We start from the raw sequence: 220,381 nt of genomic DNA, 5'->3' as shown, positions 1-220,381 counted from the left end.
GATTTGATCTGATTATTGTTTTTGTATTTATGACTCACCAACAACAGAAAACCGATAAACCAATCAAACTGCAGCAATTTATAACAGAACAACTGTTCTGATATTCTGTAACTCCTAAGAAATTGTTATGAACTGAATATAAAGTTTGTTGTTTCAGAGGCCCAAAGCTATGAAAACCTGGCTGAGGAGCATGACTATGAGGAGAGCATGGACCAGAAGCCTAGCTATGTGAAGGTGGAGGATGAGACAAAGATTCTCCATCCTCCTCCACTCTACCCTGCTCCAGATCCAAAAATGAATTCTACTGTTTCTATGGGTCAGAGCTACGAAAACCTGGCTGAGGAGCATGACTACGAGGAGAGCACGGACCAGCAGCCTGACTATGTGAAGGTGGAGGATGAGACAGAGCTACTCCATCCTCCTCCATTCTACCCTGCTCCAGATCCAAAAAGGAATTCTAGTGTTTCTATGGGTCAGAGCTACGAAAACCTGGCTGAGGAGCATGACTACGAGGAGAGCACGGACCAGCAGCCTGACTATGTGAAGGTGGAGGATGAGACAGAGCTACTCCATCCTCCTCCATTCTACCCTGCTCCAGATCCAATAATGAATTCTAGTGTTTCTGTGGGTCAGAGTTACGAGAACCTGGCTGAGGAGCATGACTACGAGGAGAGCACAGACCAGCAGTCTGACTATGTGAAGGTGGAGGATGAAGAGATCATCCTTCCTGATCCAGCAGATCCAGAAGCAGACGACGCCTCCACAGAGGACTATGATGACATTGGAAGCGAAGTTGAGGAGGACTATGATGATGTGGCGTAAGACCACAAAAGAATGACACAAGTAGGGATGTATCGGTACCGATACCATGTGCGTGTACTCGTACTTAGTATTCATTAAAGTGTTCCGATACTACAGAGCTGATGCCAGTGTGACAGGAGCTTAATTTTTCTGCAATGTGTTTGTGAAAGTTAAAATGTTAAAACAACATGTTGCACTAAGAGTAGTTTATATTACTAAAATGCACAAAGTGCAGTTGTATTTGGGTTGAATATGCCTAAAGAAAAGAAAATGTGTTTAATTGTAAGAACTGTAATGGCCTTGGCCTCATATCGGTACTCTGTATCGGCAAGTACTAAAAGGTAAGTACTTGTACTTGTACTTGGTTTAAAAAAATGTGGTATAGACACAAGTCCACTTTTGACTTCCCTTTCTGAATCCTGCTGAGCAGGATTTCTCAGTTATGCTTTTAGTATCATTGATGAAAATCAGAATAGCAGATCCACTGAAGACACAGAAATCTGCTGGAAGGTGTTCAGACTGGTCTGTCCATAGGGATCCCCGGATCACTTCAGACACTTTCGTGCATGTGTATAAAAAAAGCGTTCTTTGTTCATTGTTTTAAAGCTGTATATACTGTACATACTTTAAAAAACTTATCAACTAAATCCCCAGAGGTTCACACCTCCTCTCACTGCAATGAAGTAAACCGTCCTGATGGAGACTTTCTCTCCTTAGACAGATTTAGGTTCATGGTTCCCTTAATTGAACTATTTTATCCATTTATAATTATCATTAGGTGCAAACAAGTAAGCAAATGTATTTACTGCAGCCCTTAATTCATTTTATGACTTAGTTAATTTCCTGGTAATTGATTAAACATTAAAATTCCTTCAGATCATAAATTGTCCATTAGGCTGCATGTTTTATGTTTTCCTTATTGACAGGAAATCATATATAAAACTCTCCAACAGAAAATCGCACTACTAAACTTAAACCCTGTATTTTTTATTCCTCTATCCAACAGAGTCTCATTGACACATCAATTAGCCACGCTGTTTAAGACACACTGCATTTAAGTTTGAGGAGCTTCCACCTCTGTCTGCCATAAGCACTCAATGTTTACAAATCTGCAGCTGAAAATAGCGCCAAAAACATGACCTACATGTCTCTGAATGAGTACGTTTTAATAAGAATCAAATAGCACTTTTGCTTCAGAAAGAACATGTTTTTGGGACCGGTCTCACAAACTGCAGGTTGTTTTAATGCATCAGTAAAGGGACGTGGACGCACTGTCAGCATCTTGATTAGAGACCGGTTGATGGCAGAATGATATCACATCCTCGAACAGAGAAAAAAGCACGGAGAAAGGGGAAAAACTTCAGATGCAGGATTTGAAAAGCTTTCATTATTTCAGGAACCTTTTTGCTTGTATACATTACACTGCATCGTGCACAGGGCAGTGTATCCTTGTTGTCTTCTGACGTTTTTGGACAGATACTGTGGGTTGCCTCTCTATGTATGCAAATCTCAGAGGCATTTAACTTTTTATAAAAACATGATGGTATCTCAGGAATATTTGTACTCTTTCTATATGTTGAAGCATTTATTATAAAATCAAAGGCTTTTCACAATAAAGATTCTTCCTCTGAGTCTTCTCATCTTTGCTTTGATCTTTCTTTAGATCAACTCTTGCTTTTAAAGCTGGAACACAATGTGAAACATGTCAGTGTTTTAGTATGTTTTGTTTGAGTAGCATGAAACAATGGGTACATAATGCACTCATCTTCTCCTTCTTAAGCAATTGTTTAAACTTTGTGATTTTAGTTGTTAGAGCAGTCTGAGTTTCAGGGACACATGACTGCGTTACGACCCTCTTAAGAATATAAAACAGGTACATTTAGCATGAAATGTTAAACTGGCTCTATATGCTGTAAACTCTGTGATTCATGAGATTGAGAGTTGCAGAAAATCACTGAAAATTATTGTTCTTATTTTAAGAGAAACCTTCTCTTTGAGTCTTGTTTGGGTAGCAGAACAGTACTTTCTGTGCACGGCAAGCTATTCGTCAGTCCACAAGAGAGAAATCAAAGTTTTAAACACATGACCACAGTTTGCCAAGTCAGCAGAATTGGGATCCCATCAGAAACAAAACGGAAGTTTGCTTCATGCCTCCAGTCTGAGACCGTTAAACTGGAGGAGATTCAGAAACATAAACTGTGTGTTACCACTATGTAGTATTTTACTCTTATATCAGTCTGAGACATAGTTCAGTGGTTCCCAAACAAGGGGTCAGGCTCCTGAAGGGCAACAAGATCATTTTCATCATGGGTTCTGAATAAGTAATAATGAAGGAAAAATTCAATTCAAAGTTAGCTGAAACAAAGTTGTTAATTACTCTTTAATTGGTTCTTGTGATAAAGCACCACATCTGTAGATGTAAATATGAATGAGTTGTTTATAAAATCAGCTTCTATCCTAAAGCCTTGCAGTTTTTTACTCAGAGGGGTGTCATCAAACATTATGTTGTTGAGTCAATGAGTCCAGCTTATTGATTGACGATGAAAGTGATGCCTTAGTTGGATTTTTAGTTGGAACCTGGCAACCCACCACCCACTTGTATCAATGTTTGCAAATGAAAATGATCCATAAATCATTATAATGATTAATTTTTGATGCAGAAATATGTAAATTACAGCCCAAACAGTCTTAAATAAAGTAAAAAAAAAAACATCCAGAGTCATTTTTAAAACTATTTTACAACAGGTGGTCCTGCCTTTACAAGTTGGGCTCAACCCAAAGGAACTTTGTGGGTCCGCTCTTCAGTGAGACCACCACCTGCAGGAGGAGCTGTATGAGTTCAATGGACTGTGGCTCAACACTGACCTCAGGAAAATTTTGAAACCTAAGATGTTACCAAATGTCATATTTGCAGCTCAAAAGTTGGGGCCTTAAAGGATGAAGTTGCATAAAACAAAAGGATTCAGTTTGGTGTTGGGGCCCCAAATAGAGCTTAATTTACCAGCTGCCTTGGGGGGCCCCTGGTGATTGCAGGGCTCTTAGCTGGCCCTAGCTGGCCACACCAGTCCAAACTTGAGAATGCACAGACAAGGTGAAAAATAATTTGTGGATGAAAATAGACACCCATTCTAAGCCAATAAGCTGGTGACCTACATACAGTTAGTGTTCCTTCTCAGTAACCACATAATGATATCATCTCGATCATCACTCACTGCTCACTTTGTGCTAAGATGCCGTATAGAAATAAGTGGATTTAGAATTATTTGCTAGAAATTATGCATAACCCCCGAAAGTACTCAAAACGTTTCTGAAATTATTTTATAGAACAACTGAAATGCATAAAAGATTGAATCAAACTCACATTTGATTGGTTGTTTTTGCACTGTTACCTTTTAGCTCATTTTACTTAGAAACAATACCTACTGCGTGGAAGACTGAAAAAACACTACAGTGAGGATGATGAGGATGGTTTAAGAAAATATCTCTCGTGAGCAGTTATTGGAACATCTTGTAATTGTAAACTCATGTAGGACTGTTTAAACTTTGTCAGTGTACAGTATTGGTCAACCTTTTAACTTGTTCCATAAAGGCACAATTTATATGTATACAGTTATGCTTTGTATTAGAGGGATTATATTCACGATAAATATATCATTAAACACCTATTACATCTAACTTGTTACAAATCAGTTTATATGCGAATTATAGATGAAAATGTTACCATATTTTTATTTTATCTCAGTTTTTAAGCCTCTGTTCAATGATGTACATGTATTTCATGTGAAGCCTGTGGATATCTGTGGTTTTGACAGCAATGAGCGGCTTATAACATTTAGAAAGTTGATTAACTCTCTCATGATGACTTTAATACTGAAAAGTGTAAAACGGAAGTTAAGACAGAGCTTCAATAATACGCCGGATTGATGCAAAGAAAAACTCGTATCGATCGTATTCGAACAAACTCATATTCGCTTAACTAATGTTGATATCAGGTAGGATTTACATTTTAGAAAGTTTGATGTTTGTTATGGTATGATAGCTTCACAAAATAAAGATTGAGAGCATTATTTTGAGCATTTCTTTGGTGATTTCAGATGATGATTATGCTCCTTATTAGACTGACTTCAATATGAATCTGTATTATTATATATTGTCTTTATTTACCCCAAAACATTTTACAAAAAAGGTGACACATGCAAAGACAAGTGCCACAAGTAATTGAATTAGTTGAACTTTCATCCAGAAAAGAACATTTGTCACCATAACTTACAATACGCGAACAAAACGTACAATGTATTTTACACTTCTAGGACAATGCAAATAGAGAGCAAATAATCGAGCACAAAAGTGGACTTTAAACATTTCTGTCTGAAATTTTTGTTTTGCAGCACTGAATTGAAACCTCAGTGATTGTTTCACACAGTCACGCTCACGGCTGGACCATCAGCAGGAAAAAGGAAAATGTTGAGACCTTTAGACCTGCTTGGCTCACTGTGTGGACACCGCTCCATGACACCGAGAATACCTTAATGATTACTTATTACTTATTATACTAAATTACTTGGTGATATAAGCCACCACTGTTGTTGTTTCACGCTCACGGGATTATGAAACAAGAAAATCCAGGAAAGGATCACATAACCGTTAGAATTTTGAGATATTAGTAACTTCATTAGAAATGTAAGTAGGACTGTGGTTTTAGTCACTGTCCCATGTAGAGAGCACCTCCTGAGAGATGAGGCGAACATATGGTGCATATTCCTACACTGGTGTTTAATAAGATGAACACACATCCATAGACAAGGAAACATATTCTCAGTCAGTGGTGCTGAGAAAAAAAGCTCTGCGCTCACTTAACTTGCAACTAGGGCTGCAGGTTGTGTTTCTTTTCTTTTCTTTTTTTTTTTTTGCACATGTATCAACAATACTGTAACGGACCCAATTATACATTGCGGCTGTTTGGATTGTGTTCAGTAAGGTTGTACTGCAGTGTATGGGACTGCGGGAAGTCTGGAGGGAGGCTTTGAAGCCTGTCAGTCATGGCAGTTGCCATGGCAACGATGGGGGTGAAGTAGCCAGCTGGGTTTAGTGGAAGACCTGTGGGTGGTGCCCGGAATGTGTCACACCGTGTGTGTGTGTGTGTGTGAAGGGAGAGAGACGTGACAGACCTAATGTTGATAACGCTATATGCCGGTTTGATTGCGTGTTTTATTGTTTTAGCTACGGCCCACAGTAACCTGTGTTCAAGATGAGGAATAAAGACCAGCAAAACCAGTTCATGATTCGTAGCTCCATTATTCCGGCTTAGGGTCTTTTTTTACACTTTGTTTTTTTCACTTTATGTCATGTATTTATTTTTGGGTAAATACAGTTTTGGGTGCAGCAGCGCCGCCAGTAGGGGGTGCTGCAGCACCCCAGGCACCCCTACTTCACACGGAACTGCACACATAAACCCCGGGGCTGTGTACTACTCCATTAGATTAATACAGTACATGATGCATGGAGACAGAGAGAAGAAAGGGGTTAATAAAAGAGGTCTGCTGCCTTTTTCTTTCTCCCAGTGCCTTAATCACATGGTAATATTCGGTTTGAATGTTTACTCCCCACAACTTTATTAGCCCATTTACTCATGGTCAAGAACAAAACAAGAAATGTCACACAGTTAAATGAAGGGTCGAACTGTTCCATTAAATTAAGGACCATTTTATAAGATGAATCACGCTCCGCAAAGACCACTAAATATCATTCCTTGGAGTAAGTCAGGGCTATAAAGAAAGCCACTTGAAGCAACGTGAAATTCATTATGTCCAAGATTAGATTTGCAAGGTGATCTAATACCCTATAAACATGAATAACCTATGGAACGACATTACATTCTTTCCAGATGTAGACCAGGATCATTCTTGAGAAAATACATATTAGCACTTTTATACTTTGTTTTATTTTCCTCCTTCTTATTTGAAGCACAGTTTGAATGGTGCTATAGAAGTAACACTATATGTCGACAGTTTGTCACAATGTGCTGTATTAAGGAAAATGTTTTGAGCACATTATAAAACTGGCCTTACAAAAGTATGTAAAGATTGTCGAGGGTCCTTCCTGCAGTCAGAATGAAAGAGCAAGGATGAAAAAACACTTTTCTTTTGAAGGTACGGACCGGAAGTGTAATCGTCGACTGCTTGATGCCGCGTGCGGACAGCTCGCAGCGCATTCCAATGTGAGCGAGATGTAACCGCGGTACGGACTTTGTGCTTCCAAACCCGTCTTCAGTCGCAGTTTGAAGGGAAAAATGTCCAACTTGAAGGAGGGAAACACTTGCCCTGACGGTTACAGGGCTTTAAGCACAAGTGAGCTGAGGGAGCTTTTACAAAACGACGACAAAATGGACCAAATCATTCGACTCAATGAGAAGGTGGGTATCTTCTCTTACCTCCAAGAAACAAAGTGGTGTGAGGAATTTGCGCTGAATTTAATAGCCAAATCTCCTCTTTTATCTCAATTAAGAAGCGTTTCCCAGCTGCTCTTTCTTTGGTGAGCTGAACGTGAGTGTGTGTCTTCAGTAATCACGTTCGGTGTGCAGTCTGTAAAGCAAATCCGCTTTCAGTGCATGGCTCATCGATTGTCTGCGTGGCGAGTGGTCGAATTTCCAATTCGTTTCTGAGAGCCCCAGTCCCATAATATTTTTTGGTGGAATCATTAATTATACACGCTGGAATAAAAACACCAAGAGACTTTTGTGTTGGTGCCGTACAAGTGATTATTGTAACGTAGGAAGCGTGCTTATTTTGGAGGAAGCATCATATGTTGCGTTGAAGACCCCACACGCGCTGTTTTGTGCTTTAGCATTCTACCATTTAAGAGTTGCTTCATGCCTATGAGGACCACCAAAACACATTGACGATGACTTGAAAGAAGAGTCTTTTTTATGGCTTTTTAAGTTGACTTTCAGTCAATATGTTTAGACATACATATATGAATAGCTACAATTCCAACTTTGAATACTGACTGACCTGTGTCCTCTTCACGGTAAAATCTAGTAAAAATCCCAAGACTCAGAAAGGATATTTGAGGGGTTGTGTGGTGCCCTTACTGACGTCAAGCTACACCGCATCCCTCTTTGTGTTCCACAGCCTCTCACACAGTCCTTCTATCATTTTACAGGATATTTATCACATTCCATTCATCTCCTAGATACTTACCATAACTGTTACTGGCCCCCACCCTTGCCCTAGCTTTAAATCCACTGTTCATATTAAAATGTAAAGACTTATACCATAAGCACACAGTATGTGACTGCATTAATACATTTATGTCTCCACAACATGACTTATGCGGGCCAAACAGACACTCACTCACTCACACACGCACACAGAGGGAGGAAGAGAGAAAGCCTGAACCAAGGGGTCCTAAACTTTTTTTCATGGGCCCCATTTATGAGATTTGCTCTGGACAAAAAAGGCTTTCCATCGGCATTCATTGGAATTGAATAGCCTTTTTTGCAGCCATGGGTGGGGTGATAACAGTGTGTGAGCAGTGAAACATAACCAGCATGGGTTTAGTCATCTTCCCATGTGTTCTCACTGCAGTGAACAGTTAAGAACAAGGAAGAAAAAAAAAAAAGATGAAGAAATTCCACTGCCTTCCTTGTTATTTTCTAAAGGACAGTTTCCAAACCACTGCACTGAATCTTTAGCAATGTAGCAATCTAGCAATGTGAGCACAGTTAACAGTCAGCGTGATTAATAAAGTGAAGGCTAAATGTCTCGTGATTTGGCTCAGAAAATTAAAAGGACTACTTGAAGGAGTTGACATTTAAAACCCGCCAATGTGAATGTATATTAGGATGATGGAGCGAAACTAGTTGAATCACACGAAGTGCACATGGTTCTGCAGGGGTCTAGCAGAATGAGTCAGACCTGCACAGAGCTCAGGGGTGTTCAGTGAGTGTTAACCCAGGCTCCATTTATTTGTCATCATCTAATAACGCAGAACTTGTGCGGATTTTACCAGCCACAGGGATGTGAGCTGCACACCTCAAAATTTGAATTATTTTAGGTCACGGGTGTCTGTGAAATTGATGCTTTTGCAATCCATCTGTCGTCTCAGTGTAATTTGTGAAAGCGGTACACTTCATTAATCTTATGTTAATTACAGATGTTATGTAAACCAACAACTTTAATCACATGTAATGAGTCATGACTGCTGCTGCACTGCTTGTTCTTTTTTCTCAGGGATACGTCTCGGAAATACAGTTGACAAGAACCAAAATCTTTTTAACCAAAAACATGTACAAAACTACATTTTTTTTTATAATTCAAAATTCACATGCGTGTTCACAATGTAACATGCTTAGTTAATTTTCTCTAATGCTGCACCGGGTTACAGGATCCACTCGTTCTGTCAATGGAAATTGAAGGTGTTTGTACCAATAAAATCCAACTGAAAAGCAAAATGTAACCCCCAAAATGTCTGCTGAGGCATTAGCTTTCAGTTATGTGTCATTTTTGTTTAGAAAGCCTAACAGAGTAGCATTTCTTTGTCCCCAAAATGATTGCTGCTTGATTTTCCCGCTTACGGATGTCACAAATCGCAAGCTCTGCATCCTCTAGCCTCCCCGTGAAAACTTCTACACTGCAGACGTGCTAGCGTGCAAATGTGTGGCAATCTGTGCCATTGTGTGAATGGCATGCTTACTCAACCAGAACAAAAACGAAAACTGGGTTCTTTGACCCTGATCTGCAGGTCACAGCGAGTCGAGCTAAAAAAAATCATTGAAATCCAGTCAACGCCCAAGTGATCGGTGTGTCCCTGCTTGACATACAATGAGCCACACGTCATGTGTGGCAGCCTCCAGGTGCTGCTGTCACTGTTAGCAGAAATCCCTATTTTTGCTGTTTTAATTAATAAGCGTCTCTGTTAATCCTCAGAGGGGAAGCTGATAGAAGAGAGAATGGAGAGGACCTCCTCTGAACTCTGAGCAGCTCCAGGCAGCCTGGCTTTCTAGGTCATTTGAGGTGAAAATCACAACAACAGACTGAGAATTGGAAGAGAGAACATTTTGAATATTGACTGCAGGCACGGAGGACTTGCCCAGACCCACGTAGTAAAGCCTCAGTCAAACCACGCAGCTTAACAATAAGTTAAAAGAAACTGTAAAGCTCAGAAAAGGCACGTAGAGTCAGCTGAAATTTCTCTTTGGGTTCGTGTCTGTTGCCAACACCACATCTCAAATGGTCATTTCCTCCATTATTATCATATAATACTGTTGACTATATAGCCCTTTTTTAGTATTCCCAAATGATCCAAAGTCCAAGCTGGCCTTCCACGATCTATTTTCCATACAGCTATTGAATTCTGAATGTGCTGTACTTTGGCTTTCATGACAAATCATCTTTCATAGAAGAGACTTTGACCGTCAGTTTCAGACTGATGGTTTTAAACTGCAGAACAGCCTCACTGAGGATAAAAGAAAAGCACCGTCTGTCCAAATGAGTTGAATCCCAAAAAACAACAGTCCTGCACCTTGTCTTCTTCAGTGCAGGACTTTTAACTCTAAAGTGCTCCCCAGTTGTCATTTGTCGGGATGGTAAACACTGTCAGCCTCCCTTTCCAGCCCATTCATCAAAAGCCCAACGACAGCAGTAGTTGTTGTTAGATAAACAGGGCCGGCCGGCAGAGGCAGGAAACGCAGCGTCCGATTTGATTCCTGTTGAAGGAAAATGGGCCGGATGAACAGTCTCCACGTCTGAAACGAGCTGCGTTATCTTTATCCCTTTGAACGAACAGCAGATCGTTCGTGTTTTGTTTTTTTTCTGCACTCAGACAGACCCTCTTATGACTACAGGGAACATTCTGCAAATTCCTCCAAACTTGAGGCTCATGCATCCTTTTGATGACCCGTAAAATGTGAGACAGATGCACCGTACAACACTGAGCTCAGTGCAGTAGGCTTCAGGCCTGAAGTGACTGACTCTTGAAAGAGAGCAATTGAGCAAGAAAAGTATCCGCCCGGGTATTTCTTACAGGAATGCTGAGACTGATGGAGGAAAAAGAGGATTCCGATATTTTTTTTTTTTTTTTACTTTGTGAAGCTCACAAAGTGGTATCGTGTCTGTGTTTGAGACACCAGCCATTTCAACACAGCTCAGCTCTGACTCTATTGTTGCGAGACTGAAGGCAGTGGCGTTCATTTTAATAATTTATGTTTTTTATGGTCTAGTGACAGTGTGACACTCCCCACCCCTCCCCCATACATCCCATTCTTCCAACCCCACCCCAACCCCCAAACAGCTGCATTCAACAGAAAATGATCAGTCAGAAAATGATCTCCTTTTCACGCTATTTTAATGCATACATATTTCACATGGTCTTTCTTTGTTGTTGCTGTTGTTCATAGGATATTCAGCACATTTGTCCCAACTAACTACACACCAGCTTAAGCTAAATATTTATGTTCACTTAAGCCAGTATGGGTTCATGGACTTTGATGTTATCAGAGACCAGCTTGACTTATGTTAATGTCTTTGTCATGTCTGCACGCTGTGCTCTTAATTCTCACACATTTTTTAGTGCTTCCTTATCTGATATGTCACCAGATCATTTTATTTCCATAGCACCTGTTATTGCATGTAAACTCAATTAGCTTATCACACATCATACCTAACCTACTAGTTTCATGTTTTCAGTTTGCAGCATGACACGATAAGTGAATTCTGCTGAAATGAAGCACTACTGTTTAAAGTTAAATATTGTAATAGGATGAACGTGCAGAAATGAAGCAGTGTCAGTATTATTATAAACAGTGTCTGCATGCTGATGTTAACGGCGTGGCTTTCTTTCAGTGGAAGCGACTGGAAAATGACTGTTTTTTGTCAGTAACAGACTGTAAATTAGTGGGACAGGTTTGACGCTTGGCTTGTGTCACTCCCTTCCTGTCATTTCTCAGTTTATACGTGGTTTAATTCCTCTCCTTGCATCACAAATGCATGAGCACAGAAGGCAGGAAACGTTTCACATAATGAGAAATCCTTGTTTCACAGCAGCATGTGCCATATGTGGCACAGCACCATCATCTGTCCATAGCTTTGTTCCAGCCGCTGTCACATGAACATCAACTGTGTTCGTGACAATGATGATGTTTATTTTTAAATCAATTTAGAAACCCCAGTTTGTCAATGGATTGACAGTGGATAATAACAGTAAACTGGGACAACAGTCTAAATGCCAGCACTGGCTTGGGTGGGATATGAGTGGAGAATGTGACTTATCACCCACTTCCTTCCTTCAGCTGTTACAGTTGAGGTTCTCCTCAGCAGATCACTTAACATTCAGTAGATTCCATGTTCTGGGAATTTTCCACTTGTAAGTAATGGAAGACAGGTAGTCTGCCTGCGACGGTGATTGTACCAGGCAGCTTTCAGTGGTTGTCTGCCTCACTTCAACACCATTTTTCTTCCAGTTTCTGGCTTCACTCAGCTGCCTGACCGTATCTATCTGCAGTATCTCTGTGCACCATCATGACTTTCCTGAACATATAGAGAATCAGAGCTTTCACAGGACATGGTCTCTGATGCATAAATGTGTGTCTAACCGCTCTAAAGCGTGATCACAACCGCTGAGTGCGCTGTGCCTGCAGCTGAACAGCAGCTCTCAACCATGGATGCTTTGGCACAATTCTCTTTGAATGTTAATTGCACCTCATCAGAGCAGTATGGCCGCTGTTTGTCTTCGTAACAGCATCAGTTATTTCTGGTAGTTTTTAAGGTGCTTGGCATTTAAGTTGGTCTAAACGTGCTGGAGCTGCAGCAACCCAAGGCTGTCTCAGTGTCTTCATCTGTTCTTTATGTCAGATTGTGTGTTTGGCCTCGGAATGAAGGTGATGCTGATCAGATGCATACCTAAGGGGAATTGTTTGATGAATGTGAATCTCTTTATTTACCCAGTTTATATTTTTTCCCTATACTTAAAACAAAAAAGGCAGATTTTACAGGCTGGAAACAGAGAAGTTTCTTTGCAACAGTAGCAGATTCCTTTTTTTTGTTTGTTTTTTTTAAATAAAGTGTAGGAATCAGCCTCTCTGTGGTCAACGTCTATGTTAATGCTCATTGGCTAATTTAGTGCGACACACATTTTTCTGCACAACTGTTTCTCGTGCATAACTCGTCCTGTCAGCCTGTAAATGAATGGCCACTGCTTTGACATTTTTCTTGTTTTTTTGTTCAGTTTCAGGAGCTTCAAGTGGACAGGGAGACGCTGCTGACCACCAACCGGAGCATAGCTGAGGGGAGTCTTGCCCGACAACCCCGCCTTAATAACGGCAAACTCCAATTGGCAGAGAAATACAGGGAACTGTCCAACCTGGTAACCACATGCTGGGAAAAACAGAGTCAACTGGGTGAGTTTATCCCACCACCGAGGAGACAGTGAGACTGGAGGGGGAGATGTTTCTGGTTTTGTATTGCTGAGATGCCAGTGGATGATCACAGTCAAGATATATAGTATAGGTCAAGATGAGTGTGGTTATGATGATAGAGTCACTGGTTCAGATTCCAGAGCTGGATGGGTCATCTCAGTCGTTTTTAAGGGATTTATTTTTCCGTTGATAGGACTTCTTTCATTATGACCTTAAACAGCTGGCTCAATGTTTAATTTACCTCATGGATGCAGGTAAATTAAACATATTACCTGCATCCATTTATGCTTAGATTGTCTCAGAGGTCTTAAAATGCTCAGTGAACCCAGCCAAATGAAGAATTTACCCAAATTCCAAGAAGAGGTTGCATCCCAACCACTTAAGGTCAAAACTAATTACACATGATATCCCACAGTGGCTCCTCATTGTCCTCCTTTGTAATTGCAGTAACACACACACACAACACTTACTGCACAGTTTGAGACATAGAAAGCAAAACTATATTTAAATCCCATTTGACTGTCTGTGGCACTTGTGCTGGATCAGAGAATGAGGGAAGTTTCACATCAGAGTAGAGAAACGCTTCAGAGTGTCAGTGAGACAAGCCCTCAAGTGCTCAGCATGACTGGAGTTTGGTCATGGGAACGAAATGGAGCATATCAAATGCCAGCAGGAAGCTTGCAGCAGTTGTCAAGGAATTTTCGGGATGAAGGGGGCTCGCCTTTGTTTAGGCAAGTCATGCTTTTGACAGGGCAGCAGGAAAAGATGTCTTCTAAGCCTTAGTATTACATTTTGAGCTTTAAAGATTCCTTACACTGTACGCTAAATCAAGAACAGGTGACAAAACAAGTTCTGATGCACTCATTTTTATAAGCAGTGTAAACTGCTTCTTATTCATAAGTCCAAGTAGAAACTTTATGGATGGGGCTCAGTCCTTGGTGTACTGTAATGAAAAGGCTTTGTCAGATTCCTGCCTCAGCTGCCGGCCAGTGATGGAAGTTGGGTGGAATGTTAAACTTCCTGTCAATGTGTGCGGAGCACACAGATGCTCTCCTACCTCCCCAGCGAAGCAGGATGGGTGGGGGTCCGACCTTCCTCTGCAAAACATCTGATTCTCATTTGGTGCAACGAAACAGGGAAAAAAAGACGAATGAGAAGGATTTCTTGAGGCGACTAACTGTAGCAGAGACAAACTGTGGAGTGGATCAGGGCAGACAGCTGTATTGTTTAATCCATCCTGCTGTTTGGTGGAGGGGATCTGGGACTCAGAAAGGCTGAGATGTGCTTGTGGTCCCCAGGCGCAGGTGAAACCTTGAGCCTTTCTGCTTCAGACAGTTCCTCACTAATATTGTTTCACTCTGTGTTCTTCTGCTGCTGCACAAGCTGTGCTTTCTGAGTGAAATATAATCCACCTCACACACACATACAGATACAGGCGAACCTTTTTCTTTTAAAGCAACATCTATTACTTTGATGTCATTTTCTTTCCCCAACATTTTTGATAGCCACCTGTTTAGATTTTTGCTCCTCTACTGGTTTTATCGAAGGCTTTGGGGTAGGATGGTGGGCGCACAAATCCCACGGTGTCAGAATCATGGGATTTGCATCCTGAGCCCTGTGTGGGTTTAGGTTCATGCTACAGAAACTCTTGGTTTGATGTCAAGATGCTTTAACTTTTATATTATTCTAACTATTACATTTATTTAGTATTCCTGAAAGATTTCTCAGCAGTTTTTTGTAGGAGATTATTCATGACTTCTCTTCTATTACTATCATCACTGTTGTGATTAGAAGCAGAAGCAGCTTTTTTTTATGTTCTCTGTGGCCTATCATCTGTATATTATTGGCTCAGATGTTGACACCGTCAGATCACTACAGTTATTTTTGGCACAGCTATGATACTATTTCAAACATCAATGTGCAGTTTCATATATGCTGTCACTAACTATGTGTTAAGGCTCAGCAGCATCTCTGTAGAAATCTGTTTTCATGTGATTGATAAAACACACAAATATTTCAAGTGACAGCAGCCCCAATTAACCACAGAGTGTGACAGCTACAAGGTACGGTAACTTTGGGTTGTTTTCAGGTAGATATATGCACAATCACAAGCCCAGACCAGACCAGTCTGCGTTTGCTGTATTTTGGATCCCTCCCTCTGGAAAGCAGTCTGAGACACCTTGGTGAGTGAGGTCGGCTGATGTAAACCGATCATTAGCTCAACTCCCTCTCCTGAGCAGCGGTTTATGAAATAGTCATACTTTATAAATGTGTCATCATATCAACATGCACAATATCAGTGTAGCAAAAGACTGCTTGGACTGCAGTTAATGCTGAGCTGTAGACCTTTTTCAAGGCAGAGGGAAAACATTTGAACTTGAAACAGAAGGACAAGCACAGGGCTGCATTTCACTGGTTTACACCTAACCAGGTGCACAGGTGCAGAAGTGGAATGCAGGTGCATTAATACACCCGACAGAAGCAAGTTTAACACAGCCAGGCTTTCTTTGTGTTAGCTGCTTTTCAAAACTTAAACTCAGAGATTATGGGTACTACAATGGTGACTGTGACCTTTCCTCAGGCTTTCCTTCTCAGGCTCATTGCGCACTCTCTTGAAATGTCCACTTTACACATCATTTGACCTTTCTTGCGTATAAAATATGCTAATCACCTTACACTTTATTCATAAGAAGAACAGTTTGTAAGACAATACAAAAGACATTAAGGATAAAACACAGCCGCTGCAGTTAAGACAAGAGGAGACTGCTGCAAGTACATTTTTAATTAGTAAGTTACTACATGCCTGCTGTTTATATCATGACAGCTGCACACGAGACTCCTAAACCTTTAAGCTTAAGTTTAGCTTGTATCAGCCATTGATTATATTATATATTGGCCTGGGCTAATTTATGGATCAAATCAAATCAAATCAAATCAAATAAAAAGATATCAGCAGTGTTTGTTGGCCAGTCAGGCTAAGATATAAAAACATATATGACCCATTTTGATTCACCAGCTGAATGCATGGTTCCCATGGTTACGTGACATGTTGTTTTACTGTAGCTGCAAAGCTTCTTCGGTGGGTCAAGAGGTTTAGATATTCACTGTAAGCTATTCCATCAACTGAGGAATCTACATTGCAAGATGTTAATTCAATACTGAGTTCTGGTCAAAAGGGCACATTTGTAGCAAGGAACTGTCACAGCGGGATGAACCACATGCTGGGTTAAAGCGCCCGATGCCAACACTTATCAGACCCCATCGGAGGTGTTGATGATATGGACTGCACTCAGAAGTACTTTATTAATCCCCGCACTACACATTATTATGGAATATGTCATATAGATGGATAACAAAATGAATAAGATAGAAATCAGCTGAAAAAGATGTAGAAAGTCGATGTGTGGCAGAGTGAGGTGTGATTGAAATCTAAAGAGATCACTGTGAATTGATTAGGTGCTGATTTAGTAGTTTGGCAACAACTTAGATGGTGACGTCACCACAGTGTTGGCTGGTAACACAGGTGGACTCTCTCAGCAGATAACATGGATAGGAATTCACAGCCTGTTCAACATCTGGGGTGCAGAAACTCTCCTTCTCAGTGACAACCATCCAACCATCTGTTGTTAACTAGCTCTGTAATCCTCCTCCTTCACTCCATAGAATCTCAAATCTGAGTAGAGAATTGTCTAAATTGACGTGTCAGTGACAGAAAGGATTCCTGATATTCCTGCTGCGTCTTAGTCAGGCCTCCAAGCTTGTCCATCTTATCTGCTGGTGATCTCACACCTCCATGATGATCAAGGGAAGAAATGGTTCAAACATCCTCCTTTTAATCTGTTTTGTTCCTGCTCTGCATCCCCGCCATCTTCTCATCAACTCATCTGCAAGAAGTTGAAGAGACAGACACAATATGTCCATTGCTACTGCAGCAGGCTGCCACCAGTATGGCGCCAATCTTGAACCTCCAAATGAACTAGTCCTAAAATCTGTGTGTGTGAGAGAGAGAGAGAGAGGAGTTAGGATGCTGCTTTCTTTTTACCCTCTGCAAACCCAAAGATACAAGATATAATGCATGTCCATTATACACAAACAAAGCTCCAAAAACCAAATAAACATGAAGCATTAAAACATTAAAAAGCAACTGTGTTCATGTCTAAGGTCTAAGGCCAGACCTTAATGGCTTTATATCAGAGTTTTGGCTACTACTATCAGCTCAGTTTGGCTGTATTGGAATGGAGTACAGTTACTTCTCGGCAGCTCTCAATGTTACCCAAGATGGCATTGCATTTGCTAAACGAAATCAATTCGACCACATCCTGAAAGCTACTGGTGTCGTGATGTAAAAAGGTTTTAAATTCCAAACAGCAATGCAGAATTGTAACTTTGACTTTAACTTGACCTTTTTGTCCTCGGCTGCTGAGCAGGCATTCATGTAGTCTTCAATCTCATCACAAAACATTTTTTAATCGTCATTTCTGCCGTTTTAATCGATCGCAGATGCAGGAATAAGAAACGTGGGGCAGGGCAGGAGGTCTGAAAGCCTGGACATTGCATTGTGGAATGTAGTTTAACTTTTACGTCAGCATGACCTTGAATTAATCCACCTTTTCACATGGATGTCCTTTCAAGCAGGTCAGCAGGAAACAAAACTCCAGGGTTTCCTTTACAAACCTGGTGGCCCACCAGGCTTAAGCTTACCTCCCACTGGGTCTTTATCACAGTGAACCACAGATGTTCTGTAAGAGAAAAGATAGCAGATGTAGCAGCAGTCAATGCGGGCTGCTGATTGAGCTCAGAAAGGACAGAAGACACGTGTCTCTGTAGCACAGCTCTTCCATGTTGAGACAATCATTAACCTAGATATCTAAACTTAACGGAATGTTGGTATCCGTTAAGTTAAATCACTGTTGGTGGACTGTCTGATGCCGGTGATTTCAGCTGATTGACAAGGACCAGACTACTGCTTCTGTCTGTGATTATTCTGCTTGTATCTGTTGTAATCCATGTTTCAAGATAAGAGTGCATCAAATGACCACATAGTCATTTTTTTCTCCTCCTGCCGGTTCAGGACCAGAAAGGGTCAGCCTATGACTTCTTTTCTTAAACTTGAAACTTCTTTATATGGGTGTGATCATCAAAATGGGAGTTTGGACTTGTTTGCTGCAATAATACTAAATCTGAGTGAATGACACTCTTTGGGCTTACATGAGTGGCATCGGATTGGATTAATGGCTAAATTACAACAAGACTAAATTATTAAATTCATGTAGACGCCTTAATCTGACAAAAAATTGGATCGGGTTACTCTCGAAATAAACAACGCGATGGAGAATGCGCTGTTGTGCCTCGCGTTTGTGCCATAACATACTCATCATAAATGTAGAGGGAAGTAGCTTCATCTCACTCTTCGTTCGCCATCTTTCTCGAATACCTGAGTTGTTGTTGGTGGTGGTGAAGACGTAAATGGGTACAGCTCCACCTATCACATATGACATCACATGCTTTGTGCCAGTGATTCGATTCATTCACCGCCTTATATCCAGGGACAATTACTCAAATAGAGAGCATAACCCAACTATAGCTGTAATTGAGTTAATCTCATCATGTGACCCCACTGACTGTGATGCAAAACTCTTTGCTCTGTAGCTGTGCTCATAGTGTCTTTTTTTTTTTAGTTTTTTTGCAGGGACTTTCCATGCTCATATCTGAATGAAAGCATTATGCCCTCAAAGTCAACAAGTAACTTGTTGGTTTGAGAGAGTATTTTCTTGTTTTTCTCAGTGCATGTGTGTGATCGGCATTTATGCTTTGTAAAACCGCCGGGTCAGATTGACACGTTGAATATGCAAGTTGGCTCTGTGTCTGATGCATATTTTAGTAATACAGAGTGATAGAAGTGGTGTGAGAGGATATACAGAGTAAGCAAAGATGCTGAGGGTGTCACTGACGGTTAGTTGTGATTGGATAAAACCGTGACAGTGGAGACCATCTGTGTGCACAACTTCTACTGCAAATATACAGTTTGCTGCAAACACTTTCAGCCTAGTTGTGTGCAGGGTTTTATGGCTTTGTTGTTTGTTAGTTTTAAACCCTCCAATTGTTGTGGCTTTTGGTGAGATTGCTGAAACACTCACAGTCTGAGCATGGCAAGACAATTTTATACCTGTTTATCATGAGCATGCTGGCATTGATCAGCATTAAACTGAAGCTGAAGCCCAAAGAGCAGGCTTAAAAGATGAACTAGTTTATCTGACACAGCTGGATGCAGACAGACTGATGAGCAGATTGATGGGTACATCCAGGCAGAGACCGGAGAACGAGGAATCCTGAAAGTAGGTAGACAGTGATGTGGTCTTGGTGGACTGGTAAGCTGGATTCTCTTGGAAGAACAGAGGGAAACGGTGAGTATGGGGTAGCAGCTTTTCAGGATGGCTCTAAGAGCAAAACCAAGGAACTAATTGCAACAAGATCCACAGCAAGATAACACAGACTGACTTTGTCAGAATCAGCCCAGCGTTACCACATATATACACCGTATAATGATCTGGTGGTGAGTGGAGATCAACCTGAGGAAAACAACTGCAGAACTGATGAGACAATAAACCACAGCTGTATGCAGAGAGCGTGCCAGAGAACAAAGACTGCCACGCCACACACATACACACACACACACACACGCACACACATACAGAGGCTGGCAAGAAGGAAGAAGCTCAACAAAAGTCATACAAACCAGAGACAAAGCAGCTCATCCAAAATGTAGTTTAAGAGTTTCAGATGGCTCAGAAGAAGCTGGATGAGATGGAATGTTGATTTAGTTTGTATGTGTTTCCAATTTTAAGAGTTCTCCAGACCTGCTCCATTTTCTGTCTTTACATTATTTCATGCTGAAGATGCTTCCTATTCGGGTCAAATCACACAAACCATTTACACAAGAACGTTTCCATTTACCCGCTGACATCAGCAGAACAAGCATGGGTTCAGTTGTGAAGCTAAATGCTTGTCACTGTCAATCACGGCACGTTTCTAAAGGGGCATGTTTGGATGCTTGATGGTTGGACCACTTGGGAGTGTTTTTAGATATGATTGACAGAAACTTTCCTTTCTGAAACAGAACACCGGTGGAAGCTGCACTAGATTGGACAACAATTTTATTTGTGGTTTTAAGATCTGGATTTCAAACCAGACAAACGTGGCAGAATGCTTGGAAACTTTATTTCCATAATAATAAAGGCAGCTAGATTTTACTGGATCCTCATTATTTGCATAAAAGTGGCTTAGATCTAACATTCATACACCTTCTCTGTTAGAATGCAGCATTAGAAATGACATTAAGTGGACATAAATGATCAGCGTTGACATCTGTAACAAACTCAACTATCGGCTGGAGGTGCAGGTGACTGTTTGGTGTCAGAATCAGTGAGTACACCTTACTTGTCTGTTGTTTTATGGCCATTATATGGCTGCCCTGAAGTGACCTCACCGACAGCTGTGTGGACCAGTTTTAAAATGGGAAAGCAGAGCAGTCCAACAGCAACTTGTAATGTCTGCCATTTGAGCATTTCGCTGGATTCATTCAAGCTTTATTCAATACTACCAATTCAGTTAAACACCGACAGTTTGACGCTTGGCTGGATACTAGTTAAGTCAGCTTAGTGATTGATATGCCAATAGTAGCAGTGACAGACCGGTGATGACCTTAAAGAGAAGAGAGGTTACTTCTGTCATCTGAGTTTCATTTATCGTTCATACTTTGTTTTACATTCTAGATCGATCGTAATCAAGAAAGCTAGTTTTAATTAAGTTTAAAGCTTTTCCTCATAAACGAGTGTAAACTACTTTAGTTTAAGTTGTGCCATGGATTAAGAGAGTGGAATATGTTGCACATTTTGTCTGACAATAGACAAACGGTAAAAAAATTTAAACTCTCGAGTTCCTCCATTTCAATGCTTAACGTACACTGCAGTACAGCATAGTTAATTAAATATGTCATATACTTATACTGTTTCAACGCCAGTATTAAACCCGTGACCAGTGCCGACTGTGGCTTAACATGCTGGGGAAAGATTGTCAACCCACAGAAACATAAACAGAAGAGTTTCGAAAGGAAAAAGGTTTCATTGTTTTTTGTTTTTTGTTTCTCTTGAGAGCGCGAGGGTTTGGTCAAGACTTGAATCTGAAAGAGCAAAATGTTTCTCTCAGTTGGTAGCTTATTACAATGAGCAGTAAAGGTGCTGTAACGTTTTTTGCTGTGTGTTGTTTGAGGACACATGAGGCTGAAGTGCCGCAGGGTTATAATTCACTGCTGATGAGCTGACTGATTTCCAAGCCTCGGATACATCCGTGTCGTGCAAGGTCCCATTTGTATTAACGTGACCTATTTCTGATAAACACTTCCCCACCTGATCAGTCGACTTAGCAACCTTCTGGGTGGAAAGATTAGTGGCCATTACTGATGCTATCTGTATGTTTCCGCTGTTTCCTGGTGCACAGCTCTCAGGCGAGAATGACTGCTGTAAGACAGAAGCCCTGGTGTGCTGATCTTTTTATGACATTCCTGTTTGTGGGGCTCAGTAATTTAGTCTGCTGATGATGTGTTGCATCTTTTCCAGTTCATTTGTATGCTTAAGTTCTGGATTTATGTCCTTCAGGCACAAGCCCCTGTCAAGTACAATGACTTTTCTGACTGTCACGCTTCTCAAACATGACAGGACCCATATGGATACTTAGTGGAGCTGTGACTGAAGACACTTGGCAGCACCTATGCATTTGTAATGTTAATCTGACTGGCTTATTGAGGTTTCTTTTAATGCCACTTTAACCAAAATAAATGACGGTCAGTGCAGCACATTTGGTTATGATTTAAAGAACAGTATAATGTAGAACAAAAATGTGATCCTGAAAGTCTCTTTTTGATACTGAAGCAAACTTTAAAGAAATATCAGAACCATGCTTAAAGTATCAGTTAAATTCCATTTCAATAAATGTTTCCTACCAGTACATGGGTTTAAATCAGAATTGGAAACGAAACATGTGGCCTAACTAAAGCAGGAATGACAGTGAATGCATCTGCATTGGTATGTGAGTGAGTGTTCTTCCAGTATCTGTTGTCCATGGCTCCCTCCCCTCTGTATGAAATGCTGCTTCTTCTCCAGGTCATTAAACCTCTGCAGCTATCAGACAGCTGCAGCGCACATGCAGCATGTCTATAAATCTGAAACCACACATTAGAGTTGCCATTACGCACACCCGCTCACCGTGTTTACCTGCATTAAATCACACTCAAATGGCAACGGGCTGCTACAGAGTAACCACACACCCACCTCCACACAGTAGGTGAGACAGTAGAGCTCTTTGTTCTGCTCTACAGTACGTGTACAGTTTATTTATTTTACGTTGTCGCTTATCAGATCAAATAAGCCGCTTTAACAATTTGACAGTCGATATACTTTTCTGTGGTCATTGTATTATCATTATCGTTTTACTTTGTGTACAGTTCAGGCTGCTCAATTCAAACTACAGAATGATTCCTGTAGTCCTTTTTTCCCCTGACAGCTCGTATTTCAGAGTGCACTTTGCTCTACTGCACATACTTGAACCAAAATAGTTGATGAGGTTCTACACACCTCAGGTTCCATGCAGCCCAGGCGTACCACTTTGCTCCTGTCATTGTGCCCACACTGTTAAAGTATGGACCTTTGACTTTTGCTGTCATGATAAGTTTATTCTCTCTGATAGGAATAACAGCGTACACTTTCAGACAGTCTTCCCTTAAAAACGTGCTCTGTTCGACACACTAACTGATGACAGAAGTGCTGAAGCTGTGCAAAGAATGACAAATGGGAGCTGTGAGAGGAGTTTAACATCTGTTTCAGAAAGTTTCTATCTTGACGATAATCTCCAACTGCACGTGTTCAGGGTCCCGACCAGCAAAGCTCCTTCACCGAATGCTTTCAGCTTCTTTTTCTACTTTGAGTCAGGGGTGAACTTTTCCCCCATATTATCTCAGCAGAGGACTCAGCAGGGTATGATAATTCAATAAGCTTTTTGCTAAAAGATGGCTGCTTAGTCCACAGAGCATTGACGGTAACTGTCACATTGATCAGTGTCTCCACAGCACCACTCAGATAAGAACACGATGTGTGTTTTGACTTCACATCCTCTCGCATCATTGTAGAGGATTTTACTGCTGACTTTAAACCTGCCCAAAACTATACATCTGTAAAGTCAGGGCTGAAGGGGCCTCAGTGCCTGACAGTCGATCTTATTATTTTGTAGTGACTCTTCAGCTTGTAATGACTTCAGATCTGTCACTCCCAGCAAAATGAGTCATGAAACATGTTCTCTCCTCTGGAAAGTGTGGAAGACAGAAGATAGTGACCAAGAGTAAAGTTCAGCTTCAAGGGAAGGAGAGATTAAATGCATCAGAAATTCTTTTTTAAATCCTACATTTAACATATTTCTGAATAAACTTTACATTGGATGGACTTTCCAAACCTTCGATGTTCACCTGAATGAATGAAAACCGTCATATGCCAACATTACGGCATTGATTTCCATTACTAAAGTACTAAAGCATCATCTGTGTTTGCAGAAAAGTGAAAAGTAGACTGTTTGCTTTGACTAACCAGTATTTTAAAAGTCAAAACATTTCCAGTTCACATTGATTAAAATGAACAAATCTTAATTTCTGAAGTCTGGAAGATGTGAGTGCTCGGCATTAGTTGAGATTAGATCAATTGATTAATCAATGAAAAATGCCAGAAAAGTCAAAGGAAATCTCTTGAAATGTATTATTTTGTCCCATCAGAGACCTTTTTCTTTAAATATTTGTGCTTAAATAAATGACAAACAGTCAGCCTCATTAAAAAGCTCAGCATATTCATTTTCTTTCAACCCTTTAATAGATTTTTCTTTCTTTATGAAATGACGGATAATTCTTCTGATTGTAAATCTACGTTTAAAGTGTGAGATAGCTTGTTCCTTACTGCAGTGTTCTCTTTCCAATAGTGTTGAATGTGTTTATTCCTGTTCTGTTGCAATCCCAGCACACTGTCAGCTGAATTGACTTTTTTATAGAAAGGGGTTAGAATGCAAAATCTTCGCAGGCACAAATCGCAACAAGTAGAACCACAGATATGTATCACTCAGAGGAAGCTGCAAAATGGAATTCAGCTTCCTGTGAGCTTTCTGAACGCACTCCACAGTAATGCCAAAGGGACGTGAGGCCATTCAGAGTCCATCTGTTCAGCTGTGTGTCCGTCCTCTTTTCAGCCGTTAGCAGAGGATGGTTTGGAAAAGCTTTGGTGACCTGCTGAGGGTCTTTTAACTCGCGCTTCCATGCAGTCATAGATGTTCCCAGGCAAAGTGCATCAGCTTTTACTTGAAATTTCGCGTGAATATTCATGATCACCAGAGAGTAAATCTCTGTTGGCCTCTCCTTCCATCCAAAAGTTGTTTTGTAAAGCATGTCATTAATTGAAGTCTTTAAATAACAGTCTCATCATATTCAAATGCGGTCCTTTAACTTTGCTTCCAAAGACATGAACAGAGATGCTCTTGTGGCTTTAGAGAGCAAAATCAAAGTGTACTTCTGCAACAATAAAGCATTAAAGCAAAAACCGAATTCTAAATAAATCACCGTGAAGCTGTTTTAAAAAGTGTTGGGGTTTTTTTTGTTTTCATTTTTGTTCTCTTGTTTTTAAAAGATTTATGAAGAGATACAGAATTTGTTGCCTTGATTTCCTCAGACGAGCCCTTCCAAATCAATAAGCCGTGACTGCAAATGCACTGCTATCTTAGAGTTTGTATGTTCCAACAATGGAAGAAATAATTAGTTTAAAACGCCCCTGAGTAGGGATGCCAGGGTCAGTGAAATGTGGGCTTTATTCTGCTTTCCTCTTCAATCTTTGGAGGTTGAGTTTGAAACCTGCTTTCAACAGGATGGAAATGTTTGAAGATACTAATCTATGGTATGTTCATCACTTTTCATAAGCAAAAAATAGCTTTAGATGTAGAATCATGCTGCTACCTACTACTACTAACATTGATTATTCACCTTGAGCAAAAACACATCTGAATCTGTTAAAGATGTTAACTTAAAACAGTCAAACTTGGTACATTTTTCACCATGAATCCAACATGTATCAGAAGTGACTCAGCTCCCTTTCTGTACAGTTTCTGTTTTCTATTATCACCAAATTTAGGGATAAAATAATTACCATACTCTTTGCTTAAACTGATCTGTAATTGCACTGTTCAATTCATCTTTTTAAAGGGAATCTAAACTGAAGCCTCATTCATGTATGTACTAACAACAGTTTAAAGCATCTCAAGACTGTGTAGGGTCTAGAAAATGCCAGTTGTTCAAACAGTGGCTCGTGTAGCAGCAGTACAACTGCCTCCACTCATTGTCTCATATCAGCTTCCAGACAAAATGTGTGACTCTGACACCATTCCCTTCTTTAGGGAATTTTGTGTACAGCATAAGGCCTCCAGGTCCACTTGCCCTGTAAGCTCCAAAAATATAGGTCGCATACAGCTGCTCTAAGACTATTTGTTTGCCTGGCTGTCACCTCTCATTACACACCCATCCCCCAACATCTGCAGCGTCTGGTCGTGAGCACGGCCATCCCTTAATGCATGGCTGCTCTTACTACAACACACTTGATGTTCGGAACGCTGTGGAGTCATAGATTATTAATGTCATAGATTATTAATGCCAAGGTGACAGGGCAATAGAAAGCCGAATATAATGTGCAGCATAAAGATAGGTTTATTGAAACTGTAATGTTTTACTGCTCAAAAATACTTTCAAAGCACATCTGTCCCCTGTAAAGTTCTGAAGTGAAGACTTCCACGAGAAGAGAGGATTTAAACAGGATCTTGACAGGAAAAGCAACTGCCAGCACACATGTACATTTTCCCTCCGACACATATCTGTGTAGATCGGGGGTGGAGATTCCCCTGCGGGGGTTTCGAGTTATTAGAGCCATTACCATGACCTTTATTTGCCCCCCCCGGACTCTGCTGAACCCAGTATGACTTGTTGGGGGTAGCGTGACTGTCACATCATCTCTTGGAGGGAGAAGATACACTTTACAGTCAGCTCGGTCAAGCCTGTTAGTTACGATTACTGACCTTATTGCCCAGGATGTCAAGACAGAGCTGCTCTACATCAGGATGGATGTGCCCTCTATTATCTATTAGATGTAGAAATTGTGAAGCTTTTTTTTTTAAATGTTTTATTTTGTGCCCTCTATTATCTATTAGATGTAGAAATTGTGAAGCTTTTTTTAAAATGTTTTATTTTGTGCCCTCTATTATCTATTAGATGTAGAAATTGTGAAGCTTTTTTTTTTTAAAAATGTTTTATTTTGTGCCCTCTATTATCTATTAGATGTATAAATTGTGAAGCTTTTTTTTTAAAAAGGTTTTATTTTGTGCCCTCTATTATCTATTAGATGTAGAAATTGTGAAGCTTTTTTTTTTAAATGTTTTATTTTGTGCCCTCTAATATCTATTAGATGTAGAAATTGTGAAGCTTTTTTTAAATGTTTTATTTTGTGCCCTCTATTATCTATTAGATGTAGAAATTGTGAAGCTTTTTTTAAAAATGTTTTATTTTGTGCCCTCTATTATCTATTAGATGTAGAAATTGTGAAGCTTTTTTTTTTAAATGTTTTATTTTGTGCCCTCTATTATCTATTAGATGTAGAAATTGTGAAGCTTTTTTTTTTTAAATGTTTTATTTTGTGCCCTCTATTATCTATTAGATGTAGAAATTGTGAAGCTTTTTTTTAAAATGTTTTATTTTGTGCCTTCTATTATCTATTAGATGTAGAAATTGTGAAGCTTTTTTTAAAAAAGGTTTTATTTTGTGCCCTCTATTATCTATTAGATGTAGAAATTGTGAAGCTTTTTAAAAATGTTTTATTTTGTTTTGTTTGCACATTGTGAAATAAAAAAGATTTCCATTTAGACACCATAATTTAAATCAACACTAAAGAAGCATGCCAACCTTAGAACTATCTGCTTCTGCCACATTTTGAAGTATAATGACCTTAGTTTTTCACATTCTTAACCTTGAAACTGCCCTGGAACACCCAGGGACTGAGATAAAGCAGTTTACAGCTGTGGTTTCCAGCCTGGCACAATACCATTTTGCTTTAGGGCACCACTTCACACACCACCAGCTACATGACAACATGCTTTCAGCTTAATAAGTGAAGGTTGAAAAAAGACGCAGCCTTCATTGCAAAGGAAGTTTGGGGAGGACACAGTGGTAAAACAGCAAAGAGACCCAAGACAAGGCAATGTAGGGAGGAAAGAGACATAATGTGTACCAGCACAACGCACAACAAGAATAAACACCAGATTAAATTTTTCTGCTGGAGAGAGCTCAGAAAAACATCAGGATGACAAATGACTGCATAGTTATTGGTGTCGTTGCTGCTGAACTGGTAAATGATAAACAGACAGAATTGAGTTGTGTTGCATTTGCTTTCGCTTAGAGTTGCAGATGTGTGGCTTTATTATCTTGAAAAGAAAATGATAATGATCATTTCTCCCTCTGCTAACTTTGTGTAGATTATAAAGTAGATGAGATTATAGCTCTGTGGTATATAGTTATGTTATAAAAAATGTCTTATTAGTTCCTGTAGCTTGATCTGATCCTGTCCCTTGACATTTTTGGGGGCAGCTGGAGGTGTCTTTGTCAGCATGACAGTAAATTCACATGCATGGCTGTGCATGTGCAAGGCTCAAACAGAGATTTGTTTTTACAGCCGTGGCGTTACATCCTAGAACTGCAGAGCCACGGAGCTGTGATGCTCAATACAATTTGGGTTTAATTGTCACAGTTGTGGCCAGAGTTTTCCGCATTAATAAACACATTTTACTCTTATTCAAACAAAACAGACTGAGTCAGACTATTGCATACGGCTCGAGCCATGTTTTAATAGCGTTTCTGCAAGTTTGCACCATTAAAAGAATCCCAAATAAGCTGCTGTCCTTGTTTCACTCTGATACTGAAGAAAAAATATTATTCTGATGCAAGTTTATCTCTGATTTCTAAGCTGATTTGGGCAGTTGTACTTGTAATATTATATACACAATACATAGTATTAAAATGAAATCATCTGATTCTAAAAAGATTCACTGAATAGTTGTATTCAAGTGTTGGAAGCTTTTCCTGGAAACTGGTCTTTTTAAATTTGTCATCCCTATCCATTTCATTCTCACGAACTAGGGGACTAATCAAAGTCTTGCTAGAGAGGTTGTGCTTTTGAAATTACCTAAATACCTCAGGCTGGGGTTTGCGACACTATGAATAAAAATAAAACAGTAGGAATCTTGACCAGCCATCTAACATTTAATATCAACAACTGCTCATAAAATCAACTAACTTGAAGCTAGTTGTTACTGTTTCTGTGCATCGTGTTTTAATGCCATTCAACATTCAAACTCATCAACAAACTCAACATTCATGCTGATAAACATTCCTCATCATTTGGCCTAACTACAACAACTAACTTGTTTTCAGATTGTTTGCTGCTGTCCGCTCACAAGTCTCCTACGCAGCTTAAAAATGTTGGCTTGATTAGAGAGATTGATTACAGTGTGCAAATATTGTAGTTCATGGGTAATAACCTTTCAAATGTAATACATTTGAATGATTTCAAGATCAATAGAAATTCTGCAGGAATAAAATGGTCTTGCGTTCTTTAAGTGTTGGATGTCCTTCTCTTCTAGAATTCTAGCATTTTCACTCACCAAGTTAACTGCTGTGACCTGGGAATACTGCGCTAAAATGAGGTCACAGCAGGTCCAGTGGGAGACTGTTTTTAACTTGCGTCACACTTTTCTGACCAGCTTTTTGATTCATCTTTGTCATGCTGTACTTACACCCACTTATCTCACGTGGCGTTTACTCTGATAACCTGTTTCCAGCTCGAACATTTACTACGTAGAAACGTGTCCTCAACAAAACAAGTGGATGTTGGTGCCTCCAGTCACCCACAAGTCTGATCTTGAATATAATTTCACCCAAATCTTTATCATCAGAAGATGTAAACATGGTAATCTCTCCCATCTCTCTTCCACCGCGCATGACATGAACATCATGTTACTGGGGTTTACTCACCTTAAGTTTAGTCTCCAAATGACTGGTTGATATAATCTTGTTGAAGTGTGGTCTGAGCTGGGAGTAGTTGAAGCGATGTTTCTCAGAGTCTCTTCCATTTGGGATTAGCAGGTTATTATTGGATGAGAGTGATTGAAACTTGCACAGCTTGACTTTTAGAAAAAAACTTCAGAGAGATGAAATGCACTTTTGCTGTTATGATTCATAAAAACTATTAAACAGTCATTTTAAACAAAACTACAGTTCTATTAAACCAGAACTAATGCATTAACGTCAAATTGGTAAAATTCAGCGTTCATCAGTCTGGCAGCTTGCTGATGTGTCACAACACCATCTGATTTGGTGCTGATGTGAGCCAGTCTGAATGTTATGTGACACATGAATTATTTGAATGTGTTGCACAAGTGTGAGAGTGCTGTAATAAGAGCTTCAAATGCATATAAAGCTTTTTTTATTATTACTATTATTTCTATTAAGCAAATATAAATGGTGTGTCAGGAAAATGATGTGAGGAGATGGCAAAAATGAGGCTCCAAAGTGGGTTTCAGTCTTGTGGTCAAACCAAACTGCAGCTAGTCTCCCAAAATAACTCTCAGTTGAATATTTACAGCCTGTTTCCCCTTTTTTCTAGCCAGGATCCATCCACCCACGTCACCAGCGTCTCCTCATCAGCACATACCATGAACACTCTTTTTGATTTGGAAAATAATTTTCTCTGCTGTGGTTTCTTGGGTTTTTGGATTTTTCCTTCAGCTCCAGTGAAGTCATAGCTCATCTCCATCGCTCTGCATGCATCAGTGATGTTTATCTGTCGTTGCAGAAGCTCGCGGCCAGAAGCACAGCCTACAGACGGCGCAGAACCTCCTGCAGGAGGAGGTGGCGCGTGCTGAGGAGCATTCTGAGGTAAGAGGAAAACACAAAGGCTCTTCTTCATCTTTTTCAGCCTCCGTTTACACTTGCATTCAGTTTCTGTTTGCTTCCCTTCTTTGTTACAGTAAATATAAGCCTTTTGTCCATTATCTACGACTCAACTTACCAACATGTGCTACAGTATCTTTACTTTTTAATTCAGTACAAACACTGCTGTTAGGGCTGGGCGAAATATAGGAAAAAGTCTTATCACGATATATATCAGTCGATATCGATATATATATATATATATATATATATATATATATATATATATATATCACGATATAAAACAAATCACTATTTTGTTACTCTTAATTGAGATTTGAAGATATCAGAAGGTCAATTTCTAATTAACTGTTTAATTTCTTTCAAAGTTGAACATGACATGTGACACCATACAACTGTTTCAGATAAATACAGAAAAGGTATTTTAAATTAAAACCCTATATCTGACCGGTTTGCTCTCTATCAGCGGTTGTCTCTCTTGCTGCTCGGGAGCACTCTCCCAACGTCTCAGCTGATGTAGACATCCTTTCACACGTAGTAAAATCACTCAGTTACTTGTATAGGAAACACGTTGCTCTGAACTCGGTACTCGCTTGCTTGCTTCAGTGAGGAGGTGACCGGGAACACGACTACGACGCATGTGCGTGTAAAGGTTGTCTATAGTGACAGACATTGCACTCTAACATCAACTAATCAAAAAAAGTTTGCATTCTCCGTGCTCAAACCAGTGGCGCTGCTTCAGGTGATGAAAAACATTAGAGGTATTCCCTGTCTTCAGTCGGAACATGTGCTCGACATAACACACTATTCTGTTTGGTGTCGGACTTCAAAAAACCAAAATACCTCCACACCACCAAACTTTTTCGGGCCCTTCTTATCATCAATATCATCAATGTCATCAGCGATGTCATCCCTTACGCCTTGGGCCGTGTCACTCATTTTCTTTTTTTACATGCCTGCCTCAGCACAAACAAGCCACAACTAGCTGCTGGCATGGCTCTATTCCAGCCACGTGATTGGCTGAGCATGGCGCAACTCTCGTTGTTATTGGCTTTTCGTATTGTCTGTCAAAAGAAGGACGAATGTTATCAATCGAAAAGTAACTACTGTGTAGAAATGGCAAGTTACCATTTAAAAACTGAATTTTTGTCGGCAACGGAGGCTCATTTTTTATTCAGGTTTTGTATTTACCATTTGTATTTATTCCATCAGGCAAACAGTGAAGCTGCTTTGATGGTTGACTTTAAAGATTAAAACTGCTGTAAATGTGAAACCAGCAGGCCTTCTAAGAAGCATAATCCACATAACTCACTGAGCTGTTTTTAAAACGATTTCCCTGATGACTTTGATGCCTTCACAGGTGTCTAAAAACCCCAGCTGTGAACGGATGATCGTCACAAAAACTGCTCGTGTGCACACTGACATGTCTACCTGCATGTCCTCGCTGACACGTGCCTGCAGGCCTGTATTTTATAGCTGCCAACATTGAACTGCATTGATTCTGTCATGCATGTAGTGACATGACAAGTGTGAGTTCACAACACAGACAGCATGTACAGCCGGACCCTTTGTATGCGAGTGTGTGCAGTTTATGATTAAAAGTCAACACTGGTTGCTTTGAACTTGTTTGAACACTTCGACATCCTCATTTTGAATGAGACGGGCGTGTCCGGACTTATTAATGGTGGTATATTTTATTATTTCTGACTTTTATTGTCTGTCTTTAACTGTCTGCAGGGTCAACTAATGATGGGTTATTAGATGATTGTGTTAATATCAGGATACTGGTAAAAAAACAAATAGCCCTCATATAATTTCTTCCTCACCAAGTTCGTACACTCTCAGAGTTCAGTTGATATCTGCATTAACGGGACGTTCTGTTTTTCTGACTTTAAAGAGTCGCAGAGGATTTCTGTTGGATGAATGCTATTTTAGAGATTTTTATTCTGCATTGCTTTTGCATAAGAAACTTCTTTACTTGTCTGTGAATGTTCTTGACTGCAGAACATCTGTGTTACAACACAGGCCATGTTACACACACCCAGTCCCGGAGGACTGTAAAGGTCTACAATTTAGGGTTTGAGTTGTTTCACATTGCAAAACTTTATTCTCCTGGAACCCTGTTCTGAGTGTCTGTTAGTTTAGCTCAGAGTCCTGCATGGGTACCCAAAGTGAGACTGCTTCCTCCTGCTGGTAAGGCATTGTCTGCTTATACGTACTTCATGCTTCTTGAAGTACTTCCCTTCAAGAAGCAATACTTTGGTGTTAAATGTTGCCAACAGCAGCATCACAAGCAGGCTCTCTTGTGTTTCTTAAACCACGCATTTCCTGTCCTGTTGTTAAACGCTGCAGAGCAAAGGTTTTTGTGGGAGTCGCTGCTCTGCTCTACACCATGCGTGACATTTGATAACTTATGAATAGGCTTGTGTTTCGTGTGGATGAGTAAACTGAGTGGTCCTAACAGTTCGTATCAAAACTAAACTTGAAGGGAATATAAATTTGACCACATACTAAATCAGATTGTTTTGAGGCTAAATGTGTTGGGAATAGTTATTAACTTTACATCTCAGTAACACTCCTCAAATCTTAACCCACCCCTCATATGTATATATTACAGGAAATAAGTGTGATTGAAACATGTGCAAACATAAAAGTAAAAATGGAAATAAGGCAAAAAAAACCCAAGTTTGTACAATTCTAATGAGCTTGAAAGTCGATATTTATTCTTCAACACAGCTTAAACCCTCTTAGACAAGCTTTCTATTATTTCTTTTGGAGGACATTCCAAAGCTCTTCTTTGGATGTTGGCTGCCTTTCGTTTCCTTCTCTGTCAAGATGATCCCACACTGCTTCAATAATGTTAAAAAATTCTGAGGACATCACCGTCAAATACTGTTCATCTGCTGTTCATTTTTTTAGACATGACCCTTCTTCTTTCGCCAAGTTTTCAGCTAATAGTTCTTTTTTGGCACTTTGTGCGGATTCAGCTAAATAAATGGGAACAAATGGCATGTCTTTGTGACAGCTGCTAGTAACAAAGCGTTTAAGGGCGCGATTTAAAATTGGTTACTTGTTGTCTGTAATGTGAAGACAAAACACCGATTCATCCCTTGAGAGGTTCAAGGACTGAACTAAAAGTGAGTGGAAAAGCAGCCGATGTCCAAAGAAGAGCTTTAAAACCCCTCCAGGCAGCCTGTTGATCAAGAACCCTTTAATAGATTACAAAAATGTCTGGCTGCTTAAAAGTGAAATGTACAAAGACGAGGGGTGGTTTAAGACTTTTGCACACTCAATTGTTTTTTTTGTTTTTTTTTTATTTGACCTTAAATGTCTCATCATGTGTGCAGTCGTGTTTAAAAACGATTCAGCACTTTAGATGTTTAGATTCTAATCCCTCACTAAATCAGGATGATCAAGACAAATGAATTCCTCAGCATGAGAACGGTGTAAATGCAGTATTTCATGCAGTGGCATGTTTAGACAGTACGGTATATACTATCAGTGTTTGGAGTATTCACGGTATGCACTGTGTAAACATAAAACACCTAAAAGTAGACGTGAAGGAGGTTGTTTTTGGAATAAAGAGCTAGCCTTTATCTTCAGGCAGTCTGCATCATTTATCTTCGTCACGGTGGTGTCTGTTACACACAGAGAGGTGAAGCTGCAGCCTCACAATAATACATCTCATTCACCTGCGTGAGCGGGACTCACCGACATGGGATCCTGCTTAAATCCCACATGATCCCCGTGGTCTTGATCAGGATAGTCAGGGAGTCTTGTTCACAGATGAAACACACACTGCTGCTCCATTCACACATTGATTTACTCAGAACCTCCCCCACCTCACATGGCTACAATCAATAGCTTCACGACTTAGTGATTGTTATGGCTGCTCACTGAATGATTAAGCAGCAGCTTGACTGAATGTGTTTGGAAAGCACCTCAGGACAAATACATCAGTGAATATTTGACATGTGTCTGCTGCTTTAACTTTCTTATTCGTGTGATTGGTTAAGTAAATTCTTAGCCAGAAGAGCGTTGATAATTTTTTCATGTTGAATGACTCTCCTTTGTGTTTAATCAAAGCCCTGTGAGTTGGTAAGCCTGAATCAACACAATCAAACCTCTCTGATGTCTCGGTGGTCTGTGACTATCTATCTGGATATCAAACATTTCCCTTTAAGCTCCTGAGAGGTTTATTGGTTCAGTGGAAAACTGAAATCTGATTTTCATTGTTGTTCTCCATCAACAATAACATCAAACGCAGACCTTGCTGTAAATGTCTGGAAAAGCGTGTCCTTTCGCGAACTCTGTGTCACAGATCTGAGGCACAAATCTAAATCTTTGAAGACTCAGGCCAAAAGTTATTTCCTTTGTTGCCTTAAGTCAAACTTGATTCCTTATTAGGAAGATTCCTTTTCAGGTGCCAACATGAACTAAGACATGTGGTGAGGGGAAACTAAACTTAAAGTTGTTGTTGTCTTCCGTCGTCCTTTAGATCAAATCCTCTGTCAGCAACCAAACTGACCTGAGATTAGTCCTGACATGAGGTGAGATTGAAGTGAAGAAATGCAGGACTGTCAAAAAAGTGCTTAAAGGATTATTTTTTTCTAACAGTTGATGAGCAGCCAGGAAGACGACTGTTGTTTTTTTCCTTCTCCTGTTTTTGGCTGGGGTCATCTCATGTGTGAATTAAGAGTGTAAATCTGGCCATAATTTGGCAGAAATCTTACTTTGTTAAATGTTTTCAAGGTCTGTTGTTCATATGCTGTCCAGCAGCTGTGAAGAAAGAAATGGCGACGAATCAGCATGAGTAAGATGAAACAGAAACAAATAATGTTGGCAGTAATGTACCTCATACACAATATATTTAGATGTCAATGGGGTTTTTAAATGGAGATGAAATCGAAACAAATCTAAATTAAGACTAAAAACGAGAGACTGAAAGGAGAAAATAACCCTCTGTTCTCTTTTTTTTTTACCGGTCCTTTGCTGAAACCATTAATCCATCGTGTTTTTTAACCCTAACCCTAACCCTTGCGGGTCGAACACCATTGTCCATTTAGTTTTTCATATTTCATATTATATCATATGAAAAATTATTGACCAGGAAAACAGAGAAACATATTTTTTACCTGCCATGAAATTGCATTTGGTGTTATCTCACTTGCACATAAAACAAAGTTAACCTGTCATATCATGAGCAAAGTCAGTCGTGCACCCTGTGGCTGGTGGTTTCTGCTTTGAATCAGCAGAGCACCACCTACAGTCTCAGAGAAGAAGGGTCAGACAGCCCGTACGCTCCATGTGGGAGGACCCAAAACTGACTACTTGCTGGGTGGGGCTGTACAGCCAGTGCTGCACAATGCTGTGAGGAATTAAATGAGAAATTAGCACTAGCAAACATGTCCTATTTATCACTGTGATAGTATGAAATCAGATGCTGTAGCCTTTGTGCCTTACCCAAAGATGTTAAAACCACTTGAATAACAATATACTGAAAGGTTAGTGTGCAATCTTTCTACAAGGGCACCATGCCATGACATTCAGATCATTCATGCTATAACAACTTTCTGATTATTGACATTATTTTGGACAGACCAGTTCATCGTCATTTCCATTTCTCTATCAAGACAAAGTTATACCGTGAGACCAAACAAAGTGGAAAGTTGCTGAATAGAGTTTTTGTTCTTTTGATACAATGGTTAGCAATTCATTCTGTTAACTACTCCCAGGGGAAAAAAAGCAGCAAATATTCACATTTGAATTCCAAAGCCAAGGCTCTGCTAGTGATTTATATTCTACTATAGAAATATGTTTTGCAGAGTATTCATGGTAGTATATTCCGTTGGGCCCAACACTCAATTCAATATTACAAACTTAAATGAGCTTTGCCTGTAACAGCTGTTGGATGCTATCAGTACATAGCTGATAGCATACATTTTGAGGACCTGAGGTCAGCTGAATGGTGTCCATAGAGAAGCTTACACGTCACGGAGGGTGGAAATAAACCACAAAGTCCACCAATCAAAGTTTTTTCTTGATTCTCTGAGTTTTTTAGTCGCTCTGGATCCAATGAGCATTGGGTCATGGATATTAATGATGACAAGGAACTAAAATGACAGCAGCCTCACTCTTTAAATCGAGCTTCTTCATATTTCGTTCCAGTTCTTTTTTTTTTTTTTGGTCTTTTTCTTAGCTGCTCTCATCTTGAAAACGATTCCAGTCTTTGGAATTGATCTCACCCCAGCAGTTTTCTGACAAGTTTTGTCACTCTTTCATATACAGCTCAGTCAGCAGGTCAGCATGTGCACTCTGCATCTCACTGGATTCAGAAACGGGTCACATTTTCATAATCAGACCATATTTCTTCATGTAGATTAGACAAATAAGACGGTTCGGCTTCTAACACTGCAAAGAATGAACATGTTTAGGTTTTGGACAGTTGAGGACACGACTTTAGCTTTATTAGCTTTATTAAATGTTTCCATATTAATCAGAAACTGTAAGTTGCAGCCTTAGATTGAAGTACGTCAGGTGACCAAATACAGCGTCAGTTTCTCAGTCATTTCTTATGTCGATGATTTTGTTTGTTGATTATTTAGTCGCAACTATTTTAGGTGAAAATGTCAAAAATGTGGTCTGTCGTGTTCAGTTTAAGAATTGCTGGTTTTTATGTTTTTGATAAAGTGGTAAAGAGACATTAAGAATGCTTTGGCATGTTTGTCGGACAAAACGAGGCATTCCATTATGTCGGCAGTATTCAGACATTTTAGGGAAGTTTGGTCAAGTCAATCATGGGAAAAACATATCCTGATCAATAACCATTTATTCATGTTTCCTTCACCTTTTCAGTAGAAATAAGAAAGCAGGTGGACGTGGAACAATTCTTGTTGGAGGATCATTTTACCATATTTAGTCGAATATTAAGCTAAATCATAAGGTTTTGATTATATGTCTGAGAGGCTGAACCCCACATGTCCCCGTGTAGCCTGTAAAACTGCTGTATCAGTGTGTGTGTGAATGGTTGAGTGTAGCTTTGAGTGGTCAGCTAGATTAGAAATGTGCTGTATAAGTGCCAAGCATTTCTGGTTTATTTACAAGCGTTAACAGACTCGGCAGTAACGGATCAGCTCTGTGTTCCCTACAGTACATATACAAACTGATAGATTTGTCATGTTAATGTTTCCCCGGTCCCTTTAATCTGTCGTGGTAACATTCTAAGCATGAAGTGTGATACATCCGCAGCAGTAAATCTTCACTATCCTCGAATTGAACCCCATGGATCATGGCCATGTATCACAGGTATCTAAAAGTGTTCAAAGTTTACTTGACAAACAATGTGTTTAGATATTAGTGTCTTTTTTTTAAACAGAGAAAAATATACGATATATATATATATCAGTCGCCACACTGTGGCTGGGGGTTTCTGCTTTGAATCAGCAGGACACCACCTACAGTCTCAGAGAAGAGAGGTGAGATGCTCCATGTGGGAGGATAAAAAGTCCAGTCTGGATTTAAGTTTTGAGTATTTTCTCCTGCTCGCTATGGGCAGTGTATGTTTTTTTTGTGTGTGCGTGACAAATTGCACATCTACAGACATCTGAGACTGGTGCCCCTGTGGATTATGTGCACGGTCACAATCAGTCAGCACATCAAACGCTGTCACCACTTCTAGCTACAGAGACTCATGAACTCGTGAAGAGGAAAAATGTCAGTCTCATTGAAGATTTGAGTTCAGGAATTCTCGGCTGCCTCACAGCTGGGTTTCATAGTGAGAAAGTAATGACAATAAACGAACGTTTAATCATACAGATAATTGTAGGTTTGTTTGTCCCAGCTGGGATTTTTGTATTCTGTGAGGAGCATTACTGTGGAAATGTAATGAAACTGGGTTTTTGTGGTGATATAACAGGCCTTCTACTTAATTTGGCTGCAAATTGTCCTGAAGAATTCTATTCATGTTAGCTCCAGACTTGCATAAAAACTGAATCTGAGTCAGACCTGACTTTCATGCAGTTGCTGTGGTTAATGTAGCGACTACCCCACAAATACTCCTGTCGGCAGCGTTCGGTTCAACCACGCAAACTTCACACACAGCTTCTCGTTCCCTGGGAACACATACCGACAGATCACACTGCTTTGATGCTTTGCCAGATGTAACAGCTGCAGGACATGGGCCATTGTTAGTGATATAAAACAACTTATTGGGAAATATTGTTCCAAAGTTCATGGGTAAACATCCCTGAGTTGATTAAATCCTCCTCATGCTTATAGGAGTTTGTTTGAGTGATTCCCTGCAGCTGTGTGTTGTCCCGTCTTCTAATGCCGGCTTATTTGTCTGCCCTGCTTCACAGGAGCTGCTGGAGAAATTCATGGAGGGGAACGTCAGCCTAGATGAGTTCTCGGACTCCTTCCAAAGCTTCAGGAAGATGTATCACATCCGCAGGGCTCAAGCAGAGAAAATGCAAGAGATCGCTCAAGCCAAGAAGCAGCCAGGCAAAACCAAGAGAGCGGAGGAGAGCCAGGTACCAGAAGTGAAGAAGGACTCTCATGAACCCCAGCGGCCCAATGGCTTTGTGGCACAGGGACCTCTTAGGGTGTTCCAAGTACGCTACGGCCTGACGCCAGCCATTCTCCTCCCTCATTACCCAGTGTCTCCCCCTGCCTCCACTCCAGGGCATCTAAGTAGTGCCCCCACTCCTGAACCTCATGTGGGACAGCCCCACATCCTCAGCCCCAGCAGTCCTCTTCCAGGACACGGTCAGCCGGTTGGCCTTAGGGTCATCGGACAGCTATCAGGTGGCTGGCCGGCTAACGGGCGGCCGGTGAGAGTGCAGCAGCTTTACAGGCCGAACCCTCAGCAGCCAGAACCTCCATACCGATAAGCTCAAAGAGGGGGAGACGAAGCACAAAAAGACAGTTTAAGAGGTCTTCCAAGATGTGGAACCACACAGTGGCGGTCCCAATGATGTAAGCAAAGACTGACCAGAGACGGGCAGCACCGCTGACCTCCATTTCTGTTCTCCATCCATGCCACACAAATGTAACCATCGAAGGAAGACGAGCAGAGCTGAGGTAGTGAGGCGTCAGGGGGCAGACAGGGAGCACCAGGGATGGGCTGCGATAGCCACTTAATTTTGAATCCAGTAACCAAATCTCCTCTGAAACCGTCCTTATTTCTTTTGATTAATGAAGAGCAAAGGAGAACACACAGATCAGCTCCATAGAGCCTGCTTCATGTCACTGCTGCATATGAGCTCTTAAACAGTTCATCCAAGAGTGGAAGGATGTTTTTCTAGTTTAGTGATTTATCTCCAGGAATGATCAGCTGAATAATCTCCTCTTTGAGTGGCTACATATAACTAACATTGGATCTATTGATGCTCAGCTTATTCTCATTAACTAGGCTGTGTTTCTGCCTTCTCTGTCAACATACTGGAGCTGTATTTATTTTAGCCTTTAGATACTGATGAAGAGATTAAATTTGATTCAACACTGGATTTAAAAAAAAATGCTATCGAAATCCATTCCCTGTGAGAACATGTTAGGCTGAATGGTTATTTCAGATGATTTTATTTTCTGTTCTTCTATTTAACACTGATGGATGTAAGGCACAGGGTCGTAAAGCACAGCTGTGAAAAAGAAGGATCTTGTTGTTCATTCATGCAGCCTGAAACAGTCTTTGTGAGATCTGAATAGCCATCAAAAATGAATAATGACATCAATAAAGCAGCGTTTTATATTAAGTTTAAACAAAGTAACTCCCTCGAGCAGAGCAGGTTGTTATTTATTCCCAGACTTGAACTTGATTTGCAGTGTCATGTGTGTTGGAAGCGCAGATGATTACCCAAAGCCTTCTTCCTTTTTTGTGTGATTTCATTAACAGTTTGGGAGCTCACGTCGGTGAGCAATTTATTTATTCATGTAAATCCTGTTTTAAATGGCTGACTTCAAAGCTTCTTGCTTACCGTGCTAAATGAAGAGCTGCTTCTCCCTTCAACGCAGCCATTGTTTTTATTTCTCCCTCAAACTGAGCTGCAGAGTGAGGGAGACTGTCGACGCTCAGTAAGCCCACGGTCCAATTGAATCGGGCTGAGGAGGATTCGTTCTCATTTTCCGTCCTGGAGAATGCAAAAGAAAAAGCTTTGAATTGTGGTTGTAATTATTCTGCTCTTGAAAATACATTTCCTTCATTAATAACTCATAAGTGCATGCTTACAACAGCTTGACATGAAAATGCCTTTTGTAGGCCGGTGCCCAGTTACATGAATCATCTTCCACTGTGAAGAGAGAGTTGGTTGATTTAGCTTAACCCTACTGTGCTTAGGAAACATCCTGAAGAATTTCAAACACAATTAAAGTGCTGAAGATTTATTTCAAGCAAAGCTCCATTGTGTTCACACCTTGGGTCACATTTTCACAGTTTTAGCCATCATTTCTCTCTCCCTACACTCCGAAATTGGACGTCTGAGTCGAGTTTACATGCCTACACAGCTGATTTGGTTCTTATTTAACCTTGCTTCTACGCTCCCAACTTTCACATAATGTAGCTTTAATTTAGTTTTAGTTCAACTCTGTAGATAAACAAACAGGTGGAGACTATCACGTACCTCTGCTCCAGTGCTCTGCTTGGCCAAGGAACTAATGAGCTACACTATTTACCCACTTTGTTTCTGTTTTGTGTATCTTTGTGTGTCTCTTATTTGCTGTAGGAGAAACACAAAGGATTACAGACAAGGCAGGAAACATAGGTAATTATAGGGATTGTAATCAAATGAACCACACTCGGTTATTTGTAAGGGGAAATCGTTGCTCAAGCTGTGATTTTCAGTGGTGTGTTTCTGATAAAAATGGTGGCTCGCACTCTGATAATAAGACCTAAGTTTGGAGGCACAAACATCTTTAACATCCAGTGGAAAAGATGGAGTAGTTGTCAGTTAGTGACAAAGTGGAAGAAAGCTTGAAAAGTATCGCTCACCTTTTACCTTTTATTGTTCAGGTTTTTAAAACTGAGATCCGTCAACTGTATTTGAGTCAACTCGTAAATCTGAGCCGTTTCTCTCCGCTCACAAAGTTAGTCGTGTCTGTGTGATCGGTATCAGGCCGTCCTATTCGAGCGAGATGGTCGAGGAAAAGGGGAAACCTTGCATTTTAATCCCAAGCAGTGACCCCCGCAGCTAACAACTGATCAGGTGGCTGCAGTTCCTGTCTTGACCACTGGAGGCAGTGTTAAAACCACCATGACAGATTGTGGACGGCTGTGTTTTGTTGTGACCAGATCTAATTTCAGCGCTAACACGAGTGATGTTTTTTAATTAATGTCGGATTAAACATTTTTTGGCTATTTAATATTTGATAAAAGATGTTAATGCTTCTTTAATTGGAGTCTGTGGTGAGCTCCAGCCATGCTGTCTCAAGCACTGAAACGTTTCAGCATTAGAATTGACTTCACTTTTGAGGCTATTTACATGAATTATTCATAGCTCTTTACATTTTACAGCAGAAGAGGCAGATGGGTGGCTTGGCCACTACCCCTCAGGTCCATTCAGCTGCCCACAGACCAGTGGGTGATGTCATGGTGGTAAAGTCTCTGTGTAATCCCCATTTTTTTCCGTTTTTGTGGATTTTTTTTTGCCCTGGTTTCATATTAAGTGCACAGACATGACAGTCTCAAGTTTTCCTGAAATTTAGAAGTCTTTTTTTGAACCACAGCATTTAGGTTGTAGAGAAATATCCACCAAAAAAAACTCTTTTCTTGTGATGAAACTGGGCACTGGCTCCAAACATCCAGCTCTGCGTCCACTCAGGGTTTCAGGGAGAATAAATGCAAACGTCGCTTCATCACCTGTAGCACAGATGGACCCAGGGGGGCGGGGAGCTCGGACCGACTCTGTGTCCATTATTTACTGGACCTTTTTAACCATAAGCAGAACTTCCCAGACATTCCATTGTTGCAGTGAGATTTTACTGAATGAAAGTTTAACTGTTGTATTTGGTCAGTCATTTTTGTTGTGCTTTCTGAATCCCCCAACTCCTCCACTCTCACAGGAGCTTCATTCAGGCCCGATGATTTGTGGAAGACTAGATGTGTTTTGAAAAACCCTCAAAATGATGTAAAGTGCTTGTTTCTGCAGCTGTGGTTTTGTTCGTCTGTTCTTATACAGTCTGTGTCTTTACTGACGAGGACTCGTCCCAGCAGCCTTCGTCCAGAAAATAGGATCAAAATTAAAAAAATTATCAAAGAGCAGCTTTAAAACAGAGAAAAGGGAAATGCTTCAAATTGAAATTGTGAATAAAGTTCAGCATCTCGCTGAGTCTAACACCCCCCAACATCTCACACAGTCCATCACAGTATCTCGGCTCCGTGGCTCCGGGCGCTCGTAACTGATGATTATGAGTGATGTCAGAGATGATCAGCGCCGCAGTGTATGAGGGTGAGCTAATGATATTCAAGTTACTCACAGATGTTCCTGTTCATGCTGCTGTACAGTGCATGTGTGTGACCGGATGCACATGGCTGTCAAGACCCCTCAGAATAAAGAAATAATGTCGGCGTCTTGAGTGGCAAAGAGCAAGGAGAATAACAGTGGTGGTTAAAAACAGCAGCCCCGTGGGTTTGCAGCTTTAAAAAAAGGGATCAAAGGAAAGGTTACATTCTTCACACCATTCATTTCGTCACCCAAAGCCGACACGTACCTGCATCCATTCACTGTCATTGATTCAGAACAAAGAGCAAATCTCTTGGATTGGTAAATGTGCCATTTGTACGACTAAATTTAGTCATTTTAAACAGATCTGGGTTAATAAAATCGAGTGATGGCTGCTTCTAAGCGCAAACATAATAACAGTAAATGATCAAAAAACTCACTTTCATATTTTCCAGCCTCCTTAACCAGAAGCTCCGGAGTAACAGCTCCTTGTTAAAGATGGAAACGTTAAAGTCCACGGATACATGTGAGGAATACTCTGCGCTTGTTGGTGTACTGTCAGCAGCATCCAAACTTGGCCTAAAATTCAAACTGTTTTAATGCAGTTAAGTTTAATTTGTGTTATTCTCAATATGCAAAGTAGGTTGCCGCATGGGGGAAGTTAAACTTACTTCAGAGCTGTACAGAGGGAAGCTAAAAAAAACAAAAAGAAAAGACTGAAAATTCACAAAGGCAGAGTAACTGTGAAGCTGAAACCCCAGCGCATGGAGAGAGTGTTATTTTAAGGGGTCGAAGGTGAACTGTTGTCTGTGTAATGATTTCTGCTTCCCTCTGCGCATTGTTTTATTTTTACAGTCTGTAACTTCACAGTTTTGGTTCAGTCTCACCACTCGAGCCACAGCGGGCAGCCGTTTCCAGTGGGCGGAAACCTCAGACCCAGTTAAAGACTTATCGGGGAACAAAGTGGAGCATTTAACAGCTGAAGAGTCAGCTATTTCTCTCAGGAGTTAAAGACTATGGAATTAGGGATTATTTCAACTTGTATTTCTTGAGGAGATTAAGATACAGTGTGGAAAGATGGTATAAAACTGGAGACTCTGTTCCCCTTTTGTTTAAATTTACTGAGGCGATAAATGTTCAATAGGGACAAGAATAAAATTACTGATCTTCCTTTGAGCAAGTGTTTGACTGAAAGGTCACTGGTTTATGTCAACGGCCTCGCTGGGAGAGAAAATTATGACCACTTATAAATCTCCCCGCCTGTCAGTAAGGTCCTACTCAGCATTGAGATTTCAAAACCGAGTGGGAAACCGTTTAAGATGACTCTAAAGCAAATTTAAGGCCGGCTTTAGCCCTTTCTGTGAGATTATTTGAAAGCAGGCTGCGCTCTGAAGTACTGACATCAAACGTCTCCGTACAGTCGAGGAGCCGCTGAGACGGAAACATGAAGAACATTGTTGCTGGCGGCTGACCAGCTGGTCAACTGAGATGCTTTTATGAGCATGTGATGTACTGAATCACAACGACTGTGTGTGTGGAATCTGTGCATTTTGAGAACAGTAAAGAAAAAGAGGTCGTACTGCATTTTCTTCACCCTTTCACTGAGAACTCAGTCACCACATCTGGATTTAGCACAGTGACCCCCGAGGACAGCCTCTGAAGCAGCAGCTTCTCTCACTTTGGGAAGTATGTCACTGTTCATTTTTAAAGCTGCATTAATCAGTATTTTTAGCTTGTCGGACTCTGGGGGTGTTGTTTTGGCCGGTTGATCCATCGTGCTGATCCGGACTGATATAACTAGGTTGATAGATGGGTTGATGACACTCTAGTCCATTGAAGATTAAGTCTCCTGACTTTCTCTCTCGCGCCATCACCATCATGATATGCCTCGGGTCTGAATTTTCAACCCGTCTCTCAGCTGTTTGGTTTGTTGAAAAGACTAGCAATGTGTAAAAGATACAGGATACTTAACTACATTAACTCGGTTTTGAGAAATGGCTTTAGTTTTTTTTACTTTGATTTAAAGGTCCTGTGTGTTGGATGTACGGACATCTAGTGGCAGAACTTGCAGATTACAACCAATTGGATATCCTACACCTCACCCCCCCCCACCAGGCGTATATGGAAAAACCTGATCTAGAAAGACTGAAAAGCCAGAGATCTGGAAAGTCCTCTGTAAAGAATAAAGCACTTCTCTATTACTGTCAGAAGCACACAGGTCTTACTACTTCTGCAACTTTTTACAACTGCTCTGAGTTCTCTTTAGAAATATGCACGACTGTGAGTGTGTTAGCATGCTTATTGTAGCATTTTGTTTAGCGCTGGGCTAGCACAGCCTCAAGCATGGTTGTTGACTCACAGCTGAGTCAACATTGGCATTAAAGGATGATTCCAGTTTACTCCATCCTGGCTTACATCACATTAATGTAATTGTCGATGTGTCTCATGCTACCTTTGCACTCTCTCCGTTCTGTAGAGACTGTGGGAAATGAGGAGCGGCACAAATTTAAGTATCTCCAGAGGTCTCCAACTCTCCAGAATGCATTTTCATCACATGCAAAAGCCAAGTGATCCCCTGTGTCTGACAGCCACTTACAAACGCCTCCTAGAGTAATCATTTATTTTCCTCCACACTAGTATAACGCAATTAATGTCTACCTATACCACATGCATTATCTCCGGGGAGAGGAACAGAGACTGTAAATAAATTTATGCATGAGCTGAGCAGGATGCTGTTTCAAATGCGCAGGGTGTCTCACTTTTATTGTGAACTGAGGGTGGTGAGTCAGCGTTTAATTGCACAGCAGAAATTGGTTCTAAATGAAAGGAAGCTCCAATCGCTAAACAAATTAATTTATTGTTCAATAGTTCATTAAAAGTCAGCCTAGTTGCTCATTGGTTATCATGTGGTGCACGTTGCTCATTCCTGCTTCTCATACTGTCCAGAGATGCCACAAGATTCATAGACATGTTTGCTGAAAATAGGACATTCGAATAAACATTTTAAATTATATTTCTTCTATGAAATGTCTATTTGGATGTTAGCAACCGTCTCCAAAAGTCCAAAACATGGGTTATCTACACGTGTCGGCATAAACGTCTTGCGTTTTAAACATGATTAGTGTAAAGGATGTGACTGAAATAAGAGGCAGGCTTTGGAAGACAGTTGTTTTTTCTCCCTGACCAAAATGCATCACTTTGACTGGCTTAAATGGAGGCTGCTGGGAAAGTTCTTATGCATGCCGAGCTTTATGTAAGAAATCTGCTAATACGATGATGCTGATTTATTGTTAAAGAAGACTTTCAGTGGGTTAACATCTATTGTTGCTACAGTTTGTGTCCTGCCAACACTCCAACATTCAAGTGACCTTATACAACATGTTTACATGTGAAATAATTGCCATTTACTTCCCATATGGACCCAGGAGATGTCAATAAAATACATTTTCAACTCAGTGAATTTGTCTTTATTTTTTCTTTCTTTCTTATTTCACGATCTGTGAATTCCCAGTGCTCATCTGTAGGTTCACTTTCACAAGAAGACAGAAATATTTCATTGTTTAATGGCCAGGTTTACAGTGGTGGAATATTAGTTCTGACCTCACTGGAAGGTTTTTTTTTAAATAATTTTATTATAAAGTGGTCACATTACAAGAGAAAAACTAGAAGCCACTTACTTAAATGCATAACAAAGACAACTGCATCAAATACATGTTTTTAACAGTCTTTTTAACAGTAACCATGGATTAAAAAAAAATAGAATGTGTGATTGGGCTTTTGACTGATATATGATTCTTCCAAGTGTAAACAGCTTATTATTATGAAACATGCTTACATGCACTATATTGCCAAAAGTATTCGCTCATCTGACTTTAAATGCTTATGAATTTAAGTGACATCCCATTCTTAATCCATAGGATTTAATATGACGTTGGCCACTCTTTGCAGCTATAACAACTTCAACTCTTCTGGGCAAGCTTTCCACAAGGTTTAGGAGTGTGTTTATGGAAATTTTTGACTCATTCTTCCAGAAGCACATTTGTGAAGTCAGACACAGATGTTGGACTAGAAGACCCGGCTCACAGTCTCCGCTCTAATTCATCCCAAAGGTGTTCCATCAGGTTGAGGGCAGGACTCTGTGCAGGCCAGTCAAGTTCTTCCACACCAAACTCGCTCGTCCATGTCTTTATGGACCTTGCTTTGTGCACAATCACACCCCACATCATAATCCCCCCTCCACCAAACTTTACACTTGGCACTATGCAGTTAGACAAGTACCATTGTCCTGGCAGCCTCAGCATCCGCTGATCCCACTCTGCCATTTTATGTGGCCTACCACTTCGTGGGTGAGTTGCTGACATTCTCAATCGCTTCCCCTTTGTTATAATCCCACTGACAGCTGACTGTGGAATATTTAGTAGCGTGGAAATTTCACGACTATCACAGTGCCACGCTGGAATTCACTGAGCTCCTGAGAGTCACCCATTCTTTCACAATTGTTTGTAGAAGCTGTCTGCATCCCTAGGTGCTTGAATTTATACATCTGTGACCATGGAAGTGATCGGAACACCTGAATTGAATTATTTGGATGGGTGAGTGAATACTTTTGGCAATATAGTATATACAGGCTTTATTTAGCCAGTTGTCGTGTGAGAAAGCAACTGTTTCCCAAATGCAACAGTTTACATTGGAGTGATGGTAATGTATGTTTCATACAAACACCACAGTAGTATCCTCACAGATACAAGTTTGGACTATGCGAGACTGATGTCATGAGACACATGACATGACGTGGCATAATTGCTAATAAACACACACTCACACTTTCCTGCAGATATCACTGCTTTTTATGCACAGGGAAGCCATGTTGGATTTTTGGTGCATTTCATTTGAGTTTGGAGGTAAAAATCAACTTGAACGCTCCTGATGTCAGCCTGGTCCGTGAGCCCAGCAATGAGCAAATCCTTCACAATTTCCAACTTCAAACACAATCAACTCAGGTGTGATGTCATTCCCAGCTCCAAATTATATATACAACACATAATTGTGTTGTATAGAACAAGTGCTCGACATTCATAGCATCAGTAACTATGGAGGCTGGTTTTACCTCGTCATTTCAAGGATTGGTTAAATATGTGCATGTTATCACAGATTTCTCCTTATTTACCCTATGTCCATAACTTGGGCTATAAAGTGGGACTATAATCAGATTTCTAGGAGACCAACAGACACAGCAGTGCGCTACACTCAGCCCTCTCATCTCAAGTATTTTCTTTTCAGCTGCTTCAGACTGACTCTGACAATCCCTCTCAACAGTTCTGTTCAATTGTTATGCAGATGAGCCCCAGTTAACTTGCCGCTGCTAATCCAGATGGGATGAAAGCCGCTTCTGAAGCCTCTGCCTCACTGACAAATATGTTAGAGCCTGTCTTAAATGAACAACTTGGCTTTCTCTGCTAGAACACCTGCAGAGACGCTCCTCTGCCATAACAAGGTTCATCAATCCAGCATGAGGTGGTGGATGAATGTAATCAGATGTTGTTATGTTGCTGCTGTCTGCTGCCGTCAGTAAACTGCAGGGCATTGGGGAAAAGTGAGAACATCAAACGTTTGTAGGATAAACCTTTGCGGTAAGCATCTATATGAATATGAAAGAGAGACTGCTGGCAGAACTGGGACAAACTGGAAAAAAAACCATCTTTATTGCTGAATTAATTGTTTGACATATATCATCATGATAAATCCACGCAGTGGTCTGTTGCTTTTCAGTGGCCGGGCCTGCGGTCACAACATTAATGGTATTTGTTTATATCCATAGGATTTATGGATAAAGAGAGAGTCGGGAATAAAATGTTGGGGGATGTTGATTTTACATAACGCTGTCGAGTCATCGCTTTTCTTTTCTTAAAAACGGCAATAACAAACAACAGCTTTTGAATAATTTTTCATATTTTTACTAAACTAGAAAATAATTTTTCACAACATCCAATTTTCCAAAATTTTTTCCACATTCCATAAGTTTTATGATATTTTTCTGCAATAAGACTTCTACTTGTGACACTTTGAGTTCTGCTACATAATGACAGTAAGGATGTGTGACATACTTTAGGTTTTTAAGGTAACAAATATGTGATATGCAGTTGTTCTATAATGTGGTTTAATGCATACGTACGATTTTGCCTGCACAGAATCAAATATGTTGATGTTGTTTTATTCTGTCAAAGTCAAGTAAAATCCATCCCTAACATAAACATTTGACATATGCAGTGGGAGCATAATGTAGCAGAAAAGGACAATTCTCTGCTAAAGAAGTATGTCAAATTTCTACTGAAGTACACCATGTGTATTTCAGTTGTGATGGGTCCCCATTCTGATGACATTTCAATGTGGGTACACAAAAGTAAGAATAAGAATGAGCAATAAGGTCACAAATTGTGAAAAAAATGTTTTATTTTATCTGAGGATTTCCCTGAGACGTTGCAGTGTTACACACTATGATCTACAAAGTGTAGACTGGTCATAATTAGGTCAATGCATTTACAGCTACACTCACAGTTTCCTAGTTATCATGACATACAAGATATGTCAACACTACAGAGTTAGTGTTTTAGTAGGAATAATGAGCAAACTCAAAAGACCTGTCCTACTTCAGATTTCCTCTCGCAGACGTTAGAGCACACAGTTTTTCATTATAACAGGCTCAGACCCTAATCTTCTCAAGAAGTACCCACTGTGCCATTCACTATTTTACCCCTTTCATGTTCAGTCTGTCAAAACTTCAAACCGTCCTTCATACTCTAGCCACGCAAAGTTGCAATTGTGGTTTTACTGTAATAAGGCAGCCAAACTCCTGCTCATGTCTGAATGTTTATCCAGAGTTACCAGCTTTCTGTGTCATTTTACTGCTTAAGGCAAAGAGTCAACAATCAATCAAATGTTTTTTGAAGGAAGTGACTTTACCAAACTTTTCTTCATCGCTGTGCACACTCTTACAGAAAGGGAAAGTGTGCCTCATAATAGGAGACAAATGCATCATTACCCACATCCTGATTGTGTTGTATTTCTACCAAACAGGCTTTCACATTTTAGTGAAATCCACGGGGTCATGAATGGTAATCACTTGGAAGCCCAGGTTGTCGATCCCCAGTTTGTGCTGGTCATTGGGATTCTCTATGCTGTGTTTGTTGTGGTTTCTCTGGTCGGCGTCTGTCTCGAAGCAGCGGACACAGTGTGGCGTGGAGACTCGGACACTTCTGGAAAAGTTTGAGAAATCCACACGGTACTTGCCTGTTTTGGTACGGGAGATGATTGGCAGGAAACTGTACCCCCACTGAATCTCTTGAGGGATGTAGGAGGTTCTGACCTGGCAGGATGAGCTGGTGGACTCGGCCGTCCCATCCAAAAAGACCACCAACTCAAAGTCTTGTTGGGGAAGAGTGTCGGCTGACAACTCATAGAACGGACTAGATTTGTTAATCATGTGGTAGAGGGTCAGAGGGCAAACAAAGAACAAGTTGTCCTTGCCAGCATCAACCATAAAGTCAACATCCACCTGATCCAGAATGATAGTCTCTCCATCTGGTGTGGTTGTTGTCCTCAGCAGCTTGCCATAGATTTGGCTCCCTATTAATAGGGTCTTTCGAAGGTTGGCCACTCTTATCAGTAGACAAAGACTCCCTTTCTTCAAGCAGATGACTGCTGTGTTGCTGAAGGTGATAGTCTTTGCCCTTTTTTTGGGTAAAGAGATCTTGGCCAAGATGACACCACACATGAAACAGTTGATGAACACTCCAATTAGAGACTGGATGATAATCAGAGCCACTGTTCCGATACAGTGCCCAGTCAGGGCCCTACCACCATATCCGATGGTGGTCTGGGTCTCTAATGAGTAGAGGAACGCTGTTGTGAGGCCGTTAACATTGTCTATACACTGAACATGCCCTTCTGAACGGTTCTGTCCGATCAAATCCCCATTGCTCTTTGCGATCCAATACCACAACAGGCTGAAAATGAACCAGCTGCCTGTGAATGCAGCTACAAACAAGAAGAGAACAAAGCGCCAGCGGATCTCCACAAAGGTGGTCCAGAAGTCCACCAGATATGCAAAATGGTTACTGTATTCAATGTTGCCAAACTCGATGTTGCAATGCCCATCTTTGGTGACCAAGCGGGTTTTGCGGCTTCGGTGTCCAGCTGGCTGGATGTGACCAGGGAGCAGATGGAACATCATGAAGCTGCAAGAGCAAACAAAGGATTTGTTACAGGCTGCATTAGGTTGGTTTAAGTCATATTTATCTGATAGATTTCAGTTGGTTCTTGTAAACGAAGAATCTTCCTCACACACCAGAGTAAGTCCTGGAGTTCCACAGGGCTCTGTGCTTGGACCGATTCTTTTCACTTTATACATCCCATTAGGTAACATTATTAGACAGCATGGCATAAATTTCCGTTGCTATGCTGATGATACTCCACTGTACTTATCTATGAAACCAGATGAAACCAATAGGTTGGTCAGACTACAAGCATGTCTTAAAGACATAAAGACCTGGATGACTCAGAACTGTCTGCTTCTAAATTCAGACAAAACTGAAGTTGTTGTCTTTGGACCTGAGCACTTCAGGGATTAACTGTATAGCTATATAGTTACTCTCAATGTCATTTCCTTGACTTCTAGTACTACAGTAAAGAACCTTTGAATTATTTTTGACCAGAATTTATCATTTGACACACAAGTAAAACAGGTTTCAAGGACTGCCTTCTTTCACCTTTGTAATATTGTCAAAATCAGGAACATCCTGTCTCAGGGTGATGCAGAGAAACTAGCCCATGCATTTGTTACTTCATGATTGGACTACTGTAGTTCTTTATGATTGGGTTGTTAAAAAAAAATTGGAAAGTCTCCAGCTGATCCAAAATGCTGCAGCCAGAGTTCTGATGAGATCTACCAGGAGAGATAATATTTCTCCAGTTTTAGCTTCTCCTCAATCCAGAGCCTTCAGTTATCAGGCCCCTATCTTGTGGAACCAGCTGTCAGTATGTGTCCGGGAAGCAGACACCCTCTCTAACTTTAAGACTAGGCTTAAAACTTTCCTTTTTGTTAAAGCTTTTAGTTAGGGATGTCTCAAGTGACCCTGAAACATTCCATAGCCAATCTGCTATAGACCTAGACAGCTGGGGGACCTCTCATGTCACACCTTTCCTCACTTTCCTCTCTTTTTCCCCCTTTTATTTCTTCATATGTCATTATGTACATTTGGCATTATTGTTGTCATCAACTTATGTTTCTCTGAATGGTGTTATGCTGTTTGTTGTCCCCTCTTTCCTGTCCTCTCAAACCCCGGCTGGTCAAGGCGGAAGGCCACCCTCGCTGAGTCTGGTTCTGTCAGAGGTTTCTTCCTGTTAAAAGGGAGTTATTTCTCTCCACAGTCGCCTTATGCATGCTCAGAACGGGAGGTTGGACCGAAGAGAAGTTTCGGTGCAATTTGTTGGTTTCCTTAGCTTGGAAATTGTTTTTTTTTATTGGCTTTGTATGTATGAACAGGGCTAATTTTGAATTTAATAAATTGGATTTGATCGGATTATAGATCTGTCCAGGGTGTACCCCGCTACTCGCCCAATGACCGCTGGGACAGGCTCCAAGCCCAACCCCAATGGTATCGTCACACATATGAAGTCATCCATGCCACGGTCACTGATGCACCCCATACCCTCACAGAAGCTGGCTTTTGCTCCTCAAGAGCCTGGATGGTGTTTCCCATCTCTGGCATGTAGAACCAGATTTTCCCAAAAGCAGCTAAAACATGGACTCGTGCGCACAGGACACATGTCCACTGTCGTTTTGTCCATCTGAGATGAGTTTGTGTCCAGAGAACCCTGCACTGTTTCTATACTGAGTTGATCTATGGTTTTTCTGTGGTGTAATACAGTTTCAGGTCACATTTCTGTCTGCCTGTGTTGAGTGAAAATGGTTTTACAAGGCACTTCTAAGCCCATGGGGTTATATTGATCAGGATGACAATGATTGGGTTCTCATGGAGTGCTGCCTGAGGGCTTGAAGGTCACAACCATCCAACAGTTTCTGTCCATAATCTTTACACACTAAGACATCCCCTGAATCTTTTCACAGTATTAGTCAAACAAATGATAAAAAAAATTGCATTTCACAAATTTTTCCAGCTTCTCAGAAAATAAGGGTTTTAGTGTGATTACTTTTAAAGATTCATTTTCAAGTGTATAAAGCTTGGAAAGATAAAAAGGTGCAAATGAATTATATCAAAGTGTTGTTCACAGCAAACAGCCAAAGAATATTCTGATTCATCATTATACTGCAACAGGTTTGTGCACGTTCTATCCAGATACAAATTCACCGTCATTATTTATTTAGCGGAGCGGTAGCACCAGTTTGCACTGCGGCATGAGCTATGTGGTCCACTTAGAATGTTATATAAGAGCTGCTCATTTGAATCAACAATAGTATTCAACAAACCTGCTTGTTTTGCCAGATAATTTGAAATTCCCTTATTTCCGGATAAGTTTACTATGTATTAAGATCACTTATCTAAAAAGAATTTTATATCTTTGCTCACAGTTACCTGCCCACAACATCACAGTTCAGTCTCATAAAAGCGTTGGGATTGTTACCCACTAGCAGCACTAGGTCAAACTGGCAAACCTGTTTGAGCTGTTTGTGTTTTTTCCCCAGTTATTAACAGCTAATAATACTTTGAATAAGCACATCAGTTCTTTGTATTTCTTTAACATACACATACATAATAAGCATAAATTGTTATATATCTTATTAAATATCTTACAGCTTTACAGGACTGTTGTATTCTTTTTTCTAAAGTTAGATGATTTCCCAGTGAACAACTGTGAACCATCAGGAAAAAACAACAAACAATGTTATGTGTACAGGTTCAACTGTACTGTTGGTCAGAGTTTAATAGAGAAATACAAGAGTTTAATTTGGACGTACCTGCTCAGGGAGACCATGGGCACAGAGTGCTCACTGGATCTGCGCTGGAACCTCAGGCTCCTTTCTTTTAGCGGGTGGCCATGGAAGGGTTTGAGAGATTTTAATCCACAGTGAAATTTCCTAATCCCTGCCACATGCCACCTTGTACACTGGCTTCATACTGCTGGAGAGCTCCCAGTGGGCGTCACTTCTCAGCAGGGTGACTCCCTTCATCATAATAACACAACCAGTGGGTTCAGTAGCACTGGATTCCTGCAGATCTTGACACAGTAAAAGTCTGACCAGCATGAGGAGGGGGAATATTCTGGAACGGCGTTGTGAATGCCTTCTGTGCTTTTATTCAGGCAGAAGGTGCGTCAGTTGAGGGGGCCAAAATGCCTGGTGCAAGCACTCATGCTGTTTCTGTTTTCAGTCCTGAGAACATTTGGGATTTACAGGAGGCCTAACAAAGAATCCCCTCAGTTACATTTTCCCTGGTCCCCCTCCCCCCGTTTTAACCTTCAAGGCTCCCTCACATTTACATCAAAATGACGAGCTGTGGGGGCCACAACGCCCTTGCCATATTCTGCTGGCTGCAGAAGGAGCGTTTCCCTATCTGTGGAGCGTATTTCATGATCTGTTAATGAGAGATAGTGAACTGATAAGATGCCCTGCAGTGATAGATGCTGATGCCATTAGCTGCATGTAAATGAAGGGAACAGGATATGGTTGAAGATGCAGATGGCGTTCCTGCTATTTTGATTCAACTGCAAGAGACCCTGCAAGAGTCTCAGAAACAAACACATCTTACATGCATGCATGTTTACCATCAGCTGTACAATTTCAAATGAACTGTCAGTACATGTCTACATATAACATACTGCTCTGAGAAAATCTCGAGCAATTCTTCAAACTCAAGTTTGAAGAATTGAATTGGGTTTCTTCAAAGAACCCATAATGTAAACGCTAATGTTATTTCATGTTAAGAACGGGGACATTTCTGTTTTTACAGCCCAGACAGTTTGCAGTGAGCGCTTAAAAGGGAAAACAGCCAATCTCACCCTCACCTCTTACCAATTAATGTCTCTGCAACTAAAACATAACTCACTTTAGTATCTAAAGAGTAAATTAATTACTGTGTCACCATGTCTCGCCTTGAGAAAGTGAGCTGGATATTTTGTTCACTTAACAGCGTAAGAGGGACTTTTTGACTGCAAGCTTGTAAGCTGGTGAGATACATCGTGCTACAGGAAGATGTGTAGGTGGCTGGTCTGTGGTAGGAAGTTGTGACAAGACCACAAATAATACCAAATGCTTTCCAACGTCGCATAATATCTGATTGTCTCAAAGTGCAAGCCTTACAAACAAGCTTTCAGGCGGCTGTATCGTGTAGGCAGAAAGTTGTAAAACCCTTTCAAGTTCTCCAAATTTTGAGTTTCAGGAACCTCTGAAAATACTGTCAGATTATTTTCTCTTTCAAAATTTCCCCCACAATTCAATCGCTGTTTCTTTTTTTATTTTCAAAGACAGAAATTTCCAGTTAATATAAGTATTCAAATACTTTTTTAATGCCACTTTTTGTTCTAGGGTATCCTTCTGCTATCAATAGCCCTCATAGCGCTTCTGCAGCTGGAGTCCATCTGTGCCTGTAAGAAAGTAATGGGCAAAACAAGGAAAGACACATACTACTTGTCTAAGCTGATGGTTAATGAATCAGGGAAACAGTGAGGTCTTCTTCTCTGTTAGATAAAAGCCTCTAGCCTCCTCAAATGTTGGTCCAATAGTCTATCTGTGATGCCACTTTGAAGCTTTTTTTATGGGACTGTTTGTCAGCCTGGAATGAGAAGGGGTTGAGAAAGATCAATTTATCTAACTGTATTACTGTGTCACGTGTGGAAGAATTAGGCACTAATATCATTGTCAGGAATCTTGGGATTCAGGTGTTTTTGCCCTCTTGTATCACTTCGCCTTATCCTCCGTGTGTGTGTGTGTCTGTATTGTCTTCCCCCTTCTGAGTGTGTGTGTGTGTGTGTGTGTGTCTGTATTGTCTTCCCCCTTCTGAGTGTGTGTGTGTGGGCGTAACTGTCTCTCTGTTCTGGCAGGTTCTCCTGACGCAGCCGTTCTCTATCAAGCTCATCAGCTCTGCAGTATAGATATCTTGGTCTCACCACCACTCAGGATCAGATCGTTGTTAAACCCACAGCGCTAAGTCTGTCCATTTACATCAAAGTTTTCTACGCTTGTGTTGTTCTCTGGAGCCACACCTCCACCCACCTGTTCAGAGAGCAGACTTGGAAGTACTTACCTCATATCCTACGTTCCCTCCATCCTGGAAGCACAACCTCACCTGGAGCCATTACCTGTCTGCCCGTTCACTGCGTCACTGACTCACCAAAGTGATTGGTCACTGATTCATCTTCTTGTCATCATCATATCATTAATAAACCCATTTGGATTTAACCTCCTGTCCTTGGGTCCTCTAATTCAGCCTTGTGACAATCATATCATCTTTATAGTCAACCATGGTGATGTCAGCATCATTCTGTGGGGATACTATCCTGTCATGTGGACTTAGAGATTAGTCGTATTAAAAGACTGATGCAGAAAAATAGAAAGCAGTCATAAGACTTGCTCAGGTGACTAGTTGTTGGGCGTTTCAGTGATGGACGAGAGAGAGACTGAGCACAGAGAACAGGTGGACCGCTTTGTGGCCCTGTGCTGGGGACTGCTCTGGAACCCCTGAAGCTGATTGTGCAAAGGAGAATGCTGCAGAATGGGGACTTAATGTACAATACTGCAAAACCCTTAACACAACACAGTGATAAAAACAACATTATGGCTTCCTCAGCTTCATTGCAAAAATAACTGTTTGCAAGAGGTCCTTCTACCCACAAAAATAGCTCTATCTAACAACTCTTTATTTGGAGTATGTGTTCATCCTTTGATTCATCATATATTTCTATATTTCGTTTATCTTGTAAATCGTATGTCATACTGCCACACTATATTTAATCTTTGGGGAATAAATTAGTCACTTTATGCATTTATGCAGAAAAAGGTATGAAACGACAAGCGTTTATTAGGGCACGCACACACACACAAACACACACACACATTTGCCATCTTCAGAACCAAATGTTAGAGCCGACTGTGTGAAATATGTGTCCCCTGGAAAAAATGCTTTAAAACTGTTATGGCAGCAGAGTACGTGTGAAAATGGCTTTAAAGCCAATAAATTGATGAAACCACCAAACTCATGAGACTAGATCGGGTGATGTTTACAGGACCTAACAGCTGCAGATTTTTTTTATGTTATGACTTGATTTAACTGACCAAACATTTTTACATGAGAAGTTAGTCTGCCATGGAACAGATCTGGGTAACTGAGACTCCACCTGTGAGACAGAGATGATGATGATTAGGTTGTAACACATAACACTGATGAACTCAATGTTGAGTGTTTCCACTGAGTGACGATACAGAGCAGTAAAGTAAATGTCTGGAGTAAAGAAACATGTTTCATCAGTTGTATTATAGGAATCAACCACAGCTTCAGTCTCCTCTGATTTAGTCTATAAAGAGCGTTGGGAAGAAATGATCAAGATCGCATTTTTTCATGAATACAGACCCACGTCAGCAATGTTCTCGACAGAGCCAAGGAAAGCAAACACAACAGAGCGAATCAGTTGTCACTTAGCGACAGCAACAATAAAGCTAGCTCTGCATCTGTCTGTCGTCCTGTTTTTCTCTGAGCTCTCTCCAGCAGTAAAATTAAATCTGATCTTCATTCTTGTCCCGTGTCTTGCTTGTATACTTTCTCTCCTTCCTCACAGCCTCTCATAGTGTTGTCTTGGGTTCTTTAAATGCCTCAGAAATGCTCCTTCTTTTACACTTGACTTGTGGTAGTAACGGTGGGTTTTTGTGTTTTTATCTATAGTTGCTGGTGTGTGTCAGGAAACCAAAGCTGTGAACTGTGGTATTTCAGCCTATGGACACCCCAGGGCAGTTTCAGAGGCATATAGTTTTAGAGGTTCACCACAACTATTACATTTAAGTAGAATAGAACAATGTATAGTAATCACTTTACTTTTACTCTTGCTCAAAAGAATCATCCAACAGTTTGACTTAAAAATTTGAAATCACACGATGACCCAAAGTGTTTACTTGACTAACCAACAGAAATATGTCCATTTGGTGCACAGTTTCTGAAAACCACCCAGAACCATCTGCACTATCCTACATGACGCTGCTTGTTGAAGTTCAACTTTAAACGGCACCACAATATTAATCTAAAAGTATATAAAAAAAAACAAGATTTCCTTGTTACAGCCACCCTGCTGTTGTTCCCTTGCTTCCTTTAGATACCATCAAACTCTTCTTCTGGCATTTGGTGCAGTGCTCCCGGCGGGCAGACACAGGAAGAAAATCAAACACTCAACTTCTGTTGGACACACCTCAGCATGGGTGAATACAATAAATATTTGATCACCTTCACGAATGTTGATTAGATTTGCATTGGTGTAACTGCTGTGGTTACAGTTACATCTACTTTGACTAGAGTTCATACAAAAAAAACTAAATGTACAACTCTGGTATTAACATATATCAAATATATTAATATATATATAGTTAATTGTTTATGAATGTCTCTAAAATAAAATAAAACGTGATGACACAATTCAATATTTTTTTATTGAATTAACTTGATTGTTACTAAAGATCAGAATCCTGGCATCTTTAAAATTGTTAAAAAGCTACTCTGAAGTTTTTCTATGAAAGCATTTCTCTTTTTTCCCTTTCGTTTATTTCGTTTTTTCCCTTGGTATCGGAATCAAGATAAATTCATTTACCGTGACAACCTCGCGTGTAAGAACACAGCAGCGGGTCTTTGGTAATCTGTCTTCACACACAAGCGCGTCGTCCTTTCCCCAACAACAGAAATCTGTGCAGACTTCCATTACTTGTTGCTTTTAGAGTGGAAACTCCAGAAAAGAGCAGCACAATGTGGCACTGGAACAATGTTTCATTTACTGCTGGTTGGAAATAGATAAGTAAAATAAGTTGTAACATAACTGTCATCAACCCAGAATACACTGAGCATGTAAATGATGGCCTCCGCAGTTCAAGTCATGTGATAAACATGGAAGATTTTTCAAATCGTGAAAATACTTTGTGTTTTTAACATTTTTCAGTGGTAAAAGGTATTCATGGTCCATTAAGATCTATTAGGCTTATTAGTCAATGTTATCTTTCCATATAATATATTTGAGAGTTTTATCAAATAACTGATTCTTTTTCTCACTCTCTTAGACGTCACTGTAATAGTCATTCAATGTCAGCTACACGATGTTCCTCTCTAACATGGGCTCCTGAGTCAGAATCCGTCTAAAACTGAAGTTGCTGAGGTCCAGCGTTTTAAAGTTTCCGTCCAGGATGAGTTCTGACACGGCCCGACCCACCGCGGGCGAGTGCTGCAGGCCGTGGCCGCTGAAGCCAGTGGCAAAGTACATGTTGTTGACCAGAGGGTGAATACCGATGATGCCGTTCTGGTCAAAGGTGTTGTAGTCGTAGAAACCGGCCCACGCACTGGTCACCTGACAGGAAGAACACGGGAACATTAGAAGAAGTCTGCACCAACATGCCAATGCTGTTGTGTTGTCAAAACAACTAAAAAAAAAAAAAAAAAAGCTCTTCCTGTATATCAGGAAGGATGTAGAAAACGTTTATTTTATAAATGATTGTGCTCGCGTGAAGTCAACATCACTTTAATCTCAATGGTTGATCACAAAGAGAGAAAAAAAGAACAGAAATGCAAAAAAGCATAACTTTACCAGTCCCAGGCAGCCTATCCTCATCAGTACCTTACCTTAAGTTTTTCAAAAGCAGGAACTCGCAAGGCCAATCTGGGCCAAACCTTGTCCTCAAAAAACTGATGGTCCACTTCTAGATTACTGGTCTCTGGCTCCTCAACCTGAGGACACACAAACGGAAGGCACACTTATCTGTTAAACTGATAAAAAGTAAAGGGAGAGACAGCACAGAGATTCAACCAACCTCCTCTGGCGACACCCCAGCAATGTAGTTCCCTCCTAACCCCTCTCTTCTGAAGTAAACACCCGAGTAATCGATCAGGAAGGGAGTATCTAGACCTGGACCATTGGGACAGTGGACCACGTACACATACCTGAAAAACAGAAAGGAACCTGAAGGTAAGCGGATAATTCATATCACACCGACTTTGTCTTTGATGTGGAGTTTTAGGCACAAAATCAGACTTTTACATCTCTACACAGAGAAGCTTCTGTAAAAGCTCATGAAAGCTCAAAACTCTCCAGATCAGACCCACAGATAAGGTGTTTCTGAGCTGGTTTGGCAACTCTGTGAAGCAGCTGAAATAAAGAAAAAATATCAACCTTTTCGAGACAAATACAGCATGGTTTCGTGCTTATCAGAAAAACAAGTATGTGTTTAGTATCTAGTTAATTTATTGACTAACTGCACAATAAACGTGTCCGGTGCAGTCAGGCAAATATGCTGTAAACAGCTACATGTGAACTGATGATGAGGAAGTAAAAGCTATTTAAGCGACGGTTAAAAATAATTCTAATCTGATCAAATATCAACAACACAAACACATAACTGGGGACATTACTCAGTTTTAGAGTAATGGTTCTAGTGTTATGAAATTACACTTATTGTGACTTCAATCCAAAAAGGTCAGAGTCAAATCTCCACTGCTTGCGTTCACAGTCTCTCTTTGCTGTATTCTTCCTTTGATGACACATTACTGCCACCTGCTGGTCAGTAAAGGTGTTGTGACAACATCGTGTCCCAGATGTTCACAAAATAGCATAAATTAACTAGAAGTCGACAGGTCGAAAGAAACTTAAAAATTCTATTAAATAATTATCATTGGCTTCTCCATTGATCTATTTTCCAACACTTTAAAAGATCCAGTTAGCTTTAAATCAATACTGATGAAAGAGTGTGTTATACCTGATGTTCTTTGGAGTATGGATTCATAAAAGTATCAAATCTCATTGTATGAGGGATCAAAATGGTTCTTAAAATATTTGATTATTGACGTAATAACGTAATAATAAAGTGTTGCTACAGAGGCGCTGTATACAAACAAAGTGTAGCGTGATGTGTCGATACAGTGCTGTCTGTGAATGTTAAATTCACAGTAGCTTCATTAAACAAGGTTTTTACACAGGTCACTGAAATAAATCCTCTACGGTATCACTCTCAGTTTCTTTTGATACTTGAAGCCTTTGGCTGCAGGTCTGAAGAATATCAGGAGTGAATAAAATAACATCACATGCTCTTACAGCTACATACACAAACACAAAGAGGCCATCAAGACCACAGATGGTAGAGGCACAATGAAGCACTCAGTGTGAATAAAAGTGTCAGGATACAAATTAACTGAACTGTGTGAGACACTAAGAGACACTGTGAGACAGACAGACACTGTCCTAAAAAGAAAACTGACAGAACGTTGGTTGTTTTTTATTTAAAAAGGGAAATGAGCAGCTGGACTCATTGACCTACCTCTTCCGAGGCTCAACAGGCACTGGAATTCCAGAGATGGAGTTTTTGGGACCGAGGCCAATTCCCATCATCTCCGCCAGTTTTCCCGAAAAAGCTCCTGCTGCATTCACCACAATGGCGCATTCCACCGGCTGGTACTCCAGGCCGTTCGGCATCTGCACCTGCTCGACACAAGCCATCATCAGAACGACACCAAGCTGCTCGTGTGGTGGTGCCACGCTGCAGCAAAGGAGGAGCAGATGACCCTCAGAAGAAGCTAAATAAATGTATCCACTGGTTTGATCCAGTGGTAGAATTTGACTACCTCACAATTGAAAGAAGTGTTTTCCTGCTTCATGTCAGCAGCCGGGCCCGCGTGGTGTTTGGTACCGTCTCCTCACAGCAAGAAGGTTTTCTGTTTAAATCTCAGCTGAGGCCTTTCTCCGGCTTCCTCCCACAGTCCAAAAACACACACGTTAGGCTAACTGGTGATTCTCCACAGTCCATGGGAGTGAGTGTGGGCGTGCGTGATTGTTTGTCTCTGTGATAGACTGCTGACCCATCCAGGGTGTAGCCCGCCTTTCGCCCAATGGCAGCTGGGATAGGCTCCAGCACCCCAGCGACCCCGAACTGGATTAAGTGGGTATGGAAAATGGACGGATGTCGACAGCTGCTGGTTGGAGTTTCCAAGTGTCTTTTTAATCAAATGTACTTTTTCCTTTGTGAAAATGTAAATAAGTTGCAGAAGGCTGGGGTCCATCTGAACCAAACTTCACTCCACACACAGTTTCTTCCTGCTGTTGTTGGCCTCAGCAACAAGGTCACACCACTTCATGCTTTACAACTAATAGATGTTATTTTAACACACCAAACGAAAGGCCAATTAGCATAATATGACCTATTTAACACTAAGTCTCTACTCTTGTCTTTGTGTTTTACATTTCCACACACATTTCCAGGCTAGAAGTCATACACACAGCTCCTATTCTTTCTCTTAATAGGTCATTCATCCCAGAATGTCTGCATATCCCTGCATATTGCTCTAATTAAGAGAGAAAAAAGCCTACACAAGGCATTATGTATGCATTCTTAATCTATTTGACTATATTTACTGTCATTGGTATGCATCAAAATATCAGCACCAAGACAAAAGTTTACACAAACATGTAAACTTTCTGTAAAATAAACTAAAATTGTGTTCTTAAAAGCCTCAAAGGATCCATATCAAATGTCCAACAAAAAAGTGACATATACTCTATTTAATTGAATCTATTGATGATAATTTGGCCTCATTTGAACAGATGTGGATATTTGTAGCTCATATTGTTTTATGGCCTCTCCTGGAACCACTCAGGTCCAATAATGGAGCAGTGAAGGGAACTTTAAATGAGAAGAAGTTGATGTTGATGACATTCCAGATGATATGGTATTAATATGAGGGTTAATATGAGCCATCCTGCTCAAAGACATGCAGACTGGGAACGTTGGGGATTGAATCAAATAACATAAGTAAAAGATAAATTTGTGCCATTGAGACACCGTCTGAGACATATTCCAAAGGTTTACTACAGTCACATACACGTTCCACTCATTGTTCAACTTACTTTGACATATTTGATCCTCTTCATCTCCATACGTTCCCCGTCAGCCGTCATCATTACATTTGTGACATATTTAAAATCTGTAGATGACACACCTGTTATTGCACATGACGTTAATATAGAATACTAAATAAAGACTTTTTCATACTTAAAACCACTGACCACTCTTCACTGTGTCAGTACAGTCAGGAAGTCCTGTATATGAATTTATTAAACTACTTACAACCATTAACCACATTTATAATGCAATATTTTTTTAAAAAATGACTGTAAGTTGGTTATGTAAAGTAATGTATGATTATCTTATCATGCATTTAATTCTACATGAATCTATAGAGGTGACATAGAGAAAAAAAATGTAGTTGGTACTGCTTTTGACTGAGGTCACTTTCTATCCATCTTCAGTGTCTGTTCTCATCTCAGAATCTCCTTGTCAGCTTACCCTTATTCTTCTTTACATGTCAGTGTTCTATTGTTTTCTTCCTATTAGTATATGAGACGTATGTGGGACTGTTGTTTTATTTGACATCGATGGCTGTTGAAGGTGGAGTTTATACAAAAGTCACCCGACAAACATGACATTGAATTTACACTTTAGAGCTCTCATCATTCTTGGGTGGAAATAACTCATTGCTCATCATTATTACTCTGTGTGTTGCTGTGTCAAGAGGCCATAACACACCTGTGACTTCCCCACAGCACTGAGTGACTCCCATAGAGATGGCCTTCCTCCTGAAGGCATTCAGCAGAGTCCACGGATCAAACCAGCCCTCGTTCTCCAGCCCTGTAACGGCAGGAGAAACTAGGTATTTACTCAGGTCATGTTTTTGAATGCAGCTTTGGAGGTGCACATGAAAAGAAACAAATACATGTAAAAAGAAACAAGTCTGAATGAGTCATTGGCTCTCACAGATTTATTGTAAACAGTTATCATATTGGGTTCTTTCTTTATACATTTTATTGTAATTGGACCAAATGATGCCATCTCTTGTTGTATTAATGTATCCACTTATTTTTAAGTTTCCCATTGGAAGAGAACTACAGATGGAAAATTCCATTACAGGTGAAGAACTCCTTTTGGAGCTATTCCTTGGACTCCATTAATCTGTGTGACCCCCCTGAAAGAAGGCTGGTTAGCAAAAATGCGTTTGGTTTTTTAAAAGTCCCGATGAAAATTAAGGCATTTTGTAATAAGGAACTTCTTATAAAAGAGAGTCCCTTGGAGGTGTTTTTTTAAATCTGCTCATGCAACCTTAAGCATTCCAGCAGAAACCAGGGATTAAGTGGCATGGAAACACTACAAAAATACAAATGGAAATTCTATTGTTGCAGTCATTTTTTTGTTATGTACTGTAATTGCTGCTGGCAGGAAGGACCTCATGGATCTCTCTGTGTAACAGTGTAGCTGTAGAAGCCTCATACTGATCACACGTTGTTTTAACAGGATGTTATATATATATATATATATATATATATATATATATATATATATATAGAGCCAGCCTTTTTTTAATGCAAGTTTTTGAACATTGTCTATTGGTCCTGCTGGTAGAGAGAAACTATACATGACTAAGCACACAGGATCTGAAATCTGCATACTTAAATGAACAAGTATAAAGGAACATATATTACATGTGTTCTATGTAACAACCATAGCTGGTTAATATGATCAAAATCTTGATTTAAAAAAACTGATTTCATCTCAACATTTAATGCTGATGAGCAAGGTTTGTTTTTAGTGACGTAACAAAGATTTGCTTCAGATTTCGCTTAAAAACTGAATGAAGACGTTTGTTCCTCGTTTGAGTGAAGTAGGGTCAAACAGTTCGGAGCAAGTTTGGAAAAGCTTCAAGTCTCTGAATTTTAGAAATAAACATCACTCAAACAGAACACAACCAGGGAGGTTGTGGCTGGTTTACAAGGCCCATGAACTCATTAAAAAGTATTCAATGAACATTATTTCGTCAATCAGTGCAGGCTGTAAAACTGTTAAGTCACTTAGGAGCTTATTAATACTTAATTGGCAGCTGAATACACACTCACACACACACACACATTGTGGCTGCTCTTATGCCCACCTGCAGTAAAATCATGTGCAAAAAACTCAACAAAAATTTATGTCTGTTTTGCACTCACCATATGAAGCGAGAGCCACATCCTCTGTGTTTATCCATGGAAATTTCTCCTTGACTTGCGTCGGAGATAAAAGAGACACCTTGGCTCCTGCATACCTGAAATCACAGAATTAGATAACCTTCTGAAAAATTATTTACAACAAAAGTATGGATAACACCGCAGGTGAGCGATACCTCTGGGTTTCGTAGTTCTTCTCCATGATGTGAGCCACGTCCTCACTGGCCAGGAAGAGGTATCCTGAGTGGTTGAATTGCAGGTCCACGGGGTCTTCATTCACCACACCGAGATGCTCCTGACAGAACACAGCGGGGTTAACACCTCTGTACTAACGACATGCACACAGTTAGAAAGCATAATGCAACACTGAGTTTGTCCTCAGGTGGTGCAACAAGAGAGACCAGAGGGTCAAAAAGTAGCCAGGGCACTTTAATATATTTTACAATGTGTTCATTAGTCCGTTTTAATAGCTTACACTACTCTGCTTCCCCTATTTTCCTTCTCGATGCCATGCTAAGCTTTCCAGCAGCTGGCTTTAGGAGTTATCCTGTCTGAAGCATCAATTTTGAAGCTCTTATGTGTGAGGAACTGAATTTTTTTTGCCTTAAGGCCCTGCAAGAAATATTACACAAACTGCTCATTTTCACATCTTAACACATGCTTTGACACTTTTAATAATTTAAAGACTTGTCATTCATCCCCAGCGTGAAGCCGCAGCAGCCCTTCAGTATGACCTACATTGATGTTCCTCATGAAGTCTGCAGAGGCCAGGGAGAGGTGGATGTTCTCAGGCAGGGAGAACTGCTGGCGGATTCCCCCTGCTGACAGCACCGTCGACGCCTGAGAGTACTGCAGACAACCACGTGTGTGTGTGTGGGGGGGGGGGGGGGGTGTTAGTAAATGAAAAATCTATTTTTTATTATACTTTTTATTATATTTGAACTGATTTAATCGTACAAATTCAGCATGAAAACAAACAGTTGATCACTCACCGTTGGGTCCCTCTCAACAACGATGACTCGCACCCCTTCTCGCACCATCTCCTTCTGTTTTAACCAGTAGGCGATGGACCAGCCCATCACACCACCTCCAATAATCACAATGTCCGCCCTCTCTGGAGGAAGGTTGGGGTTGATCTCCAAAGGACTCCAGCTGCTACCTGGTAGAGCATCTGCTGCTTTCTTTCTCATTGCTGCCAGACTGGCCTCCAGCTCTAAGCAAAAAAACATACAAATCATATTACTTTTTATAGTATTGTGCAAAGGTTTTTAGCCACTCCACATTCATTCACATGAAGAAAATGGGAAATACGTGCAGTAATTTACTGAAACATGCATAAATAAATAGAAACAGAAATTTCCAACCAGAAATTAAAGTAAATATTGAAATGGACATTTTTGCACTCAGCTAAAACTTTCTCAAATGTTTCACAAGCAAAATTACTGCTCAGACCAATTTCTCAGTTGCCCTTTTCTTCTATAAAGTTTTGAAGCCAACTAGTGCTATTCAGTGGAGTTTTCTGGATAAAAATAGCATCTATGAAAATTTTTAGTCTGGTTTCAAATAATCCTATCAGAGTGATAGGACCTTCTTTTCACTGTTGATTCAGAGATCTCTGCTGTTCTGGTGCTTTTAGACCTGACTGTTGCCTTTGACACGGTGGATCGCTTGAACTGTGTGCAGTAAAGAGGTCTTAGTAATTTCTGACTTTCTTTTTTTGGTCCACAAAGAAAAACAAATTTTGGCTGCAGCTCTGCTTACACGTGGAGCTCCTCAAGGCTCCATTCTGGGCCCCGTCACAATCTGACCAGTCACTTGAATCACTGACCTTATCCAAGTATATATGTACAGAATGGGAATCGAGCTGTTAAGTGTGTCTGATGTGGCGACTGTGTGAAAAAACACATTAAAGACATGCTGTGGGAGATGCTGATGGATTCACCTAACGGACATTGTCTTAAAGTTACTTGCATTGTGATTCTATCAGATGATTCAATTAGAAAGGCAGGATTTTACAAAAAGATGGGGGAAAAAAAGGAATTTTGCAGCATGTGTTGAGCACTTAGGACCATTTAAATCTAGCTGAGCCTATACATGTAAGAGTGATTCAGACCCCCACTGTATTATCTAAATGCGTTAATCCAGCTTTGAGAAGCTCCATTTTGTACCATTTGGGTCACCTTTATATGCATTTTAAAAGTTCGGTTCTGGTCGTATTAACACATCTTTGGGGTCCATTATTTTTTTATAGATTCAAGATTCACTTCCATTGCTTTGCAGATATACAAATCTGTCTTCCAGTAGAATTAAAAATCATGATTTGTAGCAGATTTTAGTTGCCTGCATGGTTTAAAGTAAACTCCCACAAGATCAATCTTATTTGGACGAGCATAGTTTGTGGAGGATGATTTTTCTCTGGCATTTGGCTTTCCTTAATTAATTTTGGTGAAAATAACTAAATAAACTTAGCTCTTTGAAATTTGACACTCAAATCATCTCAATTGCCACAAAAAGATTTCTTTAGTCATGACTTTAAGCACAAGTAAAGCCCTGGCTCCCTCTCTGATGTTTTGAAAAAAGCATTTAGGCCTTCACATCCTCTCAGCTTTACTATCATAATTGCTTCTATGTGAAAGTAGATCGGGCATCTCTTCGTCACCTGCAGCAGGAACCAAATGCAGCAACTTGTCTTATAACAGAACAAAGAAAACTTGGTCTTATAAAACCAATATTTGCTTCACTCCTTTGATATTACACTGTAATTATTCAGCAAATACTGACTTTCTCTTAAAAGTGAAGGCATTTACCGAATATTAAGCTACCAATCTCCAATTCGGCATATGAACTAATTTAAATATTAGATTTTTTAAGATCCATCTGAGAAGGCAGTTAGGTCAGCTTTGGATCTTGCTGTAAATTACTATGCTATGGAAGAACTGCAACAAATATGATAGGGAAGATGAAATGCATGCCGAATAAGAACTTAGCTTTTAATAGTTTCGAAGAAAGTTTTGGCTGGATCATAAAAGTTGCACGAATTTAGGTATATAAAAATAATGAATCATTTTAAAAAATCTGAATGTAAATTTTGCTAGTTCGTTTATGTCAGTCAGTTTCTCATTTCAATGTTCACACCTTTAAAGAAATCATTCCGGAGAGGTCCACCCGTGCTCAAGCTCCGACAGAAATTTAAATGCCCACACCGACACGAGTGCCGTTGTGTCACCCAAGTAGAGGCGAGGAATCCACGAATAACCCGCATCTTCACGTGCAGCCGCCTCCACGCCGACATTGGCGCTGTTAGCTACGTAGCAAGCTAAGTATGCTAGTCAGCTAGCGTTGAGCGAATACGGTGCAAACCAAAGTCCAATTTGAACAAGCTCTCATATCTTGTTCTGTTTAACCACCTGTATTTAATGTCTTCTGTAATCTGAAAACAAGGTCAACAAAAAGCTGAGGGAACGTAAATCAAAAGTACCCAACATAACCGGTTTAATGGTGTTTTCCTTCAAAATTAAAGCACATATCTGGGCTTCAGCCAGTAAACTTAAAACGAAAGATTTTTCTCAGTGGAATTGTTTTATTTTTGTATTACAAAGCAACGATGCTTTATTGAGTTCATCACTATTATTATAATACTAAATTGTGTGTCATTTTCTGTATTTTTTTTCAATTAGCCATGAAATGTCAAAATATACAAACACACACCACTGCACCATACTTTGCTCATCTACAGTGTTAGAAAGAAAATGCAACCAGGTGGAGAATCTAACATCCATGTGCATAACAATAGAAATAAAAATGCAAAAAAACTTTTTCCAAACCAAATTAAACCAACCAAATTATCGTCTTTTCATGGAAATTTAATCTCATTGCATTGTTTTTCAATATTCGTTTTTACTTCTCTTCATGTTTGCTTACCAGGGTCCTTTTGAAAAGAATAAGTAAAATGTATGATAATTAAACTTTTAAAAATTCCAGGAAATTGCAGCTGTTACTGTTAGCTTGACCTGACTGGAAAAAGAGGCAGTGGCTTATCACGTGACCACACGGACCAATGGAGAAAAGGAACAACCCACGAGCTACATCCCCGCATGCTTTATGGTATTTTATTAGCTAATTTAAAATAAACAGGCCGCGAAATAAATGAGTGAGTATCTAAATGTGTTTGAATGGTATCAGAAAAAATATTACCACAGATTTAGCCATATCAACAAACAAAATACAATCCTCAGATGTTTGTTTACCCACACTTACACTGGTAATTATACTATAAACGTATTTGACCGTTGCAAGATGTTTACACAAGACTTCTTTTCGAGGTATTTATGGAAAATTGTAGTTTTCTTTAGTTTAGCTTATTATTTATGAAAATGGGATGAGAAAAAAAACACTGTTTAGTACATAATAATGTCAATTTTGTTATTATGGCTTTAATGATATACATATTGTGTTGACATGACCCCATTATTATTATTACTATCATTATTATTATTATATGGAACAAAAAACAGAGGATTAATCAATCAGTCAACCACAAGGAATACCTTACGGTTTTCCCACTTGACAGTAAAGTATGTATTTTTGAGGACGGGGGGTAAACAGTGGATTAAATCGGGCATCCTTTTACTTTGAAGAATATGTCAGGAAGTAGTATTTTAAAACTTGTCTTTTATTCTGAAAACCTAGCAGGATGTGTGACGTTTGACCGCTTAGCTTGATGGCTGTGTTTTACGTTCCCTGGGGCCACAGTGTTTTCAACGGGATTCAACTTACTACTTATGTGACTCGCCATGGCCGCTTGACTCAAACTGAAATATCCTCCCACCGTTATCATTTGTTTGAATTTGCAAACTTTTCCAAATAAACTTTTTGGCGCTTGTGTACTTTTTATGTCAAGAAACAAGGATGCAACCCCCACCGAGAAAGGTGAGTTTTTGCCGTTGTAGCCTCCGAAGCTAACGTTACTTCGACGAAGTGGTGCATATTTAATGGTTGGAAAAGTACGCTTTGTTGCTTGTCGTCTGATTTAAACGATGAACTTCCAATTCGAGTACACACACATGCCTCTGCTTTGTTTCTCTCAGGTCGAAAATGCTTTTGCTGCTTCTTTAAATAGCTTCAAAGGAAAAAAAGAAAAAAAAAACTTGCTGGAAAACATTCCATGTGTCGGAGTTTTTCTTCTTTTTTGAGGGAGAATAAGCACGTTAACGTGCCCCGTTCCCTCTCGAATAACAAAACGGTCCTGCTAAAAGACTTCCAAATGTTATAATGATAATTGTTTTCTGTAACTTTTAAATGCATATAATTCAAAAGCAACTATGAGGAAATAGTGTTATTGAGATGATCTGTTACATCACCGCACAAGTGATCCACTAAGCAACACTTTAAGTTCAAGTAAAATACCACCTCGGCTCTCACTGGACCTGCTGCCGACCGCGGTGTAAGAGAAGTGTATCTAACTTAATCGGGAAAGTGTCAAGTTAAGGCATAATTTGTGATATAGTTTTTTTTTTCCCCGTTAGAAAAGTTTATCGACATGTTTTTTTGACAGTTTTTAACCCTCTCTGTAGGGGAAGAAGTTGTCAAAACGGGTACTAACAGCCCCCAGATAACCCGCGGAGCGTTAGCGTTGACGTGTGTTTTTTTCCCCCCGGAGATAACTGTTGAAAACGCAAATCTCTGCAAAGTCAGTCTCTGCGCGGGGGGGAAAAAAAAGTTAATGTGGGCTCGCATTTCAATAACACGACCCCAGTACGTTTTGTAAGTGGCAGCCACATGGCTGTAAGTCTGGAACTGTTTTTAAGTTAAATCGAAAGCTACGCGGACTGTGTGAATGTGTTCAGCTCTCACGGACTGACCTCTTACGAGATTTCCAGTCTTCCACTGAGCGAGGTATTTATAACAATCTGTCTTGATTCTCATGCCTGGGCACTAAATACATCCGTAAACATGTCGTAATAGAGTGTGTTTTCTATGCAGTTATTTAGATTTGTGACGCTGTTGTGTTAGGTTTCATTGTGACGCTGTTGTGTTAGGCTTTTTCTTTGAAATGTATCCAAAAAAAAGACAGTTGGTGACTCTGTTTTTTTTTTCTGGGATTGATTTTTTCCATGGGTCCTTCAGTTCGTTTTTATCTCCAGATTTTTTTTCCAGTTGCAAATATTTAACTGGAATATGGCCCATAAGACAGCAGTTGATAACACTTCCAGTAATGACACCTCTTCACTGCCCATCATGTCACCGCTGATTAGAGATCAGCTGATTTCCAATGATTGATTTTTCTCTGTCGCCTAAATTCAGAAGTAATTGTTGGCATTACCAATGGAACATACCATTCCAGATAGACATGTGGAAATGCTAATACAATGAGATGATGTATCAGAATTCCGATTTCAATTTTTGGCATTTAACGGAAAAAAAAGCTGTTGTTTGTTGTCTTTCTTGAACCTCATGCCAGCGCTGCGGTTCAGCCTGTGTTATCTGTTCACTTGCCACTGTTACAAAACCAATTTAACTCTTCTTCTGTCCTTTATTGATTGCTGTGCAGGCTCAGAATAACGTGCAAACCGAGATAAATCAGACTTTTAATGAGGTGCTGCTTTCTATTCCTGTGTTTCTTGATGATTTTATTATTTTATGTTGAAAAACCAAAAGGCCAAATTGTCTAATTGTTGTAGCTTTCTGCACATCAAGTTTTTTCTTTTAAACTAAACAGCAAAACCTCTTATGTATCACTCTATTGTTATCAGATTTATTTTCTCCCTCTGATTGATTTTCTTTAAAAATAATCCAAATATTTGACTTTGACCGGGCCAATATTTGTTTTCATAATTTTATTTAACTCAAAATTGTAAAAACAGTTTAAAATTAAGTGTTTTTTATGTTGTGTTTGTAGTTTAATTGACAGTCAAACGTTTTCCAGAAAACCCTCAGATTCTAAAAGGCTTTTTAAAATGAAGCCTTGGATCATAATGGACCAAACAACATGTCGTGCACTGAAAACGTTCTGTAATGAGATGTGACCACTGCAGTTTAGGGCCAATTAAAAAGCCACAGGTCCCAATTGTCACCTGGCCACAGCTGCTGTTTTGTAATGATGGATCTCATTTTCACTCATAGCAGATATGACCTTATGACATCAACACTTTCCTTTGGGAACAAACATACGGCATCACACTTTTTGGCATCACACCCCTCATCAAAGTCAGTAGGTCAGCTGATACTTACTGGACGTGTTTTGTCTCCTTTCAGGTCCGGGTCACCCAGGAGCTGAAACACACTCATGCTGAGCAGATGAGCCAATTACAGATCAAACACCAGACAGAATGTGACCTGCTGGAAGACCTGAGGTGAGCAAACTGAGGTTAAACTGTCTTTGAGGTGCATCGAAGCGCACCTGATGTTTGCCAAGGAGACAGAAGCGTTCTAAAAGTGGCTCTTAGGAATCACCATAGAATAAGCTTGTCCTCTGAAAACAAATCTCATAATGTTGTTATGCTATAAGTCAAATAATGCCTCCGCTGTCAGGCTCTTTTTTTTCTTTTGCCACTTGTGCAATGGAGAAGTTCTGAAATATCAAGTTATTGCACTAAGAGGTTAAGCGGTCTCTTATTAGTAATGATGATGATACCATATTAGCTGTGTTGTGTTTAATTGTGTGAATTCTGATGTGAATGAGTGAAAACCTGCCACAGTTTACACGACTGTCTTAATACCAACACTCATTTTGTCTGAGCTGTGAAGGAAAACAGACCGATTCGATTAGTTTGTGTTGTCTGATGATGCGCTGTCATGGTGAGCCTGCAGATATCAGACTGAAGCCTTGTCATGACGCACAAACGGCAGAATGTCTGCTCCCATTTATTTTGAGACTGATTATAAAGCAGATGTTGGTACTCACAAACAAGTATTTGTATTGCCAGTTTATAGCTAGTGTGATTTTGCTGCCTTCCACGCAGTCCTAGAATAGTTCAGATATATTTTTAAACATGATTCAATCTTTTTTCTTTCACTCAGGAGGCAGAGGGCTGTTGGGGATTTTGTGGCAGAAATACTTCAGGAAGTTATCTCCACACCAGCTTGTAGAAGTGTTAGCTAAAGTCATCAATACTGTTTGACTAGCAACATTAGATGTCTGTTTCAATAACTTGGGGGGAGACCACAGCTGAATGCTGCAGTTGCCAGCAGGTTCCTTTATGAATGTGAAGACGTAGTGGTGACCATGACAGCGAAGCAGCAAATTGCAGGTGTGACTTTAGAGTTGTTTCCCAGTGGCCACGTATTAAAGCAACTGCCACATGTGAGCACAACCCTGCGTAGGAAAGTGCCACATTACTCACTTGCCTCTTCTTTTTTCTGTAGGCACAGTGCCCCGTCTCTGTACTGTGGTTTAGACCTGCTCCTCAAACATATGTGCAGCACCAAGTCACTAGACTAATTAGCCTGATCTGCCCTCTACTTTAGACCCCCAATAAAAACAAAATATCCAAATTTTCCTTTAAGATTACAGCCAACAAAGACGGCACTTTTTGTAGCAGCCGGTGTTACAGCTGAACTCTTAGTTTGACAACACTACATCCAGAGTGAGCATCAGCTGTGGTGAATATGTTCATGTGAAAGCAATTTGTCTTCTGAAAGTTAGATTTGAGATTTTAGAACTTTTAAACATCCCATAATGGTTAATTACAAGGTTAGACCTGTTTCTGACATCTAATTTAAAACCCGGCGGTGCTTTCCACCTACAATACGATGCAGCATGTTATTTCTTATAGTTGTAGAGCTCATTTATTTGACTTTGTAAGTAAACACGTCCTCTTTAATTGTTTCTGTTGATCTTTGATAGTCTGACATATGTTTTCCACTATTTAAAGCTCAGCTATTTACCTCTTAAGTTTAAAACTCAAAGCAGATGATAACTTTGAAATTTAAGGATCGGGCCAAGTAAACACTGTCCATAGCGACACACAAGCAGCTTTAGGTCTGTATTCCTGTGTGTAGGAACTTTAAAGGTTTAAAAGCTAAAGGCTGTGGTTCTGTTTTAAACCTTGGTGTTGGATTGAGTTGACAGCCTACTGGCTCCCCACTTCCTGTCTGTGGTCGGTGACAGAGCTCTGGACCTCCAAACAGCTGGAAGTTAAGGTCATAGAGAGCTGCCAGATGTTCTGACTGCCTTCAATTGTTCAGTGTGGGAAGCTCAGTAACTTCAGTCCACCAGAAACAATGCTAAACTCGACCGGTGCACAAATCATGCTGGCCTTTCTTACCAAGGACAAGAAATGATTCAGCAAACTGGAAATTACATTGAGTGGTCAGCTAAAGCTCTGTTTGGGAAAATGACAGGAAGTGAGAGTGGGGGTCGGTGGAAGAGTGGGAGCTCTGGAAATGCAGAGGAAAGGAATAGGGGGAAGCTCCCAGGAAGTACTCCAGATTGTTTAGAATCAGGGTCGAGCATGGCAGCCAAGTCTTGACATGTTTAATGACTTAATGAGGATTTTGCCACAGAGACATTTTCCCAGGGCACTGACCTCTCTTCTTTTCTTAGACTTTGGGTTAAACCTCAGTTGACTTCTCATTATCTTGTTATTACAAATGAACCTGAAATGGTTAAAAACCACAATTGAAGTGAAGTCATATGTCGCATTTCTCAGCACATTTTTGATCTGTTTGTGTATTTATGAAACCAGATGAGAATGTTCATCTGTTGAAAACATTTGCACTGAAACTTTTGCACGAGTGGAATCCCAAGATTGCGATGAGCATCTCACGGAAAATGATCATAGAAAAGGAAATAAAACTGAAGCAGCCTGAGCAAATCTGACACAGACAGTTCAGTGAAGATTTCATTTTGCCAGACTGTGTCATTAGAAACAGCCACAATAAGCATCAGAGGGAGAAGAAGCCAGCTGAGCAGAAGATGTGGTGATGGAAGAGGAAATGAAGGCTTAAGAGTAATAAGTTTAGAAATGCTTTAAAGCAAAAAGAGGTTACAGAATAAAACTGGCTCCGATGTGTGGAAATGGCAGCAGCAAACCAAACCAAGGCCAAACTACCTGACCTTTAAAAGAACGCTTCAATGTTTAGGGAAAATGCAGTTTTATTTCACAAAGAATCAAATGAGAACATTCCCAGCAGTTATAAAAAAGGACTCAGTCTGCGTGAATTAATCAACAGCTACAGTCCAACACTTAAGAAGATGCAGGGTGGTAAAATGCCCTGGAACACTGAAGGTAGTCTCAATCTGAGGAAAATGTCATACTTCTTTTTTGGAGGAGAGATTAATATTTTTTATTTTTTGTGAGGTGGGGAACAGGAGGGGATTTTAGTTCCCAGAAGTAAATTTTCTTAGTCGGTACTCCTCCAGCAGAATAACCAGCAGTGACCCAAATGCATATTGATTGGTCGTATGCATGAATGCTGCATCAGCAGCCAACATCTCTATAGACGTAGTTTGTATGAGTTAATTGATCAATAATACAGCAGTAAAATAACAGAGTTAGTTATAAAGTAAATAGTAAGAACAAAATGGAAATAGTTTGATGAAATGAAAACTGGATAACTTTCTTTAAAGCCATTGACTAACATCTTTAAATCTCACCCTTATTCAAGTAAGTGAATAGTTTAAAAAAAACTCTGGTCTGATGACTCTAATTGTTATATTCAAACATTCAGTTACCCTATGTCCACCCCATCCTTGAAAACATATGTCAGAACAAATGGTAACAGTCCTCTCTTTTGATTAGCAATAAGCATGTTCTGACATATAAACTGTACATGCAGATGACTGGAGATCACACCACACACAAAGTGGAAAAACTTCACTGTTTTATTGATCAATCTTAATGATAAAATCTGTATACACGGCATCAAAGTCAGGTTTGAGGGACATGCATCTCAAACAAAAAAGCAGCAGTAAGCTTCAACCATTTCTTTATTTTTTTTAAAATTATATCTTCTTCTTTCCTGCCAAATTTGGTCCCATCCTCTTGCTGTGTTGTCACTCACATTCCCTGTTTTCCTTCTCAGGACTTTCAGCCAAAAGAGGGCAGCCGTTGAAAGGGACTACGCCCAGGTAAGTAAATCTTACCTCTTTTGTCGTGTTTTATTTTCACCACTACTGATGCTTGGTAACATCTTTTCTGCACAGCCTTGTCATTTGTCTTGCTAAGAATAGCTCCATTTTTTTTTTTTTTTTTTTTTTTTTTAAACGATACAGCCCTCCAAAGATACCATATGACAGTGGGGTTGAGGTTGTGGCCCAAATGAAAAAAAAGTTTTCATGCGAAAGATGGTTCATGAATGAAAAGCAACCACAGAAAGAACACCACAACAGAGAGAGGAACAGCATCCACTAGTGATCCAGTGGCCCGTTTCCTCCTCGCTGTGTTGTTTTTGCCCGCAGCTTCCTGGAGACATCATTTGAGTGCCTGAAAATCCCCTGTATCCCGGTTGGCTCTGCTCTGGTTTTGCACCCCTGTGAGGAATGTCCTCCAGCACTGCATGTTTGTTGTAAAGAGCAACGTTACATGTCCGTTTGCTTATGTGCATCTGGTGCTCTGGAAGTTTATCGTGAAAAGCATGCAGAATGACACGGACGATCCAGTCAGGGTTGATGTGTTTTCTGAGAGCAAGAGTGACAGAGCTCGTAACCTTGGTTATGTGTTTTTGGACTACTCCACAAAAAGAATACACATTAAGCTCCTGAATACATGAGAAGGTGTCAGAGGTGGGAAGGTGGCAGCCCTTGTTAATACACCTGAAAGTCGCACATTATGTATATTGATTATTATACATTATTGTATATTGAAGTACGATGTCATATCATCGTAATATTAAACAATAGTATAGCTTATTTCGTGTTTTCCTAACATCATGGCGCCCTACGTGTTAACATGTCAGTTAATCAGAATCAGAATCAAATGACTCTGCTATGTAGATGCTCAGCTAGACTCAAAGGGGCTGTGGCACTCTTGTGTATGCTCTACAGTTCCCATCCCCAACCTTTGATCCAGTAATGACAGAAGACACTGGTACTGACATGGTACTGTTTTGACACCGTGTCAGATGTTTTGGCTTGTTATGTAAATGGGTCAACCTGAAGAAACCAACTGGCTGAAGAGGCTGTATCGCCACATGACACTTCAGCGTCAAACATACTTAATGTTATATGTATGTTGGACAGGAACAGAGGTCCAGTTAAGTGGCTGCACAGTTAAACATCAGGAATGCTAACAGAGCCATCTGCCATCTGTTATCAGCTATTCAAAGTAAACATGCTGTAGGACTCCTAGGAGTGACTTTGACTGAGTAGTTTCAGTGCAGGTTTTTCCCCGACCTGTGCACGGATCTTGTTGCTCAGTGTCTCGAGACTAGTCATGCTGAACTTATCTTCCTACCGCAGATGATGCTGAAAATGACATGTCATAAAAGTCGAATGAAGGATTTTAGGAACTGATATTGGATTGTTCAAATGAAAATCAATTCAAATTGGATAATCAATATATTTTCTTAAAACCCTAGCTGTTTGTGTTGTACTTTTTGAGATCTACAGTCATTTATCAACTAAACAAATTAAGATCTAATAATATGATGTTATTATTATTAGCAACACCCGTGAGCTCTTTCTTGTTTCGCTACCTTAAAAACTGTTAAAACCATCAGGAAAGACATGGTGAGAATACAGTTGCGGTCTTTAGGAAAATTTGTGATCAAATTGGATTATTTTGAATAAAATGTAATATGTGTTATTTAACATTTTATTATTGTAGGGCAACTATAGCATCTTAAGGCCTATAAGGTTTATTAGTCTGGGTTCCCAATAAGAGAAACTATAAGAGGAAAACTGTGTTGTTTTGATTACTGCGGTCTCTGTTGGTACATTATTGATGTTACTTTGCTGGATCCACGTTACCTCGTCACTTTGCATAAAATATGTTCAGTCCCAGAACAACAAAAGGGAAGTAGAACAAGTATAGTAAACTTTATAATCTAGAGAAAGTATGAGTAAACTATTAAGTAATAAATATCCTGACATTTTTACAGAGGTTGGTTGAAATGTGGTCTTTTGAAAAGGATTTTGTCTGTTCAGCAAATATCAAACCCATTTAAATCATAAAGTAAAATGATTTGTTCCAATGAATCGACAGATACTATGTTTCAAAGCTCTGCTGAAAACTCTCAGGAGCATGGTAGGATGTTTAATTTGGTGTCTTTTAAACATTTGATAAACTGTGGCTTTTTCTTAATTTAGCTTTTACTTATTTCTAATATTTTAGACAACAAACTTTTAACTAATAAATTATAGGGAAAACGGTTTAAAAGCCTTCAGATTTATTATTTCTCATGTCATTATCATGGGCAGCCTGTTTAATTTGTTGGGGAATGGGACATGGTGTCAGTGCTGTAATAAGAGTGTAAAATGAAAGATCTCATCCGGTTAGTTGGCAGAAAATGAAACAACATATGTTTGGATTATTGTTTGAGGCACTTTTGACTTTAAACAAAAAAATAAATAAAAGAACAGAAGTTTATTAAGATGTCCCCTTGAGCATCTTTAAGTGTGTTTTCTAAAAGTTTCGGACATTTTTAACTGATTTATTTTTAATACAATATATGTATTAATGGAGAAAATGATCCCTGAATTAATTGATAATGAAAATATAGATTAGTTGTAGTCCTGAAAAGAATGACCTGTCTTAATTGCATCCCTTATTAGACCGGAGGATGTTGTCTTGTCTTATGTGCTCAATAAGATGCCCGCTGCCAGTGGCTGAATCAAAGTGGGTCAGAGTGTCTCTGGAACACTTTGCTTGCTTTAGTTACACCCCCTTTTCAGATCTCTTCTCTTAATGCATCTTTTCCCGGGTCTTTTACACCTGCAGACTGCTGTGGCCTTTAGCTGATTGCTATTCATATCACATGGTGTCAATAAAAAGTCCTCCTCTGTGTGGCTCTTCCTCTGCAGTCCTCACGTCCCTCCTCCTCCTCCCCATCCCTTGCCCTTGTTCCCATCACACTATTCAGGCGTGTCTACTTGGCCAGTTGAGTTGCCGATTCTTTCTCTATTTAAGCCCACAATGACCGTGTCTGTAGCAACTTAGAAGGTTTGGCACAAAGATCACCAAGACCAGCAGGTTCAGAACCCCCACTTAGCCTGCCTCAGGACCACATAACAGGGGCTGTCTTTTTTACTTTGGTCAGAGGAAGGAAAGATGGACTCATTTCCTTGAAGAGCATGTTTTAGGGCCAAATGCAAAAACTGCTCAGTGTGAAAAAAACAAAGGGTTTAATCTTGCTCAGAACTAAGTGGTGACTTGAAATGGAAACCTTGCCCCCTTCCACCAAGCTTTAGATTAAACCTGTCTATCGTTCCTCTGTGCCCTTATGTGTTCATTAGGGTGAACACTTTGGCACCAGCAATTTTTAACAGTTGAAGCAGTTGAAGTCAGATCCTTAAAGAATTATTAACTTGAATAAGATATAGATTTAAAGTTATTATAATTCAGTGAGTATCCTGGGCAGTAGCTGTTTTATGAGCTGCATTGGCCTTTCTGGACTTAACCCATCATCACTGCTCCTGTGCAAACAGATGCAGAGAATACCTACAAATGCATCAGTTGTAGAAGTTCCATCCTGGCAAAAAGAGTGCGTATCGATCACGGAATTGTTTTGGTAATTCTGAGGGCAACTCAGCACTTACTCAAACCATTCTTAAACAGTTTTTGCAGTGTGGCAGAGTACAGTAACAGCTCGCCTTCTTCGTATCGTGCATACACATCAAGCCATTCATTTGTTGTAAAATTGAAGATGATCAATCACTCCAGACCAACATCTTCTACTTCTGATGCTCACATGACGGTTGTAGGCATACTTGGCAGTGGGCAGAGCTCAGTATAGGCTTCTCTGACCGGCCTCCAGCTCTGCAACCCCATCACCATTGTCAGTGTCTGAATCAAAGCTTTACTGCGGTCTGTGCTACTGTTGCTGTCTGTGTGATTTGACCACACTTGCCAACCTTTAATCACCACATGCATCAGTGAGCCTTGGATACCCACGACCCCATCAATGCAACAACGCTTCGATGCTTCTGCACTTTACATCTGTTGGTAGGCACCAAATAGTGCATATGAGGAGCTACGACAAGGCCTGCCTTTTTGGAGATATTTGCTAGTCGCGTTTTCATGCAAATTCTTTCTTTGACAAAGTCTCTCAGATTAAAACCTTTCACATTTTCCTGCGCCCATGTGTGAACATAAAAAACCAAGTGTTCAGATGCTGCCTAATATATTCCATCCCATGACTGGTGCTCTTGTGATGTGTGCGAGAGGTGTTATGTTACTGACTTCAACTGTAAGTGGTCGGAGCTGATCGGTGCACCAGCAGAGAGTGTATCACTGACAAAATGGCTACTTGACTAACTACCTGCCTTTCTCCCTGACCTGAGCAAGTTTTTTACTTTTTATATTTATCGGGAAACATTGCGTTAACAGAATTTTCCCAATGGGCCGCAGAAAAATGGTTACTGGGAGCTAAGATTAGGATTTTTATCAGATTTTTCTTTTTTTTTCCTTTTAAGAATCAGGAAGGAAATTAGTTGACATACTCTTATTCTTTCTTTTTTTTTTTAAATGCAGCTAAACAATACTCTTATTATTGTATTCCCCCTTTAGGACAATTGTAGTTTTAGCCCAGTTATTTTGGGTATTGGCTGCTCACCTTCTTTCCTTCACTTGCAACAGAAGTACATTTCTTATACATACCATCACGCACATTTTTCTGCTGCTCTTTCTCTGTTCTGCTCTTTTGGCTCTTCAACGATTAAGCACGCTGTTGGCTGAGGTGGAAGAACCTGATATATCTCCAGGGCTGAATGTGGTGTAAATAAATTACATTTTTTTCTTCTAAAAATAAGCTCATGTCAGAAGAGGGAGGAAAAAAAAGGAGGGGTGTCTGCTAGTGAACCAACATCCATTCCAAATGAAGCCGTGGTTAACAGGTGAACAAGGGCATGCAGTGTTGAGCCATATTGAAATCCTTACGCAGAGTAACCAGAAAATACTTTTTTAAAAGAGTGTGGAAATTGAATTGGTGTTCCCTGACTCATATTGCCATGTTGAACGGCTGACCTTTAATTAACACCGTCTTCATGAAGTTTTCCTGACAGTCCTGTTTGTTCTTAATGTGTTGAAGCTCATGCTGCCTATTGGCTTGTGTACAATGGGTCCCTTAGGACCACAGCCTAATGTCATATGTGAAGTGGGGACATGAAATGTGAACTGGTGTCACAGGTGGGAGCTCATCCCCACATTTGTATCTCAATTTTTCTTTTTCAGGCTCTACAGAAGTTGGCAAATCAGTATCTGAAGAAGGAATGGCCGGAGAGTGTGACAGAGGAACAAGATCATAGGTAAAGTCTGTTCTCAGCTGACTGTTTCTGGTCATGTTTCGTCTTGCCTCGTGTCAGTCACAGCTTCAAGCACAGATGCATATTTTCCCTTCTCAGCTTGGATCAGAGTTTTCTCATAAAAACATTTGTCAACATTTACATTTTAAATGTGCTTGATATTAGCTTATTGTAGATAGTGTAAATAATCACAGCTAGTGGTCAAGGACACACAGCATGCTAGATTGAGCCGTTATCTTATCTGTACGCTCTTCTATTAGTTTTCAGAACACATTATCTGAATCAATACACAGCTCACTTGTAGAATGTTCTGGCAGTGTCTTAACACACCGAAGTTACTAACAGAAACTGCTTTCTCTATATCTGATCCAGTGACATCCAAACCTCTGTCCTGTGTGAACATTAAAGGCAAATAAACACATGAGACAATCCTTCACTCAAATAAGGGTCATTTCTTTACCCGCGGGGTTTCTGCAGATGTGTCACTCGTGCAATCTAGAAAACATGATTCTGGCCCACTGACGGCTTTAAAAAATAATCGCTTTGCTAATGACTTTTAGTTGAACAATACAAAACTGACAACTCTCAAGTGTAGGACTGAGGATTGTTAAATGTTTTTGCACATCACAGATTTTCATATCATGGTGAATTGTTGAAGCTATCGGTTCTACAAAAGAATCCATCTGATGTAGGCAGTCTGTAGTGGGGGGTTTCTAACGTTATCAGACCATATATCTTGTCTACATACTCGGATATGAAATTATAACTTCTAATAACAAACTGTCACAGATTGTTTGGCTTTATCGTAGATCTTCTCACCCTTGCCTGGTCTCCCCATCCTTTGGCACATTCTTATTGTACCTCATTTTCCACCGTGTCTTATTTGCTGCATGCAAGCAGCCAAATTTTTGTCAATTATTCCTTTTCAAAACACAAAATTTTGAAGGAAGCACCTGCAGATGGATTTATAGATGCAATTATAATAGATAACCTTTTTTTGTCACCTTAGATTCAAAAATGTGTAAGTGTTAAACAAAAGTAACTGATTTAGTTGATTAAAGACCATCTGGAATGCTTTTTTATTTCTGACTAGAGAGCATTTTACCTCATGTAGGATGTTTCTGAATAATAAATGATGATTCTAAAATAAATTGTAAAAGAAAAAAAAAAAGAACAGGGGCGATTCATGAAAAAAGAGGAATGTGGTGGTGAATTGGTGAAGCACAGGAGTTTCTCCCAGCAGATTGGACACATTGTATTCAGAACTGATGCAACATGTCCATGCTTTTACCTTTTAAGCTTGATGTGGTGTAGGTTGGCTTTTTTTTATTATTATTATTATCATTATATAAAACTTTGGCAAAGACCATGATTTTAAATAAAAGCAGAAGGTTTAACCTTTATGTTTCTTCAGAGACTGAGAAAAGAAAACGTTTTATTGTACAGCTTTCTGGAAAATCTCTTATGTGCCTTTCTGGGACATGTATGTAAGCTTTATGTACATAAGTGGAGATCATAATCTTTTTGTTTATTGTGCAGCCACAGCTTCAAAGCTAATCACTTCCCATCCATGAGAGAGGAAATGTTTCACTTTTACAGCCTGTGTGTTTGTGTTTGCTTGTTGTAGGAACATGTACTGTGTATGGAGGGCGTATTTGGAGGGCACTGTTCAGGCTGCCCAGTTCAGAATCAGTGCCTGTGAGAACTACAAAGTCCAGGTTGCAGATCCAGCCAAGACAGCCCGACTGCAGAAGGAGCAGCAGCTCAGGAAGGTAATAAGAATCAATGCCGCAGGTTTCAGTCACTTCTGTATGTAGAAATGTGTTCACATCTCCACTGATGCAATCAGGGCGTATGTGGTTTTCATTCTACTGTGAATGTGACGTGCACTTTTGGACACTTTCGTGTCATTTCTTACTTTGAATGCTTATCAACTTAATATATAAATTGATTTGATTTTATGGCCATTCGTTGATACAGCTCTTGCATCTAAGACAAAACCGAGTTCCCAAGTGTTCCAGAAGGACATTCACATCCAAATCAGAGATGCATTTATTGGCTGAAGTTGAACATGTATAAATCCTGTTTCTCCCACACCAACAGGAACAAAGTGGCTTTTACTATTTTAAAACAGAAGGTCACACAGATTGCACACCCCCGCAAATTCATGACGCAGTTCTTATTTACAGTGGTCTGTTTTTGTTGGAGGAACTAAACAAGTTGGGTAGTGATCTCATCATGTACTACTTGTTAACAAAAAGTCATTTTCACGATGTAGGGCTGTTCTATATTCTTGACTGTCTAACAAAACACAGAGAAATACAGTTTAATCCTCACAACTGGAAATGGCTTTAAATGAGCAAAAATTAGTTGTATCTTCTGGCTGCGACCACAACCTCCAACTGTAAAGTGATGGAGATGGAAGGTTAAATGGTGTTAATTGTGCTAAAAGTCACAGCTAAATGGACATTTTCATAGATTTGTGGTCACTGTGGAAGTCTGCAGCGTCGAAATAACGAATACTGACTTAAATGGAGCGTAACTTAATAGTAAAAGGTAAAGTAACTGTTATGACGAGTAGAGACAGATACAGTGTATATACATGTTCTTTGTCTTTAGTGTCACTGTCCAGTTGGAGCTTTATGTAAACAAGCACAGTGCAGATAAACTGTGCTGTAAATAATCTGATAGTTGAGGGTAGAAATTGCAGCAGCTGCTGTTATCATTTGAAGTGCTGTCAGCTTCGTGTGTCATTTGGACACATTTGTGTTTGTGCAGGTTCAACTGCATTGCTCGGAAACATAAGCAGCATTGCCCTATGGTTTCTGCTGGCCACGCTCCACTGCCGGCAGCCTACAATGCTGCTCTTGTTTTCTCCCTGCCTTTTGGAGATGCCATCCATAGTTCCTGTACATAACGCATGCCATCATGTCGCTACTCGACCCACGTTTGTTTATAGATGTGGTTTAAGAGACATTTGCATTTTTCTCAGGTGACGCACTGCAGGAATAATCATTTGCATAAATGTAAAGTTGAGTCTTGCCTTTTCTCCAACTCCAATCATCCTCAGTCTATTGAGCAGCTGACGGTGGTCCAGGCTGAGCTGCAAGATTCAGTGAAGGAGCTGACCAAGAGCAGGAAGAAGTACCAGGAGGCTGAGACGATGGCGCAGGCTGTCCGAGAGAAGGCCGAGTTTGATGCCAAGTATGGTCCAAATTGCTCTCCTGTCTTTCTATGGTTAAAGTCGTTTTATCCAAATTTTTACAGCCTGAAACAAAAATGTGTTCCGTCGAAATCAGTTAGGCCTCTACAGCTTCCTCTGAATAAGTCCATCAATACATTGTATGTAAATGGAACAACAGTAGGTTGGAGGTGTAATGCACATTAAATGAATATTTCAGGACAAAGTGATGTTTGAAGATTTTCATAATGAATTCAAATGAATTATGAAAGCCAGCAGAGAAACTTTCTGCGCACCCTTTCTCCCTCTTTGCCATTACTGAGCTCAAATCCTTCCTGTTTGATTTAACTTTATTAGAATTATCTGTGGAAAAATGAGCCTGAGGCTTTCATTTTATATTTAGTGTCAGCGCCACATGTTCATTGATCTGTTGACATGTACCATAAAGCTCTACCATAAAAAGCTGTAGCTAACTGACGACAACAGCCAGAGTACTCTAAGTAGAAAAGTATGTGCACATAAAACAGACTTTTGACTGGAGGTCCTCATCTGTCCAAAAATCCAAAGACATGACAATGTCAACCAGACATTTCAAAGCAGATTTGGATCCATGCAAATCCAAGAAATGCTGAAGCCCGATGGAAAACATTCACAGATAAGAAAGACACAAATTTCACAACTATGTTATCAGCTGTCAAACAAAACTTTGTGTTTGACCTAACACTTGTAGCTTTCTGCCATGCGTCTAGTGCGATACACAAAGTGTAATCCAAGAAAATCCAAGAAGAAATGAGGACTCAGGTATGATAAGGCCTGAACTCTGTCCTGGGATTGATGTGGATAAAACACATGTGGTCACGACCCTGCTTACCGTATTACTTGCACCAACTTGTATTGCTGTTATCGGCTCACCTGGACACCTTGCATATAGAATGCAGTCAACTCTGGTGTGACGTTCTGAGCTCTGATAAACGAAACGCAGTGAAAGCTAATGGGAGCACACAATCGGCTACAAGCCAGCTGCCTCTTTCATTGGTGTCAGTAGTGAGTCAAGAGAAACCCGTTCCAAGGAAAATTGTGGAACACTGGATGACCAATCATTTTCTGCTGTCGATGATACAACACCTGAGTCCAGAGTCTGCGGTTATTGAATCACTTCAGAGGTGTACCAATGATGTCACTTCCCTCTGATATTGGACTGGACTCATCAAAGTGAATGAACCTGAGAGAAGCTCCCCCTCTTTGGTGTTGACCAAGACAGCTACATTTTCAAGTGAGGTGCAAACAGGCCAAACATTTTTGGGTGGAGGAGAAAGTAACGAATGCTCAGTAAAAACAACATGCCCTCAGACTTGTTGGCAGACTCGAGGAAGCTGCTCCTCAACGCTCGGTCCTGGCACGACATCAACCGCTGGCACTTTGACTCACCACATTGCAGAGATTTTTCTCCACATCAAGAGAGTCTGTGAAGAGCCGAGGCACAACTTAGTGAACAATTGCTGTCAGAAAGGATTAAGCTGGACTGGCACACGTTTGAATTCGAATGCTGCGTCTTTTTGGCCTGCATGTGAGCGCACGCACCCACAGATAAATACTCAGGCTTTCAGATAGATGATATGAAGCTGATTAGAGAATATTTTTGGATAGGCTTTAACAGGCTCCAGATCAGTATCCAGTTCTCTCTCCCATTCCAAGATTCACTGTGGTACTGTGGCTCTGTTTTTTAAAATATGTGACTTGGACATTCAGTGGTGGACTGTTTGCTGGTGTCAGTTTGCCTCCTTGTCATGAATTGTATCTTGATCCATCCTTCATACACATACTCAGAAACAGCAGACCTGCTTAGCTGTCTACTTGGTGATGTTCTGAAGTTTTCATGTTTACATGATTTTTCAAAATTCATTTGAATAACTGGTCTTTTGTAATGTTCTATAGCTATAATCTATAATGTTTAGCATAATTTAAAAATCTAAAAGGCATCTTTTTCAAGAAGACAACTTACTTAAATTAAATTAAATTAATTAAATGTAAAATTCGATAAATGTTACAAATAAGTTAAATCAAATGTGTTATTAATTTTTTTCAGGTCCAAGCTCAGTCTCTTCCAGTCGAGGTCCAGTCTCCAGAGGGCCAGCGTAAAGGTATGATCCTTACATGCGACCACCTGCTCCACATTTCAGTGCTGCAGTCAGTGAGCTGTGTGAACTTTTCCTTCTAGCTGAAAGCCAAGAGAAGCGAGTGCAACTCCAAAGCCACCCACGCTAGAAACGACTACCTTCTCACACTAGCAGCCGCCAACGCTCACCAGCAGCGCTACTACAACACAGACCTTATGGACTGCATCAAGGTGAGGCCGTACATCTCAGGAGGGGTGGTTGGAAGAAGGTAAATGCACTGTTAGACTAAAATCACTCTTCTATCTCGGTCTACAGATCTTAGATGGCAGAATCTATGAACAGGTAAAAGATTACCTGGTCTCACTTTGTCAGACTGAGCTGGAAACGTACCAGGCTGTCCACAACACCTTCAACCAGCTTCTGAACAGCTCAAACGGGGTGAGTCCTAAAACCCACAAAACATCTTGTACTTCGAACACGTGTGCGTATCCACTACAAACAGGTCCTTATTCTTTCATGGAAAAACTGAGCTCCATCTGAGAGCTGACTGTGTGCTTGAACTAAAGCTTGAAAATAAAATATGAAAGAGCTTAGCTCTTTCTACAATGAAAAGAATCTCAGTGTGAATGGTGTAATACTTTTGGTGTGGCAGCCCTGCTTGGCTGTTTTGGAACTTGAAATGTTGGCATAAAACAGACCTTCAACAACTTGGTCTCCCTCTTGAGCTACAAGCTAAGTAAGCACAAAATTCTGATATAGAGCCCCTTGTCAAAATTCATAAGAGGCACTTTCTTTTGTTATTATTGCAAATTAGATTTATTGAATGAGAATTGATAGTAAAATGTGTACATTGGAATAAAGAAGGTAGTGTGTACTTCCTCTGGAACTACTTTAGTTACAGCGGAATTTCTATCTATTCTCTAAGATGTCACCTTTTAAATGCCATTATAAAAACCATAAACTTTATCGACTCAACAGATGTTAGCATGACCCAAGACAGTAACTTCATGTGAATTAGTTGTGTCTCTGGTGCACTGTAAAACGGCTTAATACAATCACACAAAATTTTGAAAAACAAAATCTTGCTATTCCACAAAACAGTAAAGGCTTCTAGTTGCAGTTTGTTCAGCAAAAACAAGGATGACTTCCAGAGATCAGATAAGTTAAGAATGCACACAGAACCATTATGAAAGTCCTCCGAATGCACATAGTTGTTATATTAATTGTTTGAATTTTATTTGTGACATTTTCCTTTGTTTTCTTCGAGCTTGATTAGCACGACTGATCCTTAAGGGCAGAGGTTTATTGTTGCCATCTTAACAAAGAGTGCCTGAGGTCAGCAGAATACTGTAATGAGATTTCGCTGAAAATTGACCTGGTATTGATCCATTTTCAACATTTTTAAATCTTCAGTCTCACTCTTTGTATGTGAGCTGATCTCCACTACCTCAGCAACTACTGATTAATTTATATGCTTCTAGTTACCCCGCGCTGCTCGGTTACATGCTCCTGGGCTGCTGTTGGCCTCCACTCTGGTCTGTTCAAATCATCTCGTCTCTCTGGACTAAGAGAGGCATTTGGTTTCTGCTCAAAACAAATCATTAAAGAGGGAAGTGTTTTCAGCAGAGCTCACATTTCTGCCCGTGTACTTCCTGTGTCAACACAAAGCTTGTGTGTTCTCTGCGTAAGGTGACATTTCGGTTTGACTAAATTAAGTTTTCATTATTCTTTGTATTCTGTAGTTGAAGAATAGTTGTCCTCAATATTCTGGTTTATTGACAACAAAGTAACAGCTCTTTGGTAATAAGATGAGCTTTAACAGTGACAAATGAAAACTGTTACATTAAATGTAACACTTAATTTGATCAAATATCCTGTGTTACTTTCTTTTTGCACTCTTCAATTCTTTAGCCTTGGTGTGGTTATGGTGGTAAACTGGGTGTGTTAGAAATACACAGCCTGCTCTGTCCACCTTTGACTGCAGCTGCTGGAGCACTCATGATAAACATCTCTTTCCTGGAGTTTATTGACAGGATGGGAAACACTGATATTAGAAAAACAACCTTGGACTAACACAACATATGTTGCTCTTTGATTTGATCAATTTAAAGATGAGTTTGGATGAAGACCTTGATAAGAAATCATTTCCATCATCTGCTTAAACATGAAAATATTACACATGAGAATTAAAGCTATGTTGTCTGTATTAACTGAACCTCCTAAGCCAACCAGTTGACAGTTGCTGACCCGAACCATTTAATTTCTTAGATTTGCATGTGTCACCACCAGTTTTGTTTGTTTTTATTTTTCAGAAAAAATCAAAATAGCTTAGAAACAGGTAGTGTGGGTATAATGTAATGTTTCTTTTTCATGCTTGTCAACACAGATGTGTCATAGAAATGCTTTATAAGGCATATCAGGTTTTGTTAAGTGATGTTAATCTTTGCCTGAACCTAAATATGCCTTTTGTATTTAAAAATCCGCAGGTTGTGCAGGAGTTTCACCAACAGGTGTTTGTACAGAAGAACTCAGTGTTTCAGCAAGCTCCAGACTTCTTGTACCAGCCCAGCGACTCTGATACGGTAAATCCAGACTTTTTATTTGTCTGTTTGTTTACTACTGAATGTCTGAGCAGTGCCTTACGGTCCCAGTTTCTCAGACTTTATTTTAGAATGAATCTTAAAGGAGCAGTGTGTAAGAATTATGGTGATTTATTAGCAGAAATGGAATATAATACATATAACTATGTTGTTAGTGCTATTTAGTCACCCTATCAAACGAGTCGTTATGTTTTTATTACTTTTTATTTACATATGTCGCGGTCTGCTCTACACAAAGGTTTACCCAGAAGGACACTACTTGCGTCGCCATATTGATTACAGTGGCCTAGAAAGGACAAAGGGTGGCGCAAGCGCGATTTGCCGCTATTTTGCAGACGATCAGCTGATCTGATTAAACAAATGTAATGTGACCCTGTTGAAAACTGTTGATTCACGTGAGTTTATGCACAAAAACTACTAAGTAGCTTTGTTAGCTGGACAGAAATTATCGGCGTCATGTTATGGAGGTCAGCTGATTTCAATCAAAGTGTAACGTGATAATAAGAGGCTTTGAAGATAATGTCTGTTGTATTGGCTGTTATTACCACACAGTTAAGCTACCTGGGGTCCACAAAACACTAATATAATGCAGAACAAGTAACAGTGACATTCACTGTAAGTTATCTTTTCACAGAATATTTAACCAAATATAACATCTATTTATAATTTGTATCTCTAAAAGAAACCTTAGAACTTGAGAAGGTGGTTTCACTCGATGGAGAAGATATCATGACACATTTGAGTGATGGATGTGTTGGGTAGTGTGTGTTGCACCAGTGTCAGGCCACGTTTCTCCAAAGCATGGAGTGTTGCATTCAAGGCGTAATCGGAAATTACAGAATCTAGCGAATATTGCTTAAACGCACTCGAAAATGACAGAATCTGACGAACAGCAGACAATTACACAATGCTCCTTTAAACCATGAGCATTTAGACTATCAGTGACTGTTAGCGATGGAGTGCTTGACAAGGAAGACTGTTCTAAATGTTCACACATTTGACAATGCGCATTTGAATCCAAATGCATCATTTTGAGCACAGTATTTAATAAGGTTATGGTTGTCGTGCTGGCCACAACAAATGGAGAATTATCAGTCATCAATTTTCCATGCATCACCACTGATTATCAGAGCTGGTCTGCTCAGTGTTACTCTGGTTTTATATCTATTGTCCGCACTGTTTATATTTTGCATGTGACACCACTGACGTCAAAGACAGCTATCAAACCTCTAACCTCTGCCAACTCTGGCTGCACATGTTCTCTGAAGTGTGGAAATGAAACATGACTGCTGGACCAAATCTAGGTCATTGTTTCATGGAGGCTAGCAGCTGTTGTCAGCTCAGATTTGACCTGTATTGCTGCCCCCTGCATGTCAACTGACCTTGTAGCAGCAGGGCAGCAATCTTTGAATATGTTCAAACTGTTGAAAATGTGTTTCCTCAACCTCGCCATGAATTTGTAAGGACTTTGGAGAAGAAACCGGTTTCAGTAGCTGATGACACTTACAGTAAGCAGATGTCCATTTGCAGTAGAGAAACTACACATGTTCCAAAAATACTGTCCACTGTTATTTAATTCCATTGTTTCACATAGGCTATATTTTTTTAATTCCATAAGATATAAAGTACTTGCTCTTACACGTTATCTTTTCTTCCTCCCTTCATCCCATTGTCTTATCTTGAGTCTATTTGCTTATTTTTCTTCCTTTAATCTTTATTTGTAAAGACAACGGTGCCTTATCTTTTTTCTCCCATCTTTATAATTGAATGGCAAAATGCAGCACAGACACTCTGACCTGTTGGTGAACCTAATCTCCATCCATCCATTTTCTATACCCGCTTTATCCGATTCGGGTCGCTCGGGGGCCTGGAGCCCATCCCAGCTGTGATCGGGTGAGAGGCAGGGGACACCCACACAGGCCGCCAGTCACAGGGCCACACGGAGGCAAACAAGACAAACAATCATGCACACTTCATTCGCTCTTACAGTCCATTTAAAATGACAAATGAACCTATCATGCATGTCTTGGATGGTGGGAGGAAGCCAGAGTACTCTGACAGAACCTGCGCATCCACGGGAAGAACATGCTCCACACTCCACACAGAAAGGCTCCAGCTGAGACTGGAACCAGGAACCACTGCACCAACATGCTGCCCTGCATTATGATTTTGACACAAAAATTGTGGGTAGATATGTTAAACTTTGTTTCCAGGATTGTGTTTCTGAGCTGGTTTGGGATTGAAATTCCTTCTGGTGACATGTAAAAATTCTACTCTCCCAGTAGCTCCTGAAAAGGTCGCCAGATATGTATCTGAGAGCTTATAAAGCATTGGAAATCCAACTGAGAAATGAGTGCTTTTTCAGGTGCATTCTGGTCTGTGCTGCACCTTAACACACCTGCTTATAGAGCTCAGTGTGTCCTTGTTGCCTTGAATCTATTTGAGTTGTTTTTCTTACCTAACTGGACTTTTATTAGATTATTTTGCCCTTTTTTAAACGATCATAAATGTCAAACCCAGGTCCAGAAATATTTTACGATTAGCCTTTAAGATGACCCCGGTGTGCAAATTTTCCAATGATTTATGAAGGCTTTGGTGCATGGATGTAATGTAAGGGAGTGCTATCCTCACTCGTCAGTCGTCGGCCATCATTGCTGGTCCTTCTCTCCCCTGCACTGCCCCTCTGCTCCTCCGGACAACACTGGACAATTTGTTCAAAGTGCAAATGCTGGCGTTGTTTTGATTGGAAGTCAAACAAGCAGCAGCCTGTTCCTAAAGAAAACATTAGTGGTGGAGATCCTCCCGCCCTCCCTCCCTCCCATACCACTTGCACCAGACAGAGGGATCCGGAAAGGAATAGAGCAGAACTGGAAGGGAGGGGCAGGTGGTAGGCCGGGCCCTGTGAACAGCCCATCTGTGAAAAGGAGGCATTGTGAGTGGGCCTCATCAGAGTGCAATGATCCCAGCCCCCCACCACCCCAGCCTGTTCCCTCCATACACAAACTAGGGATGTCACAATTACAGATTTTCTTGGTACGATTATTGTCAGAGAAATAATCACGATATTACTATTATCACGATTATTTTTGCATTAATTAATTTCACACTACCATGAATAAGTAAAATCGCATGAACACTCCTTTTAGGTCTTGTTTTAATTTATTTCCCTTTTTGGATGCTCTCATACCAAAATAATATAGCAACAATGTAAAGTAACCAAAAAGTACAAGAAAAATAATAATAATCCCACTTGGAATTAATCAAAAATCACATCTGTAAACAATCAATAAATGCTACATATTAACTATGTACTTCTCTCAGAGAAAACGTATATAAAGGTTACAGGACCTTTACCTGGACTAATCTTGGGTGGCCAGATAAAAATATGTATCTATTATTTTGGTCCTTTAATTTTATTTTTAAATTACATTGCCACAAATGAATTAGTAATAAATAAAAGGGACATCCCATAGTGCTTTTACTGCTTTTAGCTCAATACAGAAAGCAAAATTAGGTAATGATAAATGTTCACTGACTGAGTCCCTTTAGAAGATTACATTACTTTTTCTCCCCGTTTTCTCTGAGGAAATATCTCTCCCTCTTCCATGCTTTACCTCCTGTGCACTGGACGCCTCCGTCTGCAACTGCATGGACCGAAAACACAGCAACACAAGCGGTGACACGTGGTTGTTGTGTAACTTTGTTTTCATTCCTGGCGAATTGCGCTGATGTACCGATATGGTCCAGCATAATTTTTTTCTGGAAATTGACGGTATTAAGACAACGTTACAATTAACTAATCGTAAAGTGTAATTTCGCAATTAACCGTGAAAACTTGTAATCGTGACATCCCTAACACACACAGTGCTGATTGTTAAAACCACTTAAGTCACATTTTAGATATTTATTCTAACCTTAAAGGAGAAAGCCACATCTCAAACTGTCAGAAATGACATCTGATAACTGACTCAGATTAAAATAAAGCATGACATGTTCAACTCCTCATTCAGCCTACACAGGAGGAGCAGGTAACTTAACAGTGCTGACTCTGGAGAAAATATTCTTATTTGAGTTTTAATTTACTGTTCAGTCTGCACATCTGTGTTCGACTGTATCTGTGGAGTCATTTTTCTGGCTGTGGCAGAGGACGATGGCATCCACATTGTTGTCGTCATTTACAAAGCTGGCTTGGCTCAGTTTGTTTTAAACCCAGAGAAACCGCTGTCGGTAAACTCGGACACGGTTTGGAGCACAGTTAAATGGGTGATGTTTGGTAAGAACATGAATGTGGCAATGGAAATCGCTCCTTAAATGAGGTTGAACCAAACACACAAACAAAAATTTCAAGCCACTGTTGTCTGCAGCACTTTTAGCGCTTCGATCCATAAGTTGTGGGCCAAGTTGTAACCAAAACGTAAACTTGGTCTACTTTGATGTCCAGTAAAACGACAGTGTCTCCCTTATTTATCATCTGCTGTTTTTTTTTTTTCATTCTGTTGAAGGTGATGCAGCTGCAGAAAGAGAGTGGAACGGCGGAGGAGCACAGTCTGGATAAGGAGGCAAGGAAGTGGGCAAGCCGCGTGGCCCGAGAGTACAAGAGCATCATACACACACAGAGGGTGAGAACCAGGTCAAACACACATGCTGCTATCTGCAGGGCTGAGGAGTGAAATATCACAACTAACACAACAAATCATAATCGTTGCTGATGTGTTTTTAACGCACCAGAGTTGACCAAAATAAATGTGCTCATTTGTAGTCTCTATAAAAATGTCACAATTTCAACAAGATAAGTTAAGATGTCAAGATTACAAGCACGCAGAGCTGTAATAAAGACATACTTTATTACATGCCCCGAGCAGGACAGTCAACAGTGGAAGTGGAAAAAAAGATGATCACATTTCACTTAAATGAAATAGAAAAATTGTCTTAGCCCATAGAAAAGACTAACGCTGTGACGCGATCCCATACAAAGAGATGACGGTGAAGGTCTTCTTGGATGAGTTTCTTGGACTTTTTCACTGTTCTGTGCACATTTTAAGCATCGTAAGGAAAAGGTTTCAGGAACAAAGGAAGTGCATCCTCAGATATTTTCAGAATTTCCATTTATCAAAAGATATAAGGAAAAAGAAGTCATCAGCTCTAATCATATTTTCAGTTTTTGACACTGATGGGGCATTCTGGGCTTCAGTGTCAGGAAAACATTGCTTGTAAAAACAAGTTAGAAATATTTCATTTTCACAGTTATTTTTAAAAGTGTGGGCCAGATCTTTAAGGTCATGATCATGCTTCTTGTTTTACACCAACAGCTGCCACATTAGTCGGCTTCGTGCTGCTTCTGAAGCTCTGCAGTTCTGCCTTTGCAATTTCTTTGCATTTTGGCAAATGGGCACCATTAAATGTGTGCCAGATTCAGAATTGGCTCTTCCTATATCTATGGATTCAGCAAACAAGTGTCACTGGATTACTTTGATACTGATGAACCTGTTAAATCTTTAGGTACTTAATAGGTATTTATTCACAGCTGACTCATGGTGATGATATTGAACGCATGTGAATTTACATATTTCTGGATCTGAGGTACACCTCCAAATAGGAAGTGGTCCGATGTGTGAGTATTTTTCTGCTAACCTGGAATTTGACCTTTTACTGTGCTATGCGCAATAATTTATGACAGTTTGATAATAATAAACCTGGATATCATAAAGTTCCCCCTGTTGTGCCACTCTGTGGAGGACAAAAGTGAAGCAATGAAAAGTTTCAGATAATGACATTACTGTTTAATCGCTTCCATTCACTCCACGTGGTCTTCTCTATACATTCTGGATGACAGTTAATGCTGTTTGCGATTGGGTTTTAGGCCATGGAGGAGTACGGAACACCGGAGGAGCAGAACAACAGTGAGCTGGAGACCAAGATGGAGGTTGCTAGGCAGAGTCTTCGGAGGGCAGAGGTAATGTCTAAAGTCCACCTTTTACTCTAAAACACAACCCATGGGGGCTTACTGAAGGTGGCTCCAGTACTCCACCTGCTGGTTAGAAAGCTGCAGTGACTCATTAGAAGGTCATGTTAGATGAACATGTTGTATAGAACTAAACAACCTTTGCAGTAAAAGACAAATACTATATTCACACTATTAAAGAATATTTCAGCCTAGTTAGTTTGCCACACATTTTTCAGGTAATTGCCTCTGAAAAATGTGAAAACTAATCACATCTTTACAAGATCCGAGCTTTCATTGTTTAATCAAAGATAATGTTCAATCAGTAATATAAATGTCACTTTAATTTGGCAAAAAGTACAGTATTTTCAACGCATCCCTCATTATAAAATTCTGTCAGACATATTTACACCTGAGTTACATCTTCCAGTTCCAATGTGCAGAATCACAGTCTTAATGGTATAATAATAATAACTCGTGAAGAAGAAATCCTGAATTAAAAGTTGATTCGTAGAAAGTTTTAAAAGCTTTAGTTGAGATAATTCACACAAGGTCTGGCTGAGTCAAACCATATTACACTTTCAGACCTCAACCCCATTGCTAAAACCCTGCAGGACAGCATCCAAACCTTCCAAGAACAACAATGTTGAGCGGGTAGAAAGCAGCTGTTCTGCAGAACCTGATTACACAGTGTTTCTGCTCCATAAAGAGGTGTGATTGGCTGTTGCTGGTGCCAGTGCAGGATACACATAACATACAGTTTCTTATCTTTATTTTTGAATGGCAGACGGTCAAAGTGAAAGCAGAGGCTCGCCTTGACCTGCTCAAGCAGGCAGGAGTCACAGTGGAAACGTGGCTGAAGAGTGCCATGAACCAGGTGATGGAGGAGCTGGAGAATGAACGCTGGAACAACCTCAGTACTCATGATCCTTCACTCTCTGTAAGACCCACAAAGAAAATCGAAACACAGTTACTAAAGTCTGTGGTAGCCTTTGATACTAAGGTAATAAATGTGCAGATGTAGTGTAATGGTTTGTCATATTTCTATAGGGAACAGCAGATTTGGAGCGAGAGGATGAAGAAGAGATGGAGGACAGCGGTGAAGTGTTGGACGACAGCAGCTCCAGCCCCTCAAGCACCTTGAAAAACTATCCGCTTACATGCAAAGTGCTGTACTCCTACAAGGTAACAGCAGACAGCTCATTTAAACAAAGCGGTTACCGATAGAACAGCGATCGGTGACCAGTTGGACATTGGACTAACTTTTTCTGTTCTTTCTCTGTGCTTGTTTGACATAAGTGTCATTTAAACAAATTTCATAATAATCTTGTTTGCAGGCCTCTCAGCCAGATGAACTAACTATCGAGGAGCAGGAGATCCTGGAGGTCATTGATGATGGAGACATGGAGGACTGGGTCAAAGTACTCTACCTTTTCTCTCAGCTGAGCTGTGCTTTTGAATTGCTAGCCACATATGACAGTGTTTTGTCCTATTGGAGTTTCTCATGATTGACTGTAGTTTACAAGGCTCAGAACAACACGATCGGTCATCATATCATCATGAATGCGCGGCCTGTCATCATATTAACTTCAATCTTCCATACAGTATGATGCAAAAGTCTTGAGCCACCCTTCATGTCTATATTTGGCTTCCAATGATTCAGGCTTTGTTGTAACCTTTTAAAGTGGTCTTGAGCAATAGTTCTCCAGGCTTTCTGAAGGTCTTTTAAACTTTTACTTTGGACACTCTCTTCTTTTTCACTTTTTTTCTGTCCAGTCCTTGTACCTGACCTTTTTTAGTGATCTATTGCCCAAGCCTCATCAGAAATGGTCTCCTTGGAAGGGAAGCTGTCAAGAAGCCATTCTTAAGAAAGGGAAATGGGTAGAAAAGGCTGAGGTATGCCAGATGACAAAGGAGCCAATCAGGAGAGGGTGTCTGTAACCATCTGTAAAACGCAGTGAAAACTCATTGATTTAAGACTCTCCTCGAATTTGATGGAATTATCAACACAGAAAAGTACCATCAGATTTCAATACAACAAGCAATATCACCAGGAAAGTACTTGATTGGCAGGAGCTTCATCCCAGAAACATCACCAATGCATTAAAGCCAGTCTGGATAGAAAAACACACAATTGAACTCTTATAAGTCATGATTGAAGCAGTGTGGGATCATCTTGACAGAGAACGGAACAAAAGGCAGCCAAAATCCAAAGAAGAGCTTTAGGATGTCCTTGAAGAAGCCTGGAGAACTATTCATGAAGATGACTTAAAGAAATGACAGAAACCTTACTGAAGAGGTTTAGAAATGAGTAGGTGCTGAACATCCTTGTACTGAGGCACCAGGTTTCCCCATCTTAGCCAAAAGGTAAACACTCCCTCATACCAGAGAAGCCCTGTGTGGCCCACGGGTGTTCGCCAGACCAAAAGCTGTGGCCATGAGCCCAGAGGAAACCCAACAGAGTGCCGCTTAATCCCCATTAGTAGCAGTGGAAATTGTATTGGCCCTGGCACACACTCCTTTACCAGCATTTGGCCTTACAGTATGAACATGGCTAATATAAGAATTCATAGATGTCTTTTAAACTAAAGTTTAAGTTGACTTGTGCAGCTGGAAAGATTTGACTTCAGGAATATTCTCAGATGTCTCCTTCAGTTTCCTCTCCTCCAGGATGGGGAATGCAGCAGTAAACATTTCCAATTGTTCCATTATTTCAAGCATTTTATTTGCATCTTTCTGTCTCATTACTGTTGTGTTTATTCTTCACAAAAGCTTCAATATTAATTAGTATGACAGGAATAGTTGTTACTATTTCTGAACACAATATTCAGGCAATTGATGTCTGCTCCGGTCCGCTGAGAAGACAGAGTGCATCAAGAAAACAGCAAACCGCAGAATGAATGAGGAGGGAGAGCTCCAGTCAGGACAAAAAAGCAATAATCTAAGCGATCTCTGATGGTTTCACAGTGGTTACATTCCAAGGCATAAATAAAAACACCCTCAGTCCATGGAAATGTGTAACCTCAACAGACTTTTCACACGTTGAGCTTAACACTGACAACAACAACAACACTGGGGCAGCAGTTCCTCATCTGTTAACACCAGCTGCTGCACTTGTTGCAGTAGAACATGTCAGCGTATGTTATGGACATATTTATGCCAGATAGTGTTTGGAATGTCTTGGACTGATTTATCTGCTTCTTGGCATGATTAAATGAAGAGATCTTTGTAGTGATGGAGGGTCGTGCTGCCATGACTCGGAATGCTTCCTCAACATGTGCCATTTCCTGTCAGGGTGTCCTCACCAGTCGTCAGCATCTGTTCTTATTTTCTACATCTCCAGGCCAGAAACCGCAGTGGACAGGTGGGCTACGTCCCTGAGAAATACTTGCAGCTGCCTTCCTCTAACAGTCTACTGAGTATGTTGCAGTCTCTGGCTGCGCTGGATGCCCGATCCCATTCCTCCAATAACTCCACCGAACCTGAGACTGACCTCCCAACCGGCTCTGTTAACGGAGACTCCAGCGGTGAGGGACACCTCCACTAGAATAAGCCAGTATTTTTGTTGTTTTCTGCTAGTTTTTCAACTTTTTTTTCTCCTCTTTATTGCAGTGTCATTTGCAAAGGCCTTGTACGACTACGCAGGACAAACAGATGATGAGCTGTCATTTCCAGAAGGTGCAATCATCCGCATCCTCAGCAGAGAGACCCACGAGGATGACGGTTTCTGGGAGGGCGAGTTTAATGGCGTCGTTGGCGTCTTTCCTGCTGTTCTGGTGGAGGATCTCACTGGTATCGGCGAGAATGGAGAAGGACAAAGACTCGGCAGTGCACAGGTGTGCTGATGCTCTTATGCTTAGACCTAAAGAATAAGACATAAGTGTTTTTATGACACAAATATGTAGAAGTTCTGACATTCTGCTTTGATCGGAATGATTGATAATGCGGTAAGGCAAGGCAAGTTTATTTGTAGAGCACAATTCGTACACAAGGCAATTCAAAGTGCTTTACGGCTACATAAAATCACAACAAGGCAAATTAAATCATTCCATAAAACAAAAAAATTATCATTAATTAATAAAATTAAAAACGAAGAGTGCAGATAAAATACTTTCAGTTGTCATATGCACAGCTAAAAAGAACTGTTTTCAGTCTGGATTTAAACAGTTCAGGCCTGTCTCACATCTTCTGGAAGACTGCTCCAGATTTTAGGAGCGTAAAACTGAAACGCAGCCTCACCTTGTTTAGTTCGGACTTAGTTCTGTATATAAGACGTTCATATAAATATATATTCATATATAATTAGTATAACCATTCATACACACATTCGTACACCGATGGATACATCGGTATGAGACATACGATTCTTTATGTCTCTTCCTCCTGAGCTACAGCCGCCCAGTCTGTTCTCTGAGTGACAGGAAGCCAGTGCAGAGTCCTGACCACTGGACTAATATGGTCGTATTTCCTGGTTCTAGTCAGGACTCGAGCAGCAGCATTCTGGATGTACTGCAGCTGTCTTACAGCCCATTTAGAAAACCCAGTGAGCAGGCCGTTACAGTAGTCTAACCTGCTGGAGACAAATGCATGGATTAGTCTTTCTAAGTCTGGTTTAGACACTATTCCTTTGATTCTGGCAATGTTTTTCAGATGGTAGAAAGCTGCTGATGTTATTGATTTAAAGTGGCTGTTGAAGTTCAGGTCTGAGTCCAATATTACCCTAGATTTCTAACTTGATTATTAGGTTTAAGAGAGAGTCTCAAGGTGACTGGTAAAAAGTATTCTGGAACTGTGCATTTTTCTTCTTTTCAGCTTTCTTTTAACGAGACAACATGTTGTCCTCATTTATTAGCTTGCGATATATAACTGACAGAAGTTACATCGAGTAACTTCGCTGTTTTCAGCCGCTCTAGTTTGAAGCAGCTTACTGACACTTTGGGGGTCTTTTCTGCAGTGACACACAGGAAAAAAAGCTTAAGGATCTTGCCAACTAACTAACTAACAGGTTCTGAAGTAGGCTCTGAATCAGGGTTGTCCACATCTGGTCCTTGAGGGCTGCTGTCCTGCAGGTTTTAGATGTTTCCCTGCTTCAACACACCTGATTCAAATCAATGCATCATTAGCAGGCTTGTGCAGAGCTTTTGGAGTGAGCCACTTCATCTAAATCAGGTGTGTTGAAAACCCAGTTATTTTTAGATGTAAAAATAGCTCAACCACACAGAGCGTCCAGTGAAGAGAATAGAAAACGAGGCTGCTTCTTGTGTCATTCACAGGCACTCAATACATCCATGTTTTTCTTCAAGTTTTAGAACGGATGCATTTTAGTGTGTGATAAAGGTTTTGTTTAAAACCTGAAGGCTAAGACTTTGTATTTCCTGAGTTCCTGAAGCTGCATCTTTGTTGCCGGTTGTGTTCAAGGCTTCTCCCTCCACTTTGGCCCACTGCAATCGCTCCCCCTGTAGTCCCTTCCAGCCCGGGCCTCTCCACAGCAGTCCTCTTCAGACGCCCACCGTGTCCTCTCCTGTTTCCAGTCCCTGCAGCTCCACATCCTCTCCCATCGGCCGACCGCCTTCCTATCACAACGGTCACCACAGGCCGCCACCTACTCCACACAAGAGCCCCTACCACAGTAAGATGTGCTGGTTTGTCTGCAGTGAAGTTGCAGAAGTAACAACTGAAATTTTTATGGAAAGTGATTGGAATCTATGTTCCGTGTCCCTCTCAGGTCCAGCACAAGGATCGCCCCAACCTCCCAAATATCCAGAGAGCGGCGCTGGCACCATCCGACCTGTGAGTAACATACCGATGAATTTTTGACCTGATGATGGCGACAGAGAAGAGGAGAATCAGTCCTTAAATGATTTAGTTATCTCTGTCTGGACTGAAGTGTTAAGAAACCAGCTCACTTTTATTTGTATCAACATTCACTTGATTTTGAGACTTTTTAGTTAGATTTTTATTCAGCCATGGATTGCTGGATATTTGCAGGTCCGGGCTGCTCCTCCACCCCCCAAGCAGCATCCTCGTGGACAGGTGAAGCGGAGGGAGGAGGTGGAGATAACGCTGGTGTGAAGGTAGTGGCGTGGTTCAACCAGCTGAGACTTGAAGATGCACTCCCAAAGGAAACTCGTGGAAACTTAAACCCCCCCCTGAGGACGCCTGGAGGCAGGAGAGGCCCTACACTCAGACCTCATAGGGTCAGTGTGTTGTGGAGATATATTGTGCCTTTCTCGTTTAATTTCTTGTTCAGATTTCTGATTTCTCACCTCTCACTCTCCCTCATCAAAAATGTGTCCCCTGTTAGAGATATGAACAGGGCCCAGTTCTGCCAGGATGTGAATCATTTTTATTGATTCACTTTGAACTGCTGAAAATGGACTAAAAAAGTCTTCATAAAAAAGGTATAACCTGACGTTATGAACATTATGATCCTGTAATAAGGATTTGATCAACACAGCGGTTTGATATTTTTGGGAAAATTTGTTCTTTAATCCACTTTGACTGCCTGGAGGTGATTCGTTTAGAATAGAGTGCAGTAAAAAGAGGAAAACTTCGTCATAACAGCATATCAAACTGTTAAGATATTCGCTGAATCATTCCACTGCAGTGTAATCACAGGAGTTCCATCGGTTCTCTGGAGGAGATGCAGATCCTGTGGAAGGTTTTAATTCTTTTTTTTTTATAAAAACATGGTCTCATCAGCGCTGACCCTGAAGAGTCTGAAATGAAGGAAACTGACTTCTGTGTTCCTAATTGGTATGTGTAAACTGCTCCACAGTGACACTCAGAGGCTCTAATACACCAAACCACCCTGTGATGAAGGTTCCCCTGCTGGGTCGCCTCTCATCACCAGCATCTGAGCAAAGAAAAAAAGGTTAGCACTTGAACTCACTACAGAAAAGACGTACAATCCACGCCTGTCCAAGAGAACATTATCCCAATGAAGGAGTAGTTTCTACATTATTCAGAAAGGATTTAAAGATGTGGACAAATCAAATCAGGTCATTGTTAGTTTCGCTTTTCATATCCAACATTGTTGTAGCTTAGGTGTGATTTCATGTGTTTAGGGTTTCAATACAAACTAACTCAGCACATTGATTCTCTACTTTTATTAAGCATTTAACTTTCACGCTTCACAACATAACAGTTAATTTGACTTTAATGAATCGAGCTACACTGAGCAGGCGAACCAAAGGATCTGTCGAAAAAAACGGACGCCAACGGTGCTTTACATGAGAAGGTGAAAGCTGTTTTTGGTGTCAGTGTATGAGGCATTAAGGAATTCCACCATGTAGTCATCAGAGCCAAAAATGTGTACACTAAACAAGTCAGATGCTCCAAGAACTATTTTTGTTTACTCGATTCACTGGTGTGTTTAGCTGTGCTCAGGTCCACAACGCTGAGTCATTCCTTTCCAATAAGACGTGCCCGTGAGCTCAGAATCATTTCAGATAAACGCTGCCCTCAGGCACATGATGTTTCCTAAAGCACCTCAGAATATATCCTTCAGTCTCCTCTACAGTCGAGAAGTGCGTACTGCATATATTACATGCATGTATGACGTTGTATGACACAAAGAGTTGAGCACGGTTAGTGAATGTCACTCCTTTTTAACATTTAATCAGTGTGAAGCCTCTGATGCTCATGTTTACATTTGTTTGTGTACATCAGAGGGAGCGACCTTTAGTGGTGGATGGTGTCAGCTGACCAACAAGCGCTTAAAGCTAATCACCTCCTGGCTTCATATTCACGTCTTCATGACAAAAGCTTTTTCCCAAAATATTAAAGTGTTCCTTTAACTGCCCCCTCTTCATCATTTCTAACAGCTGTACCAATTAATCATTTAATGGACGTCATGATCACAGCAGTTTTTCACATTTCAGTCCAAGTTGATTGATTGTAAGGATTGCTATTAATCACATGGATGATATGGAGATGATGTCACCCTGCAGCTCAGTTTTCCAGCGGTCTCGCTGTGCGGCTCTTTCCGGAGGCGTCACATTTTCAGATCAATTCTATGCAACAGGGCTCCACCCGGCAGCACGTCGTCGACAGGCTGCTCCGACACAAACCAAAAGTCTGCTCGTCTCCACGTTTGATCAAAACGCCAGCACAGGTGAGGCTGGTCCTCCCCGCCGACACACGTAACTGGACTCGGTTACACAAACAAGGGAAAAGTGGCAATTCTAGTTGTGATTGTTTTGTCAGTAAAAATATCGGAATAATGGATCTTTTATTGTTTACTCTTCGTTTTTTAAACCCTTACTCTCGTGTTTAGTTTATTCTTTTTTATCCAAATGCTATTAAAAAGTAAAGTGTAAGGGAGAAACGTAGTGCGTACACACCGTCTAACTTTTTGTTGTTTTTCTCATGTAACGTACAGATTTTTAGAAGTTTTATGACATTAATGAAGCCCGTATTGGTTGCTGGTGAGAGTTTGGTTCGGTGGCGGTTTACACTGAAGTCATGTGCAGTTTAAACACACCTTAATGTTTAAGGAGGAAACCATCCTGAGCTGCTAGCTGTCCATTTTTAAATCTATACTGTCATAGTGAAGCACTTTTTGATCTCTTCTTATTCCCTTCCAGTATTGTTGATGTTTGAAGTTTGCTTACCAGCTGTATTGGTATGAATACTTGTCTTTTATCAGCTCTTGTGTTATTTAGCCTTAAATAGCCATCATAGTGTCTTTGATTGAGATTCTGATCTGTTTGATCGTACCGTTTTTGAAACACGGATAGTTTACAGAGGGCTTGGAGATGGATATCTTGTGAAGAGAAAAAAAAAAAAAGATAGCACACCCTTCCTTTTTGTTTTCTTTTTTGTTGTTTTTAGAATTAGGATTAAAAGCCTATAAAAAGCATAGTTGAATTTGTTCAGAGGAAAAGAGATATCTGTCAGCCATGTTGCTGTGTTCTCGTTGATCTCCTTGAGATCTGAATGACATCAAACTTATTTTTGAAGTTTGCATTTACCCTGTTGTATTGAAACAAAAAAAGTCTCTTTTCCATTAGAGAAGTTGTTCTTAACCTGCTACTGGTCCTGAATACACATTAAGTCTGAATCTAAAATTCAGTGACAAAATTCCCATTTTACACCATCAGCTCTGCAGAGGCTGCAGAGTATCAGATTTACACACCAGTGGATGTTTAACTGTATTTATTGTGTACAAATAAATGTGAAATAAAGATAGCTTAAATAAAACAAACATGACTCCACAATCCATTCCTGTTTTCTTTTGTTGTGCCGTCTTTTTCTTAAGTTACTGAAAGGATATAATATTTCAGATTATAAAGTATTTATTTGATGATATCGTAGTGCAGATGTGTGATTTGCAGTTAGAGGCTTCAAACTGGACTATTTAGTTGGATTAAAAAATTTTTTTAACAGAGCTGTGTGTGTTTGTATTTATGCGAACACACACTGCTCAAAATCAGCCTTTTGGTCCTGCTCTAGCATAGCCTGAACTTGTAAAAAGTTTAATCAAAGTATGATTTTGCTGCCATCTGGTGGCCAGAAACGCCACAACTTTCAGATTCTTTTTCCTGTCCAACTCGGAACGGGATATTACTTTTCTTTCTTTTCACGGGAGGTGTTCTGTCTGACTTAGTTAAGATAACCAAAGATTTACTCTGAGAAAATGAATGAAACTAAAAAGTTTATTATTGCAAAGCTTTACGAGGAGAGTTATCTTTGAGGAAAATTAGCAGAGCAGCTGCTGTGGCTCCAGTTTCGGTTTAATCGCAGGTTTCTCACTCTCTTTTTACCTCTGACATATCTTCTATTCATAACCTACATTAACATCAGAAACGAGTATTTCTAGATAAATAAAATTGACGTAAGACTGAAGAAAAAACTATTTGCTCGGTTTAATCAGACGAGGGTCGAACCTGTGAACTAAGTGTGTTCCACCCTAAGTTTAATGATTGATTTGATAGATTTTCCTCCAGGTTGGTGGACATACTGTATCTGAAAGGTATGCACCTCATGAACATCTCTTGGTTATTTCTACATGCTGATTCTGAAGGCCCTCATGACCACACAGTCTGCTTTAATTTGGATTGTAAAGTCCTGATCAATTTTAAGGCTCATTGTGGATTCACTCCTGAATTTACACTGAACTGTATCACCCATCATGTGCCTGATTCCATCCAAGTCTCTCGTGGGTCATTTTAGAACAACTGATCAGGCTGATTTATTTTTGAAATCTTAGCTGGAGTAGCTGAATGAATTTGCATTTGCACGTTTGTGTGCAATATCGAAGGTTCACATTTAATACACTCCACCAAGAAAATCCAAGAATATCTTTAGGAAAGGGCCGGCTGACCTGGAGTGACCCCGCCAGAGTCTGGACCCGCTGGAAACTTGGAAAATGGCTGAAGCTTACCTTCCAACATGGTTGAGTTTGAATGTTTCTACCCAGAAGGGTCTTGAAAATGTTCTGTTATCAGGAGATTGTTTCCAGTCCTCATCCTCCAGAATACTACTCATCGTGTACCAGAAGGGCCAAAGTCACCTGCGTCTGCTGAGATCCTTTGGAGTGTGCAGGACACTGTTGAGGACCTTCAATGACAGAGGGGTGGTTTGCAGTTAGTTTTTTGCAGCAGTCTGCTGGAGCTGTGGCAGCTCTGAGCGGAACAGGAAGAGACTGAATAAACTAGTCAGGAGAGCCAGTTCGGTCCTGGACTGCCCTGTGGACCCCAGTCGTATCCGTAACTCAACACTGTGGGGGCCCTTAGCACCTCTTTCAGTGGCGTATTACTGCGCCCATCTTGGAAAAGAGAACGCTATCACAACCTATTAATTTATATACATGCACATATACATGCACATATACATGCACATATACATGCACATATATATATATATATATATATATATATATATATATATATATATTTTTTTTTTTTTTTTCTATAACTTGCATTCATTTTTATTTAATTCTTTTTAAGGAATTTATAAATTAACACGACTGGGGGAAAAGGAATGTTTGTACAAATAGTTTAAATAGTGTATATGATCGTTATGGTACTGCTTTATTTTGTTACACAGGAAGTCATACATTTAGTTCCGGCTGACTTGACACTGGTGTGGAAAAGATGGCTGCTTCGGCGGCAACAGCGAGTTCTTCCCCCGGTTTGTGTCCAAATTACGCCGTGATTTGCTCTTTCCTGGAGCGTTACGGAGCGTTGTTGGATTTACCAGAGCTCACTTTTCCTCAGCTGGAGAGATACCTGCAGGACACATCCTCGGGTAGGGCACAAAAACATGCAGCTCCTAGCGGGGAGGAGGAGAGGCTTCACCGTTGCTTTAATGATAATGGTACCGAGCTAACGTGCTAGGAGCTAATGTTAGCTAGTTGTGTGTTATTGTGTGGTTTTCTTAACCTTCGTGTTTACTTAAACACAAGTTAACCGAGTTTCAGATCTGCCGTTCGAAGTGGAAAATGTATCTGTGCACATTTTAATGACATTTCAAGTGTGAGCCAGTCGAATTATTCGATGCTTTCTGTCACTTTTCAGCTTTTGAATTGAGCTTAATTTTTTTCCTAGGCATTATCTGCTGATGCTTCTTGTACAACAACACAGACATAAATGTGCGGCGATAGCACTGTCTGAGAGTCCGTAAACGTGATGATGTTTCATCCAACACTCTGCGGATTTACTGGGGATTTAGATAGATTTTTGGTAAATATGCCTACGTGTGAAACGGGTGTGAATTTCTGTACTTTATTTACAGTTAAAATATTTCGCCAGATAGTGGTTAGCTCAGCTTCTGCTAAGTTATCCGCAACGGCAGCGACATCCGACCGAGGCTTTCACAATAAATCGTTTTTTAGTGCTTAAAACACTATATACACCGTGTACATGCTCCCTGGCTGTACATTGACTATTGAATACATACACGTACTATTTCAAGACACTAGTTTCCTTCTACACCCCTTACAATCAGTCTTTTGGAGGGATTAAAAAAAATAATTAAAATTGTTTTACTTCCGGTTGTGCTGCCTTTTATAGTTGACTTGACGGTTTTTTTTTTTTGCTCTGTTGTGTTGATTTGCGCATGCGCGTTCCTGATTGAGTGTGTTTTAATTCTCGCCTCTCATTAACATGTGCTGTCACCTTGTGTATTTAAACAGCACCGTGGTAATATGATTTCTCGTGGTTAATCCGGTATATTAATTAAAAGAAAATGGGGTGGGGAGTTCTTGTAACTGCTCTATTTGATTTTCATTTATTTTATTTTGCCAGCGGATTGTGTGCGACCTCATGATTAACAAGCACCACACTAACTTATGTTTATCATGTAGTAGCGACAGTTATTGTCAGTGGTGTTGCATTATTTTGTAAAATGAGCGTTTTATTTGTCGTTAGTTTATGTTGTAGGATGAAAGTTTTCAGCACTTTAGGAAAATACCTTAATGGATGAATGTTCGAAAAATTAGTTACAAACATAAAAGTGCCGCAGGTGATTTTTACGGCTGAAAATAGGAATTTTAATACACTGTAAACTAGCCATGTCTCGTATATTTATATAGTACTGTTTAATTGGTTCAGGCAATAATAATTTATTTCTTTTTTTGGTTTTGGGTGGCATTATACTACTGATCAAGCTCCTGTTTCTTTGGTTTGCATCAAATATTTCCACTGATGTCGTATTACATCTTGAAACTAAGTATTTTTATAATCCTAAAACCACAGTTAATATTTTGACATCAGACTTTGAATAGACAAAATGTTCGAAGCATGTCATGTAAACGCTCTGAGGTTAACACGAAGTAGAGATGTGCAGTGTCGGGTGTTCAGTCCCTGCTGCTGACATCTTTACTCGTTTTTGGCAGTTGTAACTTGTGATACAAATATAGCACATTCATTTTACGCCTAATTTCAGAGAACTTGAAGTATCTCCTGGCATTAGATCAACATTATGCTGAGCTTTCAACAGCTTTTGTCCAACAATACATCGGTAGAGTCTGGATCAAGTATAGAGAAAGAGCTTTTTAAAGCCTTCGTCAGGCAATAACAACAACCTGATGTGCAACTTTAATGCTAAGCAGCTTCAAAATAAGCACGAAATGTGTTGCTACTTATCCTCCATTGCTGGTTATGGTAAGAAATCCTGACATTGAACAGAGAGTGGTACTGAGCAAGTAGTGGTTGTCAGCAATCGGGTGTCTGTTAAACAAAAAATGCTTCACATCACGTCCCGAGACGCCAGGAAACCATTTTGGGTGCAAGGTTATAGTTTTTAAATTTTCATTAGTTTTTTATTTTTATTTAGTTTTTCAGTTTGCTTTTTTATTTCAGTTTAGTTTTAGTGAGTTCAACAAGTGATTTTTAAAAAAAAAAAATATTTCGAGGAACAACGCACAAAAACAGTTGTGAACCTTTCAACCACTGCCTGCTCGCGTTTTTCGTGCTCGTGCGTGGTAGCGCACCACGTGCTGTCCTGTGCAAGGCACTGAGATAAGGTTTGCTGTGTTTATGGATGCGTGGCAGCGGTCTGACTCGGCGCTACCCGCCTTCTTCTCCCGCGCCTGAAACTTTTCATCAGCGCCTCTGTGAGAGCTCCGAAGATAGACTTTCAAATTTGTGGGATTTTTTTCCCCCCTTAGTTGCATCCCACAAGTGTTCCCCTCAGTCCTCATCACGATACATGTGCTCTTATCCATCAGTGGGTCGTACTTGAAAAAGTCCCATATCGGGCTGCAACTTTAGCCATTTCCAGCTAAGCGCCTTCTTCTTGCTGTATGCGGCAGACGATGGCCGCTATGCTGCCACCCTCTGGACATAGTGGTAGTTTTCGTTTTTTTGTAATTGTCGTTTTTGTTTTTATTTCAGTTAAGTAAATTATTTTTTTCATTGCTAGTTTTAGTTTTGGTCTTATTTTTCGTTAACTGTGTGCGTTTAGAAGCTGTGAATGGAAATGGGAATAACACAGTGGGAAAAACACTTCCACTGATCCTCAAAAAAGTTTAATGCTCATTTGAGGTGGATGTCTCAGAGACGACTAGATGCACAGCAGGTGGAACGGAAACAACTTTTCTAGTTGCTTTTAGCTGGTAAAAATGCTTTTTTTTTTTTTTTTTTTTTGGTCTGAGCCGACAAACAAAAACTCATCTGACTAACCAATTTCCTCCCTGATATGATAGCCCAGAGACGGGAGTAATTCCTGAAGATCTCTCTCCGTTTCCCCCTTGTGGATGTCCATCACAGTTGTTATCTCCTCACCCCCACCCCCGTCTCCCACACTGATGCAAAAGTTCTGGAATCTGGTCAAAAATGACTTTTTGCTTTGGACTTTTCCTGAGTCAATGAAATTACCCAGAAGTATGACAAGAGCTGTTTGAATTCTCTGAATACTCCATTAGCGTAGGAAACAACGGAGCATCCTTTGTGAGAGAAAGGAGACAGTTATGTCCCACAATTCCTTGTAGCGGCAACTTTCAAAGCTGTCAAATTCTGATTCCATTTTTATCTAGTTGTACTAACCGGTCTGATATGAAGGTGGGAATGTGAGCAGCCTGTGACAGCAGCATCTTTCACTTTTGTGCCTTTGTCTTTATTATCCTAACCTTTCTGTGTATTATATTTTATTCTAATATGATACTCATCATGTGACATGATGTAACCCGATAAGGCTGCATTAGATGAGGTATCCTGAGCACTATTTGTTGAACATTAATTGAGTAGCTTCAGTCTCAGTGCTGCAGACCCATCATGGCTTAGTATAAAGCTGTTATTATGTTTACCAACACTGGTTATTGTGGAAGCACGTTGTGACGTCAAGTTGGCGCCATAACCATTGTCATGACACGCTGGACTCACTGCAGTTTTCCTCTTAAACAGTAGGCATCACTAATGAGAAACTGGCACCCTTACACCACAGAAATGGCTTCTCTGTTTCATTTTAAAGCAGTTTTTGATGTTTTAGTAATATTTACAATAGCTGTCCCTTCAACAAATGCCTGTAGAGATGGACCGCTCATACGCTTTTCCCTGCAGCCCATAATGTTTTTCAAACGGGCGCATTGCCCTACAAAATGACAAATGTCAAAACAACACCAAAGCGCCCGGAGCGTCGGCTATTGTGACGCCAATTTTGGAACGCACCATCGAGAATAACAGGGATGAACTAAACAAAAGTGTGGCCAGATTCACTTTGCACCAATGTTGTCCTTTCCCACCATCTTTGCTTCACCCCATCATGGTTTCCAATGAAGTCGAGGAAAAGAGCTTTGAATGAGGCGCGAGGATGGAAACGTGTCTGATTCACATTTTTTTGGTATCTTTTCCAAAGATTGCTTCGGATTTGCTTTGCTTTGAAAAGCAGACTAATGTCAGGAACCTACACTTAGGGTGATCACTTTGTTGTGAGACATTTGTTGTAATATTTGTCATTTTTGTTCATTAAAGAACACAAGTGAACTCTCATACTGAGAGATTTTTGACAAGAAAAGCCGTCAAATATAGCAAATGTAGAGACTTCATTTCTAGGTAATAAAAGTAAGACCTTTTCTCTTTCTAATTTCTCAAATGTGATTGTAACTAGTAAATGGGATCATTAGGTCATATAAAGACGAGACAGTTGAGACATCTGTGGGAAACTAACATGCTGTCTCGCATTTTGTGGACAGAATAATCAATTACACATGAAGAATGTGAAGGAAAGCATTTAACCAACATTCAAAGCTGCGGACTCTGATCATTTTCTGTGTGATCTCTGTCCCTTTCAAACCTTTCTTGAGGTCACACCTTTCACACCAACTTCAAAGAAACCCTTTAACTTGGCTTTTGTCTTTAATGGAGAAAGACCCAATCAGCAGTTCAGACCCATGTCGAAGGATCCTGCATGAGTTGCGCGTGTTTATTGGCTTAAGGTACAATTGGAAGTGATGGAAACTTTAAGCTCAAGTACACTGGTTAATTTTCAGTTTTTATTTGTTATTTCTTTTTCTGGGGCTGCAGGAGTAAGCACGGCCCTGTGATAGGTTTAAAAAATGCATGTTTTTCCAACCGCAGCCTCTCACATGGAGACTTTAACCTGCGGGTAAAACACGCTGAATGGATCCATTTTTACCAGTCTGCACGGCTAATAGAAGCTCGCTGTCAGTGTTGGGCTGTCTCCCATTGTTCAGTCACAAACCTTTTTTTGTTTTTTCCTCAGAAGGTCATGTCTGTTTGAAATTGTGGTCCACCACAATCTGCAGGAAAGTCAGATGTCATCACTTAGTGTTGCTGTTGCCTACAGGAGCACTAAATGGTAGAGTGAGCGTACAGAGGCTAACCAAACTCTTTCTGACAGTAAGAGAGGATTTAGTGTCACTGAATCCTGCATGTGTGCTGTGTTCTCGGTGCACAAAAGGTGATAACTTCCTCCTCTTTTGTCTCATCAGTTCCAAAGCTGCTGGTTGATCTTCACGTCAAGTTGCTGAGGAAGATCGGCAAGTCTGTGTCAGCAGACAGATGGGAGAAGTATTTAGTCAAGGTAAATGGTCAACTATTGATATTCTAGAGTTTTTTTTTTTTTCTTGTTTGTCCTTTTCATGAAAATGGAACACGCTTCATACAGTGTACGTTACATATTTTCACTTTATAGAGTTCTGTTTGAACAGTGCATAAGCTCTCATTGCTCTCTTTGCCTGTGTTCGATGAGCTGTACTCAATGAACAGACCTGAGTTCAGCTGAAAGCTTAGATGTGAAACCACAAACTGACACAGGGCATACAAAATATCGTCTGCCCTTCTCACCTGTGGACTAAGTTCACTTCAGTGATGAATGAACTGAGCACATGGGGCAACATGTGATCTTAGAGTATTAGCGGGCATCTGCTGCTGACTCTGCATCACTAAATATTAGTGGGAGAAGATCCTTTGCCCATATTCACTGGTAGCAGCAGTTCATCTTTTAATCACAGTTAAGTTGTGTATCATAGTCTCATGATTCGAAGGCCGCCCCCCCCCCCCCAAAAAAGATTCTGTACACATACGGGATGAAGTATGCTTTGAATAAACGTAATGATCATCAGATCCAGTTCTTGCCTTTGTTGCAGGTTTGCCAGGAGTTGAACACAACCTGGGCATGGGACCTCGAACAAAAGGGATACAAGGAGCTGGCGTTGGAGTGCAAGACGGGGATACTTAAAGTGAGTTCACTGTTGTTTTTGCTGTGTATCATCAGTCTTGTTTCCTTACCTCTCGTTTTTTGTTGGTTTTTTTGAAGCTTCAAACAAAAACCTAAGTTCAGTAACAGAAGCACTGGTGTCACTTAAAGTTGTTGGTCATTGTGGGTATTTTGACTCATTAGAGATGGAGAGAAGCAGGCTTCTCATCAATAGCATCAGTGGAGGCTTAATTACATTTAGGGTAATTGATTTAAGTCTGCATTGGTAAAAGTTGCTCATATAAACAATCATTCTTAATGCTAGCCTGTTATAAAGGAGTGGACCGACGATGAAGCCCAGAGTTTATTCAGCCTAAGTGTGGTGGTAGCATTACTTTGTGATTTTCATTCAACTACCACCTACTAGCAGGCCCTTACGCCCCACAGCATCCCTCTCTGTTGTGCAAATACTACCAGAGAAAAGGGTTTTAAAGGTATGTAGTTCTTTAAGGAGATGATCCAAAACAAACAGTTTTTTAGGACTCTTAGGCTTTGTGGTTCCGCTGGGAGTGACGTCAGTTCACTAGGATAGAATAGACCCATCATTTCTAGCAATAATGTCAGTTTATGGTGAGTGAGAACATGTTCTTTCAGTGCTTCTAGATGTTCTGATTGGCCACAGTAAAAGCCCGCAGTTAGGGGAGAGCAAGATATTGTTCAAACACAAGGGTAAAGATTTCAGTCACCCCCGTAAGTCCAAATTTTTGTTTCATCTCTGCACCGCTGGACCACCACTGTTTGATCATTACCGGATCATTATTGTCAAACAAAGAACCCCAAAAACTGATATCTGAAAGGACTAAGCACAAAACAATCTTGGAACTGAGGAGGGTGACAGAAATATGTGAAGAAGAAGCTTTCAGATGGATTAGACAATTAAAGAGACAATGAATTGTGTCCACTTCTGTCGCCCTGACCTCAACACACACAGTGAAAATTAGCGTATGCACCCAGGTGTTGTGTTCCCGTCATTGGGTGCTAAGGTGGAGTCGATATAAGCTGAATCCCATTTCCCTGCTCATTATAAACCATCTTCTGTCTCTTCTCTTTCTAGTATTTGTGCGAGTGTCAGTTTGATGAAAACGTGAAGTTTAAAACTGCCATCAATGACGAGGACCCAGATAAGATGCGCCTGCAGCCGATTGGTCGGGACAAAGACGGACAAATGTATTGGTTTCAGCTGGACCAAGACAACAACGTGCGCGTTTATGTGGAGGAGCAGGATGACTTAGACGGGTCATCGTGGAAGTGTGTCGTCAGGTACACAAGAAAGGGAGCAGTCATTTGATTTCATGATTCTTTATCCACGTTTCAAAGTTCTGCTAATTTCCAGTCTCTGGAAGAACCTTCATTAAAGTCCACTTTTCTTTTTTTTTCTCCCTTCAGAGACAGAAATGACCTGGCTGAGGTTGTTGCTCTGTTGAAGACGCAAATTGACCCCGAGCTGTTGAAAAAAGATCAGGAACGGGAAGAGAACAAAGAGAAAGGTATAGTTTTGAAATGTCAGAAGCCTTCCTGACCATTTATATATATATATAAAAATAAAAAAATCAGTTGTTTTACTTTTAAAGTTTTTCTTTTTAGTTTGCAGAACATTGGTGGAAAACTAGTCATCCTCAATCAGCTTCATGATGATCATGCAGGGCAGAGGACTAATAATTTAACATTAACATTAGTTTCTTTTATTTTTCCTATTTTTCTTTTTAGTTGGGGTTAAATGAGTGAATGGTATGACATGCAGTGGAAAGAGCCTAGTAATAAAGTAGCTTTTCCATGTATTGAAATTCTGATATATTTTTATTTTAAGTCACCAGAAAGAGTGTCAAAATCCAAACACTAAGCCATCTTTTTTTTTTTATATTTCGGTTTTGCAGGTGATGCCAAAAAGACTGATGTGTCAGATGAGGAATGCGAAGACTCGAAAAAGACTGTGTGTCCAGTCTCACCAAAGTCAGAAAACAATGAAGAAGTAACGCAGACAGAAAAGCCTAAATCTGTAGCTCATGAGGACAAATCCTCACTAAATGGCATCGTCGAAGGTAAATCTGAGGCAGAACTCCACTCAGAAATCAGCCCTAATCCTCAGATCATCAAAGAAGAGCCGATAGATGGGATGGAAGCTAAAACGAGTTCGAGTGCACCAGCACCATCCTCTGAGATGTCAGGTGTATCAGTAAAGGAAGAAAAAGGAGAGGAGGCGAAGAAGAACAGTTCAGAGGAGATCCAGCAGGCCCTAAAGAATGACCAGCAGGCCAAAATCCCTCTGAAAAAAAGAGGAATGAAGTTTAGCGAAGACTTTGAAAAAAATGGCACCATTACAGTGCAAAGTCCATTTGTTTCTAACCCAAAGGAGGCTTCTAAAGCTGAGCTGACTCCTGAGCAGACACACAAGGTAAACGATCAAGTTAATGGTGAAATTCAGCCTCCTTCAGAGAAACTAAAAGAAGCTGCCGCTGACAAAGAGCAGATGACAAAAGCAGCTGCAGAAAAATGTGTGGACACCAGGGAAAGCAATCCGACAGCCACAGAGGAAGGCTTGAAAGCTAAAAAGGAAGGCATATCGAACCACGAAAACCTGGCAAAGAAGACGAGAGATGTGCCACAAGCAAAGGAACCCGAAAAGAAGGAGGCCCACGAGTCTCCTCCACTACCACAAGCACCGTCACCTTCAGGTAAAGATGTAAATAATACAGTAGAGAAACCCTCTCTTCACGAAGAGCAAGAGAAAAGGAAAGAATCCAAACCAGCAGATAGAGAAGAATCTTGTACGACGATCACAGTAAAGGGAACTGATAAAACATTAACAAAGTCAGGCAACCTAGATTTAAATCATGCCGTGAAAGCGAAAGAAGACGAGTCAGAGCAGAAGATTTCAGAAGAAATCCCAGACTGTGTGGATATGGATATATCCGAGACGGTCCAGACTAAACAATCAAAGACATCAGGAAGTGCAAAAGACGAGAAAAAAGAAACGAGTGGCGTTAAAGAAACAGAGACATCTCACTCTAATGTAGAGAAATCAGATCGCTCTGCCCCGAAAGAGAAACCAGGCGATATTGAAACAACCGAGACACAGTCTGCAGACAAAGATACTGACTCTAAAGCCTCTGTATTACCCTGTGCCCTTAAAAAACCATCAATCAATGACAAATCGGAAGAAAAAGTCGACATTAAGAAGAGTGTGGAGCCTCATGATGTTGTTGAAAAGGAAAAATCAGAATCGTGCACACCTACCGAGAAGAGCAATAACATCATAGAGATCAGTTCTGATAAAGCATGTGAAACAAAGACAGACAAAACTGAAGACAAAAAGGAAACTGTCAACTGTGCAGACCATACCACACATGATGTAACCAAGATTAGCGACGCTATGTCCAGGCCGACTGCAGAAGAGCCATCGAGCGTTAAACAAGATCTGACAAAGCCACGAGAAGACGACAAAACCAAGACGACGGAGGAAGCCTGTGGAGGGAGAGATGCACCATCCAGTCCCTTCGAGAAGACAAACGTCTCCAAAGATGCAGATAAAAAACCTGAAACGCAAAAGAAAGAGGAGGGGAAAGTGTCTAAAGAAGAGCCTAAAACATGCCGAGCCGAGCATCCACCATCAGAAAGCGTAAAGGATGCTGCTAAGAAAAGTGAAAAGGACAAAGACGATAAAAAACTCAAAGGGAATTCAACAACAGGTGCACGCTTAAAAAGTGATGAAACAAAGGAGGAGAAGCAGTCTCAGACCCAAAGCAAAACATTGACCAACAAAGAAGAATCAGAACTCAATAAAACAAGCATCGAAGCCGATGGCGAAGCCACAAAAGAAAGTGAAAAACACCCAAACAAAGGATCAGTTGCCGAAGCACCCACAGACAAGGACAGTAAAGGCAAAAGTGAAGAGGTGGGCTCTGTAACAAAGAGAGAGGTGACGAATGGTGGTGAGGCTCCATCAGAGGAGGGCCGGCGTCGGAAAAACAAGCCTCCCTCGCACCGGAGGAAAGCTGAGCTTCGCAGAGAGGAGCGACAGGGAGACTCGGAGTCTGACACAAACACTGGGAGATCTCTGCGGAGGTCACCGAGGATCTCCAGACCCACGCCGAAAGCGGTAGAAATCCATGACAAGAAGGTGGAGAAGTCGCAGGCTGCTCCACCGCCTCAGAAATGTGAGGATGAAAAGAGTGAGAAGGAAAAGGATGAAGAGGAGGATGAGGGGGAGGTGAAGACGGTTCAAAGAAAACCCAGAGAGAAGAAGGCAGATCAGGACGGTCAGCCCAAACCCAAGGTAAGACCAGTGTGGGCTTAGACTCCCTCATTTACCAGTATGCACAGACAGATCAGACTCATTTCACCAAGAAGTGCTTTGTTTGTTGTTTAGGGGAGAAAAAGACGGAAGGCTCGGTGGTCCAACACAAGAACGCGCCGGAAAAAGAAAAGCTCCGAAGATGAGGATGACAAAAGCGAGGAAGAGTCTTCTGAAGAAGACGAGAGCGAGGAAGAGGATGACAGCGATGAAGACTACAAGGTTGAACGAAGCAAAAAGAGGCGCAACCGGAACCGAGTAAGACGAAGCTCGGACTCGTCAACATCCTCTGATGATGACCTACCTCCCAACGATGACCCCTGCAAGCACTGCGGTCTTCCAAATCACCCTGAGCTGGTGGGTGCCCCAAAGATCTCTCCCTCACAGCTCTGCCGAGCTGCATTTGTAGTTTAATTACCGAGAAAAGGCTGTTCAGAGCTGTTTGAAGCACTTTTGAAGACAGAGGTGACGGAGGGAACAAAAGAGACAAAGTCCAAGACGGCATTTCAAAGTTTTTACCATGTAAACTTGACATTGAACCAGCTCCAATGTCTTTGGGCTCTTCCTGTGGTCACAGACACACCTCATTTAGATATGGAACATAAAATCACCAGTGTGGATAGGTACCGAATTGTTGTGGTAAACTACGCCCCAGGGCAAATTTTTCTAATTCATGTAATATGTAGTTTTCCCCAATTTAAAAAATAAATAAAATAAAATGTCAAAGTACCACTAAAAATACAGTTAAAGTACTTTTGAATACTTAGCAATACTCATTCTCTTAAAAAAGAGTGACAAGGAACCAACAGAGAAAACCTGAATCCGCAAAAATCAAAATGACACAAATGATTGATAATGAAATGACGGCTCATTAAAGGATATGCAGTTTGCTTTTGTGAAACCGGCTGCTGTCTGCATCTCTTCTCCAGATCTTACTGTGCGATTCGTGTGACAGCGGCTACCACACAGCCTGTCTCAGGCCTCCACTCATGATCATCCCCGATGGAGAGTGGTTCTGCCCACCCTGCCAGCATGTACGTACATGTCAGTGTCAAAAGAAATAACGATGCCCCAGTAAATGTGAGTGAAGCTGAAAATGTTCCATCGATCCCATCTGTAGAAGCAGCTCTGCGACAAACTGGAGGAGCAGCTCCTAAACCTTGATGCCGCCTTGAAAAAGAAGGAACGAGCTGAGAGGAGGTGAGAAAAGCTGTGGTCTGGAAACCTGAGCAGATGATGCTAATCTTTTTATTTCTTTTCTTTAATTCTCATTAGGAAGCTGATAAATCCGAGCAGTTTTGGAGGATCAAAGAGTTTAAGAACCAAGTTTTTCTCACATAAAGCCTAATACTTTAACCGAGTTTTAGTAAATGCTTTTTCTTTGCTGCCACGAGGAAAATGGTTGGCAGTTTTTGGTGTTTTAGTATAAGACGAGAAATTTTTTATTTCTTTTTTCTTTTTTTTAAGTGAAAGCTGTGCTGCTTTTGGTTAGAAATTAAGCTGTCAGTATTATTCTATATGTGATTGTTAACTTTTTAATGTTTTTTTTTTATCTCTTGCAGGAAAGAACGTCTCATTTATGTAGGAATCAGTCTTGAGAACATCATCACCCCCACAGTAAGTATACAGTGAGGTTGTACGGTCCTGCACAGTCGGACCACCTTCACCTGCTGATGTTTGTAACAAAACAGACTGCTAACCCCTCTCAGGTGGAGGTGGAAGAAGAAAAGCCAGAGATCGTAATCAAAGAGAAGAAGGAGGCAAAGCGCAGTAGGAGCTGGGGTCGGAGGTCAACAAGGACAAAGAAAAACATCAGCTACAGGTCGAGACACATGTAGACTCACACAGCTGCATATTTAGAGCAATGAACAGCCAGAGATGGGATCGAGTCATTCATAATATAAATGTCCCCTCAGCCAACCATCCAGCCATTTGTTTGTCTTATGTTTTTTTTTAATCTGACACACAGTCATGAGTAGGGATGAAAATTGAGATTTTATCAATGCTGCTTATCAATCTTGCTTTTTTATGTCCTTTATTAGATTCCTGACATAATTTTTTTATAAGAAAGTACACCGGTTTTTAGCGGTCACACTGTTTACTATATGAACTCCTGTGCAGAATAAAACTTCTCACAGATGATGTGAACAAAATGTGTGATTAGAACAGGATAGAAAAATAACTTATTGTTTTTATACCTGTATATATTTTTATAAACTGGAGGACTGTGTAATCCATCCAAAATGAAATGTGGGAGACACCTTGCAGGCTTTACACGGTGATTTCTGCGGCAGCCCAGTGTCACATGTGACCACTTTCCTCAGTTGTTCACTTTTTTGTTACATGTTCAGTAGGTGTGAAGGGGTTTGACGTTAGCTGTAGCAACAGTCTGGTGGAAAAAGGAGGACAACACTTCATTTTGGCTTTATTTGTAAAAGATTGCTAACATGTGCTAAACATATTGCTAATGATATAACGCAAGATATTTATTGGCCAATACAAATGATCTGCTTGTTCGATGTGCTGTAGGAGTAAGATTCTACTCATATGATTGTAGCTTCGACTATAATGAAAGCAGTTTGAGTTTCTATTGAAATTAAAATACTGTTGATGTACAGTTTGGAAAGTCACTCGGAGACAGAATTCTTGTTTTGGGGATTAATCTTAATGTTCAATTTACAGATTTGATGAATTTGATGAGGCCATCGAAGAGGCCATTGAAGAGGACATCAAAGAAGCAGAAGGAGGAGGTAGGTGGACTGGTTTAAGAAAAAAATATCCCGGCACCTGTTTAAGTACACTTTGTCATGTCTTTGCTTTGGTTTTTGGAAAGCTTTTAGTTGTTCTGCAGTAGAGAGAGAGATTTGGAAGATTTAATGTAAATTAAATGTAGTTTTTCTTACTTTTCAGGAGCTGGTCGAGGTAAAGATATGGCCAACATCACAGGTCATAGAGGCAAAGATATATCTACCATCCTCCAAGCAGAGGAGGGCAAAGAAAACGGTCGGCCGCCACGACCCAGCGCCAGTCAGCGCAGGAAGAAACGCCGGCGACTCAACGATCTGGACAGCGACAGCACTGTGGATGAGGAGGAGAGCGAGGAAGAGTTTCGTCTCAGTGAAAGGTGCACATTGAATTTTGGCTCTCGCCTCATCCGTCATTTGCACGTGGATGTTTTGTCTGTACTGAACTCTTTGTGGATTTGTTTGGATTCAGCTCAGAGGAGGAGTTTGTTGTAACAGACAACGAGACGGAGGGAGAAACTGAGGCGGACGACAGCGACTTCGGCAGCAACAGCGGCAAGCATCGGACTTCCTCGTGGACCAAGAAGCCACCGAAACGCAGGCGAAGCTCCAGAAAGCGGCGGAGACCAAGAGGGTACTCGGATGATGAAGAGGAAGAGACAGATGAGGAGGAAGAGGATGAAATTGGTATGTAGATTGTGGTAGTTCAGTTTTTACCCTTCGCAGTTGTACATTCTGTTGAAGCATCTCAAATAGGTTCGCTAAAGATCATCAAATGCAAGTTAATCCGTCATTAACCCTGAAATGAGTTTTTCCCATGAACACTATATCATAACAGTCTAATTTACTAATATGATCTGATTATCTGAATATGAACCGAGCTCAGTGGTGTTCCATTTTTTTAGCTCGACCATTGAAACGTCCTTTGTTCTTGTTTTGTGTGCAGTGACCGAGGGCTCCAGTGAGTTCAGTGACAGCGATCTGGATATGAGTCGACGGCGGTCTCGGCGGAGCCACAAAAAGAAGGTGAACTACTGTGAGACGTCCGAGTCTGAAGGCTCTCAGGCAGAAAGCAACCGGGCCAAAATGAAACCCAGACGGCACCAGGACAGCTCAGAGAGTGACGGTCAGTCAGAAGCACATAGTGCTCACACTAATGATTTGTTTTGGTGGTCTTATGGCCTTTAATCACAAAATAGATTCAGAAAAGTGGTAAAGGGGGATGACAGGCTGCTGGGTGGGAATGGAAACCTGGGTCAGACAACGGGCCAGAGCTGCACAGCTCAGGATATTGAATTATTTTTCTAAATGGTTAAATGTGAGTTGAACAATGAATGGCCCGTCTTCCTTTTCAATGTCTTCCATCTTCCACAATTCATCGAATTGTGGAATTCGATGAATTGTGGAATTCGATGAATTGTGGAGCAAAAATATACCAATCTACAGTTTCTTGTAGTTCGTGACTTAAGAGTTTGAAGTTTTTTGATCTTTTTTCCTTTCATACAGGTATATATATTTTATTGAAGGTGAATCATGTCTGCAATTCCCATAGAATTAGTTTAGATCCTGTTTAGGTCCATCTTGGAGAGATTTCTAAACAAAATACATCCATCAATTGACCAGCCATTGTGGCACAGATGCGCACAGCTCAATTAGGATTTTATATTCTTACTTTACTGGGGTGATTCATGTTGCCAAATGATCTGATCTGCAGAGCTTGAAGGGAGAGTAATACAATATTTGACATTAAAGCAGAGACCTACTCTCAAATTTGATTTCAGACATCTCTTGATTTAAAACAGTTGATACTCCACCAGCAGGAGGCCATATTGTCAACTTGTGACGCTGTCATGGTCCTTTTTTGAGATAAAGTGAAAGTTGGACACTTCCAGAACCTGCAGCTCCTGCATCATGATGCCTCAGAGCCATCAGGAAGTGTGAACATTTTCAGAACCATGGACAGCATCTCCTTAAACCCTGTTAAATGAATTAATTTCCCAGATATACATTTTATTCTTATGCTGTCATTTTTCCTGTAGTGTACAAATAACTGAAATCTTTGTCTTTATTGATATATAAAGGAAAGATTTTGTTCTATTTAGGCTCGATACATAAATTTGGACCCTTTTGGTTTTTCAAGCGTCTGAATTTAAAGTCAGTGACATAACAAACAAATTCAAACATTAAAAGAAGCATAGCGGTTTTACATGGTAGATGGTATGTATCTGTGTTGTAGAGCTGCAGATTAATAAAGTGTCCTGTTTTCTCTTCACAGCAAGTTTCTCCAGAGACTCTGAGGAGGATTCGAGGGATCGGAGGTTGAAGAGAAGAGCTGACTCCTCAGAGGAAGATTCACGGCAGCGGCGCAGACGCCTGGCGCTGAAACGCAGGCGAGCATCTGAAGAGGACGACTCTGATGACTCAGATGAATCTTCAGAGGAGGATCGTCCCATCCGTAAACGGGTGAACCGGATCGACTCGGATGATGACGACGACGAGGAGCAGGAGGAGAAACCGAAGGAGAAGAAGGCAGCAGAGGAGGAGTCAAAGGGAACAAACCCATCAGACTGCAGTCCGGTGGAGCCGCAACCGACAAACGGACAGAGCACGGTGAAGAGCTTCGAGGGCCTCGTCAGCCAGCCCACCCCCGCAGCTCCAGGCCTCACCCCACATCTGGAGCCCTCCAAAAACACCAGTTCCACACCAGCTGCTGCCACTGCACCAAATGGTCTGGTTGGTCAGGACGTGGCAGCGCAGGACGACGACGAAGACGACCTGTTTGGAGTCACAGACCTAGTGGACTACGTCTGCAATAACGAACAATTGTAAAAACAAAAATGGTGTACTGTTTCTTATTTGTGGTATTGTATTTTTATATTGCTTAACTTTATTATTCCCTTCCCAGCCAACACTTCCTCATCGTTGTTCTTAATGTGTCATCCGGAGCTTATCTCTCAACGGTCAGAACTGCATCCTAGTCACCAGACCAATGCTGTCCCTGTGGGACTGTTCAACCAATAAGGGCACCAACATATCATTTTTCATTTGTCCAGTAACAGTTGGTTCGGTTTACCTTCAAACCACTCGTGTCATTCAGCTCCACTGCCAAACCTTCCTCTAAATGCCTCACCATTTCACCTGTGTGTTTGTTTTCCTCTCATTGTTCTAAGTGTTGTTCCAGTTTGCTCCTGCTCTTATATACATGAACTGAAATTTGGCACTGAAACCGTTAATATTTTGTGATAAATCAGTTGTCTTTTTTAATGCTTAATGACTGAGTCTTTAAACATCATTCCGTAATAGATATGAAATTTGAATATCTATGAAATTAATATTTTCACATTTTGTGGGGGGGGGGGGGAGGCTAATTCACCAAGTAGATTTAAGTGAAAGAGGCAACTCATTCTCGAAATGAAGCTGCAGCCAGTTCTCTGAGCACAGACTGATGTTTTTTTAATAAACAGAACAGAGTCTGTTCAAATAGTTCAACAAAGCAGGACTGGGCTTTTTGGTCCACTTTGCTAGCTTGACCACATGCAGAAGCTAGTTTATATATGCTATACAGCCCAATAGCAATGAGTCTGCTCTGATTTAGGCTTTTAGTTGTCCAATATTTTTAACCTGAATGGAGCAGCTATGTGAAGATCCAGCAGTGTAATGTTAGCAGGGAACTCGGCCTCTCTCCATTTGTGTGTCTCTTTACATCCTCCTGTGTTCTCTGTTGTGGCAGCTCGTCTGACCGTTTGGGCACAAAAGTCCCTGCAGTACTTCCAGGTTTTCCTCCACTGAGTAAACCACATTCTTCAGCTTTAAAGTGTCCCAAAAATAGAGGCGTGAGAAGGGGAAAGTCATTTTTTTTACAAGCTGCTGGAAGGGCCCCAAGTCGAGTTTTACTTTCAGATTTGAACTGAAACCGTTGCTATAGTGTATTTTGGGGCCTTAAACAATAAGAGATCATAACAATAATTTGGCTTTTTAAGCACTAATAGTTATACCTCATTACAGTTTGGATGGATATTCTGAATAAATGTAACATTTGAACCAAAACAAATCCACCCGATGACACATAGAAAGTCTTCTAATGAACATTTAGTGTCTTTGTTTCCTAATAAGCTCTGATGGTGGAATTTGAGTCCTATCCTGCTCTTCTTGGTCTTTGTACAAAGCTAACTGGCTGCTTGCTGAATGTGAGAGTTTTGTTTAAAGCTTTCTTTTCATTTTTTTTTATTCGTGAAAACGTGATTTAAAAAAAATAATAAATTGGGAAAAAAATCCTGAACCACATATTTGATAAGCTATCACTTCACACACCCCAGCTTTGATGTTGCTGGTCACACTGGTGTGTAGACTGGTGTCATGGAAAGCTAAACACGTTGTTCCCATTTTTATTTTATTTTTTTACCCACAATATTAAATGGTCATCCATATATGTTCAGCCTCTTGCATCCTTTGTAGGTGTGAATGTATATATGTGACCAACCTGCATTTGTCAGTCCTCCCCTTGACCTTTTGTATTTGAATGATAGAGTAGCTTTTGTATATTGTATACATGTATAATTATTTGAACTATGTGCGCTGCCATCAGCACCAGTGGTAAACCTTCCCCCACATAAACTCTTTAGACACATTGTTCTCTTCGGAGTTTATGTGGGAAAATAAATTAAAGTAAAACTCTGTCCCTCCTAATCTTCAGATCTAGTCTAGTCTCTTCTTACTACATTTGTTACTTTGTGACTTTATTTTGAATAATTATGTATTTTTTGTATATCTAAACCTTTATTTGTTGTCTCTGAGCAAAAATGTAAAGTGTCTTACTCTCTCTGTACATCATCCTACGTGGAAGGTTCATACACCTGCATACCCCCTGGCTTATGACGAATATAACACTCTGATCCAAAACAGTCCTTTTTTTCTTTTTCTTTTTTATTCTTCTCCCCTTGAATCTTCATGTACGTGTTTTTCGACATCCTTTGTTTTCATAATCTTGAGCTCAGGAGAAGTGGCGGTATAGCGCTCGACCTCAGCCTGAGTCAAGATCATGAAAATGAAATCGTAATTAAAAAGTCTCGAAGTTAAATGTTGGGATGGAGTTTTTGAGCGGGGAGTGGACAGGATGAGAAAAAAACCAATGACTTTACTGACCTCTGCTGGAACCAGTCTGTGTGTATATCTGTAGTTTTTGCTGTAAAATATTTAGAGGCATTTTGTAATCATGGAAAAATATATTGGGCAATTCTTTGGGATTGCATGAATTTCTAATAGTTTTTTTTTTGTAGGGAAGTAATATTGGCACAACCTTTTTTATAATAAAATCAGAAAACTAAGGCATGTTTTAAGGGTGGCTATGATCATCTAACGTGTTGCATTTGTGCCGAGGGACTTATGAATTAGATTTGACAGGAGATCTCATTTGCAGTGAAACTGCATAGGTGAGCATGCACTGACCTGGTAAAGGCATGTTATAGGAGCTCGGGAGAATGGGATGATGTCATAGAAATCAATCTAGGATCGCTGCGTCTTATTTTGAAATAAGGAATTGAAGCCTGTTTGTAAAATATTTTGTAAATTACTCCCAGCATGGTCTTCACAGAGGATAAACCACTCTATTTATCATACAGTTTTGATACTGATCGTGGCCAAATCCTGACTTCCAAAACAAAAGAACATATATGTGCTGCTTGCAGTGCACACAACTTATACATACAGTATATAGCCTTTAGATGGACAGAATATAGCAAACTGAAAAATATAAAAGTGTAATAGAGGTGTGTGTTCTGGTGGGTTGAGTCAGAGTAAGAGATGAAGATGTCTGTGTGACCCTGTTTATATTCCCCAGAGATAAGGAAAATGTATTGGTATGCTTTTCACGATTATGAAATAAGTGGTGGCAAGAATGACGTAGAAATGGAGAGGAGCGAAGTTAAGGCAGGAAGTCAGTGCCAATGACTTAAGTGTTAGCAGAGTTTCCTATTTACCTCATGATGAATCTGAAAGGAAATACACCCTGTCCACTGTGTATAGATCCTAGTAGACTGGTTATTGGTGTTTTTGTCTGCTTCTTACAGTTTTGTTAATTCTATTGGTATTTCTTATGAATCAGATCTTGTACATTTGTCATAATAAACTGGGTTTTAAGCCTCATGTTGGTCTTGCTTGCATTCTTCAGAAGTGGAAACCTCTTTTAGGAAATTTGTATATGAATGTGATATAAACTGAAACATGTATAAACTAACCCTGTTTGTTAATTTTTCAGACAGCTTTTGTTCAGGGAAATGTTCAGGAATATGTTAAAAACCTTGGTTTAACACCTGAGCTCTCACTATTGAGGCATTGTGTTGCTGAAATAAGCAAGACCTTTCCTGCATCAGGATGCCAGCCTATGGTATCCCAAACCTGTATTTTCAGCATACCAAAGTGCAACTGACATGTGCACTAATACACCACCAAATAATCACAGATGCTAGTTTTTTTAAATGTGTGCTAATAAAAGTCAAGATGGTCCCCTCCACCTACAAACAAGGGGACAAAGAGCATCCTTGAACTTTTACAGAATTTAAAATCTTGATTCATGAGACCACAGTGCAGTTTTTCACTTCACCTCACTCCATCTTTAAAAAGCCCAGGGAAGGTGTTACCATGTCTGGATTCATGGTATATAACTTGCATTTGAGAATTCAGTGATGAACTGTGTTCACTGTTCACACAGTCTCTGCAGTGATTTCCACTACAGAATTATGTTTTTTCATGTAGTGCTGCCAGAAGGCTTCGGTGGCCAATTATTTTTGGTCTTGTTTTTGTATAGAGAAAATATCTCTGTATTTTCTGAATCTGTTGATGATTTTATGTATCTTAGATATTAAAGTAATTTTTTCTTGTTCTGTTGGGACATTTAATTCCTAATTAAAAGATTATTGAATTGTTTTCCCTTCAGTCTTTCAAAGAATATGTCTTCATCATTAAAGGGCTTATCTCTCTTGGGTGATCTTTTGTCATTTTGTAGCTGTGAGATCTGTCACCAGGGCTTTTCTTTGTGTGACATCAACTTTTTGCCTGTTTTTGGGTCCTTCCCAACTTTTCTATTTAAAATGTGCTGCTCTCACCCAATTGAGGACATATTTTTCAAAAAGCATTGTGCTTTTCTTTATGCCATGTAGCATTATAGCATTTTTGGAAACTGCAGTAGTCTATAATATATTCACCATTTCAACAATCATTTAGCATGTTAGCATGCTAAGCTTAAAATGGGCCAAATGCTAACATGTTCTTAATGGACTTTTAAAAGAAAAAAGACATTCACAACGATTAGCATTTTAACCAAAAGTAGCATGTTATCATGCTAGCATTAGCTAAAGGATAATTACTTTTACTTTTTTTTGTTTATCAATGGATGACAGTATGTTTGTATTCAAGATATTTCAGTAAATGGAGGACAACTGATATTGTCATCCAAATGTGGTTGTGAATGTAGCTTTTTTTATGCACTACTGTAAGAGAACTCAACTTCAGTTCACTGTTATAAATACTGTGAAAATAACCTAAAGCGGTTACATGCTGCCATTCCGACATCAATGTCGGAATGGCGACACTTAATTTTTTATCAAACGTCCCGTCATTCCGACACTTTTTTCCGGCGCAAATACGCCCTAAAGTTTGGCGCACAAACTCTGCACATGCAGAGGCCACAGCCTCGCAAACAAATTTTAATAATCTATTATCAAAATCCCCTGAAATTTCAAATATAAAAATACATATATTAATGTAACTCTGGCGAGACTGAAACTGGTTAAGCAGAAATAAAGTGTCAGTGAGCTGTCACAGCAGCCAGCTGGAGCGGAGCTCTCCACAGAGCCCATGCGTCTTTTGCACGCTGTCATCATATGCAAAAGTAATAATTTGGCATTTGGCACAAACACACAGCCGTTGCGCAAGGCTTTATACAGCCTGTTGATATCTTAAGGACCCAACTGGTCACACCTGGGAGTAAATGTCAAGTAGAGATTGTTTTTACATGGTATTACAGCTGAACATATAGCTTTCATCCACAAACCAACGTGGGAGAGCCCGAAGACGCATGTGCCAGACGCACATAGGCATGCGTAAAACCAATTTTGACCACTTCATGCTGTTTATTTGCTTTCTTTTAGTTAACTTTCGTTTCTTTTGGATTATTGTGCGTGTTATGGAGCCGTTTCGGTCCATGTTTGTAAGCCTTTTTTTCCTGGATTAAATTTTCGGAAGTTGAAACAAGTGGCATTGGAGTGTGTGAAAACCACCACGGTCTGCTTCTCCTCCTCCAGTTGCCGAAACTTTGTGTTTTTAATAACGCTTATCTGTAAACATGTGTTAAACATATAAATTGCTTGAACAGAAAGAAGGGACTCCCCTGTTGAGTAACGCACATTTCCTTATACGGAAAGCCTTGCCGGAATGGTGGGACGTTTGAATGTTGGAATAGCGGGATGTCGGAATAGCGGGATGTCGGAATGGTGGGATGTCGGAATAGCGGGATGTCGGAATGGTGGGATGTCGGAATAGCGGGATTTCGGAATGGCGGGATTTCAGAATGGGTGTTGCCACCCACCTAAAACCTATCAGAGATACAATAAGGAATTTATCGGGGACTTTCAATTATGTGAGGCGGTGTGGTGGTGAGTCTCTTAAGGCAGGAAAGTTATAGGAGTGGGTCATTGTGGGACATGTGGGGTAAAATGAGCCTGTGGGTAAGTTTACCCACTCTCTGTATATTGGCAACCATGCATATTTATTGTCATTACTATCCATTTTGAAAGGACACATTATTCAAGAAAAAGCACGAGTCGAGTGATAAACACCAATTTTCTTTAGAAACAGTTTATCGTTCATCAGAGTAAAATGTTGACAAATAAGATGTAATAGCTGCTATATCAATTGTCCTAAATTGGTAAGCTATGTGGTGGGGCAAAGTGAGCCAAATGCACCCTGTGCGCCAGTGAAGGTCATCAGCATGCATCGGAACTTCAGCGAAGGATCAATTTTGCATGTTGTCAAGCTCACTATCAGATCAACACACTCTTCATGCATTCCTGTTAATCAGCAATGTGCAATCAGTCACTTGTCTGGGGTGTAGCTCATGCACTGATCGTTATCTAATCTGTGGGGTGAACAGTGGAGCTGTTGTTTTGGCATTTTGATCGAGTCAGAATGAAAGAGAAAGGAGAGGACCCAAAGGTCACATTATGTAACAAGTACCATGTGGCTCGACCATGTGGCGGACAGGATTTAACAGGCTTTTTATATTTGAGATAATCCAAATCTCAGTGAGGAGATTAACTGTCATTTGGATCACTGACTGTATTTAGATTTGAATAAAAGTATTTATTGAAATTTGTGAATACTTTTAACATATTGTACTACTGTATGACTGTACTGATGGATTTGTGTGTATGTATATATTCATATATATAGATATATACATACACAGACACAATACTATATCATATAATATATATTATATGTATAATATAGTATATATATATATATATATATATATATATATACACAATACTGTAGAAAGGTTTTGAGCCACCCCTTATTACTTTGTCGCAGGAAAGGAACCCGACTTTCTTGTAATCTTTAAAGTGGTCTTGCAGAATGGTTCTCCAGGCTTTCTAAAGGTCTTTCAAAGTTTTTCTTTGGACATTGACTACTTTTTCACTCATTTACAGTCCAGTCCTTGTTCCTGACCATATTTTAGAAGAATGTGTTTTTTGTTAAGCCACTGACCTATGAATTATTCAAGAAAAAAAGGCCCTTAACTCAAGAGTTAATGTTGTGTCTACACTTAACAAACAACTTAGCAAAGAAGCCATTTTTAATTGCATCTTTACACACTTTGTTACATGCAGACTGTCAAAGACACTCTTTTTTTAATTTGCATCTATGAAAAATGCCAAAGACAACAGTTTAACAGATACAAAATAGTATTTTTGCATCAAGGTGATTCCCAAAATTGGCATAACTCAGCATGGTGTGCATTTTTGAAAATTAAAAAAAAAAAAAAATTCTGCCCTTACAGTTGGGGGTGAATCTTCTAACCAGAACTGCATGTCAATTAGGAAAAAAAGCACAACATTGTGTAAAACCCATCGTCTGAAAACACACCGACCGACATTAAGTCAGAAATGTGACTGGAAATTTTGCTTACAGATCATGTGAGTGTTACTTTCAGAAACACAAGTCATTATCATCTATACTGTTTGCAGTAATTAGGGATTAACAGTAAATCATTAATAAGGACCGCAGATTTGACACTTAAAAGATTCTTTCAAAGAAAGATTAAAAGATTCATAAAAGATTCTTTCAAAGAAAGAAAAAAAAATCTTTTATGCACTTCAATAAAAATAATCTACTCAGTACCCAGTGCAAAAGTCACAATAGTATAGCTTCAATCTGCAAGTTTTGATAACATCGTAAATTATTAGCTAGACAGAGGCACACAGACCAAAGGAAGTTATGAAGGAAAGGCTTTATCATTTCAAATAAATCTAATCATCATTATCCAAAAAGTGAACCATGCCCACAGTAATGAAATGAAATGAAACCAAACCTATACATTTCTGAGTTCTTTGATTTCAAAACGCCTCTTTAAGAACGGCAAAGCAAATCAAATGTTGAAAAAAAATTGATTCATGGCATGTAAAATATTAAGAAATGCAGTCATGTGCATTTGAACAGGTCAGCTGGTTTGTTTCTGTATTGGAATGTTCAGTTGGGGGGGGGGGGGGGGGTGTAGTCCCAACACTGACTGACATTAACAGAGACATTTGATGCTCACAGAACTCCAAAGTCCAAAGATAAATGACAAATACAATGGCTGTAATGTCACAACCTGTTTGGTTTCGATGTGTGCTTTCAGCCTTCACCATCCTCATGTTTTGAAGTGATCACAGTGCAGCTCAACAGTTCCAGTTCATACATGTTGTTGTGCTTCTGATTGTCTTCATATGAAAAATAACTGACAATTTCAAGGCAATTTGCAACGTATTATATATTTACTGAAGCTCCAACTGCTGACCGTGTTGATAAGACGAAATAAGGAGATCAAAGAGCTGCAACATTTCGTTATCATTCAACCATCTTTGGAGGCTCACAGCTTGAAAACCTCAGTCCTGTCGGCTAGCTCTCCTACCAGCTAGCTTCCAGGTTTCAATCCAGAATATGAACGAAACAGCAAAGTAAGTCCTACAGAATGTTTGAAGGGACACTAGTTAGACAGATAAACATCTATCATTGGTTTGTGGAGTGAGTACACAGAACTGCAGTGTATTCCGAGTTTCATGTTTACACACAAGTCCTATACACTGCAGGACTTTAACCACAGGGTCAACTGTCATAATGAACTCATCAGATCCTGACAGGGCCTGCTGCTTACATATGCATTTATGACAAAAATCAATCATACCATTGCTTACAGTGGAATTATCCATCGACACAGATAGATTAAAAAGCTTAAAAAACTGGCATGGCCGTCCTCTCGCTGCTAATGTGTCTTCTGTTTCTGTACAGTGGGGACGTCCAGCCCAATGGTGCTCTTTCCGGAGAGGAACGGGATGATCTTCTCAAACAGCAGGATGCAGCTCGCCATGCCTACAGAAATATGGACGACACAGGCAAATGTGTGTCAGGTATGAGCCATTTTAAACAGATGAGAATTACAGGGGACATCGGTATGAGCTTGTTGATTAAAAACAGGTATAAAGGAGTCATCATGACAGAATTAGTTTTAATTTTATTATATATTGTGTATAACAATATTGCATTTAACAATTAGTTGTTAAACGCAATAAAACTGAAGAACAGTTGAAAAATGGTCTGGATGGTCTGATGGACCAAGAAAACCTTCACAATGAAGAGCTCATGGTCTAATAAACACATCAAACCATCTGTTCAATGCAAAATACCTTCAGAAGTATCAGATATACAAGACTCGGACGCAGTGGTGCACTATTCTACTGTAAAGCTGCACATGCACAGATATGAAGCGTGAAATAGAACTTTTTGGTTGTCGTTTGAAGGAAAAAAGGGTGCAGAATTTCATTAAAAGAACACATCTTTAAAAGTTAAGCATGGGCTTGTGTTGCAGCCACTTGATAAAGGGAGGATTTAATTTATTAGGAGAATGGCCTTAATTAAATAAACACCAGCAAACTCATTGATTTAAAGGTTTAGTATGTCTATAGGACTCTAATTTAAGCCCATAGCAAAAAACAACCTAAAGATTAAAAGAAGAGGGTTTTTACAACTGGAAATAAAAAAATAAAAGAGTAATCTTTCTGAAAGCACTATTGAAAGTGTGTAATATTACATTTGCCCATTTTAAAATAAATTAATCACATATTATCTGTGTCGACATTCTCACACATACCTCTTTATAACCTGTTCTTATACACTATTATATCTCATACAGTGTGTGGTGTTGAAAGGGGGACTTGGGGTGTGTTCTTTAGTTTATACTCATGTGCTGGAACAAGCATTTTAAAATAGATTAAAAAGTCTTTCAGCCTACAATAGAACCATCACTCTTTAAGATAAAATGTTTTCTTTTTCTATTCAGTTTTTCATGGTGTCACTTTGAGTGCCAACTTTGCCTTTGTAGTCACCAACTGACCACACAGCTAAAATTACAGATTATCTAACTTACTGACTTTTACTTGACAGTTTTAAATGAGAAATAAAAATTTCAAAAAGGGGGAATTTTGACTTTAGAAAAGCTTTTGAACTTTCGACAGAACAAGTCAAAAGTTGGGATTCCTGTTCGTTTTGTTCAAAATTCAAACAGGTAAAGCACATACAGGCTTGTGTATTCTTATAATCAAATAACGTTTCAGGAAGTTTGCAGATCATATACACAATCTGAGGAAAAATAACCAGGCTGGTTTTGTCAGAGTCTATCACTTACCTAACAGAGGTCCCAGCCAGTAAACAAAGCAGTACTCCAGGTTGGTATGACCACTGCAGGGGAACTGAATGGAGAAGGCTAAGGCAGGGTTAAAAACAGCTCCTGAAATACTCCCACCTGCACGAAAAGACACAAAAATGCAGTGCTGCTTATCACATATAGGTTCAAATACCTCATTGAAAACCACATAAAATAATGTGGCACATATTAGGTGGAGGCTGTAATCACATGATGTAAGGTCCTAAAATAAGAGTTCCACAGATGCATTAAAAGGTGCATTTACATATACAGAATTTTCAATATTTCAATCCAAGTGTGACAGAAACATTATCAGACTTTCCCTTCAGTCTTCAAGCAGACGCAGAGAACTGGATAAAACAAATGAGCCGAGCAGAAAGCTGCTACTATCCATAAAAAAACAGCTGCTGTCAATCTGCAGTCTGATAAAGATCACACAGAGAGCTGCTGAACAGTGAGACAGAAACACAACCTTTTGGTTTAAATGAGAAGAGTTACGCTTGGATAAAGAAAAACAACGTTCAAGCGTATCCCATCACTAAAACACGGTGTTGGAACTATCATGGTATTGTCCGATTTGCTACATCTGGGCCAGGCCGGCCTGCCATAAATTAGGGTTATTGACATTAATCCAACAGGCATGTTTTCAAAGCACCTGAAATGAGCAGTTTGTCTGGGAAACCCTCCTGCACCACAGATCTGATGCTGTTTAACACAGATGACTGGACTAACATGCCTCCGACCTGGTGTGCAGGACTGAAACTGCAAACATGTCCTTACAGTTCCTGCCCCACAACAGACGCAAATGTTCCCAAACGTTCGCCACCCACAGACAAGTAATAATGGCTCATTTTCCTCAATAACTGATAAAAGTATCGTATTTTTGTTGAATTCAAGCCCAACTTTACAGATCAACCGCACATTAGAACAATTCCACCTGCACAGTAAATGTTTTCTAATCAATCATTGAAAAAATATGTTATATATAGCTAAAGGAGATCAAAGATTCTCTCAATCGCCTTCAACTTTTAACCAACACTAACAGACGTATGCATATCACTCCTGTTCTTAACTCCCTTCATTGGCTTCCTGTCCTTTATAGAATTGATTTTAAACTTTTAATGTTTGTTTTTAAAGCTCTTAACAGCCTCACCCCATCATATTTATCTGAGCTTTTAACTGTCCGTAATCCTGGTAGAGCTCTGAGGTCAACAAATGAACTTTTGTTGGAAGTGCCCAGGTCAAAATACAAGCACTGGGGTGACCGAGCCTTTTCCGTTGCTGCCCCCAGGCTCTGGAATAAGCTCCCCCCCGAGATGCGTCTTATTTCTGACCTAGGCCTCTTTAAATCTAGGCTAAAAACATATTTATTTCAGATGGCTTTTAATACCCAGTAGTATGGTGACTCTTTTATATTATCTTATTCAATTTTGCTGTATTTTATTGCGTTTACTGTTATTTTATTGTTTTGTACTTATTATTTTCTTTGTTTATTATCTGATGTAAAGCACTTTGGTACACCGAAATGGATTGTTGGCTGTATAAATAAATTACATTTACATTTAAAATGAGCTAAATGTTCTTTTCCTTCTGCATGTGTTGTCCTCTTCCTCCTCTTTACCTGCTGCGTTTGAAACGAACAAAATGAGCCGAGCGGCCCCTCACCAACACACCTATGTAAACCACCGCCGTGATGACCGCCGCGATGAAGGGAGCTCGAAGTTTTTCGTCCAGTTTGTGGACGTGCATGGCCGCAGCCTGGACTGTGAAAGCGCAGGCCAACTCCGCGGCCGCAGCCTCCAGCAATGTCCCGCCGAGGGGGTCGAAGCACCTGAAGCCAAACCTTTGGTGCCGCAGGTGGATGTCGGACAGACCCAGCGACCACACGGACGCAGCGGAAAACTGCGCGGCGACAGCGGCTCCGAAATGGCACGCAATGAGGACGACGGCCGCCTTGACGCTGGTGGTCCCGCGGCAAACGCTCTCGAGAGCCGCGCCGGGGTTACACGTAGCTTCCCGGAAAGTTATTAAGTGAACAAACGTAATGGTGTAGGTGAGAGTCAAGCTGAGCGGTAGGTCCAAACGGGCCGTTTCGCCCAGCAGTTTGAGTTCATGTGTGCAGCAGCAGAGCTGAAAGGTAGATACCGCTTCCAGCAGGTAAATCAAGTTAACTCCGGGGAAAAGACGCGCTGATGTTTGACGGGTCACCTCGCACAGGAGCACCGCGGCTGCCAGCACCGCCAAGGAGACCCACAGGTCCGCCATGTCCGCAGTTCGGAGTCAGTCCGTCCGACCGATCACGGTTCTGCGTGATGAGGACAACGTGATGAGATTGAGAACAACTTCAAGTAGTAAATCCAGTTGATCCATGCTGCCGCAGCTAAGTCAAACCGCTTACTGTGAAACAGGAAGTAGGATGACTTAGCCTTCAAGATAAAAGCATAGAATCTACGACCTGTACAGGTAACAGCTGAAATTAAGCTAAGACAAAATGAGTACGCAGCTGTGTATTAATTCACTTTGAGTAACGTATTTTTAAGATAAACTTGTAGAGATGAGGCTGAAAACACACACACACATACACACACACGCAAACACTTATTAAGATAAAGTCATGATGATTTTTCCAGAAACTGTTCACATTAATTATGGATAATTATTTTCCGTGAATTAACAGGATTCTATCAGTCATGAAATTCGCAGACTACCTGGGACAGTGTATCTTAGTGATCTTCTTATTTGGTGACAAATCAAAATTCAAATAAATTAAACAAAAACCTTTTTAAAATCTTATTTCATTTGCCTTTATGGGGCCTGGATTTGGGTTTTTAAGTTGTGCTGCATCATCAGGTTTTATTTTGGAGGTTTAAACAGGAAAATGGGTAAAATATTTTGAAGTATCTGATATTTGACCCTGTTTTCTTTTTTCTTTTTTTTACGGCATTCAAAGGCTGGGAGTGAGAGGTGCAGAGGCTAAATTCAGGGCAAGACATTCCGGACAGTATGGCGACTTGTATAAGAAAGCAGAGAGGTAGAGGCATGTTGACTTACAAAAGAGAACCCCGGTTTCACTGAAATGCATAGAGATAATAATCCTAGACAGAAAAAGAACAGTTGTGGGGAGAAGCTGAATACCTGGGGGAGTTTGAATCCCATGCAAACACAGCTCACTTGTAGTACACAGGGACCCCATACAGCAGCGCATTCCATACATGCAGACTGGGTGTTCTGGATTCTGTTACCTCATTAAGACCTTTTTGGTAACATCACAGAGACTGTCAAGACCAATGGTTCTTACAGGGAACAAAGCTTGGTCCTAATGAGGCAGAGCACAACATCTGAGGTCCTAATTAGGGTTAAAGCTGATGTATGAACAGAGGTTAGTTTAAAGTTCGGATCAGATGGTGTAAACTTGTGTTGGAGTCAATCTGGGGTTTTGCTGTAACAGTAAGTGAAAGTCAGTGCAACGTCCTAACAAGGATAACCGTGCAAACTTTTGTATGTGTGCATCCGTAACTGAACATCACGTATTCTGAAACTAAACCTTTAATTCAACTTAAACTTCAATCATCCGTCGTGCTTTAAATGCATAAAACTGAACTGTGCCATTCCAGACTTTGCGTCCTGCTGTTACAGATCATTTTGGACGTTTATAATATTCATCACAACCTTATTGTTGGAGATGCTTCCTTTCTTTGCATGTCTGCTTTGAATTGTTGATATTGCTTTACAGTAAGGAAAACTGAATTTTACAGGTTCGATGTTCAAAGAAACGTTTCTTTTTTTAAAACAAACTGCAGTTGATCCACATTAGATTTGAATTTACAGTTTTTCTGTCTTTATTGTTGTTGTCTTTGCTTTTCTGTGGGATGATGATGAAATGATGAGCAAACATCCACCTGCTCTCACCTGACCGTGTGATTGCATCGCCGTGTCAACAGGTGGCAGTGGGTGACACAGAGGTGCTGCATCGTCACGACTTTGTGACGCGGTAAAACCTTTCTGTTTCCGTTCTGTTCTTTTCAAAATAAAACGGCTCTTGATAGCAATCACTCCAACACTCAGATTATCTTTCTTATTATTTATTTATAGAGCATTACCAGTTGTAATAAAGATGAGAAACACTGATAAGAGAAATTAAAACAAAATAATCTGCTGAGAATCAGAAGATTAATTTTAAATTATAGCTGCTGACCTGTAGAAGTCAAGATGTACACTAACCTGGCGTCGTTTTTATAAAAGCTCCACACATGATTTCGCTCAGCCATTCTCATCCCGTTAAATTGGCCGTTGAAGAGGCCCATTGGTAAAGCCGCAGTTCCCCTCACAGGCAGATGGAGATGTTCTGAAAGCTATAAGTCACTTTCATCCATGTCAGGCTATTCCCCTGATGCTTCACATGATTCATGTGAAGGGATTGGACCATTTGAACTGGCACTATTCAGTTCAATTCAATTCAATTCAGTTTTATTTATATAGCGCCAAATTACAACAATTACAACAAAGGTTTGTTCTTTACTCATGTCCTCTTTCAAAATGATCTCCATATCATTAAATTGTTTGATTGATACAAAAATATCAAATTAAACCTCAAACGTGTTGTGCACATCTTGCGTAACACAGAGGTGGATTCTTTTAACTCCTCTTGTCTTTGTACATTATGAACCCACTACCTTATGGTTTCTCTTTGTCTGTTCAAGATACTGTTGAAGCAGGTATTAAAATGAATTTTGGGTCTTGCACATCTGTATGACACATTCTTAGTCTAACTAATTTCAGAATTTATTGTACATGCTGTGGATCCACGCTATACTTCTTTTCTGCCTGTGTGAGGTACTACAGAGTAACTTTGAAAAATGTCTCTGTCTCTGACTGATTTTCATTTAATTCAGTTAAATTTATATTTGCTTTTGACTGAAGATATACTCGCAAACATTGACAATATCCATGTGCAATTTTAGCAGAAAAGGACACAGTGTCTTACTTGAAAAATCCAAGGCTTTGGCTTAACAAAATCAAAGAGAAGAAAGAAAAGAAATAAAAGGAAAAAAAGCAACAACAGAACTTCCGGTCTCTATGAGCGTACAGTAACTTCAGCTGACTTGATGCAACACATCAGACTGCGTGCTCCGAGCGATAACCGAGGAAGAGCTTCGCACTGCGGCTTCTTCTCTGCCGCTTGACCGGGAGGCTGGAGGTAAGAGAAACAGTGTTACATCCGATTTAAACAGTTTGAAATAAAAGCGGCTTTGCCATCGAGGCGCTTTAGTGATGATCAGCTTCACGTTCGGTCTTCCAGGTCTCCACAGGTCCCGTTCTTAGTGTCGTGGAGAATGTCAGAATATGTCAAATATGTCCGTTTGATTTGATCACAGTCAATTTTACTTAATTTTCTAATTCACCTAAAGTCTTCCAACTGCCTTTAATATGATTACTCTTCATGGTCCAGATCGTTATGAAAAAATTTCAAGGACGCGAAATTCCAATTAGATATCTGAAGTTTCACGATTATGTGTTAACTGGGAGCTGATGTTTTGTTCATACCGTTAAGTAAGAGAACATGTGATGGATTATTGGATTGGAATCTGTAAGTTGGAATCTGTAAGTTTCTGTAAGCTTTATTATTGCAAGGTGTGATACAATTGCCAGCTTTATTTTCTGTCACAATGCTCCTGTTGCACAGTTGGTCCTCTTTTTGTTTTATTACTGCTTTGTTACAGGAGAGTTTATCATTCACCAACAGGTGCTATTATTAGATAGTAATCACAAATACAGGTCAGAAATCAGAAAAATCTTAATGGAAAGAATATTTTTCAGTCTGGGTGTTATATTAAGCAAAATGAACATATACAGGCTTAAAATTTCACACCATTTTCCTGCTGAGGTTCAGGAACTGAGGCCAAGTAAGAAGTAAGATGAAGAGCTCAGGAAGAAGAGTAGTCATCTGCCAATCGGTTTGACTCCAGGATGCCTGCTGATGCGTCCATCAGTGTGTGAATGTGTAGAAGAAAACACTGTGTAGCCTTTATAGATTAAGACATGGTGTATGAGTGTGAGTGAATGTAGCATGTCGTGTAAAAATGGTCTTTGAGTGGTCAGCTAGACTAGAAAAGGGCTTTGTAAGTACAGTCCATTTATCATTTGTTTTGTTTGGACTTATTTTGACGGAAACATTTTTAAAAGAATTGTCCCCCTGAATGGTCAACCCTATTCTGGAAAATATGACAGGTTGTAAATGCCTTTTATATCAGCTAAAAGTCTTCATTTGGGGGGATTTTCCCTCTTCCTGCAAAATTCTTGCATATATTGTTCCTCTAAAATTTCCTCTCTGAGTTTTAGATTGCGAGTCAGTGAGGGCCATTGTGAAACCTCTGGTTGGCTACTTGAGGGCCTTTATTGTGGAATTTTAGGTGTGTTTAGGATCATTATCCTATTGTAGAAGCCAACTTCTTTTTTTCACTTCACAGTTTTTCCAAAAATTGTCGGCATTTAGTTGAATTATCAGTGAAATGTTCCTATGCCGGGCTGCACGGTGGTGTGGTGGTTAGCACCGTCACCTCACAGCAAGAGGGTTCCAGGTTTAATCCTTGCCTGGGGCCTTTCTGTGTGGAGTTTGCATGTTCTCCCTATGTATGCGTGGGTTCTCTCCAGGTACTCCGGCTTCCTCCCACCATCCAAAAACACGCATGTCAGGTTAATTGGTGACTCCAAATTGTCCATAGGAGTGAGTGTGAGCGTGCATGGTTGTTTGTCTCTATGTGGCCCTGTGACGGACTGGACTTCTATACTGTCAATATAGGAAATGGATGGATGTTCCTATGCCACTGACCACAAAACATTCCAGGATAAATCATCTATTACATCACCATTAGAAAGATGTTCTTTTCATTATTCTGCACCTTATTTTACCCAACAAACACAGCTTTGTAATCAATATTACCAGGCTTTCCGTTTGTTGCCAAAACCAAAGAGTTTGGAACAATTGATAACTATACTGGTAGCTGTGGGTGGATTTTATCTGTTGATTCAGTCAACAGTAGTGGCTCAGAATCACTAACGTTCCACGTGGTTCTGCTTAGTTTATCTGATTATTTGAAATTTGCTCATGACTTTGATGAACAGATGTTTCATCCAATCATCTGCTACGTATTTTGCACCCAACCTTTTCCAAATGGTTTCTATGAAAGACTTCCCTGATGGTTCTCTGAAACAAGCTAACTGGGTTGTCAGGTTATTTTTTGCTTATTGTAGCTAACTTTAAAAAAATATTTAAAATTCTGTGGTGAGGATGCAGGAAAACTTTTCTTCTGACGACTCTTCTGTGAAGGTCATATCTATGCGTCACACTGCAGAGTCTGATCATCTTACTCACAATCTAGTTTAGTTAAACAGAAGTTTTTATTTGTACTTTTAGGTTTTTGAGGTTTCCTTTGCAGGTTTTGTTGTTCTCTCAGACTTTCACGTTGTCACTTCTTAATTATATTACATCTTGAAGAAGCAGCGACCTGAAGGTGCTTTGCTGCCTCCTTATTGAGTATTTCAGAATGCATCTGCTTAGAGGAGCTCATGGCCTGATTGATGTGACATGATTTGAGGGGCCAGGATTATTTATGTTTATTTGTATTTATACATCTTTGAAAAAAGGGTGAATAAGGGTTAGTAGAGCTCAGTCCCTCAATTACAGATCATCAGAAATAATCTTAAATGTGTGCACAGGAGTACTGTGGTGATGTTTGTTTCTGTGTTTCAGGTGTGTGTGAGCAGGATAGGGGCTGCGTTGGTGTGTGTATGAACCATGGCGTCCACATTGTCTCAATGGCTGCGAGGTCTTCGTGCTAAACTGCTGCGGCGTTATGAGCACCGGCCTTTTGTGTTGTGTCTGGTCGGTCTGTACGGCTGTCGGTGGAGACGCCACAAGAGGAGCGTCGCTCAACCAGGAGACTGCTGCTGCAACAAGGTCAGACAGCTGCCACACCTGGTCCCCCAGTGATGTGGTGCAGTTTGCTTCCACTTAAAGAAGTTAATGAAGCCTATAGTGTCTGGTTTAAAGAATATTTCCATACTAATGTTTTCCTCTTTTCCAGGATGTTCTGCGTACTGATTCAGACCAGTTTCATCAAAATAGAAGTCTATAGATACTGGTACATGAAACCTGATTAGATATGATTCAGTACATGAAAACATGTGTAGCTTGCTTAATACTCGATGTGAGAGAACAGTAGTTGAGGAAATATTCAAAGATTTTACTTAAGCATAAGTAACAATGCAGTGCAGAACTCCGAGTGAAGTATTATTAGGAATATATATTTTGAAAATCCACGATGAGACTGGAGTGTTATTAGATCATTATTGATGCATTTGAATGATGTAACAGGGTAATCACTTAATTTTTTTAATCATTTTAGTTCATCATACTTTCAGAACTAGTCAGTGATATTAGATTAGGATCTTCATTTTAAAATGAAATCTTTTTGAGGCAGTATTCAAACTGGGCTGTAAATATTTCAGGCATAAGTAGCAATAGTTGGTGATAAATAGTTTTGTGTGTAAAATACTTCAACCACTTCAATAATTCAGTAATATTTTACAACTGTGAAGATATGAGTATATCTTCGCTGTTATACTGCTGCTGTATCTCCAGTAAATGGTTCCTTTATCGTTACAGCTGTAGGTGAGTTAATTTCTCAATTTTCATTGGGTCACAGGTCAGAGAGGCTGAGAAATTGTAAAAAGCAAAACTGATTAATTAAAGCTGATGCTTTTTAAAAGTAACGGCAACCTGATGTCAGATTTATTCTGCCTTTAAACAAAAGAAAGCAAAACATTTGTTGTTTTCTGTCACTAATGTAAATCAATGAATTTATCAACAGAGCACAATGATCACTCATCATATTATAAATAACATCACTTATCATCTAAAGGCCAAACATAAAGCAGCTAATGAATCTTTTTTAAATAATAATCAGTGATGCAGGTATTAAATATTTCACAGAAATCAATGAAAAACCAGAAATAAGAAAATCATTCATCTCAGTTTCTTGTATTTACTTTGTTTTCCACATCTATTAAGGTTGAGTGTTTTTCTTTTACTGTTAGTTTCTGAATCTTCCAGAGTAAAGATGGTTTTCAAGCATGATGGAACAGTTCAGTGTCACATTCAATCATGTTAAAGGCTCTTATCACTTGTTCATGGAGCTGATATGACACACAGAAAGCTAAGTCTGCACTGTCACTGTCAAATCATAAACAAGCTTTTCTGTTCTCCATAAAGGTCAACGAACAGGCTTCTCAAAGAGCCACCTCCAGACAAACAGGGCAATGAATGGAAAAATAATTCACTCTTTGTGTGAAGAAAATGTTTGTTTCAAAGTTTGGTGTCTTGCTGACAGTTGGAGGGAGCCTCCTTTGCTCTACTTGTGGCGGCTTTCTTTCTGGCGCTGGTGTTTCTCTACTTCTGGGGACAAGCAGAGAACGACTACAATGACTTTGACTGGTGGGTTGAGTGACACTTGTACAGCGTGTTTACGAGTGAACAAAGTTCTTCGTTTAAATAGCTTCTCACACACATAACTTATGTGCACATTGACTTGCTGAAGATCTACAGGGTATCTGTTGATGTTCCCACCCTCTCTGTGCTGGCTTTGTAAAGAATATATGGACCAGAATACTTCTGTTGTTCTTTTAGTCGTTACAAGCAGAAGAAAATAAATACTGAAGCAGTTAACATCTTAAAGTCTTTCAAAACCCCCCAGCACATTTTCTCTGTACCTGTCTGCAGATTCTGGATTTCAGACTAAATCTATATTCATGAGTGGAACTGAATTGAATTGAATTGTGTTCTCAGCCAAATTGGGTCAACTGTGAGAATCATTCTTCAGGTTCTGTCATCAACAATTTGGCTCTGATCCACTTATTGTTTGTTTTTGTAGTTTGGACTGAGAACTTGCACATTTAGCTGCATCCGGCTGATGCTGGACCTAAATTTGGACCTTCCCGGTTCACTTCCTGCACCTAGATTTGGGTGTTATGCTGGCTTACTTGAGAGAGTTAAATCTTCTGTTTTTTTGGATTTTGGCCATTTTGGGTTCAAACCATTTTGAACTGTGTAAAATGTTGTTTTGTATTGACAACATAATGCTCTGATAAGAAAATACTGCTTTATTTTCAAGATATTGTTTTAGATTTGTTGAATTGGGTAATGGTTTACTAAACCACAGTCAGAAATTATATTGTTGTAGCATTAAATTATTGAGGAATGATAACTAAATAAGGCAATAAAATGAAAATAAAAAGTATTTGACAAACTGCTCTAAAGTTTGTAGTGTAGCAGAAATAGAAATGTAGTTGAAACCTCAAGAGATCACCATAAGTGAATTGGATGTGTTTGTAGCTTGGCAACAGCTGAGCTGATGATGTCACATGCAGTATGGGTAAACAGGTAAACTCAACTCTCTCTGTAGGCAACATGGACAAAAACAACAGGACAATATTCAGGGTGCTGAGATGCTCTTTCACGTCATAGTAACATATCCTTGATTACACCATCAGTTTTGTTCCTGCTCTGCATCCTAGATTTATCCCCTCTTTAACTCTAGATTTGAGGTCTTATTCTGGGGCATTACTTGGGTTTTGGAAATCTCAATCAACAGCTTCAACATGCAAACGGCTCTGGTAACTCATCACAGCTGCAGAATCATTTCAGCAGTCGAGAAAAATTATAAAAAAAAATAAAAATCTTTGTTTTTCACAGAAAATAGCTGATTTGAACATCTTGAAGATACACGGACACATTGTGACCAGAGTTACTGCAACAGGCTGCCACTAGTGCAGTACTATTCTATAATTCAAACACTTGAGTTGAGGGGTGTGCTTTTAAATTCCATCACTATACCTTACAGCTTCATCCTGGTGTTTTCTGTACCGTCTGTCTGTCTCCACCTGTGAAGGTTTATCTTTGGGAACTTGGGCTTCTGGTTTCCCTGGTCTGTGGTGCTGCTGGTCATCGCTGCAGGCTTCTTCAGCTATGTCACTGTGCTCATGGTGAGGCACAAACACAACACAGGCAGTTTAACAGATTTTATGATCACCTTGTTTTATCACATCTTCAGACAGAAATAATTTGTGCTTGGAAAGCCACGTTGAATTAATTTGACTTAATATTTGATGAGATTGCAAGCAGACAGCCACAGTATCATCCAGCTTTGGTGCAAAAAAAGCTTTGGTGGTCTGAAATTTGTAATTGTGTCACTGATCTATAATCACAGTGATGCGTATCTTATTTAAAGCACCATTAGAAAAACAATGTTAGAAAGCGCTGTACAATTTAAAACATACATTCATTATATAAAACTTAGTATGTAGGTTATGAGAATCAAAGCTTTGCCTAAAAACAAGTTATAATAGATTGAATAGTTACAGCAAATACTAATAATTGAGAAGTTCGTCTTAAAGTCTGTAAAGTGATTCAAAAACAACACAAATTTGTTTTTCAAAAATGTTGTCCTCTGGTTGAGTAACTTCATTCAACTTTGTCTCAATAACAGCAATATTGTTCTCCTTTTGAATAAAAACTATACATGGGATACAACTTGGTGAAGGTGTTCTGCTGTTTTTTTAACTTAAAGGATTCCTCTGAACACACTAGCGGAACAGATCTGAATAAGCTGTTTTCATGGTGCTCTTCACAGAAGTCTTCAGAGCCTGTAGTGTCTCTTCACACTGTGCTGTGGATTCTGCTTATGTGATTTGACACTTTGCTTTGTTACCCTATTGTGTTTTACCTTGCTGAATTTTTGTTTGGCTGTGCAGCTGCTTGCTGTGTGTTTGTTGTCAGAAGGCCAGAAGCTTCAATTACACTGGAGTCACAAGGTAACTCTCTCACAGTATCAAATTCTGTGTCAGTGTATCTACTGAATTAATGCTCACAGACTGCATTTGACACCAAGTTACCACATTTGGTGGTAATAGATCATTATTGTTTAAAGTGAAGTTGGCAGAAAAGCAGAAATTGTAAAATTTTCAGTTATGCCTGCTGTATTGCATGAAAACAGGTATCATGTGTGAAACTGATATGTTTTCAGCATTTGTATCACTTGGCACTAACAGGCTGAACGGTAACTGCAGAGCATGTTTCTTTGTTTTCAGATTGGGATCCTGGTGAGCTTGATGTTCTCTGTCGTGGCCACTGCCGTCTTGTCTGACCTGTGGAGTAAAGAATGGACAACGCTGCTGCTTTCCTTCCAGGTGAGCTCTTGTTCACCTCCTTCATCATTCTTTGTGGTTTCCAGCTCTGATGCCAGATTTTATCTGATGTTTTGTGTCCTGACCAGGTAACAGCACCTCACCTACATGTAGGAGGAGTCTTACTGATAACGTCACTGGCCTGGCCGGTAGCTCTGCACATCTTTCGTATGAACAGCAGGGGTGAGGTGCACAGTTAATTTTTATAATGCTTTGTATCATGAGCAGATTAGAGGAAAAAGTCATAACATATTGATTAGGTGTACATGTGGGCACAGTTTTGGACAGAGCCAGGTGAGCTGCTTCCCCCATTCCTGGTCAGTATTTTTAGCTAGCCTGCTGCACATTGTCATTTATCATAAAATGTGATAATATTGATAATCAGACTGTATCAACACACTGAGATTTAAAAAAACATTGGATGCTTAATCTGGTTTGGAAACAAGCAGAGCTGCACAACAACCTTCACAGCTAAATTTCTTTTTGTCCTTTTTGTCTTTGTGTGCATGTGTTTGTGTTTCAGTGAGGAAGGGCCTGATCATGGGGGTGTACCTGACAACCCTGTTTGTCCTCTATTTGGTGCCCCTTGGTTTGTATTCTCCGTGCATCAAAGAGGAGGGGACCCTGGGCCCCGCACCGGCTCTCATCGGTCACAGAGGAGCCCCTATGGTGAGCAGGAACGCACACTGTGCCCCCACAGTGAAAATAACAAGCATGTCTGTAATTCTGCTGTTACCATCTAAGAAGGGTTTAATTCAATTATATTCAGTTCAGTTTTATTTATATAGCACCAAATAACAACAAATATCATCTCCAGGCAATCAAAGATAAAGTCCAATTCAGGCCAGTTACAATTCAATTCATTGTAATACCATCATAATCCAATCAAATCACATTTATTAAATTCCAATTAAGTCCAGTTCATACAGAGCCAATTAAAAGAAAGTTGCCCAGCTCAGGATAATATTAACAATGTTGTAATGATATTAGTGATGGATTCAGTAAGATTGTCTGACTGCAGTCCTCTGAACAGGATAAGAAATTGAATTCCTGTGGAAAATATCAGTTTGACTTTGACTCTAGAAGCTAGAAACACTTGAGCATTTTCATCAGTAATCAATTTGGTTTTTAATTTATTGATAATTCTGTTATTAATCTAGTTAAACAAAATGTTCAGAAATGGTGAAATCAGCTTCTCATAGCAGAGGGGTCTATTTAAAAGCAATACATTTTTTATTTGTTACAGTTAACAGAGAAGCTGTACATTAGCATATACGAGAAGCTGAAACAAAAGAAGATTGCGCATCTTTCCTTGCAAGATGAAGAAAAAACATTTTTTCCTTTTGCTCTACCAACCTGTTAAATGGCTAACTGCTCCTGCTTTAAACTGGACAGTGACTGTTTCTGAGATTATTTTGTCATTACAAAGTTTTCTGTTCTTTTTAAGGTTTTTAAATCTGGATATGAGGCCAAATTTGCAAATTTTGCCAGGCCATCTAATTTAAGATGTTCTTTATTGTTATGTGAGCCTGTACACTCTGCGTGTGTTGACACTGTCCCACTGCTCACATCCTTCCTGTCAGTACTGTTTACAGCTCAGAGAAAATGCCTGTGCTTCAGCTGAAAGTATTCACACTGGAGCAGCATGTGTATTCAAAACATGTGATGCGATTGTAAGGCTTGATTCTCTGTTGTTATGCTGCAGCTCGCTCCAGAAAACACACTGATGTCTTTTGAGAAAGCGGTGGAAGCTGGAAGTGATGGTCTGGAGACAGATGTCACCATAAGGTCAGACTGTGTGCAGAACTGTGTATTTAATTGTGGTGAAGTGGCCCTGAAAGCACAACACAATGCAGCTCAAGAATACACATAGAAAAAAGTAAACACATCCAGTAATCTTATAATATACACACAGCTCTGAGATACCACAGTAGTTACTTTTGACAACTACTTTCAGTTGTAGAAAGTAACGCTGTCGTCATAGTTAAAAACATACAGTTTCTTTCAGCATCCACTGAGGTTTATACTGCTGTCCTACGGGTTGTAGTTTTGATGGTGTACCCTTCCTGATGCATGACCACACCCTGCAGCGCACCACCAACATCCACGAGGTTTTCCCCTACCGGACAGACACACCGGCTGCCATGTTCAGCTGGACCGAACTGGAGAGCCTGAACGCAGGGGCCTGGTTCCTTTCTGTGAGTGACTCAGATCATTGGGGACAACATTCATAAATAATCAGAGAGCACTTAACTCTGCCTTAGCATTTCTAACAAACAGTCATTGTAGCTTAGAGGTATAGCTCTCAGAGCAACACTGGGTCAAAAGGTGGTGGAAGTCTTTTTCCTCACACAGGGGTGGGAATATCAGTATCTGAGAGAGTGAATGCTCATTCGTGGTCAGAAACAAACTGTGCTCTGGGTCAAGACAGGTATGTTTTCAGCTGTATCTGGAATTAAAACCCTCTGATCACTGTAAAAATGCCTTGTTTTGAAGAGGGCAGACCCTTCCTATCACAGTAGGGGATCACTTCTGACAGCAGAGTGATAAGAATTGAGATACTGAAGTTTTTATCTAGTGTCATCTAGGAGTGCTGACCCAATTGCTATTTGTGATGCAGATTTGACTGGTTGGCCAGGACAGTTAGCCTAATCCTAGGGTTTCATCTATTAAAAAATGTAACATTGTAGCTAACAAGGTTACAACACCAGAAATGGAAAGTAATGATAGAGGGATTCATAACAAAGTGATCCCTCTCAGTCATTTATAAAGACCCAGGCATTAGATGGAGCAAATGTTACAGTACAACACTTCTTTTGTTACTTTTGAAACTTGGTCTCCTTTTGCCTGGCATCACTTATAAAACTTAATCTTCTTTCTGAGGCACGAGAGATAAGATGTTTCCCTTCAAACACTTCTGTAGTTCATTATTCATTTTGTGTTGTGCACAAGGCCGTCCAGCTCATCAAGAGATAAGGAGAAGTTAGCTTGCACAGTCTGATACGTTGACATTTTTTTCTTCTCCCGTGTTCAGGTATAATACGACATGCACTGAAACTGTAAGTCAGGGCTACACTCTGACACAGGTGCTCTGTGTTGAAGTCTTGCCATCTCTTGTACAAGAGCTGTTCAATAAACCTGCCTAAGTGTTTTTCACCTTCACAGTACTTGGATAATCATTATTATTTTTCCACCACAAGCCTAAAACACCAGTAGTCTACATATTATGCCTTTAAGGGTTAAGATACTTTATGAATATAATTATTTACAGAAAATCTGGTATTGTACTTGCAAGTTTCCAGTATATGGCCTCTGGATTTAATATTTTTGAGATTATATCTTGTGTGTAAAAGGAGTTATTAAATTTATAACAATTATTAACTCAAAATGATCAGTTTTTGACTGGTACAGGATCACCTGGCAGCTGTGTGTTTAGTTAAAACTCTGGAAACAAGTCGAAGAGCATGTTGGTCATCTTGTTATGTCACAGTTTTATTTTGTCATTGATGGTCATTCCCTGCAGCATGATCCGTTTGGCACAGCTGGTTCTCTAGGAGCAGAGGAGCGGCAGCGAGCAGGAAACCAGTCTGTCTGCAGCCTGCAGGTCTTCCTCCAGCTCGCAGCTCAGACAAACAAACTGGTTATATTTGATCTCTACCGTCCACCCAGAGGCCATCCATACCGAGACAGCTGGCTCCAACGCACGCTGGAGGTCATCCTCAACGAGTCATCCATTCACTCGTCACAGGTCAGGCAGGTGTCCAAGTTCAGCCTCCAAAAAATCTGACAAAATGAAAAGCAAGATTAATAGGTTGGTGAAGCTTTAACTTCAGAATAGCTCCAGTCGTGGCTCTCACATGTTACCAACACACATAACCAGCTTTTTGAAAAATCCAGAGGTTGATTCAGCAACATGTCCAGCTGCTCTGAAGGTTTTTCCAAAGTTTTCCAAGACTCTTCCATTCAGCAACTGGTTGAATATTGAGTCCACTAGATCATTTTTACTTTTACAGCACAAGAAGATAGCAATACAACCACTGGCAAAGAAAATGGAACCTCTACTCAAAGAGCTGTTTTTATTTCGAACAAAAAATAAATCACAGTAAAAAAATGATGGTCTCACCTTGTATTTAGCAATTCTAAAACAAAGCCCTGCACACGTTTAAATACGCAACGTTCAAGCAATGGAAAGGATTAAAACGGAGTGTGGAATAAGATGTTGATTGTTCCCAGTCAGTTGTGCCTAAAATGTGGAACAAATGCAAACAAAACGGGAATGTTGTAAAAGGGAGACATACAAGTCGACCAAGGAAGATGTCAAGGCATCAGGACAGAAAACAAGGCGAAATGACCAAATGTACCAAAATACGAAATGTACAACAAAAGAAATGAAAATCAAATGGGCAGAAACAGGAGTCATTGTCTGACTAAACTGTAAGAAATCAGCTGAGGGAAATGAGACTTCCATCCAGAAAAGCCAAACATAGACCAACATTTACACCTAATTGGAAGAAAACAAAGGTTGCAGTGGGCTGAGGAAAATTGGATAAAAGGGATATTCAGAGATGAATCACCAATCTGCACTGAACGAGGAGATGATGCTGGAACCTATATTTGGTGCAGGTCCAAAGAAACATGAAGATAATTGCCTGAAGAAAAAAGAAGACAACAAGCATATTTCCGCAATCATTGATGATAAGAGGCAGTCATTTCCTCTACAGTAAACGCACAGTTGGACTTTGATAATTTGGAAACATTTCTCATAATTTGAAAGGAGGACAAGTGATGCTTAGGGGATTTTTCAGAGAGATAATGCTACAGATAAAAAAACAAAAAACACATAAACACAGTGATAATAAACAGTATGGATCTCAGTGGGACTGAAAATCTGTGGGGGGAAATGGTCCACTGCAAAGCTCACTGCAGTTCAAGAAAGTTTGAAGCTGATTGATGAAGAACGTTATTTATCATTAGTGAAGTCCTCAAAGAATTCAAGCTGTCATAAAAGCCAGAGGAGGAGCAACAATGTACAAACTGATTTCTCTTTTAGTTCATGCTTCAATCATCTCTTTCCTCTACTCAATATGTGAAAAGATTTTTTTCCCTTTAGAGTAAGAAGCCTGAATGAGTATCTTCCAGCAGTGGTGATTCCATATTTATTTGCCAGGGTCTGTATAGCAGGATAGAATTATCAAAAATCTAACAGATAATAACATCTTAGTGCCAGGTGACAAAAAACTGCAATTTACAGTACAACAAGCAGAACTTTTTTCACCGTGATGAGGGCAGCGAAAAAAACAAACAAAAGACGATGACAGTTGCATTGTTGGATAGTAGGCACCCAATGAATAAAAGAGGACATGTATTGTGAGTAATGGGGAATAATGTGGCGGACTACCACTGCTGTGTGTGTTCAGGTGCTGTGGCTGCCGTCAGATCTGCGAGCTCTGGTCCAGGAAATCGATCCTGAGCTCCAGCAGACTTCCGGCAGCCGCCTTCCTCTAGAGGAGCTGCAGAGTAACCACATCGTCAAACTCAACCTTCACTACAGCTCCATGTCCACCGAGCTCATCAGGTATACATCTGTACAGTCTTTGTACAAAGACATAATGAGTTATTTAAGTTCCTGTTATTTTTTGTAACATGGCATGACTTTGTCCTCACATGTGCAGAGAGTACGCTGCCGTCAACATCACCACCAACCTGTATGTGATCAGCCAGCCGTGGCTCTACTGTCTGGCTTGGTGTACTGGAGTCCACTCAGTCACCACAGACGCCCCACAGCTGCTCAACACCCTGAGCTTCCCTCTTCTCCTCATGGTTAGTCTGGTCACAAACACTACTGTGCTTGTTATTTTGTAGCTCTAACCTTTAAAGCCTCTCATCTGAAGTGAAATCGTGCTTTTTGTCACAGTGTAATTCAGGCAGAGGCACTTAGTCTGCTGTTGCTGGTTGAAATTTTCAATGCAGCATACTTTATATTTCGTCATGAGGGGAAAAGTGTAACTCTTAGTTGAATCTTTATTGATATCTATTCTGAGGCAGGTCTGCCGGTGCTCTCCATCGTTTTGCAACCAGGTCCCAAACCAGGTCACAACCAGGTGTAAAAAACAAACTGGGGTTTTATGCCTTTTCTACAGTAAATGTAAGGTCACATATTTGAAATGTTTAGCTCTCTGCTCACACACTTCTCTCTCTGTCCCTCAGAGTCCAGATGAGTACAAACTGATGTGGATTCTCACAGACATACTGTCGTTCATACTGATCTTTGTCATCTTTGGCTTTCACTGGTGAATCTCACACTGTAATTCTAAATCAACAGTTCATAGCTGTGTCCTTATGTCTCTGTTCCACTCTGGCTGGACTTTAGCTTCTGTAGAAAAACAACCCTGTTGTTTACTTTTCAGGTGGAGAGAGCGAAGACTGGCTTTCTGCTCAGACAACAGAATTCAATTGGATAATGGCTCCTACAGCAAATTCAAAACAGGTAAACCTGTGATGAAATGTTGCTCTGCACTGAATTGTGTTTAAAAAGGAAAAAAGGGGTTAATGAGGCTATGAATGCTATTGGTGGTTTGGGATGTTGTTTGTGGGTAATAAAAATATTTCATGACATGAACTTAGGCTTTGGGGAAAGAGTTTGAGGCATTTATTTGACCATTTTTAAAATTAATCATGAAAGTTTATGTTTATGCATTTGGCACACGCTTTTATCCAAAGCGACTTACAAATGAGGATGTAACATTACAGCTAACATCAAAGCTAACAATAAGCTTTATAGAAGGAAAACTAGTCAGGCTCTGTCAGAGGTGACAGTGTAGAAATAGAGTCCAGGCATAGAAGGAAGTACAGCAGAGAAAGTGCAGTAGAGGGAGTAGGGAAGTACAGGGTAAGTGCTAGTAATTACAAAACTTTTTTAAATGCAGTTAGTTGTAGATTTTCCTATTTTATCCACATTAATCCACCCTCTGGCTCTAATCCCACAGAGATGAGTGACATATGGTCAGTTTCCAGCTCTAAGTCACAAATGGAGCAGACGGCCAACTTGGCAACCGTGACTGAGCACTAACTTCTGTCTCTGAGAGGAGCTGACCTGGCAACTCTGAGCTGTACAGTGTGGAGTGGGGTCTCAGTAAAACACTGACTCAAGTCACTAATGAAAGAATGTGACTGCAACATTTCTGTACAAAAATCAAATGCTCCTCTTAGGTTGAATGTGTTTTAAGTTATTTTACCCCATAAGTCAAAATGTTTAGCTTGAGCTAGAAGCCAATTAGCTTAGCCTTAACTAATGGCTTATGGCCTGGCTAAAGATCAATAAACAGGATTGATCTGGTTTATTAACCCCTCCTTCATCAGTGGGTCTGTTTCTACCTGGTTTTATGTTCATAAACTCATATAAAAAACAGAGTTAATGGCTTAAACATATTCCCTTTTTGTAAATGATACATTTGTAAATTACAAAACAAACTTTTGTCTGATTTTTTTAAAAGTCTTTTACATGAGAACCACATTTCAGGTTAATGTATTGTAAAGTGCAAAAGGTTTGGTTGGAAGAAAAATTTGTATAAAATATAGAATATTGCACATATTTGTAATTTTAGTTATCAGCAACTTGTATATTGCAATGAATTGAGCAAAACGTGCATTTGTACTATGCACATTTTTGCATGAAGTTTTTGTTAATGAGCAATTTGTTTTACTTATAGATGTCCACACACCAAAGTGAAAGACTTAATCTGAGAAGAAAAAGTAAGAACAAAACACAGATAATACACAGGACTGTCATGATGAAACTATCTGGAATAAAGTTAATTTTAATCTGTAACTTTGTGCATAATGGTCCTAGTTTATAGCACAGCAGCTCATTTTAAACAGAAGTGAAACTCAGTGTTTTCTTTGCAAAATGTTGTTTATTTCATTGCTACATAAAGATATGTGGTCACATCATAGATAAAACAATTTATCCTTCATATACATAGTTCAAAAGGTGTAATGATTATGAAAGCTAATTATGCATATAGTTAGAAAAAAACAAAACATATTAATAAAATAATTTACCATCTACGGCACATGTACACGTGACAACACAAACAAATCTACTGAGGATCGACTGAAACAAACATGGTGTTTGAACTTTGTGGCACTCATACAAGAGGGGCGGCTTCCACCAGCACGCAGGACTAACGATGCAGTAAAACAAAACAATACTCATAATTCCTCCTAACTGAAGCTACATTTAAATCCAGATTGTCACATAATGTTTAAAAATGTGTCCAGGTTTGATTTCATGAATTTAGAAACTGGGGTTCTTGCATAAATAAGGATGGATCTCAACAATGAAGCTACTTACAAGACAAAAAAAAGCATGTAAAAAATGTTTTTTTTGGGACATTAGACATGTTTCGGGTCCAGATGGTTATAATTACAATTTTTTTTTTTGTCATCTGATGCAGTAGTTTGAGATCAGGGCCTGCATTTATCAAGTGTCACTTATAGAAGTTTAAATTTCAACAACACTAAGAGCTGCAAAACATGAATTATAAAGGCAAATCATATTAAAGTTGAATTAAAATAAGCTACTCACACAAGGATGTTTGCAAGCGCTTACATCTGCCAACACATATTTACCATTTAAGTTTTTTAACCCTAAAAACACGCTCCTTATTTAATTTCCCAACTTGTATTTCTTTTGTCTTACTCCTTCCCATTTTCAGTGCAAGCATAACATGAGAAAATTATAACATGAGTGTGAAGAGTCGAGGTCTGACGCTGATTAAATAAAACACAGCAGGATCATCTGTCCATTGTTTTGTTACAGCCTGTATTTGATGGTTTCTTAGCATTACAGTAGCAATAAGACATAAAGATGAAATAATGTCTCTTCCATAAAATGTTTTTAAAGATGTTTTGCTGACATCAGTTTCCTTCAGCCGCTCTGGTTTAAGGAGTCATCTTAAAAAGGAAAAAGGAACTTTGGTTAATTTGTGAGCTGACTGTGGTTCACACTTCTTTAGACTTTTAGTTTAGCAAATAAGGAATGGGCCTGTTTAAGGAGTTAAATAAAGCAATGGAAAAGCTGCATTTAAATAATTAAATCAATAAATCTACAATTCTCTTAAATAAAGCTTGTTCATGCTGACTACTGGAAGGCGATAACTTTTCTGTTTTTTGTGCTTCTCTCCTCTGTTCTCCTGTCTCTGGCCTGAAAACTGATCTCAGCCAATAACCTCGAAGGAAGTTTTAATACATACAATGCATGTAAAAGACAGAGGAGGCTTGTTGAAGGAGATGTAGACAACAACGTGGGAGAATTATTTGCGGTTGTGCTGCATTGTAAACTGAATTAATAGTAAAGTTATATGTTTTCATAAACAGATAATGAAATCCACCATCAAGCTGCAACAAAATAGTGGAAAAAGCAGCTGTGTCACATGTTGTATCTCATTGACCTATTGCTTCCACTCCTCTTTAATTAGGCTTCAGAATGCCTTATTTATAATTTTTGGCTGTTTAAGACTAAAGTCCTATTCAATGATACTCGATAAATACGGCCCAGATTGAATTTATTTTTTATAATCTATGCAAAAATAGAGGTACTGTTTCAACATTGATGCTGATATTTCAGAAAAAAAAAACAAGTCTGGAAATGTTGCAATAATAGTTCAACACACAACTTCACAGCACAGAGATAATAAACCACAGTCACACAAAATGCTGTGCCTCACGTGGCGAGCTGGAAACATGGATTTAAAGGCAAAAGGTGACTTAAGACAGGGCTGATATGTAATCAAATGAAAACGTTTACAGCGTCACAGTTTTACATCATGAGTGCTTTTGTGTTTTTACAGTGTGTTTTGTGCACTTGCGAATAGGTTAAAAAATGAGTAGCTCACTGTACTTGTGGCATCCAATGTGTTTAATGGGGACAAATAGTGGGCTCAACATATTTTTTGAGGGTCAAAACTTGGTTTTATGGGTAGGGTTGGTTTTCGGGTAAGGGTTAAGGTTAGGCATACAGTTGTGACGGTTATAGTGTGTGTGTGTGTGTGTGTGTCACAATGAATCATCACAAAGTCAGAAAATCAAGTCTGTGTGTGTGTGGTGCACAATTCATGGAACGTGATCGATGAGTTTCCAGCTGTGTGCTCACTTGCTGTTGCCCCGGGATGTTCTCTGTTTGGTCATTGTGGTCAGCATCTGGCTGATGTAAGAAGTCAAGAGGTCATCCATCTTGTAGCCCTGAAGGAGGTGAATGTTTATTTAGAGGAATGTGCAAGATTAATGGAATCATTCCCACCATTATCACTGATGTATCATCAAGTACAGCAGCTTAAGAAGTATCTGTATAACCTGATTTATATTTAGACTGTTTTCATCCAGTTGAACCCTCTGAGCTAACAACAGCAAAATTCTTTTCTAAATCATCAACTTGTATTTAGACCCAATCCCAAATGGACTGTTCAAGGAGGTTTAATCAACACTTCCATATTGGATTTGATCAATCTGTCTTTCTTGACAGGATATGTACCTCAGACTTATAAGGTTGCTGTAATCAAACCTTTACTTAAAAAACTAATCTTGATTCAGAAGTGTTAGGTAATTATCAACCTATATCCAGTTTCCCTTTTTTGTCTGAAGTTCTTGAAAAAATTGCTGCAGCTCAACTTTGTGATCATTTACACAGAAATAATCTGTTTGAAGAGTTTCAGTCAAGATTCAGAGTGCATCATAGGACAGAAACAGTACTGGTGAAAGTTACCAATGATCATCTCTTAGCCTCTGATAGTGGACTTGTGTCTGCGCATGTCCTTTTCAATCTCAATGCTGTATTTGATGCAATCGATCACAGTATTCTATTCCAGAGAATTGAACATGTTATTGGAATTAAATTAGGCTGGTTTAAATCATATTTATCTGATAGATTCCAGTTTGTTCTTGTATATGAAGAATCTTAGTCACACATTACAGTAATTCATGGAATTCCTCAGGGTTCTGTGCTTGGACCGATTCTTTTCACTTTATACATGCTTCCATTAGGTAACATTATTAGACAGCATGGCATACATTTCCATTGCTATGCTGATGATACTAAGCTGTACTTATCTATGAAACCAGATGAAACCAATAGGTTGATCAGACTACAAGCATGTCTTAAAGACATAAAGACCTGGATGATTCAGAACTTTCTGCTTCTAAATTCAGACAAAACTGAAATTGTTATCTTTGGACCTGAGCACTTCAGGGAGAAATGTCCAGCTATATAGTTACTCTAGATGGTATTTCATTGGCTTGTCACTACAGTGAGGAACCTTAGAGCTATTTTTGACCAGAATTTTTCGTTTGACACACATATAAAACAAGTTTCTAGGACTGCCTTCTTTCACCTTCGTAATATTGCCAAAATTAGGAACATACTGTCTCAGAGTGATGCAGAAAAACTAAAAAAAACTACAGTAGTTTTTCATTATTGGACTGTCCAAAAAACTATCTGAAAAGCCTCCAGCTGATCCAAAATGCTGCAGTCAGAGGTCTGATGAGATCTAACAGGAGAGATCATGTTTCTCCACTTTTAGCTTCTCTTCATTGGCTCCCTGTTAAATTCAGAATAGAATTTAAGATTCTTCTTCTCACAAAAAAAAATCTTTATGACCAAGGTCCATTATATCTTAAAGGTCTAATTTGTTGTGATTTATCGCTATATAAATAAAACTGAATTGAATTGAATACTTTTAATTTGATCATGATGTGCTTTTTATTGCAGAGTGACAAATTTTAGGAACATTGTTTGGATTAGAGCTAAAGTTTTTCTTACCTCCTGGGATTTTTTTGCACTTCATTTCAAAGTCTTGGTGCGTCTCATTTTTTTTAATCAGATCTGAATTTCAAAACAAGATGAGTAATTGATGATTACACTTCCGATTGAGCCACTGCCAGCTATGAATAATCAGGCCTTGTTACCAAATTGCTGCTCTCACATCAGGGTCAACATTTTAAGCCCCCAGTTTTAATGAGTCCAAACAAGGATAAAGGTTTTGTTTTGTTTTGATTTTTGCTGTTTCAGAGCCTGACTATGGTATGAAACTCTTGATTTAATGCTATCAAAGTTCTTTGCCATTACTACAAAGCAAGTCATTTGATTTCAGTTATGTAGTGTCAGTTCATTACAAAAGTCATCTCTTAGTTAACTCTGTAATTACTTTATTTAAACATTTGCTATAGAAGTTTTTCCACATGCTTGTTCAAAAATAATTTGTATTGAATGTATTAATGTTCCTGAATACATTGCTGATACATCTCTTCGCACTGCCCAAAGTATTACAAACATTTAGTAATGTGAGGTCCTCATGGAGGGGACAAAAACGTTATAGCCCTTCAGACTTTAATAAAACCCAAACACGTGCAAGCTTTGTAGAAGTAGATTTTACAGCCTATTTGAATGTAAGTTTGAGCATATTTAAACCCAAACAGTTTCATTTTGAAAGCTGAGTGTAAATGCTAAAGTTTCGGCAACTTACCAGTGAAGTCTCACAGAGCAGCTTGCTGCCTCGGACCAGGTTTCCAATGGTGATGTGAAAGTATGTGTTGCCGCTGCTCCAGTTGGAGATCTTAGTGAAAGGGTGAATGGTGAGGATGTCCTACAGGTAGTGGGGTGAGAACAGTATGGTTACATAAAAACAATGCATGAACAGTTTGTTACAGCTCCCAGTGTTAAAGTTTTAAAGGTGAAGCTGTGCATTTCAAGACAAACAAGACATGTGTTCTCACCTTTGTCTTCGGATCAATCAGACTGACTCCATGCTTGTTGATTGCTATCAGGAGGGTTTCTGGGTAATTTGGATCAGTTGTTTGCTGCAGAAACACAAAATATGCTTTCTTTAGTGAGAGTAAATGACATAAGTAATTGCAGCAGAGGATCTACAGCTCATATAACAGGCGACGAAACATTCATCATGAGCTTTTTTCATACTGTTTAGTACAGTCTGACTTGTTTACCTTGACTTCAAAGAAGGCAGATCCAAACGTGGGCCACTTGTAGATGATTTTTAGGAAAGAGAGTTTGGCGTCTTCACGTGTCTTCCCTGAGTGTTTGTTGAACAGTGTCATGATGGACTGAGAGGGATACACAAAATCTGTTTACACACACTTACCACTGGTCTGATAGATATTGAGCAGAGAAATCAGATTTATTTATGATCGCTCTGTCTTTAGTTTGCCACAATTTAATGATAATAAATTTAATAAACCTACTTTATATTCAGTGAAAAGTAAATGGATGTGGTTTCAGCTTAATCTTTGTGTATTTTTACTTGCTACTGATTCAATTTCATTACTTTGATGAGAGCATCCAGTAGAAAACTCTGACCTGAAAGACTTTATGATTTTATGACCCAACTTTGAGGGAAAATCTTTTTTGATCAGACTGATCTGTATGTAAACTTTTTTGTTCTTTGAAATGTGCACTCACCCTCTTCCAGTCGTCGGGGGACAGATGTCTGATCTGGTCCTGTGGGACAAGGTCTTTCAGGATCTTGGAAATGTTCAGGAAGTGAGATTTATCATCCTCAAACTTCACCCTGTAGATCAAAGCTGCCAACTGGTGCACCTCCTCCTTCGAACATTTGTGGTACCCGCGCAGATACTTGGGCAGCTCCTGCACAGAGAAACACAGTCGGTTTGCCATTTGAAAGCAATGAGAGGACCAGTGTGAAACAGTGAATGAGCGCCTGCTGAAGGCCTACTTTCCTAACAGAGATTTTAAAACTTTTTAATAATAAGAATTTTTTTTTTTTTTTATTGACTGTTTATTGTGTTGTTTCTGTCCACTGTTTGTGTTCTTGTGACTTTTGTTTCTCCTTTTCTCTCTTCAATAAAAATGTGATAAAAAATCTAATGAATGGCTGACTTTCAGCCTCTCAGGCTCACTTTGGTCTATATTGTTAACACACACAGCTGTAATCAGCCTGCTACAAGAAGGCACTGCACTATAAATTCAGCGAGAGGAAATGACTGATTTCACAATGTACTTCAAAGAGTGACATCTGCAGTGACATCTTCAACTGATGTAAATTACTACTAATATTTAATAAATATGTCATAACTCATAGTTTCATAACATTTATTTCAGATGCAGTATTCACATACATTATACTCAAACCATTAGTATTGCAGAAATTACATGAAGAGATACTCTTGATAATACTCTTGATTTGAATCTACTGGAGCACAAATTTAACCAGATTTAAAAAAAATTGTCACCACCAGTTAAAATGATAGAAATTAATGCATGTTTCCATCCACTCTGTTAATGTTAAGAAGTACTCTGTTGCAATAAAAGACAGTAGCACTAATTTTGTAGTGGAGAGTCTATATAGGATTCCATATAGGAACACAATTTCATTTGGATTGGATGATGCACACTGCAATGCCCTCACACAAGGGAAATGATAATATACACACAACATCTATAACACAGGAAAGAAAAAAATACTTTTTTTTAAACCTTTGCAGGAGTGTAAAAAGATATGTCAAAACTAAAAAACACCTTGATGAAAAATGTGTATGGTAGTTTGTTTTATAAATGAATTAAAGGAAAGTTACAGAATGTTTTTTATACACCAAATGATGTACCACAGCATTCATTTTTATTCTTTTTTATTTTTTGTGTTTTTACCTTCCATTTTGTGAGTAGTGAAGTGTAAAAACAGTGGTTTCTTTGTTTCAATTGAAAATTAATTTCAGGACAGTTAAAGCAACACCTACTTGATAGTAGTGGAAGACTGAGTCAGCCATGGAGTCTTTCCCTGGTATGGTGTTGGTCCACAGCTTCTTCATGAAGAACACCTGATAGGTCAGTGAAGGCATCACACCTGCACTCCCTACATACAGAAGTGACTAAATTAACCATTACAGAGAGAAGAATCAATAATGCAAAACAATCTGAGCTTTAAAGAAGAGTTCATTGGTTTACCATCTTTTACATGTCTTGCTTTTTTGATCCAGTCAGTCAGGTGCCTCACAAAGTCAAAGAAAAAGTCACCGTCAGGCACACTGATGACCTGGTAAACCAGAAAAAATCATGAGATTTTTGTTTATGTTAATATGAGGGAATTGATTTCCAAATCACGAGAAACCTCAACTAATCAGATATTGCATCTGAAATAAGAAAGATAAGCAGGAGAACAGAGAAAAACACTTTCATCACATAGTTTAATCAGGAGCAATAGAAAGAAAAACCAAACACACCCAATAATATGAAGTAAAGTGATCAGATAGATCAAATTCACATGAAGGAGTCATTTCAGGGTATTTCACACAGAGAAACCCAACAAATTACTGAGAAGAAACCAACAGAAAAAGAGTCAGACAAAGGGATGGGAGGAGATAAAAAGACAGCAAGCGAGCAGCCAAAAAAATAAAAATAAAATAAGAATAAACAAAGTAATAAATAACATCCAGATGTAAGCATGTAAAATCACAGCAACATTCAACATCCGAGAAGTAACTAAAAACAACAATGACTCACAATGATTATTGAGAAATTCAAAACAAAAAAGTGATGCAAATAGAACATAACCTGACACAAAGGAACCTGTTTTGGATGCATTGACCTGCAAGATGCAAATCAACTACAGAGAGCCTCAGAATGAAAAGAACAGACGCAAACTGACCACAAAGACGTAAGTGATTAAAATAACCCACAGGATTAAAACTTGTAGATTAGACTAATAATAACCAGAGCAAATCAGAAGCTGACCAAGAGCAGCAGATCAACCACAAAGTAGCTCAAAAAACGAAGGAGAAACACAGTAAAAACAAACAGGCAGACAATAACTAGAAAGACAAAGTGGACCACTATAGAATGCAGAATGACATGAAACCTCCAATAAGACACGCAAAGCAAACAAAGACGGGTGAAACCAAAGAAAAGGGAGAGTTAAAGACAGCCATGGTTTTGCGTATCAGTCTGAGGCTTTGTGCTGACCAACAGAGAACCAGTTTGGTTTCAGGATTGGCACATGTTTAAATGTGACATCAGTGTCATGATTCCTGGTCAGATCTGATCAACAGATGTTTCTCATCGGGAACCAAAGGTGTTCTGCCTCTCAGTAGAAGGCCTGAGGGTTATCCTTTATCTCTCAATATGTCCACAATCACTAACTGTGCTCCTGACTGGTCCTTGTGGTGAATTTTTCTCTACAATGAGACATACACATCGTCTTCTCACCTTGTCAGTGATCTTTACAAAAAGACTGAAGCCCTCTGAGGATTTGAGCACAAGACGTCCAGAGATGTTGTGGCAGAAGTCTTTGGCCTTTGTGCTCGACTCCACTTCAAACACCTGTTAACACAAACACACCAAACTGAAACGTGAAGACTTTCTATGCACAGAATACCAAATGGGAAATAATATGAAACTGTGCAGATAAATATGAACTCTAATTATATCTTAAGGATTATGTAGAGTTCATGCATCTAACTTTTGGTCAAAACTCACTCAGTAATGTCAGTAATGCAATCACATATAAGGCTGAAGTTATTATGCCATCTTCTAAAAGTTACAGTCTTACTCCAAGTGCTTACCAAAGGTAACCAAACTCAGACAGCACCAGCTCCACACACTGAGGTAAAATGCAACATTATAATGCACATTCTTAACTGTTGTCATCACTGACCTCGTCTGAGTCATCAGGGAAATAAACCTTGTGGAAGATCTGAGTGGTCTTGTGCTGGATGGCCTCAACCTCCACCAGGTGAGGAGGGTACTTTCTTGATCCATTTCTACAACAATAATACAGAGGAGAGAGGTGCAAAAGACTGCAAAAGAAAAAAGGTAGAGGAACGATGACCGCATGCATGTTATGTACCGTAAAGCTTTCTGTAGCCGCTGCATGCAGTCTGGAGCCAGTGGATAGTGTTTCTTGGCCTGGAGAAACTTCTGGACATGAGGCAGCAGGATGTTACTGGGAGGAAACAAACCAGTGCAGAGCCACAGCAGCTCCCAGCCTTTTTCCTCACTGTACCTGCACACAGACGCAACAACAGTATGCGGAGGGTTTGAAAAGCGCTCATCTTAGTGAGTTAAATACAGAATGCAGAATCTGTTTGGTAACACCTCAAAAAACACAAAATATGAGACAGTTTTTTAGTTGCTAAATTCAACAGTATATTCACCAGCTTCTTTTGGTCTGCTGCTGGTGGCGCTGAGCAGGTTGAGAGTAGTAATCACAAGTTTTTTATTTTTTTATTTTCACTGAAAACAGCTGCTGTGGGTACATTGAACTGAAGGGAAACAATGAGCTAGAAGTCTCTAGGATGGCAGGCTGAGCAGCATATTGAGGTCAGCCACACTGATTTGACAGTCTAATGTGATATCTTGTAACTATAGAAATATGGGTAATGGCTCTTTTAAACAAAACACCTTCTGAGTCTGCTATGAAGTTGAAAACAAGCGGCCCACACACACACCTTGTTAACTTATGATGTGTCAAGCTGGAATGCAGACACCACCCAATGCTTATAAAGGCTTCTAATGTACAGGTTTATATATAGTTACGATAATATACAGAGCATCTTCTGTATGTGACTTTCCGCAGTCATTGACATACAGGTAGACAGGTGTGATGCCTTCACTGACCTTTCATGTGTGTGGGTGTGCGTTTAAGGCTTACTTGATGTGATTATCCGTAAGCTGTTTGAGAATCTGACAGAAGATCTCATCTTTGAGAGGCTCGGCCTTCAGAGCCCCTTCAAATATCTGATCGGTGAGCTCATTGACGGAACGCGCTCGTTTGGACGGGTAGTCACCCATATATTTCATCACAGGTGCAGACACAGTCAAGGACATCAACCATTAACATAACAAGCAGGGGTGATTTAAAAAAAACTAATTCACAGCATCTAACAAAATGTAAGTCAGTTTCTGCTTTCGGGTTCTCTGGAGGGGAGTTGGGACTTTGATCCAAAATGACAAGCTAATGCTAAACTGCAATTGAAAATCGTTGGAATTTGGATTTATGTTCAGAACAAAGACAGTTGAAGAGTTCAAAAGTATTTCTCAGATTTACTGTAACACTACATTTCAGTCACGTTGTCTTCAGCACTTTGTCATGCTTCTAATGGTCTGAGGTAAATAGAACAAATTTAATAGACATCTAGACCCTGGTAATATAAACAGTCTCCTGCCACAATACTTTGTATGTTCTGGACATGTCCAAAATCCTGAATAATTTGGTCTTTTAAATCTCCAAAATATCTGGAAAATCTGTTGAAAATCAATTAAGCTCAGGGAACTTTTAAGAATAAGATTTTTTTTCAAATAGAATGTCTCCAACATACTGACATCTCTTAGAGGCATAAAGTATCAAACACTATCTAAGGAAATCAGTTGATAATCCTGACAGCTCTTTCACTGTCCACCGTAGCTATTGTTCTTTTCACTATTTGTACCATGCAGGGGTGGGTGGATTTCTCTGTTTTGTTTATCTTCTAAACATTTTTTTTGCTCTTTGTAGTCATTGTTTAATGGTAAAAATGATTTAATCTGAGTAAACTAGGACAAGTTAAAGCATGGAAAAACAAAGCCATTCATTCACAGCAGCATTTCTTACTGTAAATAATTTATTTGCGCCGTTTCCTTCATTTCATGACTCAGTCTGAGACATCCTGGTCATGTTTATGTACAAATAAACTGACCTTCTCCAAGAGGGTTTCTCAGCTGACTTACTGGAATGGTTTTTCTAGGTATTTACTGTTAGCGACTCCAAAACCACATTAAAGCTGGAAAGAAAAGTTAGGAAGAACTATCTTATAGTGCAGCATTTGAAAAATGTATCAAAGCTTTCTCACAGAAAGTAAACGTCTGAAACGTCTTTTAATAAACAAAATATTAAGTCAAACAAATTGTATAAAGCAGAACTAGTCCAAAGGATATCTATGAAGGCCATGCAGGCCTCCTGGGAGAGCTCCTCATGAGCCAGAACTTTCTTCAGCAGAGGATGTTTGAGAGGCTCCCTGGTGCAGCTCCACAGACGCTCCTTCCCTCGCGCTTTAGAGATCATCACCCTGCTCAGAGTGCTCTTTGGGGGAGGCCTGAAATCATCCAGCAGGAGTTACAGGAAACACAAGCTCACTTTATATTATTCTCTTCATGCATTCTTCTGTATTTGAATTGTGACGATTTAGTGATGCACCTGAAGTAGTCGTAGGAGAACTCCTCCAGTGTGAAGGCCTTGGATTTGTCATCCTGATCAGAAGGGTTAATCTGAGACAAGCTGATGGATTCTCGCCTCTGATCAGGAGTCATCGTAACGAGAGCCTGAGATAGTGAAAGAGTATGCCCAATAAAAGCTGATTACTATTTCAACCAAGAATATTTCTCATTAATGGGTCTATTGTGGCTCCAGGGATAGAAGAAAATATCATTATACCAGGGTGATTAGTGGTAGGCCACTAAAAGTTTTGAAAATAAATGTGTTTGAGATAAATTCATTTATATTCATGGTTTGGGGGTGAAAAGCAAAGAAACAGCTCCCTCGTAAAAATGATTCATACAAAAACAACATATGTTGAAACTAAGAAGTTTCTACAACATTTGCTCTTCTCAGTTTCTAACACAAAGTGTTGTTGAAATAAGAGGTGGGAAAAAGGGATATAACCCAGTCCCAACTCTTTTTGAATATGTTAGAGGCTTCAAATTCAAAATTACAATACTTTTTTCTGAAAAAAAAGAAATTTTCTATACCCGCTTAACCCAATTTAGGGTCACAGTGGGGCTGGAGCCCCTCCCGCTGTCATTGTGCGAGAGATGGGGTAAAACCTGGACAGGACGCCTGTCCATCACAAAGCCAACACACAGAGACAAATAACCATGCATACTCACATTCATTGCTAACCACCACACCACTGTGCAGCCCCACTGTTAAATCCTTCCATTAAATAGTGGAAGAACAACGCCCTCAACCTGCTTTGTGATGTAACACTAACTGAAACCAGCCAGACAGAAACAAATAACTGCCTGTAGAGATTGACAAGGCTGATTACTGTTCTGCCACCACTCACCACTATATCATACTGTGGCCTGGTGATGGTGGGCAGCACGTAGACACAGTCAGCAGGGAAGTCCCCTCTCTGTTTGGTCCTGTCGTTGATTCCATGAGCCCAGCCCGAGTTCATCACATGCTCCCCATCATGTTCGTCCAGGATGATCAGATCCCCTTTACAGAAACTCAGGAAGGTGGAATTCATCCCTGCTGCCAAACAGAGACAACAAAAAGGGTCACGATTCAGCTGATGAAAGCAGTATTCACTTTTACACTATCACTGAAGCTCACCAGGGTTCAGACAATCCAGCAGTCCCACCACATATTTGGACCTCTTCCTCAGACCCTCGAGAAAGGTGACCACCAAGTCACGAATGTCCTCTGCATTGTTAGAGGTGAACGTGTACTCGTCTCCTTTGATGGTGGCCAATGTAAAACTCTGACCCTGGAGTTTACCCCCTCTGGAAAATAACAGTTTAGCGTTAATATTGTGCTCTCCATAGTAATAATTACCAAAACATGGACTTTTTCAGAAGATTCAGACTCAAAGGGATCTTCTGAAGGTATATAATTCTAATTAAATGAAGCACCAAAGTTAGAAAATGAAACAATCCTCTTCCCTCTGAAGATCAGCCTGTCTGTAGCTGTTATTTTAAAACTTTAAAAAAGAGAAGCCTTATTGTGGATGATCATTCTACTTAGCTACATTTTGTCTTTATTTTCTAGTAGCTATCAGTCAGTGTTGCTTTGAAGAGATGTCATCATACCTGCTGCTGGACACAGCTGTAATCTCTGGAAACGACAGCTCCAGGAGGACCTGCTCCTGTTCATCCACAAAGTAAACCCCAGTCCAGTTCACTGCCACGATGACGTCATTCTTAGGAAGACTGGGCCCTGTGAACAGACCGTGCCACACCCATGAAAACAAGCACAGACAGTTGTAGGATTACACTTTACAATAACGCTCAAACTTTGTGTAACCAACCAGAGAATTTGAAGGCCTCGTAGAAGCGTGAGAAGAGTAACGGCCACTTTAACTGGGCAAAATCCACCACATCCTCCTTCACTTTCTGTGTGTTCACCCTCCTTTTGTTGAGTAATCCCTGCACAGCAAGTTAATGGTTATCTATGGCCAAACAATAACAAAAAAAGAGTTGGATTTAGTTGCTACAGCAGCAGATACCTTTTTGTGGGCGTTGATGATGAGCTGAGCCCACTTCTCTGTGGTCTTAGTTGAGGTGATTTCTCTGTCGGGGATGTAGGATGGGATGAGGCTGACCAGGCGCTCCTGGAGGATCTCAGAGCCATAATCCACATAGTACTGCTGGGAAGCCAGCTCTGCTAGATCCTCCTCCTTCAAGACACACACAGAGTGAAGAAAAGCTCTGACTAAAGAGGAGACCCGATCACATCACGAAGGCAAGACTGACCGATCGGTCTGCGTGCATTTGATGCAAAATGGGAAAATCTAGATATTCTAACCCTTATTTAGACTGCGCTGAAACACACGGGATATGTAACAAATGTCGCTATTATTTTTGTAAAAACCCAAATCCGAAAATGTTCAGCTGGTGCAGAAAGTAAGATTCTAAAAAAATGCAACAATTCTCACATGGCAGACAGTTTGAGCTCAGGATAAATCAAGATGCCTCATCATTTATCTATTGATATGTACATTGATTGTTGTTTTGCAGGCCTGCAACAGATTTCCAAAGACAGCTGAAAAGTATAGCTTTTACCACTGTAATGTCATAATTCCTTCTCACAACACTTAAAAGATGTGCTGGCAATGGGGACATCAGGAGTTGAAGAGTAGCAGTTGTTATTTTATTATTTTGTTCCATTCAAACATGTCTTACAGCGTGCAAATTCCTCCAGATTATTTGAGTTGTTTACATTTATTTTGAACTGTAGAGAGAGAAATATGTGAATTAATTTGAATCTCTCTTTTAAGAAAAGAGTTTCATTTCAGTGTTCAGTTTCAATTTTCTCAATCATTTGTTGAAAAACTGAAGATCCTCTGCCCATCTCTGCTCATCAAAGACTTTAATGGAGCAGCTTTTGTACAACATCATAAGTACAGTAACTAATTCATATTGCTATTTTAGTTTTTACATCATTCTAAGAACTAATTTATCCCAGTCACTGCTGTTCTTTTAAATGAGTTGCAGGTCTAAAATGCAAAAAAATGGATGTACATTCACATGTGTAATGAAGCTGTCAAGACAGACACTAAATATCTTGGGTTCCTACAGTCTGCAATTATATAAAAAAAACAAGTTAAGGACCTTTATTGGGATTGTATATATCTACTATAAAACATACACATCCTCAGGGCCAAAGAGATGGCTGAAACTGTTTGGGACTGTTTGAACACTGTGTATCACCTGCTGGCTAAAGAGACAAATATTTCGCTTAGGAACTGATGGGGACCAAACACAGAGCAAAAGCAGAGTAAACATTAGACTTAACATTAGACTTGTATATATATATATATATATATATATATACATATATATGTTATTCTGTAATTGAGTGATCTGACCACCCACATTAACAGCTTAAAAGCTGCTGTCTTCATAACTTGTTTCTGGTGTCTCCTAATTCAAACAATGAATAAATAAATGAGTGCGTAAATGATAATCAGGAAATAAACCGGGTCTTAAAATGAGGTAAATACAACCTCAGATGAATAACACATGACACATTACACTGTATCATAATTCATTGAAGAAAAACTAAAACAAAGTGCAGGTGCAGTGTGATCACCCCATGATTTAACAGCTTGTTGAACCACCTTTAGCAGCAAAAAGTTGAAGTGTTTTTTTTTCTGTTTGATGTGATCAGTCTCTCACATCATTGTGGAGGAATTTTTGCCCACTCTTCTTTACAACATTGCCTCAGTTCATTGACATCTGCAACATTGGTTTACAGACAACTCTGTGAAGATCCCACCACAGCCAAATAAATGATGAGACAGTGTAATATGTGTTGTTGTTTAACTAAGGTTGTATTTAGCTCATTTTAAGACCCGGTAAGATGACCAGATGACCACGTGGCTCTCGTTCATACACTTTTAGTCTCTGCGGAAATATCTAGAAATTCTTTATAAAACACAAACTGTTGTCTCCTTACGGTCTTAAAACATCCCAACCTCAGGCTCTGAGTCAGCTCTTTGACAAACACACTTTCACAGGAGCCTCATGGGAATGTTGGCTGCTTACTCTTTCACAGCGGTACTCTCCAAATTTCACCCCTCGGACTATCTGCTGGTAAATAAGGTTTGTTGCAACGTAGTCTTCAGCTGGGTTGTGCCAGGGGCTGAAGATCTCTTTCCTGTAGAACAGCCTCCAGGGGGCATTCCTCTCCTGGGCGCCCTGCTCCTTTGCATACTGCTCACACTGTGAGACAGCGTCCATGACATGGTCGTTCCCGCTGCCCAGCGAGGACACCTGCAAGAGAAAACCTCATTCACATCTGACAAACCTGACTGTTTCACCGACACGTCTGTATGATGTGACAGTGCACACAGAGCCGTCAGTAGACGGTGATCAGGCTGTACCTTGTCAAACAGAGCAATGTACAGCGAGAAGCCAAAGCGGTCCCTCAGGTTGATCTTATCTGCCAGCGCATTGCAGAGCTCACTGGCTGTGGTGGCAGAGTCCGCCAGGAGGGTCTTTGTGGTGCCGTCCATGAACGTCACTGGCAGCATGATGGGCTTCTTAGATTTTGTGGCCTGAAGACGAAATAAATCAGATTCTAGTTCAAGCACTTCAAAGTTAAAATGTTCTACAGTAACACATCATGGTGTCCTAAAAGCCATACACTGTTCAATCAAATTTCAAGTTATCTAAAGAAATCAATTTTTTTTCTTTAAACTTTATCCAAGACATTTTTGACCAGAATAATCCATTCCAATGCAAACAGGGAAACAAAAAGGGACAAACTCCATATAAGAAGATAAAAAGAAACTGAAACAAAGAGACAGACACACAACTCTCGAATGAAGTAGAATTTTGTTCTTTTGATTTACATCTAAAAAACACCCTTCTAAGATCTACTTTTTGATCTTAAGAACTAACTTGGCATTTTATTAAACTCACAAAATCTGTTTCTGTAATATACAAATGAACAGACATTTCTTATATTAAACACGGTAGTAGGATGTAGAGATTATTCAAATTATTGTCTAGTTTGAGACACTTTCAAAACTCACTCCTGCTTTGATGAACACCTTATCTGCTGCAGCTTATGATGATAGTGATAATGTCTAAATGTCTGAATGTGCTGTTTGAAACATCATGAAATGAGCTATCTATTCAGTTCAGTATTACAGTTGTAACTTGTAACAACCAAGATTTACGTAATAAGGGAATGATATCCAACAAAATAAAAAAGTCAAATTAGCTACTTTTAGTCAGTGTCCTGAATTTAAGGTTCGCAGCGAATGCATGACGCTCTGTACCTGCAGCTCCAACCAGGATGGCGGCTGTGTCCGAGTGCGGTTGACAAATGTCCTTCTCAGCCTTTCCTCGCAGTAGGGAGCGTAACCAGGAGGACCATTGATCAAAAATGTCCGTAAATACTGACAATAGAGCAGAAAGAGACGAGAAAAAAGAGAGCTAAATAAAAAAGGAAGAAAACTACAAAATGCTTAAATTTGATGTTTCATTCTTTTACATTTTGGCTACCCCTAACACTACATAACCGTGAAAAACATCTGAAGACATCATCATATTGTCCATGTACAATGTATTATCCCCAGACATAAAGACAAACCTTCATGTGCTAAAAATAAAATTTAAAATGTCTTATTTCTTGTTGTTCTTTAGTGTTCCTTTAAGCATGATTTCACCAAAGGGGTGCATTATGAAACAAGCTCAGCTCAGCCAGGCTTTCTTTGTGTTAGCAGCTCGACAAATCCCAAACCTCCCTTCAGCGATAACTGGTACTACAATACAACGGTGGCTCTGATCTTTCCTTGTTAATCCAGGCACAGCACTCACTCGCATAGAAATGGACATTTTACACTTCATCCACACAATTCCACACTTCATCTATAAGAAGAGCATATCTTATGAAGCAACAGTTTTGAAAAATGTAAAAAAATAAAATAAAAATCATGACTGCGAAAGACAACAATTAGAACAAGAGAAGTGAAAAAAAAGAAGTGAGTTGATATCTGCCTACTGTTTATGTCTAGTTGAACAAAAACTCTTAAACTTTCAACTTCATACTCAGGGAGCACATTTAGCTCTGAGTCTGTAACATTGTAATGTGGAAATACTCAAAGTCTCCAATAAAAAAACACACTTTATTGATTGAATCGCCATGCACAGTTACACATTCCCCCTTTGCTTCGAAGCCTTGGTGCTGCTCTGTTTGCAGTAGCTGCAGGTAATCAACACTAATGAGGGGCAGAGGGTTTTCTGTAAATGATGCAGCCTGTTTGTTTGTACTTCACTTCACACAGAATCTTTCTTTTTTGAAGACACAGAACCAGCAAAAAAAATCTTAGCAGAAAGACTAGTGCCTGCGTGGAGACATGTCTGGTGAGTAGGTGGTCCTTCAGTGTGGCCTAGTACATATTTGTTTTCAAATTGTTATCAGAATATGGTCAAAATTATCTCAGACCACCTCTTGTTCTAAGAATTTAAATGTATCCTTTGTAATTTCACTCCTACACATACAGCTGTCCACTCATGACTCAAATACCCATTACTCCATTTTATTACTACTTGTGTAGCCCAAAATTATTTGAATATTTTCTCTGCAGGTTCTACAGAATATGAACGAGGTGGTGAATGCAACAGAACTGACAAACATGGTAATGACAGGTTGCAGGGTTTAGAGCATAAAAAGCAAGACCAGAAAAGGGGTTTGTGTCTGTGATAACTGCACAATTTTGTCTGTTTCGAGTTAGTTAGAGGAAACATCAGCGTGTGAAACCTTTTTCGTACATCTGAGTTGCAGTAACTGAGGGGTCAGTATCACCATGCTGTGTGTGGCTTCAGACGTGAGTTTCTTACTTTGACAAACTTCTCTGAGGGGGCGAAACAGCCCACACAGAGGGACAGCAGGATCCATCCACGGGCGTGGCTGCTTTTGGACGGATTCTGGCTGAGCTGTTTGCAGATCTGACAGTAGATCTCATCCCTGAGACACAGAACAACAGCAAAACAAATACACATCTAAAATGCAAAATACTGTTCACCAGGGTCAATCAACTTTTCTCAGCGTGACATTTTGGATAAATATTCATGATGCTAAAAAGATGCTCCGTCATTGTATGGTACATCTAAGCAAAGTATAGTTTTCTTGCAGTGAGGTGACCTTTAAAAACAGAAAAAGATGTGACATATTGCAATGATTCTTTAGGGATATCTGGATCTGTTTAAAGAGATTAATAAAATTCTTCTTTCTGATCCCTCTGCTATGTGTACATATTCATCTGGGTGCATTTATTTGATGCATTTGGTTTATTTATTGAATTAGGGATGGAATCAACTTTATATCTAAATCAAGACATATTTTCACCTTTGGTAGCAAATTCAGGCCAGAAGACCTAACAGGCTGTCATGATATTTACAGAGCACATTTATTCTCCAAAAACCACTAATTAACTAAATTTTAAGTTCTGTAGAAGCATGTTTATAGTACCACCCATTTTGTTACTACATATACTATACTGCACCTCAAGGAAGTGGTGCCTGGGCAGAATTGCGGGTAAGGGCGCGGTCTCATGATTCTTTGGGGGCTTGAAGGAGGGAAAAAGTCCTGGCTCTTATGACGTTGGTGATTGTGTCATCAAGATCTGTGCCGACCATTTGTTTTATTTCCAGGCACTCACTCCACCTTTATAGGGTCCCCGGCTATGGACAAACTCTGTAATTTTTCCTGTGGCCAAAGTTAAAACTAAACAGCTTAAATGCTATAGGCCTGTAGCAGTTACACCCTCCCTTATGAAGGCCTTTGAAAAGATTGTCATGCATGCACTGTTTGCTCAAATATCTTGTAGGGGTGTTGATAATGATTGTTTTTAATGATTTTTTTCTTTCTCTTTTAACTGTATCCAGCCACATATGTAAATCAGAAGGTTAAGGAGCACACATAACATTGACCTATGAATTTTATGTTGGCTGATGGATTTTTTGACTGCCAGATCTCAATGTGTAAAGGTCAATGATATTTTATCAGATGCTCTCATCTCTTCCACCAGATCACCATAGGGCCTCCTCCTCTCTCCACTCCTGTTTGTTTTGTACACCAACACATGTCAATATCCTGGGCATCATATTTAAAGTTTGCTGATAATTCTGTCATTCTGTCACTTCAAAATTCAGATGACAGAGACCACGGCACTGTGGTGGCAGATTTCAACTTGTGCAATTCTTCCTTTTTAGACATCAATATAAGCAAAACTAAAGAGATGATTATTGAATTTAGGAAAAAATGGAACACTCTCTCATTGTCATAAATCACAGAGCCAATTTTCAAAGCTGACATTCGAGCATCAGGTAGACATTGTGTGCAAGAAAGCCCATCGACGTATGGACTTTTATCGTAAACTCAGATACTTTGATGTGGACAGTGCTTTTATGAAGATAACCTTGACAAACAAAACTCGTCTACACAGCATCGTCAAGGTGTCAGCCTAGACGAGCTCTCCACCTTGCACAAGAACAGGGCCCTTAAAAAAGATCATGAACGGTCTCAGCAAACCTTGGAGCTTGCTTCAGTAGGACCACACACAAACAGACAAACGACTGTCACTGGCTTTGTAAACAGTCTCACATGATTGTTTTAGTGGTCTCACTATTCATCTTGCTTTTATGGTCTCTATGTTTGTAGGTGTTCTTATGTTGTATTGTCCACTAGTGTGTGAGCCTGATTACCATTTCTTCCTGTACAACAAATTGTGCCTCTGGGGATAATAAAGATACCTTTACCTTGACCTGTAAAATCTAGTCGGAACAACAACATAATACTGAAAATCAAACAGCAGTGAACTTCAGATAAAAGCTCATTTAAGAAACTGCAATAACTGATTTTCATAAACCTTTTATCAAACGTTGTGTATTTACACAGTTACGGAGCAACATTTTCATTCATCTACAGTCATGCTTCTTGAAGCATGGCACATTTTAGATGCCTGCTGGAGCTGGAAATGATATCATGAGAGAAATGAGGACCTGAGACAAAAAAAAAACAAGCATTTACTTAGACTAACAATTCAATTAATATCAATTTTAAACTTGTAAATTGTGAGTTATAATTTGGAAACTGTGTGTACACAGAAATCAGAATAGATAAAAACTACATGCCTGAAATTCCTTTTTGGATTTGACTGTAAAATTGAGACAGAATATTTTTTGTTTGTTAAGTTGATCTTTGCTTGGATGCACAAGAGGAAGATCAACAACCAGAGTTCCAGCGTTCCTCTCCTGCTGCATGAGCCTAAAGTCCACATCCTTTCATTGTTTTCTGGGTTAAGATTGGCTTTTATTAAAGATCCTATTTCCAAACAGATAAAGCCATCCAATTTGAATGAACTCATGAATTTTCCTGTGTCACCATCCTCAGAACAAACTCTGTATTCATGATATCATTGATCTGAAGAAAAGCAGGACTTCCTTTGTCCAAAAAAAATCAAACTGCAGCTTCATGTTGCCACTTGGAAAGCTTTACAGTGTCTTTCTGTTTCACAGCAGCTACAGTTACAGAGAAACTGCTCACCTGAGGGCCGGTCGCAGGATACCATTTCCAATGATAAAGTGAAGCTTCTCCAGGTTGGAGGTGGGTCTGTCCTCCAGCATGCTGTTCCCCTGAAGGCCGTACTCGCTCCCCTCTGTTAGCCGCCTGGCGACCTGCCATATACGATAAAGAGAGAGATTTCTGATTCTTGTTCGTGGCATCTTGGAAGTCTTAAAAATTTGACTTGATGTCCTCGCTTAAGTTGGAGGACTTCTAACGAGGGAAGAAGGATAAATGTCACTTGATGGCTGGCCAAAAAAAGTTTGACTGGTTTGTACAGGTTTCAGCCTCAATACAATTTTATAGCTAGCTACTTCTCAACTCTGCAATAGGTTAAAAAAATAGTGTATATAAGAAGAAACAAGACAGATCAAATATAAAAGCTTTTACTTTAGTCAGTGTTAATCTAAAAGTAGTAGAGTTTCATGTGAGTCTCACCTCCTCTGTGATCTTGGATTTCCTCTTCAGGGTGAGAGACACGAGTTTATGCCTGACGCTGTTCCTTTTCTGAGTGTCTATGGAGCTGTTCTGCAGACACAGGAATCAGATTACATTTAGTGTGCTTGAAAACAACCTCACAGACCTGACAAATCAGTAATGCTCCACACTGACCAGCATTATCTCACCTCTCCTTCCACCTGCAGCTCCTGTAGCTCCCTCTTGTATGTCCTCTTTCCGAGCGTTTCGTAGATCTTGGTCATGACAGGAATCTTTTCGCTGCCATCGTTGATGACCATCTGACATTTGGGCTCCAGAAGGTCTCCCATGAACCTCAACACAGTGATCCACACTGCTAATGCTGCCTAGACGACAGAAGCGAACATTTATTTTAGCAACAAGGACAATAATTGAATGCTTTCTGTAGCCTGTTGGGTTATCTAACTGAACACAAAGGCACAATCACAGTAAATCTTCAGGATTTCTTGGCTTAAATCTACAAGTCACACTCTCTGTCAAGGGATCAAATTTAATCATATTTTTACAGAAAAAAAAACCAGGAAGAGCGCAACATCTAGAAATATTTAATGTCAGCACACTACAACAAAACGGTGTGTATTAGAAACACTTCTCACATTTTTGTCCATAAACATCCAGTGTGTGAGGTGTAGTAGTGACATCTAGCAACAAAGATTGTAAACTGCAGCCAACTTAAATCCCAAACTATGGTGGCTGTTAAAAACACCAAAGGACTTTTGTAGATTCAATGTTTGGTTTGATCCTTCTGAGCTACTGAACAAACACGGGAGAACAACAACAGGAAGGTGTGTACAGTATGTTTGGATATACAGTATATATGGTTCATTCTAATGTCATGAAAACTATTCCACACTAATAGAAACATATCATTTTGTCAATACATTTTGTCCAAATGTTCCACGCTGGAACAAAGAGAAACATTTATTTAGTTTTTTTATAAAGATAAAAAGAAAACTAAGTTATATGTTATTTGTATGCAAACATATTTGATATGTATTTGAGAGCAAAGCCAAGTCTCACCAGCTGGTCTCCTTCGTCCTCGTGAAAAAGCAGAGGTTGTTTCAGAGGTCGTCTGATGTAGGTGTGAGTGGAAACACCTTGGAAGTAGGTGGCAGCAAACTTGGAGAATTTGTACTCAGACAGATCTTCCTCTTCCTCTTCAGGTAACGGCGGAGCTTCGTTCAGCACTTCCTCTTCTGCTTCTTCACCACAGGGAGTCTTTTCCAGGTCCTAAGGAAACACACAGATGTGAGACCACTTTCCTCAGAGTTATTAGAGACCATACTAGAGCTGAAAGGAGGGAGAATTTTATTCAAACCTATTGAGAGGCCAGAAAGCTTGTTGTATAAATGGGAAATTAATTGTAAACAGCATGATGAGAAAATGTTAGAGCTCTCAGTTTGAAAGCCTCTTGTAGAGTTCTTCTGCTTCTAAGAGGCAAAAAAACCCAAAACTTCTGTTGTGTTTTTGATCCATTATACTTACTGTCATACTATACTATATCTAAAGTCAATCAATGACAAAAATATCAAGAATATTTGCTATTATATGTATCTTACAATGTGAAGGCAGAGCTAAATCAAAGAACAGCTTTGAAAAGCTGCTCCCATTTAACATCGTGAACTATTTTTTCCAAAAAGAGCTACTTTGTTTAATTATTTCTACCCTTAACGGATCTTCTGAGTCAGTGTCTCCTGCCCCCCACTTGTGACTCACGTCACCCACTCCTTGTTTGCAGTTTGGTCACCTGTTTCCATTTCTCTGACCATCCTCAGTTGTTTTATAAACCTGTGGTTTTTATCCACTCACTCTGTTTTCCCACACATCCCTGTCTCCTTAACCCACCTACTTAGTTTTGGAATTACTTTGCATGTTTGGATGTCTTTGTCCAACCACTGGATGAATGGTTGGATTTTGCCTAAACAGCACCATTTGTTCACCCTATTGCTTTAATTGTTAAGATTATCTGAATCTGTTTCATTAGTTTCCTACCAATCTGCTTCTGTGTGTTTTGATCCTGATATACACTGCAGTGTGATAGATGAGAGTACATTTAAAGCTCAATCTTTTGTTGACTGAGAATGCAACTAAAACCTGCTTGGAATCACTATGTATTGGAGTATGAAGTAAAGCTATACTATCATATCTGTGATGCTGCTTTAGGCTTTGCTAAAAGCTACAATTAGGATGCTAACATGCTTATGTTTAAAGGATATGATACATTCACGAGTCCAGATAAAATCTGCTGATAAACTCCAGACAACAACTACAACAAAGAGCGATGTAGATATCGTTATTTTTGCAGATGGGGCATTCTAGTTGCTGTGGAACTTGGAGATTTCAACTTCTTACTATGTCCATTCAAACCTGCCCCACATTACAAAGGCTGTTGTAATTGTCCAGCCCAGGTAAGGCTGGTTTGAAATCAGTTTGTACAGGATGAAGGATGGCTGGAACCATTCTGCCTGAGTAAATTAAAATTGAACTCTCAGATCTATCTGGTTCCCAAGGCGTTCACAACCAAAACTCCACCTCATTTAGTGATCAGATCTGTTGGAATTTGTGCTCTGCAGATTGAGAAAATCTGTAAAAAAATGCATGTAAAACTATCCCAACAGTTGCTGCGATATTTTACTCTGAATCTTTACTGCTGTCAAGCTTCCATTTACTACAAAACGCTACAAATACTATTGAAAAACTCCAGTGTTCCAGTTGACCAAAAAAATATGGTCAACTGGAACACTTAGTCAGACAGCTTCACTCGACTAGAAAAACTATAAATACAAACCTCAAAACCAGCAGGTGCTTGTCCGTCCTGATTTGGTAATGGCCCAGAGTCCCCGAGGAAACCAAACATACGGTCCACCATGTCGGAGTGGTCGACGGGCTGCTCCTTCTCCCTCTCCATCTGCTCCAGCAGCTCCTTCTTCCTCCTCGCCTCCTCCTTTTCCTCCCTTTCCCTCTCCTCCTGCTGCTGGGCCAGCTGGATGAGCCGCTCCTGGTGTTTCCTCTCAGCCTCCGCTTTGGCCCGTCGAACAGTCATCTGGTTTCGCAGCTGCTCCTCCTCGGCCAGGCGCTGATGTTCGGCTTCCAGGCGACGCTGCAGCTGCGAAGGGAGGAAACAGACACGGGTTCACAGAAGCAGGCAGCGGGTATTTTTATTGATTATCTTTATTTTAGTGTTAGAATTTAACAATTTGTCTGTTTAGAACTAGATGTGCAGGTGAAAGGAAATATTACAGGTGCAGATGAAAACTAGCTACAGTACAGTACATTATAATAAAATGTGTAACTGGACAGGAATGATAGAACAGAAGCAGAAAAAGCTATTAAGTACTTTCACCTGTTTATGAGGCTTACAGTAAATGCAACAGAATGCAACTTTTACACACTGATGTGAAAAGCAGCAAAGCAAATGTAGAGACAACATGTAACATCAGCTGCCTCAGGTGTGTTCAGGTCTGCAAGCTGCTCTGCTGTTCAGCACTTAGAGAACTCAATTTAATAACAGACTGACATAAACAAAGCATTTACAAAGAAAAATAATTTATTAAATTATTTTTCAGAACATAAGAACAAAATCTGTGCAACCAGAAAATGAAAAAAAACAAACACATTTCCATATTTCACAGACATGCGAGCAGCTTCTAAACAAACACATTCAAAAATCACATATTTAAAAAGTCACTTTTTAGGTCCAAAATGTCTAATTAAATAGATGAATAAGTTCTTAAGCATAATAAATAAAAGCATTTGATAAATCATATTGGCCTTTAAGTGAAAAGAGAAATAAAAAAACTTAGTAAACTGACTAATGATGGAGAGGTTGTGACTTATCCTATTCTTAGTAATAGTAATTTGAGACACTTCTGTCAGGACATTTTGCTCATTGTCGCAAAGAAAACGGCTGCAGTTCTGTACAAAAAAACTAGTCCTATCTTCTTTTAATTTCAAGAATTAATTCACAAGAAGATTTCTGTAAGGGCACCTTTAATGTCATATCAAACCTAATTTCTTTCATGATATCAGCATTTCACCACACAATAACCATGACTGGAAGCATTCACAATGACAATAACGGGACATAGAAAACCTGAAATAAAAATTTGATGCTTGTTGCAATCATGAAGATGTTCTTCAGCCAGCAGAATGTTTAATTTAGCATGAAGATCATGGACTATCTAAAAGATTGATGCAGCTACCATGTTTGCAGACATGTGGCAACGTCTTACAGAACAGTAGCAGTGCGGGTCTTAGCTGTCGCTACTGGGTCCAAATAACCTCTGACTTTAAAAAAGTGTCAAATCCACTTTAAATATTAAACCAATTAACTTTGTCCTCAAGTCTTTGTGGTTACATCAGCTAATTGATGTGTGTTTTTTTAAATGATACCCATAATTAAGTAGACATAAGGGCTCAAAGAAATAAACAGTTTGGCAAATTTTGATTTGTTGTTAGTTTTTATCTAACAGGTTTATTTTGTCAAGATGGTGAGACTCAAACAACCACATTGCTGTATGTTTCCGATGTCCATCTCATTGTGAGGTCTAATGCTGCCCAGAGCCAAGCTTTTTCTTCAGACGGCCTAAAAAATACAAAAAGCATCACACATTCCCATCACCCTGCTGGACTGTATCAACTGTTTTTGAGGATAAATGCTTCTCTTTCTCCAGAATTAAAGCACATTCCTGATTTTAAAAGGTCAACTTTCATCTCACCAGCACTCAAGTGATGACTAAAAACTTTCTTATTCATCAAGATGAGCTTTAGAGAAGGGCCAGCTTTGTGTCTGCTAGAGTCTCTCCCTTGACATGTGAGTTTTGTAAGTTTTGTAATAATTTTTTTAGGAGGAACATCCCTGATACTCATGGATTTTCAACTGGCATCAGCAACAATAGCACCTTAGGTCTCAATAAACGTGAATAGAGACTAAAAGGTTTTGTTAACTTTTCCTTTTTCTTTCTTTGGAAATGTTTTTATTTGTTTGCCAAAAGACAAATAGTAGAGTAGAAATATTTTAGGTCCACAGGAATAATCAGATCTATGAGTTATATAATTACCTGTTTCAGATAGCAACACATCAGGGTATGGGAGGAAATTCAATTAATAAAACCCAAAAGAAGCTAATATTTGCTTCCTTTCTCTTTCTTGAGTCACACACACATAAATGATTACCAGACCGAAAGGCATTAGCAGATCCCTGAACCTTAGTGACATGCATTAATCACCTCATCACACATCAGAGTCAACAAATTGAAACATGCGGAAAGGAAATATTCCATGGATTGGCATGTTTCACATAACCACAGTAAACTGTTTTGGTAATGTGCAGACATGCTGCTGTAAGAACACTAGCCCTATAATGACTTTGGTGTTGGTGTGAAAATGGTGGCTTGGCAGGAAGCTTCCAGTTAAGAAGGGCAGATGTTGCTGGTCTTTCTCTCATTTTTCTGTTGCCTCTAGTGGAACATACTTGTTGAATTTCTCTTTTCTGCCACTATTTTCTCTGTGAGTGATGTTTAGTAAGAAAACAATAGGTGACTGTTGAAAGATTAATGCACTTAATTGGCACTTTTATTTTAAAGTAGAACGTGTACTAAACACCACGAAAGTTGTTGTGTTTTCTCCAGTGTGACCAAGGGGGGAGACAAAAACAAGTAATACACTTAATTTCCATGTAAACATGGATTATGGGTAATGCTCTATATCCAAACAAGATTACTTCTCACACCAAAATACCAAGATGGCGACAACCAAATGCAAAAAAATGAACATTTCAAAACTATAAACCAGTGATGACATTCTGTTGACTACATCCGTCCTTTATATCCATTCTGTGGTAAAGACTGGAAGCAGCAGAAAACAGCCACATTCTCTCTGAAGATAACAAAACTGTTCCTTTTACATATTGTTTTTGTATTAGTCTTTCCCCAGACTATCATTAAACCCCCAAAAATGTAATCCCTGTTTACCAAAATTGTATATCTACAAAGACTTTCCATGAGAAAATTCCCTTCGTGACTTGAAATGATTTCTAGAATCTTTATCTGCCAGCATGCTATTACACACAGAGGAATCTGACCTCTGTATTTATCCCATTTTAAGCTGTGAACAAACTGTGAGCACTAAGCACCTCAACCTAATCATTCACTGCTGGTCAGCAAAAGAAATCAGAAACTGTAGAATAATAATAAAAAAAAAAAACAACAGTTCTCTGGCCACTAAGGAAAGGCTGTCCCCCATGTTACTTGTCCATTCAGTATTTGGGGATATAAGAACATTGTGTCCCTCTGTAATCATGAAAAAGACTGTCTGCTGCTCTTAAAAAGCATTTTTCCAGCAGGAGAAGAAAGTTGGATTTTCAATTATGAGGTTCCAAACACAGAGAGGGCTCAGTTTCAGCAGATTAACATATGTTTAGACCAAACAAACCAGCCTACAGTGCCCCAGAGATAACAACACATAGAGAAGCTCTGGCGTACATGGATGATATTAACCTTCCAATTTGACAACATTAGCACAAAGCTAAAAATCTTTGGTTCAAGAGTGTTCTGGCCAAGACGGGCAGCAGTACATTGAGCAGTCAGACAAACACATACACAAAAAATGTGAAACTAGAATTCAATACATTAAAAAAACACAGAATCAGATCAAAATTTTTCATGAAATAAAAATTTAGTGCATCAGTTAAAATATCTGCAGCCAGATGTGTCAACCTCCAAGTCGCTCAACAACCTCCAGTGAAACCAAACTTTTAAGTTTCAGGTCTTTTTGTAAATTATTCCAAGTAAGTGGAGCTGCAAACCTGAACGGCTTTTTTCCCAGTTCAGGTCTTACTATCGGAAAAGACTGTAAAAAAACAGGTTATAAACTAAGGTTATAGGCTTCTGTGCTCCTCTGACTGATGTTGGTCAGAAGGTAGGATGGGAGCAGACCTAGAATAGACTTATAAATCAAAATATGCCAGTGATTAAGTCCACGAGCAGACAAAGAAGACCATCCAACACGAGCATACAGCAAACAATGATGTGTGAGATATTTGAAATTGGTGATGAACCTCGGAGCTCCATAATACACAGTATCCAGGGACTGTAGGCTTTGAGAGGAGGCATGCATATACAAAACATCACCATGGTCCAGCATAGACATGAATGTGTCTCTTTCTCGATTCAAAAGAGAGACATGATTTTATACAAAAGAAAAAACAATCAGTAAAAGAGAGGGAACTGTCAATTAAAATGCCAAGATATTTGTAGGTAAAGACAAATTATATCTGAGTTCCCTGAGCAGTGATAACCGAAGGCAGGTTTGAAAGTTTGGACCTCGAATTAGAAAAACATCATGACTTTTGTTTTATCTGCATTTAAAACCAATTTTAAATCATAAAAATGTTGTTGGATGGTGTTAAAAGCAGGTATAGGAGGAGCTTGGACAGATGTGGAAGCAGAAGTGTACATGACTGTGTCATCAGCATAAAAATTAAATTTTGCATTTGATATATTATGATTGATGTTACTGATTAACAAAAGGCCCAGGACTGACCCTTGTGGCACACCTTTTGTCAAAATGAGTGAGCTGGAAGTGCAGCCGTCTCCCTGCACACACTGAGTTCTGGATGGAGTGGTCCACAGTGTCAAAAGCTTTAGACAGATCGATAAAAAGGGCTGCACAGTGCTGCACAGTGCTGTTTTTTTTTTTTTTTTATCAATGAAATCTATAGATTCATTAAAAACATTAAGTGCTACTGTAACTGTGCTGTATCTTTTTTCTAAAACCAGATTGAAAATCAGATAAAATACTGTTCTCATTTGAAAAATCCTTCAGCTGATCAGTAACAAGGGACTCAAGAACTTTGGCCAGAACAGACAGCTTGGAGATGGGCCCGTAATTGTTTAAAATCATGGGGGCGCCCCATTTGAGCAGAGGAGTGACATGGGCAGACTTCCAGATGAGAGGCATGGTGTCAGTGACCAATGACAATTGAAAATGTGAGTCAAGGGAGGGGCAATAAAATCAGATGCTAACTATAAAAAGTAAGACTCGAGTTTATCGGGGCCTGCAGCTGGTGTTGAGTCTAAGAGACTGAGGGTCTTGAGTCTGATTATCAGAATTAGCAGGAAAAGAGATAAACGTAGAATTTGTGGGGTTAAGAAACTCAAATAAAAACGCTGAGGCAATAAAATGTCCGTTAAAACAAGTAAGCATTTTGGCTTTATCAGAGACTTTTTCAGAGTCTTTAACCATGCATGGAGGTAGTTTGAAGCCTTTACTATTTTCAGAAATGGATTTGGTCATTTTCCAGAATTTTGAGGGGTTATTTAGATTCTGATAAGCGGTTATTGGCTTTAGCTTTCTTGATCTTATCAGCACATGCATTACGTAATTGCCTAAAGACTAACCAGTCAGAGATTTGATCTGTTTTTCTGGCTTTAGCCCAGCCCGATTGCGCTGGTGGAGGAGATCAGAAAGGTCAGGAGTGAACCATGCATTGTTTCTGCTTTTGACTCGACACCTCCTAAATGGAGCATGCTTGTTAACAATGTTGATAAAACCATCATAAAAACACCTGCAGGCAACGTCAACATCAGCAATGTGATCATTTTTTGCCCAATCAAAATGAAATAAATCTAATTAAAAAAGTTAGCTCTGAACAACAAGATGACAAATTGAAAATGGGTTTCTAAGATATGTTACATATCATTCTGATTTTGAGACCACCAAAGAGTAATGCTCAGTTTCAACTGCTTATTTCTATCAGATAAAGAACACTACAAAGACACAAGATATTTAAAATATTTGAGGGATTTAAAGGTACTAGTGTGTTTGGACAGGCTGGCATTTCCCTTGTTTCCAGTCTTAATGTTAAACTAAGATAACTGGTTGCTGGGGTTTGCGGCTTCATACAAGCAGTATCAATCCTCTCATCTATATATCCTCTCATGCATATAAAAATAAAAAAAATACGAACCATTAAGGTGTATCAAAGAAAGGCATGAGACGAACAAGGTGTCACAGTTTTGTTTTGCCAAATCATGTCACAATTTCATTCCCTTCCAACTTAGAACCAGCAGCCCTCTCTTTCTGACATGCCAACAACATTATACAAGTGGCAGTAGTTAACATAATGACTGTTTACCTCTGCCCTGAGCCTCTGGCAGAGGCGTCTGGCTATCATGCCCCTGGTGTAGGCCTGGATGGTCAACACGGCATGAAGACGTCGCCAAAATGTCTGCCGGATGAGGAAGCCTCTGCAGCGGGCTTGGATGAGAGTAACGCGAAGGCGAGTAATCCGGTAGCTTCTGTAGTACTTCCTTGACTTGCAGACCGCCTGGAGGCGCAAGAAGCCCAACTTCATCTGGAGGAGAGAAACATGTTCCATAAGTGAGGTGTTACCGTTCTTAATTTATTCCTTATCTTCATTTAGTCAGTATGGATAGTTGTTAGTTACTCATTATTTTAATCCTTCTAAAGGGACACTTTTTTCAACAGTTTATTTCCCTATACATCTTTCCCATGTCAAGTAAACGAAAAAGAGAATGGAGTGATGTGGTGCGGTGTGGTGAGGACATCACGCCTGAGTTGAGATGTTTTGAGGCTATGAGGCTTTCGGTGAAGAGAAACAAAAAAGATGGTGTAAAGGACTCACAATCTGGTAATTCTTCCTGCATCGATAACCCCTCCAGATCTTCTGAATGAAAGTCACAGCGCTCCTGAGTCTGAGGAAGTTTGTCCTTTGAAAGAAAAAGAAATTAGATTCAAACTATAAATCCAGAATCCCCTCCTCTGAGATGAACACAGTGTGAAATATACAGACTTAGAAGATAACTGACATGCCTTAATATAGTCATTCTGAAGTAAGCTGAAACTTACAAGAGCAACTGGCACCTCCTATTTTTCTGTTCCATACTTAAAAAAACAGTCAAAACATAGTCTTTGATTTTCCATTTATAATATTTTTTTTTTTTAAAGAAAAATTACAAGGATGAAAAGACTGGGACCCCATTACTGACTTTTGAGGAAATGAGAGTTCTCAGCGGATTTTTTGACTCCTCTCAAGCAAACTCCTCCCATTCTCTCAGATGTGATTGGTGCCTTCTCTCAGCTGAGTTTGAGATGTGGAAGTGATGTATCCCTCTGGTTAAGATGACTGTAGCCCAACTGAACTTTCAACTTCCACAAAAAAACTTTTCCAATTTTTACCTCCATGTTCAGTGTGGTGCAAGCAAAGATGCTAACATCACAATGAACACAGTCCTATATTTAACCATGAGGAAGAACAGAGCACACTATCTGCATGAACTATCATTGTCATCAACTTGTTTCTGACAAGGTTACGTTAGAATATCTTTGCAGAAGAAGACAAAAATCTGCTCTTTATGTCATTCCTAGAAAAACAGACTAACAGGTAAGCATAAACTGATTTCCACCATAAAATCCTAAAGGATTTACCACAGTAGATAGAAAATAAAGATAAATAAACCCTTTAAAGATCATTAAGGTCATGATGGCTAAATATAACGTGTGTCCTACAAAGCCGCTCACCTCGCTTTCAGTCCGCGCACAGCCTTCTGGATGAGGATGACCCTGTCAGTGATGGCCTTGTCCCTCTCAATCTCCAGCTGCATGTCATGGTGGTCCTGACAGAGGACAAGACGAGACAAGGTGGCAAACAAAAGAAGAGCTACAGGTCATTCCATGTCACCTCAAATAGGATTCCCCAGTTCAACTGATTTATTTTGTCTTTTTTTTATTGTAAAATGTGGATGTATGTGATTGAGATATCCTGAATATCAGAGCAATGGAGAATGACTTATTTTTAGATTATCAAAAAGGTACCTGTAGATATTAGATATCTATAACTTTGCTCAGAATTAATGTTTTTGTAAGATCAAATGAAACAAATAGTAAAATAGGATAATCAAATTAAATTACACAAAATAGCATAAATTCCCCCAAAGAGCTGTAGTATAAATGGTGTAAAAATGGAAGATGTTTACATTTCCATGTATACATAATTTAATTTGACATTTTCATGGCTTAAATAACCTTCCTATTTAAAGTTGGATTCCAGTTACAAACATGCCAACTTTCAACTTAAAATGAATTGTTTTAAAGGTATTAAAGTTGTTGTGTTAAAAACTATGGAGGGTAAAATATAAAACGGGAGACACTGTAGATTTTTTACTAATTGTAGGAACTTTCACCACTGATAATGAATGTTTAGAGGAACTCAGAATCCATATCCCCACCAGACGAAGAAGGGTTTAAGTAAAGTTCCATGAAAATCTTGAGCCTAAAAAATGTGAGAGTGGGGTTTGCAGGCTGAAAGATGTTGATGGTTGAGTACTATTGGGGCGTTCACAGTGTTTTATGGCTGCCATTTCTAATTTGTTGTGCTTCAACATGACAATATAAAGCTACTGAGAGATTATTTAGATGGACCATTGATAAAATACAGACATCGACACTGTAACAACATTAACAACATTTTCAGTGTGTAAAAGAAAAGTGATTGAACAACCTTTAAGAAAATCTTGGTTTTTCCGATCTGCCAGTCATCGTGTTCTCCCAGCCGGGCTAAGACTATCTGCTGGCAGGTTCCTCGTAGGTCCTCCTGTATGGCGACAAAACTGTGTAAAAGCGATGCCTCCCGTACCAGTAATGATGATAATACCCTATGATGTCAGGTAAACTGACACTAATATTTCTTGCATTAAGAAATTGTTTTATTGGAATTAGACTAAATACGAGTCTTAAACGACTGGTGAAGCAGAATTAAAAAAAAAAAAAAAGATTACATGGAACACACATAAAAGATAAAGTTTGGATGTTATCTGAAGGCTGATATAATATAATGACATGACATGATATAAATCTATGAGGAAACTGGTGTGGTCAGTTCTAAACTAACCACTTTTTTGTAAGACCAAAACCAAAAGACATCATGCTGTTGACCTGGATGTGCGCAGGTTTGACGCCAGGCATCAGGACTCTGTAACGATCCACAAATTCGGCAAAGCTGTATCTGATAGGATAACCTGCTCGCCTTATCCGGATGGTCTCCATCATGCCAGAGTAGCGAAGTTGACGAATACACAACTCTCTGTCAAACAACTGAGAAAAATACACAGAAATACTTAAAAATTAAAAAGTTAAGCCTTTTCTAAAGTGCTCTCTGGTGTGTAGATGCTGGAACAAGCTCCACAAGAAAATTAACAAAATAAAAAAACAACAATTTACAATCAAGGGCAGCTTATGATTTACAAATGTCAAATAAGAAGTGTTACTGTTGTTTTTCATTATGTATTGTTGCTGCTGGAAGGGCATGACCTCCCGTATCTCTCCATGTTATCTTAGCTGAAGAAGTCTCTTGCTGATCACACTCTGTTGTTTAAGCATTGTGTTATTGTGGGGGTGGGTAGTATTGTTCTTTATCTTAATTAACTTGTGTAGCATTCTTCTAGGTCCAGAGGCTCAATAGAAGTCCCAAGCACAGAGTCAGCCTTCTTTACCAGTTTGATCAGTTTCTTTGAGCCACATGTTCTGATGCTGCTGCCCCAACAGGTGGCTGCAAAGCAGGTTGGACTCTCCAAGAAAGATTTAAAGAAGACCGTCCACTGGTTGCACAACACCCTTATAGTGATCACAACACTCTCGTTACTGCTCCTTGCCAAAGGCCAATATCCCTGATTAACATCACAGCTTGACATGTCAGCTTAAGTTCTATACACTTATGAAACACTGAGCTTTAAAGCAGGCAGCTGAATTTTGTTTCTAACAGACCGGATCAGGCTTGCTGTTACTGCAAAGCTAAGCTAATGGGCTACAGCTTAACACATGGCATTTGTACGGATGTAATTTGTCATCTAAAATTTGGTGAGAAACAAATATGATACCTCCCAAACTTATATTTGTTCACACAACTAATAATTTAGGTAAAGAAAATTTATGAGAAGGTAATGTAAATGCATATATATATATATATATATATATGAATACCATTTAAGAATTTATACATTCTGAGACTGTTATAGTTTTTTCAAATCATTTCACGCAAATCATCAAACATGAAGGACAGCAGTTTCATGCATTACGTTCAGTGGGCAGTGGTTTGTTTCTCAGAAAAAACTCACCATTGGTTTCTTGAGCTCATTGGGTTTTATACAGCGAACAAAGAACGGCTGACACACACTGAGCGTCCGCATCAGCATCTCGAGGGAACGCTTAAACTGGCTGCTCAGAGTGGGAGAGCGCTTCCTCGTCTCAACACCCTGTAAACACACAAACATATACACACACTTAACGCTTGTTAAATGTTCAGCAAACCTCTGGAAGAAATTGAGCTTTTACTGACATGTGTTGATTATGTTTTGCTGCCAATAATTTATGGTTATGATGGGGACACGATATTAGAACCAAGAAAAAAAAAGAAAGAAATTCAACCCAGTACAGCAACAGCTGGCCAATAAACTTTGATAATATTTATCAGTGGTTACAAAAAAGTTGAGATTCTGTGAAAACAAAATGAAATAATTTGAAGGGAAAAAAATATTTTGAATTGAAACTAGGACAAAGAGAACACATTGCATGTTAAAATGTAGAATCTTTGTAAATTTGGGTGAAGGAACGCTGGAATGGGGGCAACAGAAGACTGGAAAAGTTGTGTCATGTGAAAGAAACGGCATTATTAAAAAAAAAAGAAACAGTTTACTATATCCAAAACTTCATGTCTAGCTCACTACTCTGTGAAAGACTGTGCGACCAAACAGTTCAGGAATATCAGAACAATATGTCTCAACATTGAAATTGCAAAGAATTCTGTGGATTTAATCATCTATTGTACATAAGATAATCAAAAGATCAAGAGAGTTCAGAAAAATCTCTGTAAATAAGATGTGTGGTGGAAAACAAATACTCAGTATTCGTAAACTCTACCAAGCAAAGAAAAAAAAAACATGATCCACACACATCAGTCCTCTCTATAGGCCCAAACATATAAATAACAAGCAAATAACTGTCCTATGGTCTGGAAATCTGAGCTTCTTTGGGATATCATGAACGCCACATCCTCTGGGATAGTCCCTGTCCTCTAGTTCAAGGTAGGACAGAGAGGAGAGCGGCCATCCGGCCTATTATGAACACAAAAGCCAGCATCAGTGATGGTTTGGTACTGCATTAGTGCTCATTAACACAATGAAAACAGCTTTTGAAGCTAAACATGCCCCACTCAGAAGAATATACAAAAAATGATACAGCATAAATTTGGAAAAATTTAAGAAAAATCAGACTAGAAATCTCAATAGTCACCTGAAGTAAATGCAATCATGGGTGTATGCATAAACACACATATTTTTTTCTCAACATGGAGCAACATGGAGCAAGAAAGGTTGCCAAATTTTCAAAAATTTCTGAACAGAGCATATTTTGTGGTCAGGCGAGTCCACGTTTCAGCTGATGTCTGGCTCTGCGTGCCAAATATTCAAAGACCATCCAGGTTGTTATCAGAGAAAGGAGCAGAAGCCAGTGTCTGTGATGGTGCATGCATGACTTCATGTGTGAAGGCACCGTTGATGCAGAGGTATATGTTGGCAATCTGTGGAGGCACATGCTACTATCAAATTACGTCTTTTCCCTGTAATTCCAGCAGGAAAATGTCAGACCTCATTCTGCACACCTTACAAACCAGTGGCTTCATAAACACAGAAAGTGCGGGTGTTTTGACTGGCCTGCCTGCAGTCCACATCTGTCTCCTATTTAAATGTACGGTGCATTTGAAGAGGAGAGCTAGACAACAACCATGGACTGTTGAGCAGCTGAAATTTTATATTCAGCAAGAATGAAAACAGATTTCTCTGAAAAAGTCCAACGATCTTATGCAGGGTCGCAGGGGTGCTATCCCAGCAACCAAAGAGTGAGAGGAAAGGGGTAAAACCTGAACGGGTCTGCAGTCCATCACAGACAATTAGAATCCTCGGTTCCCAAATAAGTGTAATTAAAATGAAGGCTAATGTTAAATGAAATCCTGAAATCCTTAATTGTATCTAATAAATGAAGATTCAAACTAATTAATAAATTCAAGTTTTTATTGCATTTGAAAAAAATATCAAAATATAGCGTTTAAATAACTGGCATTTAAAAAAAATGCATTCAATTTTTATTTACATTTTATATAGTAGCTCAACTTTTTTGGAAACAGGGTTGTAGATCAGAACTCCAACTATTGTTCTCATTGGAGACAAAAATGTTATCAGTTCTGTTACACATTCCAGAGGTGATTCCCACCTTTAAAATAAATATATCAAGGTACACAATGCAAACACAGAGTGCACAAGAGTGTCCTCTACACTGCCATACAGTAAATCTCTCCTCATCAGCACTATGTTCACACTGTTGTTCTGCAGCAACAAACTGTACACCTGTGGGGTAAAGAGAAAGGCTTAAGGAAGCAGGGGGATGCTGCCAGTTGCATTGCGAAACTTTGGATTCAGTTTACGCAAACACACACAAACTAATGGCTGTTGATTACCTTGGAAGCAGGGGTGCTGGGCTGCTGATAGCCACACAGAAACTGATGTTAGTGGTAAAGATGGAAAAAACAGACAAGAAACAGCTGAGTGAGAAAGGGCTTAGGAGAAAAGCTGGAGAAAGCAAAAGTCACCCGTGACATTATCACCAGAAGACCAAACAAAAAAAAAAACATTTCGATAGTAAAATCGAAATTCTAATACATCCGTTGGCCTCACCATGGCAACATCAGCCTGGAAGATCTGCTTGATGAACTTGTTCTTGGATGAGTGGACAAGCTGGATGATGTCGGTATGGAGGCTGTCTCGATTTTTCTCCAGGAACCCTGACAGACAGATGAGGAGAGAAAAACTCATTTGTTTCTTTTCGACTAAACATTAGATTACAAGGGTACTTAAAAGTTTGTGAACTTTGTAGACGTTTCTGTATTTTAGCATCAAACACATTGTATGAAGTCTGAAAACCAAACAAGGCAAAAAAAATAACAAATAAATAAATAAACAAATTGTGAAAAGAGTTTAAAAAAAAACACAAGATCACATTAAACAAACAAACATGAATATGAAAATAGATTTGAACACTTTTAAACACTACAGTATGGTCAAAAAGGTCTAAAATATAATGTTGCTTAATCCAGAGGCTATAAGTCTGACTGAAAACTGTCACGAGGACAGGAAAAACAACTTTAATATCCACCCATTTTTATATCCGCTTAATCCAGTTCAGGGTCACAGGGGGGCTGGAGCCTATCCCAGCTGCCATTGGGTGAGAAGCAGGGTACACCCCGGTCACACCAGTCCATTACAGGGTCAACACACAGAGACAAACAATCATACACGCTCACACTAACACCTCGGGTTAATTTAGAATCACCAATTAACTCAACTTGCGTGTTTTTGGACTTTGGGAGAAAGGCTTAGATTTGAAACCCCCGTGCTAAAACATTCATTTCAAAGCAACCATAAAAGTTGTTATATAAGGGGATTGTGCTCCACTGTGTAGCATCTCCTCTTTTTTTCCAACAACACCTGCATATGTTTGAAAACTCAGGAGACCATCTGCTGAACTTTTTCCATTTGCTTGATGAAATCCTCAAAATTATTTCAGTTTTACGTGGAGCAGCGCAACTTTAATTAGTTAAATTGATAAGTCTAACGCTCAAAATAAGACAAGATGTTTGCCCCTTTTAACATGTGTTTTCCTTTAAATAGCTTCCTCGCCCTTCATCAATATCAGCCTGTTCTTGCTTATTACCTTTAATTTTTTGCACTCTTTCGCCCCAGAATCCTTTTTTTCTGAACATACCCAGAATAAAACATGACTTGTGCTTTCCATAACATTGTTTTGCAAATTTGAACAAGATGTGGATGCGTGCGTGTCTATGTTGCAGGAGGAATGTTTTATTCCTACATTGCTTTAGTTAACTGGTCCCCTTTAGTTGCATGGAACTTACCAGCCTGTCACTCAGATATCGGTGCCTGTATAAGAAGATTGTGGCTAAATGGTGTGTGTGCTCTCAGCCCCTAGTCTCTGCCGGCGTCCTGGTTGCCTGTCCTTTGATACTGCTGCAGGTATAGTTTGCTGTTCCTCCTGTAACTCCTCCTGCTGTAACCTGAAGTGCAATTGCTTATTAGCTATTTCTTTTTGCAGCTTGTTTCAGTGTAGGCCCATCCTTGGATATTAGAGGATCACTGCTGGTATGTCTGTCTCTTTTTTCATGATATTGTGCCATGCTTTACCCGTAGTAATGAGTGTGTGTTTCTAGGCCCAGGTTAGCTGGATGAGCTCAAGATCTTTGTCTCTTCCTGGAGCCAACAAGCATTGCCCGATCAGTATGTATGCTTTACCTCTTATGGCGTGCATTTCCAGCTAATCAGTGTGTGGTGTGCATCTCCTTTTTGTGTGCCATGTTTAGCCTTGTACTTCTGGTTGTGGGCCTTAACCATTTTGTGTGCATGTGGCATGTCTGAGGTTCCTTGACCAGGATGCCCCCACTCATCTTGAATTGCTAGTCCCACCACTGGTGGGCTTATCTGCACTAAAATCCTTGTTCTTAATTTGTCACTGTTCCTTCCTACTTTTTTGCTCTGTTTTTGTAAATGAATATTTGCAATGGGAGATGGAATCCCGTCTCCTGCTGCTTAAGTGAGTGACCCGGAGTGCCTTAGATGAGACTAACCTAATTGAACATTTCCTTGGGTGCAATTCACAGAGTGGCTTTGACGGACTTCTTCCTATTTTTCTGGCTCAATTATATATCTCTGAACATAACCAATACCCAATCCCACATAACCAACCACACCTATCGCTCGCCACATATGGTTTCCATGAAGATTTTTTTTTCAAGTTGACAATAATGCAAGCCTGCCCTGTAAATGACAAGGTCCTCATGTTTTCAAAGTTTTCTTGTAAATGTTTTTTACACAAAGGTTTTGGTAAGCCTTTGTTTCATCCTTCATCTGACAAAAATCTTTATGCACAGGGAACTTGCAAACAGAGTTCAATGTATTATATCAATCTATCAGTTGAGGATATTTGCCATATTAGGGAAAATGGAGCCATCAAGGAACAAGTGCGATTTTATTGATATACATTTTTTTTTGTGGTCCTCTTTTCTTCAAAGTAGAAAAAGTAAAAAGCGGTTCTTCAAAACTGGTGATCAACACTCAAGTGTTTCTAATGCTGAATTGAATGACAAATACACATTTGGTGTGCAAAAGCCTTTAAAAATAGTTGCACAAACAATCAGTTCCAACTGAAAATCGCACATGCAAGAGGACATTGGGAAGGCAGAACATTTAAAAAAGCACAATCATCAGATGGAAGAGAACGTACCTCTGGACTCATAATGCACCACTCCAGCAAAGTGTTGGATGCCAAACTGGGTTTCATAGCTGTTTTTCGGAGGAATGTAATTGGAGTTGAGCTTGTGCTGTGAATTGATCTTGTACAACATCGTAGCATCAGTTCCCTAATGAAAGATAAAGAACCACACATAAACCTTTATGCTTTTTAAACCCAAAAAGAGAATTTTCATCCTTTTTTAACAATTTCTAGTTACTGACACTAGTAATTTGAGATTAAATCTTATAGAAAGTCTAAAACTGACCCAGCATACCACCTTATCTTTATATCACAAAAGCCATTGATTATGATAATCTTTAGCATGATTTCTAGTCTCTAAACAACAGCTCTTCTTTGAAACTATCTATTTTGTTCTACCTTGGGGAATTTGCTCTCCTCATCAATTAGCGAGATGATGTTCATGGGTTTGTTGGCAATCATGTCCAATGCATCTTGGTTGTCCGTGAACTCAATGTGCTGCCAGCTGATGTCCTCCAGGTTGTACTCCTCCTGCTCCAGTTTGAAAACGTGCTGGACGAAGAACTGCTGCAGGTTCTCATTGGCGAAGTTGATGCATAACTGCTCAAAACTACAGTGAGAACAAAATGTTAGATAAATAGATAATAAGGCTTTGCATGGTCTGTTTTATATCACGTGTACACCATATCAATCACCTGTTGACAATGAAGTTCTCAAAGCCAAAGATGTCCAGCAGCCCAATTGACCTTCTTATGATGGAACTCTCACAGGAAGGAGGACGGTATATGGCAGCATTAATCTTATCAACTATCCAGACAAACAACCTCCCATAGATTCCCTGGTTGTTAAAACACAAAGTCAGGAAAAATACTGATTAAATTTGCTGATCCAGAGTTACTAACCACCACTGAAAGTTGGAAAGCTTCTGTGAAAAAGAAAAAAAATATTGAAACATCAAGTGTGAAAAGTGTAAAAAAAAAACTTTTAAGCAGGATAAAATCTGGATAGAAGAACTGATGTAAAAACAACAATGAAGACATGGAAGTAACCAGGAGAGCCTCATCCATCAATATAAGGTGTTTCAAAGCTTCATCTGTAATTATCCCAAACAGTGAGATCAAAGCAGCACATCTCTACAGTTTCCTCTGTTGGGTTGTTATTTTCGGCTGTAAAAGATCAGTACCTTGATAAATGCGTCCCTGACATCAAGGCCTTGTTCCACACTGAGAGGTGTGGTGACACTTTCACCACGTGTGATGAGGGTTCGAGTGGTCAGACACACCATCACATCCTTAGGCTCAACCTACAATACACATACACTTTTATGAAATGAAGTCTTAATCAGATGTGTAAAAGATTCAGACCAAGCGGTTGTGGTTAGTAAGCTTCACTGTTTCACTTTCAAAAGAGTTAGACATTTTTCTTGTGACTATCCTGGCATACAAAACAGATCACACAGTATGGTGTGGCAAAGGTGACAAAACTCTGCTTGACTCGACCCTTTGCTGGTCTTTAGTGTGCTGAGGCTAACAAGCCACTGGACAGGACTGAGGTCACGTTCATCACCAGACATCTGTGATAAATGCATTGGAACAACATGTGCTACAGTGTTCTTCATTTACTAAATATATCATATCTCCTGATTTATAAATGACAAGTGAGACAACATGAGAGTCTTTCCTGAAGAGAGACTGTGAAAACCTATTTGTGCTGACAGAAACCAGATATAATTGTGTTGAAACAGAAGCTGCAGACAGTTGTACACACCTCCATGAGAGAAGCAGCAGTCACCAGATCAGGAGATCTCACAACCACACATGCATCCAGGTTGTCATATGTACGAGCTGCAGGAAATGAGACTGCGGATTAAAAACCATGAAACCTCTCTGATTAACGAGTCTGATGGGAGTATTTATTTCTGTACCTTCAAATCGTAGGTTTCCCATATGCAGGATGGCAGCCAGCAGCTTGGAAATCTCCCAGCTCTCTGTCTCGGTGAACATGAGGACCTTCATGGCTGACAGGATACTGGAGTATTCCCGCAGGTCGTTACGGCCGTCGCATTCTGTGCAGTTACCCTGCAATGTGTAAGAGACAGAAAACTTAAGGTTGTATTTATTATTTTTTAGCAAAGTGGACTCAGAGTCTCCAGAAACCTTAATGTTGGTCTGTTGGTTGCTGCTGTTAAAGTCTGCAGGCTTCTCACAGAAACACACAGAAAACTTCCCAAGACACAGCTCTTATTAAAAGGGAAAGCTTATCAAGAATTTAACTATCGTACTGTGTTATTAAAACAGGAAATATATGCAGGGATTTATTGAAACATGTACAAACATGAATGGAAATACAGTATATGAGGCAAAACAGACTTTATACGATTCTAACAAGCTTGAAAGTCAATACTTGATCTCAGCCTTGTCACGGTTTATGTTTTGATTGATCTTGTTTTCAGGTTCTTTGTTATATTTCAGGTTCTCATGATGTTTTCAGGTTCTTGTCATGTTTTTTCCCCTGTCACTTAGCTTCACTCAAGTCACCTGTTTTCTGTTCCACAGCTGCACCTCATCACGAATCACCTCCCCACAGTACATAGTTTCCAGGTTACCATCAGTCATTGAGAAATCCTCACTCTACCTTTTATGCCACAGTCATGTTCGTTAAAGTAAGGTTTTGCCACCATGTTATAGTTGTTATAGTTCCATAGTCTTGTTTTCTTGTTTCAGTCTTGTTTTATTTTTATAGTTAAGTATTTTTGATAACCGGCTCCGCCGCACCCTCTGTTTTTGCCTTGTGCCTCTTTTGGAATAAACCTTTTTGATTTTGAGAAGTCTGCATCTGGGTCCTCTCTCTCCTGCACCAACATCATTGACAAGCCTCTTAGACAAGCTTTCTGATATTTCTTTAAGCAGTCTACTGGACTAGTTCTCCAGTCTTCTTGAAGGACATCCCAAAGCTCTTCTTTGGATGTTGACTGCCTTTTGTTCCGTTCTCTGTCAAGATGATCCCACATTGCTTCTATAATGTTGAGGTCCGGGCTCTGGGGAGAAGTCATCCCTCCACAAGACCTGTTGCCACTGATTTTCAGTCTTCTTCTTGTATTATTTGGCATACCTCAGCCTTTTCTCCCTGTTTCCCTTCCTGAAGAATGGCTTCTTGACAGCCACCCTTCCATGGAGACCATTTTTGATGAGGCTTGGGCCATCAGTAGATGGATCAACTGAAGGTCCAGATTGAGATTTTTTGTAACTAAATAAAATTTATTAATATTATCTCTCAGGTCCTGTGTCAGGTATTTGCTGGATTTTTTTTCCTCTTTCTTAAGGACATCACTTTCAGATAGAGTTCATCTGCTGTGGAGCACACCATGCTGAGATATGCCAAATTTCAGCAAATAGGTCTTTGGAAATCACCAAAATGATACGTCTTTGTGACAGGCTCCTAGTAACAAAGTGCCTAAGGTAGAATTTAAAATTGGCTCTATGCTAAGTTCTAAATGGACTGTACTTGTTGTAGCATACTCGTGATGACCGGTAAAATGGGGGAGACCCAAAGAAACCCTCTTGCTTTGATCTGTTAGGAGTGGTTTCAAAATAAACAAAGACTCACCTTTTGGTACCAGATGGGTGAGTGGCATGCGTACCAAGAGTGAACATTACCATTCTTATGTAAAGAGTTGTAAATTAAAATGTGACACTCACTATCTGGACAAAAGACAGACTCTTGTTGGAAATAAGGAAAAGCTTCAGAGCCAATTTCAGATGGATTTATCTGTTACCAATATGCCTCATAATTACCTACTGACTGTGAAATATGAAAAAGGACAGCTCAAGCATAATTTTAAGACTTTCTGTGATGCTGTACGTAAAACACTAGGAAAGTAATTATTTCGCCGTTGGTCCCGACTGCCATGCCATGGAACCACAGGGCCATCTATAGATCGTGACAGCAAATCTTGGAATTAGAATCATTCGGAATAACAGTCAGTCAATGAACCGTGTGTATAATCCATCGTCATCTCTTATTTGAACATGTCAACTGATTCATGTTTACATTGCTTATATTTCATGCCTGTGTGATAAGTATGGTATTAATGTATTCTTTGAATGTGCTTTGGGAATCCTGGGATAAGAGAGATTAACTTTTCCTTATAAAAAGTTAATTTAAGATAGAAGCCCCTCTGTGACGCCTAAAGGCAAACCCGCCATGTCATTGGTTGGAAACCAGTGACAAAACTCCACCCTGGCCAGTGAAAGCAAAGCGCGCAGCCATTCAAAGTTAGTTTTTGGTTTTAGTTAGATTTGTATTTTTTCATGTTTCAAGTTAGAGTTTCTTTTACACTTTCAGACTCTAGACTCTTTTTACTCTTTTAGTCACTTTTATTTACCCTCTACTTCGACTATTTCACTTACTTTTCAGTTGCCTTTATATTATTATACTATCTCTGCCTTATATTAAGCATCCATCCTTAGTTGAGTTTTTGTAACTTCTCCCTGAATCTGCTTATCTAATTTTTGTTACCTTTTTGGGACGCTCATTTCCTAAGAAAAATCCATGGGGCAGACTTCACCAATAATTCCCTTTTTGACCAAGTTTACTTGAAAACCCAATTTTTGTTGGGGTTATTTTGACTGGACCCCACTCAAAAGCCACTCAGCCACCGGCCCGAATTCTTCGGCCAAAAGGGGAGACGAGCATCGGGGGCCTTCAAGCCAAACCAGAACTAGAGACTGAACCGTACGCTCTAAGAGCACCTTGGGTGCTCCACCAGCAACCACTCCACCGGAGAAAGAGAATCCACAAGTGCCCGCTTGGGACTTGCTCATCCGGCGATCGAAGCTCTGAGAAGGCGGCAGCCAACATCTCTGGATTCTGCCCAAAGTAAGGTCTACCCATGTCTACCTTCCAAGGAACCTCGGCTGTGGTAACCAAGTTTTCATTCATGCATTAAGTTACCCCTATATTTTGCCAGAAACCTCTATACAAATATTAAGTTCCATATCTCACTTATCCCTGGGCTATTTAACAGAATCTTTGGTGTTATGACCTCATTACCATACGTCCTGAGTGCTGTTATACTCCATGTTAAATAAATTACCATATAAAATCGATCTGTGTTCATGTTTCTTAAGTAATTCCGGTCAATTCAGAGAGAATTCTATCCTTCAGTATTGACTCTTATGATATATTTTGATACGTTCCTTCCAACGTAAATGGTAGGTGGTGCCCCTTTTCCTTTTTTCAAGATCTTAAGAATTAATTTCATATCTAGAACGCAACATTGTATAGCACTTTTCTAGTTTGGCTGACCACTCAAAGCGCTTTTAACACTACATGCTGCATTCACTCACGTCTTAGTCTATACAGCTACGTGCTTCCTACTACAGTCACACACATTCATACACAGATGGATGTATCGGTAGGCAATGTCGGGTTCAGTGTCTTGCCCAAGGATGCTTTGACAGGTGACCTGGGGAAGCCGGAGTCAAACCACTGACCTTCCGAATTGGTGGGCGACTGCTCTTCCTGCTGAGCTACACATCACCCCACATTATGGGAACAATGGTCTGTTATGTGTTGACACATCACTGGTTCACTGTTTGAGTTGTGCTTTTTATGCTTGAATGAGTCGTCTGTCAGTGTTAAGTGGCTTAACAAATGAAAAAGACAGGTGAGGACTGGATTGAAATGAGTGAAAAAGCATAGAAGAGCTTTGGAAGACCTTCAGAAAGCCTCTAGAACTAAGCTCAACAAAAATACATGAAAGTCTGAGTACTTGGGGGAAATTAGGTGGTAGATCAAGACTTTTGCACAGTAATATAACTACAATATCAATTCTCCTTCCTAAAGCATTTTCATACAACCACAGTTTATTACTTAAACTGATGAAGACAAGTACCGCAGTACTATGTTAGTATATTAACTTTTCTTTATTTCTTTTTTGTTTTGTTTTATGCTGAAACATTTGAAGTATTGATTTATTTTTAAATTTCCACACTTTTTTGCACAAGGCTTACGTTGTTCCAGGTTGTTGCATGTCAGAGGCGAGGTTTTAGAGGAAATGTGAAAAAATAGAAAAATACTACAAAAATACATGGCCCAGTGGAAGACATTTTCATTCAATACAAAACAACAACGCCTATAAACATTCACAAATGTGTTACTTAGAGTCTGCCAATGTTGAGAGCATGTTTATATGATACAGAACTTAATAAGAAAAGACACGTGAACAAAGAGTAGACACAGGTGTCCACACACCACTGGGCTGCCCCGCCTGCTCAGCAACAAAGTAATAAAACAGCTGATGATCACTCAGCTGTGGACTCACCATGGTGAGGTAGGTGTAGTCTGTGGCGAGGCCCAGCCCCAGTTTAGCTTTCATCTCTGGAGCCATGCCCTTCAACATACAGTAGAAAACATGGTAGTTCCGCTCGTCTGAAGCCTGCAGGATGACAGAAATCAATCAATGCTGTGGACTATGAGGAGGGCTCAGTATGTGTGTGTGTGTGTTCATGTTAGCATCCACTCTGAGCTGTTGTTGTATCACATCACTTTTTCATCTTAAATAAGTTTTTATAAATATATAGTATATATACATATATATATAACATTTACTTTCACTGTCCCATTTGATTATAACCCCTTAAAATATGATTGTATTACAATTGGACTGTATTTTTTAAGTGCCTTGAGATGAATTTTATTGTGATTTGGCACGGTATTAATTGAACCTTGATTAATTGAATTAAAAGCTTATTACATAATCTGATGTGGTTGTAAACAGCTTAAATGCTCATTACTGCATATTACCAAGTCTAAAAAAAGGTTGGGATGCTGTGTAAAAGGTAAATAAACAAAGACTGCCATAAGCTGCAAATCTCATATCTCAAATCTCAATATTTTAATAGAAAACGTTGAAAGTATCAAAAGTGAGACATTTTACTATTCAATGGATTACATTGACTCATCTTGAACTTGATGACAGCAACATGTCTCAAAAACGTTAGGACGAAACGTTTGATAAACAGCTGGCCTACCTACAGTCCACAACTCTCACCAGCTGAAAACATTTGGTGTATCATGAAATGCAAAATACAACAAAGAAGACCCAGAATTGTTGAGCAGCTAGAATCTTATATCAGAAAAGAATGGGACAGCATTCTACTCCCAAAGGTCAAACAATTGGTCTCAGTTTGCAGACGTGTAAAAGAAAAGGGGATGCTGCCCTGTAAACATGTCCCGTGTTTTTGAGATGTGTTGCTTCCATCAAATTCACGATGCGCTAACATTTTTTATGAAATCATAAATGCTAAATTGAATGCATTTAAATAGCACGTTTCTGCAGACACCTCCAGAGATGATCTGCAGAGACCATTACTTGTTCAAAAATTGCTGAAAATATTGATAGTTCTTACTACACAACATCAGCAGTGACAATGTTGCGTATCAACTAATCCTATGCGAATGTTGCCAATCCTAACTGAGACATTGGACATCATCTGGTGTCTCACCTGTCGACAGACGCGAGATTTCTCCAGCAGGTACTGCTCTATTTTGGCTCCTTCGATGGCCCCTCTTTTGTTGAAATGAATATCTATATACTTCCCAAAGCGACTGGAGTTGTCGTTACGAATCGTCTTGGCATTCCCAAAAGCTTCATGAAATGACATATCAGACGGTAATGTAACAGGGATCAGCACGGAACAGTGTAAGTGTACAGTTGTATCGCAGCTATAGTCATGTGATGTTTGGCTGTGTTCAAAGATAAAAACAAATAATTATGACATTTGTATTAACTGTTGTTTGTAAAAGACTTTAAAGATTTATTCAGTGTATGAAAAGCTTTTTTTGAAAGTTTGGAAGAAAAAACGTTTTAAAGGCAGCTTGGATACAATGTCCTTAAAAAAAAAAATCTGAGCATGGACATTTCCATCAGGACTGGAAAAAATGTTGATTGCGTAATACACTACTGAAAACAGAACACCGAACAAGAGATAATGCTCTTTGGAGTTTAATGCTGACCTTCAAGGATGGGCGTGGCCTCCAGGACCTGCTGTTCTATCCAGGAGTGTTGACCACTGATGGCTGCAAGGAACTGCAGAATCAGCTTTGTGCTCTCCGTCTTTCCAGCTCCAGACTCCCCACTGTCATACAGAGAAAACTGCAACACTCTCTTATAACACACAATGCTGATTTCATTGCTAAAGGTGCTGGAACAGCAGCAGCACACACGAGTTATTTGTGAAAGGGGATTTGATCAAGGATCCTTCAGACTCTGGCCCCAGTAATTTTTTTCCTTATTGACAGTGTGTAGTACTTAGACCACAAAAGACACCTTTAAGTAAGCAATTTGTATTTTATAAGCATTTTATAAACCGACTCTATTAAACTGTTTACAGGTATTGTGGCAGATTTAGTCTTACTTTACACCCCTTACAAAGCCTCTTAATTCATTTAATTATTTCTGGTGTTACTGTTGGTATTTAGCAGGCAGTGTTAAGTGTATGAAAAGTGTGGACACAGTGATCGTTGGGTCTGGCTCTGGATATATATTTTTGGAAGTTTCCCTTTCAGAGTGCAAAATTTGAAGCAGGGATTATCTAAATGGACCACGCAGTGATTTACAAAGCTTTGCACTGTGCAGCTCATTGGCATTGCAACATTAATTACTGCTGAAAAAGAAATGTCTTAGATTTTGCACATGACATGACTGTGGTAGTTCCTGTATGGAGGGCGCACAGGTGCTGCACAACATCAGCGGGAGGACAGAGTGTGTGAAGCAAGAGATTCTCCATTCGTTTGAAATTATAGAAGATATTATCAGAGCACACTGAGAGCCAAGCCAAGTTATTCTTAATAGAAAGGAGGAAATCTGAGACAACCAGGAATCTCAAATTAGGAGTCATACAACCAAAACCCACCGCACTGAAAACGTTTTTCCAGTAGTTTATGTTTTATTCTTTGTATTATTCATGTTTGTGTGTTTGTTTTGTCTGAATGGAACACCATAAATTTTGTAGCACCGATATCACTATCTACATTTTTACCAATGTTTTCAAAGAGTAAGCAAGATAACGGTGTCAAATGGTGAGGAAGCAGCGATGCATTGCAGGTTTTACATTCAGATGCCCTCATCATCTGCAATAATAGTTGTTTACTGATATCAGGGATAGGCACAAGGCTGCAGCTTTGTTAGCTCTGCAGCGTTTTTAGGACCTCAGCCACAGAAATGGATACACCCATTCGCACATTGCTGCTGTTTATGATTTGCGACCACATGCTAATTTACCCAGCTGAGTAAATTTGGGCCTTTGTTGATACTTTTTTTTTTTTTTTTTAATCAAAATCAGAAGTCTTGCAGGTTCAAGGTGTTAAATGGACTATAAATACAGTTTTTGAGTTACTTTGAGCCCACAAACACACCTGATGATGCAGCACTGGTCCTTGTTGTTCCGCTGCATATTAAAGTAACAATTGTCTGCTATGGCGAAAATGTGCGGTGGCAACTCGCCAATCTTCTTGTTGGTGTAGAGGCGGATCTGGTCTGGAGTGTAGATGGGCAGCAGCTGGTAGGGATTGACCGCAACTAGGATTGAGCCTGTATATGTCTGCAGGAGCACAGAGACACAAAAGAAGATATTTGAAACAGGAAAAAATAAAAAGATATTTGAATATCTTAACATAAAAATTTCATTAGTGACTTTTACATTTTCTTCTTTGTAAATACACAGCTTTTATATATTCTGAATCAAAGAGTATGATCATAGATACTATCACGTACTGTGTCTTTCCTGTTCACCGGTTATCTTTGATTTATCAGACTTTTATTCTAATTGATTGAGGCTTTTGTGACTGATCAGAAATTATACCAAGTGCCTAAAAAAAATAGAATTCTACATGATCAATCACATTAGCAGATGTCATTAGTAAAGCAAAAAGAGGTTGCACTATAAATGTGGGAGTCAAGAGTAGCAATGAATTCCTCTGCATTTTAAAATCCAGGAAAAAAATTAAGTCACCAATTTGTTCTATCAACTTTTGTTTTTCGTCATGATAATGAACTTCCACTTAGTTTAGATGACCAAAAACTTGTTGTTCCTTTTGTTGTGTGATTATAATGTATATATCTTTTCAAATAAGAGTAAGGCAGGTCCTGAGGAGTTAGCTGAAGGGGAAGAACAAAGTCAGAGCCATCAACACGTACGTTATCAGATACCCTGCTGGTATAATAACCTGACCAATGGAAAAGTTATGAGCCACTGATATCAAGACAAGAAAGCTCCTCACAATGCACAGAGCATTTCACTCCAAGTACAGCACACTAAGCGGAAAATGAGCTTCAGAACAAAACAACAAAGATCCATGAGTACATCAGGAAGATGGCCTCCAGTGATGAACTGCGAAGATAATGCCATAGGCCGCTGAAACCCAGCAAAGAAGAGAAGAAACCATCATGGAAGGATAAGCCCCTGCATGGCAAGTGCTACAGACAGACTAAAGAAGTAACTGGTATCAAGAAGTCCTGTCAGTGGCAAGAGAAGACTGGTCTGAAAGACAGCACAGAGGCACTAATCATGGCAGCTTAGGAACAGGTCCTGAACACAACAGTCATACCAGACAGGTCTAAGCTGTGCAAAGATGCCTCCAAGTCAGTCTAGTACATAGTAGCAGGGTGTAAGATGAAGAAAGGTACAGGATACATGTAATGTCAAGTGGCGGGAATAGTGTTCAGGAACATCTGTATCATGCATGTGTTGGAAATCCTAAAGTCTTCATGGAAGATATCTCCAAACATGGTAGAGAATGGCAGACCTAAAATCCTGCGGGACTTCCAGATCTGGAATGATAAACCGATGATGGCTTAACAACTGGACACCGTGGTGGTGGTGGACAAACTGATAAATGTGATAGTGATAGATGTAGCAATTCCAAGCTCAAAAAGAATGAACACGAGAAGCTTGAAAAATGTCAAGGGCTGAAAGAGGAAGTTGAAAAGATGTGGGAAGTGAAGGCAACAGAGGTGCAAGTTGTAATCTGAGCACTGCGACCCCTAGCTAGACTGGACAGTGCAGACATGCGCAGACAAGAATGTGTTGGCACTGGACTGGAGTCTTAATGTTCTGACTTGGAAATGAGCATCAAAATATGAATGAGAAAAGGCATTCATGGCTGCTCTTAATATGCCCATTTAAAGATGTTAGCAGAATGTGGCACTGTAAAAAAAATATGGTGTTAGCATATCTATTTCTCACATTTTTCTTTCATACTCACCTTTCCACCACAATTAGTCTACAAGGAGAGAGAAAACAAAACAACCAAAAGCCATTATAAACTATCTGGGATGCACTTTCAAAGGAAAACACACAAGTGAAGTTTTTACTTTGTCCCTTATCTAATCCTGCTTGACTGGATGTAAGTAGGCAGGCACCATAGCTAACTCAGTCTGAGTGAGAAGAAGCTGTTTCATGCATGGGTTCAGTTCCTAAACTCTTATCATAGAAACCTGATTTTGGGTCAGTGCATGTATAAAGGTAAATAAGCTGCCCTATCATTTCCATTACATTTGAAATTGATGAAAGCCTTCTGGATTCACCAAACAAAAAACAAAAATAAAACTGTTATGAGATTCAAATCATTGTATGAAGTTTTTCTATTACATCTAAAATTTTCTTCACTAAAAGTAAACAGATTCAGTAGAAATCCGTCTATCTATATCTTTGTCAGTGAACATTCCGCTTTATTTTTAGCAGAAAGTGATCGCCACTGCAGCTGAGGGTACAAGTAAACAGATTAACCTCTATAAGACATTAAGTGGATACTGACCAATAGCTGCACCTTGTATGAAACTCTAAAAAGTGAATACATGACTGGATGTAACAGAAAGCATAACACTGTCAGTGACTATAGACATTTCTGATCCATATTCTGATAAGAGGAACTAACATAGATGACATGTTCATTGTAGCGGATGAGCAGGTTGCGGAGGATGCCAGCTTCGTTAAGGTCGCCCAGACGGATCATGTCCTCCACTCCATGGATGGAGGTTGGGTGCATGGGCTTGATGTTGGTGGCATTTTGAGGGGAAATCCAGTGTTCCTGTGTGAGCAGGAAAAGAGAGGATACATGAGTGGAACAAAGTACTTAAATTCCAACTGAAATCACATCAATTAATCTCTCTTTTTAGTTGAAAATGCCAGTGCATTTGTCACTAAAAGCCCAGTATGTAAGATTTTGCTGTTTTAAGCACAGAAGTTGCAGACTACAATCGACTGTATACCGTATGCTTCTCCATATCCTTCCAAGTAAAGAGATCCCAGATTTCTTTTCATTGTGCTTATGTATTTCCTTTGCGTTAAGATGAGGGATGCTCCTTTTCACCAGAGCATTTATTAACAGAAGTTTTCATATATGTGTTTTTCAAGCAGAGATTTCCTGGAGGGGCTTGAGTTGGCATAAAAAAGGCTACATGCATAGTGTGACCATACCTTCCTGCTATTCTGACCACTTACCCGGCCTTCATCGTCCAGAACCTGGATCTGTCCAGAATCGCACAGTTTGACCACTGCTCCCACAGGAACGTCAAACTCTCGTCCCGTCCTGAGGTCCAACCACACATAGTCGTCCTGTGTCGTCAAACACAACCCCAGTTACACACATGCACATTACCAACCTCCAGCGATGTAAAAGATGTTATCTGCTCGTGTTTTTGGAAATGAGTTGTGCAAAATGGGCTATACACACAAGGAAATGAGCTGGGACATTTCCTAACAACATCTTCATGAATGAGTCCAGTGATAATTCCGCGTTTTCATAAGACTAAAATATTTTCTGTTTTTATCAAAGTAGTTGTTGACCTACAGCACCAGAAGAAAACCGAGCTGTTAAACCAAACTAAACCAAACATGCCCAACTAAATCAAGACTTTTATAAAAGCTACACTTTTTCTCTTTGCTCCACCAAAATGAATTTTCATTTTTCCTGTAATGTATTATCCTTTGCTTCACTATGTACTACTACTAAAACAGATTTATGGGAAAGGGGCAGTTGTTATGTGATCACATAATTTGTTCTGTTACAATCTTGTTTTTATTGGCCTGCTTTTATTTCAGAATGCATGTTGGATAACCAGGAATAATCAGAGTGCCAACTTTTTCAGGTGCCAGCTGACTCAGTGGGAAGATTTAGTCTGAAAAAGGATTAAAACTAACCAACTTCAGCTGAAAGAGACCATAATATAACACTTAGAATCCATGAAACACAGAATAAGGTTTCATTTTTAGTCAGGTGGAACTGATATTCTGAATTCATATATGTATGAGGACGCACAGCCAAAAAACATGCCTGAATTATACATTGGTACTTTGGTCAAGTCACAGATTATACATTTCAATGGCAGTATGTTAACACACGAACAATGACAACGTTAACATGCTGACGTTTGGCTGGTACAACGTTTACCATGAGTTCAGAGAGCTAAAATTAGCATAAATTTCATACAACAGTTTTGCAGATATCACAGCAGTAATAACAGGGTCATGAGGATCTGACCCAAATTTTCAAATAGTTGATGAAGTGCCAACAAAAGTCCATCAACTACACAAAATGCTACAGTAAGCATGTTAACACACTCACAGTTGTGCATATTTCTAAAGATAACTCAGAGCATTTGTGTGCTTCTGACAGTAATAGATAAGTGCTTTATTCAACAACCTGCCAACAACAAGTGTTTTTATTCATGTTTTTATTACCCAACCTTTTCTGAACTGTTTTTAAAGAGGGTTTTCCAGATCCTTCTGTGAGACAAATTCTCTGGCTTTTCAGTCTATCTCGATAAGGTTTTTTTATATACGCCTGGTGGTATTAGCACTCTGAGAGGACGTTCATTCTGTTTTAATTATGTAGGAAGAAAAAAAAGAAACTAACCACAGATATACATATAACTACACTTTTTAACAGAATATTCTGAAAAAGATGTTTTCAGGATTAAGCAAAGGAGAAATATTGTGGAATCATGAAAAAAGTTAGTATTTTGTTGCACCCTCTTTGGCATTTATGCAAGGTCAAATTCTTTGAGGGCTTTAATAATGACAAACAATGTTCATTGTTTTTCCCTGGCCTCCTGTTAAATTCAGAACAGAATTTAAAAAATGTCTCCATCATACCTGAAAGATCTCCTACTGCAATATTTTTTCAATAAAGCACTTCGCTCTCAGACAGCAGGTTTACTCGTGGTTTTTTCTTCCACCATCACTTTGTTTATCAGGATGAGGGATTTGTTGAGGTGAGGGAGACGCTTTGTTTGGCTGTCTGGGGTGCCTGGCCCTCTCGGGTATCGGGCGGGGCCTCTGCCGGGGGTTGGGTGGTGCTCGGGCTTGCAGGAAACAGGTCCTGCGCTCGACTTGTGTCTGCCTGGTCAGGGCCTGGCTGGGCCAGTGGGCCAGTGTCCAGGGACTTCCTCTGCTGTCTTTTGGGTGGATGCGTTTTTGTCCCTGCGGTGGGCTGCCTGAGTTCTTTGCTCCGTGGGGGCTGCTTGTAGCCTGAGTCTTGAGGCCCTCTCGTTTGCTTCTGATCGCTCATCTGCACTCATGACTGAGCACAAGTCATGTAAAACCTGTACTATATGTTTTGCATGTTCATGCACATACACACACACACACACTCAGTCACATGCTTATCATACAGTTGCTGTGTCTTCTTGTGGTTTCAAACCATCTGTATCCACAGTTTAGTTCTATGTACTTGCTGCTGTTATGTATCCTTTTGTTTTTTTTTCTCTCTGTCTGTGTACCTGCAGGTGCTCCTGATTGTTTTCCGCCTGGTTTTCCCACAGAGGCTGTAGGATGTTTTCTGTTTGGTTTCTACAGAAATAGCAGCGTGTTGTATGGTTTTGTCTTGTTTTTCATTGTCTTCTCCTCGTTTCCCTTGCTTTTTCTTTGCTCTCCCTCTTTCCCTGTCCCTCTGTCAGGTTTGGCATGATTATGTATATAATATTGTAACAAAGATAAATACATAGGCAGAACCTGAGAACCAAGGGGAGCTTTACATTCATAAAGCTTCCCTTGGCAAAGCAAATGTGTTTAGCATAACATAGCATTCAGATTACAATTCTGCTGCCATGACACTGGACAGGACAAAGGGGGGAAAAAATAAATAAAAGAATAGAAAATAATTTGATTTAACATCACCCAGGTGTCTTCCTGTGAATAAGATTCATAGTTAAGGCTCTGAGCTGAGATTGAAACAGCACAGTGTCAAAGTTGTACTCTGGGACGCTGGTAGAAAATACACAGAGATGCTGTTGATGAGATGAGGTTTCTAAAAGCCTTATATTGGGTACATGCCAGCTTCTACTGTATTTACTATGCTAGGACTTGTGAACTGAGTAGTGGAACAACAGGGCATCTTGAAAAATTTTAACGCAGTTCTCACTGCACAGGTTTAATTTCTTAGTCAGGTTATTTTGGGAAACTAATCACACTTCTGTCTCAATTTCAAAGTAATCTCTAAAACAGACAGTCTACAAAGGGCACCAGAATATCATGCTGGATTTTGCTATATTTGCAATAAATTATGTAAAAGACATGTAGAACATTTTTCATGATGAGAGCCAATTAGGCTGCTCCAATAAATTTCTATATTTTTTCTTATCTTTGGGGGATATCACAATGACTTGCTGCTAATCTAGGTTTTAAACAGACCCTTTTATGAACAGTGGGAGATGTAGAGATTATTACATCCTCAGAGGAGAACCATGGTGGGGAAAATAAAGTGGCATTTACAAGTTTGTGTAACTTTTAATGGAAGAGAGTATATAATCGTTAAGAGGAATAGCATAAGAAAAAAACCCATCATTTTCAACATATTGAGCAAGATCAGAGCATCATCTTTATTTTGTTCAATTTTAGAGTTGGAAAAAGAGAAAAACAAAGCAAAGTTTGGGCATCCAAACAGCTTTGAGCTCACTTTTACCTGTTCTGGCTTTTTTAGGGCTATGACTTATTTACAGTCATTATTGCAAAGGTCAGCTGAATTCCAAAGTTTAGAAATACTCTGACTCCTCAATCCTCAAAGTCCCAAGCATCAGCAGCCTTGGGCTCCTCTCAGAAGCTGCTCTCTGAGCCAAAGCAAAAATAACCATTTCACTGTAAATTCAGCAGGGTCTGGAGTGACGTGCTCCAGTGCAGCAGAACCACCCGAAGAGGCATAAGAGGAAATCCTTTTCTGCACCTCACCACAAAGTCAAAAATAATAAGCAAGAATAAGCAAAGGTGTATTCACATAAAAAAGGTGCAGAATTCCCAGAAAAAACACATCTCCAACTGTTAAGTATAGAGGTGGATCAATCATGTTTTGTCTCTGCTGCAGTTTCATTAGAGAGGAAAACATTGACCAAAACACATACCAACAAATTCTGGAAGCAAACATCCCACAATCCTTGGAACATCTGAGTTTGAAAAATGGGTGGTTTCTATAAAAGGTTAATGATCCTAAACAACACCTTAAAATCCACAATGGAATACAGAATGGAGTAGATGCAAGCTGAAGGTTTCATTATGACCCTAACAACCATCTGACATCACCAAAAATCAGTGGACTGACCTCAAAAAGGGAAGTGCAGGCAAGATGGGCCAAAAATCTTACAGAACATGAAGCGTTTTGAGGAACAATGTGCAAAATAACAAAATAATTAAAATATAAATAAACACATAAGTTAGCTGCAAGTTAGTTTTCCTCATAAAGGTCTCCACTGCAAGGGTACAGAGAACGCTTTGAAATGCCAATAAAGGCTGGAAGTGCAAACCTTTGTTTAAATATCACTGGTGGCAGAAGAGACAGGTGTCACGTAAGCCCGTAATGGACCATGTTTGTCCATACATTCTTTTTCACAAAATCATTTTTAAAATCTTGGAAAGACGCAATGCATTTTCCCTTGATCAAACTAGTGAGTTTTTTCAAACTGAACAATGTCCTTACTGTATGTGCATGAACAATGACTCTGAAAATAAGTCAAACTTTGTTTGATAAGACTGACCAGCTTAAAGTCTGAAGATATTGTGACAACTGTGAAAAAGACTGCAGAAATTCAAAAAATCGAGCAGAGCAGATTGAGTCATTTTAACATAACCTACCTGCTGCAGAATGACCATGGTTCAGCCGTAGGTTGATTCCAGGACATCAGAATTCACCATTTGTGGGCTCTGCAAAGGAGACCAGTCATAGAAATCACACCATTGACAGAACAAACTATGTTCTAGACTTAATGATACATTCTTACACATGTAATTTGTTGTAAAGTCACTGATTGTTTTGTACTCAGGTTTGCTTTGAACAAATGTCTAAACAGACATATAGAGGGACACTTTCTTCTTCGAAAAAGTGTAAATTTACCATCAGTGTCCATCACTGCAAACCTATACGAGTGTTTGCAGGAGTTCAATGTGATGATGTACTTTGATGAAAACATACAGTAGATAAAGGTTTCTCATATTTCATGTCATGTAAAAAAGAAAAAAAAAAGAAAACAAACAAATTGTAGACCCAAACTTGTCCATATACCAAGAAATACCAAAACATGATGTTGTTGACAAGCTGATGAATCATATCTCTACATGATACCTCAGAAACAGACTACAGTTTGTCAGACTGGAAGGTTGTGTGCCTGAGAGGGTGGTCAGCAACACAGGAACCCCACAGGGGTCTGTACTCTCAATGTTTCTCTTCACTCTGTACACTTCAGGCTTCCAGTATAACTCTGAGTCCTGTCATCTACAGAAATACTCAGAAAACTTTGCAGTCGTTGGGTGTATTAGTGATGAACAAGAGACGGTGTACAGGAAATTGGTAAATATCTTTGTGGCATGGGGTTGGAATAATCATCCTATCTTAAACACAAACACAAAAACACAAAAAACAGATGACTGGATTTTAGGAGGACCAGTAGTAAGCCAAACACTGTCTCCATCCAAGGTGAAGAGGTGGAGGTGGTTGACTACTAAAAATGAAATAACAGACTGAACCCTTGAGGAAGCTAAGGTCCTTCAGTGTCTGCACCAAAATGTTACATATCTTCTACAAGTCTGTTCTGGAGAGTGAAATCTGCTTCGCTGTCATCAGTTAGAGCAGCATCATCAGAGCCAGTGACCCGAAGAAATTGAACAAAGGCTCACTCTGTGGTGGGGACCAACCTGGGGTGGATTGTTAAAATAAGAATGCTGCACAAGTTGGTGAACATAAAGAAAAACACTGACCATCCTCTTTATAACATTGTGTTGAAACAACAGAGTGTGATCAGTTTGAGGCTTCTTCAGCTCCACTGCAATGCAGAAAAATACATAAGGTCCTTCCTGTCAGCAGTAATAATGGTACGTGATGAAAGCTTGTAATGATTGCATTAAAAAAATTACTGCAACAATTTCTCTTTGGGATAAATAGTATTTTTTCATTGAATTTCAGAGTATCATCTGGGATTTGTTCAGGTGACTCCCCTTTCAACTATTTAATTTCAACATCGGTGTTTCATACAGACAAATGTGTTCAATAATTTTGATAATTACAAGGGGTTGTAAATAGTTTTAGTATTTCCATTAAATCTGCTTGAAATACAGGTTATCCTGACACACTGAAGCACACAAATAGTTGGATTTAGATACTGGAATGTTAATGGCTACTGCATTTGCACTTGAATCACAACATCATTTGCTCCAAGTGACAACTAAGTGTTCTAACATCAGCAGAACGCAATTAGTAAATCCTGAATATAGAGCTATCAAACCATCGGAAACCCATCATCATCGCACTACTAAAACCCTGGAAAGATCCCAACCTTCCCAAAAGCTACTGGCCCATCTCCCTATTATGCACCACCTACAAGCTATTCGAGAGACTTCTCCTCAGCCGAATGTCACCCCAGATAGACGCTGAGCTGATCAAGGATCAAGGATCAAGCTGGATTCTGAGCGGGGAAATCATGCACAGGTCAACTGCTAAACCTCACCCAGTACATCAAAGATGAGTATCAGAAGAAGCTGATAACAGGTGTTGCCTTTGTCGACTTGTCAGCAGCTTATGACACCATCCAACACAGGCTACTGATGAAAAAACTCTTTGACGTGACAGGAGATGCCAAACAATACAATGATACAATGTCATTAGAAGTCTGCTGAGCAACAGGATGTTTCATGTCACACTCAACAACAGAAAAAGTAGATTGTTTCATCAGACCAATGGGCTGCCACAGGGTAGTGCCCTGGCACCCCTCCTCTTCAGTGTGTACAGCAATGACCAACCCCTACCAGAAGAATGTAGCAGGTTCATCTATGCAGACAACCTAGCCACGACAATGCAGCAGTGCACCTTCCCAGAAGTTGAGGCAACCCTGGAACGAGGCCTAGCAGATATGTCAGCTTACTAACTGCAAAACCACCTGCATCCAAACCCCGGGAAAACCCAAATCTGCAGGGACAGAATGGGACGGAATAAAACTTGAGAACCATCAGCACCCAGTCTATCTGGAAGTTACTTTAGACCAAACCCTCAGTTACAGAGAACACGTCCAAGGACGAGATCCAAGGTTTCCACCGGGAACAGACTCTTACGCCAACTGACCAACTCGAAGTGGGGGGCCCACCTGGGCACACTACGCACTGCATTGGCATAGCTTTTCTGTTGCTTTTTTTAGTTTCTGTGCGTAGCAGGTCATGTCACGCACAGAAACTAAATCCCATTCCCAACGACACCTGCAGGATAGTGACCAGGTGCATCAAGACAACCCCTGCTCACTGTCTCTATGCCCTCTCTGGTATACCCCTGACATTCGCAGAGCAGTCATTACACAAGTCGAGCGCAAAAAGCAGGCTGAGGACATCCAGCACCTACTTCATGGGCACTCTGCCACCCAGAAACGGCATTGTTCCAGGAAAGATTTCCTGGACAACACCTAAGCCCTGGAGACCACCTCATTTCTGCCAGGACCACTCAATGGCAGAGGTGATGGAGCAGCCTTGGCAGCCAGACAACGCAATGGAGGGAGAGAGGCATCACCCCCGACGAATGCCTCGCTACCGGCCACGATCAACCTTGGGCTTTTTGGAAAACCTTGAATCACATGCTCGTCGGAGAAGGGCGGTGCAAGGCCTCTATGAAGAAGTGGAAGCAAACAACGTCCGACTTATGTACATGTGGAGAAAACACAGCAGCGCTCACCTGCGCCAACCATTGGAAGGACGTGATATAGAAGACAGACCGGACACAAAGAAGAAGAAGTTATCAAAAGGCCGTTTGTGTGCACTCATTCTGTACACCTATAAATAATAATAAGGTCTGGAAACTACACTGTGCTTTCTCTGCCTCATCTCTCTATAAGGAGAACACTTTTTTCAGTACTGCCCTGTGGTGTCCCATACTAAATAATACTGCTAGAAAACCCTTCCCCTCTTTATCAAGGTTGTGTTGAAATACTGGTAGTGGCAAACGTTCAACACTATAAGTAAGAAAATCAAGACAAGCTCAACCCAATTCAGGAAGATTAAAAATATTGGGTCTATAGGGTGACGAATAATCTTTATAAAGCAAATAATCAATGTTGTACATTTTAAGCATTGGAGTCATAAACACACAACTTCCTTTGTCATTGTTATATTTTTTCCACAGAAATGTATTTAAAGGATAAATATAATTTATTATCTTAAAAAAATCTTTGGTTTTGGGGGAAATAGGAAGAGTGAGGTGTCAGTTCTAAATCTGAGAATAACCTCCTCAGCGTTGCCTTTAAATAGAGATCCCTTATCAGTTGGTCAAAGGAAAGGTTCAGCCATGAAAGCAACTTTTTTTTTTGGTAAAGCTCATAAAATCTCCACAAAATAAAAGCAAGTGTGGACAGTGTGCTTTAATCATTTTATAGATTATAAACTGAACTCTTGTTTCCTGGTAACTTAAAAATCAAATACACACTCACACGCACGTACACGGGGCGATATTTTGAATTTGTACATAAACTTGTAATCTTGTATCAAACTTTGTCTATTCATTTAATGACTGCAAACAAGCACTCTGATTACGCTTCAGATGAAATGTAAAAGTTAGGAGAACATTAATACAACAAAACAGGAAAATTCTGCAAAGGCTGACCAAAGGTACCCACATTATAGATGGTCAGACAAACAACTAAAAACCAACGTTATATTACATCACAACAACCAAACCAAACTTTGGGGGAATGTTCCCCTGACGAAAAAAAACAATGTTCCTGGAACATTATGAGAACCAAAACTTGTTAGCTGGAAAACACAGTAACAACTGGATATTGCAGTAACTGCTACAACACACAGATTAAAGCATATTAACCAGCAGTGGCCAAGTGACAAATGGCTCAATCTCACAATTAACATCTCTCAATGTGAGTGATTTGCTACTGTGCAAAATAATCTATCAAGCCTTTACATTCAGCTGAAAGGCACTTGCTCTTTTTCCCCCCATCTCTTTCATAACTGAACTATTTAAAGCTTTTATAACTGTTTACTGAATTCTAATTTGTCCATAACATTATGCTTTTTATGTACATTTTTTAAAAGACAATGCATGTATATTTCTATGAAATTACGATGTTATCAAGTCTATGAGACTGACAGAAAGCTTTGGTCTTTCCTATACTATACTATAAGTCAAACCAATGCTAGCTGCTACATGCTCAGCTATGTTTGGAAGGTGGCTGCCTGGGTTTAAGACTGGGCTTGTTCTTATTTTTAGAGCTTTTTAAAGTATACAAACAGAGATGCTAAAAAGATCAGGAGAGCTGATGGTGATTGCAGATACTGCAAATGACATGTTTTCATCACACATTTGATTACAGCAGTTGTTCAAGTAAACTATACTGGATTAGAGAGAACATCCAGATTAGGAGCTCCATCTGAATGTCAGATTAACTGCTGCCCTGAAAAACAAACTGCTTTTCATTCCACACTTCCAACAGTAAAGTCAGAATTGAACCTTAGATGATCAGCGGTCTAGTTCAACTGGAAACGAGAGACCAATGAAGAATGGGGGGGGGGGCAGGGGGGGGGGGGGTGAAAGGGTCTGGTTGAGGCTGTTAAAGGCTTACACAGATTCCTGGGGCTAATCCCATCGCTTAAGTATGAGGCACGGTTGTTGCAATTGTGACTGCTGAATCATTTTATCCCCAACCAAGTCCTTCCTATTTTGTTTCCATAGTACCATGTGGCACTGTGTACAGCAGAACAGTCCCATATTTCCAGCTAACTGCATTACGCAAACTAGTAAAAGAATTTTGAGCCTTTATACAATCATATTTTGCAGTATACTTACTAACTGTGGTAAATATAGAAACATGGCTTCAGTATGAGAAACACTGGCCCTATTGCACTGTAATAGATCAAACAGATAGATCTAAAAAAAATTCTTACAGCAGAGCTGATTTTTGTGAATGGTGGAGTGAAACTTTTCTGTCCTGATTCCTGTTTATCAACAAAAACAAGTCAGCATTCTAAGTAGTTCAGAAGCCTCAGACTCTATAAGTAACGAAGACGAGACATGTCATGGGGGGAGGAGCCACGTGTATTAATGGCACATTAGTGGCTCCATAAGCAGATTAACATTTAGAAGGATGTGGAAACTTCAAATTACAGAAATTAAAGACTAAAATCACCTCAATTAATCAGAAAAGAAAAATCTTACAGGGAAGTAAAGCTTGTAGAAATCATCTGAGCACGTGATTTACTGCAACATTTGAGTCATCCATATGGAACCAGCTGTGAGCTTATGCCAAAACAGAGCTCCTTATCCACAACCACAGGGTGCCAGTCTGGCTTCTGTCCCAAACGCAGACCTATAGATCTCCGCTAAGTTTGACTGTATGCACCCCCTGTCTTACAGCCCTGTTTACTATACTGTGTGTAGTATATGGCAATAATATTGAGTGGATCATCCATGTGGTGCTAAAAGAGTTTTAACTAGCCAGGATGTGGACAAAGAACCTCTAAGGTGTCCTGGAGAGTCGGGTATCAAGATGCTGGTAATAGATTCTTTGGACCCTGTGAGTTATGGGGTGGGGTCGAATTAACATTCTTGTGAATGAAAGAATTCAAGTTTTTCCAGCACATTACGGAGTAACAAGATGAGTGTTACTCACTTTGCCTGACAGTGGTTCTAATGATGTGGCTGATTGGTGTACAAATCTGTAGTAACAGATTTAACTGTAGCCGCACCCACACAACAGAGAACATAAACTAAAGGTTTGCTTCATGTTATTGGTCAGAAAGGCATTGGTCGTTTGTTTTTTGCAGGATCAAAACTTAACCAGGCCAAATTTTACGAAACTTGGTGAAGAACTGCAGAGTAGTCAAAGGAATAAACTATTTAACTTTGATGTGAACCCAGAACTGTAAGACAGTGTGTTTGCCTTCGCAGAGGGAAGCATTCTGTGTGTGCCCCTCCAATTCAGGATAAAATCAACATTATCACAGACAAAATCTATGACTCAGCTGTCATTCAGTCATTCTAATTTGTCAATTAGAATGTCTTTGGAATCAATTTGAAGCCTTTAACATGCCCTTTTTAATGAATGCCATATTCACACTTTTTTCTGTTATCAGCAGAGTTCTGCAACACAACCTGTAGAAGTTAGGTGTAAGAGACATTTTGCTGTATCTAAAATTTAGCAGTTCCAGTCAAGTTCAGGTAGATCAGGTCTCAAAGACTTCAGTGCAGTCAGAGTTGGAGCTCAGTGGAAGCTACTGTCGGTCTGTGACTGATTACAGTGATATATTGTGGAAGCATTCAGCCTATTTATCACACAGTGGTTATGAGCGGTTGGTTTTTAATTTGTCCTTAGTTTAATCTGAGAATCTTTGAACATCAGACATAGAATAATTTACAGAGAGATCACAGATTAATCTTATTCATATCCATTGTAGAATTTAAAGCAATCATAGAGCATGAGGTAGAATAGGAATGTAGCTGTTTTTCTTGTGAAGTCTCTATTTTAAAATATGTTGTGATTGTGGATTCTTCCATATGATGCTGTATGTGCAGGGTTTCCCTACACACTGTTAATACTTGGGAAACCCACCCAAGTAGATAATGGCCACCCGCAGAGCAGGAGACCTGGTATTGCTCCATTGCTAATAAAAAGTCTTAAAAACTACAGACTTAAATGTGGCAGCTGACGACTTGGCCGCAGTCTCTTCAGTGAGTGGCAGAATCAAGAATCACCTGACAGTGTTTGACTACACTGACACAAGCTGTGATGTTGGTCTGCAACACTGAAACTACAAATGTTTAGCAATTGTTCCACAAAAACTGGTTTTGCTACAGGCTGCTCATACTTATTCTCCTGTCTTCATATTTATCCACATGAATCAGTTTTGAATTAGTTTGACTAGATGAAAATAATTATCTGTTAAACTTCCTCCTCCTTTATCTCCATTTCATTCCTACTCTCCATCATTAACGTCTACTCTTCAACAACTTTGAATTTGGGGTCTTATTCTGGGTGTTACATGGACATTGCAAAGCTTAATCAGCTGCGCCCACAAGCAAACAACTTGTTGGCATTGCTATCATCGTAACATGTTGAAAGTGACAGAATTACCAACAGAAATGATTCCAGGAGCACATCATCCAAACCAGTAAAATTTTTAAATTTTCTAAAAAAAAAGACTTTGTCTCTAGAGCTACAGAAAGCTGCCACTATTGTAGCACCGTTATAGAACTCAAAGAAAACAGTAAAAGGATCCTCTGTGGAAGATGAATGTTTTCAGCTAAATTTACTTGCAATCCCTCCAGAGATTGTTGAGATATTCTGGTCTGGATTAAACAAGCAAACAATAGCTACACCTCTAACGTGACTAAAAATGGGGCCACAATAGAATAATCAAAAACTTCGTATAATATCAGAAAATTGGGCCATGCCAAGTTGCAGCATTACTTTTTCAGTTCAATAATATATTAGAACAAAATTGGATGATTTTGTTGTCCACTGGTTTATTTGCCGACATCTTAAATATCTTTATAATTATTACAACTTCATCCAAAAGTCTAAGCCTACTCTCCTCACATCCCTCCATCGCTTCCATGCCTGTTATCTCAAATAGACATTCAACTTGCACAAGTTTGGCTCTAAATAAGAATAATCAGTAATCCTAGGAGGCACCATAATTCAGATACTTCCCCTGACCAGCACAGTAAGTAAGTAAGAGAACTGGAGTGTAAAAAATCACAAACGCTTTACCATCACAGCTCACGAGACCCTGGGTCAACCAGATCAGAGATTTTCACAACAGCTTGCTAATACTCAGGCTGCTAATCTGTGTGTGAGGTCTGTGATGTTCTAGCAAGTATGCTCACTTCACATGCATCACTGGTGACTCACATGGCAGGGATTCAGAGGCTCCGGCACACAGGGGTGTGAAACTTTCATCGTCGATCAAGAAAGTTTAGGAAATTCGCTTCCATCAGCTTCGTGATTCAGTTTCTGGAAAACACAGGAGAGGTGTTCATGTTGAGCAGCTGGAGGATTTTTTTTTGCTCCGTTTATCAAAAAGTAGTCATTCAATATTTCCAAGATCCCAATCTTACCTGTCACAAATTAAATAAACTAAAGAGAATAATGCTAAAGTATTTGAAATTGATTCCACGTTGACCATCTGAAGAGTTTTACATGATCTCTGAGGAGGCATACATGCTGTACATCTGCACACCTGCATTAAAACCGAGCTTTTATTCATATTTGAGGACACGAAATTGATAATAGCATGTCAAAACCATTAATTAAAGATAAACAGTTTTATGAATAATATATCTTTGAAACCAAAATGTCTATTGGCTTCATAGATTTTCAGCTTTTTAATTCTTTTTTTTTTTTTTTATCACATTCTGATCATTCAAGCATGATTATTTTTCAGGAAAAAAGCTAAAAAAACTTTTCAGCTTAGTACAGAATAACTCACTGGGAAAAAAAGGATTCACTAATTCACTTGTAAAGACTCATAATAGTTTCAGACATTTTTTCTACAGAAGAACAGTGGATTTACTCTCCCTTCACCTGAAGGCACAAAAGGATGCCAGGAGTTTCTTAAAGGATAGTATGAAAAGAAGGAACAATTACAGTGGGCAATTAACCAATTCTTTTCTCTTTTTTTGGCTATGGAAAACCCCCTAATGTTAAGGCCGATATTTATTGACACAGCCACTTTTACAAAGGGTCATATTTATCTATGTTAGGACAGACTTTTATATTCATTAGAAGGTGCTTGTTAATAGATTCAAATTCATTCCAAAGACATTCTAAGTGAGAAATGAGAATGATAGAATAACAGCTGAATGGAAAGTGAGTTTCTCCACCAAAGCCAACACACAGTTTTAAAGGAAGTGATCTGGATCAGCACCAGAATTGAATAGCTTCCTCGTTTGACTCTTCTGTACTGCTTAGTTAAGTTCAATCAAATTTGGCTTGAAATCTATGCATTGGCTTGTTTATGGGGACACATAAATATATATACTCAATCTACAAAGCTCAGGCAATATTGGTACATAGTTCTTCCAAAAAATATCAAAACACAGTAAAAACAGCAAGTTAAATACCAAAATCTGTTTTGGTATTTCAAGGCCACAAATAGTTTTATTTGGCTAAAACTGACCTGTAAAGAATAAAAATATGACAAATCTTAGAATTAGTTTTCCTAAACTCCCATAAAGGCATAATCTCTTGTACAAATAATTCAACATTAACGAAATGTATTCTTCAACAACAATATCCTCCGGACTAAAATAATGATCCCACTTAGTTACATTTCAATAAGAGCGTCTCAGTTGTCGTGTTTGCAAACCTGTAAGGTGATAAGTGTTTCCACAGATGATTACTTATGTAAGAACAAACAATTACGCTATCATAAGTGCTTTGAAATGTCATTTTTGAACATGCCAATGATGCATTTTCTACTTGATAGAATTATCTTTACACGCCAGACTGTACAGATACCCACAACACTTGTACAAATGGTACAAATGAATAGAACAAATAATATAAAGCTGTATTTTTATCTATCTATCTTATACAGGTGTCTGTATTAACAAAACTCCAAGATAGATGTGCCACTGATTAAGACCTTTTAGATCTTCTCCTCATGAACAAAACAACAGATATACAACATATCTACAGTAAGTAGCCTTTGTAAGATTTTTAAACCCTAAACGTGACAAACCCTCCTTGAAAGTAGATATATGAATAATTCCTCTATATCCTTTCAGCAGAAAAACAAACAAACAAACAAAACAGAAAAACTTTGGCTTAGCACAAAATGTCTCCGCACTAAAGCATTGTTTTGGCTAAAGCTACTTCACATTTTTCTGAGCTCAGCAGTCATTAAACTGCCAACGTTACTTAGGAAAAGTCAATTGATTTTGTGGGAAAATTGCAAGGCATTTTCAGAAAACAGTCATCCTTGATAAGTGCTTGTTGTTGCTCTATAATGTTCATTCTTTTAATGAAACTAAAACTCAAAGATGTGTCTGAGGTCCTGCAAAGTCTACACTTAAAAAAAATAATTGGCAGACAGGCTTGGTGAATGAAATCTTTACCTAGGTCTGACTTAACACAACGAATACACTTTACAAACAACTATGGTTACTTTAAGGGTACATAATGGCTACTTAAGTGCTGGCACAGGACAAAATGAGCAATAAGAGGCTTTAGCCTAAAGCTTCAGCAGAGCAACAGCACGGCGGGCGGCTGCAGGCTCATAAGCCCTCAGCTCTGGCCCACCTGCTGCACTTACCTCACAACACACGTCGTTAGGTTTCCTCTCCTTCCTCCTAGTTCCTATGTTGTCTGGTGTGTGTTGTCTTGTGTTAAGTCTCCGAGTTGACAGAAATGGTTGAGTGGGACTGCTGAGAGATGAAGTGATTTGGGCTGTCTGTCCACTTCTTCCTGTTCAGCCCTGTCCGTGCTCGCGGCCCCAGGCTCCTGCAGCTGGTTTGGTGCTGTGGCCCAGTTACAGTCTGAGTCAGTGACAAGGCTCTCTAGACTCTCTTGCTGAGTCTCATTCATGGCTGCTGATCCTGATTAGCTGGGAGGTGGAGCCTGTTGGTGGCAGATCCAGAGACCAGCTGGGAGGTGGGGAGAGGGGTGACCAAGGTCATGATTTTTTAGTACTTTCCTTTCATTTTCATTATTTTCACAGTTTGGT

The 220,381-nt window shown here is 39.7% G+C and overlaps 8 protein-coding genes across 10 annotated transcripts; 4 read left to right on the top strand and 4 right to left on the bottom strand.

Moving 5' to 3' along the window:
• Window positions 1-6,998: 6,998 nt before the first annotated feature.
• On the top strand, window positions 6,999-46,165 carry vps37d (VPS37D subunit of ESCRT-I). Its single transcript, XM_072375036.1, has 4 exons — window positions 6,999-7,213; window positions 13,024-13,195; window positions 30,181-30,263; window positions 38,636-46,165. The coding sequence occupies exons 1-4, from the start codon at window positions 7,091-7,093 to the stop codon at window positions 39,164-39,166; spliced, it is 909 nt and encodes a 302-aa protein (XP_072231137.1). The 5' UTR covers window positions 6,999-7,090; the 3' UTR covers window positions 39,167-46,165.
• A 3,487-nt stretch (window positions 46,166-49,652) lies between these two features.
• Window positions 49,653-53,897, bottom strand: LOC140280265 (ATP-sensitive inward rectifier potassium channel 1-like). The gene is made up of 3 exons (XM_072375572.1): window positions 53,846-53,897; window positions 53,685-53,748; window positions 49,653-50,943 (listed from the first exon to the last, which is right to left on the bottom strand). The coding sequence occupies exons 1-3, from the start codon at window positions 53,895-53,897 to the stop codon at window positions 49,788-49,790; spliced, it is 1,272 nt and encodes a 423-aa protein (XP_072231673.1). The 3' UTR covers window positions 49,653-49,787.
• A 4,466-nt stretch (window positions 53,898-58,363) lies between these two features.
• Window positions 58,364-68,398, bottom strand: foxred1 (FAD-dependent oxidoreductase domain containing 1). Its single transcript, XM_072375065.1, has 11 exons — window positions 68,066-68,398; window positions 65,923-66,143; window positions 65,669-65,779; window positions 65,107-65,225; window positions 64,934-65,028; window positions 63,480-63,581; window positions 62,801-62,877; window positions 61,218-61,378; window positions 59,718-59,847; window positions 59,530-59,634; window positions 58,364-59,257 (listed from the first exon to the last, which is right to left on the bottom strand). The coding sequence occupies exons 1-11, from the start codon at window positions 68,220-68,222 to the stop codon at window positions 59,003-59,005; spliced, it is 1,533 nt and encodes a 510-aa protein (XP_072231166.1). The 5' UTR covers window positions 68,223-68,398; the 3' UTR covers window positions 58,364-59,002.
• A 1,252-nt stretch (window positions 68,399-69,650) lies between these two features.
• On the top strand, window positions 69,651-104,391 carry LOC140279403 (F-BAR and double SH3 domains protein 2-like). Its single transcript, XM_072374521.1, has 20 exons — window positions 69,651-69,859; window positions 72,185-72,282; window positions 75,956-76,001; window positions 81,262-81,335; window positions 82,960-83,104; window positions 84,403-84,536; window positions 86,600-86,654; window positions 86,732-86,860; window positions 86,946-87,068; window positions 89,117-89,212; window positions 93,733-93,849; window positions 95,091-95,183; window positions 95,959-96,111; window positions 96,222-96,356; window positions 96,509-96,592; window positions 98,515-98,698; window positions 98,784-99,007; window positions 100,590-100,800; window positions 100,897-100,961; window positions 101,160-104,391. Exons 1-20 carry the CDS (start codon window positions 69,839-69,841, stop codon window positions 101,241-101,243), a joined length of 2,271 nt encoding a protein of 756 aa, XP_072230622.1. The 5' UTR covers window positions 69,651-69,838; the 3' UTR covers window positions 101,244-104,391.
• A 1,858-nt stretch (window positions 104,392-106,249) lies between these two features.
• rsf1b.1 (remodeling and spacing factor 1b, tandem duplicate 1) lies at window positions 106,250-125,510 on the top strand. Of its 2 annotated transcripts, none has more exons than XM_072374261.1 (16): window positions 106,250-106,424; window positions 111,568-111,659; window positions 112,225-112,317; window positions 113,389-113,594; window positions 113,721-113,821; window positions 114,209-116,607; window positions 116,701-116,982; window positions 117,555-117,659; window positions 117,746-117,825; window positions 118,188-118,242; window positions 118,335-118,447; window positions 119,308-119,375; window positions 119,536-119,749; window positions 119,842-120,056; window positions 120,316-120,495; window positions 121,645-125,510. In XM_072374261.1, the coding sequence occupies exons 1-16, from the start codon at window positions 106,271-106,273 to the stop codon at window positions 122,196-122,198; spliced, it is 4,911 nt and encodes a 1,636-aa protein (XP_072230362.1). In that variant the 5' UTR covers window positions 106,250-106,270; the 3' UTR covers window positions 122,199-125,510. The 2 variants fall into 2 exon arrangements, with proteins under 2 accessions (XP_072230362.1, XP_072230361.1); XM_072374260.1 differs by having other exon boundaries at window positions 118,317-118,447.
• Window positions 125,511-129,248: 3,738 nt separating this feature from the next.
• On the bottom strand, window positions 129,249-134,691 carry LOC140279948 (aquaporin-11-like). Its single transcript, XM_072375171.1, has 3 exons — window positions 133,998-134,691; window positions 132,307-132,423; window positions 129,249-130,994 (listed from the first exon to the last, which is right to left on the bottom strand). Exons 1-3 carry the CDS (start codon window positions 134,587-134,589, stop codon window positions 130,888-130,890), a joined length of 816 nt encoding a protein of 271 aa, XP_072231272.1. The 5' UTR covers window positions 134,590-134,691; the 3' UTR covers window positions 129,249-130,887.
• A 2,756-nt stretch (window positions 134,692-137,447) lies between these two features.
• Window positions 137,448-154,162, top strand: LOC140279976 (glycerophosphodiester phosphodiesterase domain-containing protein 5-like). Its single transcript, XM_072375218.1, has 16 exons — window positions 137,448-137,521; window positions 140,075-140,281; window positions 141,714-141,817; window positions 143,271-143,364; window positions 144,133-144,192; window positions 144,469-144,567; window positions 144,654-144,747; window positions 145,088-145,233; window positions 146,270-146,352; window positions 146,612-146,762; window positions 148,088-148,312; window positions 149,982-150,139; window positions 150,237-150,384; window positions 150,772-150,854; window positions 150,972-151,051; window positions 151,551-154,162. Exons 2-16 carry the CDS (start codon window positions 140,120-140,122, stop codon window positions 151,631-151,633), a joined length of 1,770 nt encoding a protein of 589 aa, XP_072231319.1. The 5' UTR covers window positions 137,448-137,521; window positions 140,075-140,119; the 3' UTR covers window positions 151,634-154,162.
• Window positions 154,163-154,209: 47 nt separating this feature from the next.
• myo7ab (myosin VIIAb) lies at window positions 154,210-209,329 on the bottom strand. 2 transcript variants are annotated; one of them, XM_072375216.1, is made up of 47 exons: window positions 209,312-209,329; window positions 204,692-204,805; window positions 204,126-204,278; window positions 201,606-201,790; window positions 200,205-200,326; window positions 199,694-199,836; window positions 198,511-198,624; window positions 194,110-194,263; window positions 193,953-194,029; window positions 193,369-193,488; window positions 192,881-193,023; window positions 192,585-192,795; window positions 192,198-192,333; window positions 189,581-189,687; window positions 186,971-187,108; window positions 185,793-185,951; window positions 185,359-185,451; window positions 184,380-184,474; window positions 183,484-183,568; window positions 182,974-183,192; window positions 176,626-176,943; window positions 174,858-175,067; window positions 173,987-174,163; window positions 173,799-173,888; window positions 173,343-173,473; window positions 170,636-170,762; window positions 169,072-169,191; window positions 168,169-168,342; window positions 167,831-168,058; window positions 165,790-165,960; window positions 165,592-165,709; window positions 165,374-165,500; window positions 164,898-165,067; window positions 164,626-164,816; window positions 163,758-163,882; window positions 163,499-163,656; window positions 162,237-162,390; window positions 161,433-161,588; window positions 161,241-161,346; window positions 160,793-160,906; window positions 159,536-159,623; window positions 159,328-159,434; window positions 158,033-158,218; window positions 157,561-157,677; window positions 157,333-157,416; window positions 157,083-157,202; window positions 154,210-154,806 (listed from the first exon to the last, which is right to left on the bottom strand). In XM_072375216.1, the coding sequence occupies exons 1-47, from the start codon at window positions 209,327-209,329 to the stop codon at window positions 154,714-154,716; spliced, it is 6,546 nt and encodes a 2,181-aa protein (XP_072231317.1). In that variant the 3' UTR covers window positions 154,210-154,713. The 2 variants fall into 2 exon arrangements, with proteins under 2 accessions (XP_072231317.1, XP_072231318.1); XM_072375217.1 differs by having other exon boundaries at window positions 157,567-157,677.
• Window positions 209,330-220,381: the final 11,052 nt, after the last annotated feature.

The sequence above is a fragment of the Leuresthes tenuis genome, unplaced genomic scaffold (genome assembly GCF_036924035.1).
Source record: "Leuresthes tenuis unplaced genomic scaffold, fLeuTen1.0.hap1 SCAF_21, whole genome shotgun sequence".
Lineage (NCBI taxonomy): Eukaryota > Metazoa > Chordata > Actinopteri > Atheriniformes > Atherinopsidae > Leuresthes > Leuresthes tenuis.
Note: the sequence above shows the minus strand (reverse complement) of the source record. Positions and strands in the feature narration are given on the sequence as shown.

Bases quoted from the DNA above. Each gene is read 5' to 3' on its own strand.
- LOC140279976 (XM_072375218.1), top strand. From the start codon at position 140,120: ATGGCGTCCACATTGTCTCAATGGCTGCGAGGTCTTCGTGCTAAACTG. The intron at 144,748-145,087 runs GTGAGGTGCACA...TTTGTGTTTCAG, and splicing joins CTTTCGTATGAACAGCAGGG to TGAGGAAGGGCCTGATCATG. The intron at 146,353-146,611 runs GTCAGACTGTGT...TACGGGTTGTAG, and splicing joins GAGACAGATGTCACCATAAG to TTTTGATGGTGTACCCTTCC.
- foxred1 (XM_072375065.1), bottom strand. From the start codon at position 68,222: ATGTCGGCGTGGAGGCGGCTGCACGTGAAGATGCGGGTTATTCGTGGA. The intron at 63,582-64,933 runs GTGAGTGCAAAA...CTGCCGTTACAG, and splicing joins TGTGGCTCTCGCTTCATATG to GGCTGGAGAACGAGGGCTGG. The intron at 59,635-59,717 runs GTTGGTTGAATC...GTGTGTCCTCAG, and splicing joins CTGGGGTGTCGCCAGAGGAG to GTTGAGGAGCCAGAGACCAG.
- rsf1b.1 (XM_072374260.1), top strand. From the start codon at position 106,271: ATGGCTGCTTCGGCGGCAACAGCGAGTTCTTCCCCCGGTTTGTGTCCA. The intron at 106,425-111,567 runs GTAGGGCACAAA...TTGTCTCATCAG, and splicing joins CCTGCAGGACACATCCTCGG to TTCCAAAGCTGCTGGTTGAT. The intron at 119,376-119,535 runs GTAGGTGGACTG...CTTACTTTTCAG, and splicing joins CAAAGAAGCAGAAGGAGGAG to GAGCTGGTCGAGGTAAAGAT.
- LOC140279948 (XM_072375171.1), bottom strand. From the start codon at position 134,589: ATGGCGGACCTGTGGGTCTCCTTGGCGGTGCTGGCAGCCGCGGTGCTC. The intron at 132,424-133,997 runs GTGTGTTGGTGA...CTTTTCGTGCAG, and splicing joins CACGGCGGTGGTTTACATAG to GTGGGAGTATTTCAGGAGCT. The intron at 130,995-132,306 runs GTAAGTGATAGA...ATATTTCTGTAG, and splicing joins CTGGCTGGGACCTCTGTTAG to GCATGGCGAGCTGCATCCTG.
- vps37d (XM_072375036.1), top strand. From the start codon at position 7,091: ATGTCCAACTTGAAGGAGGGAAACACTTGCCCTGACGGTTACAGGGCT. The intron at 7,214-13,023 runs GTGGGTATCTTC...TTTTTTGTTCAG, and splicing joins TCATTCGACTCAATGAGAAG to TTTCAGGAGCTTCAAGTGGA. The intron at 30,264-38,635 runs GTAAGAGGAAAA...CCTGCTTCACAG, and splicing joins GTGCTGAGGAGCATTCTGAG to GAGCTGCTGGAGAAATTCAT.
- LOC140280265 (XM_072375572.1), bottom strand. From the start codon at position 53,897: ATGAAGGGAGTCACCCTGCTGAGAAGTGACGCCCACTGGGAGCTCTCC. The intron at 53,749-53,845 runs GTATGAAGCCAG...ACCCGCTAAAAG, and splicing joins CCACTGGGAGCTCTCCAGCA to AAAGGAGCCTGAGGTTCCAG. The intron at 50,944-53,684 runs GTACGTCCAAAT...TTGCTCTTGCAG, and splicing joins CCCATGGTCTCCCTGAGCAG to CTTCATGATGTTCCATCTGC.
- LOC140279403 (XM_072374521.1), top strand. From the start codon at position 69,839: ATGCAACCCCCACCGAGAAAG. The intron at 69,860-72,184 runs GTGAGTTTTTGC...GTCTCCTTTCAG, and splicing joins TGCAACCCCCACCGAGAAAG to GTCCGGGTCACCCAGGAGCT. The intron at 72,283-75,955 runs GTGAGCAAACTG...TTTCCTTCTCAG, and splicing joins GACCTGCTGGAAGACCTGAG to GACTTTCAGCCAAAAGAGGG.
- myo7ab (XM_072375216.1), bottom strand. The intron at 185,452-185,792 runs GTCAACAGCATG...GTCGCCATACAG, and splicing joins TCAAACCTGCGCACATCCAG to GAGGACCTACGAGGAACCTG. The intron at 160,907-161,240 runs GTCAGTGATGAC...TTGTGTTAACAG, and splicing joins TCCCTGATGACTCAGACGAG to GTGTTTGAAGTGGAGTCGAG.